Here is a 288,358-nt window from a genome sequence, read left to right on the forward strand (position 1 = left end):
GGATCCAATGAGAGGCATTCAACCATTGATAATGACTTTAATAAAAAAATTGGCCTACAATACCCATTGTTAAGGACTTTGCCTCTGTTTTCTAGGGAAGAATTTTCCTGATTGTCTCTTCTTCTACAGAGGTACCATCTTCCATTTCTTTGGCAGAATTTGAGGAGACATCTAAGGATTGTATTTCTTTGGAAGAAGCTTTAATACTACTTTATTTGTTCCCCTACCAAGGGTTAGGGTTCCTTTGAACCAATCTAGGAGGGACACACATTTGCATCCTCAATTGTGAAAAGGCATATAAAACTCTACAAAGTGACTGTGAGGTTCAATCAATAGGTGTAAGGAATTGGGTTACTCTCCAATATCTTCTCAATTGAGAGTGAGATACTGAGTGGGTTGAGAGTGATCAATTATTTATTCAATCGACTGAGAGATCAAAATTGAAAGAAATTACTATCAAGGGAGATTTGGACTCAAGTTTGGGCCTTGTAAGAAATTCCACCTTAGCATCGAGAGAGGTAATTCAAAATTCATAAAAAATAACAAACAATTTGTTTGCATTGTATTTTCTCCTTTTATTCAAAATGCATAAATTAGCACGAAGCTTTTCATTTGCCAATTAAGAGTCTAAAGGTCAGTACACCCAAAATAGACTAGTTAGTACTTAGAATTTGATGGCTCGTATCTAAATCAATTTAAAATAATGGCATACTTCCTTGTCATCAAAACTTGAGTCAAAATACCACATCAAGTCTAGAGCTATGTTTTGACATGTTACATTTTAACACATTCTCATTTTTTAAAACCAACTTTAGATAACACAAAGAAGCTTGTGAGGATGGCTTGAGCTAAATCAGCATCATAGAGGGATGGATAGGGCATGATCATCATCAAAGAGGTATAAGAGAGATGTCTATCACCTCCATGTCAAGCTTGGTATATACAAATGTTTTAGGAGATGGTCGGATATATTTTAGAGAGGCATAAGTGACATGTATACATTATCTTCACAATGATCTTGATCATGAGCATGAATCCTTAAGTAAGAAAAATAAACCTTATATTTTGTCTTCTACTTCTAAAGAAATAATAGAATTTTGTAATGCAACAGAAATCTTTGAGATATGCAGCATATGAAGTAGCAATAGGGCAGCATAAAGAAGAGGATACATGCAATGGTGTAAGATATTTTCTAAACATTTCTTAATGCTCATTATTTTTGTAAAACTGAAATCATTTTCCTTTGTTTTATCGAAATTGGCCATGGAATTTTAAAAATAGAACTATCTATTGAATCAAAAAACATTCAGATTCATATATCAGAATGTTATTGAATCTGTCAAAAAACATGGAATATGTCAAAAATGTTATGGAAGCATGTACAAAGAGTGTTATATATTTAACTAGTTTAAACTTGGGTTTCACAGTGATTTGCTCATTTAAAATTTATTGAATTCTTTGACAACACATAAAATACAATCACATCCCACAACTTTCAAAAATAATATAGTAGTATATCAATTTGGTCAACTTAAGGGACAAAGAAACCATGGTACTAAGCTCATTCATATTATTTAGCCATAGAGATGCAATGGAGTGGAGAAGGCTGATGTTCTAGATAAATTATATTATTGAACATCTAGAAAGCTTATTCCATAGAGCGAACCCAAAGCAAAGTAACACAACACTTATAAATTCAAGTGATGAGAGAATCATGGCAAATATCTAATGTAGTAATTAGACATTCTTAATATATTGTGGAAATTCAATATGTCCACTTAAACCTCCCTTTATTTGTCAATTTCATATCTAATAAAGGTGTCATTATATACCATAAGCTACAAAATCACAATACAATTAATTGTACCAAAAATCTTCTAAATTTCTCATAAGCTTCATGGATACTAACATATTTACAATTAATTATACCATCGATATCAAAATCACAATACAATTCATTATACCAAAACATTTTGATAGAGCACATCTCAAAATTGGTTTCTTATTTGGTATTACATGGAATCTCTTTTTCCTTGTTTAAAAAACATTTGGTTTGTAATAGCTTATTTTCCACCTCTCCCTGACAATTTTCCCACATGCTCTATGTGTGTGTGTGTGTGTGTGTGTGTGTTGTTGGGGGTAAAGGCATATGTGCCTAGTAGCTTGTGTATTACTACACTGACAATACCCGGGTACCTGTACACTATAGCTAGCAGGCGCCCATCACTATCATTTTATTTTTTATTATTTTAGTGATATTTGAATAAAAGGAAGGCCAATCACACATTGTGATTATTAGAGTTTCCACATCTTCTCTCTCTCTCTCTCTCTCTCTCTCTCTCTCCTTCGATCATAGTTCTTGCTTTTGCTCACATACTTCCATTCCAAGCTCACTCCCTTCAACTAGTATCAGAATAACCATTTGAGGAGCTTCTTCATCCTTTGCTTCAGTCCAGATTCAAAGCTTCAACTCAAGGTTCCATGGCAACCATTGTTTCTTTCTCTCAAGGTATGCATTGAGTCTTTCCTTCTTTTGGCTTATTCTAGCTTGCTCCACACATTGAGGAGCTTCCCAAGGCTTAGCTAAGCCTTGTTGAGTGCTTATTGAGTTTAGTAGCCATTTTATCCATTTTTGAGTGAATACAAAGCATGATGTAGAAGTCGTAGACAACTATGGCAATATGATAGCACTGTCATATTTTGGCCATAACTTTTGCATATGGTATCATATTTGGTCATTCTATCGCTAGTGTATGGTTTTTGACATAGTATAGTTGTGACGGTCTTCAGTGCCAATTGTTCATTCCTTCTTCTCTCTTGGTTTCTCATAATTGATTGTTGGCATACTATTGTAATTTATTACATCAACCTATCATTTTAGTTTTATGCATTCTATTTGAGGGCGGTCACCTATACTTTATTCTTAACTATACATTGTGGATAGCTCATTATTTCGTCAGTACCTCTTGTTTTCAGCTTGATTTAGAAGTGGTTTTGGGACTCATTTGTAGTATATTATAGTAGCCCATTTCGCTCTTCTATGTCCTTGCTTAGTCTCATTATGGCTATTGGTTCTCAAGACAGTGCTATCTTCATAGATGGAACTAATTGCAGCTATTTGAAGACCCAGATATGGCAAGTCATCTTAGTGCAAACATTGCAAGTTAGACTAGTCAAAAATAGGGATGCTAAACCCAAAAACATTGCAACCAAGGATTGGGATGAATTGGATGAGCTATACAAGTCCACGATCATTTCATCACTCTCTAAGAAAGCTCAATACAATGTTCTAACTCAAAATTAGACTGCATATGAGCTTTGGACACATATTAAGAACCTTTATGACAAGCAGAGTCTTGCATCTCAAATGTATTGGCCAAAATAGTTGATGGACCTTCGTATGAAGAAAGGGACTTCTATGTCTGCAAACTTTAATGAGTTTCACTCCATCATCATCTATTTAGCTTCACAGGAGATATGAGTTCAAGGATACTTTGCATCCTTTATTTCGTCTTGTTACTCTATCTAAGTTATGCGATACTTTCCATACGGCTCTCTGTGCTAAGGATGGGTTGAAATTGCAAGATGTTGAAAGTGCCCTCTTGATAGAAGAGGTGAACAAAAAGAGCACAGATGCTTCATGTATGTCATATGCATTGATTGTGAGAGATTGGTTGGATGGAAATGGCCATGGTAGAGACTCTAATAGGTCTCAATCTAGAACAAGTGGACAATCTTGTAGTAGGTCATGCAGCCATAAGTCCAATCTTACTTTTCATTATTGTGGAAAAGAAAGACATATTTAGTCACAATGCCATAAAATGCACTAAGACAAGCACAAGGAAAAGGGAAAGGGTAAAGTACATGACAAGGATGACAATTGTAGCATTGTGCCTAGCAAGCCTAGTGTCAAGATTGAGGAGATTAATGTGGTGTAGCTTGATGTATCTCATGATCTAATCTTGGCATCTTCTTCTTTGGATGCTTCACAATTGGTTGATGCTTTATTAGGATGTACTTGGTGTTGGTTGATATATTCAAGGGCTTCCTTTCATGTGACCCCTCATTAGAGAGTACTTTCACTTCTATTGCAATATGATTGGATCTATCCAGTTGGGTAATTAATTAGCATTGGAGATAGTTGATATTGGTGTTGTCCAACTACGTTTTGGTTCAGAAAACATATTCACTCTTCATGATGTGTGTCATATACCAACTCTCACAAAGGACCTTATCTCTACTAGCACCTTGGATTATGCCGGTTATGTTGTCTCTTTTGTGATTCCTCATGGAAGATTTCCAATGGGAATCTTGTTGTTGTGCACATGGTGTTAAGTCTAGTACCCTCTATCCTTTACTTGTATTTGAATCATTTGACCATGTTTTGAATGTGGCTGTGGTTCCACATATATCTCTTTAGCATCATTGCCTTGGGCACATGTCTTTGAAAGGAATGAAGATACTTACCAGTTTGCAGTATCTTCCATACCTAGACCATAAGTGTTTTGAGTCTTGTGATCATTATTTATATGGCAAGCAGACACATAGCATACATAAGAAGGTTGGCATGAAGCACAGGGTAAGCCTTTGGATCTTCTTTATTCGAATATATGTGGTCCCATGCCCTATCAGTCACTAAGTGGTGCAAAGTACTTTATCACATTCATTGATGATTATTGACATAAGGTCTAGGCTTTACCCTATTAAGTAAAAATCGAATGTATTGTCTACCTTTTAGCATTGGCTTGCTTTCGTTGAGAACTAGTATGGGTATTGGTTGAAATGCCCAAGGTTAGATAATGGGGGTGAGTATATCTCAAAAGCTTTTGAGCAGTTTTGTGATGAGTAGGGTATTAAGTGTTAGCTGACTGCCCCCTATACCCCTCCCCAAAATGGTATTTCTAAACACATAAGCACGATGCTTTAAGAGAGAGTCTATAGTACGCTTAGCCAAGTAGGCTTACCCCAACACTTTTCAGCTGAGGGAGTTACTACTATTGTACACTTGATTAGCTAGTCCCTTTGCATTGCTATTGATTGCTAGGTTGCAAAGGAGGTCTAAACCTAGAAACCTCCATCATATGATGCTAATTTGTGCATCTTGGATTGTGAGGCATTTTGCCATTTTTCCAAAGACAAGCATAATAAGCTAGTCTTAAGTCCTTGAAACGAATTTTTCTTGGTTATGGGTATGCAAGTGAGACGGGCTATTGCCTATGGGATTTGTAGGCTCACAAGGTTATTTGCAACCATGATGTTATTTTCCATGAGGAAAAGATGTATAAGAAACCTAATCAAGTGGTTAAGGTATGTAGGGTGATCTCTTAAGAAGAGCTTTTTACTCCCATAAAGCCAATTAGTTAGCATGCAATAGCAGTAGCTAATGCTCCAGTGGCCAGGCCCCACTTGTTGTGTAGGATGAGCCTACTTTGAGATGCTCTACTAGAGCTAGACATCATCCTAAGTGCTTTACACTCTCCATGGATTATGTTATGGTGACAAATGTAGATGAGTATCTCTCTTATAATGAGGCCATGCACAAAGATGATATTCACTCATGGGATAGGGCTACGCAATCAAAGTTTGACTCCTTATAGACTTACCATACGTGGGATTTGTTTCCTTTTCCTAGTGACAAGAAGATACTAACATGAAAATGTGTATACAAGCTAAAAAGTATCCCTAGATGCCCTAAGCTTTCTTATAAGGCTAGATTAGTAGCTAAGGATTTCAAGGAGAAATATGGTATTGACTTCAATGAAGTATTTTCTCTTGTGGTCAAAATGATGACCCTACACTTGGTACTAGCATTGGTTGCTCATAGCTAGATTTGGACATTTATCAAATGGATGTAAAGATAGCTTTTTTATATGGAGGCTCACATGATGAGATCTATATGCAATAGTCTAAGGGATTTGAAGAAAAAGGCAAGAAACATCTAGTTTGCAAGTTGAGAAAGAGTTTTTGTGGCCTTTGGCAAGCACCTAGGGAATGGTACCAAAATTTTTATGCTTTTATGCATTCAGATAGCCATAATGCTATGGATTCGTGTTTATACACAAAGAAGGCTCGTGATGGTAGCCTTTTGATTTTGATACTCTATATGGATGATGTGCTTATTACTAGGAGCACTCTTGATAAGCTGCATGCCTTGAAAACTCATCTCAAGAAGAGCTTTAAGATGAAGGACATTGGATAGGCTTCACATATTCTTGGGATACACATCACGTGCGATCTCTCTAGGTGACTCCTTTATTTATCACAAAAGGAGTATATCCAAAAAGCCCTCGAGCAGTTTTATATACAGGATGGTAAGGCTATTGATTGTCCTCTATCTTCAAACATGTGAAGGTTAGTCAAGCCAATTATCCACACTCTGATGAGTAGAAGGTCGATATGGCCAAGATTCCTTATACATCCACCATGGGTAGTTTGATGTATTCCATAATAGTCACTCTTCCTGATATAGCATTTGCAATAGAACTTGTGGCACCCTATATGGCTACATCTAGTTGAAGATATTGAGATGCCATTAAGGGTATCATGAGGTACCTGAAAGGAACATCAGCTATGTGCATATGTTATGGTGGCTAGAATACATGAGTTGTGGGGTACATTGACTCTAATTATGTAGGACATGCAGATAGTAGGAAGTCCACCTCTAGGTATGTCTTCACCTTTGTTGGAGGTACCGTTTCTTGGATGTCCAAGGTGCAAAACTGCACGGCCCTCTCTACTACCAAGGCCAAGTATATTGCAACCATTGAGGCCTACAAGGAGACTCTTTGGTTAGGCTATTTTGTGGTTGGCAGACCTTGGTACTATTGATGTGGTTCATGCACTGCATTCAGATTCAATAAGTGCTATCCAGTTAGCCAAAAATCCAGTCTTCCATACAAAGACAAAATGCATTGAGGTGCAATACCACTTCATCAAAGAGGTCATTGAGAATAAGTTTGTTGATCTTGTCAAGATCTCAATTGACCAAAATCCTATAAATTTGCTCACAAAAAGTCTCTCAGTAGAGCATTTTTCCTTCCTTAGGAAGTTGATGGGCGTTGGATAAGATGACGTCTTTTCTCATCCTATTGTACTTATGTGCATTTGTACTTTGTCATTTTTTTCTTGTTCTCTCCTCACTAGGGGCACCTTCACCTTTAAGTGGGAGATTGTTGGGGATAAAGATGCATGTTCCTAGTTACCCATGTATTACTATGCTGACAGTACTCGCACACCTATACACTATAGGTGACAAGTGCCCATCATTGTTACTTCATTATTTATTCTTTTAGTGATATTTGAATAAAGAGAAGGTCAATCACACATTGTGACTGTTAGAGTTCTCACATCTTGTGTATCTCTTTCTCTCTTGCTCTTGCTCCTTCCAACATAGCTCTTGCTTCTGCTTGTGTGATTCCTCTCTAGGCTCACTCTCTTCATGTGTATTGTGTCATCTCCTTCCATAGTCGATACTGATAGAGCACTCTCCCTCTATCTCTTGTGTGATATCATCTTTCACAGTTAATTCTCTCTCTCTCTCTCTCTCTCTCTCTCTCTCTCTCTCTCTCTCTCTCTCTCTCTCTCTCTCTCTCTCTCTCTCTCTCTCTCGTGTCTTCACCTTTCATTTCCTATTTCATAGCTCTTTCCCTCTCAGTACTGTCTGTATCGCAAAAAATTAATTCAACATGGATAAACTATGTGGCAACTTCCCATTCTAGACAAATGGGCCAAGTGAGAATATGGTAAGATGTTTCCAACATTGATATTGTTTGAGGCATTGAATCCATAGATCAGACTATAGAGAGGAATTCAAATATCCCCATGATGGAAAAATGTATTAGCAAGATGGCTTCTATGTATGGTACCCCACTCCACACATGAGCTCTTCTTAAAGAGATCACCTTTGATGAGAGTGCCAAATAATACCAATGGCATAGCACAAATAAATTGTACAAGAATAGCAAGTGTTTTAGGTATTCACTAGAGAAACATTGTTGTAGCCAATTCTTGCCTTGAGATTAAAGATGACAAGGAAGTTTTGCCATTGAGTGCTTATCAAAGACAATTGCCTTGATACAATATCATCACAACTGAAGTAAGAGATCTAATGTATGCCTTTTGGAGCACAGTGCCTCAAGTTTCACCCAATAAAAATGATATACACTAAATGCAGATTGGATAAAAAGTATTGTGAAGCATCATGTGCATCTTTTTGAAGACTCTTAGCTTAATTCAAACCACTCCTATTATCTTTTGTTCCTCTATTTTGTGACATGTGTGTTATAGTCTACATGTACTACATGTCATTGTGCATATTATATTCCTTATAGAAAACTTATAGCACAACATTTATTTCCTATAGAAAAATTTGGTGTAGGAGAGTATATATTGATATGAAGGCTCTCGAATTGTACCTTATACCACCCTATGCTTCCATCTTAGATACTCAATAGAACTTTTTGTCATATTGGAGCACTATGTAATAATCTCTAGATTCCATCTTCTCTTTACTTTCGTATAAGGGACAACCTTAGAGCATTCCATCTAGTTTGGGTACTAGCATATTGCTAGTGTTGTACCAATTTGGTACTTTGTAGTGCCATCGTGATATTGTACTTTGCCAAATGGGGTGACAAAATGTCTCCACTAGTGTATTGTATCTCATAGTACATTAGCATAAATGTTTTTGTAAAGTTACAAATTTGTAATGCTACCAAATGGATCTAGTACTCTAGTATATTCCTTGGTATAGTACCAAAAGGGAAATTTGAAGTATCAAATGTTTCTGTACGCACCAAATTAACATTTTACAATACCAAATGGATATAGTATTCTAGTATATTCCATAGTATAGTAGCAAAAGGGTACTACAAAATACCAAATGCTTCTATCAAGTACCAAATTTCTATTGTACATTATCAAAAAGATCTAGTGCTCTAGTACATTCCTTAAAATGGTATGAAAAGGATACTATACAGATTCAAATTGGTACAATACGATACCAAGTGGGGGTATAAAAGGGCTCCATTACTCTTATATTTTCTATAATAGTACAAAGTACTTCTATGAAGTTCAACATTGGTAATTTGTAATACTATATGGCTAAATTACTTTGCTATATTTCATAATACAATACCATAAATTCTTTTGTAAAGTACCAAATTGGTTCTATATAGTACCAAATTGGGTCTGTGTAAAATCAAAAGGGGTAGCAAATGGGTCTAGTACTCTATTAGTTTTCTTACCACAGTACCAAAATGTTTTTGCAAGGTACCAAAATGGTTCTAGATAGAATCAAATTGGTTTTGTATAGAGCCAAAAAGAGCTATTAAATGGGTCTAGTACTTTTTCATATGTCCTAGGATAGTACCAAAATTCTAATGTAAACTCTCAGATTGGTACTATAAAGTACCAAATTGATATTGTGGATTCCCAAGTCTATACTACGTAGTACCAAATAAGGGTACCAAGATGTGTTAGCACAATACCAATAATTATTTTAGATTTAAAAATAACCTCATGAGTTTGAATGTTTAGTGGCATAAGTTGACTTGTACCAAATACTTAAAAGGTCCCATCTAGAAATACAAATGTCTCTTAGATGCTTTGAGACATTAAAGTCATAATTTGTCTAGAAATTGAAGGATTGGTATAGTATTGTTGTATATATCATGTCCAAATGCTATATTTTAAGGGGCATTTAATCTAATGAGACAAAAAAAGTTTGGAAACCATGGAAAGGATCATGCTTACACATGTTTTATTTGTTGTAGAAATGATGATCCAGGTTAATATGTGGCAAACCAATCAATATATCATAGCATCATCAATATGCAGGAATCACTTATGTATCCAAAGCCTCATGATTCAGAATACTATTTTAAAAAAAAATTTCAGGGATTGTGCTAGATGTGGAGTTGACCATGTGTCCTAATGAGACTTTAGTGGATAATAGAGACATGACTGTGAATATATTCATAGATCTTTTAACAAGGAAAGTGGATGCACGTGGGATTGAGAAGAAAAAAAAGGAGTCGGTGGTATAATAAATGAGAAGCTCTACTTTTATTAGCATGTTCTCCTCTCATCTTGTTGAGATTTTTGTAATCATACCTACTTAGCCTCTTTGTATGGAGTAGCATGGGCTCAGGACTAGAATCCCATAAGCATAGTTGGAGAAGTGCTACCATCCAATTCCTATAAAGCATTGTACTTGCTCTCTTTTCTAATGCAATGTCATAGTACTTTTTTCATTCAGTAAAGTCTCTGTTTCATTATTAATCTATACACAAGATTGTGTTTATGAGTTCAAGCTTCCATCTTGGAACCTAATTCACTTGTGTAATAGTCAATCGCATTTGCCACGCTCTAGATCCTGCGTCTTTTAACATGGTATCAGAGTGTAGTTGATTATGGCCTTAGCTCAACCTAGCTCTTCTCTCTGCTCTTCCAACTTCTCCTAACCTCAAGTCAACTCATGGTTCCAATTTTCACTCTACCTTTATTGAAGCTTCAATGGCTGCCATAGCCAAATAGGACCCTGCTCACTTGGAGGAGTTGGATACCCGCATCAAACTCATCTTGATGAAGCAGAGCCTATGGGCCATTACCATTGGAAAAGAAAATAAGCCTCATGATGCGGACTTGGTAGTCACTTGGCAAAATAATGATGATAAGGCTCAGGTCATTATCAAACTGGAGCTCGACGACAGCTATATCCACCATGTGGATAATTGTGATACTTCACAGGATACATGGAAGAGACTTGACATTTTGTTTGGTGTACAGTTTAAGTCATCAAAGTATGGTCTCTTGATTGAATTTTTTAGGCTTGAAATGAAGTTTAGCACATCACTTGCCACACATCTAAATTACATGAAAGGACTTCTAACCCAGCTTGCAAGAATTGACATTAAAATGGAAGAAGATGTTTGCATTGGTGTTTTGCTCAAAAGATTACCTCCTGAATATAATAATGTGTCAACAACTCTAATCAATATGTCAAACCGTGAGCTTGTTGATATCCAGGAATCACTATTAGAGGAGGAAAAGAAGATAAAAACTAAGGAAGAACCAAGCACCTCTAGAGATGAACAAGCATTATATGTTGGCAACATGTACAAAGGCAAGAAGGACTAGCTTTTCTGTGACTTTTGCTAAAGGACCAGACACACCGAGAAGTTTTGCCATGCCAGAAAGAGGTTCCAAAAGGCCTATCTAGTTGTTGTTAAAGAAGAAGAAGAAGAAGACCACCAGGAGAAGGACGAACCTCATTAGTCCTTCTATTCGGATATACGTTTTTAGCCTTGTATTGCCTAGCCCTAATGCTTCGGGCATAAACTTGTAAATTCCTCATGTAGTCTTGTACTACAACCTCTGTATACTTTGTGAGGCCCCTGTTATAGCCTCTAGATGTCCACCATGTTTGTGGTACCCACACTTAGCCTTTTTTGTGAGACAGCCTCTAGTGTTTTGCCATGTTTATGGTGTGCCCACACTTTCAAGTGTTGCTCTCACTAAAGCCTCTATACACTTTATACTTCTGGTTGTGATTGAGGAGGGGCATTGAGATTTCTGCAATCATACCTACTTAGCCTCTTTGTATGGAGCAGTGTGGGCTTAGGACTAGAATCCCATAAGCATAATAGGAGAAGTTCTACCATCCAATTCCTATAAAGCATTGTAATTCCTCTCTTTTCTAATGCAATGTCATAGTACTTTTTTCCTTCAATAAAGTCTGTGTGTCATTGTCAATCTATACGCAAGATTGTGTTTATGAGTCCAAGCTTCCATCTTGGAACCTAATTCACTTGTGTAACAATCAGTCATGTCTGTGTCTTCGTGAACTCACTCTTTCTCTACCAACCTCCATAGCTTTCGCATCTGCCATGCTCTAGATCCCGCGTCTTTTAACACATCTTACGTGTTTCATCAAGCACAACTTCATTTTCTGATGGCAACCAAAGTTGTTTAAAGAGTGCTTGATGAGGTTTCCATATGATGTTGTTGTTTTAGTTATTGATTTTTTTGCAAAGAATTGCTCATTAAGCTGTAAAATGAGAAACAATACATGCACTAGTGGTCTAACCAAGTTACGATACTTATTCACATAATTTATGTCATGAGCATTGGAGAGGTTTTAGAAAAGACATTCCACTTTTACATATCTAATGACTAGTTGCATGATGCTCTCTTTTACAGAGGAAGATGATTAAGTTCTATTTTGAATCACATATTTTCAAATTTGGTATTTGCATTGAATCATTGCAGGGAATGGTCTTGTCAAACTGGGATCCCACGTATGCCAAAATAAAATAATATTAAATAAGATCGAACCCCAAAGAAAAAGTCTCGATATTAAAGAGACAATTAGCCTATAAGATCATAACTAATAAATGTCAATAAAGCACTTTATGAGGCTTCCAAAAATCTCATATAGAGGGGAGCAAATGGAATTAGATACCCTAGAAATAGAAAATGTCAATTCTTGTAACTATTTTGGGAGAATGAAATAGCAAGTATGAAGATAAAAAAGAGTCTCCATGAGACAAGTGACTGAAATAGAAAGTTCATTCTTTATAGCATTATGGAATCACAGACATGGCCACAAGAAGTCTAAGACACAGCCACTAGAGCCCAAAAAGTGCTAAAAAAGAGAAGGTGCACCTTTGAATGTAAAGGTGCAACCAAAGTCCTTGTAAAAATGCACCAAACTCCCTCCTATGCTGCAAATTGTAAGGGTGGACGAATGGTAGAAAGGAATCTAGAAAGATAGGAGGACAATAGGAAAGACGGCCTACTAAGCCATGGCCGGCCATGTAAAAAAGGGGATAACTACCCAAAAGGGATAAGGGTTTTGTATATAAACTCAAAAAGTGAATGAGAAGCTCATTCTTTGGCGTGTGTGCCGAAAGTGGTCTCTTCTTCTACTCTCCTTCTTGCTTGCTTGTGTGTGCTTGAGAGAGGAAGTGCGAGAGTGTGAGGGAGTGAGCGTGTGAGGTGGAGGGATCAAGGAGAAGAAGCTCTCCATCATCTCCTCTCTTCTTCTTCTCTTTTCTTCTTTTCTTTTGTCTTGTGTGCACCTATGGAGGATGGAGCATGAAGGTGGAGGCTTGAGGTTGCTTGAGCTTGCATCTCGAATCGTGGAACTACTGGGTTGCTTGGGGGAGGAGGCTACTCGTTTGGGCATCAAGGTAAGCTCATTACACCCCCATAGGATCAAAAGTGAGTTAGCTAGGTGAGAGCTAGCAATTTTTGCTCGCTTGAAATGCTTGAAGCAATAAGCAGTCCATGGGTCTTGGCAGTTGAGCATGATCTTGCACAATAAATGAATTCAATAGGGATCCATAGGACAAAAGAGAACAAGCTGCTAAGGAGAAGGAGGCTGACCAATCCACTCAACAACAGCAAACCTCGAGTGAAAGGAAAGCTAGCAAGTAGCAAAGCTCAGAGCTGTCAAGCCAAGTTGGAAGAAGGAAGATCACACTGAAAATCCACATTAAGAGAAATTGTTCCACCTTTGAAGAAAACAAAGAGTTGTAGAGGATGGAAGAGGAATCAAAGAGGCTTGAAGAGGAGTGCAAGAAGAAATAAGAACAGGAGGAGGAGCAAATGAGGCAATAAGAGGAGGAAGAGATAGCATTGGCTATCTTAGGAGATCAATAGATCAACCCTCCTGCTCTCAAGAATCAGCAATGATGAGCCCCACTTAGGAAGATATGACAAGCAGCACAAGTGCTAAGGCAAAATAGACAAGCCAAATGCCAATGGTGGGACAGAAGGCAAGGAAAAGGCCCCTTTACACACAATCCCACCTACACAGTCACACCACTACAAGGAACTATTGAAGGAGTGGTCAATGAAAGCAATATCATGGGTTGGGTGTAGTATTTAGTGAGCAAAGTGCAAGAAATTGTGCTTGCACCTAGTGAAGGAGCCCTCCTTGTAGGAATGAACAGGCTAGTATCAACTATTTTCATTCCTTCAACCATGCGTAACACTCAAGAATACAAAGAGTGGTAAAAGAACTTCAAAGCCAACTCAACAAGATGATTGAGGAGAAAAAGGACATGCTTGCAGAGCTAGAAGAAGAGAAGAATGCCTTTACAACCTATATATAGGTAGAAAAAACAAGAATAATGACCATCTTAAACAACATGGAGACAATTGCATTGAAAGATGCCTTAAAGGCCAGGCAAGGAGAAGAGAGCTTAAAAGATATATATGATGAAGAAAGAGACAATCATATAGCCCTAGAAGAAATGTGTACCTTCAACTCTAGGGAAAACAAGTGCCCAGAGAATGAGGACTTGAAGAGGCAAAGAGAGGAGGCAAGGAAAGGGCTGCATAAGGTAAAGACATGAAAAGATGAGGAGGCTACGAAAGCTGGTAGAGCTGCAAAACCAACTTTCAAGAAGCTCTTCATGAACATGCAATAATAAGGGAGCAAGTAGAGCACCAAAACCAAGAGTAACAACAAATTCATATATTGTGGTAGGACTAGGAATAGGTAATCATTACTCTAGCCTAGTACCAAAATCAAGGGTTGGAGTAGACGAAAGAGAAAGCAGAGGAATGGGAAGCCAAGAATGAGGATAGAATCAAAGACTTAGCTTACAGATTGGCCCATTCAGAGAGTGAACACATCATGACAGAGAACAAAGCCACAATTGTGGAGATAGGAATGCTAGAGCAATAACGAGCTTTTTTGAGCATAGTGTTGAATGTCATGCAATCAAGAGAAGAAGAAACACTTGAGGAAGTAAAAAGAAAATTAGAGTTGGCAAGGAGAGTGTTGCAACATGGGCTCCATGCCAAGGCACGCAAGCCTAGTACTAGCTTGGGAGTGGAGGAGCAACAAGCCCATCTAATCTCAGCTAGCTTAACCTTGCAAGAACTAGGATTTGGGGAGCCAGAGAAACAACTGTAGTTGCTTCCACAAGAGCTGATAGAGCCGATCTAAGAAGAAGGGCCAAATTTTGAGCATGACCAAGAATAGGAAGAACAACTGCATGAACCCAGCCCCCCTGTAGCCATAAGCACAACTAAAAGAGCAAGGGGAGGAAGCCATGCCACCCAAAAGGATGGTGGAGATGAGGCACAAATGTAGAGAGTGGGTGGAACTAACCCACAGGAAACTCCAAGCCAAGCCATTGCAAGTTCCACATGTGGACATACCCCAAAGTGAGAAGTGTAACTTTATAACTGGGGCCATGAACTTGCAGTGTGGGAGTAGTGGGAGAACTGCAGCTATCCTTTCAAATTCTCCTTCACTTTCCCTTGTACACTAGACATGGTACTATCTCCAAGTGTGGTAGAGGATCTAATAAAGCTCTTGGCAAGGCTAGAAAGGAGATGGTTGGATGAAAGAATGAGACACCCCACGAGGTGGCAATAGTATTTTACTGATTATTGGGAAGACAAGGTGGTGGAGGTGCCTTGGAGAGTGAAAGGGTATGAGGCCTAGCCTAAGTGGCACATAAACATCTGGGACTCTAACTTAGAGGCCTAGATGGTTTTCTACAACCCCTTACTGCATGAGATAGATTATCCTACCTACATGCCCTATTTGAGGAGAATTGGAATTGAATTCAACTAGGAGGTGCATGGTAGATATGACTTCCCTTTGATCTACAAAGTGAATGTCTTGACCCCTGAAGAATGCCCAATCTTCACAGAAAGGGACCTTCACCCATCAATAGCAAGCTCACTCAAGGATTTATCCTCATGTACAGATCTTGGCTTCATCTCCACTTGTAACTATCTCTGCCTATTGTAAATACTATTAAAACAAAAACCTACTACAGAGGAAGAGTGGTAACTAGCCCTCCAAGAATAGATAGTTGTGTAATGGTCTGCCTCATGATGAGAGTCACTCTCTTGCCAATATTTTGTATAAACCTATTAGAAGACATGAGTGATAGTAGATTCATTGGGTATAACTACCCATTTTGTCATCTACACTACTCAATGTAAGAGCTAACATGAAGCCTCCACGTAACTTGGCCCCTGCTCATAAACGGATGCTACTTAATGCGTCCCCTTTGTAATTCAAAAAAAAAAGAAAAGAAAAAAGAAAAAGAAAAAAAGATAAAAAATCAAACACAATAGAAAAGAAAGGAAATAAGAGAAAGAAATGGAAAACAAGAGGAAGGCAAACATGAAGTCTGTCCATCTGTACCCTGTGAGCATTGCAATCACCACACTTACGGGCCACCTAGCCCTCCCCCACTTCACAATTTAGGGAACATAAAGGGTAGGACATGATTGATAGATATGTCTCCCTAAGTCACTCACAACATCTTCCTTTACACGAATTGGGTCCTCAAGTGTGGGACAACACCTTAGGCTTTGCTTATGGTTCCCATCTCCCAATTTTACCATCATTTGTGTGGTGCACTGCATGGTAAGGAAGACACTACTCCCTAGGAAGTACACTCTTTTTCTTTTCAGGAACATTATACAACAATGCAATAAGCCAACACCTATGAAGACCGCCTTCAACCAATCATTTATCCTCGCCATCGGCAACCTCCCAAGCTCACTTCGCAAAGTATTCCCAATGTGGCCCACCTCTCCAAAGGCCCCAAGAACCATTCCACACCAACCCTCTACAATTTCAGCCCATATCATCAATTGCCATGGGATTGGCACCCAACTAGGAGTGGGGTAATGTTATACCCTTGGAAGAACGATATGAAAATGTAAAAAAATAAAAAATGGAAGACAGTCCCAAGGCAAGAGGAAGACGAAGGACAAAGGCACACTCCAAAAAAATCTAAAGACACGAAGTGTAGGAAAAATCTCAAATGTAAAACTAAGTACACAATAATAAGTACACCCTAAAATGTTAGCAAGAAAAGTACCAAGTGTATTGAAATTCATTTTGCAAAAGATACTAGGCTCTTCTAAAGAATGAGAGGTGTGGTTGATGCCTATGCTAATAGAAAGGAGAAGGAGAGAGAGTAGAGGAATAGACAAAGACCAACCAAAAAGGGGATGGCCGCGCAATGACATAGAGCATGTATAAAAGTCAAGAAATGAATGAAGAAACTCATTCTCATGTGTGAACAAACTTGTTCTCTTCTTGCTTCTTGCTCTTGCTTCCTTCTTGGGCATGAGAGAGGGAGTGTGAGAGAGGGAGAGAGAGTGTGAGAGAGAGTGAGGGACCATGGAAAAGCAATTATTCTCCTCTCTTCATCATCATCTTCTTCCCTTCTCCCATCTTGCACACATGGCTATGGAGGTCAAAGCTCGGAGCTTGGAGATGGAGCTTATTTGAGGGCATATCTTGAATCATGGAGATATTGGAAAATTCATGGTGGGAGGAGGCACTCGATTGGATTCAAAGGTAAGCTCACAATATTCTGTGTGGAAGAGTGTCACTCACAAGAGTGATAGCAAGTTTGCTTTTGAAGTGGTCATAAAGCCTAGTCATTCCCATGTACTAACCGATTATCTCTCATGGATCCTCAAAGTGAGGAAGAGAAGTAAGATTATTCAAACCTTCTCGATCCCTCTCTATTTTTAGTCAAGACACTTATCCCATGGTATGTAGATATCACCAATCTCTTGGCTACTTAGTAATACCCTTTTGGACTCTCCATCCTATATCCTACTATAGGTGGTGCACTGTATAAGAAAGATAAAGATTGAAGTACTACAAAGATGTGTTGCAAAAGACGAAATTGACATGCTTGCCATGATGAGCCATGTGGTGGACACTTTCCAAGGAAAAAAATGGCTTGAAAGGCTTTATTTGCAAGGTACTCATGGCCTACACTACATAAAAATGCCTACAATTACTACACTCAATATGTCACTTATCAATAAATGGGAAAGTTGAGCAAGACAAGCACACTCACAACATTGGATGGGCCCCTAGAAGGTACTTGCAAGGAATACTAATGGATCTATCCAAGTCCAAGACATCGATGCCTCAAATGATCCTTTCTTGATCAATGGATATTGATTGAAAAAGTATTTACTTCCTTGAGGATCTTGATGTTCTTTTTCCCTTTGGGTGTCACTCACTGATGCTTTTAACATTACTTCTACTAATAGTTGTTACTCTCATTCTCTTTTCAAATCATATGTATGTGTGTGTATAGAGAGAGAGAGAGAGAGAGAGAGAGAGAGAGAGAGAGAGAGAGAGAGAGAGAGAGAGAGAGAGAGAGAGAGAGAGAGAGAGAGAGAGAGAGAGAGAGAGAGAGAGAGAGAGAGAGAGAGAGAGAGAGAGAGAGAGAGAGAGAGAGAGAGAGAGGCTAAGATAGAGAACAATAGTAGAAGATAAAAATTTGTTAAAACCCCATTATATCAGAGCCCTGTCTTAACAAATTGCTCTTCTTCCTTCATGCAACAGTCTCTTTCCTTGATCATTGAGGTACATCCCTTGCTACTGGCATACCCATCACCTGACCCTTTGTCCTTGATGTTGTTTTCTAGTAGGATACAACTCCTTTGATAGCTCCTCACTATTTTTTATCAGTTGCATCAGAGGCTTGTGTCCCCCATTGCACACGACATGATTTGTTTTGTGCATAGCACTATAAGGCTCCCTAGCCTTATGCCCTTCCACTGTAGGAAGGCATTCGCTAGGTCCAATTCCTTTACTAGCTTTGAGGCTTTGTTAGGTTTACTTATAGTTAGTGATCCTTAGTCCATGTCTCCTTGTTAGAATGCTCTTGAATATTTTTTGGCAAATAAGGAACAATATCAATATTCAATGGAATATCAAACTAGGTTGGAATGTGTCAAGGCCATTGATCAAGTATTACTTCTTCATATGTTCCATTGATCTTTCAAGATAGCTTAGGAATGGGGCAATGCTGATTTCATTTTCCTTCTCTCTTCAAGAATAGATTATAGCTTCACCTCTCATAAGGTTGGAGATATATACACTACATTTGACTCCTTGATCTCTTGGTCCACGTCTTGGACTATCTTTGGATTTCCTCATTGCCTTGGAGTGTTGGGGGTTGTACTAGTATGTGCGTACTCTTCTATGGCTCTATTGGAAGTGTGAATTATGTTGTCTTTTTTGGAGAAACATTCTCTCCTGCAATTGTTACCTCTTTCTTCTTGGCATACATAATCATGGCTACTTCCAATTCCACCAAATTGGAGGTAGATTCTATTAAATATTGAAGATGCATGCTAGGATGGATCACTAATGAGAAAGTAGACAATCATAATGAGACATAAATAATGACAAAGAAGAACAACTGATATTATTTAAGCATAATGCAAGTACAATTGAATGAGAATGATGGATGGATTGAGTGTGGGGATGAGTGCCTTTTATAGGCTTACAATAGGTGGCATTGGTAGGTGGAAAAAGGTGGAAAGGGACCATGGTATTCACCAACTTTGGTTTTAATAAACCATGCATACATGACCTAGTCTAAGGCTTTACTTGCAATGTGATCCTTTGCCTTGCTATTCATTACAAAGGGGATATAGAGTGGGTGTGATTGCACATTTCTCAACAGATTCTTATACCTTTGGTTGACTTTTAAAGGTGATTGCACTTGCAGGGGCTAGACTTGAGTAATCCTTTGCAACATGACACTCTCCTTTGCATCTACTACATAATGGCTTGTAGTCCATTGACCTTCTTGGATTAGGGAAATTTGGAAAAATGTGGCCTTTCTCTCCACACTGATAACATTTAACTTCGGACCTCTGACCACTACCAAAGAGGTTCTTTGTAACTTTGGAAATAAAATATTTTATGGCTGAAGTTGGTGACTTGAACTCTCTAGATTTGGCTCAATGTTCTGTGTTGTCATCTTGGACTCTAATAGATTAAACCATGCACCTTCTTCTCTCTTTCTTCTATCATGAATCTCCTTCAGAGAGCATATTTCTTCTATATGGTTATTTCTCAAGCAATAGGAATGGAAGGCTTCCAAAATAGCTGGTTCTTGGGTAAATTCAATGGCTAAATGCACCACTTGATGGTACTTTCCACACCATGTGTTTGATCTCATAACATCTATGGCCAAGCCTCTAACATTAAAGACACGCACGTTAAGATCTACAAGTATTTTGTTTTACATCTGTCAGCTCCTTTTTTATATTGAAAAGTGCATTAGAAAGTAATCTTTAAGACTTTCTCCTTTTAATGCACTTGTAGTGGGATTTTGGCATTTCTCTGCGATTATTACATAAATTTGCTAGATTGATGCAAAGAGAGCTCTATTTTGTATTGGATTCAAAGCTCTTGTTTGAATGGCCTACCCATTGACTCCAATGGGTGGGATTTAATTGTTGATGTGAGATTTAATGAGGCATACTATTGTGGTTGAGGCATTATTTTCTTTGCCATTGTTGGGTTGGAGCACCATATTGGGATATTATAGGCACCTATTGATAGGGATAGGGTATAGGCATGATAACGAAGTTAGGTTGATATACAATTCCTAGCATTGAGGGAGGCATAACTCCTCTTTCTAGATTCATGCCTAGTCTCGTCTCGACCTCATCATACATTCTGCCACTTTTGCACATTTATTGGTCTTCTTAGTTCCATAAATATTCAAACCTCTGCTTGCAGTATTTGAAGAAACATTGCCTTCTAGATTTCCTCATTTAGGTTGTTGTTGGACCATATTTTCAATATGGACTCCATTTAAGAGACATAGGATTCAACACATCTTCTAGCTAATTGGCTTAAATTCATGAATTATTCTCTCATTTCTCTTTGAAGCCTTCACACCTAAGGTGAGGAAAGCCCACTTCAAACAATCTCATGTGCCAAAAGTTCTTGTTTCTTGTCTTTTATACCACTAAAATGTTGTGCCCTTGAAAGTGGCAAGGAATATTGCCAACCAATGCTCTAGGGTTCTAGCATTGATGGTCACATATGCTACCATGAACTCTACCACATGAAGATCGAGGTTTTCATTATACTCTCCCTTAAAAATTGGCAATGGGAATACATTGGCATGATGATCATTAACATTTCCAAGGGGTGTCTGACTAGAAAGGGAACATTGGTTTGGTTGTATCATTGGGACTGTTGTTAAGAGTGTTGCAAGGGCATCAAAGGATTCTTCTCTTGCTTGTTCATTTTCCACTTTAGCCTTCACTTTCTATCTTCTCATGTACCTTAGGAGATGCTCCAATGCTTTGGCTCTAGAATGACTCATTCGTCAAGTAATTGGTACCATCCAACTTTTCATCACTTTAGAGAAGGGAACATAGGGATTTCTTGTCGTCCTTCATCTTTGGGGACTCTCTAGCCAACATTTCCTCAACTAGTAATTGGTACCATCCAACTTCTCATCACTTTAGAGAAGGGAACATGGGGATTTATTGATGTCCCTTAGTCTTTGGAGGACTCTCTAGCCAGCATTTCCTCAACTTCTTCTTTCTCACAATCTTTGATATTAGCCTTCATACCACATCAAAGGGGATCAACCCATTCATTCGCAACCACAAAGCTTCAATTACACAAAAACAAAGCCTAGTAGAGCCAAAATAAACATATCAGAACCAAATAGTCACCCAATAGAACTAATAAGAACATAGTGAATCAAACCGAAAACCTCAATGAGCTTTCAAAAGATATTCAAGCCTAACCAAACTCATCCTAGCACTCTCAAAATCAATCATACAAGAGTCAAAAACCACATAAACATGTAGCAAACATGAATAAAGCTTCAAAAATCAATAGAAGATAGCAAAAAATCCAATCATTTTTGCACTCAATAATGCATTCTTGTGTGACTGCACGTGTTGACATGTGAAAACAAGCACGAATGTGATTGTGGCAAGATTAGGGTTGTGAGAAGACCTATGACTTGAAGTGATGAATAGTGTGGTTGGTTGACTTAGCTTCATCCAATTTAGGATGGGACTCAAGGTACTTAAGCTCAAGGTGGTGGAAGCCTTTATACTTAGTGGACTTTCCAACTTGGGGTGGTGGCATGCAAAGATCTTGTTGAGTAGTGATGTATGAGCACTTGAGTCGGGTCATGGCAATGACTTGAGGTGGCTACACTATGGGCTTGAGGTAATTTATTAAGGACTTGGTGTGTTGGAAATCAAGGTGGAAGCAAGATGAGAACTCAAAGCAAGCATAAAGACAATCAAAAGTGGATGTTCCCACTCAGAGTAGTGCCAAGATAAGTGTCAACCCAAGGTAGGCAACTACTTTGAGGTAGTAGATGTGTCAACATTTTCTCGAAGTAAGTGAGCACTAAAGCTTGAGTATCAAAGACAATTTCCACTTAAGGTATTGGAGTTGTAATTTCACTCAAGATAAGAGGTTGTTCCAACTCAATGTGAGTAGAAATGTGAGCACTTGAGATGGATACTACTCATCAAGGTGGGTACCAATATCAAAATAGATAATGAAATGGACTTGAAGTAAGCATGACCAAAAGTTAGACAGTACAACTCAAATATCCAACTTGAGTTAGTCCAAGGAGAAGTAAGTATGATGAATCTCTCATCAAGGTAAGGGTTGACATGTACAATCCACTCTAAATGAGCTTAGGAGTGGACTCCATGTGGCCCATGAGAAAGCTTGGCCTAAGTTAAGATGTCTCTCAAGGTAAGATTGGTAGCCAATGGCGAGACAAGGAAATTGACTTTGATGAGATATTCTTAACTAGTAGTCAAGATGACCACTCTTATAAAGCACTTGTATTGCCGAGGAAGATATGAAGCTTATGCAGATGGACGTAAATACAACCTTCTTGCATACAGATTTGTATGAGGACATATATATGAAACAACATGAAGGTTTTATTGTGGTAGGTAAGGGAGTAGTTGTGTAAGCTATATAAGAGCTCATATGGTCAGAAGGCTCCTAGAAAATGGTATTATATGTCTGATACCTTTATACAATCTCAAGGGTATACTAGAAGTGACATTGATTGCCTATATACTAGGAATGCTATGCATAACAACCTTATGATTTTGATTCTGTATGTAGTCTTACAGGCACACAAGAAGTAAGACTAACTATTGCCTATACACTAGGAAGACTATGAATAGCAACCTTATGATTTTGATTCTCTATTTTGTCTTAGTGGTACACTAGAAGTAAGACTAATTATTGCATATATGCTAGGAAGGCTATGGATAGCAAATTTATGAGAAAATCAATCATGGATATGGATGAACTAAAGAAACATTGCATGAAAATATTGACATGAAAGACTTAGGGATAGTGACAAAACAATACCCTATTTGTCTCAAAGGAATACATTGCAAAGGTATTGGAGTGTCTCAATATGGAGAGGGGGAAGGCAATTAGTATTCCATTGCCTTCATACTTGAAACTTAGCTAAGAAGAAAACCCTAAGTCAAATGAGAAAAATGATGAAATAGCCAAGGTTTCTTATATATCCATAATTGCTAATGTACGCTATGGTTGCTCACGTCCAAACATTGCCTATGAAGTGAGAGTAGTTAAGTAAATAGAAAACCCTATCAAGAAGCATTGGGAGATAGTGAAGAGTATCATGAGATAAATGGCACTAAATCTATATGTATATGATTTGGAAGGAAGAGTACACCTATTCTTGGATATGCAAATGATGATTTCATAGGAACCTTAGACTTTAGGAGGTCTATGACAAGTTTTGTTTTCATATTCACCAGGTAATGCACTCTCATGGGTATCTTGATTGCAACCATATACGGCTTATCTACCATTGAGGATGAATATGTTGCAACTACTAGGATATGCAAGGAAACTATATCACTTACTCGTCTAGTGGGAATTTTGGGCATTGCATGAGAGGTTCCTACTTTACACTAATAGTTAGAGTGCCATTTAGTTAGCATGGAACACAATCTTTCTTGCAAATCAAGGAGGTGCTTGAGAAAAACAACATTGCACCTGTTAAGGTCCATGCAGATAATAACCTTGCAATATTTTTCACAAAGATTTTATCTTCTTAGTGTTTTACACATTGTGGAGTATTGATAGACATTGGATAGTATCTTCACTTTCTTCTTACACTCACATAAAGATGTATTGGCCTTTAAGTGGGAGGTTGTTTGGATAAAGACCAATGTCCAATAGCCATGTGGGAACCCCTTATATAAGTATATTGTATAATCATATATAAGTAAAGAATAAGAGGACCATTCATTTTATCCTTCTAGGTTGCATTACTTGGTCTGAATAATGTTCTTTAAATGTATATTATTGTATTATTTAGGGTTTTTCCAAATACTACCATTTCAAAATAAAACTCATTTTGATTGAAAAGAGTTTCAATCAGAAAGATTTTGATTTTTTTTAAAATTAAAATCTTTTGTTGAAATGATAACCATAATAATGTGGTGGGTGAACATTTTAAATTATTTCAAAAGCTTTTTGACAAGTTCTTGCCTTTTCTATTCTAGCTCAATCCATAACAACCCAAAGGTAATTTTTACATTTATTTTTAAATTATTTTTAATATAATAATTTTAAAATATAATTTTTAAAAAGGTTTATCTCACATTTCAAAAGTATTTTTAAATTTAGTTTCCCTTCATGTGTATTAGAGGCATGTCTCACATTCCAAAAATGGATTTAGGATTAGTTGCTTATGTTGTCACGTATTAAGAGAGTTGTCCTCACACTCACTCTCCTCCAATAGTGAGTCTAAGTAGTAAAATATCCATTTCTATGTGTGTTACAGAGTTACTTCACACTTGAAGAATGAATTTAGACTTCATCACATGCTTGTGTTGTGTTGCATTGCTTTTTAAATATTTTTGTTGTGTGAGGTAAACTTTCAACACTTTGAAAGTATTTATGAAATTTTAGTTTCTCTTTGTCAATGTTAAAGATATGCCTAACCTCCCAAAAGAGATATTAGGATTAGTTAATTGGTGTTATATCGTGTTAAAGGCTTATATGCATACTCATACTCCAATAGTAAGTCTAAGTACTACAACATCGATTTCCACATGTAAGCCACACTTTAGAAATGGATTTAAACTTTGTTGTACTTGTGTTTTGTTCTGTTAGAGGCTACTACAAGGAATTGGAGTATAACATATCCATATATAGTTTGCTACAAACATCCTTGATCCTAGGCTAAATCATGATGAGACCCAAAGGATCATTAAACAAGAATAAAAAAGCTTGGCAATCAAGATTTGTCATCTATCCCCCAAGTGAACATATTGATGATAACTACCAAGACAGAGACCCTTTGTGCTTATACCTAAAGAACATGAGCACATCATAGAGATGGCAACACAAGTAGTAGCATTAGCATTGCAAGGGCAAAGTGTGGAGGAAGTATTGGCACATAATGCCCTGTTGGAACAAGAAAATGTTGAGCTTTGGACGTTTGGCCGATGAATTAAGAATGCAATTGACACATCACAAACTAACATGTCTACTACTCTAACAATGTAGTACGCATTTCCGTGATAACAAGGGTATTTCTCAAGTCATTGTAATAAAGCATAAATGCCTTAGCCTAGGGTTTAATATACAAGGTGGAGATGTAACATGTGAGGGATATTTTGCCATTTTGAAGAATACATGTTTTGAGGTTTCCTTCCTTCCACCATCTAAAAGAGTGCATACTCTTAGCCACCATGATCATGGGGTGCATACCCTGTCCCACCTTGCCATGAGGTGAGTAATCATGTTGCAGCAATCATCTTTGATTCTCAGCCTTCCATGGCAATATAATTTCATGCCTAGCCACCTTGGCTATGGTTTCTTGGAACATATGGTGTATTTCTTGTATTTTCAGTTATTTTAATTGCTGTGAGAATTAGTTATTTTACATTGGTATCAGAGTATGGATTTTGATCCATGGGAAGAGTCATTTTCTTTGGAAAATTTAGTCACAAGAAGATGTGACAAGTAACCGGAGTACAAGATTTTGTTACAATGGTTGACACAGTTAAAACCATGACTGGCTATCTGTATCAAGTCATCACTAATATGGAGGTTCTTGGAATTGGACATGAAGATACTGGAGGATCTATGGTGAAAATAACAGGTTGTGGCTCTTTTCATGACATTTTAGAGGTCCTTGAGTTAACTATGGTTAACATGGATTAAGAATGGACTAAAACAAGGGTTACTTTTGTAAAAAGAGAGTTTCTCTCTCTTCTTTCTTCTTCCTACAGCCTTTCTCTACAACTCCATAGCCAAGATCTTGCTTCTATCTCTTCCACAATACCTTGATGGTCCAAATGACTACCATAGATCAAATCTTCATGTTGTAAGCTTGTTATAGAGTACCTATATGCCTTGCTTAAGCCTTATTTTAATCATGAAGTAAACATGTAGGTTCATGGACTGTTTGCACCAGTTTTTTTGAAGACACATTCCATCAATGTGAGCAAAAATGAAGGCCAAGCTTAACTTCTAGCCTACTCAAGCTCACTTACAAACTCTCTTCCAAGTCTACAGCATGATAGAAGCAAAGTTCATCACTCTCTCTTGAATTCTTGGAGCTTCAAAACCCTAGCCATTGCTAAAAATGGGCAGCATGAATATTCCTTCAATTTCTTGAAGATTTGGCTTCTTATTGATGCCTTTTAGCTTCCAACAGTCAAGGGGAAGCATCTATAATGCACATTGGGTCTACATTGAGGATTTCAAGTAAGATTGGAGCATTCTCTTCTCTTGATTTGGGGCAAACAGGGCAGCCACTTGATTCTTTCAAAATTTCTAGTCTTTGAATATTGGAATCATGGGGCTTTTGGCTCTTAATGCCTCCAAAGGCTTCTAGGCATTGGATTTTGCCAAAATTTGAAGGCTTTGCTTCAAGATTGCAAGAATGGAGCTTGATTTTAATGTTGCAAGTATATGGACAGCTTATGCAAGTTCAAGTACTTCAAATGGGGGAGCTCTTTTTAAGATTTGAAGTCTTCTACTCTCTTGGAAGGTTCATCATTGATTCCCCTTCAATTTTCAGTCACATTTGGAGTTCATAAGGATCATCTCCATCAAGCTTATGGTCATAGAAGCTTTCTTGGAGAAGAATTGGAGTTTATGCACTGAATATTCATCCTAGGAATTACAAATTGAAGGTATTCTTGGCCATTTCAAGCTGGAGGTCAAGCTTTTCAAGTCTCTTATGGTTGTTGGAGCTTCCATAATCATCTACCTTCAACAATGAAAGAGGTATTACTACATTTTTCTCTTAATTCCCTTTAATTCCAATTGCTTAAGCCATCTATTTGCTGAAAAAGGGAGAATTGAGAGTAATCCTATTTTGAAATTGACAATTAAGTGCATATAGACCCAACTTAGGGCTAAATGTGGCCGTGATAAATTTTCTTCATCTTACCCACTTAAAATCAGTAGCCAATTGATGCCAATATTTTTCATTTGCTGAAATTTTATACCTCACCTTGAATTTGGTTGCTTGAATGTGATTGATTGCAATATGGTTGAAAGTAAAAATCAAATGGTAAGTGAAATTCATTGTATGCAATGAGTCATTGCAAGAAAGGGCAATACCTATCCCTATCCTTTTCCATTTTGATCAATTTTCTACTTCCACTTGCATATCATTAAAAGGATGAAGAAACTCTTTTCAACCTATTGCATATCATCATTGTTTTCTTAGCCTTAGCATGTACCTTGCCATGTTTATACCCATGAGGAAAAAGTGGATGTCGGACGAGTTGGTAGGACAAAAGTGAGGTGACCCTCCCCTACTGATGAGGATCCTGAAGGGGATCACAAACTAGCTTGAGAGGGAAATTTACACACCCCTCAAGTCACTGATCCCATGCATTTTTTTCAATTTAGGTGCAAGTATATATCTTGAGCCAAGAATTGACAATGGTATTTCAGTAAGATCAGCAATTCACATATGTTACAAACATCCAGCAGCAAGAGAACATGGTCATTTAGCTCTCTTGATTACTACAGGTGACAGGGTAATTACTGATCATTTCCATCAATTTTACCAATCATTTACAAGTATTTCTTGGATACCTACACATGCCCTACAGTCTATCACAGGTCTATTAAGTTTTTTGGTGTCCACAAGTACTCCAAGAGCCAATTCAGGGTGAAATGGGGCATTCACGCAAGGTATTTATAGGGTGCAGAAATTCACAAGATAGGTACACGATTTCAGCTACAGAATTTTTTGTCATGATCTAATCTGAGAGCTTGATATCTTGATTCAAAAAGGGGATGTCAAGCTTTGATTTGAACTAAAAATTTCAGTAATCAGACATCGAAAGAAAAAGTTATAACAATTTTTCTAACAGCTGGTATAGTGGGGCTGCACCTAGACAAGCTGACAAGAGTGCATTATTTGAGGTCATTACACCTATTACCCCTCTTGCAAGATTAGATCTTAACAAATCTAGAATATTCCCACTATATGAGCTCCCTTTGGGTCAAAAAATCATTGGGAGTGGTGCAATATTAAGCAATATATTATTAGTTTTCTCTGGAGCAGTCATCTTTGACAACAACTATCCCTAATGGCCAAAAACAAAAGGAAAGGCCAAGTGATGGAAACCATTCAAGAGGATATCAGAGAGTGCGCCAACGATCAAAATAACACTAATGAAGCCCATAATCAAGACCAACACAATGAAGGTGTTAGTATTGGTAATGCTCATAGTGTACAACTTGGCAAGGATAAGAATCAATTGTTTCATGAATCTTTTGAAGACTCCATACTTTCAAAAGAGCTGTGTATGATGAATATTGGGATGCATGACACTCATGAACAACTCTCTAATAACAACCAATGAAGTGAATGAGGGTCTTTAGCAATTGGTCAAGTTTATGCAGAGTGGACTTAAAAATGTAGTAGCAAAGTCTATGAAAAGTGGATTTGAAGATGTATTAGCAACCGTCAAAGACTTGCAAACTCAAACCACACCTTCTATGTCCAAATGTACCCACTTCTCATTTTGGAAATACTTCAGCCCAGCCAACAAATATGAAAGGAAAAGAAATTTATTAACCAATAATGTCAACCTTTGAGAAAGGAGAGCCATCAACATTAAAGAGTGTCTATTATCAGCCATTGATACCATCAAAGCATCATGCCTATCCACAATTCAATTCAAGACATGAGGCCACTAATGAAGAGGAGAAGAACTTAAGAGAAGATGAGAATGAACAATTTCATGGATGTGACTCATTTTACAAATCCTTTTCCTTCCAATCTACCATCAAGCCAAAAGAATCGAAGATGCATGATAAGAATTGAAGACTTGAGAAAAAAAGGTCATTCCATGATATCACTAACAAAGAGAACTCATTTTATGGTCAGCCCACTAGTGGACATGCTCATTCTTTTGGATCGGGTCAACCAAATGGTAGCGCTTCTAGACCAAATTCTTTTGGAAGAGGTTCAATGTATAGGGAGTCTTGGAGACAATCATCTTTTGGGCAGCACTCTAACAATTTTCAGCCAACCTATAATGAGTGGGAGTACAAAGAGAAGATCACCATTTCCAACTTCAAGGGTGATAATGCATCTCCAACGGAATGGGAAGAATGGGTAAATAATTTAGAGATGCACTTCACACTTTTTCCTCACCAAGATGAATCTAAGATCTATTTTGTGGCACTCCATCTTGAGGGCTACACACATACATGGTGGAGATACATGCAAAGAGTTGGTCATACTTTTGCTTCTTGGGAGGATTTTAAGAAGGCAATGTTAGTGGTGTTTGTCTCTCCAATGGAAAAAGAAAGATTGCAAAGAAGATTGTATGGTCTTCAACGAAGAGGTATGTCTATTCATGACTACTCCAATATGTTCCTCGATCTCTCTATGTACATTGAAGGAATTGATGATTCGAAAAAATTAAACAAATACATCTTTGGTCTAGATCCAACCCTTTCTTTGGAAGTAGGTGCAATGCATCCCAAGAGAATTCATGATGCTATTTAATATGCTGAAAGATATGGGTAGAAATATAGAAGAGATTCAATGGGTATTCAGCCTAAAAGTGCAGGGTATTCCTCACCAAATCAGTCCTCTAAGTTTGGAGCTCATTTCAGTCAGCCAAGGGATGTGTATAGACAAGATAGCAAGGGAATTAATACCTATAATAGTAATTACATCAAGGTGCCTACTTATCCAATGGTTTATGGGTCAAAGCCATGTGTTGGTGGTGGTTCTAGACCAATGGTTGAAGCTGAAAAAAACTTTACAAGGGATAAAAATACACAAAAAGGATCTCAAAACAACACTTATAGCAAAGTCCTTTCTAATTATCAAATTAGGGACATGCGAGCCAAAGGTTTATGCTTCAAGTGTGGAGAAAATTGGACACAAGACCATAGGCCAAAATGTAAATAGAACATCAAGCTCAATTTTGTCATCATCAATGAGCCGGATGAAGATGAAGGTAAAAGGGAAATGTGTTTCATGTGGATGCAAACCCTATGGTTAAAGACATGCATGATGAGGAAGATGGAATTAATGATGAGTTCTATGATATTGTGGATAGTTTTTCCTTTGATCCGGGTGGTTCTCTATGTGCAATTTCTCACGATGCATGGATTGGTTGTAAGGAAGAAAATACCCTTAGACTTGAGGGACTGATCAATGGGAAAGTGGTTCATCTTTTGATAGACATGGGCATCACCCACAGCTTTATAAATACCAAATATTTGCATGGGCTGAAATTGCTACCTCAATAAATGTAAGTGCCATTGAAAATCCAAGTTGCCAATGGAGCTTATGAGTCGAGCAATGAAGTGTGCCTACGCACTCCTATCACCTTATCTCCTTCATGTACCATACAAGTGGACTTGATTAATTTAGAAATGGGACCTATAGCTATTGTCATTAGTTGTGATTGGTTAAAGTCCATTCGAAATTTTTCATTAGACTTGGAAAACATGCAAATGGAGTTCAAATGGAATGGATAGCATACAAAATTGAAGGGCATTGGTAAAAAACAATTGGAATTCATATCCATAAAGAAGTTACGAAAAGAAATCAATACAAGATCATGTATCTTCACTTTTTTGCTTGCCAAAGTAGATGAAGAGCAGCCATCAAATCATCCATCTTCTTCTTCAAAGAAAAAGGATCCAAGGTTAGAAGAGCTATTGGAGGAATACAAAGATATATTTCAGTCACCATCATCTTTGCCTCCAAAGAGAGAGGTTGATCACCCTATCAACTCGCTGTCTAATACAAAACCCATCAACAAACCTCCATATCGCTTGTCAAATTTTGAAAGGGAAGAGATGGAGCGACAAGTCAAAGAGTTGCTGCAAATGGGTTTAATTCGGCCAAGTCAATCTATGTTTGCCTCTCCCATGCTCTTGCTTAAGAAGGACAGATGTTTTCGCATATGCATTGATTATAGGGAGTTAAACAAGTCCACGATGAAGAATATATACCCAATTCCATGCATTGATGATCTTTTGGATGAGCTTGAGGATGAAAGGTCTTTATCAAGATTGATCGTCGTTCGGGTTATCACCAAATTAGAATGAAGGAAGGAGATGAGTATAAAATAGCTTTTAAGATTGAAAGACGGTTATGCCACTTCTTGGTCATGCCATTTGGGTTTTCAAATGCGTCGACTACTTTTCAAGCTCTCATGAACAAAATATTGTAGCCCTTTTTGTTCAAAACAATCTTGGTATTCTTTGATGATATCCTCATTTATAGCAAATCCAAGGAGGAGCATTTGATGCATGTACGAGAGGTCTTTGACATATTAAGAAGACACACACTCTTTCCCAAAATATCAAAGTTTTCTTTCATGGAAGGTGAAGTGAAATACTTGGATCACATTGTAAGAGAGCAAGGCATTCGAGTGGATCCAAACAAAGTGAAATGTGTCAAAGAGCGGTCTACTCCTATGAATTCTACTTCTTTGAGGGTTTTCCTTGGATTGTCTTTCTTCTATAGGAGGTTTATAAAAAATTATGCTCATGTGGCGACTCATTTGACCGATAAGCTGAAGAAAGAGGCTTCCTTTTGGGATTCGATAGGCCGACAAGAGTTTCAATGAGCTAAAATCTCTCTTATTTTCAGCACCTATCCTTGTATGCCCGGATTTCTCTAAGAAATTCATTATATGTGCGGATGCTAGTGGGAGAGGATTTGGGGTTGTTTTATATCAAGACTATGGAGCTATAGCCTATGAAAGTTGCAAGCTTGATGATAAGGAGCGTCAACTACATGTCTATGAACAAGAGATGTTAGCAATTTTGCATTCTATTAAAAAGTGGCATCATTATATATATGGTAACCATTTCAAGGTTAAAAGCAATCACTGTGTGCTAAAATATTTCATTTCCCAACCAATTTTTTTCTCTAAACAAAGGAGGTGGCTAGCTACTCTTCAAATCTATGATTTTGAAATATCCTATATGGCTAGAAAAGATAATATTGTGGCAGATGCTTTATCAAGAGTGTAGGCATGTTCTATCTCTAAAATTTCAATTGTGCATAAGGATTGGATACATGATATCCAAGAAGAGTATTTGCTTGATGAACAAGCATAAAAGATGATGAAGGAATTTCAACAAGGCAAAGGAGAAGAGTATCCCAATTTCAAATGGCACAATGGTCTTTTAAGGTATCATGGTAGAGTCTACTTGACACCATAATCTTCTTTCAAAGATTGTATCTTGCATGAGATGCACTCTTCGCCTTTAGTGGGACATCATGGATTATTCAAAACATTTGACAATATCCACAAGAGCTTCTATTGGAAGGGCATTTGGAGGGATGTCAATAATTATGTTATGCAATGTCTTCTGTGTTAATAAAATAAGGACTCCTCTTCTACCCGGCGGCTTACTTTAGCCACTCCCTATTCCTCAAGGCAAGTGGACTAATATTACTATGGATTTTATTGTGGGATTATCTACAACTAAGCATGAGTGGAATAGCATTTATGTGGTGGTAGATCGGTTGACTAAATCAGCTCATTTTATCCCCACCAAGGCTCAATTTATAGCTAAGCAAATGGTTGAACAATTTATGGAATGTATTTTTAAACTCCATGGTATGTCATTGAAGATCATATCTGATCGTGACATTAAGTTCATGGGAAGTTTTTGGAGTAGCTTGTTCATTTCTATGGGAACAATTTTGACTCCTAGTACGACATATCATCCCCAAATAGATGGCCAAATGAAGCGTGTCAATAAATAGTTGGAAGTATACCTTTCACATTTTTGCCATGACACTCAAGCTTCATGGGATCAATGGCTACATCTTGTTGAATTTTGTTATAATAACACTCATCATATGAGCATTGGCATGTCACCATTTGAAGTGCTTTATGGATATAAAGTGCAAATACCTTCAACTCTCTTTCATAAAGATGTGAATCCATAAGTCAAGGCTGAAGTTGAGGAAATGGAAGCTCTTTTACATCAATGTAAAGAAAACATTAGAAAGGCACAAGATGTCATGAAGGCTTATGCTGATGAAAAGAGGGGGCCTTTGGAGTTTGAAAAAGGAGATTGGGTATTTCTTAAAGTGCCTAAATCTAGGTATCCTTCTCTCAAAGGCGGTCATAATAAGTTGGTTGATCGTTAATATGGGCTTTATCAAATCCTCAAACGGGTTGGCGAGCTTGCATACAAGCTTGCCTTTCCTTCTTCAACAAGGATTCATTCTACCTTCCATGTTTCCCAAATTAAGAAATATGTGGGTTCAACCATCAAGGTTTTAGAGTTACCTCCCATAGATGAAGATGGTCTCATCATTTATGAGCTCAAAAAGATTATTGGCAAAAGAGAAAAGGTTTTAAGGAACTGTTTACTGCTAGAATACATTATTAAATGGTGAGGTTTGCCAATGGAGGAGTCTACTTGGAAACCATCATCGTACCTTGATTCTTTTCCATGGCTTTTGCAAGAAATAGAGTAAAATTTGAACAGGACATCTTGTCGTATAAAAATTGTGTCATAAAAATAATTACTCTATTGTCATCCAAATTGGATTTTCATGGCATGGGTAGATACTAGGGCTTGTCGTCTACATTTCTATAGCTCGTACATGGTGATTGGATATTTCTTCTTCAAGTTATGGCCATTCTTGTGCGGCATCCTATTTTGGACATTTCCAGTAATATACTCAAATTTCATAATTGTACTTCATTGACATATGAGATCTTCTTCAACTTGCAGTTTCATTTCAGCATGGATCCATTATTTACAAGCTATCCTTGTAATCTTTCCTTGTGAATTGTTCCAATTCTTGCTTTGAGGACAAAGCTCTTTTAGGCTGGGATGGCTTATAATAAAGCGTAAATGCCTTAGCCTAGGGTTTACTATAAAAGGTGGAGATGTAACATGTGAGGGATCTTTTGCCATTTTGAAGAATACATGTTTTGAGGTTTCCTTCCTCCCACCATCTAAGAGTGTGTGTACTCTTACCCACAATGATCATGGGATGCATACCATGTCCCACGGTGGCATGAGGTGAGCAATCGTGTTCCAGCAATCATATTTGATTCTTAGCCTTCCATGGCAATATAATTTCACGCCTAGTCACCTTGGCTATGGTTTCTTGGAACATATGGTGTATTTCTTGTATTTCCAATTATTTTGCTTGCTGTGAGAATTAGCTATTTTACAGTCATAACTCCCACTGCTTGTTGGTTACTATCTCTTGAAGCACCAATTGCACAACAACAAACGTACTTAGCATGTAGTGAGATGTGGTAAATCGTGTGCCACAAAATATTTGCAAGGTCTTCAAGGGTGGCTTATCTCTTTTTTGCAAAAAGAGCAAATCTAAATTGATGTCCTTTATGAACTTAACAATGTGATTTGAATTTAAGAGGGTCTATTTGATAAATGGAAGCTTGCCAATGTCTTTAAGCAACAAATTCAAAGTGTGAGCAACACAAGGTACCCATGTAACTTTAGGGTGTTTCTTCGTGATCAAATCACACTTTAGCCAAGTATGTGGAAGTTTTCTCCTTAAGACTTTCCTTGAGAGATATATCAATTGACTAAAGGAACACAGAATCTCAAGGACAAATTCACATGATATTTTGATCAAATGTTTTTTAAAAATAGTAGGTTCATCTATCCAATGCTATTATGCACCCATATATGGGCATAAAATCAAGACTTTCCTTGAGAAATATATCAATTGACTAAAGGAACACGAAATCTCAATGAGAAATGCACATGATATTTGATCAAAGGTTTTTTATTAAAAACAATAGGTTCTCTACACAATGCTATTATGCACCCATACATGGGCATAAAATCAAGTATAGTTCTATTAAGCACAGTCTCAAGTACTACCCTTAACTTTATTTATGTATTCTATTTACATTTCATTTTAATAAGACAAAACAAAGTGTTTTCCAAATGTGATAAGCAAAGCATCTTGAATTATGGGGTTCCAAATCACATTGAACAGTATTCCATATGCCATAAAAGCTTGCATCCACTTCAAGTGAAATTTGCCTCTCTAGAGACATGCGAACTTGTGCCCTCTATGAAAGCATGCACGTAACCCATACCCTCTTGCCTCTACTTCCATTTGAAGGGAGTCTACCTCTTGTTGAGTGCCACCCATATGTGCAATAGAAGGCCTATTATCATTAAGACATCTTTGTTTCTTCCTAATGTCACTCTCATTTGTATTGAGTTTAGCTTCATATTTATATACTAGTGAGATGTGCACCCATCCACATTACCTGCAGCCTTGAAAATATGGTCCTTAATTTATGTAGCATTGTTGGTAAATGTGTAACCACAACTCTTGCATCACGGTCGCAAAGTAGTTTTTTCAACTAGCTACTCTTCCATATGTTCTTACCCCAATCCAGAAACCATGATTGCAATCTAAGGCACATTAAGTAAAATTAGCAACACCATAGAATAGAATAAACTTCCAACTTCTAACTATTACAATTAACTCAATAAAATGAAGTCCTAACAATCACAATTACTCTAATGGGTGAGAAATTCTCTAATATAATAGAATAAGCAAACTTAATCAATATATTTGATATATAAATATCATTGCTTTACTTTTACAAGCTCATTTTAGAGTATGAAAATGTCTCCAACACAATGAAATAACTTTAACTTTCATGATTATTCAGAAGTGTGCAAAATTCAAATCTCGTAGCTACCATAAATATTCTAAAGTGTGAGGAATTCTCAAACATAATAGAATAATCTAAACCTCATAACTATCATAATTATTTATTTTTCTAAAGTGCGACAATTCTTTAACACAACAAAATAATCAAAATCTTTAAATTTTCATGAATTTTTTGATATATATTACATTGCCAAACTATTTTAAATTATTAAATTACTAAATTACTAAACTATTTTAAAATTATGTAATTATTATTAAACCACTAAATTATTATTTAAGTTATAAAATATTAATTTTTTGAAATTAATTACTTAATTTTAAAATTATTACTAATTCAATAAAATATATTTTTAATTATTTTTATTTCATTTTAAATCACAAATTTACTTAAGTATTAGGCAATTTCTCACAATAATATGATATTGTGATTCCATTTTTTAATTTACCTTGTATGTTGGCTACCACAAGACAAGAGCTTGCAATTTGGTATATCACCTATAATTTGGCAAATCTTGAATAGAAGTTTGAATATTATAATCCATTCTTTTGATCAAAATACAAAACCTTTCGATATTTTCAATCAAGAAATTTTCAATCCAAATGTACTAAGCAATATTTGGTCATTTCCTTGTATGCTAACATGTCACGAAATAATGCGGTTGAGTTTTTGTGGTTAATGTGAAAGTCAACTATTACTCGCATGAAAAACGTTTTTTAAAGAACATAAAATGCAGCCTAGGTATCCACAAACTCTCTCTCTCTCTCTCTCTCTTTATAGCTACTACCTTGCATTGCATTATTGCTTCCCTCTCCAATGTCATTAGATGACCCTCCTAGACTTGATTTCAAGACTAACCTCTTAATGCCATATATTTCCCTTTTCATTTCTACTCTCTCTTCGAGGAGCAATTGCTAAATTCAATAGTTTATTAAGGGTACATCCTCCTTAGTAATCCAACTTTTATCAAAGTCAGTTTTGTCACTTTGAAATTATCAAAGGAATTCCATAGCCTTGAGGAACCTCCTTTCTACTTCCATCGTGCGAACTTGCCCCACCTTTGTTTCTAAGTTTACTAGCTCTATGATATTATCTATCAACAAAGGGATGGGGATATTCATAAATTTTTATCAATACTTTGTGTTTTTGGGACTAGGACATCTACCTTCCATCACCCATTTCCTTTGGTGTAGTTAGCTTGATATGTCACACAGTTCTTGTGTGAGATTTGCCTTTCTAAGTTAGGGTTCCTTTCTATTCTTGCATGTTGTTAAAGCTTCCATTGGAGCTTGTCTAAGAGTTTTATTCTTTCAATGACTAGACTTCCTATTCATGATCATTTAGTTTTCAATTGAGTCCCTAATCTCCTTGAGGTTCTAATCAATGTGTTATTTCTAAGAGTTGTGTTTCACAGGAGTTATCTAGTACTTCTTATCCATTTTAGTGTGTCTCACTTAGATAGCCAAGATCTATTGAGTTCAAGGTTGTTAGGGTTGCCAAGGTTATATTTAATAACAACCTCTAAGTTGCAATTGTGGTTAGGTTGACCACCCTAGTTGTGGTCATATTGATTATCCCAGTTGTGATTATATCAAGGGGTGTAGTGTATCAATCACACAATCAATAGTCATACAATCATAATCATGCGTTCACTCTAGCACTTATATGATGGTGTGGTAGGGGACACTCGTGTCAACCATGGTCATCAGGCTTGGACATGCATGCTGTCAAGGGGTGTAGTAAAGTGGTGACGTCGTAGGGAATAGTCATTCAAGCAATCATTATTATACCCTTGTGTCACGCTCACAGCAATCATCACCCTGCAGCACTCATCAATCACATCACTTCTAGTGAAAACGTGTTCAAGAGAGGGAGAGGAGATGGAGGAAAGAAAGGTTACTCACAGATTTCATGCCTGCATGGCTACTCAATCAGGAGTCTTCAATACAATATAAGTTGTGGGTTGATGCAAATGCGGCGGATTTCCTGATGCGTATCTCATCTTCTTCCACAAGCAAGAAGACTCCTCTTCCACGGATCTGCATCTCTTCGTGTATGTGCTTTCTCGCAATCCCGTCTCTCTTTTATCTGTCTAATTGTCAACACAGCAAGTATGTGTCCTATCTGTGTCTCCCACCCAGTCATGGTGTAGTCTTGATGAAGGAAAAACCGAGATTGGGTCATGGTCTATTGCTAATCACGGCCATGTCTATGCACAAAAGCAAGACTCTATATATGTCCAATCCAAATCCAATCATGCATCCAGGACAGGTACACTACCAGTCGTGGTCACACGTGGGGAATCAGGCAATCAAGTAACCAACTTGTCTCTTTCTCCATCAATCATTGCCACTCCTCACTCAGCTGTGGTCTCACACTCTCTCCTTATTCACACACAAACCTCTTCCTACTTGCTTCTCATGCAATGAATCAGAATGCACAAGATGGCTTGCACAAGATTGAGAAGTTCATTTTTTTCAAGGGTTTTCAAAGTATTCTTTCAATAGTAATTTAATCTACCCTACTTTACTTTCATCCTCCAAAAAAATTCCATATTAATTTTTTTTCCCACCTAGCCACACACATTTCAAAGCAAGAAAATCATACAAGAGGCCGATTGCCTTGTTACTGTTCCATCCCTCTCAAGCACAACAATGTCTTCCATACCTACACACAATAAGAATATGAGCACCTTTGGATATTCAATTACACCTTTGACTCAATGGGGGAACCAAAATGTTGGGTCCTCGTAGAGCTCAACAACGGGACATAAACAAAACTCTTATTTGTTCAAGAGCTCAAATCTACCAATGCCTCAACCATCTCTCACATGATTGGCTTTAGTCTTGCTCCAAACCATCTGTATTCCCCTCTTTGACTCCTGATGAAATCAGAAGAACAAAGAGGTCCAAGATAGTGAAGTAGACACCTATTTACCTTCTTCCGCATTATAGCCCAAAAATGCACAAGTGATTCATTGTTACTCACACAATTCAAGTGTTGCATCTCAAGTCATTGCCTCACCTTCTTCTAGTCTATATAGTTGCCACTGCAATTCCAAGAAAACAAGATAGAGAAGAAGAAGAAGAAAGGTGGAAAAGAGCCTCTCTCCAACGGGCCCCTTACTCTCGCACTCTTTCCTTCACATATTCCCTCTGACTCAAATTCTCCTCTCAAGCTATGTAAGCAACATGGGAAGACATGGAAACAAGTAGTGAAGATGGGGTTTCACCTCATTACTCTCTCATACACCCTCACTCACTTTGGAGCAATGGAAGCAAGAAATACATAAACAAGAAGATGGATAAGTGTTGGCCTCAAAATGTTAACACAAAGGAGGGAGCTCTCTATTTTCTTCCACACATAATATACATTAGGTTTATCGCTTTAGGTTGGATGCACTCTTATTCTTTTTCCATTAGTGAGAAATCCTCCTCTTTTTTATGTTCCATTTTGGGCATTGTGGATACAATTCACACAAAAGTAAATAGAGATCCTACAACCCCCTCATTCATTGTAGATCCTATAATGAAACCTTCAATGATATTACAATTTGCACAAGGGTGAGCCCAACTTTCACTTAAATTTTACAAAGATATAATGCCTCTTCACCTACAAATACAAAGTAGGAACAATCACCATTACACCTCATGGATGAACAGTGCCTAAAACAATATATTGAGTCCTCAATATTTAGCATAACTTTGAATAATAAAATTCAGCGCCTTTGATTGGCCTTCTTACACTTCAATTTCAACTTATGACTTGCTATCTATAACTTGTTTTCATCAAGGGTTAACGATGAAAAGTACTCATGTCAATTTAATTTCAAATTGCAAGGTTAAGGATTGCACTTCAAAAGTACTTGGCGTGAAAGCTTGTTTGTCAACAAGCTACACGTTAGTCAACTTATTTTCTCAAAGGGTTAACAATGAATTGTCAACTTAATTCCACATTGCAAGCTTAAGGATTGCACTATGAAAGCTCGTTTGGCAACAAACTACAAGCGTTGGAAAGACTTGGAAAGACACCTAGATTTCTACACTTCCAAATGTGTATAATCTGATGGATAAATACCTTTTTTATATCCTTAGTTTATGGCCTAGACTTGAACAAGAAGTCCAACGCAATATGCGCTTGCAATTCTGAATATAAAAACCTTAACGCCAACCAAACAATATTCATCAGACGGATGCAAGCTACTTCGGTTGGATCACACTTTGCATAGGGAGATGCATGCATGCAGACTCTTGCATAAGGGGAAACAAAGTTGAGGAAAGTCATTTCGCGATTCCTTATATATACATCCACATATAGAAGTGTGCATATAAGCATAAAGCATTAGGTTGGTATCATACAACAAAGCTTAGGACAAAAATACAACAAAAGTTTGATGGCCAAGAAATATTAAGATTGATGATATCGAGCTTGGCATTGCGTTGGTTAAATTTGCCCACACAATGATGAAAATTAATCGAGAGGACCATTTCTAAATCCCTCTTTAGAAAATGGCTAAATTTTTGGTATTGCATTAGATCTGTGTGTGGCTTCAAAGCTAGCAAGTGTTCAAGGTACCAACCAACTCATTCGTGTCTATATTTAGATAGTATGTAATGACATCATAGGCCAAGGTTGGATCTTAACAACATAGTTCCACAACCTTTAAAATTTAACATTTCTAAGAAAAGAGTCTACGATAGAATCTCTTAGGTCTAGTTGCCAAGAGCATTGCCTCCAAACCCAGCACCTGTAATAAAGTGCCTTCCTTTTAAAACTCCACTTGAAGACAAATCATATATTAGCATAAGATAACATGAACATTCTTTGGATGCTGGAGGTAAAAAAAAGCAAACACTCGATTTAATTTCACACATCTCAAGGTACAAGACACACCAGACATACTTTTGAAAAACCAAAAGAGAGGCAATGTAACCTCTATCCTATCCTTTGTCTTAATAAGATTTAGAACCATGAGGTTTGATTGTTTAAATCCAATGAATGAAGGTACGGTAACGCAACTCCAATGGAAGTAATTGCAAAGTCACATGGCCACTGTTTTACTTTCTTCATTGCTTCATTGGAAATTTGAAAACATTACATGGAATGCACAAAATTCTCTTCAGCAATGAACCTGCTGATACAGGCAGTGCATAGCACGAGCAAGGGAAATCACTGTTTGAATAAGCTCTGTTTATGACAATCAAATCAGGCCATCTGATCAGAGAACCCTATGCATAGACTGTACAATTCACCAGAAGAAATGAAGCCAAGAGGGCAATTAAATAGATTGGGTATGCCCTTTGAGCATGCTTGTACTAGAGTGTACGGAAGATATTAGAGTGTATGGAAGGTACTGAAATCGTGCAAGAGAAGAGAAAAGGCCTCTGTAACAATCGTGAAATGACTTTCACTAACGTCAGGTTAGCACACTGATTTCACAAATGAAACTAAGAAAAACTTCACAATTCAAGAGCATTTTGAACATCTCTATGCATACAGTCAAGTTCTCATTATCCTGCTAACAAGTTTCTGAATACAAGGAAAATTCAGTTTCTGGTTGTGACACAAATTTTGAAATTAGTGGATCCACTTCCTCCAGAAACAGGAGTTAATGTAGAAAACTGCAAAAGAAGTCACCTATCTTTTGAAATGTGAATCTAAAGCCAATTTAATCTTCTTCCTGGGCCCCTGCAAAATGTTTAGTTATAATGTCATACACACATTTCCCTGAAAAAATGATCAATCAATATGTTTCATAACACTATTCTTTGCAAAGCTCTTCAAGTTCTTGAGATCACAAAAGCAGGAAACCCTAAAAGCAATCATATCAAAATGTTTTGTTTAGAGTGCAGTGATAATGCACATGCTTCAAATAACAACACTATTCTTTGCAAAGCTCTTCAAGTTCTTGAGATCACAAAAGCAGGAAACCCTAAAAGCAATCATATCAAAATGTTTTGTTTAGAGTGCAGTGATAATGCACATGCTTCAAATAACAACAAATTATGCCCCACATGACACATTATCAGTTATCAACCACACAGCTTAGGCATGAAATGTTGAAGTACCCCCAGTTGTTAATGGAACATTAGTGTGCAGGGCCCTCCTTTGCTGGAGTATTCATCCCAGACCTGTTTATGCAGATGATATTGTTTTCTACTGGATTCAGCCGAGGGGCATACGCAATACGTAGATCAACTACAATACAAGTATCCTACACCAAGGGACATTGTATCCTTCTATTGAACTTGGAGACCTTTCCTTACATGGCCTTTTGTGTTGAAGTGCCTGCTCAATTTCAAGAAGCCTCTGTTTCTTGAATCCATAAATTCTAGTTGCCAAAAGGCTTCTCTACTCATTAAAATGGCTAATCATCAAATGGATATTAATTAGCATTAGTGTCGATAGTGACATTGGGGAATTGGCATTAATCAATCAACAAATGCCCATTCCGGGCTAATGAGCACTCACAATCACTAGAGTGATAAATTGGCCTAGCCAATTTAATTGTTGCCTAGTCAGATTATTCTTCTAAGTCATAAATAGTTATTAAAATAATTTCGTGTTGATAATTAATTTAATATAGCTGGATAATGCTGGAAATGTTTTGAAAGGCTGCCACTTGGTAAAACTTGCCCATGGAAGTAGGAAAAACACTTTTGAGGCTAGGAGAGACAGCTTTGGCATTTCCTTCGGTACCTCTTGCTGTCCCAAAGCTCTAGAGGATGACTTCCTCTTTTTGCCCTTATTGTGCTTCTTGGAAGAACACAAAAACCAAGTAAATTGAGGATCCTTTGCCAATTGTGCAAATATATTAGCTCCTCTCCTCAAATGATATTTGAACTGGTCATCAAATTCATATTCTTTTTCATCATCAGCATCAGTGGCTTATGAGGGATCCCCTTCTTGCTCTAAACCCACATTTTCTCCTTGCTGCCCAAGCTACATGCCCATTCCAAGATTAGGCATTGCATTTCCTCTATTTCTTTGTGTACCTTCCAATGGTGAAGCATCGTCATGACTTGAACCTAAATCATTGTATGATGACATGCTTGCTGTAAATGCACTTAGCTGATCACAATTTCAGGAATATGCAACTTCACTAACTTGCACACAAGGGCCTCAGGTACACCTACTCAAGAGAGCTGATGGTATCCCAAAAATGGAACCATGAAACCAGCTTTCCTTCTCAAAGAGGGTGGTAACTACCTGATTAATCAACAATCACAACAAGCATAAAATTCATATAAACTGAAAATGCAAATGTTACCACTTAATCTTGGACAATAACAGCTTATTGGCCCCAAAATTAGCACCCCTTACAATATTTATTTATCTAGAATTGCAATCTGGATGGAATACAATGAGATTCCCTAAATCTCCTTCACTCTCCAATAGCCTCTTGTTGTCATAAATGACCAGCAAGCCTTCAAGTCAATTCGCCCCTTGGTTTGCTCAAGGATTGACCTTCCATTGTGCTCCTTGGGTGACAAATTCAGCCCCCAATGTTTACTTGTTGAATGGCTACTTCAATCTCTTGAAATTGCCCCAATTTCAACGACCAAAATTCAAGTCTCTAAGCCTTCAATTTTTTAGCATGCTTCCTGAGGTAGCTATCAAACCCTCTTTCTTGTTACAAATTTGGGTTTATAGGAGAGACTAGTTAAAATCTCCACCTCCAATGGCTAATTTTGCTGAAAGTTGTTGAGAAAAGATGAGAATAGGCTAGAAGATGAGAGAGAATACTAAGGAGAGGGAAAATTCAAACTTCTATCACCAAAAAATTCGAAGAAATCAACTACTCCTCTCTAGACAATCATGAAAGCTATCTCCAGTGATGGAACACCTAGAATATGTTGCTTAGTTGAAACAGTTCTCAAATTGCTACTATTCACTGCTACATACTCTTGGAGTGTCTTTGTTGGCTAGAAATGGCTTGTCAACTGTTATAACAACGACGGCTCTCTCTCTCTCTCTCTCTCTCTCTCTCTCTCTCTCTCTCTCTCACGCACAAAAACGTTTTTCCCACTTGCATAGGTAAGTTTTGCCAAGCGGCAACCTTCCAAAACAAATTTCAGCATTATCCGACTTTATTCAATTAATTTTCAACATAAAATTAGTTTCATAATTATTTATGGCTCAAAAAAATATATTACTAGTCAACAATTAAATTAGTTACACCAATTTATCACCCAAAGTGATCAGAGCACTCACTAGCCCAAAATTGGTATTAATTAATTAATTAATGCCAATTCCCTAGTGTCACTATTGACATATGGCTAATTAAATGTCCTAGGCCAAGTTTTAACTCTGGGTACCACCTAATACCTGACAAGCATAACTTATTACAAGTTGTATCAATGTCACCCACTAATCTCTAGGGTTACTAAGGTCTCACTGTCACTTTACTAACTTACATTTCACATGTGAACAACTTAATAACGCCAAAGCTAAGCATTAAAAATACACATCCTTGCTCAAATAAATAATATTACTAGCCAACAATTAAATTGGTTGGGCCAATTTATCGCCCAAAGTCATCATGAGCACGTATTAGCTCATAATTAACATTAATTAATTAATTAATGTCAATTCCCTAGTGTCATTCTTGACACTAATGGCTTATTAAATGTTCTAGGCCAAGCTTTGACACCGAGTACCACCTAATACCTAACAAGCATAACTTATTACAACTTGTACCAATGTCATCCACCGATCACCAAGGTTACTAAGGTCTCATTGTTACTTAACTAACTTACATTTCACGTGTACCTCACATGTGTATAACTTAATAATACCAAAGCTAAGCATTAAAAATACACATCCTTGTAACAGACAGTATTCATTCACATCCATGAGATAGAGGAGCCTTTTGTGAGACTACACAACGGAAGAGAAACATAAACGCAAAGAGAAAAGACAACACGAAGAGAAGAAAAATCTACAATGAATCTGAAATGAATTTTAAATACAATGGAGAATTGATCAGTCCTTGCACACAACCCGAAGTATTAATGAGGGTATCGGATTAGAGTGGACGACAATAGTGGAGATGGTGACGGTGACGGTGACAAAGACACAATGTACAACTAGCAATCCTCAACGAAGATGAAGAATTGACAAAACTAACTGGCAAGCCTTCAAACCAATTTGCCTCTTAGTTTGCTTGGGGATTCGCCTTCATCCTACTCCTTGAGAGACAAATTTAGCCCCAAATTCGACATTCTTTGGCTGGCCTCTTGAATCTTTCTTAAATTCCTAAATTTCAACTACTAGTATTCAAGTCCTAGGCCTTCAATTCTGAGCACACATCCTGAGGTGACTGTGAAACCCTCATTTTTGCTATAGCAAAAAGTTAAGGTTTTCATAAGAGATTTACCAAAATCTCCACCTTTGATGATTCAATTGGTTGGATTTTGTTGAGATAACTTCATAGATTACTGGAGGATGAGAAAGAATTCTATAGAGAGAAATTTCAAAGTTTCATTGTCGCAAGAAAAACTAAAAAAATGCTACTACCCTACTCAAATACCCATAGAAGCTTAGGACCACCAAAAAGGGTGATGGCTACTCTTGTATGTTGTCACCTTCATTGAAAGCACCTTGGGCTGATGTCACCTGCACTTGGAGGGCTCCAAACTGATGTAACTTGCTGTAGGACTCTCCTTACTCTCTAACCTTCTTCTCTCTCACAATGGCTTGCATAGACTTCCACCAACCCCTAAAAACGTTTTTCTCACTTATATGGGCAAGTTTTGCCAAGTAGCAACCTTCTAATCTCATTTTTAACTATTATCCAACTTATTAAATTCATTTTCAAAATATTAATTTTAAAAATTAATTAATTAATTTAATACTTATTCTAGTGCTTAGAAAAATAATTCCACTCTTCAATAATTAAATTGGCTAGGTCAATTTATCTCCCAAGTATCCTTAGCAATTGTTGATGCCTAAACTGGTATTAACTAATTATTTATTGGCCAATAAATTAGTCTAAGCCCGTGTCTGACATTAAGTACACCTAGTACCTATCACACATAACTTATTCCAACTTTTACCTTTGACATCAATCGATATCTCAAGGTCCTAGATTCCACATTATGAAATAATGAACGTGCATCTCACATATGCAAGTCACATTTGTACATTTGATTAACTTTTAATTAAATGCTAAGCAAAGCACTAAAATTTCACGACCTTGTGACAAGAATGTTACAACTTATCACAACACCTATAGAATATAGAAAGAATGGTCTACCCATGCTTAAAAAGTGATTATTAAATAGCCAGAAAATGCTCAATCGAGCCAACATGGAACTTCCAAGTTTAATTATGCTCGATAGAATCAAGGTCCTACTACAAATATAATATGCAAGAGTTTCATCAACAGTAGTAGACTCATGATCTTGAAGAATCTCGCATATAAAGGTACAATTCACACAAAGTGAACTATCCCACGGGGCCCATATCTTGGCTGATCTACATGGGCTTGATGGAATAACAAGAAAGAGAAGAACACATGCATCCTCCATGAGTCGTCGATACCAATGAGGAATGGTGATAAGCTCATCCTAATGCGAGAAAGACCGAGAGGCCTCTGGTACCTGTAATGCACCTATCTAGGAAGGGACTCCCCTCATTGGGTAAAGGTACATCCACCTCATCAAAAGAACAAGGCTCCTCCTCAGACAGCTCAAGTCCCCTAGAAGGCACACGAGGGGACGAGGAAGGAGTACAAACACTTGATGAAAAAGGACTAGGAGTTTTCTAGGGTGAAAGAGAAGCAAAAGGGGAAAAAGAGAAGGAGGAGTTGAAGACAAAGAAGGGATGCCAATAGGTAACCAAGAAGGGATGGAGTGATGGTGGGGGGGTTGGAAAAGGAAAAGGGGATTGTTTTGGGGGGGCGGGGCAAAGGGGGTTTTAGGTCAATCAATAATAAAGAACCACCTAAACATGAATCGCCATTAATGGGGTCATCAAAGGCTGAAGCCTCATCAAAGATATCATCTCGACTCACATCAATCTTTCGTATCAATGGGTTATAGTGCATGTAGCCCTTCTTGGTCATGTTATAACCCACGAAGATAAGCTTCTTTGACGTTGAGTAAGTTTGTTGCTACGTTTCTTCTTGTCAATATGGACATAAGCATTACATCCAAAGATGCAAATGTGGGACAAAGAAGGCTTCTTTCCAAAGAAAGCATCATACAAAGTCATGTCTTGTAATGCAAAAGTCAGAGACCTATTGCAGATATACACCACAATAGCAACTGCCTCACCCCAAAGGGAGTGAGATAAACTTTGATGTTCCAACATCGATCAAGCCATTTCAAGCATGGTCCAATTGGCGCGCTCCACTACATCATTCTCTAATCATGATTTTGGATAGGAATACTCCATCTAAAGGCCATGATCCCTCCAAAGCTTAGAAAAAATATTAGAACAAAACTCGATGCTATGATCAACTTATACAACTTGAACCTTGAAAGCTGTTTGCATTTCAGCAAACACCTTCCACTTGCAGAAGTTGAAATACACCGAACTCTTGCATACTAAGAAGTATAGCCACACATATCTATTGAAATCATCAAGCAGCAACATCAAATACTTGGCCTTTCCAAGGGAAACCATGCCCATAGGTCTCCATAAGTCGGTGTGAACCAAGTCTAGTAGTGTAGTAGCCTTGCGTGAAGTAACTTGTGCATGAGGTTTCTTATCTTGCTTGCTACGTAAGCAACTAGGGCATAAGGTGTAATTAGGAGGGAAATCAAGGAGATCCTCCACTAAGTCCTTCTAAGAAGCCTTGTGTATTACATCGAAGTTGAGGTGCCCATAACAAGTGTACCAAAGGAGCCCAAGCTAATCAAAAATCCATGCCGCAAGGATTGTGAACTTGTAGAGCCCACCGTCATGAGCACCTCTCCAAAGAATAGAACTTGTAGAAGAGTCCTCAACAATCTCAATATCTTGGGTAAAGACCACATGACTACCTAGCTGCGTCAAACCTTGAACACAAAGAAGCTTAAAGCCCAAATCCAAAGCATAAGGGACTTTGGCCATTGAGGCCTGATGATTGGGCAAAAGGCGAATGGTCCCCACTCCACGCACTGGCATGGAAGAGTTACCGATGGTGACTAGAACCCCTTTATGATGAAGATCTTGAAGCCAATTTTGACAATAAGTCAAATGGGAAGCGGCCCCACTTTGAATCAACCATGGCCTCAATGAACGAAGCAAGAGCAGTATCCTCTCTCAAAATAGTGTGGAGGATCCATATGCTTCTATACCATATTAGAGAGAGAGTACAGTTTGCAAGGAGAAACATATGTGTGGCAAATACTATCTGAGAGAAGGAAAAACTCAGAGAAAACAAAAAAGAAGAAGATCGTGAATGATGAATCATTGAATCATGCTAAGTGAATCAAGTAGATACAACGGTACTAAAGCTCTGAAGATAATTGCATTGTCATATCTTATCAAGCAACAACACCTGAAGGGAATCTACATAGTAAAGGGAACAAAACGCAATCCTTCAACAATCGGATTTTGAAGGTAATGTTGAATAGTGAAGGAAAGGATAGCCAGCTGTAGAGGGAGAGAAACATTGTCATGGGATTCCTTGCACATGGTCTAAAAATAAAACTTTTATCCTTTACATACATCACTTAGTCACTTGTATTCTAGATATGCTACATAGAGACTTGCCTAGTGCAATAAATCTTAAACACCTAAGTCCACCAGCATATGGCATGGTGTAATAAAGATGGGGGGACTCTCTACCTTAAAATACAATAAATTTATCATGGGTCCTTGACAAGATGATTGATCTTGGTTACTTACTCTTATCCTTTCTTGCATTGCCTGAATGAAGTAGCTACAAATTCTGTAAGTCATGGAACATTAAACAAGAGAAATATGGTCATGAGTGGATGACTTGGTAGGTTCCCTTAGGTTATATTTTCCAAAAGCCAATGATGTGGTTGTGTACTTATGATATTCAAGAGTTTTAAGTGTATTCACAAGCAAAGTCACAAGGAGGATGGAGTTATCTAAGTTGAAAGCGTGTGACATTGTGTATGCATTAGCCTTGCTTATGCGAACTTATTGTGGTTCATTTGAACTACATGGACCTTCCATTTTTTGCGCCGCATTTTTCAAGCATTCTCAGGCTGAGAACAGGGCGCATCCTGGATGAGGGAGAAAGGAGCTCATTCACTACCACAACAAAAGAAGATGAAGCCATGCAACCACAAGCAACTTCAGAAGACTCCACTTGACATGAAGGTACCACTCTTCCCATGCATTGACGAAACTGGAAGGCCACTCTTGGCTGTGTAAAACAGGGCTGAACTGTGTATTTGAGAGCAGCAGCCGATACTTATTGAATCTCTCTTATGATTCTGGAAGAAAGTTTATTTCTTGGCTTGGGTATTCTTCTATATGCTGACTCTGATCTCCCATGCCAAGAGAGGTATCAAATTTACTCTCTTGAGTTCTTCAAGAGTTGAATGAGGATTGCTATTGGCTGTCCAAACTTGTAACCTGAAGGGCTAAAGCTCATCTCCTTTTATTCTTGTCTAACCTTGTCACATCAAGGGGCTCATTCTTGCTCTTGGAAGCTACCATGGTAGAAGCTTGAAGAGAGGAGTATCTAGAAGCTTTTTGACTTGATTATGTGATGAAAATGGGCTGAAATAGCCACCAAATAAAGAATTGAGGGCAGCTGCACATATCTTTCTCTTCTTAAAGATTCATGATCAATCATTGGTTTTACCTGACATTGATATGCTTGATGCAAGTTGACATTGCATAAGCGTTGTGGAAGGGGTATCAAGAGAGCATCTTGATTGCTCTATGTACATGCTTGGGCTGAAATAGGTAGCCAATAACAGGGCAGACAAGGGCAGCAGGATTTCCTTCTTCTCTCCTACTTCTACATGCTTATTGCAAGCTACCTATTGCTTGTTTCATGCTCTTGAATATAGGGGCTGCTTTTGTACTCCAGCAAAGTGTCTTCTGGGAAGGTTGATGCCATGTATATGGGCTGAAATAGGCAGCCCACACAATGATTTTGTGGACAACCAAGTCAGTTTTCTTCTCTATTGCTTTATACAGTGTGATAGAACTTACACTTAGCTAATCTATGCACTCCAAGATAGGGGAAGTTTATGCTATCATCAGAGGTGAATCTTGGATAATATTTGGGGCTGATTTGGGTTGATATCTTCTGCCATAATCAGAGAATTAGCTACAGCAGTGTTCTTTTGATTTATTCCTTGCCCTACAGAAGTTGTCTTGACAAGATATGCAAGTCTTATGTGCCCCAATGGTAGAGCAATGTTTGTAGATCATTCATAGATGCTTTGAGTTGGATTAAGACAAGATTTTTCCCTTTATTTTTTTTGGCTGTAATAACCAAACCTTATCAGGAATTCTATTTTATGCTTTCTTGAAGCAAGTTTCTTTTACTCTACAAGCCTTGTAATTGACTCATAGTCTTTTGTTCCTAACAGTCTATATTGAATGTAATCATGCAAAGTTGATTCACGCTTTGGCATCATGTATGATTAATGGGATGCAGAGTTGTTTATGATATATGATGGCTTATTATACTTGAATACATATCTTGTGACTGCCCTTACAGTCAATTAAACAAGCTTGATTTGACTTAGATCTCATGAGGAAATACTCTTGTGATCTTTGCTAAGAATATGCAGTTGGAAGCTTTGTTAACATCTTTGAGAACTTGGCTTGAAACCTTCAACCCTTCTCTTATCTCTTCCATCTCCAGAGTCTTTACCTCTTGAACCCTCATACATTCTTCTCTCTCAAACCCCTGTGGATGACTGTGAAGTACCTCTTAAACCTTAAAACATTCACTGTAATCTACTTATCTCTTGAAGACACATCTCCATCTATCTTGTCCAGTTTTCTTGCCAAACTCCTGTGGCGACCTTCAACCCTACGCGTTGCGACAATGCAATCCTCGAGCTGTCAAAGATGAAGGATATGCTGAAATCTCTCCGAGATGATAGCTACTATCAAGGCAATTTTTGGGCAGCCAACTAGAGAAGAAAATGCAAGAATATCTTATGAAGATCTCTCCATGTAAATGGCTGCAGACATGTGACTATTGGGCAGCCCTTCAAAAGTGAAGAAAACACAAAAACACAAGTATCTGATGTGGGGCTGATCAAGAGGGTGTAACCTGCTATAGATGGCCTGAAACTACTGCAAACGCAAGCCTGATGATGACGCCAAGTGAGAAGGGCTAATGTTAGATGATGTAGGCTCCAAAATGCCCAAGTGGAGATAGATGTAGAAGCCACAAACCATAATGTCCTCCTTGCAGAATGTGAATGGCACCGAAGAGAATGGAGAAAGGAGAAAAGAATATGGAAGAAAGTAACGATGTCATAAGGAATGAATGTCTAGGATGAAGAATGAGGAAAGTCAATACCGTATTTATGTTGTGGTGGGTAGTATTGAGGAAGGTATCTAGGGCTCCAATGGAATAGAAGCCAAGCAACTCCCAAAGGTGGTCTCTTGAACTTGAGCATAGGGAGGGGTATCACACAGAAGCTCCTCAATGCCCACATCGCAGGTGGGGTTTGTGGAGCAAGTGAAGGGAGTTGAGAAAACAGATAACTCTCATAAAGCCATATATAGGCAACAACCACTATCTCTAAATTGAGCTGATTACAGAGCCAAAGCAGGAGAAGTAGTTGAGAGCCACTGTCTCAGAGAGGAGCGAACTGACATGACAGCACCCAACATGCACTATTGTCTCACAAGGGAGCCGACCACAAAGCCGAAGGAGTAGAATTAGTGGAACAACCATAGTTTGGCGAAGGAGCGGACTGCAAGAAAGTAAACAACAACCACTGTCTCTCAGTGGGGCGAACTATAGAACAAGTGGCCAAGAAAGCCATTGCACCCAAAAAAAGAACTTAGTGCACATTAAATGCATCTTATTGCGTTGAGCATAAAAATCTCATAGCTGATGTAGAATGATCTCTATAGCCTAAAAAGGTGAGGTGGCACAATGAGCACCCAAGGGAAGATGCATATACTCTAATGAGAAAGGGAGCAAAGATCGATGTCAACAATCTTCAATGGTATAACCATTCTTGCCATACGAGGAGCACCCACATGTCTATCTGTCTTGTGGAGAGGCCATAGCACTGATGTGGCAAACAATCATACCATATTAGAAAGAGTAAGGTTTACAAGGAGAAACACAGAGTGTATGGCAAACACTAAGAGAAGAAGAAACTCAGAGAAAAGACACTAGAAAAGGATGATGAACGGTGAGTTAGTAAATCATGCTCAGTGAACCAAGCAGATACAATGGAGCCGGATCTCTAAAGATGACTACAATGTCCTGTCTAATCAAGTAGCAACATTTGAAGGGAATTTGCATAATGAAGCGAGTGAAACGCAGTCCTTCTGCCGTAGGATATCAAAGATAATGTTGAATGGTGAAGAAAAGGACAGCCAGCTATACACATAGCAAAACATAATCCTCAAGAGTAGTCGGAGATGAAGAATATGATGAAAACTCTCCAAGATGATGGCTGCTATCAAAGAAACTGCTGGGCAGCCAACGCGAAGAAGAAAACACAAGAATATCTGATGAAGATATCTCTGTGTAAGTTGTTGGGCAGCCCTTTAGGGGTGAATAAAACACAAAAACGTAGGTATCTGATGTAGGGCTGATAAAGCGGATGTAATCTGCTATAGATGGCCTAAAATTGCTGCAAATGCAAGCCTGATGATGACATCAGGTGAGGAGGGCTGACATCAAATGATGGAGGCTGCAAACCACCTAGTGGAGACGGATGTAGAAGCTACGAACCATAATATCCCCCGCGCGGGGTGTGAGCAAGAGTGGAGAGGATAGGAATAGGAGAGAGGAATATGGAAGAGTGACAAAGTGTCAAAAGAAAGTATGTGTGGGATGAAGAATGAGGAATGTATTAATAGGCATAAACTGTCTTGAGTGGTACCCCAACTCTCTCAAGTGGCACCAACTGAAGTCTCTCAGTTGGCACCTCGGCTCTCTCGAGTGGCACCCAGACACTAACTAATGATCCAAATAAAGTCTTTTTAGGGTCGTAAATGGAGACCAAAATAGGAATGAGAAGAAGAAATGCACTAAATGACTTGGCATCCATTTCAAATAGATGCACAAAAATAGATTTTGTAGTAGCGGGGGTGGTCTTCGCGTCCTTGGAACCATCCTCTAGCTTCAAATGGGGGTACTTCTACCAAAACCTCTCCTCGAGACGAGTGCCCTTCCCACAATGTGGGTACTTGGGCATAGACTTCTTCTCATCCTTATTGTCATCTTGTTTCTTGTTGTTATTTGCAAGGTAATCCCATGGGTGGAGATGAAGAATATGCTAAAATCTCTCCGAGATGATGGTTGCTATCAAAGCAACTGCTAGACAACCAACTGAAGAAGAAAACACAAGAATATCTAACGAAGATCTCTCTGTGTAAGTGGCTCCAAGTAATGCTAGGCAGCCCTTCAGGAATGAAGCAAACACAAAAACGTAGGTATCTAATGTAGGGCTGATACAGAGGATGTAACCTACTACAGACGACCTAAAACTGTTGCAAACCCAAGGCTGATGATGACGGCAAGTGAGAAGGACTGAGATCAAATGATGTAGATTGCAAAACACCGAGTGGAGATGGATGCAAAAGCCACGAACTATAATGTTCTCGAGGGGTGTGAACAACAGTGGAGAGGATAGGGAAAGAAGAGAAGAATATGGAAGAGAGTGACAAAGTGTCAGAAGAAATGAATGTGTGGGATGAAAAATGAGGAAAGTTCATGCCGTATTTACAGGCACTAACTATCTCAAATGGTACTGCAATTGTCTTGAGGACCCATCTCTCTCAAGTGGCACCCAGAAACTAACTAATGATCCAAATAAATCCTTTTTGGGGCTATAAATGGAAATCAAAATAGGAATGAGATGAAGAAATGTACTGAATGACTTGGTTTCTCGACATCCTCCATTTCAAATAGATGCACAAAAACAAAGTTTGTAGTAGTAGGGGTGGCCCTCAAGTCCTTCAAACCATCCTTTGGCTTCAGATGGGGATACTTCTACCAACATTCTCCTCAAGATGAGTGCCCTTCTCACAATGCAGATGCTTGGGCTTAAGACTTCTTCTCATCCTTCTTCTCGTCCTTATTGTCAACTTGTTTCATGTTGTTATTTGCAAGCCATGGGCAAAGATCTTCTGATGATACAAGGAAGCAAGTTTTGTCCATACTTCTATTGTCGTCTTTAACCTACGAACATGAATACGAATAGAGTCTTGAGAGCTCATAAAGACAAAAGACCGGGCTCGAGATTTGAGCCTATCCCAAAGGGCTACACAATCCATAGATGAGCCAATAGCAAGATCCTCCATGAGCTAAGAAATAGGGGTAGTGACAAAAGCCCAAAGATTGAAGGTGTCCAAAATACACCACTTTGAAAGATCAAAGGAAGTAATGTGATCCATCCAAGCTATCTTCTTTGGGGAGAGAAGGAAGAATAGGCATCTGAATAAAAGGTGCCATCATATGGATTCGAGGACCAAAATGTTAGAATTTGCCAAGTTTGGGCAATGTCCAATGTAATTTGTGTGGTGTGGACACTTATTAAAGTCTCCACACCACACTTTTTGAAGTGTTATCATAGGGTGTGTACACCTAGTATTTTAGAACATTAAGTAGTGACACTAGCCTCTAAAGTAAATAAACTTAACTCTGGTTAGTTGATGGAAGTGTGGTTAGGTTATACCTTAGACCTAAACCTTAGTTTTACTTTCACCTATCATTGAGTTCAATTTAGCAAGTACACACTCCATTTTACACTCACACTGTTTTTTGTCTACTACTCACTCTCGTTCCTCTCTCCTCCATAGCTGGTCCTATTTCGTTGATATCAGAGCAATTATCTCCACCAGCTCCAATTTAGTTGTTTGACTCCGTGTTTGCAAGGCAGAGCTCCGCCAAGTCTGCCACCACCAGCCAGCTCCCTACTCCTTAACATCACCGTTGCCTACAACTCCATGACCTGCAGTCGTCGCCCATCACCACGTGTGCAATCAGTCACCCTGCCACGCCACCGCCACCCCAATCACCAACCAACTGTGCCCTTCACAGGCTGCATCACTAACTCCTAAACAACTGCCTACCAAGAGCAACACTACAACACAGCACACCTACTCCACTATATCCACCAGCACTTCTGCTGCCTGCAAACACTGCCACCTGCACTCCAGTTGCCTACACTACTTGTGCTCCAACCTTGCCCAACGCTACCCCTACTCTCGACTACTCTGCTTGGACTACTGCCTCAGCTCTATTGTCTACACTCTCTGCTGCCATCACCGAGCTCTCAATGCCTTGGGTGTGCTTCTTGAGGTAGTCACCTCACCGAAAATTTGGGGCTTTTGCTCAATTGGAGCTCCGAGAGTGAAGCTCAATCAAAATTGCCAAAATTACGCAATTTCTTTGACATTAGTGAGAGAGCTTTGAAGCTTTTCTGATTTTTTTTCCAACCTGCATCCTGAGGTGAAATCCAACTGCTGGTTGCTGTCTACATGCATCCGAGGCAACATTACATTGGTTTTCAGGCTGCAAGTTTAAAATTTCTTCAATTTCCTTGAAGAAATTTGGGATTCTTTCTTGGCACACATCTCAAGGCAATGAATAGGTGCGGAAACAGTATTAAATTGCTGTTTGGATCAGTATTGGCAGAGAAATTTGGAGATTTTCAGCATTAATTTACTGAAATTTGTCATTTGGCACACATTCCAAGAGACCCGGTGGAAGAATGTTGAATTTCTGTGTATTACAGATTTGGGATTGTTTTATGCAGACTTGACATGAATTTGAAAGCATTTGACAGACTTGGACAATTTTGTACTTGCATTTCTACCCCATGGTGGGATTCCAATACTTCGGAGAGTACATTTGACACTTCAGCTTGGAAGTGTTTGGCTATGCATTAATTGCAGCATGGCAAACCAAGATCACAATGATCACAACAACATTTTGGGTGTCCTCACTCAAGACGATAAACTGGATGGTAGCAATTACTCCTCATGGTTTTTTATAGTGCAAAATTTTCTTGTTGCAAAAGATCTATGGCACTATGTACCCAACAATTTGTAGAGACAGGGAGGGCCTACACCTCAAACACCTCAACAAGGTGCTAGAGAACAGCCAATTGCCCCTGTTCCTGCCCCCGTTCCTCCAACAACTAATTAGAGGAGATGGGATTCAAAGGATGCATAGGCCTTGTCTTTGATTACTTTGTCTGTTAAGAGAGCAAGAACACCTCATATCCGGTCATGTAAGACATCAAGGGACCTTAGAAGATCAAATCATCGAAGGGATAGCTGCTGGACATTGATGAGGCAATTGAAGATCCAAATCAATTCTCTTCCAAAGTCTTACCTTGGATTTCACACTTCGTTGAATCTGTCTTTTAAGGGGGGCACAGCAGCCCCTCACATTCATAGAGTTCACAAGCCTCTTGCTTTAAGAGGAACAAACTAGGAAGAATGTTGTTATGCGTTTGGGTGATGTTGCCATACTTTTCAAATTTAAAGGCAAAGACAAAGCAAAGTTGCCAATGAAAAATCAGCCAAGGACTAATGTGGAACAACCATCCGGCAAGGCTGCCCATGATGCAAATAAAGGCAAGAAGAAAGAAAAACGCCGCTATTGTAAGAAGCCTGGTCATTACATTAAAGAATGAAGGAAAATATCATCCAAAGAGTTTGGCTATCCAAGAGTCATCCACCACTTGGTCTTTGGATGATGATGCTACAGCCAACTTCATTAAGGAGGATTGTGCATTTTTGACATGCAGTTATGACAATTCTATGGTTGATTCTGCATTTAATGCTCCTGAAATGCTTTGATAGTGAGGCATCCAAGCACATCACTTCACAGAAGTATCTATGTCAAAGAGAGCCACATGTGCAAATAACTCTAGTTATGATGTCTCAGGCATTGGTTCACAATGTTAATTACTGTGGTGATCCATCCAATCCAAACGGCCCTATAAAACACAGGCCCAAAACATTCTTCTGCGGGTCTTGATGAGTGCACTGCAAATGGATCAGATTTCATGCTTTTGGATGTATTATTTGTGATTGGGATTGCAAAGCAGCTCTTGTTGTGAAGCATTTAATAGACAAGGTTTTTGGGTCATCTTTGAGGATGACAAGTGTATTATGAGAGACTAAGAGCTTGATTATGCTCTTCATTTATCAAGCACTTTGTATAAAGGTCTTTTCCCGTTGGATACATATGAGAGGAGATCTCATGACAGAGAGCTTGATTATGCTCTTTGTTTGTCACGCACTTTGTATAAAGGTCTTCTCTTGTTGGATACATATGAGAGGAGATCTCATGATGCTTTTGCAATTAGCGCACTAACACCTGCTATGTAGAATGTGGAGCTATGGCATGCCCGTTATGGTCACATGAGTTCTCACAATTTGATGCCACTTCAATGTTGTCAAATCAAGGTTGTCTTACGTCCTGTTGAGACCCCACCTACCCATGCATGTGAGGGATGTATTTTTGAAAAGATACATCATGTTTGCCTTCAAAAAAGATGGTGCCTTTTAAAAAGATGTGGTCCCATGCGAAGACAAGCTCTTGGGGGTCATCTATATTTTGTCCCCTACATAGATGACTACTCTCGATATATCGCACCTACAAAGGCATTGAAAACTATCACTCTTTTTAAGGCTTGGCATAAGAGGAAACCAAAGGTTGACTGCTTTCATGTGTTTGGATGCATAGCCTATGCTCATCTCCCAAAAGAGCTTTGTGGAAAGCTCGATCATAAGGCATTAAAATGCATTTTGGTTGGCTACAATTCGGAAAGTAAGGGCTATCGCTTGTATAATCCACACACTTGCAAAGTTTTTGGCAGTAGGGATATTATCTTTGCTGTAAATGCAGCCTTTTCACATGATTAATTTAAAATGCTAGCCACACATGATCCGGGTGATGTTTTTGAAGTCTTTTACTACTTGCTTTGGGATCCGAGCCTGCTGTAGATGTCCGAACAAATGTATTACAGAAACCTGCTATACTGCTCCACATGCCTCTAAACACACATTCATTGATCATGGTTTGCATCCCGAAGTGGACCAAGCAACTGAGCAAGAAAGGGCTGCTGTAAATGCAGCAAAAAAAATCCCTAGATGAATGTTACAAACTCTCCAAAAGAGTAAAATTGATGGTCCCTTACATTAGCACACTAGAAGGGCTGCTAGACAGGCAACACGTGATACAGAGGGGACATATTTGGTTACTACTATGGAAGTAGAGGCTCCTTTTAATGAGATTGTGTTTATGAGCTCGTGGTTGGATAATGATGAGCCTACTTCGTTTGATGAAGCACAGCAAGATGCACATTGGTTAGATGTACTATTCCCGCCATAACACTTCATATCAAGAAGCGAATTCAAGCTTGAGACATTTTAAAAAAATTACTCGTTGAGTAGTGACCGCACGTAATTTTCTTAATATTGAGTCTTGTATTAAATCAATTCCACAATCCGACTACGAGAAGACACCTCAATGTTCCCAGCCAACAAAAAGCAAAGATGCCTCGTAAATAATATTACGACGGCTTGATCATAATTTTTTCCGAATTATATTTGATTTAGCATTCCCAATTCCATTTAAATGGGTCAAAGATCGCATTGATTTTGTAACCGCAAGACAAATCACAAAAGCCTTAATCGGTAGATGAAGAACGCACAAGGACGAGCATGATATTGAGTAAGTTAAGTATCAAAGAGTATGACATGACTTTATAAACTAGATACGTCATGAGGTAACTTGGCCAAAAACCACCAGATTGTTGGGAATAAAGGGCCCTCGTGCCTTTTAAATGTGCTTGGGTGTGAACACACCCTTAGCACACCTATACTTTCATATATATATCTATCTAAAAACCTAAAGAGGTACACTCGTTATCGTACCCACAAGTAGTACTCACTCTCCTCTCTACTCTACACTCTCTCTCACTCTCTCTGCTACTAGCAAGCACTGCGTGTCTCGATCCTCGTGCCTCAGAGCTCAACAAACTAGTATCAAAGCCATCACGTTCTACACGCTTCCCGAGATTTGACGAGACCAGTAGACAGCTGGAGTTCTTATCGACCTGTGTGTCAAGTTGAGGTAGAAGACCATGTGCGCAGAGGGCAAGTTGAGGAGAAGACGTCAAGTTGCAGACTAGGCACGTCGATAGACAGCAGACAGTCGAAGGCTAGTAGTCAAGTCATGGGTTGCAAATGGCGACGGCGTGAGTTAGGCACAGGCATGTGACAGAGTAGGTGACAGCAATAGTTGTAGATCGACGGGGCAACAGTCACGACCAGTTGGGCGACACGTAACCTGGTTCAAGCTGCCGATGAGATGGCAGCTGACAAGACAGCAGGACCAGCGGGCAACTTCATGGGCGCTGATAGCGGGACCACAGCGCGCAACGGATGGGAGGCTTCAGCCGGTCGTTACGTCAAAAACCTGAGGGATCAATGGACCCACGTCAAGTCACGCACAATTTTTTTTTTCTTTCAAAGGAAATCAACTTCTACCCCTCTTACTTAACGAGATTTCACGCATGGAAGCACAAAGTGCAAATTTGTGTAATCTTGGCCCGGAAATCTAGGGCTTTTCTCGGATTTATAGATTGTGATGTAGATAAGACCATTTGTCTCAGAAATTGCAAAAATTTGTGACATTTTGCCTCCGACATTTGGGCTTTTCATGTATATGCAAGAATTGGGCTGAAATTTACCCAATTTCTTGACATTGATGCACATTCGACCCTGTGCAATTCGGGACTTTTGTTGTTTGGGCAAAATTTGTGCGCCATTTAGTCATTTTATGTAATGCAAGTTTAATTCCATGCAATTTGGACATCTAGCACTTCGAAAATTTTGGGGGTTTTGCTGAAATTGCTCTATTTTAGAAAAATTGGCCTATTCTTTGCATGTCAGAATCAGTGCAGATGTATGGTTGATGCTTTAAGCACAAGAATTTTGGGGCTTTTGATCGTGCGTGTCAAATTTTGTGCCTGTGGATGCATGTACATCAGAAATTCTAGCTAAAATTTGGGACTCCTCATATAATGTAATGTATTTGCCCTTGAAACACCTGTAATCAGTTGTGGAGTGATGTAGCACAAGGTTTAGTACTTCTGCAAAATTTATCTGCAGGTTTGAAATTTCTGCTTTTACGTGGCCATTTATTGCTGCTTGATACTTGTTTGTACTTGGTCACTTGTGTGACAGTTTGGGCCTGCATTTGCTCAATTATTTGGTCACATTTGGGTTGAAAATCATGGCTGGCAGCAATGACAGCAATAATCTTATGCACATTAAGAAGCTTGAAGGAGCACATAACTTTGCAGCATGGCAAAAACAGTGCTACAATATCCTGTTGCAAAAGAAGCAGGCCAAGCCTATTAAGACCAAAGGGGCAAAGCCCGTAGATATGGAACAGGAAGATTGGGATGAGTTAAATGAGCTTGCACGCTCAACCATCGAGCTATCAATTTCTGATACCTTGCTGTTTAACATTGAAGGTTTGGATTTTGCATATGCTATTTGAACTCCACTCGAAGAACTGTATGCACAGAAGAGTGCCGCAAGCAAAGTGTATTGGCTGAAAAAGCTTATGGATTTGCGTATGAAAGAGAGTATAGCAATGTCTACTCACTTGAGTTAGTTTAATTTCATTTTTAGCCAGCTGGTTGCCTTGGAGTTCAAGATTGATGAAGAATTTAAGGCTAAGTTCTTGCTTTGCACTCTGCCACAGAGTTGGGATACATTTAGGACTGCTATGAGCAATTCTGATGTGATTCTTTTGCATGCTAATGTAAAGAGTGCTCTACTCATGGAAGAAATGAATCGGCAAAACAATGCATCCAGTAAGTCTTCCAGTGCTTTGCATACTAGGGGCAGATCACAGCAGAAAGGAAAATCTGATAGCAAGGGACACAGTAAATCACGTGGCAAGGATGTTGAATGCCATCACTGTGGCAAGAAGGGTCACTTTAAATGTGACTCCTACAAATGGAAGAAAGAGAAAGGAAATGGCAAGAAGACAGATGATAGCAAGGAAGAGAAGAAAGAGAGTCAGCCTAAGAAGAGCAGTGTCAAAATTGAAGAGGTGAATGTAGTTACTCATGATAGTGACAATGGGAATGACGTACTCTTGGTCTCTTCACACTTTGGTACACATGCTTTACTTGCAGATATAGATGATGACATGCATACTTGGATTCTCGATTCAGGTGTTTCTTTTCATGTCACCCCTCATCATGAGTGGTTCTCTGACTATACAGGGGGTCAACATGGTGTTGTCCATCTTGGGGGCAACTATGCATGTGACATTGCAAATATTGGCAATGTGCAGTTGCAGTTTCAGCATGGTTCTGTCTTCACACTTCAACATGTACGGCATGTACCTCAGCTCAAGAAGAGCTTGATTAACACAAGGTAGCTAGATGAAGATGGATTTCATACCACCTTTGTTGATGGGAAATGGAAGATTTGTAAGGGATCTAGAGTGATTGCGAGGGGTTGTAAAAGTGATACCTTGTATCCTATCCATGTATCTAGTGTGAGTGATCATGTTGTTGCCGTGACCGAGCAGCCAAGTGTTTCTGTGGCATGGCCAATCGAGACACATGAGTCAAACTAGAATGAAAAAGCTTTCTCGTTTGGGTTACTTGCATTATCTTCGTTATGCTGATTTTGATCATTGTGATCATTGTGTTTATGATAAACATGCACAAGCGTCTCATAAGAAGTCTCTTTCACTGAAATATTCTCCTCTAGAGTTAGTACATTCCGATGTATGTCAGATACCAAGGTTAAATTTAAGGGGAAAGAAATATTTCGTCACCTTTGTGGATGATGCTACACGGAAGGTATGGGTTTACTCTATTCATAGCAAGGATGAAAAACTTGACAAGTTCAAAAAATTATTTACATTGATTGAAAATCTGATTGATAAGACACTTAAGTGTCTTCGCTCTGACAATGGTGGAGAATGTATCCAAGGGCTTTCAATTTTGTGACAGCAAAGGGATAAAGAGAGAGCTCACTGCTCACTACCTCTCATAATCCACCCTAAAATGGAGTTGCAGAGCATATGAATCGGACCATACAGGATAAGGTCCGTACAATGTTGTCTCCTACTGCATTATCCCATGGTTCTTGGACAGAGATTGTTATGATAGCCATACACTTGATTAATCGGTCACCAAAAAAGTCCTTTTTTTTTGTTGGAGGGGGGGGCGGGGAAGAGAGGGAGAGTTCCCCAAGAAGCGTGGTCGGGCAGGCCACCTTTGTATGCACACTTGAAAGTGTTTGCCTGCAAAGCATTTCTGCACATTCGTAAAGACAAATGCAAGAAACTTAAGCCAAAGTCCTGTAAATGTATTTTTCTAGGATATGGTGCTAAGGGTGAAATGGGGTATAGATTATGGAATCCCGAGAAAAGAAAAGTAGTATGCAGCAATGATGTTATCTTCCGGGAAGATCCCATTCATAAACAACCCGACAAAACTGAGGTCTGTAGGGTTGTATTCCGGGAAAAAATACCTTTTGGACAGGAAAATGTGCCCGCTGTACAGCAGCAAATACTTGTATCTGAACTTGCAAATGAAGAAAATAATGTTGGAAATAATCAGCTAGCTATTGTCCATGATAATAAGCCACTACATATGCACGAAAAGCCAAGACAGCAAGCTGTTAATGCTGATTTGCAAATTAAAATGCCAGGACAGCAAGCTGAAAATGCTCAACACCTAGCAAACAATGATCATTGGGTTAGGAGATCATCTAGGGCTACTAGACAACCTGATAGATTCATCCCTAGTGCAAACAATGTGGCTGATTATGTCATGTTGACAGATTGTGATGAACCATCTTGCTTCAAGGAAGTAATGGACAGACAAGACAACAAGAAATTGTATGAATCCATGTTGTCAAAGATGGAATCTCTTGAGAAAAATGGCACTTGGGAATTGGTGCAATTGCCTAAAGGGAAGAAAACCCATCCGTGCAAATGGGTTTATAAGATGAAGGTCACTTCTGGTTCCTCACCAAAATACAAAGCAAGATTGGTTGCGAAGGGGTACAAGCAGGAACATCGGGTTGACTTTAATAAGATCTTCTCTCGTGTAATCAAGATGACTGCATTGAGAACCATTTTGGGCTTGGTTTTAGTTGAGGATATGGAGTTCATACAGATGGATGTAAAGACTGTATTTTTACATGGTGATCTGCATGAAGACATATATATGTAGCAGCCTGAAGGGTTTGTGGCAAAAGGGAAAGAGAAGATGGTATGTAAACTCAAAAAGAGTTTATATGAGCTGAAACAAGCACCAAGAGAATGGTATCATAAGTTTGATACATTTATGCAGTCTCAAGGTTTTCATAGAAGTCAAGTGGATCGTTGCTTGTACACCAAGAAGGCAACAAATGGCAACCTGATTATCTTGGTTCTGTATGTTGATGACATGCTGATTGCTGCCGGGGATACTCGTGTCTTAGACTCACTGAAGCAAAGTCTTCATGGCAGCTTTGACATGAAGGAACTTGGTGATGCAAATCACATTCTTGGCATGCGAATACTCTGAGATAAATCGAAAGGCTTACTCTATCTATCTCAACAGAAGTATATCTCCAAGGTTTTGCAGTGTTTCAATATGGGGGGGGGAGGGGAGGGGGGAACAATTGGGGTTCCATTGCCTCTATATGTAAAACTTACAGCAAAGGACAGCCCTACATCTGATGATAAGAAGGCTGAAATGGCCAAGATACCATATGCTTCAGCTGTTGGCAGTTTGATGTATGCTATAATTGCTACACATCCTGACATTGCCTATGCAATGGGAGTGGTTAGCAAATACATGGCAAACCCTGGTAAAAAGCATTGGGAAGCAGTGAAAGGTATTATGAGATACCTCAAAGGCACAAAGGATTTGTGCATATGCTTTGGAAAGTAGAAGGCATCTGTCGTTGGTTTTACGGATGTAGACTATGCTGGTCATGCGGATTACAAAAAGTCCACTTCTAGTTATGTGGTTACCTTCATAGGAGGAGCAATCTTTTAGATCTCCAAGCTACAAAAGTGTATTGCATTGTCTACTACACAGGTAGAGTATGTGGCTGCCACTAAGGGATGCAAGGAGGCTTTATGGCTTTCACGTCTGGTGGGAGAGCTTGGCATTACATAGTTACCTATTCTTCATTGTGATAGTCAGAGTGCTATCATGCTAGCACAGAATCCCGTCTTTCATGCAAAGACAAAGCACATACAGGTGAAGCACCACTTCATTAGAGATATACTTGACAGCAAGAGCATTGAGCTTATTACAATGCATACAGATGATAATCCTGCAGACCTTCTCACGAAGGATCTTCCAACAGAGTGGTTTGCTCATTGCCGACAAATGATGGAAGTTGGATAGATATATGTATTTCAGCTTTGTACATACCTAGTCTTAGCTTATTCTTTTCTTCTCTTAAGGCACATTGCCTTTAGGTGGAAGGTTGTTGGGAACAAAGAGCCCTCATGCCTTTTAAATGTGCTCGGATGTGAACACACCCTTAGCACACTTGTACTTTCATATATATATATATATATATATATATATATATATATATATATATATATATATATATATGTATGTATGTATGTATGTATGTATGTATGTATGTAAACCTAAAGTGGTACACTCGTCATTGTATCCACAAGTCGTGCTCACTCTCCTCTCTACTCTACACTCTCTTTGCTACTAGCAAGCACTGCGTGTCTCGATCATTGCGCCTCGGAGCTTAACACAGATGAAGTCGATTTGAAGAAAAAAAAAGACGTTTATGAAAACATAGGCCAAAATTCATGACGTTTTTTATGCCTGGAGGAAGAGAAAGCATAAAATAATCATCCCCATGCCACCATCCAACAGGTAGGCAATCAAAATGCATTTCTTATAAAGCTTACTTGGCTCTTGATAAGTAGCCAAAAGAATGAGTTGATTGCATATTTCCCCTCATGCCTATAAATACACCCCCTCTCCTTCACAAAGAAAGCACGAATGAAGACCTTCTGATGACGGAAATTTTTCTCCACTTCTCTTATCCATTGAAGCTTTGAGCTTAAAAGAGGAAAATACCCCCCTTCTACCTCATTTCTATTCTCTCTACCCCTTGTTACGCCTTCGTTCCATACAGCCATATCGCCAAGCGAAACACTAGCGAAATTTTTCTAGCCAACCATCAACTCTCCCTGAACTACCACGTCAATTTCGCCTGGCATCCATGGCTTCGCAAGGTCGCCGAAATTCAAAAAGCCCATTTGAAGCAAGGAAAGCAAAGAATGCGGCTGATGGAGAAAATAAAAAAGTAGGAATTAGCGAAACCCCTGCTATAGCAAACCTGAGAGAGGTAATATCTCATTGGTTTGGAAAAAATTGTTTTATAGGCTTATCGCTATATTTAGCTTTAAATGATTATAGACGCATTCTAAAGAAAATGCATATAAACTGCCGCTTAGAAAAATAACCTAAGTAATATAATAATTAACTATTTAGTGAAAATACTCTTTCACATGGAAAAAGATTATATGCATGTCATTAAGAAAATATCTTAGTTATGGTTTATTTCGTAATATTTATTGTTATATCATTAATGATGCATGTGATCATAATAACAGAAAAAAAGTAGACGATGTTAGGGAAGGAAATATTTTATAATTTTTTCTTGAAAGTGACTATCTCTATTTCATTTTGCTAATGATAAACAGACGCATATGAGTTTTATAATAATGTATAGAAAATCATTTAGATAATACCATAAAATAATTAATGCATTAAATCAAGAGAAAATTGTATAGAAAAATATATACTAGACACGCATAAATTAAGTGCGTAGTAATATAATTGGATGTCTGAAATATGGAAAAAAAATTACACTTATGATTTTTGCATTGCCTGGAGTAAAGTTTTCAAAAAAACAATCAAGATTGTACTTTAGGACATAGCTAAATGAAAATTGATCTTTCTAGATAACGTTGAAAGTTCGACAAATGGTCGGACATCGTCGATTAAACCATAGAATATGAGTATAATAAAATAAAAATTATTTTCCTGCTGAAAGCACACACAATGTTAATATTAATGATTATATTAGTAAGAACGTCAATATTATGAGTTGACCCAGGTATGAATCAACAAGAAAACCTAACATAAAATATCGAGAATGTTGAAGTAAAAACAACTATAAAATACTCAACAACCCTGAAACTATCAGTATCAAGAAATCAAATAAATATCAAAAGTCTATAGGACTTATTAGACATTGATAAGAATTTGTCGATACAATCTTTAAAGTCTAAACAGACTTGGAAAAGCATTTGAAATCTTGCTAAGCGCGGGTTAGGGCAGGGCAACGTACGAATTGCCTACCATAGGTATAAATGTCCATATTATCTTTTGGGACGGAAATACCAAATTTTTCATAAGGATAAAATAGACTTCATGAAATAACTTGCGATTCCTGAAAAAGAGTTGCAAGTAGAAAGCAAAACCCTAAGAATAAGGTGGGACCTTAAAAAAGAAACCCTAGATTTGGATGGGGCTGCTTCCTATGCTAAAAAACACTTACTGTTGTTTCTTTTTTATTTATGCATGCATTGATGGTTACATAGGAAAGATTGATTGTGCTTGCAGCAGTTAGATTTGATTGTAAATATATAATCAGGATAATAAGAGTAGAGATCGCGCTATGCCTCCCCCACGGCTAGACGCGGAACCTCGCTCCAAGGAGAAATGTTTTGTACCACTGTGAGAAGCTTTGGACCAACCCCGTCCGTGAGAGATCACTCGTGAGAAATCCGTTAGGCAAGAGAAGGTGCGAGTGCCAGGGGGCTCTGGCCGTAAATCTCTCGATCGCTCCTAGGAACTACCTGACCCTCACACGAATCAGAATGGGATCCTGGAGTTCCCAATACTAGTGAAGGGATAGAAATCTTAGAGGGTTTCTTTCCTTCTGCATAGACAAAAGGGATTTTCCAATGAAGGGAGGTTTATCTTCTGCGTAGACAGAAGGGAAAAATCATTGTAAATAACTTTGCGAAATAATAAATAAATACGTTTTACCAAAGGACAGTTTTCTCTGTCTTTGTGTTGTGCCCTAAAAATTACACGAATGAACCTGTGATAACGGATTAATTAACGAAGTTACTTTCATATGTCATAACCTAATGTGATAGGTAATTAGAAAGCTAAAGAAAACCATTTACAGGAAGAGGTGGGCGAGATCCCTAACGGATCCGTCCTACGGATAAATGGTCCTGGTAAGCTGGGAGCTTCTCTCAAGAGATTGAACGAAACGTTAATTAGGAAAAATTAGGTAGAGCCGAGCGTTGACTTACCTAGGGTCAGATCTTACAACCTTGATTAGAAATTATCTTAGGAAAAAGATGTGGCAATTGTGCCAAAACTCCGTTAAGGTTTCCTGAATCCTAACCAGTTGCTGGAAAAAAGCGTTGCACTCCATGAACCAAGGGCAACTACGATCGCTCCAGTCAAACGAGAAGCCCTTGTGGGACACCTCCAATGGAGCTAGCTAATGCATCGAGACCTCACTTGTCAAATTAGGACCCCAAGCTTGCAAGTTGATCCTCGTGGGGACGGCCGGTACCTTCCATTACGAGGTGGACTCTAGGAAACCTAAACAATAGACCCTGTGTATTCTCGTGAGTGCCGAGCGAAGCCGTCTAGGATAGTTCCCTGATAGACCACTAAAATGTACTGCCAGGGAATTGTTATGTAGGCACATGACATTAGAGACCATGCAAGAAGAGTTAGACTCTATTGCCACTAACCGTATTTGGGATCTTGTTAAGTTGCCTCCTACCAAGAAAGCTCTTGGCACCAAATGGGTTTTTAAACTCAAGCGCAAAGTTGTTGGCACCATGGACATGTGTAAGGCACATTTAGTCACAAAAGGCTATGCTCATCAGAAGAAAGGCATAGATGATGAGGAGACATTTACTCCTACATCACCCATAAGTACAGTAAGGTATATTGCCATGGCTGCAAATTATGGTTGAAAAGTACATCAGTTGAATATAAAGACCACATTCTTAAATGGTGACCTCCATGAGAATACATGTTTCATAGCCTCCAAGTTTTGTGATATAAGAAAAAGAGCATATGGTTTGCAAGTTGCACAAGGCCCTTTATGGTTTAGTACAGACTATCGTGCATGGTACTAAAAAATTAATGCTTATTTGGCCAGTCTTGGATTCAAAAATAGTCCAACTACTCCCACTCTCTACATTAAGAATAAAGGGGGGAACTTGCTAGTTATCATTCTCTATGTATATGATATATTAGTCATCAAACCTAAAGAGGATAAAATTGCAAACTTTAAGGCTGATTTGAAACATGCTTTTGCTACGTCAGATATGGGCTGCTAACATTTTTATTTGGGGATTCAATTCACCCAAAAATCAGCACGGTATCATCATGTCATAGCCACAGTATGTGAACAATCTCTTGCGTAGGTTCAACATGCAATACTATAAAGCTATGAGTATTCCGATGGAGCCAAGGCTGAAGTTGTCCATGCATGATTCAAATTGGGCTAGTCACTCAAACACTCAAAAGTCTACTAGTGGACACACTTTCTTTCTAGGCTATTTGTACATTTCATAGCTTAGCAATAAACAACCTACAGTGACTACCTAGTCTTGTGAGGCCGAGTACAAGGCAACTTTTGCAACCATAGTTGAATGTGTATGGCTGTGCAAATTGTTGGCTAATCTACAAATCTAATTCGAGGGTCCTACACCCTTTTTCTTTTACAATCAAAATACTAATACAGTAGCACCAAAATCCTGTGTTTCATGATTGAGGTTCACTATCATTATGTTAGAGAAAGATGCTATGCATGAGAGATCAGCTTGGTATCTATCTAAACTGGAAAATGTTGAATACATTTTCACCAAAGTGTTGATCACGTGAGAAGTTTAAGGCTTTTTGAGGTCCTTAAACTTACAATCCTTTGGTGATTGATCTTCCTTGTACTTCATCACATTGGCATTGCAAGAGGGTCTTAGAATTTGCCAATTTCAAGCAATGCCCAATGTAGTTTGTGTGGTATTAAAGTGTCATTGTAGGGTATGTACACCTAGTGTCTTAGAACATTAAAGTAGTGACACTAGGCTCTAGAGTAAATAAACTTAACTCTAGTTAGTTTATGGAAGTGTGGTTAGATCATACCTTAGACCTAAGCCTTAGTTGTACTTTCACCTATCATTGAGTGAAAAATAGTCCGAACAAAGAGATAAGCAGCAATGCCTGCAAGGAAACAATTGTACATGTCCTACCTTTGTCAAAAACACCTATGAAATGTGAAAAATCTTTGTGTTTTCTACAGCAAACAGCAAGCTGAAAATTTGCAATTTCAGCGTCTTCTTTGTGGGAAACCTGTGTGTCCTCACTTGGGCAATGATACTATGTGAGAGTCCAAGAGAAAAGGAGAAGGTAAGAGAAATCTGCACTGAAGCTGAAATGAATGCTGAACACAATGGAGGATTGATTAATCCCTGCACACAGCCCAAAGCGTCAGTGAAGGGACCGGATTAGGCTGAAAAATGATAACACAAAGTCAGTAATGGAGATAGTGATGGTGATGGAGACAGTGTGTGCAGCCCACAGTCCTCAACTGAGATGGAGAAGAATGCTGCAACCTGTCAGAGCACCTGCCAGTGGCTATTAAATAGCCACAAAAAGCCGAATTTGGCCACCTGCACAAATGCAGGCCAACTGCATTTAATGCAGTATGAAATGCTGATGTAGCATGTCTGGGGCCGATCACAGCCATCTGGAGCTAATTGCTGGAGCACAGGCTGCGCAGCCTCTGGCCAAACACACAAAACGGCTGGACATACTCACTAGGAAAAGAAATGCATACAAAACTGAATGGAAAACATAGTGAGAGCTACAATGGCCCCATCAAACTCTGATGGAGCTCACACCCACGAGATGACATACTGATAGAAGAAAATGGTAGACTAACTTCTTCGGCTAATTTCTAAGAGGCCTTGGCCCATTGACAATAGTACTTTTGAGTCATATAATTCCTCAAGGAGATTGGCTCTAGGATCTCCATCATCTCAGGGTACGATCACTATTGGTGACATTTCACTGGTGCCTCATTGTGGAGTTGCACCTTGCTACTATTGTCTAACTGTCCATTGAGCTATGTTTCAGAAGTCCTAAATGTTCTAAACTTGGGCTTCCATCTTCTCTTGGTTCATGGCCTCATGATACTCAATACCTAGATTGTCTTCACCAAGTAGGTATCTTTGTTGAGGATTCTTCTTCAGGAACCATATTTGCAATAGGTTGGCAAAAGAGGGGGCTATACACCCTCCATTCCCCTTCTACTATGAAGGGCCCTCCAAGAGAGTTGTCCATTGCCACACCCATTCCTTTTTGTGTGCCACCCATTCCACAAGTTCTATTCCATCGCCCACCATCTCCTTTGGTGGTTCCCTCATATCCCCCATTCCTTTCAAAGGGGGATGATACCAATGATGTGGTTGTGGATTCCCTAGCCCCTTGTGTTTCAAAGGGGAATTCCTAGGATCTTGAGAAGCTTCTCCAAGGATTGCAATCATCTTCCGGACTTTCTTTCATCTAGCGGCATCTTTCCTTCATCATCAAGCCACCATCTCTTGCCACTTGCATACCCTTTTCATGACCCTTGGTCGTTGTTGTTCTTCTTTGGTAGGCTATGTCACCTCTCACAACTCCTCGCTATTGTCTCTCAATTGTGTCACTAGTATGGCTTACCATAACCCTCTAGAGTAATCCATTTGAGGCTTCTCCACTTCCATTGGCCTATGGTGGCCTTGCGTTGCATTGGGCTTTCATATAGAGAGGTGGTCTTACTCCTTGGCTGGCATTCTTCATAGGCAAACTTCATCAATAGTGGCACTTCCACCATCCTCATATCCATTCCATCTTCTTTAGCCTTCCACCACATTCAATATCTAAGATGGAGTGTTAGAGTCGTGTGTGTCATGTACAATCATCTCCTCCCTATGAGATTCAATTTGACTCAAACAAGGACACAAACATTAGGAGCTCTAACATTGTGTTTTTGTTTGTTTATGTGTGTTTTAGAGGCTTTAGATGGAGTTAACGTGAGCGCATTTTATTTTAGGCACATTGATCATTTTGGTCAGTTGGGTGGGCCAACCTAAGTGCCCACATTTTAGGCCTAGCCAATTGTATACCAATTGTGGTTGCTGTTTGTCTATTTATATGCAACCTACCCCCCCGAGGCAAGGAAACTCCATTCATCAGTTGTGATTATCCAACATTTAGCCATCCTTCCTCATTCTTATCTCATCCTCTTGCTTCTATCTAGCACCCACATTGATGCTTACAGTTACATGATGGGGCTAACCATTGCAGCCTTGTATCATTCAATCATTAATCAACTTGTTCCTTCTCTCTCCTCTATTCCATTCAATCTCCTTCTCTATTCGCTCTCTATTCACTTTCCTTTCCACAACACTCCAACAACATACACATTTGCAAGAGATATGGTAAAGAGAACTTTTTGGGCTCTACTCTCTTTTATTATTTTGAGAGTGTTAATACTAAAATGATCCAAAATTGCCTTATACATGGGTATCTATACACACACACACACACACAGATGTATGTGTGTGTGTGTGTGTGTGTGTGTGTGTGTGTGTGTGTGCGCGAGTCTTGTATCCCTCACCTATTACAAAAAGGATACCATATATGTCAATAATGCACGACTTCCTTGTCTCTACACCCCATTAGTGTTGCCTCACACCATGCATATCTTGCCTTCACAATTACAAGACCTCAATTTTCTCATCACACCCCCTTCCAAATACTTCATTATCCTCAATGCCATTTACTCAAGTGACATCATGCTTCTACTTGGTAGAGATATGCCACCATCTCATGGAGCTAGATCTAAGTGGTCCCTTAGATACACTCACCACCCAACTTGTTGACTCCCTCCATATTGTGGTTGGAGATACCTTCCCCCAGGGCCCATACCCTTGCTTACATTTCAAAATTACAAGCGAAAAACTTGTATTTGTACGTAAAAGACATACCTATGTTAGCTAAACATAAGTGTGTGCAAAGATGTGAAAGGGAAAAGGAGGTGGAGACATTAAAGTGAAAACAAAAGGGTGACTAGCAAATTGAAAATATTGTGCTAGCAAACTTGTGGCCATGGCATAGTATGAAATAGATCTGGGAACAAAAATAGCCATTTCGCAGGTCGAGGGGTCAAGGAACACATTCCAACTGTTCCCAAGGGCTGGAATGGCCGTTCCTTTATAGGGACCGGTTAGGCACAGAGATCAAGACATATACGCGGTGAGAGACAGAGAGAGCGAGAGAGAGCAAAGTAGAGAGTGAGCACGTTTCCAGATACAATGAAGAGTGAGTACCTTTAGGTTTTTAGATAGATATATATGTGTAAGTACAAGTGCTAAGGGTGTGTTTACACCCGAGCACATTTAAAAGGCACCAGGCCTTTATTCCCAACAACCTCCCACCTAAAGGCAATGTGCCTTAGGAGAAGAAAAGAATCAGCTAAGTCTAGGTATACACAAAGCTGAAATGTATATATCTATCCAACTCCCATCATCTGTCAACAATGAGCAAACCTCTCTGTTGGAAGACCCTTCGTAAGAAAGGTCTGCAGGGTTATCTTCTGTATACACTTTGACAAGCTCAATGCTTTTGCTGTCAAGTACAACTCTAATGAAGTGGTACTTCACCTATATGTGCTTTGCCTTTGCATGAAAGACAGGATTCCGTGCTAGCATGATAGAACTCTAACTATCACAATGGAGAACAGGTAACTCTGTTATGCCAAGCTCTCCCACCAAACGTAAAAGCCATAAAGCCTCCTTGCATGCTTCAGTGGCAGCCACATACTCTGCCTCTGTAGTAAACAATGCAACACACTTTTGTAGCTCAGAGATCTAAAAGACTGCTCCTCCTATGAAGATAACCACATAACTAGAAGTGGACTTTTTGCAATCCGCATGACCAGCATAGTCTGCATCCGTAAAACCAACGATAGATGCCTTCTACTTTCCAAAGCATATGCACAAATCCTTTGTGCCTTTGAGGTATCTCATAATACATTTCACTGCTTCCCAATGCTTTTTACCAAGGTTTGCCATGTATTTGCTAACCACTCCCATTGCATAGGCAATGTTAGGATGTGTAGCAACCATAGCATACATCAAACTGCCAACAGCTGAAGCATATGGTATCTTGGCCATTTCAGCCTTCTCATCATCAAATGTAGGGCTGTCCTCTGCAAAATAAGTTTCACATATAGAGTCTAAGACACGAGTATCCCTGGCAGCAATCAGCATGTCATCAACATACAGAACCAAGATAATTAGATTGCCATCTGCTGCCTTCTTGGTGTACAAGCAACGATCCACTTGACTTCTATGAAAACCTTGAGACTCCATAAATGTATCAAACTTATGATACCATTCTCTTGGTGCTTGTTTCAACTCATATAAACTCATTTTGAGTTTACATACCGTCTTCTCTTTCCCTTTTTCCACAAACCCTTCAGGCTGCTACATATATATGTCTTCATGCAGATCACCATGTAAAAACGCAGTCTTTACATCTATCTGTATGAACTCCATATCCTCAACCAAAACCAAGCCCAAAATGGTTCTCAATGTAATCATCTTGACTACACGAGAGAAAATCTCATCAAAGTTAATTCCATGCTCCTGCTTATACCCCTTTGCAACCAATCTTGCTTTGTACTTTGGTGAGGAACTAGAAGTGACCTTCATCTTGTAAACCCATTTGCATGGAAGGGTTTTCTGCCCTTTAGGCAACTGCATCAAGTCCCAAGTGCCATTTTTTTCAAGAGATTCCATCTCTAACAACATGGCTTTATAACATTTCTTGTTGTCTTGTCTGTCCATTGCTTCCTTAAAGCAAGACGGTTCACCACAGTCTGTCAACATGAAATAATCCAGGAACAAACCTGTCAGGTTGTCTAGTAGCCCTAGACGATCTCCTAACCCAATGGTCATTGTTTGCTACCTGTTCCCGCAAATTTCCATTTTCAGCATGCTGTCCTGGCATTTCAGCCTGCAAATCAGCATTAACAGCTTGTTGTCTTGGCTATTCCTGCACATGTAATGGCTCATTTTCATGGGCAATAGCTGGCTGATCATTTCCAGCATCATTTCTTGCATTTACATGTTCATTTACAACAGGTATTTGCTGCTGTACAGCGGGAACATTTTGCTGTCCAAAAGGTATTTCTTCCCGGAATACAACCCTACAAACCTCCTCAGCCTTTTCGGGCTGTTTGTGCATGCAATCTTCCCGGAAGAAAACGTCATTGCTGCGTACTACTTTCCTTTTCTTGGGATCCCACAATCTATAATCCATTTCACCCTTGTCACCATATCCTAGGAAAATGCATCTACAGGACTTTGGCTCAAGTTTGCTACATTTTTCTTTACGAATGTGCACAAAAGCCTCACAGCCAAACACTTTCAGATGAGCATATAAAGGTGGCTTGCCCAACCACGCTTCTTGGGAAACTCCCCCCTCCCAAAGACCTGTTTGGTGACCGATTAAATAAGTGAACGGCTATCATAATAGCCTCTGCCCAAAAACCATGGGTTAATGCAGTATGAGACAACATCGTACGGACCTTATCCTGTATGGTCTGATTCATACGCTCTGCAACTCCATTTTGGGGCACATTATGAGGGGCAGCGAGCTCCCTCTTTATCCCTTTCCTGTCACAAAATGCCCGAAAGGTCTTGGACACATATTCCCCACCATTGTTAGCGCAAAGACACTTAAGTGTCTTATCTGTCTGATTTTCAACCAATGCCAAGAATGTTTTAAACTTATCAAGCACTTTATCCTTGCTACGAATGGGATAAACCCATACCTTCCGTGTACCATCATCCACAAAGGTGACAAAATATTACTTTCCCCCTAAAGATAATCTTGGCATTTGACATACATCCGAATGTACTAACTCTAAAGGAGAAGATTTCAATAAAAGAGACTTCTTATGAGACGTCTGTGCATATTTACCATAAACACAATTATCACAATGCTCAAAATCAGCATAACGAATACAAGGCAAGTAACCCAAACGAGAAAGCACTTTCATTCCAGTTTGACTCATATGTCCCAACCGGCCATGCCACAAAGAAACGCTTGCCTACTCGGTCATGGCAACAACATGGTCACGCATACTAGATACGTAAAGTGGATACAAAGTATCACTCTTGCAACCTCTGGCAATAACCCTAGATCCCTTACAGATCTTCCATTTTCCATCACAAAGATGGTATGAAAACCATCATCATCTAGCTGCCCTGTGCTAATCAAGCTCTTCTTGAGCTGAGATACATGCCGTACATATTGGAGTATAAAGATAGAGCCATACTGAAACTGTAACTGCACACTATCAATACCTACAATCTCACATGCATAGTTGTTCCCAAGATGGACAGCACCATGTCGACCCCCTATATAGGCGGAAAACCACTCACGATGAGGAGTGACATGAAAGGAAGTACCTGAATCAAGAATCCAAGTATGCATGTCATCATCTATATTTGCAAGTAAAACATGTGCACCAAAGTGTGAAGAGACAAAGAGTACATCACTCCCACTGTCACTGTCATGAGTAACTACATTCATCTCTTCAATTTTTACACTACTCTTCTTAGGCTGACTGTCCTTCTTCTCTTTCTTGCTATCATCTGTCTTCTTGCCTTTTCCTTTCTCTTTCTTCCATTTGTAGCAGTCACGTTTAAAGTGACCCTTCTTGCCACAATGATGGCATTCAACATCTTTGCCGCGCAATATACTGTGTCCCTTGCCATCATATTTGGCCTTTTACTGTGATTTGCCCTTAGTATGCAAAGCACTGGAAGACTTACTGGATGCATTGTTCTGCCAATTCATCTCTTCCATAAGTAGAGCACTCTCTACATCAGCATACAAAAGAATCACATTAGAATTGTTCATAGCAGTCCTGAATGTATACCAACTCTCTGATAGAGTGCAAAGCAAGAAAGTAGCCTTAAATTCCTCATCAATCATGAACATCAAGGCAACCAGCTGGCTGAAAATGGAGTTAAACTCACTCAAGTGAGTAGACATTGTTGTACCCTCTTTCATACGCAAATCCATAAGCTTTTTCAGCCAAAACACTTTGCTTGCAGCACTCTTTGGTAGATATAGTTCTTCCAGTCTAGTCCATATACCATATGCAAAATCCAAACTTTCAATGTTGAAGAGCAAGGCATCAGAAATCGATAGCTCTATGATTGAGCGTGCAAGCTCATTTAGCTCATCCCAATCGTCCTGATCCATGTCCGTGGGCTTTGCCCCTTTGGTTTTGATCGGCTTTGCCTGCTTCTTTTGTAATAGGATATTGTAGCACTACTTTTGCCAAACTGCAAAGTTATATGCGCCTTCAAGCTTCTTTATGTGCATCACATTACTGCTGTCATTGCTGCCAGCCATGATTTTCAGCCCAAATGTGACCAAAAAACCAGCAAATGCAGGCCCAAAACTGTCACCCAAGTGACCAAGGTACAAACAAGTACCAATCAGCTATAAATGACCATGCAGAAGCACAGATTTCAGATCTGTAATTAAATTTTCAGAAGCACTAAACCATGTGCTACAGCATTATCCAACTGATTACAGCTGTTGCAAGGGCATATACATCACATTACGTGAGGAATCCCAAAATTTCAGCTGCAATTTCTGTTGTACATCTACCCACAGGCATAAAATTTGACACAAACGGTCAAAAGCCCCAAAATTTTGTGCTCAAAGCATCAAACACACATCTGCATTTCCTTTGTCATGCATAGGACAGTCCAATTTTGCCAAAATAGAGCAATTTCAGCAAAAACCCCCAAATTTTACCAAGTGTTGATGTCCAAATTGCATGGAATTCAACCTACATGTACATAAAATGACCAAATGCTGCACAAATTTTGCCCAAACTGCAAAAGCCCCAAATTGCACGGGATCCAATGTGCATCAATATCGAGAAATTGGATAAATTTCAGCCCAATTTGTGCATGTACATTAAAAGCCCCAAATGTGGGGGACAAAATGTCACAAATTCCTGCAATTTCTGAGACAAATACCATTGTTACATCTTGCTCGCACCAAATCTGGACAAATCCCCAAATTTTCCAAGTCTTGCGTGCACTAATTTCAGTGAAATTGAAAGAATTTCACTAAAATGTGAAAAGCCCTAAAATTCCCGGGCAAATGTGCACCGACTCTACAATTTCTGAGTCAGATAGTCCAATTCTGTGTTGAGATCCCCGAATTCGGAAAAAGCTCAAAATTTATGGCTCAATTTTGCATAGATCTGCACACTGTGCTTGCACATGCGAACACTCGGAGGAGAGGAGGCAAAAGTAATCTCAAACGTTTTTGGAAAAAAACAAGAGGAGAAAATTTGCGGATCAACGGGCCGTTCAGGTCCGTGACCTGTCGTGCTTGCCAAGTTGGCGACCGCTAGTCGCACTCGTCAGTGCCCACTGGTCCCGCCCCGCTGGAGTCGTCCAGTCCGCTGCAGTCACCGTCAGCAGGTCGCCCGTCAGCTGCTGCCCGTCCCGCACCTGGTCCACGTCAATTGCAATCAACTGCTGCTCCCTCTAACCACTGCCTGCACGTCACGTCGCAGCCCGTCTCGCTGGAGTCGCCCATTTGCTGTGACTGACAACGCGATGCCTGCAGCTCACCCCTGTGACTCTCCTGCTCGCCTTTGAGCTGTCTCGTCAACCACGCTGGTCTTCTGTCTCAGCCTGACGATCGCCTGCAGCACCTTATGCTCTGATACCAGTTTGTAGGGACCGGTTAGGCACGGAGATCGAGACAAACTGTCCTACGCGTAGTGAGAGACCGAGAGAGTGAGAGAGAGCAAAGTAGAGAGTGAGCACGTTTACAGGTACAATGACGAGTGTGTACCTTTAGGTTTTTAGATAGATATATATGTGTAAGTACAAGTGCTAAGGGTGTGTTCACACCCGAGCACATTTAAAAGCCACGAGGCCTTTATTCCCAACATTCTTGTTTCTATGAAATTGTGCCTACCTGAATGCCAAGAAGCCTATGGAGCCAAGAATTGCAAATCCATTATGATTGGGCATGCTTGTGCTAGACTTTGTGGTTCTATTTTGGAGCATGAGGCTCAACATCTAGATTGAGCAGCAAGTAGTGAGAGCCAGAGGGCAAACAGGTTTCTAATGAGGCTTCTCTACCCTTGAGCACATCTTCAACCTTTGGGGCGTCATCAAGGAGGATAAGGCACGTGGAGGAGATCTACTACTACTTTGTGGATTTCCACAAAGCTTTTGGCATTGTCCTAGGAAGGTTCAAGCCCAACATCGCTATTTAAAGGAGGTTCCTAGTGCTATAGGAGCAAAGCAAGGTTGTTCCCTTTCACCCATACTCTTTCGGATTATATATTGATGAGGTGGAGTGCATTGGCAGCAAGGAAGGGAGTGATGCACAACTACATGGTGCCTTGATCTTGATCCTCCTATATGCAGATTATATTGTACTCATATCCAATTCACCTGAGGTGCCTAAAATGTCACCTTGGTGCATTGCTAGAGTTTTTGTGCAAACTCAAACCTCAAGATGAAACTAGGGAAGACAAGGTAATGGTCTTCAATACACCCCTAACTTGAATGATCAAATTTGGATTACATTGCCAATATACGAGGCAAGTAATGGAAATTGTGACCTCTTGTGTCTACCTAGAGAATACTTTCGTTGGGCCAGGGTTTCACATGAGCAAGGCAATTGAGGAGTGTTTGACACAAGGGTGCAACCTTAACTACCTTGGAGTCTAGATGTACTCATATACACTTCCAAGAGCCAAGGACAAATTTGTGGCTATTTGGCACGTCACAGATCAGATCACCTATTCACAAAGCTCCTATGTGGGAGCCTTGCTTTGACCCATAGACAAAGGAGGTGGGCAAATGGAGCACAAGAGGACCACACACTAGATGTTGTACATGAAGCGCATTAAGATGGTGCAATGGAGGCTACTATAGAGATAGAGCCTACATAAGGAATTGAGGAGTATTATGATGGATGTATAGTTGCCTTCGTATGACATACAGACAAGATCGAACCGTGTGATCTAGGCCATACAATACGGTACGTATCCGTACAGATTCATACAATGAAACTGCCTTGTTTTGTCCACCGCGTCTGGGTGCGTTCCTACGTTTGCACAACAGCTCCAACTGTGCATCTTTCACCTGCTAGTCGCATGCATGGCACTTTGGAGTCTTCCTATGACTTGGATGCCACATTCCACACCCCATCCCCCTTGGATTCCTTGCTCCAGCCAGCCCACTTTTGAGTGTTTGGATACTCTTGGACCTCTCTTCTTACATACTCTTTCTCTTCTTCCACCTTGGATCCCTCTCTACTTCCACACTCTTCCCTAGCCTATAAAAGGTACTCCCCTCCATCCTTCCACACCAAATCAACAAGCGGTCTCAAGCCTCTCTCTTCAAGCAAGCTATCTATCTATCAAGCCTATCCCACCCCCTCTCTCTAACCTTCAAGCCTCTCACTCCCCCTCTCTCTAAAGCCTCTCTCTCACTCTCCCCTCCCTCGCCAACGTCTTGAACTTCAACCTTCCAAGCTTGAAGCCTCAGCCCTTTGTTGACATCATGACTCATGAGAAGCACGATGCCTTCAATTTGTAGGCGATCTCATGCCCCAGTTGCTCGGCGCCTCAATCATCAACTCTGTTTGCAATCAACTTATAGTTTGCCCTATCGTGTCTTGCCTTGCCACACCACAACACCACCTAGAGCTGCCAACCATCACGCCCACCAGCTGCATCACTGACTTGGACCAACTCCTCCCGACCATCATGCCGATGCGGACTACCATGGAGGACCTTGCGGCCTATTTGTCCCATCAGCCCCAATAGTGCACCACCTTATCGTCTTTCACTTGATACATCCTTCTCAAGTTTTATTTGTCAATAAAGTCCATGTTCACACTCAATACCCCACCCAAGCACAATCAGGGACCGATTTGGGGATTTTCATCGAGATCACCCAATCCATCCTGGATTTCATAAAAATTTTGGGGCTTCTCATTATTTTTTAGGAATCCTTCATCAATTCGAAGAAATTCACCATCAGCCATCAATAAATTCAGGGATTTTCACCAAATTGGCTGAATTTTTCCAAAATTTCACTCCAATTTTCCAAACAATTTTGGGGCTTTTCAAGAATATGGCATTCTTCATTGACATTGAGGCTCATTTCATCAAGAGGCGTGACATTTTGCATCATCCGGGTAAAAATTTCACAAAAATTCCTCGAATTTCTCTTCAACTTCTAATAAAATTTGGGGGGTTTTTTCACTTGAACTTAATTTCATCCAAATTCCTTTGGAAATTTTGAGCCTTTTTTGAAATCCATCAAATTCATCAATATTGAGGCTCAATTCACCTTGTGTTGTGGCCTTTGACAACATTTTTGTAAGATATTTTCTCCAATTTCTTCAATTTCTCTACAATTTTCGGGTCAAATTTGGAACTTTTCCCCAATTCCACCTCCAAGGTACTTGAAATTTGGGACTTTTGTCTCAATTCATTTTCTTTGGTCTCCACATTCTCAAAAATCATTTTATTTGGCTTAAGGCCTTGTCTTTCCCAACATTGAAGACAAATTTTATCATTTCAACACATTTATCGAGTGAATTTTCATCAAATTCTGCTGTTGTTTGCATTATTGGAGCACATTCAGCCAATAATCTCTGATTTCAGCATATTGCTGATTGCCGCCTTGATCAAGTAATAGTTTCTGAAAATAATTCTATTCTACATATTTTTCTATCCTCTATAGGAAAACAACCCAAAAAAAAAAAAACTTCATATTATTCAACTGCATCGAGGTAGGCAACATCTCTTCTATCAATGATTTATTTTTGTTTGGGCGTTTATTGTCTCTCTTCACTTGAAAATTATTATTTTATTGCTAATCATCAATCATGGTCGGCAATAATAATGATTTGCTAGGCATGCTTGGCGCTAACGACAGGCTCAACGATACCAATTACCCAATGTGGGCTTACATGATGCAACATATTTTTGTCGCAAAGAATTTATGGCATATTGTGAATAGCACCTAGCAAAGGCCAGCTTCTCCAACACTGGCACCACCTCCCGTCTCCACATCATGAGGTGGCTCTCATAATGCATCTTCCTCTTCCACAACGCCTCCCGCTCAAGATTAGTTTCAATGTGATGGCCATGATGCCCAAGCATATGCCCTAATTGCTTTATTTGTGAAGAGAGGTATCATTTCACACATTCAATCATGCACGACAACCAAGGATGCATGGCATAAGCTTGTATCATTATATCAACTACACAATGAAGCACACGTTGCTTACCTATGTAAGCAACTGGAAGATGTTCTTATGGAAGGAGGTAATATAGATGTCTATCTCACCGTCATCAAAGATCTTATTGAGCAATTATTAAATATTGATGAAGAGGTCCTAGATAATCAACTTGTTTATATCACTCCTAATAGCCTACCGCAGTCATATCAAGGTTTTGCCACCACCTTGCCATTAGTAACTATGGGCAACCAAGTTACCTATTGTTTTGATTAGCTTCTCTTTCTTTGGTTGCAGGAAGAACAAAGCTAACTCAACCACAATGCTACCATGGTGACCAAACAAGCCTTTTCCATCCATTATCGAGGAAAAGCCAAACCAAATGTTAAAAACAAGGCTGCTGGTCCAAAAGTAATAAACTTTCATGCCGGTCATCCTTCTTCTTCAACTTCTTTTCCATCGAAGACAACCTTCCTGTTAGAGAGATCATAGCCAGGGCTGCACCAGGGCTGCACAGTCGGACTGTGCAGTCGGACTGCCACGTGGCAGTCCGACTGCCTGCAGCCCAGTCGGCTGCATTTAATGCAGCCGACCTGTCCTATTCTTTGGGCAGATTTCGGCTATTTATACCTGAGGTCTCCAGCAGTCTTTCTATTCATTCTCTGTCGCAGATTACAGACCGGTGCCGTGCAGATCTCTGTCTCTGTTCGCAGATTTCAGACAGCAGACAGTACAGACTGCAGCAGACTTCGAGGTGGACAGCAGGTCGTATCGTCGAGGTGGAGACACGCAGTCCAGCGCACTGCGCCCGTGTATATCTTTGTATTCAGCATTTTTTATACAGCAGATCTTCAGTGTACACTGTCTCTTTCTCTCCCTTCTCTCTCTGCGTTCTCTCACTCTCAGTCCTACGCTTCCGCACCGCTGCACTCTGACATGGTATCAGAGCAGTGTTTGAGGGCTGACTGAGCGCAGAATCAACCTGAAGAGGAGTTTCCATCGCGACACAAATTTGCGTTTTTTGCGTTTAAGGGCAGACAGGAGGGCTGCGCCTTGGAACAAGGCTGAAACGAGTGTGGGCGCACAGGAAAGGAGTACAGGTGGTGGATTTGCTGCTGTTTACTGCTGTTTGACGCGGAGAAAGTTTGAGTTTTCAACCTAAAAGTGCAGGTTTTGCTTTTTCATCGCCTCCGGCGGGTGAAGAAGCTTAGGGACGCAGAAGAGCCTTAGCAGGCTGAGTTTACCCAGTCAGAGGGGGCTGCTTTTGCGTTTGAGAAGGCATTGCAGGTGAAGATGTCTACAGAGATGGACTTGGAGTTCCAGGCGATTATGGACCGGAAGGTGCCTGTCCTACCGGCTCTTCCTACAGATCAGAAGCTCGACGGCAACAACTACCGCATTTGGCGCGTTATGATGTTGGCCATTCTGGAGTCCTATGATTTGGCGGAGTTGGTACAGGAAGATATTGACCGGCCCTCGGTAAGAGATGAGTCCAAACTCTCTTCCGATGCTCGTGCGGAGTTGGCCAGGGCCCAGTCTCATTGGGACAAACTGAATGCCAGGATTCGATCCTTTCTCTTTCTATCATGCACTACAGCCGTGATCGCTCACATCGAGCACTTGACGGTGGCTCGTGAGATATGGCTGGAGCTTGATCAAATGTACAATCGGATGACCCTGATGAAGAGGGTTTCTTTGGAGGTACAGATGCGGACCTTGTCCGTCAATAAGTCTTCTTCGCTAAGGGAACACATTAACAAGCTAAGGCAACTACAGATGCAGGTTCAGAATGTGGGGAAGCCGATCTCCTCCGAAGACATGGCGATTACACTCTTGTCCCAGTTGCCGCCACGATTCGGTACATTTTACTCTGCCCTTATTGCTTCAGGGCGAGAGTCTACTCTTCGGTGGGAGGAGTTGGTTCCTATGGTCTTGGACCAAGAGGAACAGTTAAAGGGACAGAATGCTTCCAAGACGGAGACGTTGACAGGTCAAGCCTCTCAGAAGAAGGGGAAGGACCAAAAGAAGAAGAAGGGGGATAACAAGTCCAAGAAGGACAAGGAGAAGGACAAGGACAAAGACTCCACATGCCATATTTGTGGAAAGACTGGCCATTGGAAGAAGGATTGCCCTGATAAAGACTCGAAGGACACCAAGAAGAAGGACACCAAGGATTCTGGAGCGGTGGCTGCACCCTCATCAGCTGCATTTCTACATTTAGTTGTCATTGAGGACGCTTCACCGAATGCTTCTGATGCTGCGATGGCGGCTTCCCAATCTCGAGAGTGGATTATTGATAGTGGTGCCTCACGGCACATGACTCCTTCATCGGATGGTGTTGCCCAGCTGCGACCTTCGCGTGGGCAGGTTCTCATTGGAGACAGCTCTTCAGTTTCTATTGCAGGTCGGGGTAAGATGCAGCTTATTCCGGATGGACGAGGTGGCACCCATACTTCAGAGGTTTTGCATGTACCCGGATTGGGGTACCATCTCCTTTCAGTCCATAAGATTTGTTCCCTTGGTCTTCTAGTGGAGTTTGACAGTTCTACAGTGCGAGTCCTTGATCGTGAATCGAGGAAGGTTCTATCATCTGGATATGAGGAGAACGGCATTTACAAACTGAAGTCTTCCACTGCCCTCTCTACTCTTCTTCTTACCTCACAGTCACAGTCTGAATTATGGCATGCTAGGTTTGGTCACCTGAACTATGACTATCTTCGGAAGGCGTCACGGGGACAACTTGTTCGAGGGTTGCCGGATATAGTGGTGAGCCAGCAGCCATGTGTCTCCTGCATAAGGGGGAAGCAGCATCGGGATGCCATTCCCCACACCGCTTCGCGGCGGTCTACTTCACCGATGGAGTTAGTATCTACGGATCTATGTGGCCCTATGAGGAATGAGTCCCTGCGTGGGAGCTCGTACTTCATGCTGATCGTGGATGACTATAGCAGGATGACATGGGCCTACTTTTTGGCACTAAAATCAGAAGCTTTCTCGCACTTCAAGGATTGGCTTCTCTTTGAGGAGAACCGATCAGGCCGGAAGTTGAAGACCTTGCGATCCGACAAGGGAGGTGAATTTGTCTCTAATGAATTTGCTCGGTTTTGTGCAGATAGAGGAATTCACCAGGAGTTTGCCAATACGAATACTCCACAAGAAAATGGTATTCTCGAACGGAAGAACCGCAGTGTGATCGAGATGGCGCGCACCATGATGGAGCACCGACAGACCCCCCAGGTTCTGTGGGCCGAGGCTGTGGCTACTGCAGTCCACATCCTTAACCGATCTCCTACTTCGGCCGTGGAAGGGATGACTCCATTTGAGGCGTATTTTGGAACGAAGCCAGATGTTTCTTACTTTCGGGTCTTTGGGTGTGATGCCTATGTTCACATTCCCAAAGCTCACCGTGACAAATTCGAAGCGGCTTCCCGCAAACAGGTATTTGTTGGCTACAGCTCCCAGTCCCAAGGCTACCGACTCTATGATCCCGTCAAGCGGGATGTATATACTAGCCGTGATGTGCGGTTTGTGGAGGTTCCGGCTTCTTCAACGGGTGAGGAGCATCCCGTTCTTGGAGATCCAGGGGAGAGTTTGGCTCCTTCTACAGTTCCACTGGAGCCTGTGCCGTTTGATTATGATTCTGTTTCTGACACAAAGTCTACTGTTCCACCGGATCCTTCTGAGGAGTTACCACTGGTGGACATTCCAGAGTCTTCTACTGATGGAGAACGACGAGGGGAGGTTCGGCCTCCTCCTCGCTGGGCCCGTGACATACTCCGTGATTCAGGGATCGAGGGGGTTCCTGAGGAGTGGGGACCGCAGGATGGTCCGCGGCGGTCACGGAGGCACCAGGCGCATTCTTCGGAGCTTGTGTGCTCCAATTATTGTTTGATGTCCCGAGTTATGCAGGATCGAGAGCCCACCTCCGTGAAGGAGGCTTTACAGTCCGCCCCATGGAAGAAAGCTATGGAAGCTGAGTTGGAGGCTATTGAGAGGAATGGCACTTGGTCACTTGTGCCACGCCCCCCGAAGAAGAAGGTGATTGGAGTCAAGTGGGTCTTCAAGACCAAATATCTCAGTGATGGTACTTTGGATAAGCACAAGGCTCGCCTTGTTGCTAAGGGTTTTGCCCAGCGCCCAGGGATTGACTGTCATGACACCTTTGCCCCTACAGCTCATATGGCAACCATTAGAGCTGTTCTTGCTTTGGCTGGCCATAGGAGATGGCCTGTTTATCAGCTGGATGTGAAGTCGGCCTTCCTGAATGGTGATTTGAAGGAGGAGATCTACGTTGAGCAGCCTCCTGGCTTTGGTTCTTCAAATGGGAAAGTCTACAAGTTGAAGAAGGCCCTGTATGGTCTCAAGCAGGCCCCGCGAGCTTGGAACGAGAAGATTGATTCGTTCCTCCAGACTCAGTTGGGATATCGGCGGTCCAAGGCCGATCCGCAGCTGTATGTTCACACTTCCGAGGATGGTTGTGTGCTGTTTGTATTATATGTTGATGATTTGATTGTCACAGGTGATGATGCACAGCAGGTCCAGGAGACAAAGTCAGCTTTACATCGGACGTTCGAGATGACGGATTTGGGGCTACTCCATTTCTTTTTAGGACATGAGATTTTTCAGTCTCAGAGGGGGATCTTTCTCTCTCAACAGAGATATGTACAGGAACTCTTGGTGTCTTTTGAGATGGAAGATTGTCGGGCCCTCTCTACTCCTATGGATCCGAACTGGAAGGCCACTTCCCATTCAGCTTCTCCTTTGGCGGATGCTTCCCGCTATCGACAGTTGATAGGGTCTTTGATTTGGCTTCTCAACACCAGGGTTGATCTATGTTTTGCTGTTGGGCTCTTGGCAGGGTTCATGAGTGAACCTAAGACGGTGCATTGGCAGGCTGCTCAGAGGATACTTCGGTATCTGAGGGGGACGTCTGATTTGGGGATTCATTACCCCGCAGGGACAGATGGGTCAGATCTTGTACTTGCAGGTTGGAGCGACTCGGATTGGGCCGGTGACGTGGACCACAGGCGGTCTACAACAGGTTACTGCTTTACTTTGGGTGCAGGTGTTATTTCATGGAGTAGCAAGAAGCAGCCCACGGTAGCCCTTTCGTCTACTGAGGCGGAGTATCGGGCCGCATCTTCCACCACATGCGAGGTTGTGTGGCTTCGGAGATTGTTGGAGGAGCTTGGGTGCCCCCAGACTCGTCCTACATTGCTGCGATGTGACAATGAGAGTTGCATTGCCTTGGCAAGGAACCCTGTTTTTCATGCCCGGACGAAGCACATTGAGATCCAGTACCACTTCATCCGAGAAAAGCTTCTGGATGAGACCATCACTGTGGAGTATTGCAAGACGGAGGATAATCTTGCGGATTTGTTTACGAAGGCTCTTCCTCAGGCTCTACTTCGGCAACATTCCAGATCCCTCAGGCTTCTGCCCTGCCCAGGCTCTGAGAGGGGGTGTTAGAGAGATCATAGCCAGGGCTGCACCAGGGCTGCACAGTCGGACTGTGCAGTCGGACTGCCACGTGGCAGTCCGACTGCCTGCAGCCCAGTCGGCTGCATTTAATGCAGCCGACCTGTCCTATTCTTTGGGCAGATTTCGGCTATTTATACCTGAGGTCTCCAGCAGTCTTTCTATTCATTCTCTGTCGCAGATTACAGACCGGTGCCGTGCAGATCTCTGTCTCTGTTCGCAGATTTCAGACAGCAGACAGTGCAGACTGCAGCAGACTTCGAGGTGGACAGCAGGTCGCATCGTCGAGGTGGAGACACGCAGTCCAGCGCACTGCGCCCGTGTATATCTTTGTATTCAGCATTCTTTATACAGCAGATCTTCAGTGTACACTGTCTCTTTCTCTCCCTTCTCTCTCTGCGTTCTCTCACTCTCAGTCCTACGCTTCCGCACCGCTGCACTCTGACACTTCCATGCTGGTCCAAGCAAAGGGTACAAGCAACAAACCTAAAAGGTGTAAATATTGTCGAAAGATGGAGCATGACATCACTAAATATCGTAAGCGCATTGCATTGGAAGAGAAAAAGAAAGAGTCCGATCTTGCTCTCAAACATGAGACTGTGAACTGTTCTCAGTTTAAGGATTATATTTTTTTCATTCAATGTCAATATAATCATTCTATTCATGATGCTTGTTTTTCCATCAATGATGCGGCTGCTACTTAGTATTTCAATAATGGTGCATCTAAGCACATCATCTCTTGTTGAGCAATATTTTCATCTCTCTCTAGTATACCTAAGGGGAGCATAGTCATGTGCAAACAATGCCTCATATGCAATTGAAGGCATTGGTACTGTGCAAGTTAATACTATTTCTGGCACTTTCATGACATTACAAAATGTCCTCTATGTGCCAAGCATTAAGAAAAACATTCTTTCCATCTCAATCATTGCTACTTCGAGCTTTCGTGTCCTCTTTGATGGCCCTCAGTGTGCAGTTTATGATGATCAAGTACCTTCTTCTATTGTATTGACCGGCACTCTCACATCAAGACTTTATTGTCTTGATACTTATGATCAACAGCATGCTGAAATTTCTCTTCATCATGTTCCTTTAGTGAATTATCTTTTTATGACACATGTTCCTTCAATGCCATAGATTTCAGATTTGCTGATTTTTATTCCATATATTGATGATTTGCTTATTATTGGGATCAATGCTGTCCAAATTGCAGCATTACAGCATGTAATTGATGCTCAAGCAAGGACAGCCTTGGTTCGTATGCAAGTTGTACAGCCCCTAGTTCCATGAAGTTTGTAAAAGACTCTAGGACATTCTAGGACATTCTAGCAAATTCAAGAAAGTATTAGACGATTCTAAGAAGATTCTAAATGATTCTTTGGAAAGTTCTAAAAGAGGCTTGCAACATTTACATCAACATTTCTTATATCATCACTTATGTAAATGATACTTATGTCATCGATGATGGCATCAGCTAGAAGCTTTCACTTAACCTCCTCGATTCTAGTATAAATAGAGATATTGAGATACAAGCCCTTTAATCTTGCCAACACCAGTTGGGAGGCTCCTGCGAGGTAAGTACTCTTCCAGTTTTTGTCTTGTTCTAGTCTTGTGTCTTGTATTGAGTCTTGCCTTGTAATCAAGCCACACTCTTGTGAGCATTTTCTTGTAATCAAGTTATCTCACAATCTAGTTCTAGTTCAATTTCTCTTTCAAGTTCTTCTCTAGTAAGTTCTGAGAGCAGTCTCCTCACTCTCCAAGAACACTTGCCGTGCTCATGAGAGTTTGGCAAGACTCTCCTACCACGGTCTTCTCTAGTCATGATGGAGTCCATGATGGAAGGTATTATTGCTTCTCTACAAAGCATCCAACAACAAATCCAAGAGCTTTGAGACAATAATGCAAAGCTATAAGTAGAGCAACCACAAGCTTTGGGCTTAGTTGTACAAGGCCTACAATGACAACTTCAAGAAATTCAAGAGACAAGTTTACATGAAGCCAAAAGTCCATAACTTATTGAGTAACCTTCATGGTCAACATAGGAAACAAACAAAGGTCAATCTTCCAGAGAAAGTTGATGGCACAAGATCAAAATTCTCAAGTTTCCTCCAACAAGTATGATTGTTTATACATATGCAACCAAATTGTTACCCAAATGATGCTTCTCAAATTGGCCTCATAGGAACTCTCCTCTCAAGTATAGCTCTCTCATGGTTTCCCCCCTTGCTTGAGAAAAAATCCCCATTGCTATATAATTTTGAGGCCTTTATACAAGAGTTATCTGCCACATTTGGAGAAGTAGACAAGCAAAAGTAGCTCAAGCAAAGATTAGAAATCTACGCCAAGGGTTGAGACCCGCCTCCGTTTATGCATCAAAATTTCACTGACTCACATGCAATTTAACATGGCATGAGGATTATTCTACTAGACAATTCCGTTGGGGGATTGAAAGATGATGTTAAAAGTGGGAGTCTCTTGCCTATGCATATATTCTCAATTGGCTTTGGTATACACTGTCTTGGCAAATCTTGATGATTATGGTGTACATCCAGTACTTCCTCTTATCAGACAATTTTGTTAGCTTTGATGCATTCTTGGGTATGTACTTGAGCTTCGCTATTCATATACTGTGAGTTAGTTGCATAATTGGTGGTCTATTGCTTTTGGAGATCTCTTATGCATAGTTGGCATATGTACATACTACTCTTGCATCTATGTACCTCACATCTTTGGGTCTCTTACAGCATTTGGTACCTTGGTGGTTTATATTCTATATTGCACTGCTAGTTGGATTTTATATCCCGATTGCTACTCAAATATCCTTAGCAGTGGGAGCTTACACTTAGTGAATTTATCTCTAGCAATTGAATGTGACAACCGCCTGTTTGAAAGACGACAAGAAAGTCGTCGAGGAGCTACTTTGAATTTAAGTATGATGAAAACTTTTGAAGACCCAACTACCAAAGAAGAACAAGTATCTAAGTCAGAGCCTATGCAAACTGATATGACACAATTCAAGCCATTAACCAAAAAAACAAAAGCGGCACATTAATGGATTATGCATGTATTGGGGCCAATCAAAGCACATAGCTAAATATCGTCCTAACAAAGAAATGATGAGAATTCATGGTGCCACTACTCCATCACTGTCAGGAAAACGTGAACATCAAGCCTCAATAGAGACCATGTTGCTCGACAAAGCTTCAAGAAGCCCAAAAGAATGTCTTTTTCTATCTATAGATCCAATGTTTAGCTTTACATTACTAATAAAAATTCACATTGAGAAAAGACATATAGACACACAAGCTTTGTTAGACTTTGGATATCTTTCAAGAATACTTGGATGACTTTATTGTGATCTATTTGGATGACATCTTGATCTTTTCCAAGAACCAACAGGAACATGAGCATCACGTCAAAGTAGTCTTGAATAAATTATTGGAAGTAGGCTTATATGTAAAGCTGGAAAAGTGTTGTTTCCATCAAACTGAAGTTGAGTTTTTGGAATACATCATTTCTGAGAAGGGAATTCCTATGGATCCTAAGAAGGTACAAACTATTCTAGAATGGGAAACTCCCTTTATTTATGCGAGATATTCCATGCTGAATTACTCTAATATTGCTACCTCTCTAACCAACCTAATTGGAAAGGACAAGTTTGTATGCAATCAAATGGCTGAACAAGCTTCTCAAAGATTAATGCAAGCCTTCACCTTAGCACCCATTCTCATCCATGCAAATGCATTGAAACCCTTTATCATGGAGATAGATGCCTCAAATTTCGCACTAGGATCTATTCTATTCCAAATTAGTGATGATAATCAAGTTTATCCAGTAACTTTCCACTCAATTCTTTGCTTCAGAAATTAACAATTAAATTCATGATAAAGAACTTCTAGCTATTGTGGAGTCCTTAGAGACCAGGTGACACCTACATGAAGGCACCCCTCATAAGATCACTATCTATACGGATCACAAGAATCTAAAATATTTTCTTACTTTTCATGACTTGAATCGTTGCCAAGCAAGATGGAGTGGTTTCCTATCCAGATTTGACTTCGTCATTACCTATAGGCATGGCCACCAACATGAAAAGCCAAATGCTTTATCTCAAAGATCCTACTAGCATCAAAAGAAGGTAATGAAGCCCGTGACCAATCGAATTCAATAATCTTGAAACCTAAGCAACTAAACTTAAGGACAATTATCAACAAAGTCCCAAAAGACTTTGGATTCTTATCAAAGGTCAAGAAGTAAATTACAAAAGACTCATTTGCCAAGGACATTAGGAGACAATTACATCAAGGCCAAGAATAAACTCAAAGGGATTTCCAAGATGGTTTGTTCTATTATGAAGGACTCCTCTATATTCCTCTTGTCCCTTTGCAAGTGGATATACTCCAAAAGAGACGTGATCTCCCCTCAGCAAGGCATTTTGGGCTTAACAAGGCAATCGAGCGGCTTTCAAGGGATTTTTTGTGCCACAAATGTGGAGACTAGTTAAGGACTCAATGTGTTCTTGCAACATGTGCAATCGAGATGAAGTCCCTCATCATCAAGCTCATGGCCTTCTTCAACCATTATCTATTCCAAGTAAGCCATGGTTATCTTTATCCATGGACTTCATTGTCAAACTACCTTCTTCCAACGGCTATAATTCCATCTTGGTAGTGATAGATGGATTCACAAACATGGCACTTAATCCAAATAACCAAGAGTATCAATGGAAAAGAGATAGCAAGGCTCTTCCTGGAACAAGTATATTTCCACCACGAGTTACCTAATGATATTGTCTGTGATCATGGCCCCCAGTTTATATCTGGGTTTTGGAGAAGCCCCTTTAAACTTCTGGGAGTACAAGTGAATCTTTCTTTAGTCAACCATCCGCAAAGTGATGGATAAACAAAAAAAGTGAATCAAGTCATGCAGCAATACCTTAGTGTCAAAAGATGACGTACCAGCGAGACAGTAGGGTTTGCGGAGAGAAACACAAAGTGAACTTGGCAAGAGAAGAGCAGAGAGAAGAAACTCTAATGAATGGAATGATGAAGATTTGAATCATGGAGTAAATGTGATACAAGGAAACAAGGGTGCCGTAGCACAAGGAAGATGATGAAGACAGCCACGAACCACGAACCACATGTCCTCCTGAAGGGGCATGAGGATAGCGGAGAGACTAGAGAGAAGAGATGATAGACTGAATGAATCAGCCATGAGGAATGAATGAGAGAGTGGCCTATAAATAGGCACAGTGAGTCTAGGATGGCGTCCCTTTTTGGGGCTGCAAACCCTAAAAGCAAAACCCAAAAAACCCAAAAATGCAAACTACAAGTAAAGGGTGAAGGGTTTCTCAACACCCCCTCTCAGGCCCAAAAAGAGCAAGAAGAGAAAAGTGAGGTGGAGATGGAATGCTACATACTGAAAAATGCTCATACAGTAGGTGCCACTTGGACAGTGTCCCTCGTGGGAAAATTGTTCACTTGCCCAAGCGCCCTAGTACAAAGATGATGAAATCATAAAATGCATAGAAGGAATGTCGGACTTTGTGTGGTGTCGGAATCATAAGGACATGCCCATACTCGATCTCGAGAGTTAGCTCCATGCTGACCAAGTGACCAAGGCAAGAAGAAGAGGAGGAAGAAGATGTAGAGGATCCCTAAGATCCAAGATTTCCACCTGAAAGGTAACCTACAGTAAAGAGCAGTAGACAGAGTGAACTAGAGAACCTAAAACTCAACCTCGAGAGAGAAGCCACTAGCTCCATGCATCCATGCTGGAAGGAATACAAAGGCCTCGTCACCAAGTCATGGCTAAACCTCCAAGGCCCCGAGCTAGGTAGATCCTCATGATCCTGGGTATGAGTAGAAGAGATGACTGCTCGAAGACAATCACGCCAAGAAACTAGATAACGGATGAAGAACTTCATGTGGAGTAGGGGCCCTCTCTAAAGCTGGAGGTAAAGGGCCCCCCTCTAAAGGTGAAGAAGAAGTAGGAGTAGTAGCTCTCTCGAAGAGCGAAGAGAGATCATCCCTCGTTGAATCCCCCTCTGAGATAGATAGGGAATCCAAAAACTCATGGATCACGGAATCTGTATCATCTGATGTCGAAGAAAGTGTCGTCGAGCGTGTCGAAGAAGGTATCTGGGGTGATGAAGAATTCCCAAAGGTGGCCTCTCAAACCTAAGTAGGCGAGGGTGAAGGGTGGGGCTCAGCCTGAGCAATGAGTGGACAACAATCGCTACTTCTCAATGGAGCGGACCGGGAAGCCAAAGAAGAGGAAGGAGTCGAGCAGCCACTGTCTCTCGAAGGAGCAAACTGACGAGGAGATGATATCAAACAATCATCGTCTCTCGAGGGAGCGGACTGCAAAACCGCGGACCGTGATAACCACTATACCCAAAAATAGGTGGGAAAAACCTCCGCGCAGTGGGGTGGTCTCCAGGAGGGCCTATCGCCTCATAAGGTCTTAGAGCCTCTATGTGCTCGAAAGGACTTAGTGCGCGTTGGGTGCGGCTTATTGCCGTGAGCATAATACTCTTATAGCTGATACAGAACGATCTCTGTGGCTCAAAAAGGAAAGGTGGCACAAGGAGTGCCTGGTGGAAGATGCATATACTCCGCGAAGGGGGGGGGGGGGAGGAAGCAAAGGTCAAAGTCGGCAATCTTCGGTGGGATGACCATTCGTGCCGCAAAACGAGCACCCAATAGTCTGGTCATCTGTTGGTAAAGAAGCCATGGATACCATTGTGCCTTGCTAAAGAAGGAGAAGGTGGAAGAGGTAAGCCACAAACCACGAACCACAATGTCTGCCTCAAGGGGTATGAGGGCAATGTGAAGCACGAACAACAATGTCTACCGCAAGGGGTGGGGAGGGCAGTGGAAAGGGCTTGAAGTGAGCTGCCAGTGTGAGGAGGATTCTACTACCAATAAGAGGTTGAAACCTGTAGAAAAACGCAGGCGAGGAGAGAGAAAGACTAAAAACGCAGGCTGCAAGAGAGAGAAAAAAGCAAACCAAAAAAAAAACCAGCAGCAGCAGTTAGTATGCTGAAATCAAGTCCAAACAGTGTGTGATAGGCTGGAAACAAGCGCCAGACTATTGTAGACAGCAATGGCCAGCTTGGACTACCATGTCCTCCCGTCCGGGGTGTGGAGAGCAAGCTGAAATACCTGAAATCTGCAAAAACGAGATTATTTTCTGAATGGAGAGTGATCAGCAACAATCACTTTGCTGTAAACAGCTGTAGACTGCAAGTGGACGACTAGAAACAGGCGTCAGACTATAGATGACAGCAAGGGACAGCTGAGACTGTGATGTCCTCCGTGAAAGGGGTGTGGGCAACAAGCTGAAAACACCTGAAACCTGCAAAAACGAGGTGTTGATGCAGGAGAAGTAGAAGAGAAGTGGATGCCGAACCCGCCACCGGTCTTTGCCTCACTAAAGTGGAAGATCTTTGCCACTGTTTGAGCAGATCCGGCTCTGATACCATGTCAAAAAATGATGTACCAGCAAGACAGTAAGGTTTACAGAGAGAAACACAAAGTGAACTTGGCAAACATGAAGAAGAGAAGAGAAGAGAGAAGAAACTCTAATGAATGGAATGATGAAGATCTAAATCATGGAGTGAATGTGATACAAGGGAACAAGGGTGTCGTAGCACAAGGAAGATGATGAAGACAGCCACGAACCACGAACCACAATGTCCTCCTGAAGGGGTGTGAGGATAGTGGAGAGGCTGGAGAGAAAAGGTGACGAACTGAATGAATCAGCGGTGAGGAATGAATGAGAGAGTGGCCTATAAATAGGCGCAGTCAATCTAGGATGGCGTCCCATTTTGGAGCTGCAAATCCTAAACGCAAAACGCAAAAACGCAAAAATGCAAATTGCCGATGAAGAGTGAAGGTTTCGCAACACTTGGATGCACAATCAACTATCATCAAGACAATTAGGTGGATCTAATAGCTCTTCCTAAGTTTGCATACAATAATTCCTCCCATGCCTCCACTCAATTCACACCAGTCTTTGCTAGTTATGGTCAACACCCAAGGATAGACAATCATGTGAGATCACAAGAGAAGAATCCAATTGCTACAGGCTTAGCTCAACACCTCTTTGATATTCATAAAGAGTTGCAAGCACATATCAAACAAGGTCAAGAAGAGAAATCCAAACAAACTTCACATACAACACCCATCATACAAAATTGGAGATCAAGTTTGGCTTCTTCACGTAATCTAAGTTCTTCTCGCCCCTCCTAAAACTTGGATTATCAATAACTTGGGTCCTTCAAGATTCTTGGCCAAGTAAATCCACTCACTTATCATCTCTAGCTTCCCTCATCCATGAAAATCCATCTTGTATTTCATGTTTCAATCTTGAAGCCATGTTGTACATACAGTATCCCCGAAAGAATACCAAAGCCATTGCCTCTAATCATAATTGAAGATCGCCAAGAATATAAAGTAGACAAAATTCTACATTTGAGAATTTCAAGAAGCAAATTACAATATCTTGTCCATTGGAAGGGCTATGATGCAAGTGAACAAACATGGGAACCAGCTTCACATCTTCAAAGCGCTTTTGTTAAGGTTCGTGAATTCCATCTTCAATTCCCAACCAAGCCAAGGCCCATTCAAAAGCGATGTAACTACTCAGCGAGAAACTCCCCGCCATCACGTCACGAAGCTGCCCCCCTCCCCCTCCGGCCGACTGAGCTGTCGCCTACGCCAATCCTCCCCCCCCCCTGGGGCCCTGCTCCAGTCCTCCCCCCTGCCCTGCACCATCTCGACAGCCCTCCCCCCCTCTGCCCTGCGCCCGCCACCTACCTTGCGGCCGCCTGCCCTACACCCCCAACCTGCGCCGCCCGCCCGCCTGCTTGCGCTCCGCCTTTCCCCCCTAGCCGCCCATGCCACAAAGCTGGAGTTGAAAGAAATAGTGATCTTTGGTCAGGTCGTTGGACACTCTCTATCAAGGGCCCAACTACGGGATTGGCTCCACTCCACGTTGCGCATTGGCACAACACAAATCGTGGAGGTGGTCCTCATGGGCCAAGGGATCTTCATGGTTCGACTGACCTCTGCGAACGCAGCTCGTGAGTTAGTGGAGAGCTCGCCCTATGCCTCCACAAAGGGGGTCATTCACATGGTTCCCTGGAATAGCGGTTTCACAATGGAGACATTTGCACTCCACAACAGATTTCTCAGACATCCAGTCACCTCACTTTTCCCCAAACTGGCAGTAGAGTACCGCCAGTTAGTGGAGGACTTTGGACGGCTCTTCAGCACAGTTCTTCCTACCTCCTTCACGGATGCAGTGACAGCTGCAGGAGTCCCAAAGGTACGAGTGGCAATGAAAGACACAAAGAGTATACCCAAGTTCCTAGAGATTGAGGCAGCCGGTCACACTCCTTTAGGCAACAGGTCATCGTGACTGAGCAACCAAGGCAGTGTCCGTGCTGCCACGACTTTGGGCATCAAGCAGCAGATTGCACGCGTTTCGAAGCCTAGGTGACTCCGCCGACAAGCCCGCAAGTGGACGCTGACAGCTTCACACGGGTCTAGAGATGACAGAGAGGGAGACGGCAAGGGAGGCCCACAGCCAGCTCCTCAGACACAGCCTTGTCAGCAGGGATCAAGAGGGCGAGCAATGCCCCCCCGACAGAGCACTCCGCAGCCCGCCCCACGCGGCAAGACTGCAATCCCCCACATCCACCACCCGTGCCACAAACTACCTCACCTCAGATCCCATAGCCCCCACATCCACCTCCCATGAATCCCCCACTGACCCTAGCCCACAGCCTCCCCTTCCATGGCCACTAGCCCTGCCCCACATTTGTCACGCGCCTCTAACTACCCCAACATCCCACGTTTCTCTCCCCCCCCCCCCAAACCACCTCCCCTGCCGAGCACCCCCTCTAAACCGCACCCGATACAGGTGATCCCCCCAAGACCCACCCCCCCCTCCCACAAGAGGTGATGAGCCACACACGCCTACATCCTCCTCGCACCAGCAGTCCTACCCCCCCCCCCCCCCACACAGCCACCAGCTCATCTGCCCCCGCTGCCCGTCACACCTTTCTGAGATAGGCATAGTTGTTACCATAGGAGTTCTTCCACAGTGGCCTGTGGTCTTACCTGAGAGTTGCGGAGCATGGAGAGTTCCCACTACCTCTAGAGGTGGGGATCTCTGTGGTGCGTAAGTCAAGGAGGGGAAAGATCCATCTACTAGCACCACCAAATGGACCAAACTACACCTTTTTCCTTCAGTCCTCTCACTCAGGGAATTGAAAAATGACACACATCGAGGAGGAGATGAAGAGTCAAGTGGCGAACCAGATCTCCCAGTGGATGGGAAAAGGACTAGCATTGTTTGCACAGCAATGGCCAAGTTGCATGATGGACATTAATTGGTGGGCTGGTGCCGAGGTCCCACACTTGAGCATTATCTTTCATGCCCCTCCACAGTGGAGAGCTCCAATGGATGTGATCGAGTGGACCATGGCACAGGAAGCCCATTTCTACTAGTGCACAGAGTCACGACTCTCAGCATGGCTAATAGATGCATTGATAGTACCACATGGAGCATCTATCACCCCCCATGGTCCCCGCCTGAGGGCCACCATAAGGGACTGGAGTTCGTCGTCTAGGCCTGTAGCAAAGCGTACTTGTATGCCCCATGGTTCTCCATCCTCATCAATAGCTTCCACACCGAATAGATGCACTGTTCGGTCAATCACAGGTTCCCCCATGAGCTTGCACCTAGCATCCTGGAATGTGAAGTCTCCACTACAGTGGGGCACATGGTTCCATGAAGTTGATTGTTTGGCAAGAGTTGCAACCGGCCCTTGCGGAACGGATAAACATCCTACTTTTGCAGGAGCACAAACTCACCCCCACCCAAGCCCATCGAGTAGGGAAGGTTCTCCCAAGCAGGTCATACACCTACTGGGAATACGCCATCGGTGCTCACGACATGAGTGGAAGCGTATGCACCTCTATTGGCCTGAGACTTACCACCTGCGTACGGGATCATGGGGCGATCGTGGCACGGAGGGTTCTATGGGTCAGGCTGGATATTGGGGACTCGTGCATCGGAGTCCTCAATATCTATGCTCCCACTAAGGTCAAGACACGCAGCAAGTTCTGGGTGGAGATTACAGCAGGACCTCCAAAGGTGGACTCCTGGATTGTTGGAGGAGACTTCAACAACCTGGAGGCTTTAGAGGACCAACAGGGTAGAGGCAGAAACTATCAAGGCATGGCTGGGAAGGATCAGGAGGCATGGGAGATCGTCCTACTAGCAGTAGGAGCTTGCAATGCTAGGAGAGACCTAGCATTCCACAGGAGGGAAAGGTTGGATAGGTTCTATATGGAAGTGTAGGGATGCTCTCGCGGAGGTCAGATAGGGTAGTTGGTTGGCACCACTCTGTCTGATCACTGCCCGATCCTCCTGACACTTGATCCCCCAGCATCTTCCCTAGATATGCGATCCTGTCGGATCCCTAACTCGATCTACAGGTGAGAGGAGGTGAAGAGGCAGATTGAGCAGATTTGGACAAGGGAGTGGAGCAGCAGGGACCAAATCGCAGAGGAGGTTGTAGAGGTCCTAGCTGCATCGAGCAATATCGATCAGCATTGGAAGGATCAACCTTAAGAAACATAAAGGAATCATCTGCCAAAGATTGACCCACAAGTTGGGCCCCACTGGGAAGAGACAACCCAACTATCTCACCTTGATTGGCCAACTTATCCAACAAAGAAAGCATCGGGTGAGTAACTAACGCAAACAACAAAGGACTGAGAGGGCAGCCTTGATGGAGAGAGCGGGATAAGGTAATTTCATCAGTGATGCCTCCATTAAGCGCAATATGAGCCACTGTCCCCTAACCATTAGTATCCACAAGAGAAACCATACGTGGCCCAAAACCCATGGTGAACATCAACTGCCTCAAGAAAGACCAGCTTACATGATCAAATGCCTTTTCAATATCAAGTTGAAGTATGACCACCTGCTGGCTTGAAGCTTTTGCAAAGTCAATCTCCAGTTGAACATTCAAAATATTATGCATTATATTCCGCCCTGAATGAAACCATATTGGCAAGGATGGACCAAATGCGGAAATACTTTTTGCAATCTATTGGCAACGATTTTTGAGAAGATTTTATATAACGAGCCCATAACAGAAATGGGTCTCCATTGTTTCAAAGAAGTAGGAGAGAGAACCTTGGGCAATAACCGAATGATTGCAATCTTCCAGTCTGAAGGCATGACACCAGAATTCCAAACTTGCTGACACAAGCGAGTCAATGGGTCCTTAAGTTACTCAACATTGGTTGAAAACAACTCATTAGGAAGCCCATCCCAACTAGGACTTTTTCTTTTTGGCAAATGGGAGAGAACCTCTGCCACTTCATTCTTTGAAATATCCACCTCCATTAAGCCTACCCATTCTGGCTGAACCTGATTTCTAACCAAATCACAAATGTATCTGCGAGCAGAGTAACAACGTCTGACAGACTCTCTTGAGGGCCCAACAATGATTTGTAAAAATCAACACACATCTGAATGATGGATGCATGTTCTGTCACCATAACACCTTGTTCATTCTTCAAACGCACAATATTTTCCCGGGCATATTTCTGATGTAATCTAGCAAAGAACTAATGAGATTGACAGTTGTTATCGTGCAAAGCCTCTACTCTAGACAACAATTTGAATTTAGCATATTCTTGTTCCTGTAAAGATTGAACTCGGCCTTTCAACCACAGCAAGTCATCCGTAGTATCTCCCAACTAACATAAAGACAAATAACGGGCCAATAAAGATTGTGCATGCAGCAATTCAGCGCGTAAAATGGAAGCATGCTGAATACCAAACTGTCGGGATAACATCCGTGCATTATGCCTAAAAATAGGCCATGCTTCCAATCCTTCTGATAGGACCCTAGAATGAAACGAATCAATTATTCGCTGAATACATTCCAAAAACTGATTTTGAAGGAGAAAGGATTAATTGAAACGAAGAGGCAGGTGAGAGCCAAGAGAGCCTTATAAGCATGAACAGGTTGATGTGTCATTTCCAAGATCAAAGGATGGTAATCAGACAAGACATGCTTTTGCTCTATCCACATATCAAGAATTGCAGGGAGAAAAGAATCACTTTGACAAACATAGATCCTATCCAATCTGGCCCATGTGTTTGGATGCTGAAGAGAACGATAAGTATATCCTGAGTGTGAGGGATGCAACCAAGACCACATGTCCTATTTCAAAGACTCGGCGCTACAAAAGCATCCCAGGCTTGACACTCACAACCGTCCATAGCCGAGTGTTGAGAAGTCGTCCGATCCATAGATGTACAGGCATTGAAATCACCCATTACAAAGCCTTGACGAGTCATAGCAAGGCAATGTAAGTCATCCCAAAGCTGGCGACGTTCACGAGAAGTAGAAGGAGCATAGATCCCCACCAGCCATAAAACTTCTCCCTCCATTGGATTTCCATAATCATGAATCTACCTTGACGATCCTAAAAAATCAAAGATGGTTGCAGCAAAGATCTGACAGCAAACATTACTCCAGATTTATGTGGAACACACCCACTGTAGAAAACCGAGTAATCCTTATATACATAAGATGATCCTGCCAAATCATGTTGTTTATGCTCCACGGCACATAGAACATCCCAATTGCCGGTTGACACAACTTTCCACAACCGATACTACTTGCTGCCCGAAGAGATACCTTTAACGTTCCATAACACAATTCTCATGATGGAAAACAAAAAAGAAAGGAAAACTATTGGATCCCCACCTTCCCTTTTCCTTTAATATCAATTGCTTCGGCGCTACCTGAAATCTTTCCATCTTGCTTTGAATAACATCAACTAGATCTGCCCTTTGCAAACTAGCAATTGAAGTACGAGAAGGAAATGGCTGTTGCTGGGCACGGAAAACATCTCGAGGAGGCCCCATTCTCCGTCACGAGTCAAAGTGCAAAGCAGTATCAGAGACCCTTTTGTCATTACCACCAATGGCAGATCGAGGATTCATATAGAATCCCCTACCTCTAGCATTGAAATGTCTGGGTAATAGTCTAGGGAGCTAGGTGAACAGAAGTAGACCGAGGCTCCTGCCCAGCATTATGGCGAACCACCGAAACCTAGGAGTTATCCTGAGGAGACAAGTTCTGGCCCCCTTGAGGGCGAAGCATGCTGATTTCCAGCTTGAGAAGTAGCCTTCTTTCCATCTAGTTGTCCCTCCTGGACAATATGCTCAAAAGCGACTTCAGGCTGCTGAGCTACCTGTTGGGGAGGATGGTCATGCATGTCCAAAGACGGCTGCATTACCTCGTGGCTTCTATCACATTTTGAAATAAAATGTCCCAATTGCCCACACCTGAAACAATGTCCTACAAAAGTGCCCCATTTGAGCTCATAGACCAAACTTTGCAACCCCGGAACCTAAAGATGAACTTTATTCAGGCAAGGTTTCCCTGTATCCCAAAGCATGCATGCCCTATTCCTGTTACAGGAGGCTCCACCAACATCTCTCCAAGAGATCTCAACACGAAGGGAGGAAGTCACCAAAGATGGCAAGGAAATCCACCACCTTGACCCAAATTGGGCATGCCTGCCTCAATATCTCTTGAAATTCTGCCATAGGCCTCCAAGGGACCATGTGGACTAACTGGCCATCCATGAACAACAGGATACGATGCATAATATGGGCCAGCACTTCCGAGGAACGGAAGAGGACCTCGAGAAAAGCCCTTGGGCCATCATAGATCTCTTCCACAAGGGATGCCTGGTCTTGCCTTAAAACATCATCCTGACCATCTCCCCCTTTGCAAGCATGGATAGCAACCATGCCTGGATGCTGAAGATCAATGGGGTCCTTCCCCGTAAAGTAAAAGATGGCAGCCCTCTCATGGAAGGCAGCAATCTGCTGTAGAACCAAATCAGCACCCATAACAGCGACCACATGTTCCCCTTGTGGTAAAGAACTCGCTTTACCCTCATTAGCTTGAGCATATTCCGACATCAGATGATTGGCAGAGGCCAGCATAAACTGAAAAGACTCATTAGTCTAAGAGCACGAGGCCTGAACATTTGGTTGAAGCAAATTCAGGGCACACAAGTCCAGTTCTTCGACCGACATCTTGTGCCGTTTACCCATGTCATCCCCTTCCATTAACTGCCCAGAATCCCCACCTAAGGAATTGTCATATGATTCCGCCAAGTCTTTGTCGTCCCCATTTCCAATATGCTGGTCAAGAAAGGCCATGTCAATACCATTAGATTCCTGCAAGTTTGCCATTCCCAAGGTTTACGCTGATTACACAAATTATCGAACTCTGGCTGTCTTTCACAGAACCGGACAGAACCTGTCTCCTTCAGTGAGCCTTTGTACCCCAGGACCCCAGGACCTCAGGACCACAGCCCCAATCTATACACTTCTGTTTGGTGAAAACAGGGCTTTAACAATCTCAATCGCACCCAGTCTGACTTGCCCAGATAAGGGCCTGGTTGTCACACCCTCACTGTCAGGCACAGAACAGAGGATGACAGAATAGGTCGGGTCGACACTGATTACCAAGCAGACGTCAGAAGGTACAGCAGGCAAATCGACAGGCAGGACGAAGAAAGCAGGGCTCAAGCAGGGCTGGTGACCTCACACACTGTCTCAGTCGCAGAGCAGGGGGACGCAGGCAGGATGGTCGCACGGCACAGCAGGTCACCCGGATGAACGCAGGTAGGCAAGGGCATGGCGCAATCACACGGGCAGGGCAGAACAGACCCTGCACTGGTCAGAGGGGGGAACTCAGGCAGCGCACGGGGCAGGTAGGCACGTCCGCAAGACAGGGGAATCAGATCCGCCATCGCCCGCACCCCGGACGCCTTGCCATCGCTCTCGCTCTCTCTCTCTCTCTCTCTCTCTCTCTCTCGTAAAAGGTAATTGTATTAATTACAAAAAAAAGGTACAAGTTTACATGATTACAAGATACACGATGGCTCTAAGCCATCGTATGTAAATCTCTCTCTCTCTCTAAAGTACTAAACGACAAAAGAGTTACAAAAAGTCATGGCAAAGACGCAGAGGAAATTGCCATATGCCAGGGAAGTAAGTACTCCCGAGGAAGTAAGTCAAAGTGCCGAATGAGATCTATCTGCCAATGCAAGTGGCCTTTAAGCCTAGCAATATGTCCCTGAACATTATAGGCTGAATCAAAAAGAAAAGCATTCCGAATGGTCCAATTGTGCCAACATCCGCAATATCTAAGAAAGTGAAACAAGATCTTCATATGCGACTGAGCTGGTGTGGGGTATTTGGGCCGCACAAAAACCCAATCAAAAGGGCTTAGCGAGAAATCAACCACTGCTCACCAAACCGCCGACAAGAGTGACCAGATTTTCTTAGCAAGAGGGCAAGAAATAAATCGATGACGGGCCGATTCCACAGTGGTGGTGCAAAAGAAACAATTACCGTTGGAGATTCGACGCTTGGAAAGGGCTGAAGCAAGAGGAAGACCACCGATCATCACCCTCCAAAGAAAGACCTTGCATTTGAAAGGTGTCTTGTTCAACCAGCCCTCCATCACCGTTACCTTCCACCATGACTGAGATTTACGCAATCCCCATACAGTATTAGCTTTAGTAACCAGCCATTGATGATCTTTAATCAGAAGATGATACACCTAGTTAGCTGAGGCCTTTTCCAAATTCAGGTGGCCTGCAAGGTCCCAGTCCTGCCAGGGACGATCCAAAGCAAGGGCAGGAAAGGGTTGTCTGCTCTGGAGCACCATCAAAAGCTGTCCCCATAAATCACGATATCCATGAGGGATCTTGAAAAGCCTTCTGGTTGTACGAAACGATATCAACACATTGCGACTAGCAAGGGTGGCATCTGCAACTGAAGTCAAGCCCAAATGTGCCATACGATTAAATTTTGGTCTGAGCTCGTGTTTGCCTTCCCAAGAAAGTAATCGCAAGGCTGCCAATAGTTCCCGTTGAAAAGAGTTAGTAACTAAGTGGTCCTCCACTAGATGCCATTGAGCCTTCTGGAGAACCAATTTCCAAGAACATACCAAGTGAGCAAGCAGGGATGATGAAGGACTGGAAAACCTAGAGTCTGCATTAAGAACATGCCACCAAGAGCTCCGAATTTGAGTATTACCACGTACAAGCCCGTGATTCTCAAGAAAATAACGGGCTATTAAGACCCACGGGTGATGATCCAAGCACATGGCACGAAAAAGAGACCAACGGAGTGACAACATATGAGTTTCGGCATCCAAAATAGCCCCACCACTCATGCGTTTGGGGGTACATGCATGCAACCAAGAGATCCATGAAATACCTGCATGTAAGAAGTCTTTCTTCCATAACATGAAACGAATGCACTGAGTAAGAGCATTCAATGCAGTAGTAGCCCAAGGCAGCAATGGCAAGAAATATGTGAGCATTGGCAATATAATTGTCTGAGCCACTTTGAGGCGAACATGGAAAGGCCAAGCCTGTGACTTCCAATACAGAAACTTAGCTGTCAGTTTCTGTGAAATCCACTCTAGTAGTTGCTTCGGCCGAACATCAACACCCAAAGGGTACCCAAGATGCCTGACAATGGAACCACGAGGAACAACCATTCCCTGCCAATCCAGTGACTGCAAATCTGACTCCGTGCAACTAAGAATGGCTGATTTCAAAGCATTGATATAAAGACCAGAAGCATGACCAAAGAGAGTCCAAACATCTAATGCTTTGCGAAGATTATTCTTATCCGCGCGCAAAATCATAAAGTTGTCATCAGCCAAGGATTGACTAATGAAGTACTATCCAAAAGGAAGAGACAATCCAACCAACTGAGTAGAAGCTGCCATATGAGATAACATCGAAAGAACCGGATGAGTCGCAAGGGCAAAAAAGAGAGGACTCAAAGGGCAACCTTGTCTCACAAAGTGTGCAAGGACAAAAGGCTCGATAACACCACCATTCAACATAACTCGCGAAGAAGCCGCAACACTAATGGTGTAGATCAAACAAGCCATCTGAGTACCAAAGCCCATAGTAGACATAAGTTCTGCAATGAAGGACCAGTCTAAATAATCATCAAAAGCCTTTTCCAGGTCCAATTGAATCAATACCACCTCCTGATTAGAGTGCCTTGCATAGTCAATAGCCAGTTGCACATTCAAGACATTATGCAAAATGTTTCGGGCCTTAATGAAACCATATTGAAGAGAATGTACAATGGCAGAAAGATGCTTATGGAGTCAATTCGACATTACTTTGGAAAAGATTTTATACATAGAACCCATCAAAGAAATTGGTCGCCAATGTTTCAACATAGATGGCGAAGGAACTTTTGGAAGCAGTTTGATAAGTCCTTCTTTCCATGAGGAAGGCATGAACCTCGTTTCCCAAACCTACTGAAATATAGCCGTCAATGGTTTCACTAGACTGGTAGCAAAAACCTCAAAGAATTCATTGGTGAGACCATCCCAACCGGGACTTTTATCCTTGGGCAAGTGTAACAAAACATCCATAACCTCCGCCTCACAAATATCTGTCTCCAAAGTAGTTTGCATGTCATGTGGAACCTGATTGCGGACCAAATCATAGAAAACTAAGCGACCATGAGTAGTTTGGTCAAAAGGTGAAGGAGTAGAACCAAGAAGGTCTAGAAAATAACTCCTACACATATTCACAATATTCTAAGGATCAGTGACCATTTGACCTTCTGCATCCTGGAGTCTAATCATATTCTCTCGAGCGGGAGATGTACGGAAGAGCACGAAAGAACTTATGAGTCTGACAAACACTATCTTGCAAATTCTCCGTCAAATTTTGCAATTTGGTCTGTTGATAAGATTTCAACTGAAATTCTTTAAAAAGATCAGCCAATGGCAGCAGAAATACATCATCTGGAGTCTCCACCAGTAGAGAACGAACCAAAACCAATAATTCCTCCGCTGCATGTCGACGCGGCCGACAAAGAGAGGCATGATGGATCCCATACTGCCGAACAACCCGCTGCACATTAGAGAGCAATCGTTCAAAAGAAGCATTGCCCTCAGAAGGGAAGTCTAATAAAAATCTATAAATCAATTGCTGCATATAACCCTGAAAGATTGAATGCTTCAAATAAGACGAGTTGAAACGCAAAGGGAGTCTATCCAGAAATTGCTTAAAAGGTGCAATGGGTTGAACAAGCATCTCAAGCTGTAGAGGAAAATGATCCGACAAGGCATATTACTGCAACACTTTCATTTCCAACATCTCAGGAAGAAAAGCATCATCCTGCATGATGTACATGCGGTCCAACCGCGACCATGTAGATGTATACTGCGCAGAATGAAAAGTAAACCCTGTAGAAGAAGGGTGTAGCCATGACCAAAGATCTTGCTTAAGTACGGCAAGAGCAAACGAATTTCACACACGGCTTTCCAGAGTATCCATCACCGAATGCTCTGATGTGGACTGTGAAGGATCAGCACACATATTAAAATCCCCCATCAAGAAACCCCGTCTGCCAAGTGACAAGGAGGTCTGCAAAGTATTCCAAAGATCCCGATGGGATAAAGGGTCGTTTGGAGCATAGAGCCCAAGTAACCATAAGATCTCTCATTCAAATAAAACTTCAATCACCACAAAATGACCATGTACATCATTTTTTGTAAGAACGGGTTGATATTTCTCATGTACAATCATAAGCACACCAGAATAATGCATCGCATGGGTCCCTGCATAAAACAAGCGAAAACCGTGGCAATCCACAACTTTTCCTGCTTCGTCATGACTCTTGTGCTCAACAGCACACAAGACATCCCACTGATTCTCATGCAATAAACTCCACATGACATGCTACTTATTACGAGAACAAATGCCTCGCACATTCCACGTGGCTATCTTCATGTATATTCAAAAAGAAGGTCAGGAACAAGACAATGCTTGCCTTGATTTAACCTTTTCTGCTAGAATTTCAAGGACTCCCTCATCCAAAAAATCAGCCAACACGGCAAAAGAGTTCCGACGGGTAGATTTAGAGGTAGACGGTGTATCCACTGACTTGGGGATGGAACGGGGATAACGCCAATCCCATGGGGTAATCACATTACCTCTAGCATCAAAAGCCAACTTAGCAGGTGGGCCCTTTAGACCATCCGTATATACTTTCCTAGTGGGCTGATTGCGAGGAACAGAAGAAACCATAGCATGAGAAGGGTGCTCTGACAACATGTCTTTCCTGCGCGTATAAGTACGCAAGGAATCTTGTGAAGCATTAGGCACAGTATCCGCCATGCCAGCATCAAATCTTTTACCTCCTTTGGCACGTACATCTACCCAATCATTGTCATGGGAATCCAAGCCCGAAACATGTTGTTTGCCTTTATCCAAAACTTTAGATGGCTGGGTCGCATCCTGCGATGGGGCATCAAGCACCATATCTTCCCTTAAGGCAAAACATGCTCAGCATCTGAAGTCGGTTGCTTTGCTGGACATTCAGCCATAAAATGCCCCAATTTTCCACACGAAAAACAATGCCCTGCAAAGTTACCCCATTTCAGACGAAAGTGCAAAGGATGCATGCCAGAGCAGTTAAGACGTAGCCAAGCAGGCCTTTTCCGAGCAGTGTCCCATAACATACACAAACGGTTACGATTCATGGCCCTTAGGCTCGGGGGGACCAAAACAGTGCCCACAACGGCCATGGCATCCTTTAACAGTGGCCAATAGACAGCCGGACAATTTTCCACCTCAACCCACACCGGGCATTCATGTTGAAGCAAGCGTTGAAAATCTGCCATTGGGCACCATGGCACAACATGGACCAAACGGTAATCAAAGAACAATGGCAGTTTAGTCAGCAGATCAGCACGATTCTTCTCGGATTTCAGCAGCACCTCATAAAAGCCTCGGGGCCCAACAAAAATCTCTTCAACACACTCCCCTTGTAGTAGACTTTGCAGCCATTGGCGAATATGGGAAAGCACTGGGATCCTACCAATGAAGAAGAGTATAACAGCACATTCATAAAACACTGAGAATGAGCGCAAAACATTTTGGAGATCCACAGTGGCTTCTAGAACATCTTCAGTTTCAAAGTCTGAGAATGCTGCATGATTATGTTGAACATAATCACCAAGCAGAGTGTTGGCAAACTCCAGCAAATGCTCCCAATCCACATCCTGAGAATCCACAGAATTAGAAGCAACCTGAGCATAAAAACGTTCCCGATGATCCTGATGATCCATTGTATCTTCCGGAGTATGCTTGGTGCGTTTGCCCGCAAGCTGGAAGTCAGGACCAGGTGGCATCTCCTCTGTGCAAGGAACCATATCCTCTGGTTACTCTGTTTCAGAATCCGGACCAAGGGCTGCCACCGTTTGGTCAATAAAATCCATGTCCAGACCAGCCATGTTATATCACCACTTTAACAGCTGTGTGCGTGTGTGTGTGTGTGTGTGTGTGTACAGAGGCGGGTCTGCTTTCTTTGTCTGTGCGTAGGGGCAGATTGCACGTGCCACAGCAGAATGTACTGTCTGCAGTCTCTGCTCATCAGTAATCTGCTGCCTCCTGGGCACAGATCTGTCCTTGTAAAATGTCTGTCTGTCTGTCCCTGTTACTGTCATTTCCCGACCTGTGCAGGGACGTATTCTGCAAGCCCCCCTTTGATCCTGGCAATTTTGCGATACGCTGGTCAAAACTTCCACACTTCAGCACAGCACGATTACAGATAGGCAGAAGGCAGGTCACGTTGGTGGGCCAGGTAGGCAGTGTGCAGGTCACAATGGCAGGCACCAGGGGCCAGCGCAGGTGACAGCGTCCACGATCCCCTCTCTCTGTCTCGCTCTGTCTCTCTGTCTCGTTCATTGCCTGAGTCCTGCGCACAGGGGCCGCGCAGAGTTGCGCAGGCCTGTGGGCGTGATGCTGCGCAAGAAGGCAGGGGCACGAGGCTAGGATCAAGTCGCCTCTGTCTCTCTCGCTCGTTCCCTCTCTCTCTCTCGCTGTGTGGCTGCCTCAGCCTGTGTGCAGAAGCGGGGCAGAATAGCGCAGACGCAGGCCCAATAGAGCCAGCACACAATGTCAGGTCGCCACAGCAGAAGGGTCATGGCAGGTCGCCATCCGTCTCTCTCTCTCTCTCTCTCTCTCTCTCTCTCTCTCTCTCTCTCTCAATTGTTAAATCTTCTGAGGCTCAACTCTTTTCAAGTAAATTGGAAACCACAAATATAAATCCTTTTGGACAAATAACAACCGACGAGTCTTACAATTGGGTATGGTCCATTAGTAGACATCAAAGAAGCTCTTTCTCCATCATGCATAAAAGCTCTATGCCATTCGAACGATGGGTGATTAGAGAAATTCATACTCAAAAAGTAGTTTCTAATTTCTTGAAAAATAAACATAAATCCTTTTTTTTTTACAAATGACACTCTAGGAAAACATGCAAGATAAAAGAAGGCGTCTGAACAGAACATAATAACACTCATTACACAATGCACGTCCAAGCAGTATATTGTACTTTAAATGGGAAAAAAATAATGGCAGAAACACATACCATGGGAATCCCGAGCTCCTTCAACTCATCGTCTTTCATTACTCGAAGAATCGGCATGTCAATCTGGGGAGGAAGAAAATATTTAACCATCTTCCAAAGCAGCTTTCAAGATGAAATTTTCTTTTCAAAACCTTAAAGAAGAGAAATGTATACAGAGATTAACACCCTTTAGCCAAACACAAATCTATGTATTTGAATATCATTGGTCAAATATTGCCTTTCAATGACTTTCTTAATTGATCTTAACTATGCTGCTCAAAGGAGTCGAGTGACATGAAGGAGAAAGAGAACTCATAGAGCCACTAGAATGAGCCTACGTGTCAATCAGCCGCAAAAGGGAGAGATTTTGGCCAGAACAAATGAATCGCAGTAGTTTTGATGTGGATCATATTTCATCATTTCAGATATTTGCATATTAAACATTCTCCACAACAAAGTACACAGGATGCTCTGCTAAGGTGAAAGATAGCTGAGTAGAGAGCAGCTATCTGTAGTTTGACTTACTTTAAGCAACACTACCCACATTCTAACATGGATTCAAGCCAATAAGATTCTGTTCTCAAACCAAAAATAAAACCCAGTAAGCTCAAGTTCAAAGACATAATGCTTGAGAGTTGAAGAGAGGAATTGTAAAATAATCAACTGCGCTAGTTAAATCTAAAACTGAGATGTGCTCCTAAAGTTTTGCGCTCCAGTGAAAACCTAGGTACATAGTGGTATGTTGCTCTCACTTGCAAGGGAACATGTACAATCTTCTTAATTAGTATGAATGGACCACAATACATCAAGGACAACTTAGAACTTCTACCAATTTTTAAAAACTCTGTCTATTATCTATGGATTTTCGAAGGTATCTTTCTGAGTTTGCATTCCTCTTATATAAATTTTGTGCCTTTCGAGTTTCTAATACTATTTTGGACGCTCTGACTTGCAAGGAGACATGTCCACTCTTTGTAAGCAGTGTGAATGGACCACAACACTCCAGGACAACTTAGAACTCTACCAATCTTTAAAACTCAAATTCTATCAGAATTTACAAGAGCATCTTTCTGAACTTTGAGTCTTTCGAATTTTTAACATAGCTTTAGCATAAGACAATATCCAATGCATATCTAAGAAATACTCACCAGAATGAACACTCAATTTGCAGTCCTACTGCAAAGAGTGCTCTAAGTATGTCAATATAAATGGATACTCAGGACTACTAAATGCAAACTTCAAGTTCGAAGATAAATGTTCCATTCTGTCAGCTTCTTGGTTACATAGGCTGTCAGCACATCCTCTTAAGCTTGCTGAACTCTTTCCGTCTAACGAGGAATCTATAGTGATCCAATGCACTCATGCTAAGGTGGTACTCAATTTAGCGAATACAGCTGTTACCAAAATGGCAGTGTGATACCACCATTCTTCGCAGATGCAATGACCAGTACAAGGATTCCAAAGGTATGAGTCACGATGGCCCACATTAAGAAAACACCGAAAAGCTATAGATTGTGGTCAACAACTCCATTGTCACCTAGCAAATCATTGTCACAAGATAGTGTGGCCAGCACCTTCAATGCCATGCTTTTGGACACCAAAGCTACAGTGTGTATGAGATTTGGGTATAAGCCCACCCACCAAGAGACTGCTCACTAGGTGAAGCCCAACCCTACACCATATGATGATGGCTTCCTAGTGTACACAAGGACAAGGACGTGTATTTTTAATGCTTAGCTTTGGTTTATTTAGTTAGGCACATGTGACGTGCAAGTCAGCTAAGTCATTATGACTACCTAAGTACCCTAAGTATGCAATGAATGACATTGGCAAGCAGCGGGGGAAAGCACACAAGGACGTGTATTTTTAATGCTTAGCTTTGGTTTATTTAGTTAGGCACATGTGACATGCAAGTCAGCTAAGTCATTATGACTGCCTAAGTACCCTAAGTATGCAATGAATGACATTCGCAAAAGCTGTATTAAGTTATGATGGATAGATACTTGAGGCTGCTTGGTGTCAGTTTTGGTCTAGGGCATTAATTGAGCCTTTAAAATATCATTTGATGACATTAGGACTAGGCATTCATTACTAGATTAATACTAGTCTAAGGCCATTAATGTTTGGAACAACTTAAAAGTTCCAAAGGGGTTAGCACATTAAATGCAGACAACTAGCAACAAGGTGACCATGGGTGGCATGGACTTCCAATCTGACAAGTCACTCAAACTTGGTTGCCTCTAGCCCCATACCTTTCTCTACTCTCTCTGGAGGCAATGTAATAATTTATTTGCTCAGAACTCAATGTGCTTAGGGGTCTAAAGCTCTCAATGTGAACAAAATAAGTTTTTGAACTCAAAGTACCAAGATGAAACAACTTCGTATGATGAGGATAATGAGTTGATTCTAGAGAGGGTAACATTGCCCTTGGAGGTGTTTTGCATTACGATAGGTGCAAAGATCAACTTGTATGAGTCAATCGGTTTTCTTACCTAATTCCAAGATAGATTAAAGAGTTCAACTAGCCTTCAAATGAGTAAGCAATGGACAAATAGTAAGATCTTGCATCCCAGATGGGACTCCACAACCTGTATCCAACAATAGGCAAAGCGTAGCATTGCAAACTGCTTCAAACATGTCAAGACACCTTTTGGATAGCTAGCAATCAAGAAGGATTCCATACTTTTTATGGTTGGTGGCTCATAAGGGTCTAGCAATTGATAGCAAATTGGCTCACGTATAGCAAGATTGGGTTTGCCAGCATTGCCCATGTCAACACTAAAGTGGAGCCTAGCCTCGCATGAATTACCTTGGGAGCTTTCTACTGGTAATCAATCCATCAAGAGTGCCTCTTACTCTATGAGGGGGAGATGCATGACAATCTTCATCGTTGAGGCTCGTTCATGTGCAATGGTGGGCCTATAGGGATTGCCTAGCCAAGAAGTGTTTGAGCACTCACCATCATGATTAGAGGCGTGGAACCTTCTTAGGAGTGTCACAAGGTGGCACATTTGAAAGGCCCACTGCCGAACTGACAATTAGCAGAGAGAGGCTCTTGGTATATGCCACACTAGTGGAGATTTGGGAATCCATCATCCACTCCATTCACTGCTGATGGGAACAGCTTCAAGGGGAGTCATGGCATCGACCGGAGCTTTAGCAGCTATTCCTTTGCACCTTGGGTTGCCATAGCCTGTTTTTCACTACAAGATGGCAACCTTCAATGGTGTAACATGTTATAACCCCCACCCCCCCCCCCCAACCATGGCTTCTTTGCACCCCATCCCCCCAAAACCACGCTCAAAGGGATTGTGCATATTTGATTTGTTTGAAATTTAGCTCCAACTCGACTGTCTTCTAAGTAATGCAAGTAGCCACACATTTATTTCACACCCCCAACAAAACAACAAACCAAAAAAAAACCCAGCCAAAGAAATTAAAAATAAAAATTTATTGATAGCAATGTTAGCAAGAGATCTGTATAAATTGTACGACTATTCAAGAAAGATTAATGCTAGTTCAATTGTTTGTATATCCATTCTAGTTGACATAGAATGAGCTATCTTTCTTTGTATATCTAACATACCAAATGCTTTCAAAGATCGCAAGTACAGCAGCCATGATATGGAAAGGATCCCTAGATATCAAGCAATCCTAAGGAGTTACACCTATTGAACTCAATCTTATTTTAAAACAAGGGCAGTCACGGAATACACTTTTAACAAGTTACACAAACCTCTTGTCTCTACATCACTCACTCAATAGCTTTCCAAGATAGGTAAACTTATGGCATAGGCATTTACATAAAAACCAAGGTTCCTGCTTTTCTTAGCTTCCATTCTTTAACAAGCAAATCATATATGAGCATGTGTAAAGCTACCATGTGTGTGAATGCATAATTTATAACATTCTAAATGATACTACATATAAGCAAATGATAAATGAATGAGATTCAATATTTGAGCCCTCATTACTCATTTTACCCTCATGATTCTGCATCTTTTCTCATAACTCTCATTGTAATACACCCATCCTATTTAATTTGACTACCTATTAAGGAGAGCATAACTATAACAGTTCACTAGTAATGGTTGTTGGCAAGCATCAGGCTAATCAGTCAACCCTAATTTCACATATAAACCCTTAGCCATGACATTGGTATGACATTGGTCAGGCAACTACTTTACCAGCTTTGCAAGGCAGGTAGATTACATGGATTGCAACTGTTGTTCATTCTTTAATTAAATTTCAAAATTTACTCAATGCATCTTTCAATCGCCACGTCTATGTCAATGCAAAGTACTAGCATTCTCAACAATACTACAAAAATACAATGCAAATGATGAATAAAGAAATTAGAAGATATATACTTATGTTTCTGCATCAGTTATTGTAAGATATGCCCATCCTACTCACTTTGATAGTGTATTAACCTGAATATTAACAATCCCTTGCTCTATACAAAGCCTAAGGCATATCTATTCAAACAATAAGGTCCCCTTCTGCGTAAAGCAGCTGTCTAACTACACCACATCTACATTAATGGGTCACTTGAGAAATGTTTGCCTACTACCACTCAGATTGAGCACTGTAGTGAAGCAAAAATACAGATGAATTGCAGAAGCATGCAGTACTGCTGCAACAATAGTGACTATACATTTAAGGAAACCAGATACACAAACGAGTAATCACTACACAGATGATGAGACATGATAATGTAGTTTCAACATGTTCTAGACTCTTTACTGTGCAACTAAGCTTGCTAAATATGATATAGGGATAAGTAATATACAAGATGCACTATTGTGAGATGTGAACTGGAAGCATGAGATGCATAAGATGTACATATCTCTGGATAATAGAAGGTAGACCTACTATGACATACAGGCAAAGGTTCGCGCAAAAAGCCTCAATGTGCAAAAGTATCCTGCTTTTAGAGTCAACAGTTTGCAGGTTGAAGGCGAAATTCAGAAAGCAGTCAGAAGCATGGACTATACTGTCAACAAACCTCCATAAGGGAATGACTAAGCAGAAAGGAGCTTGTTTAGACTAGTTGCATACCAATTGTGTACAAGAATCACCTTTTAAAGGCAACAAGAACCGATATCCCAAAGATGGATGACTGAAACAGAATCAGAGGAGATACTTAAAATAGTTCATGCATTGCTAATACCATCCTTGTTTTTGTAAAACTGTCTGACATAAAAATTACAAAACATTGTTCAAAGTAAATCATATTTATAGCTTCCCAAACACCCAAGACTAAAGATCATTTTATCCAGGAGAAACACCCTACTTTAGGCTTCAGGCTGAAGACTTCATGCTACAACAGAAAGATAGCTACGCCATCATGAAGTCTAAAATCCTACCACGTTACATCAAAATAATTCCACGTCTATTCATTTTGATACAGAAATCCAAAAAACATGTTACATTTGATAACAGTATCACCTTGTTTCACAACATATCTAAACACCTAGCATGTTACATTCAAAAATAATATCATACCTATCCATGTTAATCAAAGCCACATTCAAAAATAATATCATACCTATCCATGTTAATCAAAGCCACATTCAAACGATAAGAGAGAAAGGAGTACCTCTTCTGCTTGAAAAGTTATCGCATACTTGCTTAGGCCCAACGATTCCAAAAAGCTAGATATAGTCATTGTTTCCACCTGTTTGATAATAGAGAAATAATCCCATATGAGATTGCAGAAATAATCTTCAATACTTTGTATTCCACATTACAGCTGACATAGAAAGCCTAAGACACTTATAAAAGGTCACCCACAACAGCTGCCTAACTTGGGCACTATGTTTCTGATGTTGTTATGGAAGGGATCAAGGAATAGCACATTAAAAGCATTTACACATATGCTTGCATAAAAACCAAAAACCATTTTCAAAAATATCTGCAGTTTTTAATTTATGGTGGGAACATGTGTGTCTACTATAAACATATGGATCAGAGGTCAATACCCCTGTTACCGTCTTCTGCGGCTTTTGTGTTCCAGAAGGCTTGACATTGGGAGTGGCAGTAGGCGGCTTGCTCCCAGAAACAGTCGTAACAACTGGAGTAGCATTCTTTGTAGTAGAAGAAGTACGCTGTTGTGGCTTGGAAACCGTTTGAGTGCTTGGTTGAGGAGGTAGGGTAGGTCCTGAAAGCTTCTCCCGCAAATCTTTCACCCCCTCCACTATGCCACTACCACCTTGAATCCCACGAGGTGTACTTTTTTTTAATTTGGTCCGTAGGTCAACATTGCTTGTTTGTTCACCTGTGGTCATAGCATATCAATAGACAAAGTAGAAAGTCCATAACTGTATTAAAGGAACGGAAGCCAGCCAAAACACTTTCATGCACAGCATGAAGCATGACATAGAAGGATCAGTACTTTTTGTGATAAAACAGTTGTCAGCATCATCTGCTTCGTCATACATGTCATGCTGCCATTTCCCATCATATCCTTGGAATCTGTAAAACAAGGATCATTGTAATCTCTCTCTCTCTCTCTCTCTCTCTCTCTCTCTCTCTCTCTCTCACACACACACACAATTAGTCATTAGTCATTTTTCATTGTTGTTCTGGAGTGGAGACAACATGGTCAAATGTACCCATACTTGATGTTGTAAGTAAAGCTCTTATGAGCATCTTCTTTCACTGCCGTTTTACAAGACAGCAGACCTATAAACTCATTATATTCCTAGTACTGGCTTTCGTACATCAAGTTTTGTCACCCTGCATTGTATCAGCTAGGGTTTCTCCCTCCTATCATAGTCTCTAGCTTTAAGCTTTCTTCTACCAGTTCATTTGCATTTGCTGTTGTTTCCAGACAGTTGTATCATCACACACAGAAGGTTGTAACACATGGTCTCAAAGGTCATTTGGGCCTTTTGCAAACATTAATATATCATTTCATCTCTCTCTCTCTCTTTTTTTTTTCGTAATCTCTCTCTCTCTCTCTCTCTCTCTCTCTCTCTCTCTCTCTCTCTCAAAACATTCTAGGATACATTCAACTAACTTTCTTTTCACTTTTTACATGATGCTGGGGATACAGATTGTTGTAGTTTGTTGATTTGTCTCATGGGCCAATTTTGGCCTCTACTAAACATTAATCTTGGAGGAACACATCAAAGAACTGCACGAACAGCTGCAAGGCATGAAGAGCAAACAATAGGAAGCAAAGGAAGAGCCCATAGCAAAGTCATTACAAGCAGAACTGGCCAAACAGATACAAAAGGCTAATTCATCTAATTCAGCACATTTTTGTAAAGAGGTTATGTCAGTAATTAAGGAGAATGAGAGGATTGAAAGTAACAAGAGAGAGAAAAGGTTTGGTGGTCTCCCCTTAGATGGGATAGGCAGAATCTTGCTCCAGATCTTGAACAAGACTTCATTCTAGAAACAGATGTTTTGTTAGCACAACTACACAAGGTTTTCCCTTTCATAGATTTGGGAGAGCCCATTAGCATTACCCCAAAAGGCACACAAGCAAAAGTCAGTTACATGGATAAGATAGAGAAGGTAGTTGTGATGAACCAAACTAAGTTCCTACAAGGGACAAAAGTATGGATAGCAGACCGGTTGACACCACTCCAACTTAAAAATCAACCAATAAAAGTAGCCAAAGTCAAAAGAGGCACAAGAGAGTTCCACACCCCACTTTTCGAGAAATAAATGTATCTTTTACTGGGATTTACCTACCCTCTACTTTTATAATAGAACGCAATGTTGTAATTAAAGCTCTTATGAGTCATAAGAGCTTAGCATTTATTCAGTCTTAGCTATTTTTACTTTTCTTTCCTTTTGAAACCAATCTTCCTTCTTGGAAAGGCTGATAATTCCCTGATTAAGCACTTAATTACAGCAATCAGCAAATAAACATAACTTAAAATGCACAAATTACCTTAATAACCTCAGACATTGGACACCTTGTTCACCCCAAAACTGGCGCCCCTTTCAGTATTGGTGACAACAATGGAGATGCACGAGGATGCTGGCAATGGCTGAAACTGCCAAACATGGCAAAAGAGATGTGGCAGCAGTCACAAAGGCTGGACAGCCACATGGAGGAAGGCTGATGGCGAAGATCTTCACATGAACGCGAAAAACCTGCAAAGAAGGGATGAAGACTGAATGGGTCAACCTGTCTATTTCTAGATGTGGACGGTATTGGAGCCTGACGGATCTGGACTGAGAGTGAGCTGAGGGTGAGCGCATCAGATATCACACAAAGAGTAGAGAGTAGTAGAGAGGAGAGTGAGCACGACACACTTGATGTTCGGTACAAAGACGAGCGTACCACTTTTTAGGTTTTGATAATATGTATAAAGTACAAGAGTGTAAGGGTGCGTTCACACTTGAACACCATAAAAGGCACAGTGAGCTTTTATTCCCTCCCAAACAAGCTCCCACCTAAAGGCAACATGCTTGAAGGTAGAGAAAAGAATCAACTAAGTCTATGGATGTACAAAGTTGAAAGACACATATACTATCCAACCCCCATCATCTAGCGGCAATGAGCAAACCGCTCGATTGGAAGACCCTTTGTGAGAAGGTCTGCAGGGTTATCATTTGTATGTACCTTGACAAGCTCAATGCATTTGCTATCAAGTACATCCCTGATAAAGTGATACTTCACCTATATGTGCTTTGTCTTTGCATGAAAGAAAGGATTCCGTGCTAGCATGATAGCACTCTGACTATCACAATGGAGGATAGGAACCTCTGTAATACCAAGCTCTCTCACCAGACGTGAAAGCCATTAAGCCTCTTCGCATGCCTCAGTGGCAACCACATATTTTGCCTTTGTAATAGACAATGCGACATGCTTTTGCAGCCTAGATATCCAATAGACTGCTCCTCTTGTTAACATGAACACATATCCTGAAGTAGACTTCCTACAATCAAGATGACCAACATAGTCTACATCCGTAGACCCAACAACAAATGACTTCTACTTACCAAAACAGATACACAAATCCTTTGTGCCCTTAAGGTATCTCATGATACCCTTCACTACTTCCCAATGCTTTTTGCCAGGATATGCCATGTATTTGCTAACCACTCCCACCGCAAATGCAATGTCAGGTTGTATAGCAACCATAGCATACATCAAGCTACCAACAGCTGAAGTATAGGGTATCTTAGCCATTTCAACCTTTCCATCATCTGATGTAGGGCTGTCATTTGCACTAAGTTTCGCATATGGAGGCAATGGTACACTAATGGCTTTACCCTCCCCTCCATATTGAAACGCTGTAGAACTTTCGTGGCATACTCCTACTGTGACGACAAATAAAGAAGACCCTTTGATCTGCCTTTGAGTATATGCATGCAAAGAATGTGATTGGCCTCACCAAGATCTTTCATATCAAAGCTATTGTGTAAACTCTGCTTCAAGGAGTCCAAGACATGAACATCCTTGCCTACAATCAACATATGATCCACATACAAAACCAAGAGAATAAGGCTATCTACTACCTTCTTGGTGTATAAGCAGTGATCAACTTGAGAACAATGAAATCCCTAAGATTGCATGAATGTATCAAATTTGTGATACCATTCCTGTGGTGCTTGCTTCAGCCCATACAAACTCTTGTGGAGTTCACATACCATATGTTCTTTTTCCTTTGCAGCAAAACCTTTAGGCTGTTGCATATAAATCTCCTCATGTAGATCACCATGTAAAAAGGCGGTTTTTACATTCATCTGTATAAGTTCCATGTCTTCAAATGCAACCAAGCCCAAGATGATTCGCAAAGTAGTCATTTTGACTACATGAAAATATTTCATCAAAATCAATTCCATGTTCTTGCTTGTACCCTTTAGCAACCAAGCGTGCCTTGTACTTTGGCAAAGAACCAAAAGTGACTTTCATTTTGTAAACCCATTTACAAGGTAGCACTTTTTGTCCCTTTGGCAAATGTACCAAATCTCGAGTGCCATTCTTCATGAGGGATTCCATCTCTGATAGCATTGCTTTGTGCCATTTCTTACTATCATGTCTATCCATTGCTTCCTAGAAGCATGACGCTTCACCACAATCTGTTAACATGACATAATCAATCACATAGATAAGACTAGAAACGAACCTATCTGGCTGTTCTTGCACTTTGGTCGACCTATGGACCCAATGGTCAAGACTTGCTGGCTATTCAGCCTGCAAATCTGCATTAATAGCTTACTGTTCTACAGGTTCAGCATGTTGTACAGTTGGTTCAGGTTGTTCCAAAGACACATGTTCTTGTTGAATTTGTGGGAAATCATGGGCAAGATCCTACTGATCATTTTCAGCATCATTCCTTACAATTTCCAGGACATTTACAACAAGTATTTGTTGCTGTCTAAAGGGCATTCTTTCCTTTCCTATTGATACATCCTCCCGAACTACAACTCTTCTGACCTCCTCTGTTCTTTCGGGTTGTTTGTGCATGTGATCTTCCCGAAAGATAATAATATTGTTGCGTACTACTTTTCTTTTCTCGGGATCCCATAATCGATAACCCATCTCACCTTCATCACCATATCCTAGGAAAATACATTTATAAGACTTTGGCTCAAGTTTGTTGCGTTCTTCCTTGCGGATATGCACAAATGCCTCACAACCAAACACTCTCAAGTGAGCATACGAAGGTGGCTTGCCCAACCACTCTTCTTGAGGGACTCCCCTCCCAAACACCTGTTTGGTAACAAATTAATCAAGTGTACAGTTGTCATAAAAGCCTCTACCCAAAATCCATGGGATAAAGTAGCATGTGATAGCATTGTACGGACCTTGTCTTGAATGGTCATGTTCATACGCTCTGCAACACCATTTTGGGACGGATTATGCAAGGCAGTAAGCTCCCTTTTAATCCCTTTGTTGTCACAATCCTAAAAGGCTTTGGACACATTCCCCACTATTGTCAGAGTGAAGGCATTTTAGTGTCTTGTTGGTCTGATTTTCAACAAGTGCCAAGAATTTTTTACATTTATCCAAGGCCTCATCTTTGCGACGGATTGGATAAACCCATACTTTGCGTGTGGCATTATCAACAAAGGTAATGAAATAATTCTTCCCCCCTAAAGATCATCCTGGCATTTGACATACATCTGAATGTACCAATAAGGGTGAAGACTTTAGAGAGAGATTTTTTGTGTGACATTTGAGCATGTTTACCATAAATACAATGATTGCACTGTTCAAAATCAGCATACCTCAAAGACGGTAAATAACCCAAACAAGAGAGCACTTTCATTCCAACTGACTCATGTGTCCCAACTGGCTATGCCACAAAGAAACACTTGGCTACTCAATTATGACGACTACATGGTCACCCACACTAGATACATGCAAAGGATACAAGGTATCACTTTTGGACCCCTTGGTAACAATGCGAGAGCCCTTACAAATTTTTCATTAACTATCCCCAAAGGTGGTGTGATAGCCTTCATCATCTAGTTGCCCTGTACTTATCAAGCTCTTCTTGAGCTGAGGTACATGTCTCACATTATACAAAACAAACACGGAGCCATGCTAAAATTCCAGTTTTACACTGCCAATGCCTGCAATTTTACATGCATAGTTATCCCCCAAGTTGACAACACCACGTACACCACCATTGTAGTCAAAGAACCACTCATAATGTGGTGTGATGTGAAAGGATGCACCTGAATGAAGTATCCAAGTTTGCATATCATCCTCAAAATCTCCAATCAATGCATGTGCACTCAAAGAAGAAGCAAGAAGTACATCACCATCGCTATCAGTATCATGAGTGACTACATTAACCTCTTCTATTTTCACATTGCTCTTCTTTGCAAGCTGACTGTCCTTGTTTTTAGCATTGTTGGCTTCAGTGTTTTTTGTTTTTGCCGTTCTCTTTCTTCAATTGAAAACAATCCCGTTTGTAGTGTCCTTTTTTGCCACAATAATAGCACTCCATATTTTTTCCATGAGATTTGTTGCATGCTCTATTTTCTGAACTGCCCTTGTGTTGAAATTTGCATCTAGTGTGTAATGCACTAGAAGACTAGTTTGCTGAGTTATTCTGCCTATTGAGTTCTTCCATCAGCAAAGAACTCTCCACATCAGAGTATAACAACTAAGCATTCAAATTACTTAAAGCTGTCCTAAAAGTATCCCAACTTTCAGGCAAAGTACATAGCAAGAAAGTAGCCTTGAACTCTTCATCAATATGGAAATCCAAAGCAATCAGCTGGCTGAAAATTGAGTTGAACTCATTTAAATGTAAAGACATGGTTGTACCTTCTTTCATGAGAAAGTCCATTAATTTTTTTAGCCAATAAACCTTGCTCGCTACACTTTTCTAAGCATACAATTCTTCAAGCCTTTGCTACATTGCATATGCTGAATTCAGCTTCTCAAGGTTAAAGAGCAAATTATCTGACACTGAGAACTCAATGGTAGAGTGAGCAATCTTGTCCAAGTCATCCCACTCGTCTTGTTCCATGTCTACTGGTTTAATTCCCTTTGTTTTGATGGGCTTTACATGTTTCTTTTGCACCAAGACATTGTAGCATTGTTTTTGCCAAAGTGCAAAATTATGAGTACCCTCAAGCTTCTTAATGTGCAAAAGATTACTATTGTCATTGTTTCCAGCCATAATTTGCAGTCCCAAATTGACTAACCAGTCACCAAAGATAAGCCCAAATGTGACACAAATAACCACAGTACATAAACGTACCAAACAACAGTGAGAAAATCCCGAGATTGCAGAAATTTCAGATCTGCAAATAGATCTTCAGAGTTAAAAGGATGTCTTTTGCTGCACTCCTCAAGCAATTACTAACACATTTAGAGACCAAGCCACCAGTTACATGTGAAATCCCCGAAATTTCACTACAATTTCTGCTTTAAATGCATTCTCGGGCAAAATTTGACAATTTTGATCAAAAGCCTCAAATTTTTAGAGGGTAATCCATCCAAATTGCATCAATACGTGTACCCAAGTGCATGTACCAAACATTTGTTGCACTGATTGAAGGGATTTTGCAAAAGCCCCAAACTTTTGGATTCAGAGTACACACATTTTAGTAAAATTAAAGAAATTCCACTAAAATGTGAGGTTCCCCAAAATTTCTCGGGCAAATAAGCACCAAATGTGCAATTTCTAAGTCAGATTGTCTTGTCCTGCGTTGAGATCCCCAAATCAAAGAAAAGGCCCAATTTTCTTAGGCAAAATTTCACTTTGTGCCTTTGCGTGTGAACACCCGGTAGAGAAAAGGAAAAAAAAAAGATATTTCTGATTTAAAAGAAATCGAGGAGCGTAATGCACGTGAAAGACCATTTGTCATGCGTTTCCAACAAAGACATCGGGCCTTGTGCAAATGTGCCGAAAGAAGTAACGGTAAGTCTCCATCTTTGGTGCCGAAAGTGTATGGATATTGAGCTAGAAGAGAATGAATCCTCTCATCCAATACCACATTGGGCTAATGAAGCACAAGTGGGGCAAGGAGAGGCTAGTGGGCCTAGTGGCGCGAGCCAAATTGGAGGTACCAGTGGCCCATCAAAAAGAAATGCATCCATATCCGTATCGGATCCAAGTGCAAAAAGGACCCCATTGTCATCTTTTAGTGGTGGTAGACAAAAGGGCTCCTTGTGTGGTCCAAGTGTCCATGCAGCACTTCAAAGGCAAGCAATTGTGGAGGCAACTAGAAAACTCACACGCTTATTTATTCAGCGTGCTATCCCTTTTGATGTGGCCACTACACAAGGAGAGGCTAGTGGGCCTAGTGGCGCGAGCCAAATTGAAGGTACCAGTGGCCCATCAAAAAGAAATGCAACCATTTCCGTATCGGATCCAAGTGCAAAAAGGACCCCATTGTCATCTTTTAGTGGTGGTAGACAAAAGGGCTCCTTGTGTGGTGCAAGTGTCCATGCAGCACTTCAAAGGCAAGCAATTGTGGAGACAACTAGAAAACTCACACGCTTATTTATTCAGCGTGCTATCCCTTTCGATGTGGCCACTACAAATTAATGGAAGAACACAATCAAGGCAGTGAGCCGCATAGGATGTGAGTGGGAAGGCCCATCCACGAATGCATTACACACACGAGAGCTTTGAAAGAAGAAAGCATCCATAGAGGCTCAATTGGAGCCCTTGAAGGAAACATGGGCAAAATATGGATGCACAATATTATGGGATGGACAGTCAGATATGTGTCGAAAGAATATTTACAATGTTTATGTGTCTTCATGTAAAGGCACCATGTTCATTAAAACCATCGATGCCTCTGCCTCAGATCTTACCATCACAGGAGCTTTCATTTGGAAGCACATGCGACAAGTCATCATGGACGGAGTTCAAAATGTGGTGCATGTGGTAACAAATAATGAAAGCAATTGTGTGTCTATGGGACGTATACTTGAGGAGGAGTTTCCTAACATACTATGGATTCCATGTGCATCCCATTGCCTTGACTTGCGTATTGAAGATGTTGGGCAAATATCTTGAGTGAATGACATTTTCAAGACGGCAACAAGCATGTTAAGATTTGTGAAGAAAAGGCCATCTGTCACAAGCATGTTTTGAGCCAATAGCACACTTGAGCTATTAAAGCCCTCTTACCACTAGATTTGCTTATATGATTAATGTATTGGAGAGGTTGATACAGTTCCGTCCAAATTTAATACGGACCATTGCATGCCAAGAATGGCTCATATGGAGTGAGAGAGAGTCTCCAAAGGCTCTTGCTTTTAGACACAATATTTTAGATAAGAGTTGGTGGATTGAGACAGAGGCATTAGTGAAAAGTCTCACTCTTATTTACACTGTATTGTGCATCACCGATATAGAGGAGAGTACTTTGGGCCTTCTATATGAGTATATGGATAAACTTGATGAGGCCTTGCTTCACAACAGTTTTTTGCTTCAAGATAAGTAAGATAGTGTTTAACTTTTACACATATAATTATTTGGTGTTAACGACTCCTTGTGTTGTGAGTGGCTATTCAAAAGCGTGAAGGTCTTCAACAGCAGAAAAGTGCAAATGAGTGAGAGTGACAAAGAGAGAGAGTTCGATATTATTTTGGGTGTACCAACAATGTGTTGGTACACAAAGAATAAATGTAATTGTACTTAGGGCACGTAAGGGTGCATTCACATGTACAACTAAATAATACACATATACAATACACGTATACAATACACGGAGGTAAATAAAGAACCTTTATACCAACAACCTCCCAATTAAAGGTCCAAAGTGAATCTCTAACCAACCCCCAATAGTCATATACAATGCTCATGCTGAGCCTTGCTTAGACTTTTAGTAAGAACATCTGCAAGGTTCTCTTGTGTTTTGATCTTGATCAATGTGATTAGACCATCTTTCAAAATCTATCTAATAAAGTGATATCGCACATCTATATGCATTGTACGTGAATGATATATGGCATTCTTAGCCAAATACACAACACTTTAGCTATCACATCCCAAAACTAGAATACTCATAGACATACCGAGATCCTCTGCAAGTATGCTCAACCATATAGCTTCCTTAGAAACTTCAGTAACTAATATGTATTCAACTTCAATAGCCGATATGTATTCAGCTTCAATAGTACTCAGTGCTACGATATTCTGCAACCTAGAGCACCAAGAAACAGCCCCACTAGCAACTGTAAAGACATACCCGCTAGTGGACCTACGAGTGTCCAAGTCATCTGCCATGTCTGCATCACAATAGCCCTGCAAACTAAGTGCACCCTACCCATAGCAAATACACTTTCCTTGTGTACCCGTTAGATATCAAAGAATACACTTGACAGCCTCCCAATGTGTTTTGCCAGGATTTGACATAAACCTGCTGACAACTCCCATTGCATGAGCAATGTCAGGACGATGAGTAGCAACCATAGTATACATAAGAGAGCCCCAAGTTGATGCATAAGGGACTCCCTTCATAGCATTGGCTTCCATGTCATCTTGTGGATTGTTGGCTTTACTAAGCTTAAGATATGGAGGTAAGGGCACCCCAAGAGGCTTAGCTTCAGCCATATTACTTACATCTGTCCAATACCTTTTCAATGTACTTCTCTTAAGATAAGAACAGCAATTTTTGTGTTCTATCCTTGCGAATCCTCATGCCCAATATATGCTCTGCATTCCCCAAATCTTTCATGGAGAAAGTTGATTTCAATTGACCATTTTTCACGTACAAACAACAATCTGCATGGCTGTATGTAAACCCATGAGAGAGTATAAAAGTATTAAACTTTTTGTACCACTGCCGTGTTGCTTGCTTCAGCCCATATAAGTTGCGTTTTAGTTTACACGCCAACTGCTCTTTTCCAGGGACTACAAAGCCCTTTGGCTGTTTCATGATAATTTTCTCATCAATGTCACCATGCAAAATAGTTGTTTTCACATCCATTTGGTACAGCTCTAAGTCCAATACAATAGTGGGAACAAAAAGCACATGTAGAGTGGTCATCTTCACAACAAGTGATAAGACCTCTTGAAAGTCAATCCCTTTTTTCTATGCATAACCTTTGGCAACCAATCTTGCCTTGTACTTGGGTTTTTCATCAACTGTCTTTACTTTGTAAACCCATTTGTTTGGAAGAGGCTTTCTTCCTTTGGGCAACGACACAAGATCCCAAGTATCATTAGCATACAGAGATTTAATCTCTTCTTGCATAGCTAGCTCTCACTTACTACTAAATTTACATGACTTGGCCTCTTTATATGTAAGAGACTCACCCTCATCTGTAAGCATCACTTAGTGCAAAGAGGGATCATACCTATGTGGCTCCCTTCTTAAGCATGTAGACCTGCATACCCAATGATCTACATTCTTAAGATTCGGGTCTACATCAAGAGCTATATTATCTTCAGCATTTATTAGCTGCTGTAAGCCATTTTCAGCATACTGTCCATGCTATACAGAACCTTCATTTTCATTACCAGCACCTGCATTTTCATTATCAGCAAGTCTATCTTGCTGTCCATGATCTCCTTGTGCTTCTATTTGCTGTCCATCATCATCTGACTCAAAAATAACCGGCTGATCATCAATTTCAGCCTGTGGTACAGCATCATGAGGCTCATTATTTGAAGTAATAGGTGGCTGCAAATTCTGAAATTTGACCTTTTTCATATGTTCATCAGAGGCTAAAGTACTTTTCAACAACTTTGCCTCATTAAACACAACATTACGGCTGCGAACAACTTTCTTGGACTGTGGTAACCACACTCTATAGCCAAATTCACCCTCATCACCATAGCCCATGAAAATGCCTTAGGTGGATTTTGGGTCAAGTTTGCTCCTCAACTCATCTCGAACATGCACAAAAGCATCACAACCGAATATCCGTAAATGGTCATATAGGGTCGATTTGCCAGACCAAACCTCCTCAGGAATGCCATTACTTAAGGACCTGTTTGGAGAGTGGTTGCAAATGTGAACCACGGTTTTAAGTGCCTCTCCCCAAAATTCATGAGGGAGATTAGCAGTGGACAGCATGCACCACTCTCTTTTACATAAAGTCCTATTGTATCTTTCAACCACCCGATTTGAAGAAGGGCTGTAAGAAGCTGTAAGCTCCATCTTGATTCCATGCAAGTCACAAAAAGACTTAAACTCACTAGATGTGAACTCACCCCCATTATCAATTCTCAAGCATTTCAGCTTTCTACCTGCCTAAGTGGTCACAAATGGATGAAAAGTTTCAAAAACAGTAAACACTTCACTTTTCTTTTTCAACAAATAAACCCAAATCTTCCCGGAATAATCATCAATGAAAGAGATAAAATATACAGCACCACCCAACGATTTCACGGGTATACTACATACATCAGAATGCACTAAGTCCAAGACATTGGACTTACGAGATACACCAAAGTAAAAGGAATTTTTCATTTGCTTTCCAAATTGACAACCATTACCACAACTCCAAATGACAGCCAATTTCAGCAACTACAAGAAACTTGCCATTCAAAGCTTTATAGTGCAGACAATACAAAGTGCCCTTCTTGGTTCCTTTTGTAATCAGCATGGAACCCTTTTTCAATTTCCATAAACCGCCACCAAACATTGTAGTATAACCATGCAAGTCAAGCTGACCAGCAAATAGTAAACTCTTCTTGATGCCAGGCACATATCTGACATCTTTCAACACAAGCTCTTGCCCATTATCCAAAGACAGATGTACGGTGTCTGTCCCATCAATACTACAAGCATGGTTATTTCCAAGATATACTTTTCCATAACTGCCTACATTGAACATAGCAAAACACTCCAAGCAAGGAGTTACATGGAAAGAGCCACCAGAGTCTACAATCCAAGTCTAAGTGACACCATCATCAACTGACAAAAGTGTATCAATCACATCAGCCTTGGTAATCTACATATCTTGCATATGATATACAAGGGCATCATAATCTACTGCACATAGTACATCAGCCTTTGCATCCGAGAGCTTCTCTATAACTACACTTGAGGCCACATTGGGTGGTGATCTCATAGGTAGTTTTCAACTTCTCCCATATTGCATAACCAGTATCTAAGCCCTTAATGTCCGTCAAAATGTCATCAATGATACCCATCTTTATATAAGCCACAGCCTTTTTGTTGACTCTGGCCCAATCTGCATTATATATTTATACGGGTTTATCTTCCTACAAAGCATCCTCACAATCCTTAAAGAACAGTATGCCCTGTATATGGTCTTTTCAAAGGTCAAAGCCTTGACCATCAAACCATTTGATTTCCATCAAACTCTTAATGTCAGAACTAGAAGAAGTTGCAACCATTTTTATCACAAACACGAGTAAATGCACTGAACTGCAAAAGCACAAGCTGAACCAGCAAATACATTGTTGTTCTTGCCCAACCGGAAATAAATCTCTCCTGTTTTTACATAAACCAACCACCACACGGGCAAGTACTGCAAAAATTTACCAAAATCTGCACAAAATCCCAAATTTCCAGGTCCAACTTTGCATAAATGTCAGCCAATCTGACCCAGTTGAGCAAAATTTCATCAATACATTAAAAAACCCAATTTTTTCGAGTCCAAAGTCAAGAAATTTTACTCAAATGAGCAAAATTCCAAAAAATTTGGCAAAATCCCCAATTTAACTGAGGTCAACACGCACAATGTCTGCAATTTCTGACACAAATGTCACTGTCAAGCTTAAACAACTTCAAATCTAGGAAAAGCCCCAAATTTTCAGAATCAGATTTGCACAAGTTTGAAGAATGTGCTTCCATGGGTGAACCCCCGTCAGGGAAAGGGGATAAGGAAGGTTAAAAGAATTTCTCCTTTTTTTGTTTTTAAATTGGGGTGGGGGTTGGTTGACCCACCATCACGTCTCACAGCTTGTTGCCCACGTGTCACAGCTGGCCGCCTAGTCCCCATCGCCTAGTCGTCGTTCCCCGCTGGAGCCACATCTCTTGTTGCCAATGCTCAACGCTTCCATGCTGGTCGCTCGCTAGACCTACTGCGTGTTGGTTGTCTGCCACGCTGGACCTGTCGCATGCTGGTTGTCTGCCACAATTCCCAACACCTAGTCATGAGCTGCCTGCACAACCTGTTAGTTGCACCTATCACCTACGACTATAGTCCTTGCTTGCTCTTGTCATGCCTGACCTCAACAACCCCTTTGACCTGTCAGTCTTGTACCCTCAGCTCTGATACCAATTGTTGTGAGTGGCTATCCAGAAGTGTGAAGGTCTTCAGCAAAATAGAAGTGCAAGTGAGTGAGAGTGACAAAGAGAGAGAGAATGATATGATTTTGGGTGTACCAACAATGTGTTGGTACACAAAGAATAAAATGTATTTATACTTAGGGCACGTAAGGATGCATTCACATATACAACTAAATAATACACGTGTACAATACATGGAGGTAAATAAAAGCCTTTATCCCAACACCTTGATGAATGTCATTATTCTAACTTATAAGTTTTTAACTTATTTTATCTATGATCCATCATCCTTCACTTTGAAGAATTAATGAGATTCGTGCAGTGTGAAATGTACGATGGGATTGGTTCCATAAACCAATCCATGTTGTCGCACATATCTTGCATCCCCTTTGGCACAGTGAGGAGCAGTATACTAGCAAGAAGTTAGAGGAGGACTTCATGGAATACATGAGGCGCCTACTAAAAGAAACTAGAGCACATGGGTCCTCTTCCACACCAAAAAGAGAAACAACCTCACAACTACCCAACTGGAGCGTTTAGTATTTTGCCATTGCAATCTCCAGCTTCTTGAGAGGACCGCTCTGTCCCTTGAGCCTTCACAAGTAAATTGGTAATGATTAGCATTATGTATAATCAACTTTTCAACCTTGACACTTAACATTGCTTGGAAGTTGAATTGTAAATTGTGATATGTATAAACATTGAACATGTTGAATCTTCTCTCATATGATATATCTTTGTCTCATTTATCTTTACAGGTGAATGTTGACATAATTGATATAGAGAAGATGCGTGACATCTCGCAGATACCACAAGAGGAGCGGAATATCTACTCCATGCTCTATGAGAAGCTATCATCACCAATGCATGAGACTCATGAACAAAGGAGAGTTAGAGCGAGGGCCACACGAGGTCGTGCATCACAAGCAAAGTCAGAGCTAGAGGTTGAGGCTACTTCATCAACCTCTCGATCAAGGTCCTCGGAGTCGGAAGAGGAGATGGTACACAAATCCTCATAGTCCGGCTAAGTCATGAGTCATAACTCATGATATACAAGAGGCACTTTAGCATTGAAGAGTCCAAACTATATTTGTCAATTATTCATTGACGTTGATACTTATTACTCAGTAGTTACTAGAGTCTAGAGACAAGTAAACAGTGCTCAGTGTTTACTCGACTTTTAAGTTTTGTCAGATTATTCACATAACGTAGTTACATGTATCATTATATCTTGATTTTACTTATTATACATCTTGACTCTTGTTCCATTGTTCTTGATGTCAGTCTCCACTATTCTTAATGTCAGTTTTCACTACTCTTTAGATCATAGATGATTCATACGTCATGAATTATAATTCATTTTGTTGCCTTAAGTTTGGAAAATTGAGTCTTAATTGTATTAAGCTATCTTAAGTTTCAACCATTGAGTCTTGACTCTTCAATCTTCACTTCTGAGTCATAACATGTGTAATGAATCATGATTTCAATCATATGACACGAAAACTCAAAGTTTTATATGAAATTTGAATACATGTTGTTATAGGCATTGATATATTTACATATCCACATAATATTGTATTTATTTTAGTGTACAATTCAAAACGTTGTTTTCCCATTTTTAAAATTTGGCCGAAACTCCGATTTTTTCCGTTTTCGTTTCTCCGGTTTCCAAAACCCCCTCATATTATGCCCAGTAGCCTCTGTGAGAGAAAGCAATGCCAAGCAATGAAGGAGAAGCCACAATACAAAAACGCAGGTCCCAATAGCCCCTATGATAGATGAATGACGCCAAGTAATGAAAGAGAACCCAAGCTCCAAAAATGTTGGTCCCAACAGCCCCTGTGATAGACGAATGACGAAATCACTGGCACTCCGTGATATAGACTATCGCCAAAGGCGAGCATGCAAACGCTAAGCTGGAGATGATGATGTCAGGTAAGGAGAAGATCTCCAAACTTAAAAACACAAGTGAAGGTGGAGCCTAAAGAAGAAGGGTATTAAAGCCAAGCAGATGATGGTGATACCAAGTGAAAGATGCTCCAAACACAAGGCCTGATGCTGAAACAAGGCACCTAAAGCAAAAGAGAAAGGGTGAAGACAATCATGAGCCACAAACCGCAATGTTCTCCTAAAGGGGTGTAAGGGCAGTGGAAGGGGTTGGTGAGAGAAGGGAAGTGGTGGTGGTGACCAAAGAAGGTGGTCAAGAATGATTGAAGAGAGAGAGGTAGTGGAAGTGAAGAATGAATGAAATGACTGCCTATTTATAGGCATAAGTTGTCTAGGGTGGCGCACCACTATCTGGATGCTCATTGAAAAAGTGGCCAAAATATGGACACGACTCTTTTTGGAGCTATCTGTGCAAAACCCTAAATGAAGTATGTAAATTGAAGAAGTAGTTTCTCAACTAGAAAACACATGTCATTGCGATGAAGCCCACGACCAATAGAATTTACTAATCTTGAAATATGAGCAATTGAAGTTAAGGGCAGTTATAAGCAAAGCCTTAGAAGACTTTGGATTCTTATCAAAAATCAAGAAGGAAATTACAAAAGACTCATTCACTAAGGACATAAGGAGGCAATTACATCAAGGCCAAGAACAAACTCAAAGGGATTTTAAAGACATTGATGGGCTGCTCTATTATAAAGAACTCCTTATATTCCTCCCAGTTCTTTGCAAGTGGATATACTCAAAAAGAGACATGATCTCTCCTCAACAGGGCATTTTGGGGTTAACAAGGCAATTGAGCTAGTCTCAAGGGATTTTTTGTTGCTATAAATGTGGAAACCAGTCAAGGGACTTTATACGTTCTCATGACAAATGCAATCAAGCTAAAGTCCCTCGTCATCAACCTCATGGCCTTCTTCAACCATTACCTATTCCAAATTAGCCATGGTCATCTTTATCCATGGACTTCATAGTCAAACTACCTTCTTCTAGAGGGTATGATTCCATCTTTGTGGTGGTTGGTCGATTCATAAAAATAGTGCACTTCATCCCATCCACTAAAAGTATCAATGGGAAAGGGATAGAAAGGCCCTTCCTAGAACAGACATGTCGGCACCATGGGTTACTTGATGATATTGTTTGTGATCGCAACCCCCAGTTTATATCTGGGTTTTGGAGAAGCCTCTTTAAACTTCTAGGAGTACAAGCGAATCTTTCTTCAACCAATCACCGAGAGCGATGAATAAACAAAAAGAGTGAATCAAGTCTTGGAACAATACCTTAGATGTACAATCAACTATCATCAAGACAATTGGGCGGATCTATTATCCCTTGTTGAGTTTGCATACAATAATTTATCCCATGCCTCCACTCAATTCACACCATTCCTTGCTAATTATGATCAACACCCAAGGATAGACAATCATGTAAGATCACAAGAGAATCCAATTGCTACAAACTTAGTTCAATACCTCTTTGATATTCATAAGGAGTTGCAAGCACTAATCAAACAAGCTCAAGAGAAATACAGATAAGCTTTGCATGCAACATCCATCATATAAAATTGGAGATCAAGTTTGGCTTCTTTGACAGGATCTATGTTCTTCTCACCCCTCCTAAAAACCGGATTATCAATGACTTGGGTCCTTCAAGATTCTTGGCCAAGTAAATCTAGTCATCTATCGTCTTCAACTTCCCCCGTCCATGAAATCCTGTGTTCCATGTTTCAATCTTGGAGCCATGTCATACATCTAGTATCCCTAAAAGAATACCAAGGCCATCGCCTCCAATCATAATCAAAGATCATCAAAATATGAATTAGACAAAACCCTGGACTCTTATCCATTAGAAGGGCTATGATACAAGTGAACAAACATGGAAACCAACTTCACATCTTCAAAGAGCTCTTGTTAAGATTCCCATATTTCATCTTCAATACCTAACCAAGACAAGGTCCATTCAAAAGCACACCAACGCTCCTCATGAAACACGATGCTAGAAAGGGGGATAATATAATGGACGCTCTAGCAAGGACAGCCCTTGGTTCACATGCTAGCCCCTAGATACATGAAGTTCCTAGAAGATTTCAAAACATTCTAGAAGATGTCTGTATCATCACCTATGTCATCGTTGATGTCAATGTACCATGTGTCAACGTGCATGTCATGCCACGTATCAACGTACATGCCATGCCATGTGGCATTCTATTGTAATGACATGTGTTCCCCTTAATCTCCCTAGGCTGTAGTATAAATAGGGATCATGGGCTACAAGCCCTTTAGTCTTACCAATACTAGTTGTGAGGCTCCTGCAATGTAAGTCATCTTCCAATTCTTGTCTTGTTCTAGTCTTGTCTTGCATTGAGTCTTGTCTTGTAATCAGACCATGCTCTTATGAGCATTCTCTTGTAATCAAGTTCTCTTGTAATCGAGTTATTTGGCAATCAAGTTCTAGTTCAATTTCTCTTTGAAGTTCTTCTCTTCTAAGTTGTGAGAGTAATCTCCTCGCTCTCAAAGAGCACTTGCCGTATTCATAGCACATATCTCCTGTTAGCAATTTGATTGGGAGCATTGTCTTCCTCATATTGAGTTTGCTTATAAGAGTGCTAAGCATTCGCCTATTGATTATAGCCGTTAATGTTTATGTATGCTTATGAACCGAAACTACTAATTGCCACAAAGCTCAAGGTGATGAAAATGCACTCCGTAGTTGACTTTCTATACAATATGCAAGAGATGTTAGCCATTGCTAGGGAAAGGATTAGAATGGCTCAAGATCATGTCACATTTTAAGCTAACTAGCACTATTTCTTGGGAGCTCCAAGAAGGCATGTGGGTTTACCTTGAAATTAACACAAGGTGAGTAAATTGTCCCCATTAAGGAAGTCCTACAGTATAAGGATATTGCTTGTTATGCTCCACTCGAATCTAAACTGATTCTTGAACTTAGGACTAAACAATCCCATCAGACCATTTATCACAAATATTTGGTCAAGTGAAAAAGCCGCAGAGACAAAGGCTACTTGGGAGTGAGTATATTCATCAAAGAGTCGTTTTTCTTACTATCTTTGAGCATATTGTTGAGGATAGCAATCATTCATAAGGGAAAGTTCTATGTCCCTAGGCACTCGGATAGGTGCTAGTAGCACTGGTCATAATGGTCTCATAAAATGTTTTAGTGCAAATGCACTAAGGGCACTTTGGGTTAGGGAAACCGAGTCTTACTTATAAGATGCAAGGCCCTATTGTGCACATTCATTGTGTGATCACCACTCTTAGACTCTTGACCCATTGGCCAATGCATCCATACACCAAGATGGTATGGGCTAGCGACATACCCTGTCAAAGTGAAGCAATGCAGAAGCAAATGACCAAGACAAAGAGTGAACAGAGAGACGAGAGAGAGAGAGAGAGAGAGAGAGAGAGTAAAATGCAAAAAATCTAAAGTGAAGAATGTTGTATAAGGATGCAAAAATATATGCTGGTGCGGAGGGAATATTTGCGAATGTCTCCACCTTGAAGATCTCAATCTCCGTCGGCCCTAAGGGCAGTCTCCACAGTCTGCGGCTTGAAATGTAAAAACAATCATTGGAGACTAGCAGGCTGCTGAAATTAGGGCCAATAAATAGGCTAGGAAAAATGCCAAAAATGAAACAAGCTCAATGGTTCCTTCGAGAACGCCACAGGCCATCCTGCGGCTGCCACTCCTCAAGGACTCCCTCAATCCCTACATCACGAAGAGTGTCACGAGCCCAACAAGGAAAAGGTCGAAGCTCGCCTCGTCACTCTCCATCTATTAAAGTTTTGGGAAGATCCACCGATGGTGGGGGAGCAATCGGTGAGTCCGATAGCTAAGAACGAAGCTCCTCATTTGAAGAAGAGTCCTCAAGAGGCACAGGCTCCTAAGAAACAATTGTCGGCGCCCAACTATCACTAGGATCTCCAAGAACAAGGTGTTCCTCACCCCCTCTAAGGCTGAAACTTCCACAAACAGAACATCACAACTTGTGTAGACATCCCGCTTAACAGGATTATACAATCAATAGCCTTGAGACTACGAGCTATAGCCCACAAACACCTATCATTTCGAAACTGCTTCAAATTTGACACGCTATGTCTTTGGGATGTGAATATAGGCATCACACCCAAAAACCCTGAAATAAGAAACATCTGGCTTAGACCCAAAGTATGTCTCATATGAAGTCATGCCAACAATAGAGGAAGCAAGGGAACGATTAAGGATGTGAATTGTAGTAGCCAAAACCTCCGCCCATAGAGACTAAGGTGTCTGATGATGCTCCATCATGGACGGGCTATCTTGATCACTTTGCGATTCTTCCACTCCGAGATGCCATTCTCCTGAGGGGTGTTTGTATTGGCAAACTCCTAGTGAATACCACGATCTACACAAAAACAAGCAAACTCATTAGAAACAAATTCTCCACCCTTATCTAATCATAAGGTCTTCAGCTTCCGGCCTGATCGGTTCTCCACAAAGAGCAACCAATCCTTAAAGTTGGAGAAAGCCTCCAACTTCAGCTTCAAGAAATAAGTCCATGTCATCCTGCTGTAATCATCCACAATTAGCATGAAATACAAGCTTCCTCAAAGGAACTCCATCCTCATCCATCCACAAAGATCGGTAGAAACAAGCTCCAAGGGTGCTGAAGACTACCTCAAAGCCTTGTTGGTAACAGCATTACAGTCTGCTTCCCACGGATGCAAGATACACAAGGCTGCTGGCTCACCACAACATCCGGCAAACCTCAAACAAGTTGTCGCTTTGATGCCTTTCGAAGGTAATCATAAGTGAAGTGAGCAACCGAGCATGCCAAAGCCCAAACTAAGTTTGTGAGGTAAAAAGAAAACAAGTCAAGGCAAAAGAAGACCGCAACTTGTAGACTATGTTCTCCTCGTAACCTGAAGAAAAAACCTGTCTCAATCCACGATCAAGAATCCGAAAAGAATCCTCATCAAATTCGACTACTAAGAGACCGAATCTTGTGCACCGAAAGTAGATGGTACCCCAAGGGTGGCACATAAAGGACCTCGCATATATGGGGCCACCTCATCCTCCTAGAATAAGATGCATGTGTCCCCATCCCTATATAGAAATAGACGAACTGTCACCAATGAGAATCTGGCCATATGAAAGGTAGCAAATGAGCAACACCTACTGAAGGAGTCCTGTGCCGAGAGGCACCACTGTCAACAATCCACTCCCGAGTGTATGGGGCTGTCAACGCAACATCAAAGCCATCAGGGTCAAATCCTCAACCACCTCTAAATGGAGGAAAGCAGTTGATAAGGGAGCAGCCACCGCTCCGAAATCCTTTGAAGATTTCTCATTTTTCTCCTTGTCAGGAAAATCCTTCTTCCAATGACCTGTTTTGCCAAAAATGTGACAAGTAGACTTCTTTTCTTTGTCCTTCTTAGATTTGTCCTCCTCCTTATTCTTTGATCCTTCCCCTTTTTCTAAGAGGATTGACCAACCAAGGCCTCAAATTTACAAGCATTGATCCCTTTCGATTGCTCCTCTTGGTCCAAGACCATAGGAACCAACTCTTCCCACCGAAGGGTCTCAAACCACCCTGACGCAATCAAGGTGGAATAAAAACCACTAAAATGGGGCACTAACTGAGAAAGAAGAGTTATCGCCATGTCTTCAAAAGTGATCGCCTTCCCTAATGGAGCTAAGTGAACGCGCCAAATAACACACACAAAGAGTAGAGAGCAATAGAAAGGAGAGTGAGCATGATACCTTTGATATTCGTTACAAAGACTAGTGTACCTCTTTAGGTTTTAGATAGATATATATGAAAGTACAAATATGCTAAGGGTGTGTTCACACCCATGCACATATAAACTGCCAACAGCTGAAGCATATGGTACCTTGGCCATTTCAGCCTTCTCATCATCAAATGTAGGGCTGTCCTCTGCACTGAGTATCACATATGGAGGCAATGAAACCCCAATTGTTTTCCCCCCTTTCATATTGAAACGCTGCAAAACCTTGGAGATATACTCTTGCTAAGATAGATAGAGTAATCCTTTTGACCTATCTCTGAGTATTCACATGCCAAGAATGCAGTTTACATCACCAAGATCCTTTATGTTAAAGCTGCTATAAAGATTTACCTTCAATGAGTCCAAGGCATGAGTATCCCTGCTAGCAATCAACATGTCATCTACATACAGAACCAAGATAATCAAGCTGCCATCTGCTGCCTTCTTGGTATACAAGCAGTGATCCACTTGACTTCTATCAAAACCTTGAGACTACATAAAAGTATTAAACTTATGATACCATTCTCTTGGTCCTTGTTTCAGCCCATACAAACTCCTTTTGAGTTTACATATCATCTTCTCTTTCCCTTTTGCCACAAACCCTTCAGGTTGCTGCATATACCATCTTCTCTTTCCCTTTTGCTATATATATATATATATGTATGTATTCATGCAGATCACCATGTAAGAATGCAATCTTTACATCCATCTGTATGAGCTCCATATCTTCAGCTGCAACCAAGCCCAAAATGGTTCTCAATGTAGTCATCTTAACTACAGGAGGGAAGATCTCATCAAAGTCAACTTCATATTCCTACTTGTACCCCTTCGCAACCAATCTTGCTTTGTACTTTGGCGAGAAACCAAAAGTGACATTCATCTTGTAAACCCATTTGCATGAAAGGGTTTTTTGCTCTTTAGGCAACTACACCAAGTCCCAAGTTCCATTTTTCTCAAGAGATTCCATCTTTGACAACATGGCTTTAAACCATTTCTTGTTGTCCTATCTATCCATTGCTTCCTTGAAGCAAGACGGTTCACCACAGTATGTCAACATGACATAATCAACCACATTGTTTGCACCAAGAACGAATCTACCAGGTTGTCTGATAGCCCTAGACGTTCTCCTAACCCAATGATCATTGTTTGCTAGCTGTTGAGCCTGCAAATTTCCATGTTCTCAGCTTGCTGTCCTAGCATTTCAGCCTGCAAATCAGCATTAATGGCTTGTTATCCTGGCTGTTCCTGCACATCCAATGGCTCATCATTATGGGCAATGGCTGGCTGATCATTTCCAGCATTATTTTTTGCATTTGCAAGTTCATTTACAGCAAGTATTTGCTGCTGTACAGCAGGCACATTTTGCTGTCCAAAAGGTATTTCTTCCCGGAATACAACCCTACAGACCTCCTCAATCTTTTCTAGCTGTTGATACATGTGATCTTCCCAGAAGATAACATCATTGCTAGGTACTATTTTCCTTTTCTCGAGACCCCACAATCTATACAACATTTCATCCTCGTCATCATATCCTAGGAAAATGCATTTACAAGACTTTAGCTCAAGTTTGTTGCGTTCTTCTTTACGAATGTGCAAAAAAGCCTCGCAACCAAACACTTTCAGGTGAGCATATGAAGGTGGCTTGCTCGACCACGCTTCTTGAGGGATTCCCTCCCCCCAAAAACCTATTCAATGACCGATTAATCAAGTGAACAGTTGTCATAACAGCCTCTGCCCAAAAGCCATGGGGTAATGCAGCATAAGACAGCATAGTACGGACTTTATCATGTATGCTTCGATTCATACGCTCTGTAACTCCATTTTGGGGTGGATTATGAGGGGTCAGTGAGCTCCCTCTTTACCCCTTTGCTGTCACAAAATGCCTAAAAGGCCTTGGACACATATTCCCCACCATTGTCAAAGCGAAGACACTTAGGTGTCTTATCAGTCTGATTTTCAACCAATGCCAAGAATTTTTTAAACTTGTCAAGCACTTCGTCCTTGCTATGAATAGGGTAAATCCATACCTTCCGTGTAGCATCATCAATAAAGGTGACAAAGTATTTCTTTTTCCCTAAAGATAACCCTAGCATCTGACATATATCGGAATGTACTAACTCTAGAGGAGATTTCAACGAAAGAGACTTCTTATGAGACGTCTGTGCATATTTACCATAAACACAATGATCACAATGCTCAAAATCAACATAACAAAGACAAGGCAAGTAACCCAAACGAGAAAGCACTTTCATTCCAGTTTGACTCATATATCCTAACCGGCCATGCCACAAAGAAACACTTGGCTGCTTGGTCACGGCAACAACATGATCACGTACACTAGATACATGGAGAGAATACAAGGTATCACTTTTAGAACCTCTGGTAATCACTCTAGATCCCTTACAAATCTTCCATTTCCCATCACCAAAGGTGGTATGAAATCCATTGTCATCTAGCTGCCCTGTGCTAATCAAGCTTTTCTTGAGCTAAGGTACATGCCGTACATGTTGAAGTGTGAAAACAGAACCATGCTGAAACTGCAATTGCACACTGCCAATACTTACAATGTCACATGCAAAGTTGTCCCCAAGATGGACAACACCATGTCGACCCCCTGTGTAGTCAAAAAACCACTCACCATGAGGGGTGGCATGGAATGAAGCACCTGAATCTAGAATCCAAGTGTGTATGTCATCATCCATATCTGCAAGTAAAGCATGTGTACTAAAGTGTGAAGAGACAAAGAGTACGTCATTCCCACTGTCACTGTCATGAGTGACTATATTCACCTCTTTAATTTTGACACTGCTCTTCTTAGGCTAACTCTCTTTCTTCTCTTCCTTGCTATCATCTGTCTTCTTGCCCTTTCCTTTCTCTTTGTTGCATTTGTAGCAGTCACGTTTAAAGTGACCCTTCTTGCCACAATGATGGCATTCAACATCCTTACCACATGATTTATTGCATCCCCTGCTATCAGATTTGCCTTTCTGCTGTGATCTGCCCCTAGTATGCAAAGCACTGGAAGACTTACTGGATGCATTGTTCTGAATGTATCCCAACTCTCTAGCAAAGTGCAAAGCAAGAACGTAGCCTTAAATTCTTCATCTCCAGGGCAACTAGCTGGCTGAAAATGGAGTTAAACTCACTCAAGTGAGTAGACATTGCTATACCCGTAAACATTGCTTGTGGCACTCTTCTGGGCATACAGTTCTTCCAATCGAGTCCAAATAGCATATGCAGAATCCAAACCTTCAATGTTAAACAGCAAGGCATCAAAAATCAATAGCTCGATGATAGAGCGTGCAAGCTCATTTAACTCATCCCAGTCTTCCCGTTCCATATCTGTGGGCTTTGCCCCTTTGGTCTCAATAGGCCTTGCTTGCTTCTTCTACAACAAGATATTATAGCACTATTTTTGCCAAACTGCAAAGTTATATGCTCCTTCAAGCTTCTTAATGTGCATGAGATGACTACTGTCACCGCTGCCAGCCATGATTTTCAGCCCAAATGTAACCAACAAATTCAGCAAATGCAGGCCCAAACTGTCACATAAGTGACCAAGGTACAAACAAGTACCAACCAGCAATAAATAACCATGTAAAAGCACAAATTTCAGAACTGCAAATAAATTTTCAGAAGCACTAAACCTTGTGCTACAACACTCCACAACTGATTACAGCTGTTCCAAGGACAAATACGTCACATTACATGAGAAGTCCCAAATCTTAGCTGCAATTTCTGTTGTACATGCACCCACCGGCACAAAATTTGACACGCACAATCAAAAGCCCCAAAATTTTTGTGCTCAAAACATCAGCCATACATCTGCACAATCACTGACATGCATAGAATTGTTAGAAATCAAGCTCACCGTCAGTGTGCCTTCATCTATGACCGACATCTATGACAGCTAGTGTGTACAGTTGTCTACATGTGACTACATTAAATAAGTCGGGTTAGTAGTCAGTTAGTGACCTGACTAGATAGTCAGTCTAGTCTACATTTACACTAGGTCACTTTATCTTGTTGTGTGTGTGCTTTTCAGTTTAGAGTGTGGAATATGAAGAAATGAACTTGGGAGCCTGAAGGCTCATGGATATGGAGTTTCTGCCTTTCTCTCTCTCTCCTTTTTGAACATGGTATCAGAGCATTGCCAGGTTGAGCTCTCTGGAGCAGGAGGGAGTCAAAAAGACTTGAAGAAGCTGAAGAACAAGGTCTTTTGAAAACAAGAACAGACTGCCATTACTCTGTCAAGGTATGCATTTGCTCATCTTGGACTCCATGTCTTATCATAGTGGTTGAGGCCTTCCTCGGAGCCTTGGTGGGCATCTTTGAGCATCTGCAAGTGGTCATTGAGCCTCATGATGAGGAGGACCAGCTGAAAACAAGGCCTGGAATTCTGCGTGATCTGCGCCTGCTGATCTGGGTGGACAGCAACCTGTCAATCTTCAGTGGGGCACTTGGACAAGGTTCATAGAGCATGTATGCTCACTATTGAAGGTATTTGAAGTGTGCAAGAAGTAAATGCTTGCGTGGGAGCTCTGTTATGAGCCGGAGTAACAGACACAGACCTGTAATCAGTTTTGAACTGCTGTAAACATGAATGGACAGCATGCATTCAGTCATTACTGACACACAGGAGCCTTGTACTACACTCAGAAGGCATCTTTGGAGCACAAGAATGTGTCAAAGCATGTATACATTGGATCAAATGTCTTGGAGCTGAGATTTTTTGCTCAGAATACTCAGATCTGAAAATCATTGACAGGCTGAAAACTGTCATACACAGTCAATGACAAGTATTGTGCATTACTGAAGCAATATAAGTCATCTTGGGGGTTCCATCATCTATATGAACTGGCCTATACATGCTGAATGCATGGAGAATTGAAGCAAGCAATGAGCATCATTGAAAACTGAATTTTGAAGCTGAAGTAAATGCAGTTACACTGTCCTGGTTAATTACAAACAGCTCATGAGGTTTATGCCATTGGTCAATGAAGACAGGTTGTCTATGCCTACTCAGATGCTCATGTATTGAACTTGCCACTACAAAGTAAATGTATGACATGGTCGAAAGACATTTTGGAGCTGCTTGGAGCTTGGTATGCTGAATTCTGGTTGACTGCAACCTACAACTGAATTTGTTGACACTTGTATGTGCTGGTTATGCACTATTCTGTGCCTTTATGCTCATGTCTTGACTGCCAAATGTACTAGCAGCTACCTGGGAGATTTTGGAACATGTATGACATGATTACCACTCAGTTTTGAATTTGAAATTGCTGCTAGTTACTCACAGTTCACAGTTTTCAGACTGCATGTATGTACCCTAGCAGTGAGGTTACAGAAGCTTAAGCTGAAGCAAACACATAGCTTATGTATTGACAGTTATATCTACAGTTGAGACCACTTGTTTGTGGGTTGTTTTGGGGTGTTAGTGGGCTGAAATACCCTGGTTTTTTTTCTGCAATTTAGTGCAGAAAACTGTCATAAACTATTACGGACTGAACTTAGTCAGTCATACTTATTGGACTACAGGGAGTCAGGCACTTGATAGGTAGTCTATTGCATCATGGCTAATACACATGGGACTGACAATATCACTCAGATAGTTGGAGAGAAGCTGGATAATAAGAACTTTGCATTATGAAAATTCAGAATGAAAAACGTTCTGGTTGGCAGAGGTTATTGGGATCTATGTACAGGAGATGAAGTTGCTCCTGAGTTGCCTGCACACAATCCAACAAATGAACAGAAAAGAGCCTACAAGCTATGGAATGAAAGAGCATGCAAGGTACTGCATTGGTTTTCTTTATGTATATCTGATGCTATGGTAATTCAAATCACTGGATGTGAGACTCCAAAGGATGCTTGGGACATACTGATGAAAAATTATGGAACCATGACACATGCAAGAAAGATCCAGTTGAAACAGCAGTTCAACAACATGTCTAGGAATGGTAAGAGCATCTAGACGTATACCACAGAGATTAAGACCATAGCTGATCAACTTGCTACTATTGGCTCAAGTGTATCAGAAGATGATATGATTGTTGTTGTCTTGAATGGCTTAGGCAAAGAGTACAAAGCTTTTGATACTTCCATTTCTGTTAGAGAAGAGCCCCCTAGCTGGGAAGAGCTAGTTGCTTTGTTGCTGCATGAGAAAGTCAAACTTGGTTTGAATACAGATTCTAGTGCATCTCAGAGTAGAGACACTGTGTTATACTCTAGCCAGCGTGGCAGAGGATCTAGAGGTCGTGGTTCATTTCGAGGTCGTGGTGACACTCGTAATACTTATGGCCAACAGCAGCAGCAGAGTAATTGGCATGGTGCAAATACACAAGGCCAGCGTGGATCTGGTGGGTTTAGAGGCAGGGGGAGATCACCCCAAGATAGAGGTGGTGGATCTGGTTCATGGCAGTCGTCTGATCAATCCAACAGGGACAAGGACTGCCATTATTGTGGCCGGTATGGGCATATTGCAAAGGATTGTTACAAGAAGCAGGGAGATATAAAGGCAAAGGGCAAACAGCATGGACACTATGCATCTTCCAGTGGTGCTCATGATGAGCCAGTTGATAGACTCTTTGCCATGCAGCATGTATCTAAAAATGCATCGAGACATGATAGATATGACAAACGGTACATTGACTCTGGAGCGTCAAACCACATGACCCCGCATGGAGAGTGGTTTGATGAGATGGTTGTAGGTACACATGGTCATGTATGTACTGGGGATGACACCCAACATGACATAAAGCATAAAGGGATTGTTCCTCTTATGATGTCTGATGGCAAGAAGAAAGGCCTGCATGATGTATTACATGTACCAACCATAATAAAGAATCTGTTGTCTGTGGGTCAAATGGCAGAACAGAATTTGCAAGTGAGGTTCAACAAAGATGGGTGTTTCATTGAGGAGTATGGAAATGGCTGCAAGTTAATTGCCAAGGGCAGACGGGATGGTAGGATGTGTTAGCAGTCATGTTTGTCATGCCTTGTCATCTCCTGCCTGTGAGCCTCAGTCTGAGTCAGACGAGGGCATTAGGAGCTCTGACATGTCTGTCATGTGTTATGATGGGGGAGGCTAGTCACTCCCGACTGGCTGTCTTAGGTTGTATATTTCTTTTTTGGCCTCTTTTAGTGGGCAGCCACTGGCTGCCCGGCCACTTTTTGGTCACTGTTGTGGGGCGCCCATTTTAGGGCACTTTTAGGGTTTGCGCCCATTTTAGGGCACTTTTAGGGTTTGCGCCCATTTTAGGGTTTGCGCCATTTTAGGGTTAGGGTTAGGGTTTGTCCTTTTGCCTATTTATTGGCAGCCCCCCTCCCCACTTGATCACTTGTCTTCTTGCAGATTCCGACACTCCTCCCCCGTGGTGGTGCTGCCATCATCATCAGCCTGATCCGGTGCCCTCACTGACGCTGTGGGCTGCGTGCAGGGACTGATCAATCCATTTCAGTGTATTCAGCATTCATTTCAGTCAGTGCAGATTTCTCTTCCTTATTTTCTGCTTTCTCTCTCTCTCTCTCTCCGTGTTCGTATTTCCTCTTCCGCAGCACACTCTCACATGGTATCAGAGCCGAAGGAGAGTACACGGAACTAAGTTTTATGCGGGAGAACACCCACAACCTTGCGTTTGCTGGTCAAGACGTCTCCAACAGCTGAGGCGTCACCTTCTGCACCATCTCCTTGATCAAGGCGGCCTGTTTTGCTGTCAACATATTTGCGTTTGCTACTGGCGCCTTCTCTAGTGGCTGCCACGTCATCACCAACCTCTTCCTACTTGCGTTTTCAGCCTGGGCGGCCCTCCTCTAGCTGGGCGATACCCTTCAAGCTTGCGCCTTGCTGTTCTAGTTGTTGTTCCATCGTCCGGCGGCTCTTTTCCTGCTGGCGACTTATTCCCAGGCTGCGTTTTCAGGCAGGCGGCTGTTTTTCTGTGGTGATTGCATCGTCAGCATTTGCGTTTGACATCATCCTTGCGTTCTGTGCAAGGCGGCCAGCTCAGGAGCTTCTGGTGTTTGTGTTTCGGCACCGGCAACCTTCCCTTGTGTTTTGGTGTTTGCAGATATCGAAGATGTCTTCTCATCAGTTTACGGGCTTTGATGACTCAAATGACGAGCTTTTGTCTCGACACTCATCTGAACGGAGGTGTGATTTCTATCATGAGGACTGTCGTCCGGAGTCTATTCCTCTTTCCCGTCCCCCTTCTATTCATGTATCTCGGCGATCCCCTTCCAGTGGGCCGAAGATGCAACCTTTGGTACCCCATGTACAGGTACCCGTACTTCCTCAGCTGCCCAAAGAGGACCGATTGGATGGCTCCAACTTTTCTTTATGGTCCTGTAAGGTGGAGTGTATCTTGGACTCCTTCGATCTTTGGGAGCTTGTTTCTGTTCCTATCCCTCGGCCTCAGGTGGATCCCGCAGATGGGACATCTATGGATCGTGCAGCCTTATGGGATCGGCTCAATTCTAGAACCAACTGTTTCCTCTTTCTGAGTTTGCAAGATTCTGTCCTTGTTCATGTTCACAGGTTGAAGACTGCAGTGGAAGTGTGGAAGAAGCTTGCGTCTTTGTATCAGCACAAGACATTTGCCCACAAGATTTCCTTGGAGAAGAAGTTGCGGATGCTCAGTCTTGATGGTTCTCCTTCCATGAAGGAGCACATCACGAAGATGGAGGATATGCGAGGCGAGTTAGCCTCTCTTGGTCGTATGATATCGTCTGAGGATATGGCGATGATTCTGGTGACTCAGCTGCCATCGCCTCGGTTTGATGTCTTCTACACCAGCCTTCTTACATCGAGGACCCGTGAGAAGCTTCTATGGGAGGAGCTATCCCTGTTTGTCTTGGAGCATGACGAGCGACTCAGAGAGGTCAGTGCTAGTGGATCCGACTCCACTAGAGCCTTTGTTGCAGGTTCGGGAGGACAGAAAAAGAAGAAGAAGAAGTCAAAGGCTACGAAAAAGGACAGTTCTTCAGGATCTAACTCAGATTCAGAGAGACCGAAGTGCCCACACTGTGGGAAAGGGACACATCCCGAGGAGAAATGTTGGAAGAAGTACCCTCACCTTCGTCCGGGAGTGAAGGATGGATCTACATCGAAGCCTTCTTCTACCTCTACACCAATTGTTACCCATGAGTCAGTGTTCCTTCATATCCATGCTTTGGAGGAGGATCCTTCTTCCGTGGCTGCAGTGTCTTCTGCGCAGCCTTGGTTAGTGGACAGCGGTGCTTCGAGTCATATGACTCCCCAAGGTGATTTGTTACAGGATCTCCGTCCATCAGAGGGTTCAGTCACTGTTGGTGACCTTTTATCGGTGCCTATTAGTGGTGTTGGCACATTGCCTTTGTTTACCGACCGACCTTCGAGCTCCTTTTCACAGGCCCTACATGTTCCGGATTTGGGCCTTCCCCTCCTCTCAATTTATGGCCTTACGAGGCTTAGCACACGAGTGATCTTCACCGAGCATGCCGTTGTTATTGAGGATTCTTTTACAGGAGCTATCTTATCTACAGGTTGGCAGGAGAGCGGGCTTTACAGGCTCCATTCCCCTTCTTTGATGCAGGGTCCTCCGAGGCAGTCTATTGCTACACCCGTTCCCGCTTGTACACCTTCTATTCCACAGGTTCCTTCCCATCCCCCACCTTCTCCTCCGGTGGTTCCCTCGTACCCCCCATCCCTTTCAGATGGGGACCATCTCAGTGATGCGGCTGTGGATTCCCTGGCCCCTAGTGTTTTAGAGGGGGATTCCCAGGATCATGAGGAGCTCCTTCAGCGGCAGTCTACATCGACGGACTTCATCGACCTTGGCATTCCTCTTGCCACCCCAGGATCCGTTTCTCCCTTGGCCTTCAGCCACATCCAGGATCTGAGAGGGGGTGTTAGCAGTCATGTTTGTCATGCCTTGTCATCTCCTGCCTGTGAGCCTCAGTCTGAGTCAGACGAGGACATTAGGAGCTCTGACATGTCTGTCATGTGTTATGATGGGGGAGGCTAGTCACTCTCGACTGGCTGTCTTAGGTTGTGTATTTCTTTTTTGGCCTCTTTTAGTGGGCAGCCACTGGCTGCCCGGCCACTTTTTGGTCACTATTGTGGGCGCCCATTTTAGGGCACTTTTAGGGTTTGCGCCCATTTTAGGGTTAGGGTTAGGGTTTGTCCTTTTGCCTATTTATTGGCAGCCCCCCTCCCCACTTGATCACTTGTCTTCTTATAGATTCCGACACTCCTCCCCCGTGGTGGTGCTGCCATCATCATCAGCTTGATCTGGTGCCCTCACTGACGCTGTGGGCTGCGTGCAAGGACTGATCAGTCCATTTCAGTGTATTCAGCATTCATTTCAGTCAGTGCAGATTTCTCTTCCTTATTTTCTGCTTTCTCTCTCTCTCCCTCCGTGTTCTTCCGCAGCGCACTCTCACAGGATGTTTACATTGGATGCAACCATTCCGGGACTCAAGGCAGCCATGTTTGCACATGATGAGAGTGCCATTCGGGATGTAGAGATTTGGCACAAGCGGATTGGACATGTCAATGTACAAAAGCTGAAATCTATGCAGCAGAAAGAAGTAGTACTTGGATTACCCAAATTCAAGTATAATGATTTTGGTCATGTATGCCCTGCATGTCAGTTTGGGAAGCAAGCACGGTTTCCTTTCATGAGACATGTCAAAAACAGCACTAGGCCTTTACAGTTGGTGCACTCTAATGTCTGGGGTCCTTCACATAATGCTTCTTTTGGCGGTGCACGGTATTATGTCTCATTTATTGATGATTTCAGCAGGTACACTTGGCTTTATATCTTGAAACATAAGGATGATGAGTTTGATGCATTCAAAGACTTCAAGAAACATGCTGAAAATGAATTGGGCTATTACATATCATGCTTGAGATCAGATGGAGGAGGTGAATATGTCTCAAACTACTTTGACAGATATCTTGCTAAACATGGGATCAGAAGACAGCTCACATGCAGTTATACACCGCAACAAAACGGTGTTGCAGAGAGAAAAAACAGGGTTTTGATGGAGTCAGCTAGAGCTATGCTGAATGAAAAATGTCTGCCAAATGGTTATTGGGCTGAAGCACTGGTGACTGCTGTATATGTGCTGAATCAAACCCCTACAGCAGGGATTCATAATGTCACTCCGTATGAACGGCTGTATGGTCATAAACCTGATATTTCACACTTCAAGGTATTTGGCAGCATTGCATATGTGCATATACCGGATGAGAAGAGGAAGAAATTGGATCCTAAGGCAGTGAAAAGTGTGTTTATTGGATATGCACAAGAACGGAAAGCTTATAAGTGCTATGTACCTTCTACGCATGAGACACTCATAAGCAGAGATGTGGTATTTGATGAGTTAGCATCTTGGTATGGAAATTCTGTTGCAGTGCCTACTGATGGCTCACCCAGTATGAGTCATGCTGAAAATACTCCTGCAGAGAGTACTTCCATGACTGGTCAGACAGGTGATGAATCATCTACAGTGAGTCCTTGAACAGGACGATTACGGAGTCGCACTATTGCATCCACTGACACGGATATGTCAGTGAGGAAGAGAACAAATAAGGGAAAAGAAAAGGTTTTTGAAGATGTAACAGGTCCACTCACTGCAGGTTATGATTCATCTAGCAGTGACAGCTTAGACAGTGAATTGGGGATTCCATCTGTTATGACGCCAGGTGCTAGGCAAAGCCGTTATGTGCCGCCTCATGAGAGGCAAGCTCACAGTAAGCCACAGCTCAGGAGATCAGAGAGGGTCAGACGACCTGTTGACAGATATACTTACACTGGATATTCAGCCCGTCATTATGCTTATATGACGAAAGTAATAGGTTTTAGAGAACCAAGTAAGTTTGATGAGGCAGTTGCAGATGAGAATTGGCGTGCTGCTATGGATGAGGAATATTCAGCCTTGGCTGAAAATGGTACATGGGATTTGGTACAGTTCCCTGAGGGCAAAACACCTATTGGATGCAAGTGGGTGTATAAGGTAAAATGTAAATCAGATGGATCATTGGAAAGATATAAGGCCAGGCTGGTTGCAAAAGGGTATGCGCAGCAATATGGTCTTGATTATGAGGAGACTTTCAGCCCTGTAGCAAAGATGGCTACAGTTAGAACTGTGATTGCTTTGGCAGCAGCTAGAGGCTGGAAACTATGGCAGATGGATGTAAAGAATGCATTTCTCAATGGAGAATTACAGGAAGAGGTTTACATGGAACAGCCTGAAGGCTATGTACATCCAGAATTTCCAGCACATGTATGTCGGCTGAAAAAGGCATTATATGGGCTGAAACAGGCACCCAGAGCATGGAATGCTCGCATCAGCAGTTATTTACAGCAACATGGTTTCCGATTGGGAGATGCTAATCATAGTCTGTTTGCGAAGAAGACAGATAGTGGCTATGTTTTCCTAGTTGTCTATGTTGATGACTTGATCATTACAGGAGATGATGAAAATGGGATTGTTGAAATAAAGACGTGTTTACAGGCTGAATTTAAGGTCAAGGACCTTGGAGAGCTAAAATACTTTTTGGGGATTGAGGTTGTTTCTACACCTCAAGGCATATGGTTGCTACAGAAGCAGTATGCTCATGACATGTTACAGAAATATGGTATGGCTGATTGCAAGCCTATGGATACGCCTTTGGAGCAGAATGTCAAGCTGCAGATTGATGTTGGGACAGAGATTGAGAATGTCACCATGTACAGACAGATGGTAGGCAGCTTGATCTATCTCACGATCACTAGACCTGACTTGAGTTATGCTGTGGGGCTGATCAATCAGTTCATGCAGAAGCCTCGCAAACCACACTTGGATGCAGTTAGAAGAATTCTGAGATATGTAAAGAGTACCACAGATCATGGGCTGTTTTATGCATATGGGAAACCCCTTGACTTAATGGGGTACACTAATGCTGACTGGGCTGGTTGCACGTATGACACGAGATCAACTAGCGGCTATGCATTTGGATTGGGAAGTAGCATGATCAGTTGGCAGAGTAAGAAACAACCTACAGTTGCATTGTCTAGTCCGGAAGCAGAGTATCGTGGTGCGGCCTTAGCGGCCTGTGAAGCTAAGTGGTTACAGAAGTTGCTAAATGACTTGGAAGTACACTTGGACAGCAAAGTCAAGTTGTACTGTGACAATTTGAGCAATGTAATGTTAGCAAGCAATCATGTTTATCATGCAAGATCAAAACACATTGAGGTTCACTACCATTTCATCAGGGAAATGGTTTTAGCAGATCAGATTGACTTGGAGCGTGTGAAGACTGAAGACCAGGTAGCAGACATCTTTACCAAATCACTTGGTAAAGATAAGTTCATTCACTTTAGACAACTACTTGGAGTGATGCAGATGATTTGAGTTTTGTTTTTGAGCTTGAGGGGGAGTGTTAGAAATCAAGCTCACCGTCAGTGTCTTCATCTATGACCGACATCTATGACAACTAGTGTGTACAGCTGTCTACATGTGACTACATTAAATAAGTCGGGTTAGTAGTCAGTTAGTGACCTGACTAGAGTTAGTCAGTCTAGTCTACATTTATACTAGGTCACTTTATCTTGTTGTGTATGTGCTTTTCAGTTTAGAGTGTAGAATATGAAGAAATGAACTTGGGAGCCTAAAGGCTCATGGATATGGAGTTTCTCCCTTTCTCTCTCTCTCCTTTTTGAACAAGAATAGGCCAATTTTGCCAAAATAGAGCAATTTCAACAAAACCCCCAAATTTTTCTAAGTGCTAGATGTCCAAATTGCATGGAATTAGCTCCGCATGTACATAAAATGACCAAATGGTGCACAAATTTCGCCCAAACAGCAAAATCCCCAAATTGCACGGGGTTCAATGTGCATCAATGTCAAAGAAATTGGGTAAATTTCAGCCCAATTCTTGCATGTACATGAAAAGCCCCAAATGTCGGAGGCAAAATGATAAAAATTCCTACAATTTCAGAGATAAATATCATTGTTGTGTGTTGCTCGCATCAAATCTAGAAAAATCCCCAAATTTCTTGGGTCCGGTGTGCACAAAATTCAATGAAATTGAAAAATTTTCACTAAAATGTGAAAAGCCCCAAAATTCCTGAGCAAATGTGCACCAATTTTGAGTCAAATTGTCCAGTTCTACATTAAAGTCCCCAAATCCGGAAAAAGCCCCAATTTTTTCAGGTCAGGCTTGCATACTGTGCATGTGTGCACAAACACCCAGTTGTGGAAGGGGAACAAATTTGAAATATTAAAAAAGATGACTAAGATTTGACTCCCGGTTCGTGACCCGTGGCCCGTCTAGTCACAAGTGACCTGTCGAACACGTCGCAACCTTGTCCTGTCAGAGCGCTCGTCACAGCCCATCCCATCCGCTGTCTAGTCCTGGTCACGTGCAAGTCCCGCGTGAACCCCTGTCGCCTGTCGCCTACTCTCCAACAGCCCGCCTGAACCATCGTGCAATCTTCGTCTCACCCCCCGTCAACCGCATTGACCTTGCACTAACTTGCGCCTACTGAACACTAACTATACTAATGCCGACACCTCTCACTTGAGGTCACCTGACTAGCTTGTGCCTGTCCACCTTCAAGAAGTATACACTCCTTGTGCTCTGATACCAATTTGATGGAGCCTGATGGAGCTCAAAGTGAATGCGCCGCATAACACACACAAAGAGTAGAGAGCAGTAGAAAGGAGAGTGAGCACGACACCTTTGATGTTCGGTACAAAGAATAGTGTACCTCTTTAGGTTTTAGATAGATATATATGAAAGTACAAATGTGCTAAGGGTGTGTTCACATCCGTGCACATATAAAAGGCACAATGGCCCTTTATTCCCAACATTTCCTGTATTTTAAACCTACATCTGAAGCTGCCACAACTTGTTGATATACTCCCACATAGAAGATGACTTGTTGACACTCATGGTCCGCATGCTGCACTTCCAAAGTAACTCACTTCATGACAATCATCCGATTGTGTACATTTGATCAAGCTCCAACCGTATCTCTTGAGCCACCGTCAAATGCTCAATATGAGAGAGAACAATTGTAGTACATGAGAGAAATAAAAACGAGTAAATGCTAGCATTGAGTTTATCCCAATGTGCCTAAACCTTTGGCAACTCCACCTTATCACTGAAAGAGAGTCTGGACTTGTCTCGCGAACAAGGACAATGAATAACCTCTAAAACAAGCTCCGCCAAATCATAGGACTCCAAAATGGCAAGCATCGTGACCCACCAAATGTGATAATTCTCACCATCGAGCTTTTGATCTAATGGAAGAGCCAGTAAAAGGGGCACCTTCTGATCCATGATCCCCTAAAACTCGGTCTCGGCCTCAAAATACATATTCACCTACAATGCCTGCACAAAATACAAAAAGTTGTCCTCTCTAACTATGAGGAGACAGCCTGCTAGGGCTCTTGTTCGCTTGTCCCACTCCACCAGTCGGAGGCAATGAAAAGGTAAAGTCTGCACTGGAAGTCCCAAAACGCAGCCTTCTTCCTTCTCTAACAGCAAAAACCAGCAACAACTTCAACAAATTTTCTCCATTCTCACACGCCCACACCTGCCTCAGCCTTAATCTGATGCGCAGCCCTCCTACTCACACTTGAACGCTAAAAACGCAGCCTTGTGTCGCGCTGAAATCTCCTCTTCAAATGAGTCCACCCTAGGTCAGTCCTTCAATGCTCTGATACCATGTTAGAGTGAAGCAATACGGAAGCGAATGACCAAGACAAAGAGTGAACAGAGAGAGAAGAGAGAAACAAAGAGACAGTGAAACGCAGAAAATCTGCAGTTAAGAATGTTGTATAAGGATGCAGAAATATACATACATGCAAAGAGAATATCTACGTAGATCTCCACCTCGAAGATCTCAGTCTCCGTCAAAACTGAGGGCAATCTCCACGGTCTGCGGCCTAAAATCTGTGAAAACAACTGTTTGAGACTGCTGAAATCAGGGCCAATAAGTAGGCCAAGAAAAATGCCAAAAATAATGCAGGTTGACTACATTTAATGCAGCCGAATGGACAGCAGCTGTCCAACCTACACTGTCCAACTGCAGCAAACTGGCCGACTGAGCCACATGGCACCTACGCTCCTTGACGCCTGCTGTATGGACTGCCTGCCACGTGGACTACCTGGAGAAACTGTTGTCAAATTGCTCAGATCTGAAACTGTATCCAGGGAATGCCAATCTCTAAGAAACCCCCGGGATGAGATCATGACCCAACGTGCTACTAGCACCCAAGCTCAGGGGTGAGCCCATTTAGCTCTATGGTTGGAAAGTAAGTCCGATGTCCAATCCCTTTCATTGTGAGTTTGACTTGCATCATGTCTCATGTGTAGGTTGGATTCTAGGGGAACGTTTCAAGAGAGAGACTATGAAGAAAAATGAGCACTGCAAAAAAACTCAAAGAAAAGATGCTCAGGAAATGGAATCCATATACCAAGTCAAGATGGTACAGATACAATAGTGAGTCATCGATTGTTGGGGCGCTAGCACCAACTCTCTCTCTCTCTCCAAGAAAACCTGCAACTAATGGGAGAGCAGAAGAGAGAATTATTACTGCAATTTTCCAACCATTGATGATCAGTCCAACCACCACTAGAGACAATCAAAGTGCTTCTGCCAATTGATTAGGAGGCCATTGGAGCCAAGTGACAGCCCCTATAGGCTATCACCAAGCAAATGACAAGAAGTTTGGGTCCCATAAGGGTGGCTACCTGTGAGGCTTCTATTGGTAGTGGATTGCAATCATTTGGTCACTTCTTGCAAGGCAATAGCAAATTTGAGCACTTTCTCACAATAGAAATTAAATATTTTCTCTCTCCTCTACCAAAAATCCCTCCATAAATTTCAGCCATTTTCAAGCCTTGGTAAAGAGCACTTGTGTTTTTGCTATTGTCTTAGTTCACAGCAAAAATTAGGGATTAGCAGCCACCTCAAGTCCAATACTAGGAAACTGAAGGGCTTAGTACTTGAAATCAACAGCTGCAATTTAAGGCATTGCCACAAATTTCAAGAAGCTAGTTATATCAATTGGATTTGGGGTTCATTTTGACTAGCCAAGGGTCAATTAGAGACCAATCCCTTGTAAGATCAAGGGGTAAATTTGATAAAAAGACTTGCTGGTCATAAATGACAGTAAGAGGCATTGAAGAGAGAAGGAGATCAGAGCAATCTCTACGTATTACAATGCAAGTTAAAGAAATACAACAAGGGGCACCAATTTTTGGAACCAATCGAGTATTCATTGTCCCAATACCAAGTGGTGACATTTGTATTTTCAGTTTGTGTGAATTTTGTGCTTGTTGTAATTAGTGTTAGATCAAATCATCTACCACTGTATCCAAGAAGATCATAGTATATACAACAAGGACCAACAAAGTAGAACCATGGATACCCAAGCAGTGGGTGCACAAGCCACCATCAAGGTGTCTCAAAGAGATCTTGATATCGATGTCAATCGTATCAACTCTTGAAACAGAGAAGAATCATAGCAACTCTCAATACCTATCAACAATGTCTCACAATAGCATACAAGACCATCATGTTAAAAATACCTTTGAATATATGTGACCATGAATTCCCCGCCTTGGCTAGACTACCAAAGCATCCCCTTACGTAAGCTCAAACTAGGAGCCAATCTTGCTCTTTGTCAAAGAACCGGCTCATTATGCCTCTGGATATCAATCCCAACTCCAAGATTTGAACCTATCAAACTTCGGTCGACGATGCATTAGAAAAACCCCTCTTGGAAACCTATATACCTATTTACCTATATAGATGAGATGTACCAATTCCATCTCACCACCCTCTCATACTTCCTCCCTAGCACTAGAGAGTTGTGAGGGATGACTGTATCATCTGTACTAGCAATCTAGAAGGAAGGCCCCTGCAACCATCGCTAGGGCCACATAGCAAGAGAGCCTAAACCTAGACCTGGAGATGAGAAAGACTCACCAAGAGAGTTATCACCGACTACTCTTGCTCTTGTCGTAAAGCTGCTAATGGCATGCAGTCCTTCCAAAGATGTCTCTTCTGGCCACAAGAAGAGCATAATGACTTCCTCTTCTTCTTTCATATATCACCCCTCTCTGAAACTATAACATCTGAAGTACCAAGAGATAGCATCCTCATAAAAACCTGAAATTGAATGCAGCAAGTCTCCAACATAACATTGGTAGATGAGTAAATAAGGTCTACATGTGGACCATCAAGAGGAGATGCCGAAGGAGCCATAAGAAGGGAGATACAGAGAGGATGAAAAAAGACAAGTGATCTTCAAGGAGAAAAGGATGCCGAAAATGCAAACTCGCAAGGATTGCACGAGTTCTTTGCAGAAAGAAAAGCACATAAAGAAAAAAGCAACAGTAACCACACTGTAGTAATGAGAACACGACAACCGGATGCACATGAACCCTCTATAAAATTGAGCAGAGTATCACAACAAAAAAATACGGACCAAACACAGCCAAAAAATAGCTTGAAGCCTATCCCTAGCCCTACATAGAAGGGAAAAGACACAACGCAGATATTGATCAAGAAAATGCAAATAGTAGCTACATTAAATGCAGTTGACTTGCAAAAAAACATGTTGCCGCACCCTGCTATCCCCAAAATGCAAATGTGGAAGGGTCAATAACAGGTCCCCAACCTTAAAACAGCCCGAAGAGTCTCTAAACACAAATGGAAAACTGCAAAACGCTGAGAAAATAGCAGAAAAACAAGCTAAAAATTAGTAGAGGATGGTTATCCAAGCTATAAATCAGTCACAGCAATCAGAACAGGTCCAAAAAGCAAACGAAAAGTCAAAACTCAAACCTGAAATTGTGTAAACCAGCAAACAAAAAGTCAATTGTGTAAAACAGCAGTAAGAACAATGATCCTGCAATCTGATACCATGTTAGAAGTGGATGCAGTGATGGGTGCGTGAAAAACTATTGTAATAGACTACTGAACACGAGAGACAAAGAAAAGAGAAACACTACAAAAAAAAGAACACTACACAAAGAACTCGGAAGCAAAGAGAGGCTCAAGAAATGGAATCCATATACCAAGATATAAGATTGTACAAAACACTGGGATTATCGCATCTCCTCCGCTAATCCAAGTGCCTTCTACTATCAAAATTAACCAACAAGCCTTCAAACCAATTTGTCCCTTGGATTGCTTGGGGATTGGCCTTCACCTTACTCCTTGAAAGACAAATTAAGCTCCAAATTTGATATGGGCTAGCTGACCTCTTGGATCTCCCTAAAATTCTTTGATTTCAGTCATTGGAATTCGAGTCTTAGACCCTCAATTTTGAGCAGACATCCCGAGATGGCTGTCAAATCCTAATTTCTACTGTAAATTAGAATTTAAATCAAAGATTTTCCAATATCTCCAACTCTGATAACTCAAATGGTTGGATTTTGCTAAGATAACTTGAGAGAAGGTTATAGGATGAGAGAGAATGCTATAGAGAGAATTTTCAAAGTTTCACCACTGTTGCCTTGCTCAAACAATCATGGAAGTTGTCACCTACAACTTAAAACCACCATAAAGACTATTGTCCCCTCCTATATACTATCACCTGCATCAGAAGAACCTTGGGTTGTTGTCATCTACACCTCAAAGGCTCCAAACTACTGTCACCTACTATAGGATTGGCCCCTGGTGGCTACAAATCACATCAGCAGCATCTCCCTGCTCTCTAATAGCCTTATTCTCTCTCACAATGGTTGAAATAGATATCCACCAAATCCTAAAGTGTTTTTCACTTGCATGAGTAAGTTTTGCCAAGTAACAGCCTTCTAATCCCATTTTTCAGCATTATTCAACTAATTAAATTAATTTTTAAAATATTAATTCTAATAACTAATTTAATTATTATTCTAGTGTCCAAACAAATAATTTCATTAGCCAATAATTAAATTGGCTAGGGCAATTGGGCTTCCAAGTATTCCTAAGCAATCATTAGCTCTTAGGCCAACATTAATTAATTAATTAATGCCTAGTCTCTAATGTTACCACTAACATTAGTGGTCAATAAATCGGACTAGGCCAAAATCTAGCACTATACACCACCTAGCACTTGTCAAACATAACTTACTACAACTTTTGCCTTTAGCATCAATTGATACTTTGGCGTCTTCGGTCCCGCACCATGACAAGTCACTTTAGCACATTTGATTAACTTTTAATCAAATGCTAAGCAAAGCAATAAAATTTCACATCCTCCTAACACAATGTGATAATAGAAATGAAAGGTGAAAACTAACTAAGAGACAATGAACACATAAGATGAATGAATCAAAGGGATGAGTTGAAAAGTGTGTTGTACTCTATATGACTTGAAACACAGCAGGCAGCCCTGGAATGTGATCAGCAGCTTGAAACGCAAATTTGGGAGTCTTGATCACGCTGAACATGACAATGGCAGCTCAGAACAATGGGAAGCAAGCTAGGAAGAGTTAGGAGGATGAAGGCAACAGAAGCTGGCTACAAAATGAAGCTGTCAGCTGCCCCTGGAGGAGTAGGCGACTGCTATAGACTGCAAATGCAGGCTACAGATGAGCTGGCAGCATTGAAATGCAAAGATCTGGAGACTCTCTTCTTGATGGCAATGGCTGGAAACAATGTGGACAGGCTGGAAAGCTAACATCTGCAACAAATGCAATGTCATGAGGCCGAAGACTGTTCGCTAGGAGCTGATGGGAGGCTGGTCACCACCACAAATTAAGGTATCGACCATGGAGGGGTGTAGACAACGATGGAGAAGTAGGCGCCAACTAGAGGAGAACTTGCAATGAATGATTGAAATAGGCTAAGTGGAAGGGCAACCTCCTATTTATAGATGTGGATCCTCCCAAATTAGGGTTTAGCTTATGGGACATAGACACTCTTTAGGAAAGTTCAGTCAAGTTTCAGGGCTGTAATTAAGAGCTAATTAGTTTGTAATGCATTTTTTGGCTCAACAAGCTGCCCTTTGACCAATGCTAGTACCCATAGCACTACAACTTCGTCTACCAATCTAGAACCACCAAATGCATGAGGTCAATCAATGTTTGTGCACCTCCTCAAGATGGAACCCTCTTCTTGGAGCTAGCAGAGAATCAATCAAGAAGAACTTGTTTGGCTTTGTTGAAAAGAAATAGCAAAAGTTATACTGCCTCCATGCATGTCATCTCCATTGCCATATGTGTTGCAAAGCCTAAATGGTTGGAGGAAAACTTCATTGTACTAGTATTGTAGAGAAGAGATGAAAATCTTGGAATTGTCTAACTCCAATCAACAAGAGTTGGTTCCAATATCAACTATAAGCCACTAGGTTCCAAATCTGCAACTCATTTCCCATACTCTAAATCCACAAAACACATCCCTACCAAATCCAAGACACTCCCTTGATCAGTTCGCATCAATCTTCACTTGGTCTCACTCAGCCACAAACACTCCAACGTGCGCTCCTTCAACCACATGCTCACAGTTGTGTTGTCCTACTTTCACAAACCTCCACCACAAGCATTGGCTCCACCCAGCAAAGGACCATCCAAGTCCATGGCACAAGTAGACATATCGGCTGGACAGTTGCTTTCAGTGATCTCCTTTTTTGTTGAATGAAAACAACTTGTTTAAATGTTCTCCATTGAACACAGGCTTGATCATGACAACTACTCAACAAAGTAAAACATGCTAGGTCTTTATGATCATCTGCTGCCAGCATCTTGTGCCTGCCATCTGCATATCGGTGGAACCTAAACACACCAACCATTTTCACTCAGTTGAAAAGGTTGTGTTACTTCTACCAGTCATGGTAGAAAAGAATACACTCCAGGGAAGAGTTCCTTGCATTGTTTGTGCCACATCTGATCATGATCAAGCTCCAAATGGTGGGCACCCCATCTTGTCTGCATTGCTACTTTGGATCGAACATATGCATACATTCATATCTGACAAAAGTTGAGAAAAGATGTACCTGCACATTAGTATACAAGAAGGTAAGAACCATAAGCAAACCCATCCGCGTTGTTCCACTCTGTCCAACCAGTGTTTTAGAGTTTAATTCAGGAACTTTGCACACATGCGTTATGCAATGCTTTCTGCCAAACAGCTTATGTACAATAATGTGAAGGTTGTCCATAAATTCAGGTCATCCCTCCATCAGGGCCTACAAAGAAGCTCATCAGTATTCTCTCCACCATCAGCCTGTAACCACTTCTCTTATTGCTTCCAAAATAACATGCTTGCTGCTTGCAGGCATACGTCATCAGCCCAGCCTGCAGGCTCAGGATAACAGCATAGGCCTCTTTGTGATATATTCCGTGCAACTCATATCATCATGATTGTATGCAGCTTGTATCATCTAGGTAAATTACTTTTTCTCACATGGTCAATCTGTCTTTTATGTTTGATGGCCATCTGTTTGCCTCAAAATCCTACTTAATTCAATAGGTTTCCCAAATCTACGAATTCTAACAAAACTCGCTCATTAATACATAGCAATTGCATAAGTCAGAACAAATCAAATAGGCCACTACTTTTGCAATCAAACTCGTGCATCCCTGATCAATCACTCCGTAAACATCATGTGCAATAAGAACATAGACATACACAGGCAAAGTATTAGATATGTTGAGAATTGTGCATTCAGAGAAATGAAACTGTACCGTTTGTTCTGATCCTGTTGTGAAAACTCGTCTTTATTTTGTATAACCCCAAGCCTGTCTTTGACCGACCGTTTTCTATTGGTGCCTGTCCCACTGGAAGCAATTCGATCTGAATACATCTCCCTCAAGCTGTTACTGTTGTATGCCTGGATTTCATAGGAACAGTGCCAAGGGTAAGATCATCCTGGGTGTAACCTGTTTGTTCTGAAAGGGACAGTAGCATTTGCATTCTGGTGAATTGTGCAACTGTACAGGCATATCCAGATGATGAGGTGCGAACAACCAGACACAGTAGATAATATACGTGCTATTCTAAGAATTGTATCTTCTCGTCCATGAACAAGCAGACACACGCAAGACAGTTAGGTAATCGACATGCTATACTAAGGATTGTGCTACTAACTTGATGCTGAAACTTGAAATTTTCAGCTGGGTCTGTCGAAATTGCTCAATAGAGACGCAGGGCAAGGACGAGTTACGACATTCTGGAGAACTAAAAGCAGAAAGAAAAAAATGAAAACCCCCCAAAAAATTTTAAAACAATTTAGAAAAAGAGCGGAGGGGGCGGGCAAACCTTGTGTTGAAGATGGAGGGTGTCAAAGCCTCTGGTGCGAGACATCCACCAGCTATCCCAACCGACGCTTATGGCGGCCTAGTCTGCAGTACAGGATCCCATGGCGCCTCTGCTGCCGCTGCTGCTGCTTCGTGTCAAGAAAAGGCTAATTGCAAGTGGCATCCTCCCGTGAGGACGAGAGGAACTGACTTAAACGACTGGGCTTTTGTAAATTTGAGATGGCAGCCAAAATGGAGAAGGCAAAAGAGAGGGAGAGAGATCAAAGCCCATTGACACATTTGATGGGCACGACCCCTTGCGTCGCGGCCGCCCATCATCTTGGTCGTGGGCCTATGCGCAAAAGCAATGGCATTGTTATGCGAGTGATGATCGAGACAAGCCTCTCCCACAACCCGATAACGAGACGTTAAGGAGTGCTGATTAGGATTATTGACTTCGTCAGATATACAACACAACACAAAAATTTTAAATGTTTCAACAAACTCCATGAGAACCACACATGAAACCAAACAACACACAATGCTTCCCGTAGCTCAAAAACAACAAAGAACTCAATCCGGGTAGAGCATCACACACGCCTTACAATGTTTGAAAACACAAACTTCAAAGAGAAAACCAATTGCACGAAATTTCCATACCTTAAAATAACCTTGAGCCGACACTCGACACTTCAACAACGAGGTTCCAAATCTTCACAAATAGCATTTTAAGTCTCCACTTGCACATGTGCGACCCTCCAATCTCCTCTCACAAGATACAAGAAGCTTAGAAGGAGTAGGGCAAGGTAAGGCTCTTCTCACTTCTCCTCCTTATATAGTTTTTCATCCACTCATACGTTGTGTTTTTGGATTGTTGCTTTTCCAAAAAGCCTAAGACTTTTTAAGCCTTACCTTTCTCAAAGGCTTTAAAAAACTCAAAATTTAAGCCCAAAATTAAAAGCCTTTAAGGCTTCCAATCAAGCGTGAGCCATAAGGCTTTTAAAAAACTAAGCATTAAAACAAACATCTTTCTAAAAATATCAACATCCTTGCATTTCGAACGTTGTCTTCCTATCACCATCAACATCGCCATCTCAATCTCAATGCCTTCAAAATGTTGTTACCTACCCACAATTATGCCATCACATTGCGTTTCTTTTATGGTCATTTTGCTTGTGATCCATCAAATACGCCACCGACATCGCTCACAGGCCTCCATCTTCTTTATTTCATCTAATGCTTTGAAGCTTTCATTTCCACCATGATCCTCAATAAGCCGTCTCGTCATCAAAATATGTTGAATGCCCCATTATTGTCCATCATCAATGGTAGCCCCATTACTCCCTGCAATTCGATGTCTTCTCTTTTTTGCCAATCTGCATCAAATTGTCACTCTCATTTCCCAAATTACGTAAACCTATATGTTTCATTGGCTGCACCTCAGGCATTTTGACTAACTCTAATCACATCCAATCTCGTTTTGACTCCAAATTGAATCGATCTCCTTATCCAAGCCAATAGTTGGTGGTATAAGCATCCTCTCCCTCCATTCCATTGTACCCTTGCTCTTGCTCATAACTTAGCCTTAAGCCATTGCCTCTCTATTTTTCCAATTCCAAAGGGGCTTGAAAATAGCTTGCATTGACATCTTCATAAAGGTCCTCATACTCTTTAATAGCTACCATGTCATCTAAGTTTTTTTGCCTAAAGCTAGTGCATTCTGAGTATAAACTCCACCATATTGTCACGTGCACTAGTCCATACAATGAAGGCAAATGTCGTGGTTCCTTGTGATATCTTGATAATATCCAAGGCCAATAAGCTAAAGACTAGTATGGATCTCTAAAACATGTCCCATTCCACATTCATCACTTGCAATCCATATCACTTGATCCCCCTTTTTTCACCATTAAAAATTTGCCATGACTTGCTAGGAGAAACAACATCAATCCCTTTATTAATGATGTATTCAAGAAAGTCTATGTGAACAATGCTGTAGAATTTCTTCAATTTGTCTTCACACCCCCTCACGTCTTCAATTACTAATATTTCCTTCATATGTACCACGCTTTGTTCATGCAAGCAATGTGTCCTGACAAGAATATGCTAAGAAAAAATGTACATCGTGCTCAACCATACATGATTTGATAAATGTGCAATGTCGGATCCATGATATGCAACCAATCAATCGATGCTTTACACAAAAATATGGATGCACTGAAGAAATTGTGCCTAACCTATCTACATGTGCTCGTGTGTCATGCAAAATGCAAACACGGTTTCTTGTTTATTTAAGATCCTTATCCTCACCTCTCAACACTTAGCACAAGGAGAAATATCATACTCCACCCCACCCACCCAAAATCTCACTATCGCTCAAAAAACTTATGGGCCTCAAGATGTTGATCAAGAAACAATCCATCCCACAATTGGCAGCGTTCTTCACGACCCTCAAACTCACCCAACCACCTTTCCCACTCAACCAAAGATTCCTAACTTAGTGATAAACATAGCGTGTGTACATGAAACAATGCGTGCTCAATGAAGGTGCTCTCTCAAGTGCATGTGCAACTAAGATTTACTGCATATAGCTGCATCAGACCTTATGTCATGCTAGTGCTCAACGATGGTGCAAAATGTGTATCAAAGTCAATCCATGGCATGGAAGTATTTGATAATAATAAGAGACAATCCCCGAGTGTAGTGTAATCAACAAGTGTAACGTGAAGTGCTTGTGAACCCATAATCCCCGTGATGTGCAAGAGTCTCGATAAGAAAACATACATGTTCCACAATGTATGGCAGCTCAACTTGTCCAATAAAATACCAAACTTGACCAAGGCTATCAAGTTTCCACACTCCAAAAATCAAACAAGATGACAAAAACAAATCATAAGCTAGACAAACACAAAAAATCCAACTAAGAAACGGCAAAACAATCAGTCACGCAAACAACTAAGCTAGCAAAAATCAAACCTAACTGCAGTTTGACTAGGGGTTTTTAGTTTTCAAAAAAATGCTTGACAGTGAGAAGACCAATTGGTCATCACTAAATGGATTATCAGTCGCTTCATGGAATTCCATCCTAAAACAATTATACTTAACGAAAGATCTGTCATCTACACAAGGTCATTGCAATAGCAATACGACGAGGACTTTAGTTTAAGGCTTAAGGGCAACTCAAGGCTAGTCTAACCATATGGGTGCCACATAATATCATCATCGTAAAATCACATTGCAAAAGAAAAGCACTGTGCATTCCATTGGTCCATAAGGCAACAATTGTATGGTTGAATTCATTCATCCATCATTCCATTTGCTTGAAATATAGTCCCCTAAACCTCAATGCTTCCATTTGTGAGAGCCATGATGCTTGGTTTTCTTGCAATTCTCTTAGTATTAGAAACTTGAGGAAATTTGTATATGCAAGAACACAAACTCTTACCTCTCAAACTATGTTCTATATTCACCCAAGTTCAATTTGTAACTACATAGACCTCAATACTACTTGTGATCTTTTTCCTTCTTCCAATGGTGGCATGAAAAAAGGGGAAATTTTTATTGGTCCATGCATCAAATTCACTTCATGTCCCAATATAGGTGCATATCCTTTCATATTACCTCCCATGTTATGAATCTTTATGTTCTTCAAGTCCTCTACATCCACTTCCATTGACATGCCCAATCAATTAGTTGTCTAATCCATCCATTATGCACTTGTATGAATGACTCTAGCACAACATGATGGGGCAATAGTGTGCCATCTAATCCTTTCACTTGACTAAGATATTCAAGAATTTGATGCAACACATCTATTTTGAAGGCAATAATCACATGTTATGCTACTCTAGGTGTAGAGAAGCTCTCAAATCAGATGACAAAATGATTTGCACAAAATGGAGGCGACCCAAACAAAATGTTGTAATAGATCCATGCTAAGTGATGAAGATTGAAGCCCACAATATGTGTTGAAAGGGATACATTTAAAGTTGGCTCAAAAGTACAATGACAAACGAGTGAAGAATACACCAAATTATATCTCTAGATATGTTGTTGAATTCAAATAAATAGAAGTTGGCATAGAAAAAGATAGGGTAAGCATCTTCATCCCTGAGGTGTAATGGCTGACCAATGTTGACTTTGTGAGAGTGCGCTGCAGAAGAGGGAATACGAACACGGAAGGAGAGAGAGAGAGAAGGCAGAAAATAAGGAAGAGAAATCTGCACTGACTGAAATGAATGTTGAATACAAACGGGAAGGCGGAAGGAGACTGATCAGTCCGTGCACGCAGCCCACAGTGTCAATGAGGGCACCAGATCAGGCTGATGATGATGGCAACACCACCACGGGGGAGGAGTGTTGGAATCTGCAAGAAGACAAGTGATCAAGTGGGGAGGGGGGCTGCCAATAAATAGGCAACGCATAAACCCTAACCCTAACCCTAAAATGGGCGCAAACCCTAAAATGGGCACAAACCCTAAAAGTGCCCTAAAATGGGAGCCCCACAACAGTGACCAAAAAGTGGCCGGGCAGCCAGTGGCTGCCCACTAAAAGAGGCCAAAAAGAAATACACAACCTAAGACAGCCAGTCGAGAGTGACTAGCCTCCCCCATCATAACACATGGTAGACATGTCAGAGCTCACAGGCAGGAGATGACAAGGCATGACAAACATGACTGCTAACACCCCCTCTCAGATCCTGGATATGGCCGAAGGCCGAAGAAGAAATAGATCCTGGGGTGGCAAGAGGAATGCCAATGTCGATGAAGTCCGTCAATGTAGACTGCTGCTGAAGGAGCTCCTCACGATCCTGGAAAGCCCCCTCTAAAACACTAGGGGCTAGGGAATCCACAGCCGCATCACCGAGATCGTCCCCCTCTGAAAGGGATGGGAGGTACGAGGGAACCACCGGAGGAGAGGGTGGGGGATGGGAAGGAACTTGTGGAATAGAAGGTGCACAAGCGGGAACAGGTGTAGCAATAGACTGCCTCGGAGGACCCTGCATCAAAGAAGGGGAATGGAGCCTGTAAAGGCCGCTCTCCTGCCAACCTGTAGATAAGACAGCTCTTGTAAAAGAATCCTCAATAACAACGGCATGCTCGGTGAAGATCACTCGTGTGCCAAGCCTCGTAAGGCCATAAACTGAGAGGAGGGGAAGACCCAAATCCGGAACATGTAGGGCCTGTGAAAAGGAGCTCGAAAGTCGGTCGGTAAACAAAGGCAATGTGCCAACACCACTAATAGGCACCGATAAAATGTCACCAACAGTGATTGAACCCTCTGATGGACGGAGATCCTGTAACAAATCACCTCAGGGAGCCATATGACTCGAAGCACCACTGTCCACTAACCAAGGCTGCGCAGAAGACACTGCAGCCACGGAAGAAGGAGCCTCCTCCAAAGCATGGATATGAAGGAACACTGACTCGTGGGTAACAACGGGTGTAGAGGTAGAAGAAGGCTCCGTAGATCCACCCTTCGCTCCCGGACGAAGGTGAGGGTACTTCTTCCAACATTTCTCCTCTGGATGTGTCCCTTTCCCACAGTGTGGGCACTTCGGTCTCTTTGAATCTGAGTCAGAGCCTGAAGAACTGTCCTTCTTCTTAGCCTTTGACTTCGTCTTCTTCTTCTTCTGTCCTCTCGAACCTGCAACAAAGGCTCTAGTGGAGTCAGATCCACTAGCACTGACCTCTCTAAGTCGCTCGTCATGCTCCAAGACAAGCGGGGATAGCTCCTCCCATAGAAGCTTCTCACGAGTCCTCGATGTAAGAAGGCTGGTGTAGAAGACATCAAACTGAGGCGATGGCAGTTGAGTCAAAAGAATCATAGCCATGTCTTCAGAAGATATCGTCCGATCGAGGGATGCAAGCTCATCCCTCATATCCTGTAATCTATTGATGTGGTCCTTCATGGAAGGACTATCATCAATAACGAGCATTTGCAACTTCTTTTCGAGAGATATCCGGTGGGCAAACGTCTTCTGTTGATAGAGAGACGCAAGCTTTCTCCACACGTCTGCTGCAGTCTTCGACCTGTGAACATGAACAAGGACAAAATCCTACAAACTCAGAAAGAGGAAAGATCGGGCTCTAGAATTGAGCCGATCCCATAAGGCTGCACGATCCATGGATGTCCCATCTATGGGATCCACCAGGGAATAGGAACAGAAACAAGCTCCCAAAGATCGAAGGAGTCCAATATACACTCCACCTTGCAGGACCATAGAGAAAAGTTGGAGCCTTCCAACCGGTCCTCTTTGGGCAGCTGAGGAAGTACGGGTACCTGTACAGGGGGTACCAAAGGCTGCATCTTCGGCCCATTGGAAGGGGATCGCCGAGATACATGAATAGAAGGGGGACAGGAAAGAGAAATAGACTCCGGACGACGGTCCTCGTGATAGAAATCACGCCTTCGTTCAGATGAATGTCGAGACAAAAGCTCGTCATCTGAGTCATCAAAGCTCGTAAACTGATGAGAAGACATCTTCGATATTTGCAAACACCAAAACACAACAAGGGAAGGTTGCCGGTGCCGAAACACAAACACCAGAAGCTCCTGAGCTGGCCGCCTTGCACAGAACGCAAGGATGATGTCAAACGCAAATGCTAACGATGCAATCACCACAGAAAAACAGCCTCACGCCTCAAAATGCCAATAAGGAGGATGTCGCCCAGCTGTTGGGAAGGCCGCCTGGCTGAAAACACAAGCAAGAAGGAGGTCGCCAGCTTGGAGGAGTGCCGCCAGAGGTTGAACACAGCCACAAAAGCTGAAAACGCAGCTTGGTGGAGTGTCGCCCAGTTAGAGGAGGACCGCCCAGGCTGAAAACACAGATTTGGGGATGATGCTAGCAGCAAATGCAAAGATGTGATACCAAAACAAGCCGCCTTGATCAAGAAGATGGTGCAGAAGGTGATGCCTCAGCTGTTGGAGACGTCTTGACTAGCAAACACAAGGTTGTGGGTGTTCTCCCGTGTAAAACTTAGCTCAGTGTACTCTCCTTCGGCTTTGATACCATGTGAGAGTGCGCTGCGGAAGAGGAAATACGAACACGAAGGGAGGGAGAGAGAGAGAAAGCAGAAAATAAGGAAGAGAAATCTACACTGACTGAAATGAATGCTGAATACACTGAAATGGACTGATCAGTCCCTGCACACAGCCCACAGCGTCAGTGAGGGCACCAGATCAGGCTGATGATGATGGTAGCACCACCACGGGGGAGGAGTGTTGGAATCTGCAAGAAGACAAGTGATCAAGTGGGGAGGGGGGCTGCCAATAAATAGGCAACGGACAAACCCTAACCCTAACCCTAAAATGGGCGCAAACCCTAAAAGTGCCCCAAAATGGGAGCCCCACAACAGTTGACCAAAAAGTGGCCGGGCAGCCAGTGGCTGCCCACTAAAAGAGGCCAAAAAGAAATACACAACCTAAGACAGCCAGTCGAGAGTGACTAGGCTCCCCCATCATAACACATGACAGACATGTCAGAGCTCCTAATGTCCTCGTCTGACTCAGATTGAGGCTCACAGGCAGAAGATGACAAGGCATGACAAACACGACTGCTAACAGACTTAATAATGAAGGAGCTATACATGATCCTAGGACCTAGAACCTTGACCTTTATTTATAAGTATAACTAAAACTATGTATGGGATGGATGTCTCTCACAAAGCACTAGAACTATCAATTGGGTCTCTCTCACAAAATACTAGAATATCCTCAATTAAAGTGCATTCTATATTGTCCTCAAAAAGTGCAAAAAGTGCATTCTTTGGAAAAGGATCATAAAGCTGTGAAGATCATATAAGTAATGACATTCGCTAGAATGAACCACCCTCAATTAATGAAGTTGACTAAAGATGGCCCTAATGTAAGATGATTATGCATGAATGTGACTCAAATATCCTTTTACATACAATGACAACACATAGTATGACTTAAAAAAGATGAGCAATTGCACTATTTGTATGCACAGCAACAAAGCCTCTAGGTGCTCTCATGTGGGTCCCTCCTACATATACTAGTTGACCACCTTGCTCATGAGAGCCAATTGTGGAGTCATCCGATTGTTGCCCTTTTTTTTAAGAGGCAACCCCCTTTACAAATCACCCTTTCTTTAGCTCCAAGAACTCTACTTGCATTGTTTGAAGGGTAGTCTACGCTAATTGTATAGCTCTAGTTGTCCTTCACTAACTTTCTTCTCTTTCTTGCCAACTCTTCTTCCCTCCAATGCAAATCTTCCTCCTTTCTATGTATCTCTTCTTCTCTCTTACATAGATCTTCTTGATAAGATAAATGTGTGCCTATGAGGAAATGTTCATGTTCCATTAAGTGTGTTGCTTGTTCTAATTGCAAATTCATCAAACCTTATGTTATAGTTAGAGTGAGATTGTATTATTCTTACCTCGACCACTGTGCTTTTATCATTTTCTCTTTCCTTGCCTCTTTTGTCATGTCTTCTATTACCGTATCAGCCTCCTCCTCCATTTCCCTTCTCCTTTTTCCTCGTTTTGTTTTGTATGTCCCTATTGTGCCTTGACCTCTTGTGGCTTGCTCTCTATCTTGTGTGGTAGTGGTTGTGGTGGTTGTGAGGGTTATACTTCCTTCAGGGGGATTGAACTCTACACTCATGGTCAAGCTTGTTGTGAATATCCATGTAATAGAAGCTCCCATGGCAAATACACCAACCAAGTGAGTGCAAACCCATAGGTTTTTGTGCAAAACTTGGTCTTTGCATTTGTTAGTGTTTGTAGGGTCTTTTGTAGTGCCTAGCCCTTGTAGGTGACTCCACCACATTATCAATCCAAAAATGATTCAAGTTTTGCTTAATGATGCTCTAGAACAATATGTCTTCCACTAGTCCTTTTGGAATTCTACTAGCTAATGTACCAGGTTTACAATAAGTGAGCATGGAATGGAATATTGGGATGTGACTTTAAATCTTCATCCTGAATAGCGCTAAACAATAAGCTGTCATTATTCAACCTTGTGTGTTCATTCCACCTAGTGGTCACATCAACATTGTCTTTTTAGTTGGTTCATATTTTTCTTCTCTTTTTTGTAGAACTAGAGCAAGCTCCATAAAGATGCAAGGGCTATAGGACAAAGTTTTCTTCTAGCTTCTTCTCCAATACTAATCGCTTCTATCTTGGCTTCTAGTGTGAACGTCTAAATGAAGATAAAGTATCCTAATAATTGCACTAGTTCACGCATCGCTTTGACATAAGTGAAAAGCCTATACTTTACTATGAGTTTCTTGGTCATGTTGCTACTTTTGATCACTTTATCTAAATTTCCCAAAAGAAAAAACTTTAGCTCCCCCACTTTCCGTTGTTGCAAGTGACAAGCAAACTATTTTTGTTGCTTCAAGGTGAAGACACTATTGTTTTCATCATGTTGGCACCCCTAATTACCTTGACTCCTCGCTACAGTGTAGCATGAGTTGCCATATACATAGCAAACCCGCTTAGTGTTGAAAGGTGAGAAGGATCAAAGCTTGCTTGGAAGAGCTATGGCAGGAGAGCAAGAGCAAGAAAGAGAGAGAGACCAAATGGGAACTCCAACAGTCACAATGTGTGACTGTGCCTTCCTTTATTCAAACTATCACTAAAAGAATAAAGAATAAAGTGATGGTGATGGGCGTCCGCCACTTGTAGTGTGTAGTGGCGAGTATTGTCAATGTAATAATACATGTGCAACTAAGCGGAGGTGCCTTTACCCCCAACAACCTCCCACTTAAAAGTGAATCTGCCCTAGTGAGGAGTGAAAAGAAAAAAAAAAGACAATACAATGTACACATGTACAACAGGATGAGGAAAAACACCATCTCATCCAACGTCCATCAACCTCCTAAGGAAGGCAATGTGCTTAGTAGTGAGGCTTTTCGTGAGTAGATCTATAGGATTTTCATCAATGGAGATCTTGACAAGGTCAACAAACCTATCCTCCATGACCCCACGTATGAAGTGATACCTCACCTCAATGTGTTTCGTCTTTGCATGGAATACTGGATTCTTGGCTAGCTGAATAGCACTCATAGAATCCAAATGCAGTGTAGCTATAGCATCAATCCCAAGGTCATGAACCAAATAGCCTAACCATATGGCCTCCTTGCACGCCTCAGTTGGCTACAACATACTCGGCCTCAGTGGTGGTAGATAGAGCCGTACACTTCTGAACCCTAGACATCCAAGAGACAGCACCTTCAACATAGGTGAATACATAGCCAGAAGTGGACTTCCTACTATCTGCATGTCCTGCACAATCGGAGTTTGTGTACCCCACAACTCTTGTATCATGGCTGCCATAGCAAATACATATATCTACTATGCCCTTCAGGTATCTCATGATACCCTTCACAGCATCCCAATGCTTCTTGCCAGGTGTAGCCATATAGCATGCCGCAACACCAACTGCAAAGGCAGTATCTGTACGAGTGGCTATCATGGCATACATCAAACTGCTCACAGCTGATGCATAAGAGATCTTGGTCATCTCGGCTCTCTGCTCATGTGTCTGCGGATAATTGGCATGTGAAACCTTCACATAAGAAGGTAATGGATAGCCAATAGGCTTCATGTCCTGTATGCAGAAAAACTCGAGGACTTTATGAATGTACTCCCTCTGTGAGAGGTAGAGTAGTCCTTGATGCATGTTGTGCTTAATGCGCATGCCAAGAATGTGAGAGGCCTATCCCAAATCCTTCATCTCAAAGCTCTTCTTCGACTGAGATTTAAGAGCATCTAGCTCATCATGAGCTTTCCCTGCTATCAACATATCATCCACATAAAGTACCAAAATAAGTAATGAGCCATGATATGCTTTCTTCGTGTAAAGGCACAAATCCATAGCACTCCTGATGTCCCTGTGATTGCATAAAGGCATCAAACTTATGATACTGCTCCCTAGGTGCCTCCTTTAAGCCATAAAGACTTTTCCTCAACTTGCACACTAGGTGCTCCCTGCCAGGTTCTGCGAAGCCCTTAGGCTGCTCCATGTAAATCTTATCATGCAAATCCCCATTCAAGAATGCAGTCTTGACATCCATCTGATACAGGTTCAAGTCAAGTTGTGCAACTAAGACCAAAACTAAGCGTAGGGTGGTCATCTTGACCATAGGAGAAAAGACTTTATCAAAGTGAACTCCATGCTCCTATTTAAAACCCTTAACAATAAGTTTTGCCTTATAAGCCAGCTTGGGGTGTCTAGGGGTACTTTTTAGCTTGTACACCCATTTGCATGGAAGAGTCTTCTTTCCAATAGGCAAGGAAACCAAATCCCAAGTCATATTCTTATGCAAGGAGTCCATCTCAGACTGCATAGCCCTCTCCCAAGAGTGATTGTCACCCTTGCGCATAGCCCAATCATAAGTGAGAGACTCTCCTGCATCTGTAACCAAGACATAATGCATAGAGGGCTCAAATCTATCAGGTGGACATCTATCTCTAGTAGACCCGAGGGCTCTGCTGCTTGTCCAACACCTTGGCCGTGTGTACCAACTGTTGTTGCAGACTAACCATTTGGCTATGCAAGCTATAATAGAGCATGGGGCTCCTCCTGGAATATAACCTTGCGTGTCTCTACTACCTTCTCAGGCTGCCTATGCATCTTGTCTTCATGGAAGACTACATCATGACTACAGATGACTTTCTGTGCCTGCGAATCCTAGAGGTGGTAACCCATCTCGCCTGCATCTCCATAGCCAAGGAAAAAGCATTTGACACTCTTAGGATCCAGCTTACTACGTTTGTCCTTGGGTACATGGTAGAATGCCTCACATCTAAAGACACGTAGATATGCATAAGACGGAGGTTTCCCAGTCCATACGTCCTTTGCAACCTAGAAATCCAAACCACTGGAAGGTGATCTATTTATGATATGCATAGCTGTAATGACTGCCTCAGCCCAAAAGCTTTGTGGGAGACCTGCATGGCTAAGTATACTACGTATATGCTCTTGGATGGTTCTATTCATCTGCTTAACTAAACCATTGTGGGGTGGGGAATAGGGGGCGGTCAACGGATGCTTAATACCCCTCTCGTCACATAGCTGCTCAAAGGCACGTGACACATATTCTCCCCCATTGTCAGTCCTAAGGCATTTTAGCCTATGTCCAGTCCGGTTCTCAACCAATGCAAGCCATCTCTGAAACATAGCCAAGACATCTGACTTAAGCTTAATGGGATAAGCCCAAACTTTACACAAAAAATCATCAATAAATGTCACAAAATACTTTGCATCACCCATAGACTGATAGGGCATGGGCCCACATACATCGGAATGCATCAATGACAAGGGCTCACCCATGCGTACCCTACTAGGCTTCTTATGCATATTCCTAGTTTATCTGCCATAAAGACAATGCTCACATGAATCAAAACATGAATAGTCAAGGGGTGGTAAGTACTACAAACTAGAAAGCATTTCCATTTCCTTCAAAGACATATGGCCTAAATGGGCATGCCAAAGAGATACATGTGGAATGGAACCCACTAACAAAACATAGTCAATAGGGGACCCATAAACTACAAGAGCATAGAGGCTGCCAGCCTTGGCGCCTCTAGCAAATCACAAGTTTGCCACATGTGATCTTTCAGGCAAAATCCCCAAAAGAGACATGAAACCCAATATCATCAAGCTACCTTGTAGACATAAGACTGCGTGTAAGCGCATGTACATGACATACATCATGTAATAGAAAAGTACTGCTAGCAGTGAACTGTAGTCGTACATCCCCAATGCCAGCAATAGCAAGTGACGTACATCCTATACTAAAAAAGTACTGCTAGTAGTGAACTGCAGTCGTACATCCCCAATGCCAACAATAGCAAGTGACCTATCATCACCCAAATGAACTGAACAAGAAACAGTGCGGTAGGAATAAAACCACTCACGACATAGTGTAACATGAAATTAAGCACCAAAATCCAAAAGCCAGCACTGCGCATACATAGAGTAAACCTAGGTCAATGGTGTAGTATCACAAGAACTAGCTACAAGTATGTACTCCCCATTGGGGTCATAAATCTGTATGACATTAATCTCCTCAAATTTTACACTGGATTTTGCAAGCATAATGCTGCGATCAGATGACTTTTCTTGTACTTTGTCTTTCTCCTTCTCATTGCGCAACTCATGACATTGTGGGCGTATATGACCCTTTTTGCCGCAATGATGACATGTCACATTAGCATTTCTTCCACGAGACTTGTTGCGCGACTTACCATGTGACTTAGACCTAGACTTCTGCGAGTCTCTGCCATGTCCATACCCATGGTCATTCTTTCCAATACCATCTCTGTCTCTAACAGTCAAAGCATGTGACACACGAGAGGCATCCAAGTTCTTACAGTAGATCTTTTCCTACAAAGAGCACTCTCTACATCCGGTAAGTTCAAAATAGTAGTAGGAGCACATAAGGCAGTGCAGAATACATCCCATGACTCACTCAGAGTCCCAAGCAAAAACAATGGAGTAACCTCATAATTGAAAGTAATGCCCTATGAAGTCAAGTTCTTGAGGATAGCATGGAACTAGCTCAAATGAGTAGACATCGTCATATTCTCCTTCATGTGCAGATCCATAAGTTGCTTCAGCCAATACATCTGACTTGCTAAACTTTTCTTGTCATAGAGATTCTTGATCTTATCCCAAAGTTGCCAAGCACTCTATGCTTCCTTAACCACATTGTAATGCACCTATTCAGTGAGAGATAAGATGAGGGTGGACTTGCATAACTCATCAAGCTCCATCCATTCGTCATCAATCATGGTTTCAAGTTGCTCTCCATGTAACCTTAGTGGTTTTATCTACGATTTTTACACCAATACCTGCCAAACTTGGCTGTTCCAATAGGCATAATTCGTACCATCAAGCTTAAAGATAGCACTATCAATGGAAAAAGATGCCATACTGCAAGCTAAAACAATGTAGATAGTTCAAAAATTGCATGCTATTTTCTGCTGTAAATAGGCAAAATGCCACCAAAACCAAGGCAAAATGACCACGAATTGATAGCTAATGATGCTGCCCACCAAATACCATCAAGAGTACATAAAATCAGGATGATTCAACATGAAAATTCCACGCCAGTCCATGCATAAATGCTTGCTATAATAAATTACAGCCAGGTACAATGAGAGCAAACAGTAGGCAAAATGAATGCATCCCCAAACAATCGGTCATCAATAGGCATCAAACCACTTAACTAGAAAGCTCCAAACAAGCATAGGCATCAACTGCTAGTGTAGCATTGACATTTAATGTCTAAAAGCTATTGTAAACTCGTTCAAAAAAGTGCTATGAGGCCTCAAATCAATGTTCAAGGCTTGAGAGACTTCAAAACATGTCAAGCATCATTGTTAAGGGGTGCCACAATGAGTAGAGGTATGCCATGGTCATCAACAAGTTGAAGAGGAGCTGTCCAGGGGTTGTAGGAATAGGCGCAAATTCACGCTAATTTGTTGATGGCTTTAGTTGCTCCTGCTGAGACTATACAAGGTGAAAGAGGGCTCAACCTTGAGCCAATGAAGCCTAGTGCAAGCCCAAGATAGCCTACAAAGGCTTCAAGTAAGATACGATGTAAACAAGCTCCAATGGTGGGAGCTATGACCGCCCTTGATCTTGCAAATCCTGTTGTACTTGTAAACTTCAATGAAACCCTGAAGAAAGTGAATGTATACATTTGTTGGAATGCCTTGAGGGTGCCCAAAGGGGCCATGTAGGAGCTCGAGAAGCCAGGGAGTGACGGGAGCTCAAGAGAGTCGACTATGGCTGCCGAGAAGGAGAACTAATGAGTGTAGGTAATCAATAGGAAACTGAAGGAGTCACGAACCAAGTTGGAATGCTTGAGAAACCATGCTCTGATACCAGTTGAAAGGTGAGAAGGATCGAAGCTTGCTTGGAAGAGCTATGGCGGGAGAGCAAGAGCAAGAAAGAGCAAGAAAGAGAGAGAGATCAAATGGGAACTCCATGAGTTACAATGTGTGACCAAGCCTTCCTTTATTCAAACTGTCACTAAAAGAATAAAGAATAAAGTGACAGTGACGGGCACCCGCCACCTGCAGTGTGCAGTGGTGGGTACTATCAGTGTAATAATACACGAGTGACTAGGTAGAAGCGCCTTTACCCCTAACAAGTATGAAGACATTCTGGTTAAGTGGAAATTATGAATTTGATCCATGATACAAAAAAGGGAGCTACGTTTAGTCCTTTCAGCCTTTTTCAATGTTACATATGCACATTAGCATTTCTCAATCCACTTGAAAACAATCAACAACCCGTACAAGGGTTGAGAGATCAGTGCATAGTTCAGCACAAACCATCAGTAATATCTCGTGTGGCCAAGAAATCATTCAACTCCCTTATAGTTTATTGAAGGTGGCAACTCAACAATGACTCTAACTTTCGAGAAATTAGTTGCAATGCCATTCTTTGATATCGCATGCCCATGAATGCATCCACGTTTGGCCCAAAACTAGCACTTTAAGGGGTTCAAAGAGAGACCATATTACCTACACCATTCAAAGATTGCTCTAAGCTTTTCAAGATGTTCTACCTAGTTGATGTGTACATAGAGGTCATCCACCATTCAAAGAGAGACCATATACCCTACACCATTCAAAGACTACTCTAAGCTATTCGAGGAACGCATCCATGGTTGACCTAGAATTAGCACTTTAAGGGGTTCAAAGACAGACCATATTTCTTACACTATTCAAAGATTTCTCTAACTTTTTGTGATGTTATACCCAATTGATGTGCACGTGGAGGTCATCCACTATTCAAAGAGAGACCATATTACCTACACAATTCAAAGATTGCTATGAGCTTTTCAAGATGTTCTACCTAGTCGGATATATACATAGAGGTCATCCATGAATACTTCCAACCATTTGCAGAGCATGTCGTTAGAAATTGTGCACATTAACTATTGAAATTGTGAGAGTGTGCAATGGAAAGGAATGGAAACATGAAGACAAAGGAACAAAGAGAGACTGCAAGAAAAGATAAATGAAATCTACATTAAACAAGAAAGAATGTTGATAAAAACGAGAAAGCAGAAGGAGATTGATCAGTCTCTACACGTAGCCCGTAGTGTTAGTGAGGGAACCCTATCAGGTTGATGATGGCGACAACATAGGAGACGGAGGAAGATGATAGAGTTAGAGTATGTACATACCAAGGAAGGAGGAAGAGGAATAAATGATGGGAGGGGTAGGCTATATATAACAAAAAATGCCCAAATATGACCAACTTGCATCAAGAGAGGCCATAAATGTTGGTTAATCAGCAATAAATGCTAATCAATGATGAATAAAATGCCAAAAAAATAGGGGTCACCATGCAAAAATCCTAGATGAAAATGACAATATCCGATAGCTGGTGTAGGCAAATTGTGAAAAGCAATAATTGCTCAAAAAATGCACATAAAATCCTAATTGGAGTAGAAAATGCATTGAAAGGCAATAAACTAAGTGCTTTGGAATGAGATACCTCCTTCATCAAAACAAGTGACAAACAAGTCAATGCTCCTAAAGTCCTCGTCTGTGAGGCTCATAGGCAAGAGATGACAAGGTATGGCAAACATGATTGTAATACCCCTGCTCAGATCATGGACATGGCAGAAGGCCAAGAAAGAAACAAATCTTAGGGTGGCAAGAGAAATGTCAATATTGATTAAGTTTTTCATTGTCGATTGTCGATGAAGAAGCTCCTCACAATCTTGGGAAACCCCCCTGAAACACTAGGGGATAGGAAATCCATAGTTGCATAATCAAGATTGCCCCCTCTAAAAGGGATGGGGGATATGAGGTAGCTACTAGAGGAGAGGGTGGGGGATGGGAAGGAACCTGTGGAATAGGTGGTGCACAAGCGGGAATAGGTGTAGCAATAGACAACTGCCTGAGAGGACCCTACATAAGAAAAGGGAAATGGAGCCTCTAAAGCTTGCTCTCATGCCAACTTGTCACAATAACAACCCCTATAGAAAACTCCTCAAGGCAAACAACCTGCTTGATGAAGACAACTCCGGTACCAAGCCCAGTAAGGCCATAAACTGAGAGGAGTGGAAAGCCCAAGTCGAGAATATAAAGGGTTTGTTTGGAAGGGGGCATGAAGCACAGTCTCAGGAAACAAAGTCTAAGTGTCAACACCACAAATAGGCACTGATACAATGTCACAAAAAATCTCTGAACCTTCAAAAGGGCATAGATCCTACAATAAATCACCTCATGGATTCATATGACTAGAAGCTCCACTATCAACCAGCCAAAGCCTCTTACAAGACAAGGCAACCACTGAAGAAGGCTCCTCTAACTCAACAATATGAAGGAACACTAACTCATGGATAGAGGTAGAAGGTTCAAAATTTTTAGCTCAATCCTTCACTTCCAGACAAAGCTGAGGGTACTTCTTCTAACATTCTCCTCTGGATGTGTCCCCCTCCCACAATATGGACATTTAGGCTTATTCAAATTAGAGTTAGAGCTTGAAGAACTCTCTTGTCTTTGAGCCTTTGACTTCCCTTTCTTCTTCTTCCCCTCTCTTGAACATGCAACAAAAGCTTTAGTGGAGGTGGATCCATTGGCAACCTCTTTGGTGTGCTTGTCATGCTCCGGGGCAAGCTCCTCCCATAGAAACTTTTCACGGGTCCTTGATGTAAGAAGGTTAGTGTAGACGACATCAAACTAGGGAGATGGTACGTGAGTCAAAAGAATCATAGCCATATCCTTTGAAGAGATCATCCTACCAAGGGATGGAAGCTCATAACTCATATCCTTCAACTTGTTAATATGATCCTTCATGGAAGGAGAATCATCAACAACGAGCATCTGTAATTTCTTCTCAAGAGTAATTCGGTGGGCAAATGTCTTTTGATGGTACAAAGAAGCAAGCTTTGTCCATACTTCCATCACTTTTCACAACCTGTGCACATACACTAGGATAGAATCTTGTAAGCTCATAAAGAGGAAAGATCAGGCTTTAGAGTTGAACCAATCCCATAAGGCTGCATAATCCATCGATGATACAATGGTGGGATTCTCCACTAGATGTGAAATAGAGTGGGTAACAAGCTCCCAAAGATCAAAGGTATCGAGAATACACTCCACCTTACATGACCAAAGCAAGTAGTTTAAACCATCAAGTAGTCCTCTTTGGATAAAGAAGGGATTACATGCACCTATATAGAGGGTGCCATGAATGGCATATGAAGGCTAGTAGAATAGGCCTTTTGTGACACATGGAAAGAATGGGTAGGAGAGGGTTCCCAAACAAATGGGCCAGGTGACCTCCCTTCTTCATAATCTACATGATAATCTCATCGCCATTCAGAGGAGTGTTGAGAAAGCTGCTCATTTTGAGAAAGCTCCTCATTTGTATCATCAAAGTTGCAAAACTGTTGGTAATCCTACAAGACACCCACATGAAATGTGCATTTTGATTATAGATAGCCCTGAGACAGGAGGAAATGGCTATAGGATCAAAAGGAAGTCGACGTAGAGGGTCCGCCTAGGGGAGAAATACTATCACCTGCACAAATAAGCTTTTGCCTTCAGCAAGAAAGCTACATTTTCAATAAAACACTGATGTGGATGGCCTCCTTTGCAATAATTAGGGACTCTATGTCTCTCTAGACAATGATACCATGTGAGAGTGCACAAAAGTGGAAAGAAATGGAAATATAGAGACAAAGGAAGAGAGAAAGATTTTAAGAAAAGAATGAAATATGTAGTAAACAAGAAAGAATGTTGATAAATATATGAAAGCAAAAGGAGACCGATCAGTCTCTGCATGTAGCCCATATCGTCAACGAGAGCACTAGATCAAGCTAATGAGATGACAACCACACCTGAGATAAAGGAAGATGATGGAGTTAGAGTGTGCACCTACCAGGGAAGGAGGAAGATGAATGAATGATGGGAGGGGCATGCTATATATAGCAAAAAATGTCCAAATATGGCAAACTTGCATCAAGGGAGGCATAACTGCTAACAAACCAACAATAAATTTTGGTCAATGACAAATGAAATGCCAAAAAAAGGCAACCCTAGAAAAATCCCAGATGATAGTGACAATGTCCAGCAAAGTGTAGGCAAACTGTGTAAAGTAGTTATTACCCGAGAAATGCACACAAAATCCTAATTGGAGAAGAAATCACATTGAAAATGCAGTTAACTAAGTGCTCTAAATTGAGCTATCTGATTTGTCAAAACATGTGACATATAGGTCAGAGCCCCTAAAGTCCTTATTCGTGACTAAGACTGAGGCTCATAGGTAGGAGATGACAAGGCATGACAAACATTACAAATAGAAAAGTGGTAGGTGCATTGGTTAGTTTGAAGGGCATACGATGTATGCAAACATGCTTCATTCCATAGCAAAAGCTATTTTGTGATGATCGTTCTAATGAATTTGCACTTGCTTGTAGCTTGAAAATGTTTAGGAAGCTATAGGCCTTCTTTCCAGTTACCCTTTTCAACATGTGCTCATTATAAGAAAACGAGTTGTTGCACACTCTAATTTTGCAATTTTTCTTCAACATAATGATGAGGGGGAGACCTAATTTTTGTCCTTGATTTCAAAGAAGCTTGTCTATTTTCTCCTTGACTACATTGGCATTTGTAGGATTCATTGCATAAGGATGTTGTTTAATTGGCACTGTGTCTGGCACCATGGGAAGATTATGAGTGATGATGCTAGGGTCTATTCCCTTAAGTTCCTTAAGTGACTAGGCAAACTTAGCTAGCTACCTTGTCCTCGGTAAGGTCATTGGGCAATGAAAACATGTCTAGGTTTGTCAACCCCCCTCTGCATAGCCAAATTGATTTCTTTGACCTTGGTTGGACATTCTATAGGTTCACACATTTGTCCTTCTCATTTAGGCCCAAGCATCACCACTACATGATCACCTTTTTTGAATTTCATAAAGTTTCTAGGGAGAAAGTGAGGCTTCTTTTATTTCTCAGCATCTATATTTTGTATAATCCCCCTCATTTCCTCCTTCAACCTTTTGCACCACACATGGACCGAAAGGTCCCCCTTGGTGCATTGGGTTTTAGGTAGCATATAAAAAATTTGGGTCACTATTTAGTTGACTTCCAACTCAAATTCACAACATTTATTGGATGAGGGTTTTTCTCTTGGCAATTGTAGCTCAAAAGCAGTCCTAATTTCTTATAAGGTTACTAGGTTTGTTTGATTGAGTCCTTGCTCATAATCCAATACTTCCAAGGACTCTAACCGCGTTCTATCACAATCCATTCTAACTACCCCATCGACAAGCAATGCATACATCTCCTTAGGCTTGGAGTCCACTACAGTTTATTCAATCATATACTTGTCCATATCATAGTCGATAGTTTTGAGTCCTTGGGTTGAGGCTCCATCCCTTGATCCACAATCAATGTATGCACTTTCTATGTCTTTTGTATGAGAAAACTCATTGTTCATTCTTGCTTGTTCTTCTAACTTGGTGTTCTTTTCAAGGAGGGCCTAGTTCTAGAGGAGGTCTAGATCATACACTTTGGTCCACTTCCATTGTCGAGCTTCTAAGAGCTCTTCAAGTGGTTTTAATGTTGCATTAGGACTTTGATGCAGTACCTTTTTCAAAAAGTCTAAGATCTAAATCAACTCCAGCTTGTTTAGCACTTGGTAGTGCATAATCGGAGTTGTTTTAGTGCTTCTTGCCATCCATGAGGGATTCACTAGTATTAATAAGGAGATGTCACCTACATGCAAGAAATATATGAAAATGCCCCTTATCTACCCCTATTTATGGGACCTTACCTTATAAAATGTACCTTCCTTCCCTTAAATAACTCCCCTCCCTTACACTCGTGTGGTACCATACGGTAAACCCTAGTGGACCCCCCGAGTTGCCATCATACACATCAGAATTAATTGCAAGTGTTGGTTTAAGATGTTACTTATTTGTTTTCTCTCTTTGATGTGAGTAACTATGGGGTCACTTGCTTATATGCATCCAATCCCGCTCATCATTAGGGAAGAGGATGCATTTTTTGATCGGTTTGATGTGGACTTGGTGTTGCCCTCTAACAAGGTAGAGATGGTGTCTAAGTTGATGGGTGAGGTTTTCCAAGTGTCCATCTTGATCCTAATAGCCTACATACGGTTTTCAAAAAATAATAGGGCATTGATTCAATGCTCAATTGCTTGCACATTCCTCATTCAGGGTCAACCAAGTAGGATCTCATAGTCGACTCTCTTCATGATGATAAAGTTGACTAAAAATTTTATGCATGTAGTAATCTTAATAGGCCAATCCTTCAATATACCAAGTGGTCTGATCTTCATTCCATTGGCCAACATGACATTAAAGCATATCATTTCCACAAGTGGACTGCCCCAAGCTTGCAAAACTACATGGCTAAGGACACTAACCCCTGCTCTTGTGTCCATGATCCCCTTTCTAGTGGAATCTCCTAGTGTGATGATAGGAAGAATTGCATGCATCTTAGTCCCTTTCCAAAAGGAAATTACCTATAGGATTCTTGTCGTAGAGTTTAGGGTTACGATAGTTATATGTGTGTCTACATCGTGGCCTTGCACAATTGCTTCTCTTGAATGCACTGATTCTTCTACCCATTACTTTAGAGCTTTCTTGAGCATTGAGCTTCAACAAATGTCCCAATGGTAGAAAAATTAAGGTCGAGGTCAATGCACCTAATAGTCTATCGCTTGGTTTATCTTTTGCAAATTGTTCATAATGTCATCTCCCATGCTCTTGAGTTGGCTTGATCAATTATGGCTGTGCTCTTTAGATCATGAGAAGGCATTTGTGGTGCTTGATTTCCTTTTGTTTCTACATATGTGCTACTTAATTTCCTTCTATTCGTACATATGTGCATGAAGTTGGTAGGCTCAAGCTTGAAGACAAGCATGAGGAAGTAGGCTATGAACCTGAGACACTCACAAGACCATAAGGTGCAGCATGAGATGCATGTTTAAGTCCGACCTTCAATAATCTTTGGTCAATCCCACTAACCCAAAACACAATTATAGATAAAATAGATTTCCCTTTGTCTGAATATAGGTAGATCAATGGGAAGAATGTAGGCGAGTCCATCTCAAAGTCCACATGGAGGATAGCATTTAAACATAAGTTCAAGATCTAAATATTTGAGTAAGAAAGGTCCAAAGTCATACATACTCATACACATTGAACAACATGTGTAGCCCAACTTCTTGGATACATGGCTAGTTCTTGGCACACAATTTTCTTAGAGCTCAAATCTCTTCAGAACTAGAAAGAAATGGGAATACCCTTACCTTGACCCATTCTTCTTCTTCGCTCTCTTGTCTCCCTCTTCTCGGGTACCTCGTTTGGATGCATGCTACATTTGCTTGAGCGCTATTTGTGACTAGTCTGAGAGCAAGGTATGTAAGTTCATGGTTAAGAACAAGTCTCATATACTGCTCAAGAAGACCACATTCGATTCTACATTTGGTGATTCAATTTGATTCTATGTTTGGTTTGGCATACAAACTACTATGGTGATGCATTTTAGAGGTTTGATTCACAATGATAGGCTATGCTTTTTTCTAGCATTGAATTCTAAGCATTTAATCACATAGTGTTCTATTCTCGACTCATGGCATTGCTTTTTTTGGTATTCAATTCAAGATGAATTGTTTTTTCTAGCATTGTGCATCGAATCAAGGCTTGGATTTGATCTCCCTACTCGAGTCAATTCCAAAATAGGCATATGATTCATTGATCAACACTCTAATACTCATTGATTGAATGTCAAATTTGCTTCTACTCCACTCCTCGATTGAATCTTGCCCCTCAATCCTATTTTGATGGAGCGTTCAAGGCACTCTATCAAGGTAAAAGGGATTTAGTTTTTAAAAAATGCATTTATCTTTATCAATTGGGTCACAAATCTTCAATGCAAGGTCAAGGTGTTTGATTCCATGTCATTGAATCATTTGATTGAAGGCACCATCCCAACCCAATCCTTTGGTTCTATTGTAAGGTGGGGATCAAACATGGGTTCAAAGGCATTCAATTGCCTTAAGGGGCATTTGGTTCTATCCTATTAAAGAGAGCACCCAAAATCATTTTGCTTGAGTGTCTTGAATCGAGAGAATTTGACTTGATCCTATCCCCCCAAAAGCAATCAGTCCAAAGTCATTTGATTGCCTCTTACTATTCGATTCCACAATGCATTTTATGAAAACGTAGACCCTCCCAAGCTTTTTCTCATTCAATGGCATGCCTTACACTCAACACTAGAAGGCATTGAAGAGAAAACATTCATCTTTGCAATTCAAGTCCTTTGGCTCCCCAAGCATCATTTGTTCAACTATAATTCTGCTCAAAGGTATATTTTTATACATGTGCTCCTTTTTCCTATACACTTTATTCTCTCCTTCTTTTCCTTCCCTAGCCACTTGGCTATTTACAAGCTTTTAATTACTTCCTCATTCGAGCACTATTGCTCATTGTGAGTCGACCTATTAGCTTGCCAACTAATTCTCTCTCTCTCCATCCGATTCCATCCAATTGATATCGTAAAATAGTCATGTTTACCCCTCCTTTTTGAGGCGTGCTAGTGCTGCCAAGGTCCTCAACTTAGCTCATGCTCTCATAACTAGGTTGTGCCTTTAGTAACTCCCTAGCACGGTAGCCTTTCTCTTTCTAGGTAGTTACAATAGTATTCCCATTTGCTTGGGCCACCCCTCTAACACTTCGTTCTTGCCCGAAGAGATCTAGCCCATCATTATTTATTTATTTTTAATTATTTATTTTAATATTCAAAAAGTAAAATTAAATTTGGATTTGTTTCTCCTCTCTTTCTCTTGTGTTCAAATGCCTATTGCACTCGAACGCTTACACTCAAACATAAGTCTCCCTTCTATCCAAGAGGAAACATTTACAAACTCTCAATCCAAATGCGCTTACCACCACAAGCCTTAGGTTACTATCGTGATAAGAATGCAAGAAGAATGTAGGGATAAGAGAAGAGAAGAGAACTGCTAGGCACTTCACACCATGTTCCTCACATTTCACAATTGCACACTCTTTCTCCCTCACCATTGTTGGGAATTCCCTTGCTTCTCTACTTGCATCTAATCTGTGATGGGGTTGATAGTGCCAGATTATGGGAAGACCTAGAGGAGTAGCTTATTTATTCCAACACCATTTTTTTGTGATTAGAATATGACCCTATCTTGAAATGATAGGTCTCATGAGGGTGGCTGCATGATTGCATATGAAAGGGAGAGCTGGCATGATCTATATGTCACTCATGATTTGATCGACATTGTTGTGGCCTTTGGGGACAAATACAAGGCCTTTTACTTGGCATTGGGTATAATATAAGGCTACCTTTTACTTGGCATAATAAGCACGTTGGGGATACTTGGAGGGTAGCCCTCTTGGATAGATTTGATCTCAAAAATGGGACTTGGTGGGTGCATCTAGATGTAAGATGGAGGACCCTCATTGAGATGACATGTTTTTATCAAATACCTATATTGTGTACCATCTGGGTTCATGGGGATAAGTCTAATGATAAGGGCCCCTAGTCTTTAGGTTCAACACCTTCTTTCTTGAGAAGGAGGCCTTTTATTAGCAACTCACGGACACTTGGAGAGCAGGTAGGAGGAACAACTGAGATCATATCTCCAATTAGATGAGCTATGTGTTAGTTGTAACATAGGTTGCAAAGAAGCATGGTGAGGGAAATAGGCTAGAAATAGGAGAAATATGCTCTCATATGCCCAAGGATCTTGAGAGCCACTTTTTGTGGCTCTCTCTCTTTCTCCTAGTGACTATTATACGCATAAGCTACTCAAAGGAGTGGAACATTCCCTTAACAATTTGCAAAAGTCTAATTGACGCTATGAAAGTACAAATGAAAGGTCATTGGTGCTTGACTATGGATGGGCCTAGCTCATTCTTCATCAAGTCACTTAGAATCAAACATGCTCCTAAAACTATCTCAAGTATTGATGATGGAAATGGTAATACACTAAGAGATGAAGTTGACATTGCTATAGTATTCACTATTCACTTCTATGCTATGCTTGATGCCTCCCCCCTAGTTACTCTAGATTAGAGGTTGAGAGGAATGCTGTCAAAGGTGAAGAAGGCCTCCTCCTTGATCGACCCTTTTCTAAGGAGGAATTGGATTTCATGGAAGATGAAGAAAGGAAAATCACTAGGGATTGATGGCATCCTAGTGTTACCAAAGCTTATGGGAAGTGTGCACTAGATATTTGTGCAAATTGATTAATCAAATTAGAGACAACGACTCATTCCCCAAAGCTTTGAACATTGGCCTCATTAATCTTAGATCACTTGATAGGGCTAAGACCTTAGCACGGAGATCCCTAACCATGTTGAATATAGCTTACAAAATTATGGCTAAGGCATTGGAAAATAGGATTTAAATTCTTACTAGGGAGGCTTATTCACACATAGCAATATGGCTTTATTCAAGGAAGGAAAATTCACAATACAGTGCTTAACCTAGCTTTGTCAATTGATCTAGCATTTTCATTGCCATTATTTCTACACGATTTCATATAACAATGAACCTAGTTGGTCACCTAATTGCTAAAATTCAAGACTACATCTACCTACCTACATCAAGAGCGTAATATAAGGAGCTATAACCATAATCTCTTGTTGTACTATGAAGAAGAGTTGTTTTTCACTTTATGAGCATCCACTTACCAAAGGGAAACTTGAGATTCACTCATAGAGGAAATTTATATAATTTGTTCTAATAAGCAGCCTAGAGTTTTGTGCTGACAATAGACACCATAGAGTACTATTGAGTATAATTCAATGTAGCCCACACTATGCATCGTTCCTTTCTCCTTTGTCCTAGTTTTGGGTTTGGGGACTAGTCAATCACTTGTACTAGATAGCCATATTTGGCCCTCTATTATGAATAAAGAGTTCAATTCTATTATCAATCTTATGTTCGATTAAGGCTTGTGTTAGTGCCTTTTATCATCTTGATACATTTTAGTATTAATCTTGACTAAACAATTGATTGTTTCAAAATTACATTTCTATCTAGAAAATTAATATTATATTTGGTAAAACATTTTTTTGGGTGTAATTGTCTCTATGAAAAAGCACGTTTGTCCATGTAAAAAGTACTTTTTCATAGTGTTGTTATGACTATTTTGCTAATTGATTGAGGGTCAACTCTTCTCCTATTCCTCATCCCCTTTTTTATAGTTAATCGAGAAAGCTATGACTTTGCTTATTAAGTATTATAGAGAAACAAAAAAAATGTAAAGAAATAGTGGGCCACTTAAGATCTGGTTTGCAAGGCAGCCAAGGTCACTTATTGAAGGAAGCAACTAAAGGATGTCAATGTGGATGAGGGGGATAGCATTGATGAATACTTGATACACACCAAAGTTTGAAAGAACAACTCGCAAATGTTGCTAAAAGTGTTTTAGATATGTAGCATGTATCCAAGGATTGTGACAACCTTGAGATTACATACCTACAACTAGTGGCACTACTAGTCGTGTCACAACCATTGACTTAGCATCTTTTAATATGATTCTTGCTTTAAACCCCTACTACTAGATAGACTAAATGGGCTAGAAAATATTCCCAAGTCCCTTGTTAGACGAGAAAGCTATCACTCATCATATTAGGTCTTATGGAACAACCAAATATGAAAAGGAATATTGGGCCACTTTGTCCCAAGTTTGCAAGGTAGCCAAGGTTTCTTATCAAAGGAAGCGACTAGAGGATATTGATGTGGATGAGGGGATAGCATTAATGAATACTTGATATATGCCAAAGATTTGAAATAACAACTTCCACATATTGATAAATTTATTCTAGATATATGTTAACTTGTTATATGAAGCAAAGTAGAGTGGAACAAGAAAGGATGAAGTAAAGCAAGCAAGAAATGGCCAAGAAGAAAGAAAAAGCACAGAAAAGAGAACAGTAGATCAAAATCAGAAAAAATCAAGGAAGGGTAGGTGAGGAGACAAATATAAGGATTTTGTGGCACAAAATGTATTGACATTAAGAATCATGCTGCTGAAGGGCAAGAAATATAAAATTAAATTTCTCTAAGCATTGGGCTCACTTCCATGCAAATTGTAAAAATCAAGTAAAATTAATAGCATGTGAGTGTGTGTGTCAATTTCTTCTTTTGAACAATAGATTGTCTAATGGGTCACATGACCCTTAAGATGGGTATTAGAGGAAGAGCGATGAGCACTAATGAGAACTTAGGCCTTGCCCCAAGGCCCAAAAGTTTAAATCTCCTATATAAGGTTCAAAAACCTTATTGTGAAACATTCCATGACTAATGCAAGAAGAGCTTGTTTGCTTCTCTACCACTACTTTGTTTCTTTTTCTCTAGGCAATTTGTTGATGTGAGCTCTCTTTGAGGTAGGGAGAGAGAAGTCTTGTGAGGTCTTGTGTATTGGTTCTTTTCTGTGTCACCTACTCCCCATCCTTTCTCCTGACCTTCTTAAGATTGTTCCTAGATTGAGAGGTAGAGAGATTGAGTTGTTACCTTAGGAGTAGAGATCATGAAGGGGGTTGAGAGAGAGAGAGAGAGAGAGAGAGAGAGAGAGAGAGAGAGAGAGAGAGAGAGAGAGAGAGAGAGAGAGAGAGAGAGAGAGAGAGAGAGAGAGAGAGAGAGAGAGAGAGAGAGAGAGAGAGAGAGAGAGAGAGAGAGAGAGAGAGAGAGAGAGAGAGAGAGAGAGAGAGAGAGAGAGAGAGAGAGAGAGAGAGAGAGAGAGAGAGAGGTGGACTCACCTTGGCTTGGACAAATGAGCCCGGGGGGGGGGGGGGGGGGGGTTCAGCTACTCACGCACAAGGGATGGCAGACTGAGAAGTGTAAAGCTTGAGTGTGGATATCAGTAGAGTTGTCAGAGTATTGAAGCTCACAAGGATTATCTAAACTCCAATGCGGTGAGTTCCTTGATCAAACTATTCTCTTTTGTTATTATTCTTACTTGGTAGGTAGCATGTAGTAATATGTAGCTAGCTGAGTGAGTGAGATTCGATGGGAGGAGAACTTGTGGGGTGAGAGACTATGAGTAAACTCGGTTTGAGAAGTGCATGATCAATGTGCACTTCCTATCTAGATGCGACAAGTAGGGACTTGAACCTACATTTTGATTCTATTGTTGCTAAGACTAGATGAAATCTCTCTTGTTGAGTCTCGGACCACATAGATGGCAAGAAAAATACACAGAGTCTAAGAGAGATGGGTTTTCTCACCACTATGGACTTGATGCAAAAACCTTGCATACCTTAGTTAGGATGAATGGATTGGGAATCTGTGGATTGCATGTGTATTTTTATTTTCATAGGAAAAGTTTCAAATTTTTGGATTTGTTGGTTTTGAAGATTTACAAAAGAGGCCCATAGAAGCAGTGGCACCCATAAAACAACTAGATGCGTTGTTGTTTGTTTCTAAATATTCATGGGAGTTGAGGCTTGGGAAAATATCCAAAGGATAGTAGCAACATGATGAAAACACATGCGAGAGTGCATGACTAAAATGAAAGGGGCTAGTTGTTTGCATTAGAAATTAAATAAAAAATTGTAGTTTTAAATGCTAAATTTTTACGAGGAATCAATAATTCATGATACTTGTTAGGCCCATATTGAATGATTACTAATTATTGGGTGTGGTGGACATAGTGTGGACATAGGGGTGTACTTGTGATTGTTGATTTGAACCACTTGCATGACATGGTTTTTTGGAGATTTATTGTCAAATTTCTTGAAAAAAGTTGAAATATTTGAATTTGTAATGATTTGGATAAAGTGCTTGGATATTGTCGATTAGCTAGTCAATAATGCTCCCCAGTTGCTTGTTTGTATATGTTTTGATGATGAATGAATTTGTGGGAGCTTTCACTCAACCGCCAAGACCCATGGACCGCTTATTGTTTCAAGCGTTCCAAGAGAGCTCTAATGGCTACCTCTCACAGAGCTGATGTGCCATCGATCCTACGAGTGTAGTGAGCTTACCTTGATGCCGATATGAGTTGCCTTCTCTCTAGCACACTCTGGTAGCTCCACGATCCTAGATGCTAGCTCAAGCATCCTCAAGCCTCTTCCATCTCCAAGCTCCATCCACCATAGCCGTAGGCGTAAGAGAAGAAAAGAGAAGAGAAGAGAAGAGGAGATGGTGAAGAGCTTTACCCTCGATCCCTCACTCCCACTCACTCACTCCCTCACACTCTCACACTCCCTCTCTCAAGAGCACACACAAGCAAGGAGAGGAGAAGAAGAGAAGAGCTCTTGTTGGGCACACACCAAAGAATGACCTTCCATTTACTTTTTGAACTTTATATATACAAACCCTAAAACCCCATGGGCACCCATCCCTTTTTACATGACTGGCCATTGTGGCAAGGTCCCTCTTTCTAATTCCCTCTTTTTGCTTCATGCCCTAGGCCTATATTCGACTATTCTTTTACGAGTGGCACAGGAGGGAGCCTGGCGCTCTTTTACAAGAGTTTTTGGAGTTTTTGAGGCGCCTTTTATTTAAAGCTACGCTTTTGGCCCCGACTTAGCTTTAGAGGCTGCTTGCGTGTCTTTGCTCATTTTCCATCTTCTTTCCGCTTTTTCATTCATCCTTCTGCCTTTTTGGCTTGGGATTAACATTAACCCCTTCGAGATGGGTGCTAGTCCCATGGTACTCTTGTCAACTATTGGTGTTTAAGAGGCAGCTGGCAAAATAGTCGTGTGAGGGTAGGGCAACGTGTAAACTCGAGTGCTCAGGGAAGCGTGGTAGTAAGGTTGGTTGGAGAAGTCAAACGGATAGTGAGTGGCTAACGGGGGTCTCCAAAGTTAGTGGTTGGTCACATTGGTGATTCTTGGAAGGACATGGTGCAGTGCTCTACTTAAGGAGGGGGTGTCTATCGTATTGTGTAGTGCATTGTGCTTGTGCTGGTGGAATGGGGAGTTGGGTCTATCCACAGGGTAGCTTGGGTGATATCCCACGCTTGGGAGCCCCATTCGTGCCAAAAGTGCAGTGCGAGTAGGTTAGGGTGACATGTCTAACCATAGGCGAGTGGACCTCCCTAGGTATGTCCTGCCCTTGATGGGCCCTAAGTGTGAAGTGGGGGAGCAAAAATGGCTAGGGGGTTAGGAGCGGAGCCGGCTGACTGAAGCCATCGGGCACGCCTAACTTGAGGACCCCTAGGTGCAGTGATTGTGCTTTATGTGGTGCTGAGTGCTTGTATAAGTAAGTTTTTTTTTTTCACTAGTAGAACCACAGCCTATACCTAATCTTCCTTGTCTGATTGAAGCGGAGAAGGGGGTCGGATGGATTTGCTCAAAAATTGATGGCATTGCATGTACCCTTTAAGGTTCATGCGGACGTGGAGGGAGGTGTTGGAGAGGAAGGGGTGGTTGCACCTAGTAAACTGGCTGTCGTTCATATCCTCTAGGAGAGCTAGAAAGGAGGGAAGAAGGCTAGCTCTCATCATTAGGCGTGCCATGGCGCAACTATCAATGGTGTTGGGGTCAAAAAAGAGGGGAGGAAAGCCACGCTCTTGTGGGGTTGGGTCTTGCTTGAGCAGTAGCTTAAGTAGCCTAAGATAATTACAGGTATTATAAAGGCTGGATCGGGGCATGAAGAGAAGTCCGTGAGAAAGCGCGTCATGGAATTATTTAGGCTTCCTACGTAAAACAGGAGGGCATGCTCGAAGGAGGCGGCATTGGAGTTGTAGATGATGGGGAAATCATGACGCCCATGGAGGGTGGCAACAAAATCCACACCTACCCTACGAGGATACGCCATGAATGTGGGGTCGTTCCTCTCATAGGGTAGGGTGTTGCAAAACGCCATCCAGGCGAGCATGCTAATATCGCACACTCGCCTCCTCCAGATGGGTTGGCAGTTGTAGCCCTGTACAGTATGTGGTATTTCGAACACCTTGTCTTTCCAAAACTCCGCTTCCTTCGTGCCCCACAGAGTGGGGGTCTTCTCTCTTTCTTCCAGCTATTTTTGTCCCAGTTGGCCGCCAGTCGCAATCACCTCCTCTATTACCTTGATCGGTAGGACCTTGCGCAGGCTGTTAGGCATGAGGAAATTGAAGGTGAAAGGGTCCTTTTTGTTTTCTTGCCGTTCCCAAATCACTAGCTCCGTGTGGAATCCAGCAGGGAGGTCATCGGGGCACGGTGGGAGGGGTGCTGATGGCCGCATGACTGGTTTGGCTCTTAACTACCTCCTGGTTTCTTCAATTAATTTTCTCCGTCTCTCCCTGAGCGCGGTTTGTTTTTCCGAGGGCGGATCAATCTGTTGTTGTTCTTGGACATGCGATGAGGGGGGTTATGGGATTATCTCTTCGCTAGTTCTCCTCATGACGAATTTAAGGTTAGCCTCCTCCCCCTTCCAGTCTTGTAGTTGCGCTCCTTCCTCAAAGCCCAGTGCGTCCAACTCCAGGGGGGTTAGGCCGGCCAATAGTAGGTTCTTCCGTTGCTCTTCTAAGCTTAGCCTAACCTCCACAGGTTGGGGTGGCATCTATAGTCCCGCATGTAGGGCCCTACGTGCAATGCTCAGTTTCTTTTGCACCACCTCCAATGACTCCTTTCCCTCTGGCCGGGTCGTGTCCAGTAATGTGTTGAGGAAGGCTTGTTGCTGGGTATTGAAGGCTGTATGGGCGGTGTCTACTTTACTTTCTGCAAGGATTTTTTCTTTCTCCACCAAATCGAGGCGCTATGCCAGTGTCTTCACCCATTTCTCATTCTGTGCGGCCCATTTCTCTACTCTTTTGTTCATTCCTTCCATGCTCTCCCCCTGCTTCTGTGCTAGGGTTACGAGCTTCTGCTCCTGGGCTTTGAGTTCTTTGCTCATATTCTCATGCTCTTTCCTTCCCAGGTGCAGTTGATCGTGATCTTCTTTTGCTGCTACTCCCTCTCTTATCGTCTCTGCTCCTCTTTGGCATTTAGTCCCTCCATCATTTGCTCGATGTTGGTGTTTTTCACCTCCAATTCCCCATGTTACATCAAGAGGAGCTTGTATTCTCACTGCATCTGCACCAGTTCTTGATTTTCATCCTCGAACCACTATTTGTAGCTTTCTTCCATGTCTTCCTTGGCCTTTAATTCCTGCTTGAGGTCAAAGATCTATCGTTGCTGCATGGCTATTGTGCGGGTTTTCTCAAGCTAGAAGGCGGCTACTGACTCCTTTTCCATCACCAACTCAGCCACATCCATTCTCTTTTTCTCCTTCACCCTCTCCAATTGGGAGAGCAACTCGACACGTACTCGTCATAACTGGATGGTGGCATCATTGTTGTGTGGGTTGGGGTGGTCGAGGCTTCCACTCTCGGACGCTTCTGGTCCTATCTCGACTCAACATATGTGGTTGGTCTCTTTTGCCCCGTGGCCATGGTTTCTATGCTCTTTCCCTGGGCCATTTCTTTACTGATAAAATATTGCATCCAAGCCACGAAGTTGGAAACCTCCATGCTGGTGGGGATGCTAGGGGTGAGGATGGTTGGTTCGGTGGAGGGTGCCATGAGGCTGGGGATAGGATGGAGAAGGGCCTTGCCTTTGCCTTCCATGACAGTGGGCAGCGCGACTTTTGGTACCTGCGTGCTAGAGCTAGGCCCTTCTTCCCTCGGCTGGCTCCATGCTCCTGGATCATCAGCCCTACACTGTTGCTCAATGGACCAGCGTGTGGCTTTGGCCAAGTCCTCCTCCTTCCTTCTTAGTTCCTCTTCTTCCTCCGTAGCTCTTCTTTGCCTTTCTTTTTCGGTTTTCCTATACTCTTCCTCCAGTTTCTCCTTTTCTTCATGCTATTCTCTTTTTCTCTCCTCAGCCTCTTGTTTTGACACCTTTTTAGCCCTCTTGACTTGTTCCGTTGTTTCTTCTTCTTCCTATTTCTTCTTCTTCTCCCTCTCCTTGGCCTCCTTGAGGGATTGTCTTTTTGCTTTTTCCAAATCCTCTTTCTCCTTCTTGCGGCCTTCATCCGACTTCTTTTTCTTCTATGCTGTCTTCTTCTTGGGTTCCTTGACCTGCTTTTTGCTTGATTGCTCTTCTTGCCCCTGCCCTTCCTTATCAGTCTCGGTCCTATCGCTGGACCTCTCTTGGTCCTGATGAGGGGGTTGACCTGTCGGGTGTTTCTCCTTCCCCTCCTTCTGCATCCTGTGTCTCTTTCACTGCCTCCTAGATGAGTGCAATCAAAATGCTTCCATAGGCAATGAACGAGGCCTTGGATGAAGCCTTCTTTCTTTCCATTGCCCTAGAAGCTGGAGACTCTCCTCCTGTGGGTCTGCTTCCTAAAGCCAGTGCTTTAGCCACCTGGTCGATAGTTTTGCGCACATAGCCGTTCTAATCGACTTCATGTAGGGTATGAGCCTCTATGTTCTCTAGCATAGGTACACTTGTTCGGTGCATCAAGGCGTTGTAGCACTGGCTAGAGAAGAGCGCGTGTACTAGTTTTGCGTACAATCTGGTTTCCGCATCAGGGATGTCCTAGATGCTGATGTCGTCATTTGTTAGTACGTCCTCCTTTCTCATCTTCAGCATGGCATACACATCCCTCTTCTGCTTCTTTTCTATTTTTGGCTCCAATCCCAATGCCTTCTCCACCAAGGTAGGGTTTAAGTGAACTTGCACCTATTTGGAGTTTTGTCCCCTTCCTATTGTGACGGTGCTGCACTCATTGTCGGGGTCGTAAGACCTGAGAAACTCCACACACTTTGTGTGGTGAGGTTCTTGCGCAAAAATTTCAAGGTATTTGGTGAAGTTGCATTTTTCAACGACTCTCCTGGCCGCTTCCTCCTTGGCCAACAATGTGGATATTGCCTATGGCAAGGTGAATGTGCTACAACTCATAATCGACATGGCAACGAGTTTGCTTCTTGAAGGTTCGCCCTAGCAACGTCTCCATGTCTGCGTCCTTGGTGTTTGGCAGCACGTAGAATATCATCGGTACAGTTTCAGTCCTGATAGAAACAACGGCCCTCCACTTACCAAGGAGTGCATAGGAGTGGCCCCCATATGGATTTAATCTAGCGTTAGTGGGTTGTAGTGGCGGTTTGCTAAGTTGGATCCAATGATCGTGAGTCAAGACATTGAAGTCCGCTCCCTGGTTAATTAAGGCATTGAAGATGCATGTTCGCTTGGTAGTGATCGTGATGTGCAGGTATGCAGGTTCCATGATTTCCTCATCCTCATCATCAATTTCGGTGATGGTGGCTACTCGAACGTTGACTGGTGGTTCCAACATTGGTGGTTCATCCAAAGGATGCATGGGGGGAAAATATTTCTTGACATGGCTACCATTGAAGAAGCCTATTCCTTCGCCGGCTAGAGTCTCGAGCTCGACGTTGCCCGTTTGGCTGATCGCACGGACTCTGAAAGGTCCAAGACCTCGAAACTTCATTTTTTGCTTGTGCCCCTTGACTGAGTATAGGAGTACTAGGTCGCCTTGTTTGAAGTTGCGTTGCTTGATATGCTTGTCAAACCAGCTCTCTTGCATCGTGCCTTTTTACATATGAGTGCATGAGTGGCTAGAAGATGAGTCTCCGAGAGGTGTTCGAGCTCTTCTAGGCATTGCATCCATGCCTCCTTGCCTTCCCATCGCTCCTGAAGTGCAATTCGAAGGCTAGGCACGAAGAATTCTATAGGGAGAATTGCTTCGGTTCTGTAGGTCAACCTAAAGGGGGTTTGTCTGACGGCCGTTTTGTAAGTTGTGCGGTAAGCCCACAAGGCCACCATCAGCTTGTTATCCTAGTCGCTGCGTGAGGCCGAGACTACCTTGATTAGGACATTGACAAGAATCTTATTTGTGGATTCTGCTTGGCTGTTTGCTTGAGGGTAGTATGGAGAGGATTTCCAATGGATAATTAGAAAAGTGGATCGGAGATGAGTTATCACTTCATTGATGAAGTGTGTCCCCTGGTCTCACTGACTAGTTTGATGGGGCATCCGAATCATGAGATTACCTACTCCCACAAGAACTTGGCAATTGTTCAAGCATCATTCTTTCGGGTTGCTCTCGCCTCTGTCCACTTGGTTAGGTAGTCTACGGCGGCCACAATAATGTATTTGGCATGAGAATACTGTGTAGCGGGGTTGATGGGTCCCATGAAGTTGATTCTCCATTTTTCAAAGGGTTGTCGTGCAATGATTGGGATCAACTCCATTTGATCCTTACAAATAGGGACCTTCGTCCGCCCGCTGACATTCGTCACAATGCTTAACAAATCGTGCGGCATCATGGAACAGCGTTGGCCACCATAGTTGAGACCTCAATACCTTGCGGGCCGTTGTGTCTCTGCTAAAGTGTCCATCAGCAATCCCACTGTGTGCCTCCGAGAGCAGGTCATGCATCTCATGTTCGCACATGCATCTGTGCAGCAATCCATCTTGCCCTAAGTGATACAGCTAGCCTGCTATCAATTGGTAGGGTTGGATTTTGAGAATAAGTCGCCTCAGTCTTGCCTTCTCTATTGGTCATTCAGGCAGTCCGTGCTCAAGCACTTGGACTATGTCATCTACCCAATATGGCGTTAGATTGGCCTTGAATAAATCCCTCCCACTGGAGAGGTTAAAGAGGTGTTCGTTTGGTTATTCATCGATAATTCCTTCTCCAATGGATTCCCATGTGGGGATGTGTGACATATGATCAGCCATGTAGTGCTGTTTTCCCTTCCGTACAACCACGGAGAAGTCAAACTCCAAAAGCAGAAGGAGCCGCTAAGCTATGCGTCCTGTAGCTCAAGGTTTGTTCACTAGGTATAGCAAGGCTTGATGGTCTACAAAGAAGGTAAAGGGTGTAGCCAATAGATAATGCCGCAACTTCTTCACAACAAATACCATGGCCGAGCCCTCTCTTTCCATCGTCAAGTAATTCATTTCCGTTTCCATGAGTTTTGTGCTAACAAAGCTCACTAGATAATCTAGGTTGTGCTCGCCAGGTTGGCACAACACTGCCCCCACAGCAATTTTAAAAGCATCGATATGCATGTGGAAGGTTATGGTCCAATCCGGGGCTTGTAGAATTGGTGCTGTGGTTAGAGCCCTCTTCAACTCTTCATATGCTTGTTGGCACGCTTCAGTCCATTCAAAGACAATCAACATCTTGTATAAAGGTCTAGCTATCAATGCGTAATTCAACACAAACCGTCAATAGTATCCTCTATGCCTAAGAAGCATTGAACTCCCTTGTAGTTGGTTGGGGGTGGAAGGTCGACAATAGCCTTGACCTTCGAGAAGTCAGTGGCAATGCTGTTCTTTGACACCACATGGCCAAGGATGCATCCATACTTCACCCAAAACTGGCATTTCAAGAGGTTCAAGGAGAGACGTTATAGGCGACATCGGTCAAAGACTGCTTGGAGTTTGTTCAAGTGTTCCATCCAGGTTGAGTGAACGCAGAGGTCATCGACAAAGACTTCTAGCTCCTTGTGAAGCATGTCTTTAAATATGGTGCACATGAGACGTTGAAAGGTGGCAGGGGCATTAGTCAACCCGAAAGGCATGACTATGTATGCAAAGACGCCCCACTGCGTGGCGAAGGCCATCTTATGTCTATCGGCAAGATGCACTTGCACCTAATTGTATCCTGAGAAGCCGTCCAAAAAACTATAGGCCTCCTTGCCTGCCACTCTTTCAAGCATGTGCTCGGTGTATGGCAATGGGTAATTATCTCTTTTAATAGCAACATTCACCTTCTTATAATTGACGCACACTCTAATTTTTTCATTTTTCTTCATCACAATGACTATGGGTGATACCCAGTCTGTGTGCTCAATTTCGTAAATGAATCCTGCTTTCATCAGCTTATCAATTTCTTCATTGACATCATGAGCGTGCTTAGGATTCATTGGGTATGGTCGCTGCTTCACCGGTGCTATGTCTGGTGTCATGGGTATGTTATGAGTCACTACAGTTGGATCTATCCCTTTAAGCTCTTCCAAGGACCATGTGAATACGTCTACATACTCTCGCAAGAGAGCGACACGACTTGCTTCCTCTTTCTCAGCCAAGTCATCGGCAATGAAGACTCGTCGGGGTGTCTCCCCTTCCCGGGCTAAGTTCACCTCTTTGACCCTAGCGGGTTGGTCCCTCAATTGGTTCACTCGTTTGCCCTTGTCATTTGGCACCCATCAAGATCACTACCCTATCTCCTTTCTTGAATTTCATAAATCATTTAGGAAGGTCCCATGGTTTCCGTTGTTTGTCTATTTGGGTGTCCCTGGGTTGGTTCGCCCTTCCTTGCTTCAATCGTCTGCGCCTCAGGTGGACAGGTAAGTCCCCGGTTGTGCATTGGGTCGTGGGCGGCCTAGGTATTTATGGGTCACTATCCGAGCTAATCACTGACTCAGAGTCGAAGAGCTCGCCGTTTTCGCTAGAAGAGGGGGTCTCCCCTGGTGGTCGCAGTTCAGATGGTGATTCTGCCCTAAGCATTGGTGTCGCTCCTGGTTGAGCTAGGCCTGCTTGCTCAAGGTCTATGGCTCCTATGTGTTTTAACTAGGCGCGGTCACAATTTATGTGCATGAGTCCTCTCTTTGACTTGTAGGCACTTCTTTTTTGCGGCTTGGAATCCGTCCGTATTTGTTGTATTTCATGTCCCTCCATGTTGTAATCTACCGAATCCACCTCACCTTCACTTCCATCACTGAAGGGTTGACAGTCTTCGTACTCGTCGTCAGAGTCCTTTGCGCCAGACTGTTCATTGTCCCGTAGGGCTTAATTCATCTCTTGTCGTTGATCCAGGACTAAGGCCCAGTTGTACATAAGGTTCAAGTCATGCATCATGGTCCATTGCCACTTGGATTCGCCTAAGAGATCCTGGAGTGGTTTGAGGTTTGCTGTTGAATTGTCTGCCAGCTTGTCTGTTAAGTATTCCAGGGCCTTCTGGAGTTCTCTCTTGTTGCCTGGCACTTGGAAGGTGATGGGCCCTCTCGAGGCAATGTGATGAGACATGGCTTGGGTGACCACAGGTTGGATCCTGTGTCTGCCCTCCTAGGCCTCTACCTCATCCTCTCCCTAACGCCATCACTGGTACTGGTTGATAGTCCATAAGGATGGTATTACCCTCGTTGTCGTGAGAGACATAAGGGTATAAGTAAGTCTCTTCCTCATTTGGCTCTTTCACATAGTGGACTGGAGCGTCACTCGGTGGATGGGTCACATAGGGATTGGGCGGCCTAGGTATACCTGTAGGGTTTATGTCCATCCTGGGGACAACTGGCCTAATGTCATTAGGCGCAGGAAGGGCCAATGGGGCTCCCCTTTCGAAAAGTGGCTGCGGTCTGTTTGCTAGGTAAGGCTGACCGTATGGTTGGGAGTACAGAATTCTGCTGGGCAATCTGCAGTGCATAATGTTGTGACCGAACCTGTCGCAGTTAGCGTAAGGTCTCGACCGAGGGTCTTGACACTCGATGGCAAATGATTTCTGCCACAGTACACACATTGGAGGTGTGGCCGCGTTGGTCGTCTCCACAGGTCTTGCAGCTTGACTATCTCCATCTTGATATCAGCCAAGTCGTGGTTTGTCTCGGTGGCCTTCCCCTTATCTTGGGATGATGGGGCTGGTCGCTCACCAGAGGTCGATGCTCTTTCCAGACCTCGCGAGATGGTTTCTTTTGAGTTGGAGCTCCTCTCTTTCAGTTGATCGTCGACTCTGATAGCTTCCTCAAAACTCCTAGCTAGCGTATCTCGCTGCAAGCTCGAGTTGGTTGCCAAAGTCTTATATAGTTCCTCGTTTCGAATTTCGCTGATGAACACAGTTGAAACTGCTCTTTTAGTCAGTCGTTCACCTGTAGGGATTCTCTTGAAGAGGCTTCTTACGTGGGTTACGTAATCGTGAATGTCCTCCTTCTCTTTCTACTTGACATTCATCAGTCATACTAGCAGATTGTCGGAGTATCTAGGCTTGGCAAATCTCTTAATGAAGAGATTCTTGAGGCTATTGAAGTTTGCCCGCTCTGCGGCATTTAAGCTTGTATACCAGGTCCTGCCCTTGTCACCTAAACAAAGCTCAAATGCTTGAGAATGCTGAGTCAGGTCATTAAGGCCGTTGGCTTCGCAGACTTGCTCAAACTGCTCTACAAAGCTGTATGGGTCGTCATGGGATTGGTACTTGTTGAGCTGCTTTGTGACTATTGGGGTTTTAGATTGGCTCTTAGAGCCTTGGGTGGCTCCTAATCCTACCAGCAGCGAGGTCGCCAATGCTGCAGCACTTTGCTATGCTACGGTATTGTCTAACAATCGCTTCATAAGAAGTTCGCTCAGCGTTAAGTCTCCTTCTAGGGCTCTCTTGTGATCTGTTAGGTTTCTGCCGGCCAAGTTCCAGCACTCACTGTACCTCATGTAACTCCGTGCTTTGCCTGTGACTCCTGGCCTGCTGGTCTCTATTGTACACGGCTATGCCTTGCAATGCCTTATGGGCTAGCTTCCTCTCTTCTTCTAAGTCTGCGATGATAGCATCTGTTATTCGAACGTGGTGCTCATACCAAGTGTGTGCATCGTAGTTGCTGACCAGTTGCTAAATAGCCTCTAGGAAGACGCCCAAGTCGAGTTCCTTGTTAGACCTACGGTCTAAGCTTTCCTCTACCATAATAGAGTTCTCGTGCTTCGCCAAGCTATCGATCAGGTTGAGTGGGTTTGTCAAATCCCTTTCGTTTGTGCCGCTTGCTTGGTCCTACTTTGCACGTTGATGGGTAGTCTTTGTCTGTGAGTTCTCTCCTATTCGTGAGTTCCTTGAGTGGCTTATCTAAGTGAGTTCCTTGACTTATTAAATACAGTCCTCAAGTTATCTCCACTATGTGCGTGTGTTCTTCCTAGTGCACTTGTGTTCAATCAGGCTTTCAATTTTTCTTAAGTGCACTTCAAGTGCGAAAATTCAAGGTGAATGCGGCAACCAGCCTCTAAGCATCTCATGCACCCTCGGGCCTAATAGGCTTTGTAGATCAATCCTTTGGATGTCTAGACGGGATTTAGGGCCTTTCGATTACATTGCCTTGCCATTTTTTGGGCTCGATCAGGGTTTTATGGCTCAGTAGGTTGCCTCTAGGTCTTTGGGTTTCTAGGTATCGCAATAGTCCACTCAAGCTGTTAAGGGGCTATGCCTTACGATTTTGTCTACTCGGTGCGCCAGAATCAGGCTCTGAATGTCAGGAGGGCTTACGACAGGTTGCGCTGCTGAGTCAAGTCAAATTTCTGAGACTGAGTTAGACACACACTCGGCCCAATTGGTCCAAATTGCAGGAGCCGAGTGAGTGACTTGTACGGGCCGAATTGCACTTGTCTGAGTGTAAAAACTTTTTCGCAGGCCGAGGTCCGAGTGGAGTAACTCGAATGGTCCGAGGGCTGAGTCGGGTCTTGGGCCGAGTGGACCTCGGGCCGAGTGGACTTTGGGCCGAGTATCGGTTTGGTCAAAGGGCCGAGTGGAGTAACTCGGACGGGCTGAGTTGAATGTTGGGTTGAGGGCCAATTAGGGGTTTTGGGTCGAGTGTCGGTTTGGGCGGGTCCGAGGGCCTAGTCTGGGACTCTGCCTAACAAGGGCCGTTCGGATGGGCCGAATGCGGCGCGACGAATGCTGCGCGATGACGATTTCGATGAATCTCCCTAGTAAGGCAATCATCCCAAGCACCAACTTCCAGATCCTGGCTAAGGCACCAAGGGAAGTGATTGGTATACCTGGGGTGAGCGGTAGGCTCTTCGATGATGCGATCGAATCGAATATTTGCGAGGGCTCTCTCTCTCTCTCTCATTGCAACAGTTGCAAACGAGCTCTCCTTTGGCCTCCTGGCTCATAAACCCCTTCTCGGGCAGGGCTTTGACACTCTCAATCACTCATTTGCCGACATTAAGCATCCCAAGTCAGCTTTTTGCCATTTTTTTGCATGTTTTATGCCTTGTTTTGCTTTGTTTGCAATAGTAAACCCTACCCTTTCTCGGTTTGATTTCCTAATCCTATCCTATACTAAATGCAACGAGAATCGAAAGCAACAAACCGAATGATTTCTCCCTATTTTCCAATCATCAAACAAACGAACTAACCCAAAATACTTACTTGTTTCGAAGATCAAAACACCCAACCTTTCTACCTACCTCAAGCTCTGTTTCGGGGGAGAATCCCTTACTTCGACGCTCGATATGGGGCGCGCAAGCACTCAAGCTTGAATCCGTTGGTCCCAGCAATGGAACCAAAATGTGGGAGCTTTCGCTCAACCGCCAAGACCCACGGACCGCTTATTGTTTCAAGCGTTCCAAGTGAGCTCTAATGGCTACCTCTCACATAGTCGATGCACCATCGATCCTATGAGTGTAGTGAGCTTACCTTGATGCCGATATGAGTTGCATTCTCTCTAACGCACTCTGGTAGCTCCACGATCCTAGATGCTAGCTCAAGAATCGTCAAGCCTCCTCTATCTCCAAGCTCCATCCACCATAGCCACGCGCGCAAGAGAAGAAAAGAGAAGAGAAGAGAAGAGGAGATGGTGAAGAGCTTCACCCTCTTGATCCCTCACTCCCACTCACTCACTCCCTCACACTTTTACACTCCCTCTCTCAAGAGCACACACAAGCAAGGAGAGGAGAAGAAGAGAAGAGCTCTTGTTGGGCACACACCAAAGAATGACCTTCCATTCACTTTTTAAACTTTATATATACAAACCCTAAAACCTCATGGGCACCCATCCCTTTTTACATGACCGGCCATTGTGGCAAGGTCCTTCTTTCTAATTTTCTCTTTTTGCTTCATGCCCTAGGCCTATATTCGGCTATTCTTTTACAAGTGGCATAGGAGGGAGCCTGCCGCTCTTTTACAAGAGTTTTTGGAGTTTTTGAGGCGCCTTTTGTTTAAAACTATGCTTTTGGCCCCGGCTTAGCTTTAGAGGCTGCCTGCGTGTCTTTGCTCTTTTTCCATCTTCTTTCCGCTTTTTCATTCATCCTTTCGCCTTCTTGGATTGGGGTTAATAGAATCAAAGAAGGTATTTGCTATAATTCACTATGTATTTTTAGTAAAAATCTATGAACTTGTCCTAAGAATTAAATCATTGGACAAAGAATCAAATGGGACAAATAAATTGTACAACTAGCTAGTAGTATCACCATTTTTTAGTCTAACTAGTGGGAGATAAATCAAAGCTATGAGAGTGATTAACATTCTCATTACGATTAGCTATAGTAGGAAAAAAACCTATTACTCATTAATTTCTTGGACATTTTGATATGTTGGAACCATGTGTTTTGTAGTACCAAGAAATAAGGCTGTCTTGAACACGGACTAGCTCTATTGAGCGCATAGTTTGGTAAGCATAATGTGATTGCGTGGAGGATTCAATACGTGGTTGAGGTTCAATATTTCTCCTAAGATTTTTTGATATTAATGGATTTTTGAGTCCATTAGACACTTCTCATCAATTGCAAGCTTGATCAGAGCACTCTGATGCATCGATGGGATAGTAGAGGCTATTCATGACACATAGTTTGCATTCACATGAGCATCCACTCTCATGAATTGCTAAAATCTTTAAATTTTAGGTATTTTGGGCTGAATTTCAAGTTTTGTACTAGCCATGAACCTCTCATACACACATATCCATTGTGAGTTGATTAGCATTTAGGGAGTGGACGATTAGACATAGTCTAGTGGCAAGCTTGCCTTTTCAGGTCTAGAGGGGATGACTTGCATATGGTTTGGTGATCTACCTCTTTATGTTGAAGATTGCTAATTCATTTGTAGGGATTTTGATCTGAAGTCAAAGGGGGTATCTTGCTACATTGCAAAATTGTAGGGAGACTGTGACCTCAAGCTATACCACACTATGGACCATTATGAGTGGTTAGGAAATCTCCTTGATAGCTGGCCGATCTCATGAGATAGGTTAAGCACAACTTGGGTAAGATTTGAGTGCCTCTTGGCCCTCACAAATGTAGGGTTTACACCTATTGTCTTGGAGCTTACAGCACCTAGCTTGACCCCATCTTCTCAAGTCACACTTGGGCCTTGACTTGTAGCCAATACAAAACCCCATTGAGGTCATCCATCACTGCATATCATTCATCACCATAGATCCTACTTTTAGACAGAGTGCTTGCCCTTTTTGTCCTTCAAGAGTCACCCTTTTGAGGTGAATTAGAGAACCTTGGATCCAATTTCAAATGCATCCTTGCTAGAAATCCTCACAATCCTATGAGGCATTAAGCAACCATTCCAGCTAAGGTGGACATGGACACATTAAGTATTGCCTCGAATTACCCCCGTAGAGGCAATCCTTGCTCTTAGCAAATGATGCCCTTTTGTATTTAGTGGAGACATTGTCTTCTTACCTTGACAAGAGACAACACCACCCTCATCGCCATCATCATTGGCTCTACTATAATTATGGTGGGAGATAAATCTTCTCATACTAGCATCATGGCAATCGCATTGGATCTTAGGCATCTAGTGTAGCCACCTTGGGCATAGTTCTTGACTTGAGCTGATGCCCGAAGAAGTGCCACACACCCCCTTCTAGAGGATGAGAGAGACAACCACAATACATTGGGAGGAGATTGCTACCTTGGGGAGGGTTGAGTCAAAGGATACACCCATACAATTTGAGTTTAATATGATGGCAGGGAAGCTCAAGGTAACACTTCCTATCAACATAATGGAATAGGTAATACAAATAGGGGAAGCCATGGGAAAGTGTAATACTTCCACGCAATTAAAAATTGGTTGGTTAGTTTGAAAGTTAGTTAGTCCATTAATAAGTTAGTAAGGTTACTAACTAGAGACTAATTAAAGTAAAAACTAGCGAACATTAATAACTAATAAATTTTATTTAATTAAAAATATTAAAGAAAAATTGAGAATCGTAATCTGACATTTTTCTCGGTTCGACAAGGACTGTAGCCACCCTTCACAGAAGTTACAATGTGAATGAGAGTTATGAGCCGTATTAATCACTAGTGTTAATGTGTATAGTATGGATGGTCCAAAAATATTAGATTTTTGGGTAAAACTAGCATATTTTTAGATATTACTTATTGTAAATATCCTAAAAAGCTATGGAGATTTCTAGAACAAGATGTCATGTAAAAAAAGAAAGTGGTTTTTAAAGCTTGTTTTGGAGATTTAATACAAAAAAAGAAGGATATGCAAAATTGCGCATGCCGCAATCGTAGTTTACAGGTAGTAAATAGCACTTCGAATAGGGAAAAGAAGAGTGAGTGATCTGGAAAATTTCTAAGCAAGTGTCTTGGAGTTTTACCCCCTTTCAAAGCCAACGGAACTATGAGATTTGTGATTTGAGCATCAGATTGCTGGATTTTCTAAGATCCCTTTCATAAAGAGCTCTTCTTCTTAGCCACAACCCTTCTTCTCTTGTTTAGCTATAAATATGAGGCATGGGAGTAGTTAGGGAGGCACAAGGAGACCCCGAGAGGCTGCAAGAGAGAGGTAGAGAGAGGGAGGTAGAAGGATACCCCTCCAAGAGGCTGCGAGAAGGAGCTTGAGAGAGAGAGAGAGAGAGAGAGAGAGAGAGAGAGAGAGAGAGAGAGAGAGAGAGAGAGAGAGAGAGAGAGAGAGAGAGAGAGAGAGAGAGAGAGAGAGAGAGAGAAGAGTTACCCCAAGAAGTTGCTAGGGAGAGAGTTAGCTCAATTCTCCCTATCTCGGTCTTCGACTAAGCCATATTCTCTTACGCTCTCCCATATCAAATCCATTCCTCCTTCTTTATCTCTCGAATCCACTTGTGGATGATGGTCCCCAAGCGAAAGATCTCTCCAAATGCTAAAGCTCCCACCACAACCAATGGTACCGTGAACCAAGGGATTGCAACTACGAGAAACACATCTCTTATGAATCAGGTGCACCCTATTGTATTAGGGAAAGGAAATTGGGAGAAAATAATGCTTGTATTAATTATCGCAACTTAATTGAGCATGTTTTGAGATAATGAGCATACTAGGAAAATTTTGTTCATCACATTCATCTTAGGTGATCAATTAAAATTGAACTTTAGAAGTCGTTAAATTGCACATAAATTGCATGGAAATTTCATGCTAATATATATATGAAAAGTTTCAAGAGTAAAAATTAAACTGCAATTAAGCCAAATAGATTTTATGCATCCGCATTTGTTTGCTTGGTTGAAATAATAGGAAATCCTATTATATCTCACAAAACATAGATTGAACTTGTGATAGAATATGTAGGGTTCCTAGGAAGTTGAAAGAATTTCAAACCCTAAAGAGTTGAAGGACTCTTCTCAAGGCCCATCTTGCTTGAAGCTGAAAGGAATTCAAAGTTCTTAAGTAACTATATGAAATACGTGACAAACCCTAGTTTGAATGAATACGTAGGGTTTCATCGTAGGGAAGCCAATGTCCCAAATTGCAATAAACATTGCAAGGATACTCCTTCATTCAAAAGAATGAGGAAATTAAATTAGGTTATCTTTGGAAATCATAGACGATAACGTGCATAAAGCTGAGACTAGATGCTACCGCATCAAATCAAAATTTCCTTCGGCAGAGAGAACAAAGAATTGTCTAGTACATATTGTGCATTTTTGCTTGTGTTTGTACTTAGGAACACTTGTTTGGAAAAGGAGTCATCTAACAAAGGAATTGATAAGAAGATAATGCTTCAAATTGGATTCGGGTTGAAACACTTGGGAAAGGCGTGTTGAGCACCCCTAGCTAGCCGCCAACCCTATCCAAGGGGGTTTTTGATAGCCATGTGGGGAATGTGGACCGAATCCATTGTGAGAAGTCTCTTTGTAGAAACATCTATTCATAGGAGGATGCTCCGGTGCCAGGGGAAGCTCTGGCTGTAAATCCCCTACCTCCAAGTCCTAGTTAGATGGTCTACATGACTTGGGAAGGAATCTTGAGGCCGTGTTACTAGTGCAAGGAGGGAGAAAACTTGGAGAAAAATAAGACGCATCCTTAAAGATTGCAGCAATGGTCCCACTGACAATATTGGTATCTCAGTTGAAATTTTAATATAAAGTTTACTTTCAAGGAATTTATCTAATCTGTTTTTGTGTTAGTGCATAAAGTTACGTAAAGGAACATGTGACTAACAGGTTAATTAAGGAAGCTACTTGTATATGTTACCACTAATGTGCCCTTAGGTAATTAGGAAACTAAAGCTATGAAGGGAAGCAGGTGGGTGAAACCTCGACAGGTCCATTCTATGGCAGGGTGGTCCCAAAGAAATGGGAGGCTTCTTAACATTCAAATCATGATGACGTATTGACCTTTGATAATGTAGGGTAGAACCATGGCTCATATTGTTTTAGGGGACCAGAATGGGACTTTACCCTATGAGTAGAGAGGGTGAGTGATGCATTCCTCTTGTTTCCCATTCTCTTTGAACCAAGTGCGATATGAGTTTGCCTCAGTTTAGATGCTCTGTGCAAAGAAGATCGTCGACGCTAGAAGGCTGGAGAATCACTTGACCATTAGAAACCCATGAAGATTCAGGTCGATCCTAATAGGGTTGGCTGATACGTTTCATTGTAGAGTAGACTTGGGATTCGCTAACCGACAAACCCTATGACATTCCGTGGGAGTGCCAGGTGGCGTCTTTTAGATCAAACTCCAGATGGACTACTAAAACTTGTTGCGGCCCAGACACGTGATAGTTGATATTAGAGCAAACCAACAAACAACATAAGCAAGATAAAAGTAAATCAGGCAGAGTGAAGTAATGTTTTCACTAGAAAACATTTTTTTAAATTACTCACAAGAAGATTGTTGTTGCATCTAGACCTACAAGGCATGGAGCAGATTTCTCATATTTCATATCATGTTCGGGAGTGCTATGAGCTCCTCAAGCTATCACCAAAGAACTGACATGATGGGGATTCTGGATCACCTCTACAACCCTCACTGCTGTTTGTGGAAAGGCATTGGACTTGGAGTGCAGGTTACTACTACATAGATGCCAATCGGTTTGCTTATCTTCAAAACAATCTAAAGAGGCTAAAATAGTTCAAGGACTTGAAGGTTATCAGGTTATTCATCTTCCACGAGGCACGTGTGAACTCGATCCTACACATCGAACGCTGACAGGTAGAATAGACTCGCTACATCTATGAAGAGGTGGTCAAAGTCTTGCCGACAGATAGAATTAAAATAATGGGGTGATGCAAACATCATGGCTATCAGAAGCCATGATTTCCTGAACTTCCCATGACTTATCGCTTCCTGAGAATCCATTCCCCAAAAACATATTAGTACTCTGTCCGTGTAGAAGAATCCAATAAGGAATTGTTCTCTTGGCGTTGATGTATCTTTTGAACAATTATCTAGCCTATCTCTATCTCCCTCGAATGATTGTACTTGAGGCTTATACCTCTTTTGAATAAATGAGAATTTTATGATTACCTGACTTGTTGCATAGTGTTGAAATATGTGTGATTTAATCAAAATCGATGCATTGAGACAAGTTGTGAAGAGATGTGTAAATGCAATCTTAATGCAAAAATTTTAATCAAATCAGACACAACCCCAAACGTAGAATCAAGATCATGTTCCATCACTAAGCCTGGCAGAGGTAGAAGAGAAGAAGTTTGTTCTCAAACAAATCAAACCACCGAAATTTGATGGGAAAGGGAAGATTGTTGAAGCCGATGCTGAAGTATGGATTGAAACCATGGAGGATTACTTTAGTGCAGGAGGAACATCACCTGCAAACCAGGCTACGATTGCCAAGCTCAAGCTGACAGTCGACGAAGCTAGGCTCTGGTGGAAGCAGTGGTGCAAGGATCAAGTAGTAGCTAAAAGAACATAACTTGGGATAAACTCAAAGAGGCAGTGCAAGGGAGATATATACCACGGGCTTACATGACTCAGAAGATGAACGAGTTCTTTAAGATAAAGCAGTTTGGTCTATCTTTGGAGGCATACTACTCAAAATTTGTCTCCTTGCTAAAGTACGCCCCGACTATGAGCATATCCCAATAGCTTTTCAAATTTTGCAATGGGTTAGATCCACCAATGATTACCTGATTGGAATCTATGCATCCTACAAATTTACAAGACGCATTGATAAGAGTAGGCCCCATTGCCCAAGAAGTTCATCCCAAATCGAAGAATAATAGATCTTGGTCTTACAAAGACCAAAACCAGGGAATGACAAAAGCCCAATTTAAAAGAGTACAAGGACAAGGTCAAGGACAACAGAAGAAACCAAAGGTGCATGCAGTTAGTGACTTTGTTCCTACACAGAGTAATGACCAAAACCTGTGATGGCTCTACTGCAAGGAACTCGGGCACTTGAAAAGAGAGTGTGCCAAACTTGGTGAGGACCACCGCCAAGGACGATTCCGTGGGCAAACCAGAGCTGCACGTGGTCGGGGTCAAGCAGCAATGGGGAGGGCAAGGACTTCCAATATCACCATCAAGGAAGTAAATGAAGAGGAAAAACCAACTATGGAAGCAGAGATTCAAAAGGCGACAACCCATGCGACTCTCCATAAAAAGGGACCAAATCGCCAATTCTCGGTGATCCAAACCCCTTCACACTACCAAGGTAAGAATTTCAAAACCTTTGACTATGGAAGTACACATTCTTTTATTTCTCTTGCTTGTGCAAGAAAGGTAGGAATAACCACAATAGTTACACTCACTTTACTTGTGGAATTAGCAAATGGGCGTGAAATCACTTGTACTAGACTAACTGCCAAAGTGAGATTCCTACTTGGTGGAAAGCCAACAATTGCAAAATTCAGAGTAATGAACTTAGGGGCTTATGAATGCTTGCTTGGCATGGATTGGTTAATATCCAACAATACCCACATTCACTGCGGAAGGGGCTAAATTTCCTTTCGAAGTTTTGAAGGGGAACTAGTCACAACTCAAGGGGAGGCTGGTAAACCCAAAATCGAACTAGCAAAGGCATCATGGATAGTTAAGGGAATGCACAAGGGTTTATACATCTACTTGGTCAAGCTGAATAATCTAGAGCAAAGAAAGGAGTCTAAAGAAGAACCTTCGTGACTGAAGGAGTATGCAAATGTGTTCCTCGAAGACTTGATGGAGCTACTGCCCCTAAGGGAGATTGATCATGAGATCAAACTCATACAAGGCACCACTATAGTGCAAAAAGACCTTACAAAGTGTCTATTCTCGAAGCTATCGAATTAAAGGAGTAGCTCAAACAACTTTAAGATCAGGGGTTCATTCGGTCTAGTAGTTTGCCATGGGGAGCTCCTATGTTGTTTCAGAAGAAGAAGGATGGAATGCTTCAACTATGCATCGACTGCCGAATCAAGTAATCGTCAAGAATAAATATCCTATCCCAAGGATTGATGAGTTACTCAATCACCTATAAGGGGCAAAAATATTCTCAAAAATTGACCTAATGTCACAGTATTACCAAATTCGCATCAAGCATGAGGATATTCCAAAGACAACTTTCAACACCAGATATGGTCATTTTGAGTTCACAGTAATGTCCTTTGGATTAACCAAAGCTCCTACTACATTCAATAGGCTAATGCATGATATCTTTAGACCATACCTTGACAAGTTTGTACTTGTTTTCTTTGATTACACCCTAGTCTACTCCAAGGAAGAAGAAGACAATGCGCCTCAACTTCGCATTGTCCTTGAAACCGTGAGGAGGCATAAGCTTTATGCCAAAAAGAAGAAGTGTGCCTTCCTCAAACGACAGTTTATCTAGGCTTCATTGTATTAGAAAAGAGAATCTTTGTGGATCCTGCAAAGGTTAAAGATGTACAAGAATGCCCCCCCCCAACCACTATAAAGGAAGTGCATAGCTTTCTTGGTCTAACATGATGATATAGAATCTTCATCAAATATTACGCCTAATTTGCGGCACCTCTCACAGATCTACTAAAGAAGTAGGTTGCCATAGTGTGGACAGCCCCATTGAACAAGCAAGCTTCAACCAACTCAAACATAGCTTAGTGATAGAGCCAATTTTGAAGTTCCTAGACTTGAGCAAGGAGTTCGAAGTTGTTACATATGCTAGCTCACTTGCACTAGGTTGTGTACTAATGCAAGAAGGTCATCCCTTGGCATATTCCTCAAGGAAGTTAAAAACCCATGAGGAAAATTATGCTACCCATGACTTGGAACTGTTGGCTATCATTCATGCCCTCAAACTCTGGAGGCATTACTTGCTCGGCAACAAATTCTCCTTGGTCACGGACCACAAGAGCTTCAAATGGATCTTCTCCCAGACTGGCCTCAATATGAGGCAATGCTGTTGGATCGAGGTGCTACAAGAGTATGAATTTGAGATTAGATACAGACTTGGCAAGGAAAATGCGGTCGCTAATGCCTGAAGTCGTAAAGCGTTCCTCAACTTTCTCATTATGGAGGAACCCTCGAAGGCCGGATCACTAGCCACCATGGTGTCAATGTGAGGCAACCCTATCCTTGAATTGGCTAAGGAGGACTCTAAACATGACCCGCAATATTAGAAAATGATAAAGGAGATCCTAGAAAAGGACCAAAGTCCCAAACTCAAAGTTAAATACCAAGAGTACTCTGTCTATGAAGGTCTAGTCTACTTCAGGACAAGACTATGTATTCCTTCGAGCTAAAGACTTAAACAACGGATACTTTGGGAAGCATATGATTCCCCTTTCTTTGGTCATCCAGGATACACCAAGACTCTTAACATGGTCAGGAAGAGCTATAATTGGGAAAGACTTAAGGGAGATGTACTTGAATATGTCAGGAATGTTTCTCTTGCCAATGCATCAAGGCAAAGCATGTCAAGATGCAACCCCTTGATATCCCTCAGATGAAGTGGAAATTTATCAGCATGAACTTTGTTGTTGGGTTAGGTGGATACAACTCAATTATGGTTGTAGTAGATATGCTTACCAAGGTTGCACATCTCATCCCAGTAAATACAAATTATAAGCCTTCAGATATTGCCAGACTATTCATTAAGGAGATATTCAGACTCCATGGTCTACCCAAAAGGATCATCAGTGATCGAGACTCTCTTTTCACATCTCATTTCTGGAGAGGGATATTTGAAGCTATTGGGACTCAGCTCTATTTTGGTATGGCATATCATCCTCAAATTGATGGCCAAACAGAAAGGATCAATCAAGTGATTGAAGATATGCTTAGAGCATATTGCTGTCACGAACCCAAGAAGTGAATCCAATATCTACCCTTGGTGGAGTTCGCCTACAATGCTTCCTTCCAACAAAGCATTCAAATGATAACTTTCCAAGCATTATATGGGCATGATTGCCATTCTCCATTAAATTTCTCGGACCCTACTTTAAGGGTAGAGGCTTTCAAGAAGATGCTAGAAGAAATGGATGAACATGTTAAGGCCATTAGGCAAGACATTAAAGCCGCCAAGGATAGGCAGAAGGGTTATGCGGATTTGAATAGGTAAGAGAGGCTCTTCAAGGAGGGGGATATGGTTTTCATTCATATATGACCCAAGAAGAGGTCCTTATCCTTGGGAGAATTTAAAAATCTTAGCCCAAGGTATTGCAGGCCTTACAGGATCCTCAAAAGCCTAGGACCTAATGCTTACAAACTTTAACTCCCTGAAAATGTAAAACTTCACAACATATTTCATGTTAGTTTACTAAAGAAATATGTGCCTAATCCTAGCCATGTACTGAGTGATCAACAAATTGTAATGCCTAGCCAATGAGTCCTTGAGCTATAGCCAAATAAAATCCTAGATACTAGGGAGAGACAATTGAGGAGTAGAACCCTTAGAGAATACCTTGTCCAGTGGAAGGATTATCATGAAGAAGATGCTACATCGATAGATGAGAATGCTGTTCATCAACAATACCCACGGTTTCTCTCGAGATGAGGACATCTCAATTTCTCTAAGGGAAGGAGGATGTAATACTTCCATGCAATTAAAAATTAGTTGGTTAGTTCGAAAGTTAGTTAGTCAATTAATAAGTTAGTAAGGTTACTAACAAAATAATAACTTAAGAAAAAACTAACTAATAATTTTTATTTAATAAAAAATAAAAAAACCGAGAATCGTAATCTAACATTTTTTTCGGATTGACAAGGACTGTAGTCACCCTTCACAGAAGTTACAACGTGAACGAGAATTATGAGCCATATTAATCACTAGTGTTAATGTGTATAGTATGGATGGTCCAAAAATATTAGATTTTTGGGAAAAACTAGCATATTTTAAATATTACTTATTGTAAATATCTAAAAAAGCTATGGAGATTTCTAGAACATGATATCATGTAAAAACAACGTGGTTTTTTCAGATTGTTTTGGAGATTTAATACAAAAAAAGAAGGATTGGTGAAATTGTGCGTGCTGCGAACGTAGTTTACAAGCAGTGAATAGCACTTCGAACAAAGAAAAGAAGGAGTGATTTGAAAGATTTCTAATCAAGTGTCTTGGAGTTTTACCCCCCTTTCAAAGCCAACGGAACTATCATAATTGTGATTTGAGCATCAGATTGCTGATTTTTCCAAGATCCCCTCCATAAAGAGCTATTCTTCTCAGCCGCCACACCCCTTCTTCTCTTGTTTGGCTATAAATATGAGGCATGGGGAGTAGTTAGGGTGCCACAAGGAGACCCCGAGAGGTAATGAGAGAGAGGTAGAGATTCAAAGCCAAAGGAACTATCTGAATTGTGATTTGAGCATCAGATTGCTGATTTTTCCAAGATCCCCTCCATAAATAGCTCTTCTTCTCAGCCACAAGCCTTCTTCTCTTGTTTAGCTATAAATATGAGACATGGGTTGCAATTAGGGAGGCACAAGGAGTCCCTGAGAGGCTACGAGAGCAAGGTAGAGAAAGGGAGGTAGAAGGATATCCTTCCAAGAGACTGCAAGAAGGAGCTTGAGAGAGAGAGAGAGAGAGAGAGAGAGAGAGAGAGAGAGAGAGAGAGAGAGAGAGAGAGAGAGAGAGAGAGAGAGAGAGAGAGAGAGAGCTCAATTCCCCCTATCTCGGTCTTTGACTAAGCCATCTTCTCTTACACTCTTCCATCTCAAATCCATTCCTCCTTTTTTATCTCTCAAATCCACTTGCGGACGATGGCCCCTAATCGAAAGATCTCTCCAAATGTTGAAACTCCCACCACAACCAACGAGACCGTGAACTAAGGGACTGCAACTACGAGAAACACATCTCTTATGAATCAGGTGCACCTTGTTGTATTAGGGAAAAGAAATTGGGAGAAAAGAACGTTTGGATTAATTATTGCAATTTAATTGAGCATGTTTTGAAATAATGAGCATACTAGGAAATTTTTTTCATCCCATCATCTTAGGTGATCAATTAAAATTTCACCTAGAAGTCGTTAAATTGCATGTAAATTTCATGCTAATATATATATGAAAAGTTTCAAGAATACACATTAAATTGCAATTAAGCCAAATAGATTTTATGCATCCGCATTTGTTTGCTTGGTTGAAATAATAGAAAATCCTATTATATCTCACAAAACATAGATTGAACTTGTGATAGAATACGTAGGGTTCCTAGGAAGTTGAAAGAATTTCAAACCCTAAAGAGTTGAAGGATTCTTCTCAAGGCCCATCTTGCTTGAAGCTGAAAGGAATTCAAAGTTCTTAAGTAACTATATGAAATATGCGACAAATCCTAGTTCGAATGAATACGTAGGGTTTCATTGTAGGGAAGCCAATGTCCCAAATTGCAATCAACATTGCAAGGATACTCCTTCATTCAAAAGAATGAGGAAATTAAATATGGTTATCTTTGGAAATCTCAAACAATAATGGGCATAAAGCCGAGACTAGATGCTATTCCCTGGCATGTCCTTTAGGCAGTAGAGTAAGGGCATGATGTGAAAATGTCATGTATGATTTTTTGAGAATGGCCCAAAGGCCTTATTGTATTGGGCCTTGGACAATGGGCGAAAGATTGATCCAGTGATATCGCATCAAATCAGAATTTTCTATGGCAGGAGAACAAAGAATTGTCTAGTATATATTGTCTACTTCTGCTTGTGTTTGTACTTAGGAACACCTATTTGGAAAAGGAGTAATCTAACAAAGGAATTGATAAGAAGAAAATCTTTCAAATTGGATTCAGGTTGAAACAGCTGGGAAAGGCGTATTGAGCACCCCCAGAAACCACCAACCCTATCCAAGGGGGTTTTTGATAGCCAAGTCAGGAATGTGGATTGAACTTGTCGTGAAAGGTCTCTCCATAGAAACCTCTGTTTGTAGGAGGATGTTTGGGTGCCAGGGGGGCTTTGGCTATAAATCCCTTGCCTCCAGGTCCTACTTAGATGGTCTACGTGACTCGAGAAGGAATCTCAAGGCCCCATTACTAGTGCAAGGGTGAAAACTTGGAGGAAAATAAGACACATCCTTACGGATTGTTGGAATCATCCCACGGATGAGATTTATATCTCAATTGAAAATTTAATATAAAGTCTACTTTGAAAGAATTTGTCTAATTTGTTTTCGTGTAAGTGTATAAAATTACTTAAAGGAACATGTGACTAACGGGTTAATTAAGGAAGCTGCTTGTATGTGTTACCAGTAATGTGCCCTTAGATAAGTATGAAACTAAAGCTTTCAAGGAAGCAGGTGGGCCGAACCCCCGATGGGTGGTCCCGGAGAATTGGGAGGCTTCTCAACATTCAAATCGTGATGACATATTGACCTTAGATAATCTAGGGTAGAACCTTGGCTCATATCGTTTTAGGGGACTGGAATGGGACTTTACCTTATGGGTAGAGAGGTCGAGCGATGCATCCCTCTCGTTTCCCATTCTCTTTGAACCAAATGCGATATATGTCTGGTTTAGATGCTTTGCACAAAGTAGATCCTAACACTAGAAGGTTGTAGAATGACTTGACCATTAGAAACCCGGGAAGATTCAGGTCGATCTTAATCGGATTGGTCGATACGTTTCATTGCGGAGTAGACTTGGGATTCACTAACTGACAAACCCTTGACATTCTGTGGGAGTGCCAGGCAACATCTTTTAGATCAGAGACTCCCGCTGGATGGGGATTTTATTTTGGCGGGCTTTCATTTTCGTTCTTTTCTAATCAATCTCTTTTTTTCGAGCTTTTTCGTGCAACATATCCATTCTGCATATAAATAGTCTTACTTAAGGAGTACGACACGTTGCATTTACATGAACACACATCAAGAAAAAAAAACCAACGGAAAACTAGTAAAATATATTCGTGTCAAATAGTCGCAAGGTACACACTTCCTAAAAACAAATCAAAGATCCCAATGCATGTAATCTCTTAGACAAAATCGGGCATAGTCACATGACGAAGTGTATAATAAACATATAAAAGTAGTAACAAAATGAAATGTCTAGAGTCTCTCGAAAAAAAAAACACACACTCTCTCAGCATGGTACCAGTCCACACACTATGGTGGACAAACACTCCCCATAGAGCACATCATCTATTTCTAGACACATGCAATGTCTCATCTCCTCTGCACTGGCCCGCGCCAAACCACCACACCCCACAAACACATCCAAAACATAGTCGTAGCGTTTCGTAAATGTAGCTAGTAACCACCTAACCATATCACCAATCACATATCACCAATCAAGATACAGAATCTTTGCGGCCATGCAAGTAGAAACAATGAAAATACCATACAAGGTAACCTGAGAGCAAAAACATGCAAGACTACTTACCGAAAGAAAAGATGAGACCTCTCTGCTCCGCCTCTGACAATGACACCATCAACGTCCATGGGAAAGACACAATCATCCATCATGTAGCTACGATACGCTGGAAACAATCTCTCTGAAATCTTCTCCCCAGTCTCTCTGTCATAGCAAGGCACAACATGACCAGCACGATGCCAAAGACACACAGTAAGATCAAGTACCTATTCACGAGTGGAAATAGAATAAGTGATCCATGTTTTTATTTAAAGCATGTAACACAAACTTTATTTAGAACATACAACCATACGTTCAACGTATCCAAGTTTGTTATCTTACCGCCTCTCTAGTAACGGGATGTCGATAAGCCTTGGAGTCACACATGAGTGTCCAAGTGCGGTGAAGCACAAGCCCCACTCTTGCCGCATCCGTAATAAACTCACCTATATGCTCTGCTAAGCACATAGTGACTAAGAATCCCTGGTCGGCCAAATACTCGCGAGCAAGGTCCATACAACCCATAACTAGACCCTTTGAGAACGTGTTCCACTTGGGAATAGTCATGCCCTCTACAAACAACATTGGCATTATGATATATGAGAAGTGAGTTTGATGTAAACCTTGTGTGATAGAAAGCATAACTTACCCAATGGGATGGGACCTAGAGCATCCACAAGCAAGCTCGTAGGAAAATCCGCAAATATCAATCAAGCCACCTCTTGACATGGAACTCCATCTTTGCTATAAAGATGCATCTTTTGTGTTGTAAAAAACTTGTTGATGCTATACACAAAACAACATAGTCATTAATGCAAAGTAAACGATGATGCAATGCTATATGCAACATGTGAATTGATGTTCTTGCAATATGTAGTTGTCCTGTCTACCTATCAAGGGCAAATCTATCAATTTGGGTCACATCCACTAATAGAGCATCGACATATGTTTGATACTCGAACCCTGCAACAATTATTTCAAAGTAATTTATTTTTAATAATCATACACAAATTTCAAGTTAATATAAGACTTCTCACCTACTAAATGGGTCATAGGTCGCCTCTCCCAATTCTCTCGACCAAGAGATGAATCTGCAACAAAGGAGGTGGTGGGCGCCATAGAGGACTTTGGCACATTTTTTCTCCCTGGATTACCTTGAGTACCCTGGGTGGCACCTTTGGTTGCCTTGGTTGCTTGCTCCTCTACAGTGGTGGGTGCAATAAGCGGTTCATGAGTATCAACTCCCTCCTTGAATCCTACATAGTATCATTCACCCTTAGACTCCCATGCATGAGCACAAAAACTATTGCTACAAAAGCGACAAGATGTTTACATAGATTGAAGTACTTACTGTCATGCAGATCTTTCTCTTGCTTAGGGATAACCCCCACAGGGTAATCCAGCCACCAAGGGCAAACACTTGCCTCCCATGCCGTCAATTTTCTCTCACGTAATGATGGAGAATACATAGTGTTCTCGTCACGAACATCAATCCACTCTCTTGTGAATTGCGGAGTTGCATCCAGCCTCTTCTCTTCTACACATTGTAGTATCCACCTGCAACATTCTTGCCAATTATGCAAGCAAATGCATGCAATCTAATATGAAAATTAGACACACAATCTAATATGAAAATGCATGCTAGCCTATAAATCACACGTTTGGTTGAAAACGTAAGCTCTGGCATCTTCTCTGCAACATCTGAAGATTTCACTCCATCCAAGAGGTGTACAAAATCCTACACAAGTTTCACAAGCGCTTGACATTAGCACATATACATTTTAAGAAAGAACTTAAGAAAGCAATATGAATGCACTGCATTGAGTCAACCTGCATGACATGATTCTTCATGTTAAGCTTAAAGAACTCCTCAAATGAATCTGGTTGCTGTGGACCTTCTACTTGTATCCTATCAATCTGAAGTAGTGCCTCCGAATGCAAGTGAGCCCAATATGTCTCTTTCTTCATGTAAACCCGAAAGAGCTTATAATCACCAAAATGCGGGTATTGGGGGTCTTTGGCCTTTGTGAGACTCATAAGATGCAACAATATTTTTTTCCTGTGATGCACAACAATATACACAAATAGAAAGCATTGAAGAAAAAAGCATCACATACACACACCTTGCGTTATATATACAAATTACCTTTCCGCAGGGATTTTTGAGCTTGTGAGACAATACAGCTTGTCTCTTGTGATCTTGAGCATGCTTGCATCATCCCACTTTAGCCCAAATAACAACTTAAAGAACTCATCACCATTTTGGGGATTAGCAATGGATAGGTATTTGTAACCCCTATCCTTAAGGCGCTCCTCTTCCACCCTTGTAGCCTTCTCCAAACGTTTCTTCCTCTCTACCTCATCTAGACCAAGAGCCTCAAGCTTAGCAGTTTCTTTTGAGATGAAGACATGAAATTCATCCTATCATTCCAAAAAAAAAACTAAATTAGAGATAGAAAAGCACATCTCATACAAGTGAGCCATAGAAAGAAAATCACCTTCCATACAAGCTGAGATATTAAACCGCAAGGAGAGTTATACCATGGAGCAACACCATGATAATACCTTGCCTCTACACTCATCTCAACCTCAGCCCACTTCCTCATGGCCGGACTCAATCTATCTAGAATGGAGTCTTTGTTTGCAATACCAAACTTTTGAAACATATACACCTCATGCGCAATATTTGGAGTAACATGAGCTCTGGAAATACTATTGAAAACAAACAAAAGCATAATATGAGAATGTAAGTGTAACATATTACAAAGAGGAACATAGTTAAAGGAAGAAGACTTATGCGTTGGTGGTGTCTAGTGCGAGTAGTAGCTCTGCTTCCTTTGCCTTTGGCACCTCAATGAATTGGCACTGTACACTAACATAGTAGTGAGCACAGTCGGAGTACTCTATAATTGAAAACCAACAAACATAAGAATGGGATATGAACATTCAATACTTGCATGTATAGTGGACAACTTACTTTCTTTGATGCGTTTCCACCACGTTTTAAGCTTGTGGTTTCCATCCCAAACCAAGAACTTTTTACCCTTAAGGTCTTGCCACTCTCTTCCAAGAGCCCTCTCAAAATCCTCATTTCTTTGACGCCATATTGGACCCCATTCATCTAGATTGCTGGCTGCCACAGACATGGTCTCCCCTCTTGAACCTTCAACTGACACAAGGAAGTGTCCCATAGTCTCAAGATAACCAATGGAATCAAAGGAAGGAATCAACCACTGGGCATCATCCGTAGCAAATCTGACTGCCTCATGAGCCACTAATCTGCAAAGAGGCACAAGAGGAGGTAGCGTCCTCTTTTTTATATAAAATTGACTTAGCACATCCTTCATCAGTCCTAGAGAGACTTGCTTGCCTAAGTTCCTTGAGTGCTTCTTTTCTTTTTCATCATCATTCTCCCCTTGATCACTATCACCACTCACCTCTTCTTTGTCATCTAGACTATCATGCTGCACATTAGTCTTTGTAGGAGTAGATATTAATAAGTAACAATAAAAAAAAGTAGCATTAAACCAATCATATTTAATACATAACACTGAACAAAGCGTCATATGTAAATGAAATGGACACATAAGTGACTACCTGTGTGCTCCGCAACCCCGTCAATTGTATTGGAGTCCCATCCACTTGTGCTTCGTCATCAATGTAGACACATCTTTTTGGACCACATCTTTTCTTTGTTGAAGGAGTGTCCATTGATCTCAAATGCGATGATGCTTCTTGCTCTAAGATCCGCCCAAGAACACATCCTGAACGTAGCTTCATACAGACTTCACGGCTACTATGAGGTGACACACATTTCTTTCTCTTTCTAAGCACTCTTTTAGGTGCCATAACTTTCTCTACACACTTACAAATAGATACACAATCAACCTCTTTAAGATTAACAACACAATCAATCTCTTTAAGATTAGCAACACAATCAATCTCTTTAAGGTCACGGGACGAAGCCACGGACGAAGCCACATGCTTGTGCATAAGCCCACAGATCGTCCGCGCGGATGCGGACGATTGGGGGGCTTCAATCTCTTACCTTGTTCTCACGAAGCATATGGACGAAGCCACACACTTGTAGCCATGGGACGAAGCATAAGCCCACCCAATGGTTGCACGAGCGCGACCATAAGCCCACCCAACGGTTGTGTGAACGCGACCATAAGCTTCAATCTCTTACCTTGGAGGCCCGTCGGATGGCATACGGGACGGTTGCCATGGGGCATAAGCCCACCCATCGTCCGTGTGGACGCGGATGATTGGGGGGCTTCAAGGTGTTACCTTGGAGGCCCACACGATGGCGCATAACCAAATGATGGGACGGCATACAGGACGGTTGCCACGAGGCATAAGCCCACCCATGGTCCGCGTCGACGCGGACGATTGGGGGGCTTCAAGGTGTTACCTTGGAGGCCCACACGACGGCACATAACCAAATGACGGGATGGTTGCCACGAGGCATAAGCCCACCCATCGTCCGCGTGGACGCGGACGATTGGGGGGCTTCAAGGTGTTACCTTGGAGGCCCACACGACGGCGCATAACCAAATGACAAAGCATAGCCCACACGACGAAGAGTAGCCCACACGACAGTGCATAACCAAATGACGAAGCTTAAGCAAATGACGAAGCGTAGCCCACACGAAGCGTAACCAAATGAGGAAGCTTAAGAAAATGACGAAGCTTAAGCCCACCCATCGTCCACGTGGACGCGGACAATTGGGGGGCTTCAAGGTGTTACCTGGGAGGCTGCAGGAGACGAATGAAGCCGCACCATCGCGAGAGCTGTAGGAGCTGCCGCACGAGGAGTTGTAGGAGCTGCCGCACGAGGAGTTGGCACCGTCGCACGAGGAGTTGGGGCAGGAGTTGGCACCGTCACACGAGGAGTTGTAGGAGCTGCCGCACGAGGAGTTGTAGGAGCTGTCGCGCAGGAGTTGTGGGGCACCGTCGCGAGAGTTATAGGAGCTATAGGAGCTGCCGCACGAGGAGTTGTAGGAGTTGTCACGTAGGAGTTGTGGCGAGAGAGAGAGACGGAGAGAGGGAGAGAAGGGAGAAATAGAGAAGGGAGAAAGAGAAGGGAGAAGGGAGAAAGAACGGAGAAAGAGAAAGAGAAGGGAGAAAGAGAAGGGAGAAGGGAGAAGGGAGAAAGAGAGAAGGGAGAGAGAGAGAGGGAGAGGAGAGAGAGCAAAGAGAGGAGAGAGTTGAGGAGAGACTTAATAACCCTAATAAAGAAGTTAGCCATTGATTACGTAATTAGGTAACTAGTTAGCCTGTAAATAATTAAATAATTAATACAACATAAATAAATTATGAGTGCATAAAGGTGAAGGATGGTGGGTGGTTGAGTCGTAAATTTTTCTATTGATTTCTCTCCGCTTGTAGTGACGGTGAACTGTTGCCTTCTCTTCATCAAATATACACTGTGAGCTATATTCAGAGTTTTCTTCTCTTCATCAAATACTAACCCACCAGAGGGCACAACATGTCGAGTTTTGCTATTTTGACATGGAGACTAGCCAGTGATTGCTTAGAGCACAGGGTTTCATTAAGAAATGGGGAGATTCTTTTGAGTGAGTACTACCTACAGAATCTATTGCCTCCAACACAAAAATTCCAGGGGTTGCAAGCCATCATAGAGAATGATGGTGGAGCAAACAACGTCACTGTGTCTCCAAGATGGGATCATCAAGGGCATGCGCACTTTCTGATTGATAGTACATTATCAGCCACCTACTCTATCATGCACTCAAGTAACTATGTGTGCATCTCTAACAGTATTGAGTCAATAGAAGATGAGATTGACAACTGCATTGATTGTACTCCTGGTTGTAGCAAATCAACTCCAGCGTGTCTTGACGTACCCTCAGATAACAAGAAGGATGTTGATGACACAAATGTCGGGGAGGACCTATGTGTGAGCAGCCAAAGCGAGGATTTATCTTCCTATGATAACTCGATTGCAGCCTTCATTGAGGAGAAAGCTAGAACGGGTAGATTGAAAAAATTACTAGCGCTCTGTGGACCTCCACGAAGGGTGGATGAGCTCCCAATCGAGTATAATGGCACAATTGCTGTTGAGCTTCCAGCCACCACAGATAGCAAGAAACGAATGATGGGTATGGAACAAAAATATGATGGTCACCTATGGTCGCGGCCCTCACAGACAAATATGGCAATTGAGTGCACTGTGCGCTTGAGCTATTGTCTTGGAAGTCTTCAATGTCTTAGGATCACTTGTCCTTACTACATAACAGAGGGAAAATACAATGATGTTTTTTTCCATGGTCACTTGGATAGAACCGTGAGCATGGGTTATCCTGCAAGTGAGGGAAACTCCAAGATAACATGTCACTATTGTCTTAATGTTGCTACTTGTGCAGCCATTTGCAAATGCATGATCTATTATGTGTTGCCACTGGATCCTACAATGACACGTTTGGTGATCCATGTTGGGGAGCATGCTCACAATGTTCAACATGGCACTAAGAGGGCAACCCTTGACAAGGTGCGGAGGCTTGTGAGCACTGTCCTAAAGATCGAAAAGGGAGGCCCACGAAAAATACAGATGCTAGTCGCTTGGCAGATGTTGTTTGAATCTTTAACAAAAGAAGACGAGTCGGAGGCGACAGAGGTGGATCTTAATCATTTTCTAGAAGAAATGATGCCACTTGTGCAGAATAAAGATGAGGGACAGTAGATCGAGAAGTATACAGCTCAAATGCAAACATTGGCAGAGTTGTTAGAGCATCAAAGCTCACAATGATTATCTAGACTACAATGTGGCGAGTTTCCTGATCCGACTATTCTCTTTTGTTATTCTTCTTTGTAATAAAGTAAAATTAATACCTTAACCAATATTTAGCCTTAGGTCTAGGGCTAGATATAAAAGGCTAAGTTGTAACTTGCCAAGCATCTTTTGCCAATTGCAAATATTTCTTGTTTGAGATTTCCACCTCCCACCATCCATTGAGGGTGCATACTCTTTGGCCACCATGGCATTGGGGTGGATTCCATGCTCCTTCATAGCATGAGGAGGATATCATGCTACAGCCTCTCATCAACGATTCTCAGTCTTTGTAATTCAAGTGGTAGCATGATTCATGGCAGCCTAGCTACCTTGGCTATGGCTTTCTTGGCATTTTAGTATATTTTTTTAATTTTCACTATTTTTAACTTGCTATGGGAATTTGCTACTTTACAATGGTGTGCCAGATCCTTGAATTTGATTCTTTTTAAGGTTGTTTTAAAGTCCAAATCAGGTTATTAACACCACTTTGAGTAACCAGGGTTTAAGATTTGGTTATAGGACTTGGTATAGTTCAAGTTGTGACTAGTTGAGGTTTCCTACAGTTAGCCTTGACCAATTTTAGAGCTCTAGGAGAATTTCTTAAGTGGAAATGGTAGGTTTTTGGAAATTTTAGCGGCTTGTGGTCAATAAGAGGCCCATTTTGGAGGTTTTGGGTATAAGTGGGATTAATGAAGATTACCAAAAAGATTGAATAGGGATTACTTTTGTTAAACAAGGATTTCTCTACTTTCTCTCAAGTTGTTCTCAAGCTTGATGGATCAATCTTGATCATATCAACTTCCCCTAGCTTCTAACATCAAAGAGGCATTGCTAGCTTGACTCTTGACCTCTCTCAAGCTCAAAAAGCACCATGTTGGATGGGATCCTTGACACATGGACAACCAAGAGATCAGTGCAAATTACACCATATTTTTAGGCATGAAGATGTTCATGACAGTGACAAATCATCTCTCAGTACTCATCACAACCTCTTCCTCATGAAGCTCTATAACCTCTAATGGTATCAAAGAGGAGTACAAACAATGAAGTCAGCTTCATTTTCATTATTCAAGCTATGTATTCAAGCTGAATATGTTGGGACAACAAGCCATTTATCCATACAATCTTTCATCAAGCTTGAACAAGCCTCTATTCTAGCTCTTTACTCTCTTCCTTGAAGCATTAGCTATTATTTCACTCTTATTGAACCTTCTTGAAGCTTTATGGAAACCCTAGCTATTGCAGATTTAGGACAACAATTATATTTTTACCATTTCTTGAAGATTTGAGAGGGCTTTTATGCTCGGCCTTAGAAAGTTGAAGACAAGCATCTACATTCACCATTGAGCTGACATTGGAGCTTTTTGGCAAGATTTGAAGCAATTTCTTCATTTCAATTTGGGGGAAAATAGGGCAGCCATGAAAATTTTTAACGTTTTGTGTGAATGAGCTCCAACCATGGGATTTATAGTTTATTCAACTCAAGGAAGGTGAGAGTTAAGCACACTACAAAGATTTTGCCAACATTGAGGCATATCATTAAGATTGAAGGTATTTTCACTTCCTTGGATACTTAAATGTATAGTATCTTCATCAATTCTTAATCCCCATCAAGAATTAGTGCTTCTTCATTACTCAAAGGCTTTTCTACTATAGTGATTGAAGTATTTTACTTAAGCATGGATTTCAAATAATCCATCGAAGTACTCTTCATTACTACAAGATGAAGATGTATTTGGGCAAGCATTATGGGACAAAATGTTGGTTGAAGCTGTGAACCTATGGCACTCAACCTTGATCATTTTGGGGATGGATTATGTGGAGGAGTCATTAGTTGAAGCCCATTTAATACTCTTCATCATCAAGAGGTATTCCTACTACTTAATACTTTTAATCTCTTTGATTATCCCATTGTTGAGATGATCCTATTATTGGAAAAGGGAGATTAAGAGTAATCAATCATCAAGCTTGATATTGAAGAGGCATATAGAGCCTAACATAGGGCTGATTGTGGCTATTTTATATTTTTTCATCATGTCCATTCAAGATCAATGTCAAAATTGGTTGCAAGCATTGATTCATTACCTACATTTTATACCTAACATGGAACTTGACTTGTTGGCTAGTCATTGATCCATCATTTTATAGGTTAACTTTGATCCCCACAGGTGTGCCACAATCCTTTTCAAGCACCCACAGGTGTTTACAAGGTTTGTTGTACCCAGGGAGTTCTTATAGGTCCAAACAAGGCATTTACAAGTAGTAGACATGGTGCAGGAAACTTTAGTACAATAGTGAAGATCTTATTATAGAAATTTCTATATTGATCCATAATTAGAGCTTGATAGCTCAATGCATAGAGGGGATATTCAGCTCCATTTTTCATAAAAATTCTCATTGATCCAATATTGGGAGCTCAAGATATTTCAGTTTTACTAACAAGAGGTACATTGGGATAACAACCTAATAGGATAACACTATTTGACATTATTTCACCTAGAACTTTATCCCAAGTTAAAACCTCTTTAAATGTGTTGTATCCAAACCTCATAAGCTTCCTATGGAGCTATATAACACTTGGATTGGAGCTATACTTGGGGAGATACAAAGGATTTATTAACACGCAATCCGCCATTATAGTACTCTTCTTTCAATGGCTAGGAACAAGAAGAAGGATCTTGTTTTAGAAGCAATGAATGATGATGTTAGAGAGTTTCATGCAGATCAAAACTATACCAATGAGGCTCAAAATCATGAGCAAGTGGATGAAGACATTAGTATAGGAGCTGCCTACAACATGCATCAAAGGATTGAAGCTACCCATGAGCCACATACAGTTAATGACTACTTGTTATTATACAGAGAGCCGGGCCACATGAGTGAAGGGATTTCTAATGACTTGGAAAAATTAAATGAAGATTTGACACAAATGAATGATGGGTTGATTCAAGGATCAGCACAAATAAATAAGGAGATTATTGAACTACAACAAAGCAACGAATCTCTATTTGAAGAGCTTATTTTAGCCATAAGAAATATGGACAGCTCGATGGACAACGAATCACAAAGAGAATCCCAACCTATTGGTGACCTTCATAAGGTCTTTTGTGATTCCAATCTAGCCCACCCTAATAAGGAAAGTACTTAGCTTGTTTTGCTTACCTTTGAAAGAGGTGAACCATAAAAAATGAAGAGTAATTTCTTTTGATCATAAGCTCATTGCAATTATACTTCAAGACCTCAATCCTCAACAGCCCAAAAGATGATGATAGATATATAGATGAACAAGATGACATTAGGCTGGATGAAGATTATCATGGATGTGAAACCTTTTATAAATCCTCTCACCATCACCCCATTAATGTGCCTAAAGAGAATGTAGTAAAAGACCAAGCTCATGTTGAAGGGAAAAATAACAGAAGAATATTAGCCCAAGATCACTCAAGTAAAGAGCACATTTCAAATGGTGAGTCCACATCACTTGGTTTTGGACAATCCTATTCTAAGCAACATTCTTGGAATAAGGATTCAACACTCTTATAGATAACCAAATAACAATTTACAACCATCTTACAATGAGAAGGAGTACAAAGAAAAGATCAATATCACCAACTTCAAGGGAGAAAATTCTTCAGCTTGTCCTAGGCAACATTCTTGGAATAAGGACTCATGTAGACAACGCTCTTATAGACAACCAAATAACAATTTACAACCATCTTACAATGAGAATGATGCCGGGAGGCATATTTCACGGTGGATTCCGTGAGGTTTTACGGTGGATTCCGTAAACTTTGATGACCGGGGCTCATACACAAAGTGGATTCTTTGTGCGAGAAGTTGATGGGGACGCTTGTCCTTTTCGGGCGTTTCATTAATTTAGTGTGTACATGGGTGATTCCATAGCGGGTGATTCCACAAAATGCATATTAAATTAATAAAAATTTATGAGTTTAGAGTGCGCACTCGTAATAAATTAAGGTTAGGATTTATTTCTAACTAGTTGATTTATTTATGTAGCTGAAGACTGCTAGGTATTCACTTTTGTTGGTTTAATTGTACTATTTTACTAATGATTGTGAATGCTTCAGTTGATGTGTAGAGATAGCAGTAGTGGCGGAGGAAAGCATTGGAGGATAGCGAGTATTCGATTTATTGATTATATTTTGATGGGCACATACCGTAGGCATGACGCCTATGTTTTATCATGCCTATTTATTGAGGCGATGGATATTTATTATTATTTTGTATGCGCATGGGCGCACGATTATGTTATTTCTACTTGGACATTGTATTGGGCGTGCCAGACTCTTTGGGCACCGTCCATTAGCTTTATTCCTATTTTGTGTTAAAGCAAACTCAAAAGCTAAAAGCTTGCTATTTTGTAATTTGGGCTATTATTTGAGCTTGAAGATGAATAATACATAAAATACATGCTTTGTGGAGCGCTCACACAAGGCATGGGGGAGATTGCACCCAATTGGTCTCTTGTTCATGTCGTTTATGCTTTTTACCTTGTAATTTGTGCAAAAAGTAGAGTTCTATTATTCTTGGGGACCTTCCGGCATTCATTACGCGAGCATACATCATTCGATTTGCGCACCAGTGGTATCAGAGCAAAGCTGAGATCAAGAGCTTCCAATTGCTACCCATCTTGTGTGAAGGCGGAGCTCTTGGAACAATCGGGCTCTATGGTCAATCTCGTCGCGAACGGTCGATACAGGCAGATTCCTGGTGATTAAGAACCCCTGTTTCCATCATCAAACTGTGAGGGACCGGTCTGCAGAGGCGGAGGACCACTTCTATCTCTTCTTCATCAAGTCGTCTTCATACACAGAGATAAGCCTCCATAGCCCAAAAGCTTAAAAGCTTTTATGATTATCAAGTTTAGTAGTAAAGATTAATAAGCTTTAAGAAGCTAAAAGCTTCAAAACGTCATCGCGTGGTATCAAGAGACCTCCGATTTTTGCGCCGCCCTTCAAAAACGGCCCCCCCTCATGATTTCGTCGTTGATTAAGCACCCAAGCTTAATCACCTAAGCTCTAAGTTACTTAAGCATCAATCAGTCAGGTCACACACAACCAATCAGATTCTGCAAGTTTTTCAAGTCAAGTTTTACAAGTTCCATAAAGCAAGCAAGTTCTGCAAGTCTACAAACTCTGCAAGTCACATTAGTCTGGTACTTTGCAAGTCAGACAAGTCAACTGGAGTCAAAACTGACTTCTGTTCAAAACTCATAGAAGGGCTGTTCTTGCGCAGAAACTCCGAACTGCAAAGTTGTTCATTGGAAGGTACTCTACGCATACGTAGGTTTGCTGAAGCATTTTCAGCATACGAAGAAGGATAAAATGCAGATTTTTCGAAGATTGTGAAAGCCACACCCAAAAATATATAAGTCTTGTATTCCCGAACTTGAGCTACGCTCATCCCGCTAACTTGATTTTGAGAGTGAAAGCTCTTTTGAGTTTTGGAGGATGACGGAATCACATATGGATGATTTAATGGCTGAAGATGACCTACCTCAACCTACGATGGAGCAAAAGCTGGACTTAATTATGATGCAATTAGATGAAGAACAAAGGGCTAAGCAAGCATTGCAAGTTCAATTGGCTAATTTACAAAGATCGACTACCGACAAAGAAGAACCTCAATCTGAAGATGTTATCCGACGTACCATCGACGCAACTCTTGAAGCTCAAACCATCTGCAAGGAATCAAAGATAAGTAAAAGAAATTTCAAATTCTGTACTTTCAATGGCACTCGAGAGGGAAAAACAATTCTTGCATTCATTAGTTAGTTTGATGACTACTTTCATGAGGAAACCTATGCAGAAAAAGATAAAATCAAGTGTGTCACTAATCATTTAGTGGACAGAGCATCTCTTTGGTGGGCTGTAGTACGCAAGAGTATAGATTGTCCCGCTACCTAGGAGAATTTCAAGAAGAAGTTAATGCAGAATTTCCTTCCTCCACAATTTCATGAGAAAGCTATAAAGCAATGGGACCTTCTTCAGCAACGGGATCGTGAGCCTATTCCTCAGTACACAGAGCATTTTTGGAATGCATTACTCCAGTTACGCATGCTTGAAGACGTACCTGAAGCGACACACAAGCGCAAGTATATGTCTGGACTTCTTGGACATTACTACGCTGAAGTTAACATGTTCAAGCCTGCTACTCTTGAAGACGCAATTTCATTAGCTCATGACACTGAAGACAAGCTGCGAGGTAGAGACAGACGTCCACAGCAATTCCAAGCCAATGGTAACTATGGATCTAAGCAATTCAACTAAAATTTTAGAAGATTTAATCAAGGTCGTTTCTCTTCATCATCTTTCCGTAAAAATTGGGCAAAACCACCTGCTTTACCATCCAATGTCAATCAAAATTCCAAGTCTATTCCACAACCAAATCCTAATGTACCTAGACTTCCTGCCATTGTAAACAATGTAACCAAAGCCAAGCCTATAGTGTGTTATAAATGCCACCAACTTGGACATTTAGCAGCAAATTGCCATTCAAAGAAGCCACCTGCCCATATCAACTACCTTGGAGCAATGGAAGACGACGAACATGAAGATATGCCTGATTTCACAGAAGATGAGGACGACATTACTACTCCTTCGGATACTTTACCAGGTATGCCAACTCCACATTCTTTATTGATTATGAAATGTTTAGTGCATGGAAAGGAAAAGATTATTTTGCATGATGACGGTAGTACTCATGATTTTATTTCAGAAAAGCTAGTAAAAGAATTGAAGCTACAGACTGTACCTACGTATTATCGCATCAAAGCAGCATTCTTAGGCACTAGGTATAATGGTACACAGGAAGTGCATGACTTAGAGATTCAAATTGGTCAATACACTGAAAGAAGAAATTTTCTAGTTGTTCCATTATAGTCGAGTGACATTATTTTAGGTATGCCTTGGCGTCATCAGCATAACCCACATATAGATTATTCCACACATTCAATTAATATTAAATTTCAAGGAAAACATATTACATTGTATGGTATGCATGCATCTAATGCTTTTCCACTACTTTCACATACTCAAGCTAAACGTGCATTACGCAAAAGTAGTAAATCTTATCTCATTTGGGTGAATGAACTGCAAGTTAAAGAAAATCATATGCACCCTAGGCATAAAGAATTTCTTGCACATTTTAAAGACTGTTTTGCCGAAGATCTACCACTTGGTTTACCTCCTTCACGTCCAGAAGACCATAAAATAAACTTGATTCCTGGCACACAACCACCTTGTAAAGCACCATATAGGCATAACCAGATAGAGCAAAAAGAAATTCAAAGTCAAGTCGAGGAATTACTAAATAGAGGATTGATTAGACCTAGTAGTTCTCCATTTGGTGCACCTGTTCTGTTAGTCAAGAAAAAGAATAATACCTATCGTATGTGCATTGACTATCGAGCTTTAAATAAGATCATTGTGAAGAATATGTATCCAATTCCTAGAGTTGATGACCTTATGGATAAACTGCAAGGATTTGCTATATTTAGTAAAATAGACCTTAAGTCTGGTTATCATCAAGTGAGAGTAGATAAGTCTGACATATTCAAGACTGCATTTAGGACACAGTTTGGTCATTATGAATTTTTAATGATGCCATTTGGATTGACTAATGCACCTGCTACATTTAGTAGAATGATGAACCGTATATTTTTGAAATATCAGTATTGTGTAATTGTCTTCTTTGATGATATTTTGGTGTTTAGTCAAAATGAAAAAGAATATTATGAGCATTTATCATTGGTTTTCCAGTTATTAAAAAATAATCAACTGTATGCAAATCTTGAAAAGAGTGAATTCTTTAAAATAGAAATTGAGTATTTAGGTCATATTGTATCATCTGATGGATTTAAAGTTGACCCTAAGAAAATAGATGCAATATTGAATTGGCCTGTACCTAAAAATGTGCATGAGTTACGGTCATTCCTTGGTCTTGCTAGTTTCTATAGGAAGTTTGTACGTAATTTTTCATTACTTGCCTTACCACTGACTAAACTTCTGAAGAAAGGAATTGTTTATCATTGGTCCGCTAATCAACAGAAATCCTTTGACTTATTGAAACATGCACTAACCCATGCCCCTGTCTTACAGTTGCCTGATTTTAATAGACCATTCTTTTTAGTAGTGACTGATGCCAGTGGATCAGGAATAGGAGCCGTACTTATGCAGGACAATCATCCCATAGCCTATTCTAGTTGTAAGCTGAAACCCTCTGAACTAAAATATTCCACATATGACAAAGAACTATTAGCTGTTGTACAAGCCTTAAGACAGTGGAAACACTACTTAATGGGTTCAGAATTTATGATTAAGACCGATCAGCAAAGTATTAGACATTTACTTAGCCAACCTCAAATATCTGACCGACATATCAAAAGGGCATCCTTTATTCAGAGTTTTCATCCTATCATTCAATATCAACCCGGTAAAGAAAATGTAGTGGCTGATGCATTAAGTAGAAGACCTGCCATTCATAATATTTCTGTTATATCTTTTGATTCTTTGATTGCTATGAAAGATACTTATCATCAGGATATTACTTTTCATGCTGATTGGAATAAATTAGTTCAAAATAACTTGATTCCTATTGATTCATTATCATATAATGATGGATATATGTTTTATGAAAAGAGATTGTGTGTTACAGTTCCATTCTGATCTTTTGTTTTGAATGAGATTCATTGTCCCCCATATCAAGGTCATAGAGGTATCATATCTACTTTACGAACATTAACTGAAGATTTTTATTGGCCGCATATGGACACCGATGTATCTAACTTTGTTTCTGAATGTTTGATTTGTCAAAGAGTTAAGAGACATCATGGTAAACAGCATGGATTACTTATGCCTTTATCTATTCCATCTAGACCATGGGAACAAATTTCTATGGATTTTATTATTTGTTTACCTAATACTAAATCTAACCATGATATGATTTGGATAGTAGTAGATAGGTTTAGTAAACAAGCATATTTCATTCCATGTAAGAAAACTTTAACAGCATCACATGCAGCACAATTGTTTTTGAAAACTGTTTTCACTAACCATGGATTACCAAAAGTTATTATTTCAGATCGTGATTCTAGATTTTGTAACAACTTTTGGATTACTCTGTTTGCTAACCTAGGCACAAAAATTGATTTCTCATCTGCATTTCATCCTGAAACTAATGGACAAACAGAAGCCATCAATAACACTATTCTAGATCTTTTACGTGCTTATACTATTTTTAAACCTCAGACATGGGATACACATTTGCATTTACTACAGTTTGCATATAACAATACACCAAACACATCTACAAAGAAAGCACCGTTTGAAGCGATTTATGGTTATAGATTGTCTACACCTATTGCATCTTTGTCAAATAGAATTCAGAGTGCTGATGATATTGCTAGCATGCATGATACTATTTTTGATGAGGTTAAAGTCATGATTGCCAAAGCCCAGCAATCATATAGCAAACAAGCCAATAAGAAAAGACAAACAATGCATTTCAAAGTTGATGACTATGTTTGGTTGAGAATAGAAAAACGTAGATTACAAAGTGTAAATAGACACCCAGTTGTTAAATTAGCCCCTAAATTCTATGGACCATTTAGGATCATTCATAAAATAAATGACAATGCATTCAAGTTAGAATTACCACCTCATTGGAAAATTCACAACACATTTCACATTAGTTTATTACGACCATTTAAAGGCCAATTACCTGTACACCCTGTTTATGAAAACCCACCTTTGTTAGAGGAAGAGACTGAAATACTTGAACCTGAAGCTATCATAGATACTGACTTTATGACCACTAGAACTGGCCGAAGATATTCTAGATATCTAGTTAAATTTAAGAACCATCCTGTAGAGGAAGCTCAATGGATGCACGCTAGAGACTTAAATGCTTTCCCCACTCTGTTAGCTCCACATTGAGCTAATAGCAATTGAGGTCAATTGCTATCCCACCCCGGGGGTATGATGCCAGGAGGCATATTTCACGGTGGATTCCATGCCACGGTGGATTCCGTGAGGTTTTACGGTGGATTCCGTAAACTTTGATGACCGGGGCTCATACACAAAGTGGATTCTTTGTGCGAGAAGTTGATTGGGACGCCTGTCCTTTTCGAGTGTTTCATTAATTTAGTGTGTACATGGGTGATTCCATAGCGGGTGATTCCGCAAAATGCATATTAAATTAATAAACGTTTATGAGTTTAGAGTGCGCACTCGTAATAAATTAAGGTTAGGATTTATTTATAACCAGTTGATTTATTTATGTAGTTGAAGACTGCTAGGTATTCACTTTTGTCGGTTTAATTGTATTATTTTGCTAACGATTGTGAATGCTTCAGTTGATGTGTAGAGATAGCAGCAGTGGCGGAGGAAAGCATTGGAGGGTAGCGAGTATTCGATTTATTGATTATATTTTGATGGGCGCATACCTTAGGCATGACGCCTATATTTTATCACGCCTATTTATTGAGGCGATGGATATTTATTATTATTTTGTATGCGCATGGGCGCACGATTATGTTATTTCTACTTGGACATTGTATTGGGCATGCCAGACTCTTTGGGCACCGTCCATTAGCTTTATTCCTATTTTGTGTTAAAGCAAACTCAAAAGCTAAAAGCTTGCTATTTTGTAATTTGGGCTATTATTTGAGCTTGAAGATGAATAATACATAAAATACATGCTTTGTGGAGCACTCACACAAGGCATGGGGGAGATTGCACCTAATTGGTCTCTTGTTCATGTCGTTTATGCTTTTTACCTTGTAATTTGTGCAAAAAGTAGAGTTCTATTGTTCTTGGGGACCTTCCGGCATTCACTACACGAGCATACAACATCCGATCTGCGCACCAGAGAAGGAGCACAAAGAAAAGATCAATATCACCAACTTCCAGGGAGAAAATTGTTCACCTTCGGAGTGGATAAACAAACTTGAGATGTATTTCACTCTCTATCCTTGAAGTGAGGAAGTGAAAAATGATTCTGCGGCTCTTTACCTTGAAGGCTACACTCATACTTGGTGGCAATATATGTATAAGATTGTCCAACACTTTTCTACATAAGAAGAGTTCAAGCAAGCCATGCTTGATGTTTTTGTTTCCCCTTTAGAGAAGAAAAGACTTCAAAGAAGATAGTATATATGGGCTCAAAGAGGAGTATTCGTTAGAGATTATTCAAATATCTATTTGAATCTCTCTATGTATATTGAGGGCATTTTAGATTTTGCAAATTTGAATAAGTATATCTTTAGTATTGACTCAGCCTTGTCATTGGAAGTGGGAGCTAAGTAACCCAAAACTTTACATGAAGCAATTTAATTGGTTGAAAGATATTCTCAGAAATATGAGAGAGATGTAGGGAATTTTCAACAAAGAAGTTTGGAGAGTAATTCCTCCAATCAAACTGCAAGATATGGACAAGTTTTTAGCTAACTCTGAGAGGGTTTCAAGCAAGAAAATAAGGGTTTTACTAGTCATAATAGTAATTACAACAAAGTGCTAACTTCTCCCATTGTTTATGCTTCTACACAGGGTGGGAATTATGCTTCAAAATAGGGACAAAGTTTCAAAAATATGATCGAGGAAAAATAAAAAATTTCAAGAGCTAAAAGTGTTCCAAAATTTACCCGAAATAGTTCCAATAGCAACTTCCTTCCTCATGACAAGCATTTGGGATTTTAAATCCTTTAACTTTAATCAATTCTTAGTCTCATATTAATACACATTCTCAATTTGATTTGCTTTAAAGTAATGATATTGCTATTGAGAAAATTTTGATTAACAATTGGGACTTTAAATCCTTTAACTTTAATCGATTTATAGCCTCATATTAGTATGCATGCTCAATTCGATTTGCCTCAAACTACTGATATTGCTATTGAGCAAGTGATTATTAAGGAAAGGGATGCCATTAGACAATATAAAAGAGTTTCTAGGGGGTTGTTACATAACTTAGGGGCAACAAGTAAGTTGAACCACTAGTTTCCCACAATAGAGGTGCATAATGTCAAATGCATGGCAACCTTTTAGATGTTGCATTGATCATGCCAGTGCTTCAAACGGTTTGAGTGGATGAATCTAGTCATCATTGTAGCATGCTCAATTTCCATGCTCTCATAAAAATAAGAGAAACTTCCACGCTCTCATAAAACTTCTGGCACATGTGCATATGTGGCGCACGCATGCGCGCACACACACAACTATGTCTATCTACTATGTGTGAGAGTTTTCTATCAAACCCAATAATGATTTATAACTCATTTGTTTTACTTCCAAACTTTTTTAGAAGAATCTATGGTTGACAAATAGATTTGAAATACGATTACTATATTATAAATTGTGCTTCTATTATGTACAAGTTCAAATGGAACCCTAAGATACCATTAGAAAGATTAATCAAATTATTTTAGTAAAAAGAAGGATTTGATGCCTTGGCTTTTCATGTAAATATTGATGATTGTTGTGATCCCCTAGAGTAATAATGGTTAATGTTGTTAAAAAGTAATAGCAATTAGCATTACAAATGTATATGAAGAGTAAATGTAACAAAGAGTAAAATAGTTAGCATTACTCACTTTATGAAGAAACCTTGGCATGAAAGGTTGGTAGATCAGTGTTGATCTCTCTAATTATGAATTTATTTTAGAGTTTTAAGACAATTATTTATTACTGATTCGATACTAAGTTATGAGTGGTATTGAAGTCTTATCATGGATTGGTTTATTAATGGTGGACACATTGGGCATGCCACATATATCTTAGTTCATGTTGAGTTGCGAGTGGAGATGCATTGTTTCAATTGAGCACATTAACACTTTATTCATGGTTGTCATGTTGGGGATGCTTCATATTTTACAACAATTAATTTTCTTTTAAGAGGATACATATTTGGGGGCACATTAGAATTTATGATCTACTTTTTAGAAGGCTTAGTTTTTAGAAGTCTATTTCATTGTATTAAGCCTAAATACTAATCTTTGAATTATTTTTGGCTAAGGGCTCCTTTGCTTAGAGGAAGACCACAATTCTATTATACTCTAAATGATAAGCAAGTGTAAAACACTAGGGTAAGGGGGCAATAACTCAATGGGCCCTTCATAAAAACATGAGGATCCACTTAAATGACATAGGTTACACTTGTAGAATTCATGCAGTCCACGAGTGTGGAACATGAAAGGTTCACTATCCTAAAGCTTCCCAACACCTCCTTTTTTCCCTAAGACAATGTTCGAATTTCCTTTGATCTTTGCGTATATTTCCCAATCATGCACAATCTAGTTGCCATATGATAACTACCATCTTTGCAACAAAGAAACTCCATGGTTGTGATCAAATTTGGACTTGATAGCATATATTGATAGAATATAAGTTATTTTTGACCAAATCTTTTACCCTAGTGATTGGGCCTCAATGTTGTGTTCTATACCCTTCTATCTATTTTTCTACTCAAACTTTCTACCCAACAAGCAATATGCCCAATGTGACTCATGTAATTATCAAGTCATTTAGATAAACAATGATAAAAGCTTGAGGCACTTATTTCATGCCACAAAGGGCCTTCCACAGGCAATAAACAAAAACCTCTTATCTTGGGACATAGAACTTTAGTGGCTAGCCCACATAAATATCCTTCTTTTGTAGAAGATGTGGAACTAAAGATCAAGTTTGATTTTGGTCAATGGAATCTAACTCATCCTACATGATGTGGTGCCAAGTATCCTATGTCAATTCCTCCTCAACTAAATTAGGCTCTCTATCATCCACAATCATGTGCATAAGGCTGTAGTCCACACTAAGTGAACCAACATGCTACTACTATTCCTAGAAATGTTGTATCCTTTGTGACCTCTTAAGATCCATCACAAATGGTATTAGGAAAAATTAAACTTTAGAATCCTATCAAAGAGTCCTAAACCATCATGGATCTTGAGATACCAATTGACATGAAGCCTTTAGCTCCTTTGAGGCACCTAAATCTTGTAGTTCCATCTCATTCTCCTCATCATCCCCCTCTATCACTAACAACTCTTTAATTAGGTTTAATTGAGAGGTAAGGCCTTAGTAAAGCAGAAAGGGCCTCATTAGAGATGGTGGTGAAAAGAGTGGGGATTTGTGTTGGCTAACTTGTAGGAAACCTATGGCGAAGGTGGGACTAGGGTTGGGGGCCTCTCTAGAAGCATTGGTGGAAGTGAGTCTAAAGAGGTGGTTCTTGAGAAATAAAGGCTATGTCTCTATAGAAGGACTACTACTAAAATAGACAGACTACATGGTAGAGTAGTATGTTGAAGAATATCCTTAAGGAAGACAACATCCCTACCAATAGTGACTTGCCCAATTGTAGGATCATAGAGCCAATAACCATGAGTAGTCTAACAAACTAGAAGATTTCTCCAAAATACATACGTATAAAAAGTTATCTCTATAGAAAAATCGATCTAGGAGAGTGGTTTTTAGACATGAATTGCAATGGCCACAACCTCATCCAAAAGGTAGCGAGGTAGTGCATGATTCTTGAGCATTGAACACATCTCTAGCAATGACATTTTTTATCACTCCACAATAGTATTCTTTGATGGTGTTTGAATATTGGCATACTCCACCTAAATGCCATGAGAATAACAATATCTTTGGTATTCATCTCTCTAGTATTGATTTTAAACTACTAAAACATACCCTAAAATTTGGTAACCCCTCAAATAGATGTATGTAAATGGCCTATCCTAAGGCCTCATAATGCTAATGGCCATATTGACCATGTTGTTGAAGACCCAATTTAGAGGGAAGTCCTCGCTACAAGGGCCATGAGCTTATACAGTCCACCCTCTTGTAAACCAAACCTAATAGGCTCACCAATGGTATCCTCATCTCTAGCCCTTTCATCTCAATTGATGAAGAGAATCTTTGTGAGAGGTTGTGCAATAGCATAAAAAATAAGGTTAAAATCCAAATCTAGGATATAAAGGACCTCAAAAACTAGCATGTGGCCTTGTTGGTTTGGTTATAAAGAAATGGTGCCCATGCCAGAAATTGGCACTATATTGTTTAATAGTAACTAAAAGGGTAAGAGCAATTAGGTGAAGAAAATACTATATAAATGTAGCATGTAAGAAGGAAAAAGGGATAATAATGGGATATCCACAACAAAATGTAAACAAACTACATGCCCCTTCCTATAGCCATTATTTATGGATTCATGTGGCTAGTGGCTCCACTATCCACCAATTAGGGCCTCAACTCAAAAGATGCCAAAGGCATATCGGCCTCTTCATCACAAATACTGACAAACATAAACTCTATAGCTAGTCTTTTGGAGGAAGAATCCTTCACTATTGTAATAGATGCCTTCATGTGCTTCAAAGGATAGAAGTGAGGATACTTTTGCTAGCCATAACTTTTTGTTTGAGTTAACCATTCTATAATAAGATAAATTCGGGGCAGATCCATGATTCTCTTTCTTATCCTTGTTTTACTGTTTTTTTCTCTTACCCTTCCCATTTTGCAACCCTCCACCATTGCAGCTTGCATTCAAGCCTAGGTGATCGCTCATGATCTATTGGAAGTTTTTATGTGATGAGCCTCTTGTTCAAGCACTAAATGAAACAACTCCCATGTCAAAGTTTCACATGTCCATGAGATAGAAAAATGGTATAGAAGATATTATACTTGGGGGAGGGAAGATGGGTAAATAGCATGACTATCAAAACCTTAAGTTCCCACCACTCATCCACAAGAAGCTAACTTAGATTGAATCTTCTCTCTCTAGTTGATGTGATCCCTCATGGTAGTGTAAAGGATGTTGGATCTAGAGCATGGCTATGGAGGTTGAAAGAGGAAGAGCGAGCTCATGAGATAATAGACATCAAAACCAAATGTCACACAAGGGAATTAGGTTCCAAGATGGAAGCTTGGACTCATAAATACAATCTTGTGTAGTGGACTGACAATGACACGAACACTTTGTTGGAAGTACAAAAGTACTATGACACTACATTCAAAATGAGAGCAAGTACAATGCTTTATAGAAATAGACTGGATTGCACTTTCCACCACTCTGCATATGGGATTTTGCATCTTCAACCCACATTGTTCCATACAAAGAGACTAAGCTGAGTGTGATTGCCAATATCTCAATAGTTAGGAGACTCAATGGTGACATCGATTGAAGCTACTTTTCCAACGTGAGCATATAAGATAAGTGCAAACCTCATAAAGGTTCTTCAACTTGGTCCACAAATGTGTTGCAATATGTAACCTCTTCACATGAACCAAGACATTATCAAAAAAAAAAAGAAAGAAGAGTCTCAAGGCTCTAGCATTGACCCTTTCTCACAAATCATATTGATCCTGTGAATCTCTAATATCAGGAATTGGTGTTGGAAAAGAAATAGATAGAGAGATGAAATTCCACATCTCATAAGTCCAAGAATATAGTTGGCCTTGTCCTTCCAAAATGCATATTAGATCCATCCAAGTTCTAAACATCAAGAAGGTTGGTAAGAACAAGAATGATGATGCAAGCAAAGAGAGACAAGGCATTATCCTTGTGCCTGTTGTAGTAAGCAAGGAAGTACATATAGAAGAACATGCATTAAATTAGATATATGTTGGATGGTCCAATATGTCATGTAATTGGATGGGTCATGTAAATAAGGGGTGTGCCTTTTCATATTTTTTGGTTGGCAATTAGACGTAACCATATGATATACTGGTCAATGGTGAAAGTAAGTAAAATAATTTTGAAAGGGGTGAGTAGGAGTGAGAGTAAGAGAGAAGTACAAGAAAAAGTAATAGGGTATGGAGGTTTAAACTCAAGAGAGTAAGACCAGGTTGTGGAAACTCCAATAGTCACAATGTGTGACATACCTTCCCTTTATTATTCCATACTAAAGAAAAAGGAAAAAAGATGATAGTGATGGGTGGCCACCGCCTGTAATGTACATGTGAGCAGACATTGAGTACAAGGTAAACATAGGTAGTTAGGCATAAGTAGCTTTTAACCATTAATAACCTCCCACTTAAAGGTGAATGTTCCTAGAGTAAGGAGAAATAATATAAAATGTATGTTTGGGTACAACTAGATGAGGAAATATATCATTTCATCCTATGCCCATTATTTTCCTAAGGAAGGCATAACATTCCATTGGGAAACTTTTAGTGAATAGATCAATAGGATTACTATATGTAGAGATCTTGACAAGCTCTATATGTTTTCCTCATTTATCTCTCTAAAGAAGTGATAACAAACCTTAATATTCTTTGTCTTTGCATGAAATATTGGATTACATACCAACTGGATAGTATTCATAGACTCCAAATGCAGTGTAGGTTATAGAAAGGAGACCAAGGTTTGCAACTAGATGGCCTAACTATAGGATCTCCTTGCAAGCCTCAATGTGTATGCGATGTACTCATCCTTGATAGTAGACAAGGTAATGCTTTTCTGTATCCTAGACATCCAAGAGGCAACACCTCGAGCAAATACAAAGACATAGGTAGAGGTGGACTTGTTACTATCTACATGTCCTACATATTGGAGTCAGTGTCACCCCTGAGTTTAGTATCTTGGTTTCCATAGCGAAGGCACAAGTCTATGGCACCCTTAAAATATCTCATGATACCCTTCATGACATCCTGATATCACCTACCAAGTGTCATTTTATAGGGAGCGATAACTCCCATTGCAAATGCTATGTCAGGTCTAGTGGCCATCATGGCATACATCAAGCTACTCATGATGGATGCATATGGAATCTCAGCCATGTTCACCCTCTCATCATTTGACTCAAGATGATCTATATGACTAACCTTCATGTTGAAAGGTAAAGGGGTATTAATGGGCTTACCACCTTGCATATGGAAATGCTCAAGTACACTATACTTGTGCTTCTTCTAAGACAACTAGAGGAGTCTCTTAGAGTTGTTATGCATCATGTGCGTGCCAAGTTTGTGAGAAGCATGTCCCACATCCTTAATCTCAAATCTCCTCTTGAGTTGAGTCTTCAAAACATCTAGCTCATACAAGCACATAGATCTATAGTGTTGTAGATATAGGACTATGAATGCATAAGAACATCAAACTTATGATATCATTCCCCATGTGCCTACTTAAGTCTATAGGAACTCTTCCTTAACTTGTACATTAGGTATTCCTTGCCCTTTTTCACAAGTCCTTAAGTGAATGTATATAGATGTCCTCATGTAGATCCCCATATAGAAAAGTCATCTTAATATCCATTTGGCACAAGCCTGGATCCAATTGTGCAACTAAGGCCAAAACCAAGAGAAAGGTAGTCATCTCAACCAAAAGAGAGAAAATCTCATCAAAGTCAACTCCCTTTTGTTATTTAAAACCCTTTGCAACTAATCAGGCCTTATATGTTGACATAGGGTGACCAAGGATTCTTTTCAACTTATACATTCACTTGCATGGCAATGCATATTTTCCATTAGGCAAGGAAACCAAATCCCAAGTATGATTCTTCTATAATGAGTCAAACTCAAATTGCATAGCCCTCTCGTAAGATGAACAATCACATTTGCACATAGCCTTCTCATAGATAAGGGGCTCATCACATTCTATCACCATGACATAATGCATAGTAGGCTCATAGTGACCAAGGGGATGTGAGGCACTATTAGAGTGTCACAACATTGGCTATGGAGTCGGTATATCATGTCCTCTCTATTCATCATCAATACGTTGTCAAGATTGTGGGAGAGAAGGAAGGAGTCTCGCTTGAAGCTTTCTTGCTTGCACAATGGGGGAAGACACACAAGGGTGGAGGCTGAAAACAGTTTTCCTCTTCTTAGTTGTGTAAGCCAAAAGAACTCAAGTACAAAGAAATAGAAGGACCCTATATATGGGTCTCAAACCAAACTCAACTAACTAAGGTGGCATACTAACTGAGCCACGAACTAGAGTAGATAAGGATAGCTATCATGTAGCTATTATTCATGGGCGGTGTACCAACCGCGTTTGCAACTGACAAGTCGGTGACATAAATACACAACGGTCACCCTGGTGTATCACGAGTGGAGCTCGATATCTCAACACTCCCCCTCGAGCTCAATCCCAATTCCTGAACACCAAGCAGGTCTCTAAACTTGCGCAGCTTCTCTGTGCCCAATGCCTTCGTGAATATGTCAGCTACCTGATCCTCTGTGCTGACATAAACTAGATCAATAAGACCTAGTAAAACCCTCTCTCGCACATAGTGATAATGCACCTCAATGTGCTTTGTTCTAGCATGATAGACTGGGTTATTTGCCAAGTGTATACTACTCATGTTGTCATAATAAATGACAACTGGCCCATCTGTAGGCTGATGCATATCATAAAGTAGCTTATGCAACCAAGCTACCTCACATGCAGCCATTGCTGCACCCCTGTACTCAGCCTCTGTGCTCGACAAGGCAACTGTAGGCTGTTTCTTGCTGCTCCAAGTGACTGCAGCACTCCCAAAAGAGAACACATATCCACTAGTAGATCGTCTATCATAGATACTACTAGCCCAATCAGCATCAGTGTATCCATGCAACTGTATCTGAACCCCAGTCTCATAAAATAGTCCATACTGCAATGTGGACTTCACATACCTGAGTATGCGTCTAGCCGCATCCAAATGTGGTTTCCTTGGAGCCTGCATAAACTGACTTACCAATCCAACAACATAGCTCAAATCTGGCCTGGTAATAGTCATATAAATCAAACTTCCTACTATGCGTCTGTACATAGTAGGGTCTTCTAGAAGCTCACCCGCATCTGTGCTCAGCTTCACATTCTGCTCCAAAGGAACTGAAATAGCCTTACAGCCTGTCATCCCATATTTGGACAGCATGTCCAATCCATACTGCCTCTACAAGAGCTGTATCCCACTTGGTGATCTAATAACCTCAATGCCCAAGAAATAACGCAGCTCTCCCAAATCCTTCATCTCAAACTTCTGCTTCAATAGCATTTTCACATGAAGGATATCTTCATCACTGTCACCTGTCATAATCAAATCATCAACATACATGACAAGTAACATAATATATTTCTCTGTTTTTCTCACATAAAGTGAGAAATCTGCCTTGGAAATTTGAAAGCCAATAGTGACAAGATACTATCCTATCTTGTCAGACCATGCTCTAGGTGCTTGCTTCAAGCCATACAAGGCTTTCTTCAACCTGCAAACAAACTCAGGATGAACAGCATGCACATAACTTGGTGGCTGCTCCATATAGACCTCTTCTTGCAAATCACCATGCAAGAAGGCATTCTTTACATCCATCTGATGTAAAGACCATCCCTTTGATGCAGCCATAGCAATGACTGCTCTTACGGTTGCCATCCTTTCAACCGGACCGAATGTTTCTTCATAGTCAATGTCATATGTTTGTGCATACCCCTTGACTACTAATCTTGCCTTGTATCTGTTCACAGAACCATCTGCATTGTGCTTCACCTTATAAACCCACTTACAGCCAATTGCATTTTTACCTTTAGGCAAAGGTACCAATTCCCATGTAGCATTTGCTTCCAAGGCATCCATTTCTTCATCCATGGCTTTCTCCCATTTTTCTTTTCCCATGGCTTGCTCAAAAGAAGTGGGTTCTGGTTCCTGTATCACTTTGACCATATATGCATAGTGAATGGTTGTAAATCCATCATATTTCAGCCTATCCACAGGATACCTAGCTCTCGTAGACCTGCGCAAAGTAGGTTCACTCCCAGGTGCTCTCAAAACATCCATGGACTTCCGTACTCCAGGTGTAATAATAGAAGGAATACCCAACTCATCATCAATGCTCTGTTCTGAGCCACTGGATTCACCATCCACATAAGAGTGACCTGCATTCACATCAAACATGGGCTGATCAACCTTCTCTTTTCCTTTTCGTGATACCTGCATACCACTATCTGCATTACTTTGAGAAGATTCTCCTGATCTCAATCTGCCTGTCCATGGCGAAGAATGTGAATCACTGCTAGAGGACTCTCCAGGTCCACTAATATTTTGTGACTGCTGCTGTGAATTCTGTGCAGCATTACCATTTTGTGCATCTACATCATCAATCACATTTATGGTTTATACCAGCTACTCATCTCATCAAAAACAACATCTCTGCTCACTGTAAACTTACGAGTAGAAGGGTTATAGCATCTATACCCTTTTTGCTGCAGAGAGTAACCAATAAAGATGCACTTCTCAGCTTTTGGATCCAACTTGGATCTCAACTCATCTGGCACATGTACATAGGCAATGCAACAAAAAATTTTCAAATGAGAAATATATGGTTTCCTACCAGTATACCTCTCCTGTGGAGTCATTCCATGTATTGCTGCAGTGGGAGTCCTGTTCATTATGTAGACTGCTGTAGCAACTGCTTCAGCCCAATAAAAATCTGCAAGTCTTTTTCATTCAGCATGGCACGAGATACCTCTCCAATATGCCTGTTTTTCCTTTCTGCAATTCCATTTTGTTGTGAGGTATGACTGCATGAATATTGCTGCTTTATGCCATGCTCCTGTAGGAACCTTGCAAACTCATTTGAGAGGTACTCTCCCCCTCCATCTGACCTTAGGCATTTTATCTGCAGGCCTGTTTCTTTTTCAACCATCGCTTTAAGAGTTTTGAAATGCCCAAAAACTTCACTTTTCTTTTTCATAAAATACACCCAAACTTTTCTGCTATAGTCATCAATAAAACTGACAAAATAATGACAGCCTCCAAGAGATGTAGCTTTAGTTGTCCACACATCAGAGTGGATTAATTCCAATGGCTTCTTACTCTCTTGAACATGTCTAGGAAATGGTTTCCTTGCCTGTTTTCCAAACTGACAGGCTTCACATACCTTATGCATTTCTGCAACCTTGAATTTTGGCAAACCTGCAACAATATTTTGGGCCTACATTGATTTAAGTCGCTATACATTAACATGACCAATGCGTTTATGCCAGATATCAATATCTGCAACTACACCGGTCCCATGTGCAAACATTGCTGCACTCAATTCAGACATGTCTGCATCCAATGTAAACATTCTGCCCTTCTTCTTTCCTTTTGCTATCAAGCGACCTTTATTTTTCATATCCTCAACAAAGCATCCATGAGGATTAAATCTGACCTGCAAGCCCTGCTCAACCATTTGACCAACAGAAACCAGATTCTTGGTGATATTCGGGACATGAAATACATCGGACATGAATTTCTTTTTCCCATCCTGCATAGACAAGGGAATTTTTCCAATCTGCACAATAGGATGTGCAGTATCATCACCAGTCTCCACAAATCCTGGTTTTTCCATTTTTCTTGCATCCTCCATCCATTCTGCATGACCTGTCATGTGGTTTGATGCACCTGAGTCAACATACCATACATCATTGCTTTCTTCTGCACCTGTCAAAGAATTGTTCATGTGCTGCACCATAAATAAGTGCTCATTTCTGTCATCACCCTGTCTACTAGAAGATGCATAATTCCCTTGTTGCAGTTTTCTATTCATGATGTCATTCTGCTTTTTATAGCAGTCTTTAGCCATATGACCCATTTTACCACAGTAGTAGCATTCAACATTACTGTTTGCATTTTGGCCTCTTTGCCATCCACCACGACCTCTTTGGCTCCCCCTGCCTCTAGAGTTACCACGTCCTCCTCCATAGGACTGGTTTTCTTGAGTTTGCTGCATATTCTGATTTCTGCCACGGCCTGCAAATCGGCCTCCTCTACCTCTGCCTCTACCTCTTCCAGCATTTGAGTAGAAGACAGCTTCTTTTGAAGTTCCTCCTGAAGAAGATGCACCACCATTTCTCTGTTCCTCAGAAATTAGAAGAGCAATCAACTCCTCAAAATCAGGAAATCTTTCACGAACTGAAATGGATGTCCGAAACTGTGCATAATCCTTTCCTAGACCATTCAAGGTCACAGAAACTAAATCATCATCGTCCACTGGTGACCCAATGGAAGCAAGTGCATCTGCAATCTTCTTCACCTTCATGTGGTAGTCGTTGATGCTCATATTTTCTCTTTGCACATTGTGCAACTCTTGCTTGAGCTGCATTTTCCTGGCTTGCGTATTTGTGCTATACATTTTTGACAAAGTATCCCATGCCTCCTTTGGCGTACTTGCATCCTGAATATGCATAATTATAGAGTCTGAAATGCTGATAGACAGCCAATACATAACTTTCCTGGCTCTCTCATGCCATGCTTTAAATGCCTGCATTTGCTGTTGATTGGGAACATCAGGAAGAACTGGTTCTTCTTCATTTCCTGCAACAAATTCCCAATATCCTTTTCCCATAAGGAAATTTGTCATTCTAAACTTCCATGCTTGGAAGTTGTTCTTGTCAAGCTTTTCAGTGACAATCTGTGAAAGAGAATCAGATGCCATTATAGAAGACTGCAAAAAATTCTGTCACTGCAAAAACCACAGCTTCACCCTCACAAGGGAAAATCTGCAAAACTGGCGAAAGTGGTATTTGACCACACAGTCACTTCCTAGTGACGATTTTGCATCAACAGGCTACAGGGATGATTCTGTAACTCCCAATGTCTTTGCGCACAAGCATACAATGCAATTTTTACAGTAACTATTCACCGACTTGTAGAACAGTGGTTGCATAGCATAAAATTGGGCCTTTTCCTGAGTGCGTGCAGAAAAGTTCCGCCTCCAAAACAAGCCCCGAAATGGCCTCAAATAAAAAAAACAAGGTTGCCATGGGCTAAAGCCCTCTCCCGCAGCATATACTGGCCTCTCGCTTCACCGCGAAGGGCGTCTCAACCTCAGACAATGCACTCCTGCACTTTCCGGCTGTGCTACCTGCAGAGATCTGCTCCCAAAACAGAAAATGAAAGCAACACTGCTCCTCTTACCAGAACACCGCGAGCTTGGCTTGCTTTCTTGAGCTCCTTACCACGAACAAGGCTCTGATACCATGTCAAGATTGTGGGAGAGAAGGAAGGAGTCTCGCTTGAAGCTTTCTTGCTTGCACAATGGGGGAAGACACACAAGGGTGGAGGCTGAAAACAGTTTTCCTCTTCTTAGTTGTGTAAGCCAAAAGAACTCAAGTACAAAGAAATAGAAGGACCCTATATATGGGTCTCAAACCAAACTCAACTAACTAAGGTGGCATACTAATTGAGCCACGAACTAGAGTAGATAAGGATAGCTATCATGTAGCTATTATTCATGGGCGATGTACCAACCGCGTCTGCAACTGACAAGTCGGTGACATAAATACACAACGGTCACCCTGGCGTATCACGAGTGGAGCTCGATATCTCAACATACGTTTCCGTACAACAAGTAGAACTTGGGCCATAGGAGCATTAACATTAGTTGCAAGTTGTCTAAGTGGAGTTGGTTGTATAGTAATAGGAGGTTGAAAGTTTACCCTACACACCTCAATCACATGCTTAGGTTTCTTATGTTTCTTTTTCTCATGAGATGCAATATCATGCGTATGGATGAGTTTTCTAGCATGTGGATCCCAAAGGTGATATCCCATCTCAAATGTGTCCACATATTTGAGAAAGACACATTGAACAGACTTTGGATCCAACTTGGTACACTTCTCCTTGGAAATATGATAGAATGCCTCACATTTGAAGATTCACAAGTGTATGAAGGAGGTTTACCAGACCAAACTTCCTAAGAAACCCTATCATCAAGAGCAATGATTGATGATATATTACTCAAGTAAACTACAGTAGTAACTATCTCAAGTAACTATCTCAACCCAAAATATAGATCCTCTCTTGAATGGTCATATTCATGTACTTTGCAAAACCATTCTAGAGTGGGGTGTAAGGGGGAATCAATAGATGTTTGATACCCTAATCATCACAAAACTACTCAAAAGCATGTAAGATATACTCACCCTCATTATCAAACCTTACGTACTTTAGTCTATACCCAAATCAGTTCTTAACCAAAGCGGCTACAAAAAGTCATCCATAAACGTAACAAAGTACTTAGCACCACCCAAGATTGATAGGACATGGGCTCACAAATATCCAAATAAATAAGAGTCACGAGCTCACCCATGTGCATAGAACCAAACTTCTTATGATGAGTGTTATGTGTCTATTTTCCATATAAACAATGATCACAAGAGCCAAAACATGAATAATCCAAGGGTGGGAGATACTAAAAAGGGGTCAAGACTTTCATTCCATTGAGTGACATATGCCCAAGGCAGTGATGTCATAGAGATACATGAGTGAGATCAGTATAATGTCCAATACATGATTATTGGAGCTAGAAACAAGCAAATACACGAGGGAGATTAGTAGCCAATACATGACTAGTAGAGTCAAAGATAAGCAAATGATAAAGACGACTAATCTTGGCACGTCTACCAAAAATGAGGTTGCCACATGTAATATTCCATGCAAAATCACCAAAAGTAATATGATACCCAACATCATCTAACTATTCTACAAAGATAAGACTTTTGATCAAATACTTGACATACATAATGGAAAACAAAGGAAGTACTAGTAGAGAGGTTTAATTGTACATCACTGATGCCAACAAAATCAGATATATGATCATCTTCCAAGCATACTAAATGAGACAGTATAGTAAATATAGAACCAAATGTGATGTAGGGTCACATGAAAGAAAGCGCCTGAATCAAGTAACTAGCATTAAGAGAAAGAACCGTTGGTCAAGTGTGTGGCACCAAGTGAAGAAGCAACCATAATATAATCATCTGAACTATATCCTAATGTACTGATTTCCTCAACCTTGATAGTGGACTTAGTAATATGTTGATAATCAGATGTCTTAGCATTATCCATCACTTTCTCTTTGTCTTTCTCACACCTATCCTGGCACTTTTCATGGTATTATGGCCATATATATCCCTATTGCCCACAATAAAGACAAGTAAGAGAAGACAAGATTGTGGAATTTACTACAACCTTGCCCATGAGGTCTAGACTTAGACACAGTCTATTTGTGGGTCTCTACTATGAAAGTCATAACTATCTCTACTATCATTCTACCTCTAACTCTAAGATCATAAGAGGTAGGGGTTGTATCAACATTTTTCCTATTTGAAAGGTAGAGCCCAAGTAGAAGCACACAAGTGGAAGTAAGAGCAAAACAAGAGCTATGGTGAATAGAGAAAGAGAGCAAGAGGGAGAGACACCATATGTGGGAACTCCAACTGTCACAATGTGTGACTGGCCTTCCCTTATTCAAATGTCACTAAAAGAATAAAGAATGAAGTTATAGTGATGTATGGTTGCCATCTGCAGTGTACATGTGTACAGGTATTGTTAGTGTAATGAACATATGGGTGGTTAGGTATAAATGTCTTTACCCCCAACAACCTCCCATCACTTAGAGGCAAATGTGCCCCTAGTAAAGGAGAAAACAAGAAAAAAGTAACAAGTATAGATGTACATAAAGTACAATAGGATGAGGAAAGACGTCATCCCATTCAATGCCCATCAACTTCCTAAGGAAAAACCATCTGTTGAGAGACTTTTAGTGAGTAGATTTGTAGAATTTTGGTAAGTTGAGATTTTGACAAGCTCAATGGACTTGTCCTCAACAACCTCTCTAATAAAGTGGTAACACACCTCAATATGCTTTGTCTTCATATAGAAGACTGGATTCTTGGTGTTAACCCCAACGCAAAGAAAGCAAAAAGAAAATTTAAAAGACATCGGGCAAACCGGAAAAAGGTGGCCCCAGTTGAAGAAATGGGAGAAAAAAGGGCCAAAAGAGTAAGGACAACCTTAAAAGTTCAAGGAAAGCGCAAAAGAGGAAAGGTGCATTTTAAATATAAAAGCACACTCTAAATCCTTGTAAAAGAGTACCGAGCTCCCTCATGTGGAATTTGTAAATGTAGACGGGCATGGGTGAAGGCATAATGCAAATAGGAAGGAAATAGGAAAATAGGACCTAGGCTAAGAAGGCCGGTCATGTAAAAAGGGATGGGCACCCAAAGGGGATTAGGGTTAGGGTTTTGTATAAAATACAAAAAGTGAATGAAGAAGCTCATTCTTGTGTGTGGTCAAAACTAGCTCTCCTCTTCTCTTCTTCTTCTTCTTGTTCTTGTTCTTGTTCTTGCTTGCTTGAGCTTGTGCTTGAGAGAGGGAGAGTGAGGGAGTGAGGGTGAGGGACCGTGGTGGAGAAGCTTTCCATCTTCTCATGTCTTCTTCTTCTTCTCTTCTTTTTTCTTGCCTTATGTGCAGGAATGGAGCTTGGAGCTTGAGGATCAAGCTTGTTTGAGTTTGCACCTTGGATCGTGGAGCTACTAGAGTGCTTGAGAGGGAGGCAAATCGATTGAGCATGGAGGTAAGATTACTACACTCGTAGAGAGGGATAGTGTGTCAGCTATGTGAGAGGTAGCCATTAGTGCTCGGCTTGAAACACTTGAAAGAATAAGTGGTCTGTAGGTCTTGGTGATTGAGCAAAAGCTTATACACTTGGCCCCAACTAGATGGCACTTATAGAATTTGAATGTAGGGTAGGGACCATATTAGTAATACCAAGTTTGGCCTAAGTAGAGAGCCTCCTTGTCAGCCTTAGTGGCTGCAACATACTTTGCCTCTATAATGGAAAGGGCCATGCATTTCTGCACCTTGGACATCTAAGAAACATCACCTCTAGCAAAGTTAAAGACATAGATAAATGTGACCTTTCTAATGTCTATATATCCTACATAATTAGAGTCAATGTACCCCATGATTCTTATATCCTAGCCACCATAACATATTCACATATTTGCAGTGCCCTTAAGGTACCTCATGATACCCTTCACAACATCCTAATGCCACTTGCCAGGTATAGCTATATGGCATGCCACAACCCCCACTACAAATTCTATGTTAAGATGAGTGGCTATCATGGCATATATCAAACTTCCCACTACTGATGCATAAGAGATCTTGGCCATCTTAGCCTTCTACTCATCAAATTGCAGATAATTGGCACTTCTTCTTTGACAAGTAAAGGATTTCCTTAGAGTCATTGCACATAATGCATATCCCAAGAATATGTGAGGCTTTTGCCATGTCCTTCATCTCAAAGCTCTTCTTAAGCTGCATCGAACTCACCATGAGCACTTTTAGCAAATAGCATATCATCCACATAGAGTACCAAAAGCATAAGGTTGCCATCATGAGCCTTCTTCATATATAACCATAGGTCTATATCACCACGGGTCTCTGTGAGAGCATGAAGGCATCAAGCTTGTGGTACCACTCCCTAGATGCCTATTTAAGGCCGTAAAGGCTCTTTCTCAACTTACACACTAGGTGTTCCTTGACTTTTTCCTCAAAACCCTTAGGTTGTTGCATATAAATGTCATCATGCAAGTCCCCATGCAAGAAAGCCATCTTAACATCCATTTGATAGAGGTCCAAATCAAGTTGTGCAACCAAAGCCAAAAACAACATAGGATAGTCATCTTGACAACAAGATCAAAGAATTTATCAAATTCAACACCATGCTCTTGCTTAAAACCCTTAGCAACCAATGTAGCCTTATAGAATGGCTTGGGGCATCTAGGGATACTCTTTAACTTGTACGTCCACTTTTTTCATTAGGTAAAGGAACCAAATCCCATGTATGATTTTTCTGCAGTGAGTCATACTCTAACTGCATGGCTGTCTCTCTATAGGGAGTGACTATCACCTCTATAGATGACCTCATCATAGATAAGAGGCTCATTAGCATCTATCACTATAACATAATCCATAAAGGGTGCAAATCGATCAAGTTGACATCTACCTCTAGTAGAACACCACAAAATAGGCAGTGGGACATGTACCTCTTGTTTAACATCATGGATCTATGCCATTGAGTATCAATCTATTGTAGGCTATCTAGCAGGCTATATAGTAACAAGAGGCTCCTCTTGAAATATCACTATGTGTATCTCAGGGCTAATTATGCATTTTCTTCTCATGGAAAATAACAATATGGCTACAAATGACCTTTCTGAGCCTGTGGATCTCATAGGTGATAGCCCATCTCACCCACATCCCCATAACTAAGAAATATGTATTTAATGGACTTAGGATCTAGCTTATTACAATTGTCCTTGGGAAATGGCAAGCCTCACAACCAAAGACATGCAAATGATCATATGATGGACGTTTTCCAGACCATATCTCCTCTACAACCTGAAGGTCAAGAGCAATGCATGGGAATTGATTAATCAAATATATGATAGCAATAATAGCCTTAGCCCAAAAGTGTTACAATAAGCATGCTAGCTAAGTGTACTACAAACTTGCTCCTAAATTGTCCTATTCATGTACTTGGCCATACCATTCTGGGGTGGGGTGTATGAGGCAATCAACTAATGCTTAATACCTCTCTCATCACAAAACTGCTCAAAGCCTTCAGATATATACTCGCCCCCATTTTTAGATCATAGGCATTTTGGCCTATACATAGATTGGTTCTCAACAAAATGCCTATGGGATATGCCTAGACTTTATGTATCTAATCATGAATGAAAGTAACAAATACTTCACACCATCTAAAGACTTACAAGGCATAGAACCACAAACATTAGAATGAACAAGAGCCAAAGGCTCACCCATGCACATAATGCTAGACTTCTCATGTGAGTTATGAGTTTGCCATCCATAAAGAAAATGATCATAAGAATCAAAACACTTATAGTCAAGAAGTGAAAGATATTGCAAATGGGTAAGCATTTTCATTTCCTTTAATGATATGTGCCCAAGGCAACGATTCTATAACGATACATGTGATATTGCAACCACTACTAAGACATGGTCAATAGGCCCAAATAAAAGTAGGGGGTTGATAGTGCTAGACTTGGCACCATGTGCCAAGACAAGATTCCCATGGGGGTAAGTTTCCATGAGGAATCACCAAAAAAGACAACATAACGTACATTATCCAACTGTCTAGTTGAAAGTATGCTTTTAGTCAAACTCAGAACATGGTGTACATCATGCAAAGTAAATATACTACCCAAAGGAAACTACAATTGGACATCTCCAATACCAACAATACCCAATGCCAAGTCATTACCCAATTTGACAAATCATACCATGCTACGATAGGAGTTAGCTAACATTGTGTATAGGTAGAAAAGGCATTAGTCAATTGTAAAACATCAAGAGAAGAAGCTGCAAGTATGTAGTTATCATTAGAATTAGTTTTCATGACATTAATCTCTTCAATCTTGACACTAGACTTACTAGGAACAATATTGCGATCATCACTCTTTTCCTGCACTTTATTCTTCTTTCCCTTTTCTTTGCACTTATCACATCGCATATTTTATGACACTATGTTTGAATATAACCATGCTTCCCATAATAGCGACAAGTCAATGCGGAGTTATGGTCACATGATTTACTATGAGATTTTCCACATGACTGAGAATGAGACTTCTAAGAGTTTCTTCCACGATGGTCATTACTGCTCCTAATATTATTGCCTCTGATTGTCAAAGCATAAGAGGTGCAAAAAACATCTACATTTTTTTCTGTTAGCATCTTCATTTAAAAGTGTACCCTCTACATCCTACAATTTTAGCCTACAATTTTAGCCCATCAACATGCATGTTTGCACACATAGTAGTCCAAAATGTGTCCCATGACTCAAGCAGTCTAGCCAACAAGAAGAAGGGAAGAAGTTTATCCTTAAATTCAAGTCCCTATGAAGACAAGTATCTAAAGATAGAATGCAACTCATTTAAGTGGGTAGACATGGAGGTTTCCTCCTTCATACAAAAGTCCATGAATTTCTTCAACCAATAAATTTGAGAGGTAGAACATTGCTTATCATAGAAATGATGAATCTTGTCCCATAATTGCCAGCCGGTCTACTTGTCATAGATAACATTATAAAATACCTACTTAGAGAGTGACAAAATGATTGTAGATTTACATGACTCATCCAATTTATCCCAATCCTTTGCATCAAATCGTTCAAGCTTTACACCCTCACGTCTCAATGGCTTAATTTACAATTTTTGCACTAGAAACTATTAGATTAGTGCCTTCTAATGACTGCAATTTGTACCATCCAACTTCACAATGTTAAAGATAACACTGTCATTTGATCCACTAGCTGTAATGCAAGTGATGAAAGCACAATCCAAGACAAATAGGCTGTTGTAAATGATAGCAAAATAGCCCCAAAGTGACTAGTGGATTGAATATCCAAAGTAGCACAAGTAACTCCCACTAGAACAAAATCGAATGAAATGAGCAATGCAAGTTCAAAACATCAAGTACATGACAATTGAGTATCCAAGATGCATGAAGTATAAACCGAGAGCATAAAACCCAATAGATTCTGCAAGCCCATAACTACATAAGCCATGAAGTAACCAAGGCATGCAACCACAACCAAGACTAATGTAATGGAGCTCAAATCTTAGCTCAAAAGCATGCCATATCATATCACAAAGTATACATAATAATAGAAGTAATAGTCCATCCATTGAGTATCCCATAAAGTACCAACAATGAGCATTAGGCATAAGATTTTCATTGATAAATGTTTGCTACCTTGTTATTACATCACTAAAATGACAATGAAATGTGAGCTATTTCAAGCTCAAATCAGCCCTAAGAGCATAACCATACCATCTGCGCACCAAAATAGCATTCCAGTGCATTATGGAATTGCTATCCAAACCAAAACGACTTTGTTTTATATGAAATAGAGAACACAAACCTATGTAGAATAAACTTTATGATGCCCTAATTTTTAGTTCTTGTTGCATTCGTCATTTCCAGCTATAGAATACCTAAATTCGATACCGTATACAAAATTTATGACTAAAATATAATAGTGCTATCTAACTACCATAGCTATCAATGGCTTCTATGACATGCCTTGTATCCACTAAAAATGGATAAAATGACTGCTCCTTAGCTCAATAAGCACTCAACAAAGCTCAGTTAAGCCTCGGGAAGCTCCTTAACAAGCAAAAAGTAAGCTGGAACAAGCTAGAAGAAGGAAAGACTCAATCCATACCTCAAGAGAAAGAAATAATGACCGCTGTGAAACCTTGAGTTAAATCTTTGAATCTAGGCTAAAGCAAAGGATGAAGAAGCTCCTTGAATGGTTCACTCTGATGCTAGTTGAAAGGTAGGGCCTAAGTGGGAGCACACAAGTAGTAGTAAGAGTAAAGTAAGAGCTATGGTAGATGGAGCAAGAGAGCAAGAGAGGGAGACATCGTATGTGGGAACTCTAGTCACAATGTGTGACCAGCCTTCCCTTCTCCAAATGTCACTCAAAGAATAAAGGATGAAGTGATAGTGATGGGTGTCTACCACCTACCATGTATAGGTGTGTAGGTACTGTCAATGTAATGAATACACTAGTAGATAGTCATAGGAACCTTTACTCACAATACTATTCACTTGCTTGGTAAGAAATCCTCTACATCTGCGCATTTAGAACCATCCTCAGGAGTACTAGTGCTAATAGAAATACAGAAGGTATCCCAAGACTATGGAAGAGTGACAAGAAAAACATAGACTCTATAAGATCATCAAATATGATCTTCTGCAAAGTAAGTTGGCTACAAATAGAGTAAAGCTCATTCAAATGAGTGGATATATATTTCTTCCTTCATAAGAAGATTCACAAGCTTCTCGAGCTAATACAATTGTGAACTAGGACTTTGCATAACGATCACATATTTTCTCCTATAATTGCCATGCACTACCCTCAGTCTCAATGACATTAAATTATATTTGCTTGGATAAAGACAAAACGATAGTGAACTTGCATAGTTGATCAAGTTTATCCCAAATGTTAATATGCATATTTTTGGGCTTTATTCATTTGCATTTTAATGGTCTAACTTACTTCTTTTGCACCAAAACTTGCCATATCTGGGTCTTCCAATAGTTAAAGTTATTGCCATCCAACTTATCAATGTTAAAGATGGCACTATCCCCAAAGGCATTGGAAGCACTTGCTATTATGACTACAAAATATAGAGATAATGGGCTATTATAATCATAGTAAATCAATCCTAAAACTAAGCAAAAAATGAATGCAATAGGAAAATAACAACCCAATGTATTATGTCCATAAAGTAGAAGCAGAGTGCTTGATACAAGTGCCTACTCATCCAAATATCTAAAAACTAAAATTTGGCAATGTTTTTAATGAAACTTTAGTAAATAATGAGGTAACTATAGGTAGATGTCTAAAATAGAGTGCTCCCATTGTCAGGGAAGTCTAGATAGAAACAAGACTTACAATGCAACTAGTGGTGTCCAAGAAAGAGCATGCAACTTCAAGTATCAAATACTTTAGAGAATCCAAAATTGTCAAATACAAATGCATCCCAACCACAAGGTAACCATACACATAAGCTAACTATGCATAAGAGATCTCCAAACAATGACGAAATCTACCAAACTAAAATTAGCTCACTACTCATGAATAGTGAAGCTCAATTACATAATAAAATATGTATCCATGACTGACAATCGTCATGATAGGAGAAAGTAATGGAGAACCAAATATGAAATAGAGATCAACCCATAATGATCAATGTCTACAAGGACAAGCTCTACATAAACCAATGACTACAACAAAGAATAAGCTCTGCATAAAGTAATGAGCATGAAGAGAGATCCCATGCACTCCAAAGGCCATGCTCTACAATACAAAATTGAAGATACTCCCATTGGAAGAAAACCAAAGTGTTGGAGAGTAAAGCAAGCTCAATACATGTGCTTCATAACATCTTGAAGCCCAATAATGCCAAGTAATACATCTAGGAGCATACAAATGACATAAATATCCAAGCCCTAGTGGTAAAGCACTGGCAGATGCAATCTTTATTGAATATGAGTGTAAAGGAGCTTAAAATCAAAGTTCAAAGCTCAAGCAAAAGCATATCCAATATAACTAGCAATGGTAAGCATGCATATGATCCAAGAGCATTCCCGAGTAGCATAAAAGTATGCATTTCACTGATATTCAATACATAAGATTGTTATTCACTATTCATATTAGCAAATGAACCTTCCAATGGTTTAGCAAAGCAAACCTATACCCTGATACTTAATTGGTGTATTAAATAGAATGATATCTAAATTATTGATATATATATGTAACCATGTCTCATGCATCCTTGTAACATGTTGCTTGAATATCTCTACCAAGGGAGCCTTAAAGGCTGATAGAGAAACATGACAATATGTTGTACTAGTCTTGAATACATCACAAATTTGCCACCCACACCCCCCCCTCCCCAAGTTGTATTAGTGTAGCACATTTTATTGGTATGGTTTTGTATTTGATATGTATTCCTAAATAAGAACTAAGAAGGTTGCAAAAAACATATAATATTTATATATTGCTAGGTAGCAAAAGTTTGTGACAATTAAGAAAAGTTTTCAATTACTTTGGTAGTATTTTCCTCTTAAAAGGTTAATATGCTAAAGTTATGAATTTTAAACTTTATTACATTTAGGAAAATAATATTTGTGAACTCTCATTTGTGATGGCACTTTGATAGCACATGTTAAGTCAACTCTCACATATGACGGCACTTTTATAGCACATGTTGCACCCAAAAAACCACTACATGTTAATAGTCGCTTATGATGGCTTATTCATAGCAGATATTGAGTTTTGAAGTTTTTTTGAAAAATTTTGAGATGTCAATATAAGTGCTAGTATGAGCTTTGGAATATATATCAATATGATTACCAATATTTTTTCTTGTATATATTAGCACATATACTAATGGTTATACCAACACAATCAAAATTTCGTCACATATATTGACCACATATTTTGACATTGGTAAAATGTACCTACAACTAAGAGTTTCCTTGCTTTCTTCATGTAAGAACCATGAAGCTTGAGCATAACTCCATAACCCCTACTAGATCCCCCACCAACCCCCACCCCCCCTCGTCCCACCCTTCCTGTTCTTTGTGTCATTTGAGCTAGATTAATGCACTTGCATGCAATTTAGTTGTAGAGAGTAGATATTTTTTGTTTATTTGTGGCAAGCACACACACGCACACACGCACGGAGTTAATGTCTTGATTAATGTTGGGTATATAATACAATGAGATTGTTGGAGTAAAGATGCTTGTGTTCATTGAGCATATACCAAATACCTACATTTGAAAAATGTTACTTGATTATAAAAATAGTTAATTAATTATTTAAAAATTATAGAGGAAAAGAGAGTGTAGAGAAATAGAAAAAAATATAATTAGTTATAAATTTATCATTTAAAATTTATAAAATGAAATAGTTTTAATTACAAATTTAGCTAATTGTAGAGAGAGAGAGAGAGGAGAGAGAGTATAAAAAGACAAAAAAGAGTAAAGAGAGAGTAGAAAGAGACTAGAGAGAGAAAAAGAGAGTGGAGAGAAGGTATAAAAGGAGTGCATTGAAAGAGAATGGAGAGAATAAAGAGATGAGAGAGAGAAAGAGCATACAAAGAGAAAGGGAGTAGAGAGTAGAGAAAGAGAGAGAGAAAGAGTAGAGAAAAAGAGAGAGGAGAGATTTGAGAGTTGAGATAAAGAGTAGAGAGAGTGGAGAGCAAAAGAGGAGCAAGAAAGAGTAGAGAGAGAAAGAGATTAGGAAAGAAAATGAGAGTAGAGAACACGCATAGATATATATATAGTTTAAGAGGCTTGGGAGCTCAAGCAAGTGAGCATGACACAAACATTAAGCTCTTGCTTTGACAATCACATGATTTTTGTAGCTTCTTAACTTGAACATGCAATTAGTGACATAGTGCTCACCCTCATGGTTTTCTGATGCAAAACCACATGTTTCTTACTCTTTCTAGTCAATGAGATCAAAATTTGAAGAACAATAAGAATCCAACATGTAGAGGAGTTGACTATGATGACCTCCTCTAGCTCTATAGTCCATGAAATGCAAGTAGATGGCAACTCTCCACACATTGAGAAGGGGATCGGGGGGTTGATTTGATGAGCATGTACTGATTTCCTTGTGGGAATCTCCATAGTTGGGAGCTACAAGGGTTTTTAATTCATGCTACAAGTAAGTATTTTTGGTTTTTGATGATTAGTTGAGTAGGAGAAATCGTTTCAATACTTTGCTTTTGATTTTTGTTGCATTTAGAGTAGGATAAGATCGAGAAATTGGAGTGGAAAGCTTAGGGTTTGTTGCTATTAAATAGGCTCAAACAGGGCACGAACATGGAAAAAATGGAAAAAAGGAGTGCTTAGATGTGTTGGAATCGCAAGGGGAGTGATTTGAAAGATTTAGGTTGTGCCCAACAAGGGTTTAAGACCCTGGGAGGCAAGGGAAAGACTCATTTGTTTTAGCTTTGAGAGAGAGAGAGAGAGAGAGAGAGAGAGAGAGAGAGAGAGAGAGAGAGAGAGAGAGAGAGAGAGAGAGAGAGAGAGAGAGAGAGAGAGAGAGAGAGAGAGAGAGAGAGAGAGAGAGAGAGAGAGAGAGAGAGAGAGAGAGAGAGAGAGAGAGAGAGAGAGAGAGCCTGCAGGCCATGAGCTTGCATCAGATCGATCGGAGCGTGCCGGAGTTTTTTGCAAGATTCAGGTATATGAGACCCTTGGCCTACACTCTTATTTGAACTTTGGAAGGTATTGTAGGTGATCGTAGCTTGATGTGGAGATTTTCATCAAATCATAGTCGACACATGTTTTGGTTGGCAGAATTGGATGGGCTTCCCAGTGTCCCATTCCTGGAGTTGGACGTCCAATTCCAAGGAATCGGATGCTTGGACCAAAGACCTTGTCTGATTTACAGAATCAGACACTTAGCATCGGACTTGCTACATTACCTGTCGGACAACCCACCCCTATCCGTGATTCCGAGAATCGGACAAGAGGAAATCAGACACATCACTTTGTCCGATCGGACAATCGACTCATCCAATCGTGACAATTGGACCACAAAATCAGACTAAGTGCCCCTATCCAATTCCTTGAATCGAACTTATTTAAATTGAACCAACCCACGCTGTCTCATTAGACACACCTTGTCCGATCGTGATAATCGGACCTAAACTTGTTCGATTCCTAGAATCTGACACTGGTAAATTGGATGTTTGATTTTCAAAATCAAACTCTAGTAAATCGAGCAAGGTCTGAGAGAGAGAATCTAGAAATTTGACAAACCTCGACCAACAAAGAGTGTGACCACACTGGAAGAACTCACCTGATGCCAGGAGGCATATTCCACGATGGATTCTGTGAGACCACGGTGGATTTCGTGAGGTTATGTGGTGGATTTCGTAAAACTATATTTATTTGTCGGGGCTCATACACAAGGTGGATTCCTTGTGTGAGAAATTGATGATGACGCCTATCCTTTTTGGGCGTCATGTTAATTTAATGTGCATGTGGGTGATTCCGCAAAATACATATTTAAATTAATGGACGTTTATGAGTTTAGAGTGCATTCATATTAAATTAAGGCTAGGATAGAGTTCCAACCTATTTATTTATTTTGTAGTTGAAGACTACTAGGTATTCACTTTTGTTGGTTTAATTTTATTATTTTCTAACAATTGTGAATGCTTCAATTGATATGTAGAGTAGGCAACGGTGGATTTGGGAAGCATTGGGAAATACTGTGTATTCAGATTATCTAGAAGAAATTATCATTTTTGATGGGCGCATGCCTTATAATTAAAGGTGTGGTGCTAATATTTATTTAGGCACCCTTATTTATTGAAGCAGTTGACAAACATTTATTATTTTGTGTGCGCATAGATGCTCGATTTAAATATTTCGTTATTGGACATTGTATTTGGGCACATCCCGACTTTTGGGACACCCAACCACTTTATTCTTTATTTGGGCAAAAGCAAACACAAAAGCCAAAGCATGCTAATTGTAAATTGGGCTATTTTTGAGCTTGGAGATTAATAAATGTATAAATACATGCATTGTGGAGTGCTCACACAAGGTGTGGAGGGGGGGAGATTGTACCCAATTTGTCTTTTTGTCTCATGTAGTGCAAACTCTTTTCTTGCTTTTATGAAGTTTATGTAGAGTTCTTTGTTCTTGGGGACCTTTCGGCGCTCAATACGCGCACATCTAGCATTCGATTTGCACATCAGTGGTATCAGGGCGAAGTTGAGATCAAGGGCTTTCAATCACTTACCATCTCGCACGAAGGTGAAGCTCCTGGAATGAACGGGCTCTATAGATAGTCTCATGACGAACCATCAATACCAGTGTGTTCCTGGCAATGAAGAACACTTTGTTGTGTTGTCAAATTGTGAAGGACCACTCTCTGGCAGCAGAGGACCACTTTTGAAGCCTCTTTGTCAAGTTTTTTCTTATCAGAGAAAAAGTGCTTTAGTTTATGTTAATTACTAAGCTTGATGCTTAAGCTTATAAAGCTTAAGCTTGAAAACTCCTTGATCTGGTAACGTGACATGTCCTCACTACATTCGTCGCCATCGAAAAGCTACTGCCATTCTATCGATCAACAATTAACTTAAGCTTTTAAATCTAAAGCATAAAGCCTTTAAGCCTTACTAAGGCTCAAAACTCAATCTACAATCTTTTCCCATAGTGGGTGTTCACATCAAGCTTATCTCAAACCCACTTTGTAACTTCAGCAAACCCCTGTTCACACCTACGCTATAAAAGAGTTAATTTCTAGCAAGTAGATTGTCATACATAGAATATATGGAAGACGTATATGCTTGGAAGAAGACCAACATCAATTGCCATACCTGCAAAAGAAGCAAGATCGTAAAAAATCCATATTTAAAAAAAGGTAAGCCTTGTAAACCCTGTTGGAAGAGAGGGAGAGAGACAGAGTGGAGCGGAAGATGAGCCTCAGCTCATTGTTGTTGTTCTTCCATTATTCTTCCATCATACTAATTGAAAGAGACTTACACACATAGGTATGACTAACCAAGACTAACGGTGGTTAAGTCACTAGCTACACCGACTTATTGAATGTCACACACATGTATAGCTGTATTCAGCTAATGTCAGCCACACACATAAATATAGACTGACTGAAGAGTAATGGGAGCTTGATATTCTAACACTCCCCCTCAAGCTCAAACCATCTGATAAACTCCAAGTAACTGTCTGAAGTATATGAACTTTTATTTACCAAGAGACTTAGTAAATATGTCTGCTACTACTTGGTCTTCAGTCTTCACATGAATCGAGTCAATCTGCCTTGTAAGAAGCATTTCTATGATAAAATGGTAGTGAACCTCAATATGTTTGGGCCTAGCATGGTAGACAGGATTGCTAGCCAACATAACACTGCTGAGGTTATCACAATGCAATCTCACTTTGCTTTCCACCTGTATTCCCAAATCTTTCAACAGTTTCATCAACCAAACTGCTTTGTAAGGCGCTAAGGTAGCTCCTTTGTACTCAACTTCTATACTAGACAATGCAATAATAGGCTGTTTCTTACTCTACCAACTAATCATACTATTGCCCAATCCAAATGCATAACCATTGGTTGACCTTCTGTCATAGGCACAGCCAGCCCAATCATCATCAGTGAACCCTGTTACGTCAAGGGATTTTCCATATGCATAAAACATCCCATAATCTATAGTACCCTTTATATATCTCATGATCCTCGTGACTGCATCTAAATGTGGTTTGCAAGGCTTTTGCATGAACTAACTAATCAGCCCCACTACATAACATAAGTAAGGATGAGTAATAGTCTAGTATATCAAGCTGCCGATACATGGTCACATTCTCTATGTCATTCCCAACATCAATCTGCAGCTTGACATTCTGATCAAGAGGTGTCTCCATAGGCTTGCATTCAGCCAAACCATACTTCTGTAACATGTCATGAGCATACTGCTTCTGTAGCAACCATATACCTTGAGACGTAGAGACTACCTCAATCCCAAGAAAATACTTTAGTTCACCAAGGTCTTTGACTTTGAATTCAGCATGTAAACATGATTTAATTTTAGCAATGCCCTCTTCATCATCTCCAGTGATGATAAGATTATCTACATAAACCACTAGAAACACATATCCATGATTTGTCTTCTTCGTGAACAAACTGTGATTTGCATCACCCAATCTAAATCCATGTTGCTGTAAATAATTGCTGATTCGAACACTCCATGCTCTAGGTGCTTGTTTCAGTCCAGATAAAGCCTTTTTTAAAGCTTACATACATGTGTAGGAAATTCCGAGTGAACATAGCCTTTAGGTTGCTCCATATATACTTTCTCAACTAAATCACCGTTCAAGAAAGCATTCTTGATGTCCATTTGCCATAATTTCTAGCCTTTCATGCTGCCAAAGCAATGATAGTTCTGACTATTGCCATTTTAGCCACCGAACTGAAAGTCTCCTCATAGTCAAGGCCATACTGCTGCGCATGCCCTTTTGCAACCAGCCTGTCCTTATAGCATTCTAACAAACCATATGACTTGCACTTAACCTTATACACCCATTTGCAGCCAATAGAGACTTTGCCTTCAGAAAACTCAACCAATTCCCATGTTTTATATTTAGCCAGGGCTGCATACTCCTCATCCATGGTAGCACACCAGTTATCATCTATAACTACATTATAAAACTTTGTAGGTTCTTTGTAACCTGTCACACTAGCCATATATGCATAATGATGGGCTGAATAACCAGTGTATGTAAACCTATCAATTGGTTTTCTAACTCTCTCAGATCTTCATAACTGTGGCTCACTCTAAGCTTGCCTCTCATGAGGCGGTACATAACGACTCTGCCTTGCTCCAGGCATCATAACAGATGGAATGCCCAACTCACTATCCAAGCTATCACTGTTGGACGACTCATAACTTGCTGTAATTGGTCGTGAGCTATTCCATACATGTCTCATAAATGGAAACCTTGTCTGCTTTTCAAACCGACATGCATCACATACATGTCCAAAGTCATGATACTTGAACTTTGGTAGTCCAAGCACAATCCCCTTATGCTGTATAGATTTCAGCTTTTGTACATTGACATGGCAAATCCGCTTATGCCATATCTCAACATCTCGTATAGCACCATCATCATGTGCAAACATTGCTGCTCAATTCTGGAATTGACGCATCAAGAGTAAACATTCTGCCATCTCTTCGGCCTTTAGCAATCAATTTGCAGCCATTACCATATTCTTCAACAAAGCATCCATCTTTATTAAATCTCACCTACAGATTTTGTTATGCCATCTGTCCAATTGACAAAATATTCTTGGTTATTGTAGGTACATGTAGTACATCATGCATGCTCTTTTTCTTGCCATCAGGCATCAACAATGGAATAATTCTTGTATGTTGAATGTCATGTTGGGTGTCATCCCCAGTACACACATAACCATGTGAACCTACAACCATCTCATCAAACCATTCTCCATGGGTTATCATATGATTTGAAGCCCCTAAATCACTGTACCATCCCTCATCTCTGTTCTGCCTAGATGCATTCTTAAACACATGCTGCATGGCTAACAATCTGTCAACCTACTCCTCATGAGCACTGCTAGAAGATGCATAGTGCCCATGCTATTTTCCCTTTGCCTTCATATCTCCCTGCTTCTTGTAACAATCCTTTGCAATGTGTCCATATCTGCCGCAGTAATGACAGCCCTTATCTCTGTTTGACTGATCATTTTACTACCATGAACTAGATCCAACACCTCTACCATGGGATGATCTCCCCCTGCCTCTAAAGCCGTCAGATCCACGCTGGCTTTGTGTATTTGCGCCGTACTAGGCATTCTGTTGATGTTGTCCATAAGTGTTCGAGTGTCTCCTCGACCTCGAAAAGAGCCACCGCCTCTACTGCCTCTACCACGCTGGCTAGAGTAAAGAACAATGTCTCTGCTTTGAGACGTACTAGAACCCGTATTCATCCCAATCTTAGCTTCCTCATACACTAGCAAAGCATTCAACTGATCCCAATACGGGGATTCAGCTCTCACAGAAATAAACGTATCAAATGCTTTATACTCTTTGCCAAATCCATTCAATGCCACTACAATCATATCATCCTCAGACACTAAGATCCAATGGTGGCAAGCTAATTCACTATGTTCTTGATCTCTGTAGTGTAGGCCTAAATGCTTGTGCCATTCCTAGATATGTTATTAAACTATTGCTTTAGTTGAATCTTTCTTGCATGTGTTACATTTCCATAATTCTTCATGAATATGTCCCATGTATCCTTTGGAGAACTGCATCCAGTAATCTATATAACTGTAGCATCTGATATACATAAGAAAAACCAATGCAACACCTCGCATGCTCTCTCAGTCCATAGCTTATGAGCCCTTTTCTGATCATGTGTCAGATTCATTTCATGCATTTCAGGTTCAGTCTCATCACCTGTACATAAGTCCCAATAACCTCTACCAACCAAAAAATTCTTCATACAAAATTTCCATAAAGCAAAATTTTTGTTATCCAGCTTTTCTCCCACAATTTGAGTGATATTGTCAATGCCTTGAGCATTTTCTATAGTTTCATCTTAGGTATTTAGTGATATATACAGCTTGTAAGTATCTGACACCTTTTCCTACAGTTTAGGACCAGTTTCCTGCTACTGCAATTCAGGACAATTTTCCTCACAACTTGCTTGCTATAAACTGTATTCCAACAATGAAAAAACATAGTCAACTGAAGCTCAAATCAGTTCAAAATATTCTATGGTAGTGGCAACATCCCAACAACAAACTATGTCCATACAAGTATCAATGTTTGTACTATATGCAAGTAGTAGTATCAAATACAACCAGCCCATTGCTATAACCAACAGTATTTTCTATGTTAAAACAAGAGTATTCAGACCTCAAAATAGTCCCAAAACATCTCATTTAGTTGCCACTCTATGCAGGAGTTGATACATGTCCAATCGATCAGAATATATTGCATGTATGTCAAGTGAAGATGATAGGTATCCTTCCTGCAAACAATAACCAATCAGTATCTTGGTATAACCAACAACAAATCAGTCCAAGCTTTGGACTTTCAGCCCTCACAATATCCCAAAAAGCATCTAGCACTCAAGTGGTATGATCCAAGCATTTGTCACTAGCAAATAAGAATCACAAATACTTCAATCCTGTAGGTATATTGTTTCCAAATTCAAGACAGCAACCAATTCGTTGTTTCTAGCTTGCAAATAAGCTCCAAAACTGAGTATTTAACACTTCAATATCATGCTCAAATGCATGATAATAAGGGCATATACATTGTTATGATGAAAGCCACTAGTGCCATGGAATCACCTGTTGTTTACTGCAGTAAATAGCCAGTCTGCACATGTCTATGCTGAATATCTCAAAATCTATGAGGAATTTGAAAAAACTTTCTTCTGCAAAGTTGTAGATCACGTCAAAATGGTTAGGATGCTAGGGCCGTTTCTCCAACAACCATTTCTGTAGCAAGATATAGCTTCTAAAAAAAATGGGCACTGTAGGCACAATCTCCTTTGATGACGTTTTCTTCAGATTTGATGTCTTGATGTCAAATGGCCACTACCAAGCCTTCAGGCTTCAGGCATTCAAGCCCTCAGCTCATTGTTGTTCTTCTTCCATTATTCTTCCATCATAGTAACTGAAAGAGACTTACACACATAGGTATGACTAACCAAGACTAACTGTGGTTAAATCATTGACTACACTGACTTATTGAATGTTGCACACATGTACAACGTTATCCAACTAATGTTGATCACACACATAAAGATAGACTGACTAAAGAGTAACGGGAGCTTGATATTCAAACAAATCCAAACTTGAGCTATGCTCATTCCTCTAACAAGATTTCGAGTGTGCAAGGTTGTTTGAGATTTTGCAAGATGTCCAATCAATCGGAACCAACGATGGAGCAAAAATTGGATCTAATCATGATACAACTTCAAGAAGAACGAAGAGCACGTCAAACTTTGCAAGCACAACTGGCTACACTTCAACAATCCATTGTCGATCAAGATGTAGCACAACCTAAATATGTTATTCGACGTATGATCAATGCGACACTGAAGCACAATCTCTTAGCCAAGATAAGTAAAAGAAATATCAAATTTTGTACTTTTAATGGGCAACATGACGGAAAAAATATTTTCACTTTTATCAGTCAGTTTGATGATTATTTTCATGAAGAGTAGTATACTGAGAAAGATAAACTCAAATGTGTCACTAACCATTTAGTGGACAAAGCATCGTTATGGTGGACTATTGTTTACAAGAGTATTGATTGTTCTACTACTTGGGAGGCCTTTCAAAAGAAATTTTTGCAGAATTTTCTTTCACCTCAATTCCATGAAAAAGTAATCAAACAGTGGGATCTTCTGCAACAAAGAGATCGTGAGTCTATTCCGCAATACACTGAGCATTTCTGGAGTGCCTTACTGCAACTTTGAATTCTAGGGCACTGGTGAATTTCATCCTAGCAATGTATATGTCCTTATTATCATGCGTTTGAGCATGATATTGAAGTGTTAAATGCTCAGTTTTGGAGCTGTAGGGGAAACAATGAATTGGTTGTTGTCCTAAATTTGAAAAAAATATACCTACAGGGTTGAAGTATTTGTGATGCTTATTTGCTAGTGACAAATTCTTGGATCATACCATTTGAGTGGTAGATGCTTTTTGGGATATTGTGAGTGCTGAAAGTCCAAAGTTTGGACTGATTTGTTGCTGGTTATACTAGGGTATTGACTAGTTATTGTGTGCAAGAAGGATACCTATCATTTCACTTGACATACATGCAATATATTCTGACCGATTGGACATGTATCAACTTCTGCATAGAGTGGAAACTGAATGAGATGTTTTGGGGCTGTTTTGAGGTCTGAATACTTTTGTTTTAACAGAGAAAATGCTGTTGGTTATAGCAATGGACTGGCTATATTTGGTACTGCTATTTGCATATAGTACAAACATTAATACTTGTACGGTTGCCACTACCATAGAATGTTTTGAACTGATTTGAGCCTGGTTTATGCTCAATTGATTGTGTATTTTCATTGTTGGTATATAGTTTATAGCAAGAAGGGTGTTAGGAAAACTGTCCTGAATTATAGGAAATTGTCTTGAATAGCAGGAAACTAATACTGAATTGTAGGAAAAGGAGTCAGATACTTATAGGTTGTATACATAACCGAATACTTAAGCTACAAATATGGCAAATGCTCAAGGCACTGACAATATCACTCAAATTGTGGGAGAAAAGTTGGACAACAAAAATTTTGCTTTATGGAAGTTTTGTATGAAGAATTTTTTGGTTGGCAGAGGTTACTGGGACTTATGTACAAGTGATGAGGCTGAACTTGAAATGCAAGAAAGGAATCCGACAAATGATTAGAAAAGGGCTCATAAGCTATGGAGTGAGAGAGAATGCAAGGTATTACATTGGTTTTCCTTATGTATATCAGATGATATGGTTATACAGATTACTGGATGCAGTTCTCCAAAGGATGCATGGGACATACTCATGAAGAATTATGGAAATGTAACACATGCAAGAAAGATTCAGCTAAAACAACAATTCAACAACATGTCTACAAATGGTAGAAGCATTCAGGCCTACACTACAGCGATTAAGAACATAGCGGATCAGCTTGCCACCATTGGATCTTCAGTGTTTGAGGATGTGGACTTGGCAAAGAGTATAAAGGATTTGATACATGTATTTCTGTGAGAGTTGAATCCCCTGATTTGGATGAGCTGATTGCTTTGCTGCTGCATAAGGAAGTTAAGCTTGGGCTGAATACATGTTCTAGTATGTCTCAAAGAAGAGACACTGTTCTTTACTCTAGCCAACATACTAGAGGCGACAAAGGCTGTGGCTCTTTTGGAGGTCGAGGAGACACTCGAAATACTTATGGACAACATCAGCAGAATGCTTGGCATGGCACAAATACACAGGGCCAGTGTGGATCTGGTGGCTTTAGAGGCAAGGGGAGATCACCCCATGTGGTAGAGGTGGTGGATTTGGTGCATGGCAGTCAAATGATCAGTCAAACAGAGATAAGGACTATCATTAGCAGATATTAACACATTGCAAAGGATTGTTACAAGAAGTAGGGAGATATAAAGGCAAAGGGAAAATAATATAGACACTATGCATCTTCTAGCAGTGCTCATGATGAGCAGGTTGATAGGTTTTTTGCCATGCAACATGTGTCTAAGAATGCATCTTGGAAGAATAGAATCTGCAAGTGAGATTTAATAGAGATAGATGCTTTGTTGAAGAATATGGTAATGGTTGCAAATTGATTGCTAGAGGCCGAAGAGATGGTTACTCTTGATGTGTCAATTCCAGAATTCAAAGTAGCCATGCTTGCACATGATGATGGTGCTATATGGGATGTTGAGATATGGCATAAGCAGATTGACCATGTGAATGTACAAAAGCTGAAATCTATGCAGTAGAAGGAGATTGTGCTTGGACTGCCTAAGTTCAAGTATCATGACTTTGGACATGTATGTGATGCATGTCAGTTTGGAAAGCAAGCACGGTTTTCATTTATGAGACATGTACGGAATAGCTCACGACCCTTGCAATTGGTACATTTAGATGTATGGGGTTTGTCTCATAATGCTTCATTTGGTGGTGCTCATTACTATGTATCCTTCATTGATGATTTTAGTAGGTATACTTTGCTTTACATACTAAAACATAAGGATGTTGTGTTTGATGCATTCAAGGACTTCAAGAAGCATGTTGAAAATGAGTTGAGTTGTAAAATTTCATGTCTTAGATCAAATGGAGATGGAGAATATGTCTCTAATTACTTTGACATGTACCTTGCTAAACATGGGATCAGAAGACATTTAACTTGAGCTATACACTGCAGCAAATGGTGTAGCAGAAAGGAAAAATAGGGTACTGATGGAATCAACAAGAGCTATGCTGAATGAGAAGAGTTTGCCAAATGGTTATTGGGCTGAAGCAGTAGTGACTGTTGTCTATGTTCTGAATAGAACCCCTATAGCAGGGATTCATGATGTAACTCCATATAAGAGATTGTATGGTCATAAGCTTGACATTTCACACTTGAAGGTATTTGGCAGCATTACATATGTGTATGTTCTTGATGAAAAGAGGAAGAAATTGGATCCTAAAGCTGTCAAGAGTGTGTTCCTTAGTTATGCACAAGACTGGAAAGCTTACAAGTGTTATGTACCGTCTACACATGAGACATTGATTAGCAAAGATATTGTTTTTTATGAGCTGGCATCGTGGTATGGTAATCCTGTTGCAGTGGCTATTGATGGATCAGCCACCCAACACTAGTAATGCTAAAAATACACCTACAGTGAGTATATCTATGAGTGGTTCTATAGGTGATGGGTCACCTACAATAAGTCCTTGGTCAGGACACTTGCGTAGTCGTACTCCTACGTCCATTGACATGGATATGTCAGTGAGGGGGAGATTGGATAAGGGAAAAGAAAACATACTTGAGGATGTGACAAGTCCACTTATAGTAGGTTATGAGTCATCTAACAATGACTGTTTGGATAGTGAGTTGGGCATTCTGTCTATTATGATGCTTGGAGCAAGGCAGAGTCGTTATGTACCGCCTCATGAGAAGCAAGCTCAGAGTGGGCCACAATTACAGAGATTTGAGAGTCAGAAAACCAATTAACAGGTTTAAATACAATGGTTACTCAGCCTGCCATTATGCATATATGACTAGTGTGACAAGTTACAAAGAACCTACAAAGTTTAATGATGCAGTTATAGATTATAACTGGTGTGCTGCCATGGATGAGGAGTATGGAGCCCTGGCTGAAAATGAGACATGGAAATTGGTTGAGTTGCCTGAAGGCGAAGTCCCCATTGGCTGCAAATGGGTGTACAAGATTAAGTGCAAGTCAGATGGTTCATTAGAATGCTATAAGGCCAGGATGGTTGCAAAAGGGTATGCAGAACAATATAGCCTTGACTATGAGGAGACTTTCAGTCCGGTGGCTAAAATGGCAATATTCAGAACTGTCATTGCTTTGGCAACATACAAAGGCTAGAAATTACGGAAAATGGATGTTAGGAATGCTTTCTTAAACGGTGATTTGGTTGAGGAAGTATATATTGAGCAACCTAGAGGCTATGTTCACCCGGACTTTCCTACACATGTATGTAAGCTGAAAAAGGTTTTATATGGATTGAAACAGGCACCTAAAGAATGGAATGCTTGGATCAACAGTTATTTACAGCAACATGGATTTAGATTGGGTGATGCAAACCACAGACTGTTCACGAAGAAGACAGATCATGGATATGTGTTTCTAGTTTTTTATGTAGATGATCTTATCATCACTGGAGATGATAAAGAAGGCATTGCTGAAATTAAATCATGTTTACAGGCTGAATTCAGAGTCAAAGACCTTGGTGAACTAAAGTATTTGCTTTGGATTGAGGTAGTCTCTATGTCTCAAGGTATATATATGGCTGCTACAGAAGCAGTATGCTCATGACATGTTACAGAAGTATGGTATGGATGAATGCAAGCCTATGGAGACACCTCATGATGATCAGAATGTCAAGTTGTAGATTGATGTTGGAAATGACATAGAGAATGTGACAAAGTATCGACAGATGGTGGGCAGCTTGATATACTTGACTATTGCCTGTCCTGACTTATGTTATGTAGTGGGACTGCTTAGTCAGTTCATGCAGAAGCCTCGCAAACCATATTTAGATGCAGTTAGGAGGATCATGAGATATGTAAAGGGTAATATAGATTATGGGTTGTTTTATGCATATGGAAAATCTCTTGACTTGACAGGGTTTACTGATGCTGATTGGTCTGGTTGTGCCTATGATAGAAGGTCAACCGGTGGTTATGCATTTGGATTGGGCAGCAGTATGATTAGTTGGCAGAGTAAGAAACAACCTATTGCTACATTATCTAGTATAGAAGCTGAGTGCAGAGGAGCTGCCTTAGCAGCTTGCGAAGCAGTTTGCTTGATGAAACTGCTAAAAGACTTGAGAATATAGCTGGAAAGCAGAGTGAGATTGCATTGTGATAACCTCAGTGGTGTTATGTTGGCTAGCAATCCTGTCTACCATGCTAGGTCCAAAAATATTGAGGTTCACTACCATTTTATCAGAGAAATGCTTCTTACAGGGCAGATTGACTTGATTCATGTGAAGATTGAAGACCAAGTAGCAGACATATTTACCAAGTTTCTTGATAAAGAAAAGTTCATATACTTCAGATAGCTACTTGGAGTTTATCACATGGTTTGAGCTTGAGAGAGAGTGTTAGAATATCAGGCTCCTATTACTCTTCAGTCAGTCTATCTTTATATGTTTGACATACATTAGCTGGATACAATTGTATAAGTGTATGACATTCAATAAGTCGGTGTATTCAGTGACTTAATCATAATTAGTCTTGGTTAGTCATACCTATGTGTGTAAGTTTCTTTCAATTAGTATGATGGAAGAATAATGGAAGAACAACAACAATAAGCTTAGACTCATCTTCCACTCCACTCTATCTCTCTCCCTCTCTTCCAACAATTTCCATCGCATATCCACTCTCCCCCTTGGGATCAAAGAGCGATTCTATTTAAAATTTACTTAATACTTGTATGCACAATTTTTAATGTCATGATTATGCCATTCATAACCCCTAACCAATTCTTCCTTGTAATTGCTCCATCAACGAATAAGCCATATGCAAGTAGGTACAATTAACTTCCCTTTGTTTCTTGCTGCTCCAAGTGACTGCAGCACTCCCAAAAGAGAACACATATCCACTGGTAGATCATCTATCAAAAATACTACCAGCCCAATCAGCATCAGTGTATCCATGTAGCTGTATCTGAATCCCAGTCTCATAAAATAGTCCATACTGCAATGTGGACTTCACATACCTGAGTATGCGTCTAGCCGCATCCAAATGTGGTTTCCTTGGAGCCTACATAAACTGACTTACCAATCCAACAACATAGCTCAAATCTGGCCTGGTAATAGTCATATAAATCAAACTTCCTACTATGCGTCTGTACATAGTAGGGTCTTCTAGAAGCTCACCCGCATCTGTGCTCAGCTTCACATTCTGCTCCAAAGGAACTGAAATAGGCTTACAGCCTGTCATCCCATATTTGGACAGCATGTCCAATCCATATTGCCTCTGCAAGAGCTGTATCCCACTTGGTGATCTAATAACCTCAATGCCCAAGAAATAACGCAGCTCTTCCAAATCCTTCATCTCAAACTTTTGCTTCAATAGTATTTTCACATGAAGGATATCTTCATCACTGTCACCTGTCATAATCAAATCATCAACATAAATGACAAGTAGCATAATACCTTTCTCTGTTTTTCTCACATAAAGTGAGAAATTTGCCTTGGAAATATGAAAGCCAATAGTGACAAGATACTGTCCTATCTTGTCAGACCATGCTCTAGGTGCTTGCTTCAAGCCATACAAGGCTTTCTTCAACCTGCAAACAAACTCAGGATGAACAGCATGCACATAACCTGGTGGCTGCTCCATATAGACCTCTTCTTGCAAATCACCATGCAAGAAGGCATTCTTTACATCCATCTGATGTAAAGACCATCCCTTTGATGCAGCCATAGCAATGACTGCTCTTACGGTTGCCATTCTTGCAACCGGACTGAATGTTTCTTCATAGTCAATGCCATATGTTTGTGCATACCCCTTGACTACTAATCTTGCCTTGTATCTGTTCACAGAACCATCTGCATTGTGCTTCACTTTATAAACCCACTTACAGCCAATTGCATTTTTACCTTTAGGCAAAGGTATCAATTCCCATGTAGCATTTGCTTCCAAGGCATCCATTTCTTCATCCATGGCTTGCTCAAAAGAAGTGGGTTCTAGTTCCTGTATCACTTTGACCATATATGCATAGTGAATGGCTGTAAATCCATCATATTTCAGCCTATCCACAGGATACCTAGCTCTCGTAGACCTGCACAAAGTAGGTTCACTCCCAGGTGCTCTCAAAACATCCCTGGTCTTCCCTACTCCAGGTGTAACAATAGAAGGAATACCCAACTCATCATCAATGCTCTGTTCTGAGCCACTGGATTCACCATCCACATAAGAGTGACCTGCATTCACATCAAACATGGGCTGATCAATCTTCTCTTTTCCTTTTCGTGATACCTGCATACCACTATCTGCATTGCTTTGAGAAGATTCTCCTGATCTCAATCTGCCTGTCCATGGCGAAGAATGTGAACCACTGCTAGAGGACGCTCCAGGTCCACTAATATTTTGTGACTGCTACTGTGAATTCTGTGCAGCATTACCATTTTGTGCATCTACATCATCAATCACATTTACTGGTTTATACCAGCTACTCATCTCATCAAAAACAACATCTCTGCTCACTGTAAACTTACGAGTAGAAGGGTTATAGCATCTATACCCTTTTTGCTGCAGAGTAACCAATAAAGATGCACTTCTCAGCTTTTGGATCCAACTTGGATCTCAACTCATCTGGCACATGTACATAGGCAATGCAACCAGAAATTTTCAAATAAGAAATATCTGGTTTCCTACCAGTATACCTCTCCTCTGGAGTTATTCAATGTATTGCTGCAGTGGGAGTCCTGTTCATTATGTAGACTGCCGTAGCAACTGCTTCAGCCCAATAAAAATCTGGCAAGTCTTTTTCATTAAGCATGGCACGAGATACCTCTCCAATATGCCTGTTTTTCCTTTCTGCAATTCCATTTTGTTGTGGGGTATAACTGCATGAATATTGCTGCTTTATGCCATGCTCCTGCAAGAACCTTGCAAACTCATTTGAGAGGTACTCTCCCTCTCCATCTGACCTTAGGCATTTTATTTGCAGGCCTGTTTCTTTTTCAACCATAGCTTTAAGAGTTTTGAAATGCCCAAAAACTTCACTTTTCTTTTTCATAAAATACACCCAAACTTTTCTGCTATAGTCATCAATAAAAGTAACAAAATAATGACAGTCTCCAAGAGATGCAGCTTTAGTAGTCCACACATCAGAGTGGATTAATTCCAATGGCTTCTTACTCTCTTGAACATGTCTAGAAAATGGTTTCCTTGCTTGTTTTCCAAACTGACAGGCTTCACATACCTTATGCATTTCTGCAACCTTGAATCTAGGCAATCCTGCAACAATATTTTGGGCCTGCATTGATTTAAGTCGCTGTACATTAACATGACCAATGCGTTTATGCCAGATATCAATGTCTGCAACTACACCGGTCCCATGTGCAAACATTGCTGCACTCAATTCAGACATGTCTGCATCCAACGTAAACATTCTGCCCTTCTTCTTTCCTTTTGCTATCAAGCGACCTTTATTTTTCATATCCTCAACAAAGCATCCATGAGGATTAAATCTGACCTGCAAGACCTGTTCAACCATTTGACCAACAGAAACCAGATTCTTGGTGATATTCGGGACATGAAATACATCGGACAGGTATTTCTTTTTCCTATCCTGCATAGACAAAGGAATTTTTCCAATCTGCACAATCGGATGTGCAGTATCATCACCAGTCTCCACAAATCCTGGTTTTTCCATTTTCCTTGCATCCTCCATCCATTCTGCATGACCTGTCATGCGGTTTGATGCACCTGAGTCAACATACCATACATCATTGCTTTCTTCTGTACTTGTCACATAATTGTTCATGTGCTGCACCATAAACAAGTGCTCATTTCTGTCATCACCCTGTCTACTAGAAGATGCATAATTCCCTTGTTGCAGTTTTCCATTCATGATGTCATTCTGCTTTTTATAGCAGCCTTTAGCCATATGACCCATTTTACCACAGTAGTAGCATTCAACATTGCTGTTTGCATTTTGGCCTCTTTGCCATCCACCACGACCTCTTTGGCTCCCCCTGCCTCTAGAGCTACCACGTCCTCCTCCATAGGACTGGTTTTCTTGAGTTTGCTACATCATCTGATTTCTACCACGGCCTCCAAATCGGCCTCCTCTACCTCTGCCTCTACCTCTTCCAGCATTTGAGTAGAAGACAGCTTCTTTTGAAGTTCCTCCTGAAGAAGATGCACCACCATTTCTCTACTCCTCAGAAATTAGAAGAGCAATCACCTCCTCAAAATCAGGAAATCTTTCACGAACTGAAATGGATGTCCGAAACTGTGCATAATCCTTTCCTAGACCATTCAAGGTCACAGAGACTAAATCATCATCTTCCACTGGCGACCCAATGGAAGCAAGTGCATCTGCAATCTTCTTCACCTTCATGTGGTAGTCATTGATGCTCATATTTTCTCTTTGCACATTATGCAACTCTTGCTTGAGCTGCATTTTCCTGGCTTGCGTATTTGTGCTATACATCTTTGACAGAGTATCCCATGCCTCCTTTGGCGTACTTGCATCCTAAATATGCACAATCATAGAGTCTGAAATGCTGATAGACAGCCAGTACATAACTTTCCTGGCTCTCTCATGCCATGCTTTGAATGCCTGCATTTGCTGTTGATTGGGAACATCAGGAAGAACTGGTTCTTCTTCATTTTCTGTAACAAATTCCCAATATCCTTTTCCCATAAGGAAATTCGTCATTCTAAACTTCCATGCCTAGAAGTTGTTCTTGTCAAGCTTTTCAGTTACAATCTGTGAAAGAGAATTAGACGCCATTACAGAACACTGCGAAAAATTCTGTCACTGCAAAAACTCAGCTTCACCCTCACAAGGGCAAATCTGCAAAACTGGCGAAAGTGGTATTTGACCACACAGTCACTTCCTAGTGACGATTTTGCATAAAGAGGAACCAAGGATGATTCTAAAACTCCTAATGTCTCTGCGCACAAGCATATGATGCAATTTCTACAATAACTTTTAAACCTGTAGAACAATGGTCGCACAGCATAAAACAGGGCCTTTTCCTGAGTGCGTGCAGAAAACTTCCGCCTCCAAAACAGGCATCGAAATGGCCTCAAATCAAAAAAACAGGGTCGCCAAGGGCTAAAGCCTTCTCCCGCAGCATATACTGCCCTCTTGCTTCACCGCGAAGGGCGTCTCAACCTGAGACAATGCACTCCTGCAATTTCCGGCTGTACTACCTGCAGAGATTTGCTCCCAAAACAGAAAATGAAAGCAACACTACTCCTCTTACCAGACCACCGCGAGCTTGGCTTGCTTTCTTGAGCTCCTTACCACGAACAAGGCTCTGATACCATGTCAAGATTGTGGGAGAGAAGGAAGGTGTCTCACTTGTAGCTTTCTTGCTTGCACAATGGGGGAATACACACAAGGGTGGAGGCTGAAAATAGTTTTCCTCTTCTTAGTTGTGTAAGCCAAAAGAACTCTCATACAAAGAAATAGAAGAACCCTATATATGGGTCTCAAACCAAACTCAACTAACTAAGGTGGCATATTAACTGAGCCACGAACTAGAGTAGATAAGGATAGCTATCATGTAGCTATTATTCATGGGCGGTGTACCAACCGCATCTGCAACTGACAAGTCGGTGACATAAATACACAACGGTCACCTTGGCGTATCACGAGTGGAGCTCGATATCTCAACACCCTTGATACATGCACTTTGCAAGCTTGATCTTTTGAATACGTGAGATGAAATTTATCCCTTCCAATGACTCATACTCATGCATCATAGTATGGGGCCTAATGTATCTCATACGAGAATCAAAACAACCATCTATCAATTTGAAAATACATTACTTACTACTAGTATTGCAATTGGATTGAGGGTGATGCCTTTGTCTAAAGCTTTGTTGTTGGTTATGGGATTGCCATCTGCACATGACATTCTTCGCTTGGTGGCCATCGTCTGCAACGTAAGAGAAGATGGCTTAGTGTCGAAGACCGAGATAGGGAAAAATTGAGCTAACTCTCTACTTCACAGACTCTCGAGGATAACTCCTCTCTCTCTCTCTCTTTGTTTCTCTCTCTCTCAAGCTCCTTCTCATAATCTCTTGGAGGGGTATCCTTCTCTCTACCTCTCTCTTGCAGCCTCTCAGGGTCTTCTTATCCTTATTGTGCCTTCCCATGCCTCATACTTATAGTGAATTAGAGAAGAGGCTTGTGGCTGAGAAGATGAGCTCTTTATGGAGAGGGATCTTGGAAAGATCAGTGATTTGATGCTCAAATCATAATTTTGATGGTTCCATTAGCTTCGAAAGGGGGGTAAAACCCCAAAACACTTGATTAGAAAGTTCTCCGTCCTCTCCTTCTTTTCTCTATTCGAAGTGTTGTTTTCTGTCTCTAAACTATGATCGCGGCGCACACGATTTCACAAATCCCTCTCTTTATTTTTTTTCTTTTTATAAAATCTCCAAAACTAACTAAAACATCACTTGTCTTTTATTTTAAATGATATCAAGTTCTAAAAATCTCCATATCTTTTTAGGATAATATCTAAAATATCTAGAATATGCTACTTTTGCCCAAAGTCTAATATTTTTGGACCATCCAAACTATAGATATTAATATTAGTGAATAATATAGCTCATAAGTCTCGTTCACGTTGTAACTTCCGTGAAGGGTGGCTACGGTTCTTGTCAATCTAAGAAAAATATCAGATTTACGACTCTCGATTTTTTAAATATATATTTTTAATTAAATAAAAATCCTTAATTATTAATATTAGTTAGTTTTTTTACTTTAGTTAGTCTTTAGTTAGTAATCTTACTAACTTATTAATTGACTAACTAACTTTCGAACTAACCAACTAACTTTTATTATGTGAAAATATTACACTAATTGATCTAGAATCTGATCAATAAATGGTAATGGATTGTAATCTTTAACCGTTTGTGTATTGAGCTCCTTAAAATCTATGCAAAGTTGGATTTTAAAAAAATAATTACTAGCAAACACCACTCGTGTGTTGTATAGAAAATATTAGGCCACTCTTACGTAATTTTTATAGCTTCTCAAATAGTCAATCCCTTAGCTCAAAAGGTATATACCTCAATTTTTGTTGAACAGAACAACTACCCTCCTTTAGGGGAATAGTGTGCACAACTAGAGTAGGAGGAATACCCCTTAGCTCATCATAGCTCTAGGCAAAAATACTACAAAATTCTTGGATCAAGGACATGTAGTCCTTCTTCTTTTCTAGACTCGGCATAGATCCTAATTTAATTAGTCATGGCTCATTCAATGTATCAAGATCCAGTTTAATCACGTTTGCTCTGATTTTGTCTTGAGCTTATATCAGCTAATTCAAAATCACTTAGTAAACATATTCTATAGTGGATCCCTCTCTTGATTCATCACTTGACAAAGTCTCATTGCTAGAAGGATCCTCTAATTCATCTAATTCTGCCAAAAGGGTACTCTCTTGCTTTGAGGAGATTCAGGATATGCATCCACTATCACACATTTGACACCTCTACCACAGACAATCAACGGGTATAGGGATTAATCGGACATGTTTACCATTACAAGAGAATACAAGGTTAAAGAAGGCGATAGGGATAATGTAAAACCTATTGAAACAAACCCTAAATAGGATGATAAAAAGAACACAAGTGCCTTACAAGAGATATTCCATTACAAAGACAAGTAAAAGGGACATGTTTGCCTACTCCCTTTTACTAAAGAGAGTTGTTCTTACACCATCAAGTACTAGTTAGATGACTAGACTTTCCACATATATTGCATTTGACATTAGGGCAGTTTCTCAAAAAATGCTGACTACCATACCACTTACAACCAAATCTTGATGGACCGCCCTCTTCAAGATGTCGAGTTTGTATCAAATTTTGCTGCTTCTTTAGGAAATTAACATGTATGGCTATTTGTCTATATTACTCCATTATCATATCGGTATAATGCTTCATCATGTCCTTGACTGTACCAAAAACATTTGACACACTAAACTCATAACCTTTGTTATGCGAGCGGTGATCGAGAGCAAGCCTCACTCACAACCTGATAATGAGATGTTAAGTATTATTGACTTTGTCAGATGCACAACATAACACAAAATCTTTATATGTTTCTACAAACACCACACGAATACACACAAAAAATTAAATGACACACAATGCCTCTCGTAGCTCGAAAACAACAAAGAACTCAATCCAAGTAGAGCATCACACACACCTTACAATGTTTGAAAACACAAACTTCAAAGACAAAACCAATTGTATAAAATTTTCATACCTTCAAATAACCTTGAGCCGACACTTGGCAGTTCAACTTTCAAGTTCCAAATCCTCTCACTAGCACGACATGAGCCCAATCTCTTGCATGCGACCCTCCACTCTCCTCAGTCCAATCTCTCGCATGCAACCCTCCACTCTCCTCACAAGATACAAGTTTATCCAAGGAGTAGGGTAAGCCAAGGCTCTTCTCACATCTCCTCCTTATATAGTCTTTCTCTTAATACACACCTCCATAGGAGCTTGCCTTTCAAAAAGCATTAAGCTTTTATGGCTTTCCTTTCTCTAAGGCTAAAAGTTACAACGTTAAGGCAAAACAATAAAAGCTTAAAAGGCTAAATTTAACCTTTTGATTAGCCTTAAAGCTTTTCAATCAAACATTGTCAGTTTTTGGCGCCCTGCATGTATGTATCGCCATCATCTTGCCCATGAGTAAGGTCATCATGACATTCGTGCCTTCAAAAATCCGTTTGTGCTCATGATTAATGAGCCCATGATTAATGGGAGCCATCATTTCCTGCGATCTGATTCATGCCACCAAAGCCGTTTTAGGAACGGTGTTTTGTTTGTGCTCAATAGAATACACTACCGACATTGCTAGTATTACCATGCCAGAACTACTGCAAAGTTCTTATGGGAGTAAGTGATCTCATGATTCGGTTGCCCCATCGAACTTGTTAGCGACCAAGGCACACACTTCATCAATGAAGTAATCGCTTATCTCTTATCCACCTCCCTAATCATCCATCGAAAATATTTGCCTTATTACTCTTAGGCAAATAGCCAAGCTGAATCCACACACAAAATTTTGATGAATGTCTTGACTAAGGTAGTCTCTGCTTCATGCAATGACTAGGATAACAAGTTGATGGCAATCTTGTGGGCCTACCGCACAGCTTATAAAATGGCTATGGGTAAGACTACCTTTAGGTTGACCTATGGAACTAAGGCAATTCTACCCTTAGAGTTCTTCATTCCTAGCCTGAGGATAGCCCTTTAAGATGGGAAGGAGGCATGGATGAAATGCATGGTAAAGATCAAACACTTATTGAAAACTTGGCTTCTAGCCACTCATGTGCTAATATGCAAGAAGGCAAGACGCAAAAGCTGGTTTGACAAGCATGTCAAGCAACGAGACTTTGAACAGGGTGACTTGGTACTGTTGTACTCAGTCAAGGGACATAAATAGAAATGAAGTTTTGGGGGCTAGGTCCTCTCACAGTTCGAACCATCAGTCGAACTAGCAACATAGAATATAAAACCCTAGAAGGCAAGGGCATAGACTTCTTTAATGGCAACCGCATAAAGAAGTACTTCCCTCCCATACACCCACTACATGAGCCTCCAATGCTAGCATCCCCTATCAGAATATGAGTAGCCACTATTGCTGAGATGGACGATGAGGATGAGGAAGCTGTAGAACCAACTTACCTAAGCATAACAATCATCGCCAAGCACACATGCACCATCAATGCATTGATCGATGAAGGAGTTGGCTTCAATGTCTTAACTCATGACCAATGGACCCAAATTGGCAAACCATAGTTACAGCTCACTAACACTAAGCTCAGCCCATATGGGGACTAATCATATGCACTCTTGGAAAAATGCAAGGCTGCAATTTCTATAGAGTCTGAAAGCATGCTAATGATCTTCTATGTGTTGCCCAACACTAAAAATGCATGCACAGAGTCACTGTTAGGATGAACCTTTAAGAAGTAAGCTTGTTGCAATGTCGACTATGAGTCGCAGTGTATCCACCTAGCCATGGGCAAGGTTTGCATAGTTACAGCTTTCAGCAACCCACCGTCAAGTCGACATTGCATCGGTAGAGAACCCCACCGTCAAGTCTAAAGAGGGGGGTTGTAACTCATCACAACCCGCTAAGCCTCAATGCTAGCAACCCGCTAATCCCAAGGCTAAAGCTCATGAACCCCAATTCAAATGGCTACCTAAACATCAAGGACTACCACCTAAAAGTAGACACCCACGCCCTTGCAAAGCTAAAGGCGCACACTCGAAACCTAGGAGGCATAGAAGAAGCTACCAATTTCAACAAGTTAAGCCGCGATGGATCCCAAATACCTTATTGCAAGTTTAAGGCTACTATGAGGGTAACACACCCATGTCTGGGTATCTAAAGCCAAGATGGCCATAGGCACTTCTCAAAAGCCATGCTCAAACTTGACCACATGAACTATCCCAGCAAGTCTGGCACTCAAGCCATAAGAGAATCGGGCCACTAAGTCCATACAACCTCCAAAGCCTAAATCAACAAGGCCTAAATCAATCTATCGCCCAAAACCGTAGCCTGTTACTAACAAACTACCCAAATCTAGCACTGCTAGTGCTCCTCAGACCTCAAAAGCAACTAGTAGTGTGACAATCGTAGCTACAACCAAAACCATCGAACATGCGGCCAAGCTACAACCTTAGGAGCAAACCAAGTAGCAACCATTAGTTGCTAAACTCTCTACTTCTGTCAAACCTCAACCACCTGCCGGCCTTAGATCCTCTTATGAGTGGCGATCAATTCTAACCTTGCCCGCATACTTAGCTGAAATTATGGGGGATGACTTGGTTGCTTGCCTTAGATGCTTGGACGCTACTTTCATGACACTGGCCAGAAGTACGTGAACTCCCTTGCTCTTGGGAGGAGTCAAAATTTGTATTTACTAAGTCTTTCGAAGCAGCTGAGGAGTTAATTGCAACTGAGATATCTAGAGAATAGGCAATCAAGTGGTGTCTCATTATGTCGTATAACAAGAACACAATCATAGCCATAGACCAAGAAATCAAGAAGTTGAATCATATTGCTGACAACGACTCCTCTTTCTTGTGAAAACGGTACACTCTTTGATTGCAATGGGATCTATAGGGATGCCACAAATAGGAGAAGTTGATCTCAAGTTGTGGAGAGAGAGAGAGAGAGAGTGTGTGTGTGTGTGTGTGTGTGTAAAGATCCAAGGCTATGAATGTAGGAAAGGGTCTAAGTTAGTATTACAGGAGAGAGTGCTAGAAATTTTTGAAGCCAAAGAAGGGGGTGCCAATGCCCCTTCTTTGGCTTCAAAAATTTCTAGCACTCTCTCCTATAATGCTTCCATACTACTTTTGGGCCTCTCCTACATTAATTTGAAAAAGGTACCTCTCTATTCAAACTACTTTTCACATTTCTTTCTTTTCTCTCTTATCAATGATTTTTGAAAAGACTAACTTTCTTGTCTCTCATTAATAATTGTTTTCATCTCCTCTCTCTCTCTCTCTCATCCAAAAGTTATATTTATCTCTCTCCTTTCTCTCTTCTCCATTGAGTCCTAATACCCATCCAATTAAAATTCCTTACATTCAAAGTATTTAGAATGTATTTTTTATTTTAAAGACTAGGCAAAACATTGATGAATTACTTAGCCAAGGTCGATTAGAGTTTGTATGAGCAATAATATTTAAATATATGTCTTTAGTTCTGTAATATATACTAGACAAGCCTGTCTTGATTTGTCTCTCTATGTGTATGTGCGTGTACATGCATGCATGCACATGTGTGTCTCCTTAAGAACTTGTTTCTATATCTCTCACTTATTCAAATACCTTGATTTGTCTCTCTCTATGTGTATATGCATGTGCATGCATGTATGCGTGTATGTGTCTCTCATTAAGAACTTGTTTCCATATCTCTCTTATTGAAAAAATATCATCACTAAAAATCTCTCTTTCTCTCTCTCTCTCTATCTCTCATTAATATAGATACATATATGTGTGTGCATGCATTTTATGTGTGTACATTGGAGGTCCTAATAACACACATACACATGTACACACATATGATTAGTTCAAAGAAGTATAACTATATTTTATAGCTTGTAAATATTAATATTACAATAACATGATGTCAAGTTAGCAAAGACATGCACAATGAGAGATCAAGATGATGCTCACACACACACACACACACACACACACACACACATCAAGCATATTGATTGAGCATCAAATTTAAATTTATTTTCACCAATCAATATCCCTTCTTGCCACCACAACAAATAATTCACAAATGTGCAAGCTTTAATAATAAGTTTTTATTTTTATTTTTTAACTAATGCTCAATGAGGTTGCTAGAGCCATGTATAAAGAAAAAAAATTAGTGAGTATTTGAAATGGATGCAAATATATACATATTTACACACCAATCCATGCTTACTGAAGATAACTTACATCTCATATTTGGAAAGAGAAAAACTTTTTCAATGTAACCTATTGTGTAACTAGCAAAGCAATGACTCTACTAATGCTTATAGTAAATGCATTTTATTTTATTGAGAAAATACAAACATACATTGCTTGGTTAGCTATGATCAAATTTATAATAATCTTTTACTATCATTGTTTATTAGTTTGTGGAACAATAGTACACTTGCAAAAGATCAATGTAATATAAATCTAGATCCGGGATTGCTTGTAGAAATGATTTTGTATTGTAAGAGAGAGAGAGAGAGAGAGAGAGAGAGAGAGAGAGAGAGAGAGAGAGAGAGAGAGAGAGAACTATTTACAAGTAAAGAGCGAACTATTTGTTGTGACACATGTTATAATCCAATGTAAAATAAGTTTTATTAAACCTAGAGTACTCGCACAAATACTTTTGTCTTGCAAACGAGAGAGAGAGAGAGAGAGAGAGAGAGAGAGAGAGAGAGAGAGAGAGAGAGAGAGAGAGAGAGAGAGAGAGAGAACTATTCGTTGCAACACATATCACAATCCAATGTAATACAAGTTCTATCGATTTGGAGTGCTTGTACAAATGTTTTCATATTGCAAACATAAGAGAGAGAGAGAGAGAGAGAGAGAGAGAGAGAGAGAGAACTATTTGTTGAAACACCTTTCATAATATTATATAATATAGATTCTATCAATCCAGAGTGCTAGCACAAATTACTTTTGGATTGAGAGAGAGAGAGACTAAGAATGTGTGTTGTGTGAGAGGAGAGAGAGAGAGAATGAGCTACTTATATGTAGAGAGAGAGAGAGAGAGAGAGAGAGAGAGAGAGAGAGAAGGTGGTGGTGCAGGTAATGATGGCGACAGTGGTGGTAGAGCTAGCGGTGACGGCAGTGGTGGTGGTAGAAGTGAAAGTGGAGGTGGGTTGCAAAAAAAAAAACTATATGGAATAAGAATAGAGGGGTTGCAAAAAAAAACTTGCTTCTTGCCCTTCCATATTTTTCATAACACATTAGCGATAAGCATCATCAACCCCTTGCCGATATAGTGTTCTTACAATCAAGGACAATTTTAAGGCTTGATGCCTAATTTTTCTCTTTTTAGCCTTCAACAAAGCGGTTCTAGCCTCTCCTATATGGATAGACAATTTATTATGGACACATAGCAAGATGGAATGGAGGCCATATGGATTTTGAATAGACCCTCGAGGTCATTACCTTTACCCAAGACTTCCTTCGGATCCTTGAAATCCACAAAATATTCAATGATGCCCTATAACTTTGGCAACTTACTCCTAATTTCATAGTCAAACTCTTGCAAAGTGATCAATAACTTCCCTAGGCTATTAGGTGGCTACAACTTATTCATCAATAGCGTCATCCCCTCTGCCTTTGTATAAAGTACTACCTTTTCATATAGGATGTAGTACCTGAATTTCTTTGTTACAAAGACCATCCCAAGGCATAGTTTCTCCATGTATATATAAGTAATCTCGAACATCCCCAATTTGCAAACTAGCAAATGCAATCAAATGGTGCCACTTTTCCTCCCAAATCTGGGCTAAATACTTTTGCTGATACTATATATTGTAGCCACTGAAAATATATAAACTATCTCACTCCTTTTAGGTGCATATCTAATTGGCAATAAAAAACTATGCACTTCTCTAGGAGTACATGGCGAACTCATAGCAATGATAACCTTTGTCTTTTTAGGACTGGTTGCAATTCCAACCGAGAAAACAACATGGCCCAACAACAAACCATAGGGCACTCCAAAAACACACTTTCTTGGATTGAGAGCAATGCAAAACTGCCTGCACTACTGAAAAATTTTCTCCAAATAATCACATGTTTCTCCCTTGTGGTGGCTGCCCTAGGGTCATCAATAAAGGCTTTCAACTTCTTTGGGAAAATATCACATAAAGTTTTATTAGTCGTACATTGCCAAGACCCTGGTGCATTGCATAATCCAAAAGCTATAACATGATATACAAAGGTACTAGATATAGTGATAAATTTTATTTTCAACTTATCTTCCTCTACAATAGCCATTTGGTTATAATCGGCAAAGCAGTCCATAAACAAATAGATATACCTGCCCATTAATTGATCTAGAATCTGATCAATAAATGGTAAAGGATAGTAATCTTCAACCGTTTGCATATCGAGCTCGTTAAAATCTATGTAAAGTCGGATTTATTTATTTATTTCTTAATAGTTACTAGTGAACACCACTCCATGTGTTGTATAGGAAATATTAGGCCACTCTTACATAATTTTTATAGTTTCTCAAATAGTCAATCCCTTAGCTCAAAAGGCATATACCTCACTTTTTGTTGAACAAAACAACTACCCTCCTTTAGGGGAATAGTGTGCACAACCAGAGTAGGAGGAATACCCCTTAGCTCATCATAGCTCTAGGCAAGAATACCACGAAATTCTTGGATCAAGGACACGTAGTCCTTCTTCTCTTCCAGACTAAGCATAGATCCTAATTTAATTATTCATGGCTCATTCAACGTATCGAGATCCAGTTTAATCACGCCTGCTCTGATTTTGTCTTGAGCTTCTATCGACTTATTCAAAATCACTTAGCAAACATCTTCTATAGTGGATCCCTCTCTTGATTCATCGTTTGACAAAGTCTCATTACTAGAAGGATCCTCTAATTCATCTAATTCTGCCAAAGGGTACTCTCTTGCTTTGAGGAGATTCAAGATATACATTTGACACCTCTACCATAGACAATCAACGAGTATATCAACTCGACAATTGGATTGCAAGATCCATGGCCTTCCCTAATAATATTTGATAGCTTAGACACCCTGTAAACCTAATAACCCTAAGGTCCAAAATGTATTCCACATTAACAACAGTCTTATGGACTTTGGTAATGCAATCTTCCAGTTAACTTAGATTGTCATCAACCCATCATTCGGAGAATTGTGGAGGCATTCTTTTGGATTTCCAGTCCCGGACTTTTCATCAATTTTGAACTCTTGTCAATAGAGGATCCTGTATCCACAATGGCATGATCCACTAATATGATGTTAGCATATATTGCCACCCTTGGACAATGCTTTTCAGCATATTCAAACTAGTTATTTCCCACATGGGTTGTTCCCAAGGGTTCGATGATATACCCAGTGTGAAAGATCTTCTTAAACTCTTTACACACTCTTGGAGATAGCTTAAACACTTGGAGGTTCACATCAAGATTTATCTCGCAAAGAGAATTGGTTAAGTCAAATGCATGATAATTAGCAATTGTTCTCTTCTCCCACCAGACCATTCTTTCTCTTGGTTTTGCTGAACCTACCTCTTTCTTGGCTTTTACCTTTTTCTTTGGCAGCTCCTTATTGGAATCAGCTTTGCCATCAACTGCTTTTAGAGGACTGACTTCCACATCAAGATTAAGGACCTGTGTATGCTTATCATCCTATTTAGGGTTTGTCTCAATGGGTTTTACGCTATCCCTATCACCATCTTTAACCTTCTATTCTCTTGTAATGGCTCACAAATTGGAAGACTTAGTTGTGTTGACACATATAGCTTCAATAAGGCTAATACTACTACCACTAGGCAACTCTTCTATGATAGCTCTTTGCAATATTTTCTTTGGTCCCTCATCCTGCTGAAGGTTATTCCCTTGTGCTCGATGATTAATTAGACCTATCTGCCTACTCCCTTTTACTAAAGAGAGCTGATCTTACTCCATCAAAGTACTAGTTAGATGGTCGCGAACTTTCCACATATATCGCATTTGACATTGGGGCAGTTTCTCGACTACCATACCCCTTACAACCAAATCTTGATGGACCACCCTCTTTAAGATTTGATGTCAAGTTTGTATCAAATTTTGCTGCTTCTTTAGGAAATTAACATGTATGGCTATTTGTCTATATTGCTCCATTATCATATCAGTTTAATGCTTCATTATGTCCTTGACTGTACCAAAAACATTTGACGCACTAAATTCATAACCTTTGTTACGTGAGTGGTAATTGAGAGCAAGCATCACTCACAACTTGATAATGAGATGTTAAGGAGTGATGGTTCGATTTATTGACTTTGTCAGATGTACAACACAACACAAAATCTTTATATGTTTCTACAAACACCACACGAACTACACACAAAACCAAACGACACACAATGTCTCTCGTAGCTTGAAAACAACAAAGAACTCGATCCGAGTAGAGCATCACACACACCTTACAATGTTCGAAAACACAAACTTCAAAGACAAAACCAAATGTATGAAATTTCCATACCTTAAAATAACCTTGAGCCGACACTCAGCACTTCAACTTCCAAGTTCCAAATCCTCTCACCAGCACGACAGGAGTGCAATCTCTCGCATGCGACCCTCCACGCTCCTCACAAGATACACGTTTATCCAAGGAGTAGGGTAAGCCAAGGCTCTTCTCGTGATATAGTCTTTCTCTTAATACACACCTCCACAGGAGCTTGCCTTTCAAAAAGCATTAAGCTGCTATGGCTTTGCTATGGC

At 40.8% G+C, this 288,358-nt stretch overlaps 1 protein-coding gene and 1 pseudogene across 3 annotated transcripts; one reads left to right on the forward strand and one right to left on the reverse strand.

The window, feature by feature from the left end:
• Window positions 1-7,906: 7,906 nt before the first annotated feature.
• LOC148008679 (uncharacterized) lies at window positions 7,907-10,046 on the forward strand (annotated as a pseudogene).
• A 30,540-nt stretch (window positions 10,047-40,586) lies between these two features.
• LOC148008680 (uncharacterized) lies at window positions 40,587-160,463 on the reverse strand. 3 transcript variants are annotated; one of them, XM_087674085.1, is made up of 8 exons: window positions 160,228-160,463; window positions 159,654-159,799; window positions 116,002-116,081; window positions 115,589-115,884; window positions 115,207-115,284; window positions 109,626-109,688; window positions 109,336-109,396; window positions 40,587-41,709 (listed from the first exon to the last, which is right to left on the reverse strand). In XM_087674085.1, the coding sequence occupies exons 1-7, from the start codon at window positions 160,270-160,272 to the stop codon at window positions 109,382-109,384; spliced, it is 723 nt and encodes a 240-aa protein (XP_087530211.1). In that variant the 5' UTR covers window positions 160,273-160,463; the 3' UTR covers window positions 40,587-41,709; window positions 109,336-109,381. The 3 variants fall into 3 exon arrangements, with proteins under 3 accessions (XP_087530211.1, XP_087530212.1, XP_087530210.1); XM_087674086.1 differs by lacking the exon at window positions 109,336-109,396 and adding an exon at window positions 160,057-160,146; XM_087674084.1 differs by lacking the exon at window positions 109,336-109,396 and having other exon boundaries at window positions 160,228-160,462.
• Window positions 160,464-288,358: the final 127,895 nt, after the last annotated feature.

The sequence above is a fragment of the Lygodium microphyllum genome, unplaced genomic scaffold (genome assembly GCF_053477565.2).
Source record: "Lygodium microphyllum isolate KBCC unplaced genomic scaffold, Lygodium_microphyllum_v1.1.10 scaffold_86, whole genome shotgun sequence".
Classification (NCBI taxonomy): domain Eukaryota; kingdom Viridiplantae; phylum Streptophyta; class Polypodiopsida; order Schizaeales; family Lygodiaceae; genus Lygodium; species Lygodium microphyllum.

Excerpts from the sequence above, each read along its gene's own strand:
- LOC148008680 (XM_087674084.1), bottom strand. The coding sequence starts at position 160,272 with ATGTCTCGCACCAGAGGCTTTGACACCCTCCATCTTCAACACAAG. Across the intron at positions 116,082-159,653 it reads CAACAGGATCAGAACAAACG|ATTCCAAGGATATGATGGGA; the intron begins GTACAGTTTCAT and ends CTTGTTTTACAG. Across the intron at positions 41,710-109,625 it reads AGGAGCTCGGGATTCCCATG|GGGCCCAGGAAGAAGATTAA; the intron begins GTATGTGTTTCT and ends AACATTTTGCAG.